General features: G+C 36.8%; 24 protein-coding genes, 3 long non-coding RNA genes and 2 pseudogenes across 61 annotated transcripts; 15 read left to right on the forward strand and 14 right to left on the reverse strand.

Annotated features, from left to right (window-relative positions):
- Positions 1 to 20,695: 20,695 nt before the first annotated feature.
- Positions 20,696 to 22,741, reverse strand: LOC147485152 (peroxidase A2-like). The gene is made up of 4 exons (XM_086570245.1): positions 22,194 to 22,741; positions 21,645 to 21,836; positions 21,403 to 21,568; positions 20,696 to 21,297 (listed from the first exon to the last, which is right to left on the reverse strand). Exons 1-4 carry the CDS (start codon positions 22,398 to 22,400, stop codon positions 20,852 to 20,854), a joined length of 1,011 nt encoding a protein of 336 aa, XP_086426371.1. The 5' UTR covers positions 22,401 to 22,741; the 3' UTR covers positions 20,696 to 20,851.
- Positions 22,742 to 23,719: 978 nt separating this feature from the next.
- Positions 23,720 to 27,623, reverse strand: LOC147485153 (Integrase-type DNA-binding superfamily protein). Of its 3 annotated transcripts, none has more exons than XM_086570244.1 (9): positions 27,296 to 27,623; positions 26,657 to 26,739; positions 26,519 to 26,527; positions 26,313 to 26,401; positions 25,643 to 25,716; positions 25,514 to 25,564; positions 25,251 to 25,327; positions 24,545 to 25,149; positions 23,720 to 23,929 (listed from the first exon to the last, which is right to left on the reverse strand). In XM_086570244.1, exons 1-9 carry the CDS (start codon positions 27,523 to 27,525, stop codon positions 23,873 to 23,875), a joined length of 1,275 nt encoding a protein of 424 aa, XP_086426370.1. In that variant the 5' UTR covers positions 27,526 to 27,623; the 3' UTR covers positions 23,720 to 23,872. The 3 variants fall into 3 exon arrangements, with proteins under 3 accessions (XP_086426370.1, XP_086426368.1, XP_086426367.1); XM_086570242.1 differs by lacking the exon at positions 23,720 to 23,929 and adding an exon at positions 24,035 to 24,242 and having other exon boundaries at positions 24,545 to 25,154; positions 25,256 to 25,327; XM_086570241.1 differs by lacking the exon at positions 23,720 to 23,929 and adding an exon at positions 24,035 to 24,242.
- A 777-nt stretch (positions 27,624 to 28,400) lies between these two features.
- Positions 28,401 to 37,337, forward strand: LOC147485154 (phenylacetaldehyde reductase-like). 3 transcript variants are annotated; one of them, XM_086569854.1, is made up of 7 exons: positions 28,401 to 28,972; positions 33,750 to 33,997; positions 34,634 to 34,803; positions 34,925 to 35,116; positions 36,138 to 36,300; positions 36,685 to 36,877; positions 37,030 to 37,337. In XM_086569854.1, exons 2-7 carry the CDS (start codon positions 33,871 to 33,873, stop codon positions 37,172 to 37,174), a joined length of 990 nt encoding a protein of 329 aa, XP_086425980.1. In that variant the 5' UTR covers positions 28,401 to 28,972; positions 33,750 to 33,870; the 3' UTR covers positions 37,175 to 37,337. The 3 variants fall into 3 exon arrangements, with proteins under 3 accessions (XP_086425980.1, XP_086425978.1, XP_086425979.1); XM_086569852.1 differs by lacking the exon at positions 28,401 to 28,972 and having other exon boundaries at positions 33,747 to 33,997; positions 34,925 to 35,155; XM_086569853.1 differs by lacking the exon at positions 28,401 to 28,972 and having other exon boundaries at positions 33,747 to 33,997.
- Positions 37,338 to 42,735: 5,398 nt separating this feature from the next.
- On the reverse strand, positions 42,736 to 60,754 carry EMB2654 (Tetratricopeptide repeat (TPR)-like superfamily protein). Of its 8 annotated transcripts, XM_086569845.1 has the most exons (13): positions 60,346 to 60,753; positions 60,065 to 60,237; positions 59,658 to 59,763; positions 58,449 to 59,558; positions 58,251 to 58,356; positions 57,949 to 58,153; positions 57,590 to 57,722; positions 56,532 to 56,636; positions 56,161 to 56,281; positions 55,878 to 56,091; positions 55,569 to 55,701; positions 55,324 to 55,463; positions 42,736 to 43,037 (listed from the first exon to the last, which is right to left on the reverse strand). In XM_086569845.1, the coding sequence occupies exons 1-10, from the start codon at positions 60,736 to 60,738 to the stop codon at positions 55,973 to 55,975; spliced, it is 2,571 nt and encodes an 856-aa protein (XP_086425971.1). In that variant the 5' UTR covers positions 60,739 to 60,753; the 3' UTR covers positions 42,736 to 43,037; positions 55,324 to 55,463; positions 55,569 to 55,701; positions 55,878 to 55,972. The 8 variants fall into 8 exon arrangements, with proteins under 8 accessions (XP_086425971.1, XP_086425972.1, XP_086425976.1 ...); XM_086569846.1 differs by lacking the exon at positions 42,736 to 43,037 and having other exon boundaries at positions 55,010 to 55,463; positions 55,569 to 55,680; positions 60,346 to 60,754; XM_086569850.1 differs by lacking the exon at positions 42,736 to 43,037 and having other exon boundaries at positions 55,010 to 55,463; positions 55,569 to 55,680; positions 55,878 to 56,065.
- LOC147485156 (uncharacterized) lies at positions 43,290 to 44,773 on the forward strand. Its single transcript, XR_015200725.1, has 2 exons — positions 43,290 to 43,988; positions 44,091 to 44,773. It is a non-coding gene; the product is annotated as an uncharacterized LOC147485156 (long non-coding RNA).
- On the forward strand, positions 45,436 to 54,586 carry LOC147485157 (phenylacetaldehyde reductase-like). The gene is made up of 6 exons (XM_086569855.1): positions 45,436 to 46,050; positions 46,427 to 46,596; positions 46,718 to 46,909; positions 53,388 to 53,550; positions 53,935 to 54,127; positions 54,281 to 54,586. The coding sequence occupies exons 1-6, from the start codon at positions 45,924 to 45,926 to the stop codon at positions 54,423 to 54,425; spliced, it is 990 nt and encodes a 329-aa protein (XP_086425981.1). The 5' UTR covers positions 45,436 to 45,923; the 3' UTR covers positions 54,426 to 54,586.
- A 780-nt stretch (positions 60,755 to 61,534) lies between the features above and the next one.
- Positions 61,535 to 63,378, reverse strand: LOC147485158 (pectinesterase/pectinesterase inhibitor PPE8B-like). Its single transcript, XM_086572466.1, has 3 exons — positions 63,048 to 63,378; positions 62,437 to 62,934; positions 61,535 to 62,345 (listed from the first exon to the last, which is right to left on the reverse strand). Exons 1-3 carry the CDS (start codon positions 63,244 to 63,246, stop codon positions 61,651 to 61,653), a joined length of 1,392 nt encoding a protein of 463 aa, XP_086428592.1. The 5' UTR covers positions 63,247 to 63,378; the 3' UTR covers positions 61,535 to 61,650.
- A 1,107-nt stretch (positions 63,379 to 64,485) lies between these two features.
- On the reverse strand, positions 64,486 to 66,853 carry LOC147485159 (transcription elongation factor SPT4 homolog 1-like). Of its 2 annotated transcripts, none has more exons than XM_086570162.1 (5): positions 66,720 to 66,853; positions 66,544 to 66,635; positions 66,400 to 66,455; positions 65,711 to 65,772; positions 64,486 to 64,844 (listed from the first exon to the last, which is right to left on the reverse strand). In XM_086570162.1, the coding sequence occupies exons 1-5, from the start codon at positions 66,804 to 66,806 to the stop codon at positions 64,794 to 64,796; spliced, it is 348 nt and encodes a 115-aa protein (XP_086426288.1). In that variant the 5' UTR covers positions 66,807 to 66,853; the 3' UTR covers positions 64,486 to 64,793. The 2 variants fall into 2 exon arrangements, with proteins under 2 accessions (XP_086426288.1, XP_086426287.1); XM_086570161.1 differs by having other exon boundaries at positions 64,486 to 64,872.
- LOC147485160 (uncharacterized) lies at positions 66,846 to 76,584 on the forward strand. 4 transcript variants are annotated; one of them, XM_086570165.1, is made up of 5 exons: positions 67,268 to 72,875; positions 73,116 to 73,185; positions 73,418 to 73,522; positions 73,616 to 73,715; positions 74,840 to 76,584. In XM_086570165.1, the coding sequence occupies exons 1-4, from the start codon at positions 72,853 to 72,855 to the stop codon at positions 73,712 to 73,714; spliced, it is 297 nt and encodes a 98-aa protein (XP_086426291.1). In that variant the 5' UTR covers positions 67,268 to 72,852; the 3' UTR covers position 73,715; positions 74,840 to 76,584. The 4 variants fall into 4 exon arrangements, with proteins under 4 accessions (XP_086426292.1, XP_086426291.1, XP_086426290.1 ...); XM_086570164.1 differs by having other exon boundaries at positions 74,925 to 76,584; XM_086570166.1 differs by lacking the exons at positions 67,268 to 72,875; positions 74,840 to 76,584 and adding an exon at positions 66,846 to 66,982 and having other exon boundaries at positions 73,616 to 74,113.
- Positions 76,585 to 80,840: 4,256 nt separating this feature from the next.
- Positions 80,841 to 82,625, forward strand: LOC147485161 (uncharacterized). The gene has a single exon (XM_086571721.1). The coding sequence runs from the start codon at positions 81,105 to 81,107 to the stop codon at positions 82,518 to 82,520; it is 1,416 nt and encodes a 471-aa protein (XP_086427847.1). The 5' UTR covers positions 80,841 to 81,104; the 3' UTR covers positions 82,521 to 82,625.
- Positions 82,626 to 90,474: 7,849 nt separating this feature from the next.
- LOC147485162 (exostosin family protein) lies at positions 90,475 to 96,785 on the reverse strand. Its single transcript, XM_086572536.1, has 15 exons — positions 96,640 to 96,785; positions 95,100 to 95,589; positions 94,732 to 94,825; positions 94,381 to 94,567; positions 94,032 to 94,290; positions 93,547 to 93,762; positions 93,377 to 93,463; positions 93,150 to 93,284; positions 92,820 to 92,933; positions 92,444 to 92,691; positions 92,238 to 92,318; positions 91,915 to 92,146; positions 91,616 to 91,714; positions 91,325 to 91,510; positions 90,475 to 90,959 (listed from the first exon to the last, which is right to left on the reverse strand). Exons 2-15 carry the CDS (start codon positions 95,424 to 95,426, stop codon positions 90,858 to 90,860), a joined length of 2,367 nt encoding a protein of 788 aa, XP_086428662.1. The 5' UTR covers positions 95,427 to 95,589; positions 96,640 to 96,785; the 3' UTR covers positions 90,475 to 90,857.
- Positions 96,786 to 100,685: 3,900 nt separating this feature from the next.
- Positions 100,686 to 105,159, forward strand: LOC147485163 (polyadenylate-binding protein RBP47B'-like). Of its 11 annotated transcripts, none has more exons than XR_015200925.1 (10): positions 100,897 to 101,145; positions 101,209 to 101,692; positions 102,073 to 102,155; positions 102,234 to 102,364; positions 102,709 to 102,805; positions 103,188 to 103,349; positions 103,918 to 104,018; positions 104,127 to 104,415; positions 104,537 to 104,714; positions 104,794 to 105,159. XR_015200925.1 is itself a non-coding variant. In XM_086570308.1 (9 exons), the coding sequence occupies exons 1-8, from the start codon at positions 100,939 to 100,941 to the stop codon at positions 104,215 to 104,217; spliced, it is 1,356 nt and encodes a 451-aa protein (XP_086426434.1). In that variant the 5' UTR covers positions 100,897 to 100,938; the 3' UTR covers positions 104,218 to 104,230; positions 104,794 to 104,992. The 11 variants fall into 11 exon arrangements, 5 of the variants coding, with proteins under 5 accessions (XP_086426436.1, XP_086426434.1, XP_086426435.1 ...); XR_015200928.1 differs by having other exon boundaries at positions 100,898 to 101,145; positions 102,079 to 102,155; XR_015200923.1 differs by having other exon boundaries at positions 104,127 to 104,714.
- A 1,004-nt stretch (positions 105,160 to 106,163) lies between these two features.
- On the forward strand, positions 106,164 to 109,553 carry LOC147485164 (B3 domain-containing protein At5g42700-like). Of its 4 annotated transcripts, none has more exons than XR_015200929.1 (9): positions 106,247 to 106,412; positions 106,773 to 106,926; positions 107,021 to 107,125; positions 107,212 to 107,240; positions 107,349 to 107,514; positions 107,677 to 107,883; positions 108,276 to 108,358; positions 109,220 to 109,253; positions 109,379 to 109,553. XR_015200929.1 is itself a non-coding variant. In XM_086570313.1 (8 exons), the coding sequence occupies exons 2-7, from the start codon at positions 106,792 to 106,794 to the stop codon at positions 108,312 to 108,314; spliced, it is 681 nt and encodes a 226-aa protein (XP_086426439.1). In that variant the 5' UTR covers positions 106,164 to 106,412; positions 106,773 to 106,791; the 3' UTR covers positions 108,315 to 108,358; positions 109,379 to 109,553. The 4 variants fall into 4 exon arrangements, 2 of the variants coding, with proteins under 2 accessions (XP_086426439.1, XP_086426438.1); XR_015200930.1 differs by having other exon boundaries at positions 106,302 to 106,412; positions 106,779 to 106,926; XM_086570313.1 differs by lacking the exon at positions 109,220 to 109,253 and having other exon boundaries at positions 106,164 to 106,412.
- Positions 109,554 to 110,205: 652 nt separating this feature from the next.
- On the forward strand, positions 110,206 to 111,418 carry LOC147485165 (B3 domain-containing protein At3g19184-like). The gene is made up of 5 exons (XM_086571145.1): positions 110,206 to 110,585; positions 110,669 to 110,773; positions 110,871 to 110,911; positions 111,009 to 111,171; positions 111,323 to 111,418. Exons 1-5 carry the CDS (start codon positions 110,451 to 110,453, stop codon positions 111,416 to 111,418), a joined length of 540 nt encoding a protein of 179 aa, XP_086427271.1. The 5' UTR covers positions 110,206 to 110,450.
- Positions 111,419 to 111,490: 72 nt separating this feature from the next.
- Positions 111,491 to 112,334, forward strand: LOC147485166 (uncharacterized). The gene is made up of 3 exons (XR_015200931.1): positions 111,491 to 111,599; positions 111,962 to 112,036; positions 112,209 to 112,334. It is a non-coding gene; the product is annotated as an uncharacterized LOC147485166 (long non-coding RNA).
- A 2,220-nt stretch (positions 112,335 to 114,554) lies between these two features.
- LPAT2 (lysophosphatidyl acyltransferase 2) lies at positions 114,555 to 118,455 on the forward strand. Its single transcript, XM_086573256.1, has 11 exons — positions 114,555 to 114,817; positions 114,972 to 115,094; positions 115,214 to 115,253; positions 115,387 to 115,460; positions 115,702 to 115,761; positions 116,165 to 116,242; positions 116,376 to 116,534; positions 117,024 to 117,149; positions 117,620 to 117,712; positions 117,869 to 117,955; positions 118,032 to 118,455. The coding sequence occupies exons 1-11, from the start codon at positions 114,737 to 114,739 to the stop codon at positions 118,269 to 118,271; spliced, it is 1,161 nt and encodes a 386-aa protein (XP_086429382.1). The 5' UTR covers positions 114,555 to 114,736; the 3' UTR covers positions 118,272 to 118,455.
- Positions 118,456 to 119,310: 855 nt separating this feature from the next.
- LOC147485168 (tripeptidyl-peptidase 2-like) lies at positions 119,311 to 135,884 on the reverse strand. Its single transcript, XM_086573255.1, is given in 35 exon segments — positions 119,311 to 119,759; positions 119,762 to 119,792; positions 120,033 to 120,242; positions 120,689 to 120,781; positions 121,010 to 121,108; positions 121,288 to 121,383; positions 122,104 to 122,196; positions 123,683 to 123,754; positions 124,632 to 124,751; positions 124,900 to 124,951; positions 125,039 to 125,124; positions 126,032 to 126,104; positions 126,668 to 126,747; positions 127,253 to 127,370; positions 127,510 to 127,610; positions 127,734 to 127,804; positions 127,807 to 127,861; positions 128,312 to 128,482; positions 128,553 to 128,665; positions 129,284 to 129,462; positions 129,581 to 129,735; positions 131,284 to 131,342; positions 132,032 to 132,111; positions 132,209 to 132,330; positions 132,432 to 132,606; positions 132,733 to 132,920; positions 133,006 to 133,089; positions 133,524 to 133,646; positions 133,754 to 133,904; positions 134,091 to 134,233; positions 134,319 to 134,405; positions 135,031 to 135,111; positions 135,196 to 135,305; positions 135,393 to 135,466; positions 135,546 to 135,884. Coding segments are annotated over 35 exon segments (3,909 nt in total). The 5' UTR covers positions 135,785 to 135,884; the 3' UTR covers positions 119,311 to 119,634.
- A 2,008-nt stretch (positions 135,885 to 137,892) lies between these two features.
- Positions 137,893 to 140,010, forward strand: LOC147485169 (serpin-ZX-like). The gene is made up of 3 exons (XM_086573011.1): positions 137,893 to 138,109; positions 138,250 to 138,409; positions 138,892 to 140,010. The coding sequence occupies exons 1-3, from the start codon at positions 138,027 to 138,029 to the stop codon at positions 139,666 to 139,668; spliced, it is 1,020 nt and encodes a 339-aa protein (XP_086429137.1). The 5' UTR covers positions 137,893 to 138,026; the 3' UTR covers positions 139,669 to 140,010.
- A 566-nt stretch (positions 140,011 to 140,576) lies between these two features.
- LOC147485170 (MSF1-like family protein) lies at positions 140,577 to 141,449 on the reverse strand. Its single transcript, XM_086574898.1, has one exon. The coding sequence runs from the start codon at positions 141,324 to 141,326 to the stop codon at positions 140,769 to 140,771; it is 558 nt and encodes a 185-aa protein (XP_086431024.1). The 5' UTR covers positions 141,327 to 141,449; the 3' UTR covers positions 140,577 to 140,768.
- Positions 141,450 to 147,240: 5,791 nt separating this feature from the next.
- Positions 147,241 to 148,878, reverse strand: LOC147485171 (small ribosomal subunit protein mL103 (rPPR7) pseudogene; annotated as a pseudogene). The gene has a single exon (XR_015202453.1). The product of XR_015202453.1 is annotated as a small ribosomal subunit protein mL103 (rPPR7) pseudogene (transcript).
- Positions 148,879 to 166,819: 17,941 nt separating this feature from the next.
- LOC147485172 (small ribosomal subunit protein mL103 (rPPR7) pseudogene) lies at positions 166,820 to 168,522 on the reverse strand (annotated as a pseudogene). The gene has a single exon (XR_015202522.1). The product of XR_015202522.1 is annotated as a small ribosomal subunit protein mL103 (rPPR7) pseudogene (transcript).
- A 15,900-nt stretch (positions 168,523 to 184,422) lies between these two features.
- On the reverse strand, positions 184,423 to 186,134 carry LOC147485173 (small ribosomal subunit protein mL103 (rPPR7)-like). Its single transcript, XM_086573307.1, has one exon. The coding sequence runs from the start codon at positions 186,067 to 186,069 to the stop codon at positions 184,843 to 184,845; it is 1,227 nt and encodes a 408-aa protein (XP_086429433.1). The 5' UTR covers positions 186,070 to 186,134; the 3' UTR covers positions 184,423 to 184,842.
- A 673-nt stretch (positions 186,135 to 186,807) lies between these two features.
- Positions 186,808 to 188,286, forward strand: LOC147485174 (uncharacterized). The gene is made up of 2 exons (XR_015201837.1): positions 186,808 to 187,238; positions 187,423 to 188,286. It is a non-coding gene; the product is annotated as an uncharacterized LOC147485174 (long non-coding RNA).
- LOC147485175 (U-box domain-containing protein 62-like) lies at positions 187,438 to 189,543 on the reverse strand. The gene is made up of 4 exons (XM_086572146.1): positions 189,426 to 189,543; positions 189,092 to 189,341; positions 188,941 to 189,011; positions 187,438 to 187,750 (listed from the first exon to the last, which is right to left on the reverse strand). Coding segments are annotated over exons 1-4 (330 nt in total). The 5' UTR covers positions 189,434 to 189,543; the 3' UTR covers positions 187,438 to 187,749.
- Positions 189,544 to 208,030: 18,487 nt separating this feature from the next.
- Positions 208,031 to 212,364, forward strand: EMB2820 (Cytidine/deoxycytidylate deaminase family protein). 3 transcript variants are annotated; one of them, XM_086570044.1, is made up of 9 exons: positions 208,031 to 208,242; positions 208,336 to 208,387; positions 208,513 to 208,586; positions 208,836 to 208,957; positions 209,820 to 209,902; positions 210,039 to 210,135; positions 210,597 to 211,058; positions 211,139 to 211,251; positions 212,073 to 212,364. In XM_086570044.1, exons 1-9 carry the CDS (start codon positions 208,170 to 208,172, stop codon positions 212,251 to 212,253), a joined length of 1,257 nt encoding a protein of 418 aa, XP_086426170.1. In that variant the 5' UTR covers positions 208,031 to 208,169; the 3' UTR covers positions 212,254 to 212,364. The 3 variants fall into 3 exon arrangements, with proteins under 3 accessions (XP_086426170.1, XP_086426171.1, XP_086426172.1); XM_086570045.1 differs by having other exon boundaries at positions 208,836 to 208,935; positions 209,806 to 209,898; XM_086570046.1 differs by lacking the exon at positions 208,336 to 208,387 and having other exon boundaries at positions 208,161 to 208,242.
- Positions 212,365 to 213,043: 679 nt separating this feature from the next.
- Positions 213,044 to 217,584, forward strand: LOC147485177 (uncharacterized). The gene is made up of 6 exons (XM_086571146.1): positions 213,044 to 213,822; positions 214,980 to 215,293; positions 215,375 to 215,431; positions 215,893 to 216,309; positions 216,579 to 216,642; positions 217,122 to 217,584. The coding sequence occupies exons 1-6, from the start codon at positions 213,437 to 213,439 to the stop codon at positions 217,495 to 217,497; spliced, it is 1,614 nt and encodes a 537-aa protein (XP_086427272.1). The 5' UTR covers positions 213,044 to 213,436; the 3' UTR covers positions 217,498 to 217,584.
- A 2,212-nt stretch (positions 217,585 to 219,796) lies between these two features.
- Positions 219,797 to 223,318, forward strand: LOC147485178 (Leucine-rich repeat receptor-like protein kinase family protein). 2 transcript variants are annotated; one of them, XM_086570042.1, is made up of 2 exons: positions 219,797 to 222,212; positions 222,684 to 223,318. In XM_086570042.1, exons 1-2 carry the CDS (start codon positions 219,920 to 219,922, stop codon positions 222,713 to 222,715), a joined length of 2,325 nt encoding a protein of 774 aa, XP_086426168.1. In that variant the 5' UTR covers positions 219,797 to 219,919; the 3' UTR covers positions 222,716 to 223,318. The 2 variants fall into 2 exon arrangements, with proteins under 2 accessions (XP_086426168.1, XP_086426167.1); XM_086570041.1 differs by having other exon boundaries at positions 222,735 to 223,318.
- A 15,561-nt stretch (positions 223,319 to 238,879) lies between these two features.
- On the reverse strand, positions 238,880 to 242,063 carry LOC147485179 (AP2-like ethylene-responsive transcription factor PLT2). 2 transcript variants are annotated; one of them, XM_086571314.1, is made up of 10 exons: positions 241,974 to 242,063; positions 241,680 to 241,881; positions 241,218 to 241,578; positions 241,023 to 241,105; positions 240,872 to 240,880; positions 240,664 to 240,752; positions 240,471 to 240,544; positions 240,304 to 240,354; positions 239,886 to 239,962; positions 238,880 to 239,775 (listed from the first exon to the last, which is right to left on the reverse strand). In XM_086571314.1, exons 2-10 carry the CDS (start codon positions 241,831 to 241,833, stop codon positions 239,093 to 239,095), a joined length of 1,581 nt encoding a protein of 526 aa, XP_086427440.1. In that variant the 5' UTR covers positions 241,834 to 241,881; positions 241,974 to 242,063; the 3' UTR covers positions 238,880 to 239,092. The 2 variants fall into 2 exon arrangements, with proteins under 2 accessions (XP_086427440.1, XP_086427439.1); XM_086571313.1 differs by having other exon boundaries at positions 241,671 to 241,881.
- Positions 242,064 to 249,482: 7,419 nt separating this feature from the next.
- Positions 249,483 to 256,657, reverse strand: LOC147485180 (uncharacterized). Its single transcript, XM_086569800.1, is given in 12 exon segments — positions 249,483 to 250,312; positions 250,432 to 250,521; positions 250,876 to 250,981; positions 251,252 to 251,442; positions 252,143 to 252,353; positions 252,812 to 252,887; positions 253,116 to 253,195; positions 253,817 to 253,912; positions 254,220 to 254,291; positions 254,446 to 254,643; positions 254,739 to 254,941; positions 255,826 to 256,657. Coding segments are annotated over 12 exon segments (2,580 nt in total). The 5' UTR covers positions 256,358 to 256,657; the 3' UTR covers positions 249,483 to 249,587.
- Between the last annotated feature and the right edge of the window lie 27,754 nt (positions 256,658 to 284,411).

Below are 284,411 nucleotides of genomic sequence, written 5' to 3' on the forward strand. Positions count from 1 at the left end.
TTGAGACACGTGGGCCTGGTTTCTGGGCCCGAGTCGGTGTTAGGCTTGGGTTTCGGACCCAAGTATATAAACACATTGTTCTGGAAAATAGGGTTCAGAGAATAATAAAATAATGAAAATGGAAATGGAGGAGCTTGAAGCTCGTTCTTTGGAGGTGGAGGCCTTGACGAATCGGGCTAGGAGGATTCATCGAGCTGTTAATAAAAGGTGAGTAGCTATTTTGCTATTTCACCGGATTTGTAGTTTACATATATCGGCGTATACTATTTTGGTTTTTATCTTTCATTTCATTATCCCTGTTGTATTAGATTTCGTGCCATTTGTTTTATTAAATTTTGTTAATTTTTGGATTTGTAATTAAACTGTTGCTGTGATACTACGAACTTAAATCGTCGGCATTTCGACAGGCGTTAATGGCGGCGATGGGCTTTGAACTTAAATACTATTGTAGTTGTTGTTTTGAACTGTTGTAGCTCTGTTCATTCACGCCTCAACAGCGCTTAATGGCGTCGAGGAAGCCCAATCTTTGTTTTGAAACCGTACTGTTAATGGCGGCCAGAAATCGCCAGTTTAAATTAAACTTGTTGTTTGGGTTTTGGTTGGAACTTGATTGTTGGTTGTGGATGTTGGAGTTATTGTGAGAAGGTCGTTTGAGGTGGTCGACGCCATCAATGGCGACGCGCCGCAGCGCCCTCCGAATTCGTTTTTTTAAATGTTTTTGATTGTTTTGTTGATTGTTTTGGTATGGTGGGTTGGGAGTTTGATGCTTGGTGGTAGTGGGGATGGTTGGGGCTGTCGAGTGGAGGTGGAAGAGCCATTAATGGCAGCCGAAAATTTTAGATCTAGGTTGAGAAGAGTTTGGATTTACTAACATTGGGGTTTTCGGTTTTTCATTAAAGAGGTGGGGTTTTCATTTGGAGTCAAACCGCTAGGTTGGAATGGGTAGGCGATTAGAATTTGTGGTGGTCGGTTTTGGTGGTGGTGGAGGAGAGAAGTTTGGGGAAGAAGGTGAACTGTTGACCGATTTTGGGCTTGGACCTTAGCTGTTTTGTTGGGCCCAATTTAATTAAGTTTTAGGACCAGTTTAGTGTTAGTTGTGGGCCGAGTTCTATTCCGGATTTGGGCCAAACTAATTAGTTGTTGTGGGCGATTCGGTTTTGATTTTGGGCCTAAACACTAGTTAGTTATTGGGCGGATTAATCTTTTGTTTAGGACCGGTTTCATATTAAGTTTAGTTTGGGCCCGATTTAAGTTAATTTTTGGGACAGTTTTTCTTTGTTTGTTTTGGGCGAACTTCGGTTGTGTTTTGGGCGATTCGATTATAAGTTTTGGGCCCGTTTCTAATATTGCTTGGGGGCGATCCATAGGACTTAAAATAGATCTTTTGGGTCTTTCTATGTTTAGACTTCGGGTTCTAAGGTTTGGGTTTGGCCGGTTAGGTCAAGAACCATTACCTTTAGCCATGAGCCATGCACCTTTGCCCTTAGCCATGAATCATGGCTATGACCCTGAACCTGTCGAACATGGAAACGACAGTTTGACTTTGACCATGACATGTTGACTTTGACCATGCCAGTTTGACTTTGACCATGGCGTGTTGACTTTGTGATTGACCATTGACTTTGACCGTTGACCGTTGGTATGGAATGTTGATTGTTTTCATTTTTCACATATTTGATTATATGGACTAATATAGTAATAAAATATTGTCGAATATTATATAACGTTGTTTGTCATTATCTAATTATGATTTGACGTGAGTAGTGTGTAAAGCATATATATATTGGGCTTTGATTGTGGATTGTAGATCAGTATAATTGTGCTACATTTTATGTTGTAAATTGTATGGACAAACTAAATGTGGAAATCTTTGTGGAAGTCGATATAAATTTAGTTGTCATTATCTAATTAAGATTTGGCGTGAAAGTAGTGTGTAAAGCATATATATGTTGGGATATATATATTAAATGGAATAGTTTTGGAGACATAAATGTATAAACACTCAATTATTATATATGTGAGATGCTACTATGAGGTAGCATAGTATTGGTGAATATTTGCCCACGGGAGTGTGGTGTAGTGCAATAATATATTGGCACGTGAAAGTATGAAAATAGTTATGAGATATATTGAGATATTTCTAAATATTATGGCTTAGTGTAATAAGGTAATTGACCTGCACGTGATATAGTGGATTTATTATGAGTCATTAATGTATGACACTTGAATAAATTACGTAACGAAAATCCTAGAACCTAGCTACCACAACTCATGTGATTGGCCCTTCTGGCGTTTCAGTAAAGCTGAATGGCCCTCCTGGCGTAGCCGAATAGTGGCTTGATTATTCCGTTCGCAAAATAGAACGATGACGCGCGATATTTTATGCCGAATAGTGGCATTACTTACATAATTGCTTCCGTGTGAGGATTTACGGTGTACGGCATCCCATTTCGTGGTGGTTACACCACGGAGTGGTTCATTATGTAAGGGGAGGCATGTGGATGTACATGTTCGGCGTTGGGTAGCGATTGTGGTAGCGGAAACTAGGTAAGACATAGATACGGACGTGATTTTAGGGACACACAAAGAAAGTCTAAACTAATATAATTATGGTAATATGTTGGTAAATAATATATCTCTAGATAGATGATTGTATATGTTTGGTTGGTTAGTAGTTTAGTTATAACCTAAAAGCCTCGTGGAGGAACTAAATGCCTTATTTATGATCGTATAGTTTGTTGTGTGGTTAGTGGGAAGTTAAAAGGCCTCGGTGGAGGAACCTGCCTAGATTATTGCACTTAAGGATGTTGTATTAGTCGTTGAAAGTTAAAAGCCTCGGTGGAGGAACTAACCGCCGTATGGATTATGTATATATTTGTATAAGTAAATGTTGTTTTTAGAGCTACTCACACCAGCATTTTTATAATCTTGACCGATTTGCATGTTTGCTTATCGGGTGTGTTCATTCAATGAACATAGTTGATAAGTTTTGATGAGGTTTAGTGTTGAAGAAGGTTGGTTGCTTTGCTTGTGGTTTTGCGTTAAGCGTTGCATCTCAGGATATGTTTTGTTTTCCATTGAGGTGATATAGAGTTTCAGTCGAAACAAAGTTATTTGTATTTTCATTTGTAAATTTTGTAATGAAGAAGACTTTTGTTTAAGTTAAAATTTTTATTGATTTTAATTATCCTCATATTTAAACTGTTTATGGGTTTTTGGAAGTTGAGAGTGCGTCACACCTCGGAGATCGAAGAGTCGGGAACAAATAATGGTTTTTCCGAATTTTGTCGAAATTCGGGGTGTGACAGATAGTCTAGTCATTTTGATTGTATATATAGAGAGAGCTTCGCTCATTTTGATGTAATGCTTGATGTATTTGAGTAGCAGTAACACTTAAACAGTGGGTGGATGTATATAATGTTGTTTAGAAGGTTGGGTTGTATATATATGGTTGTTGGAAGTTTGTAGTTTAGGATTCCAGGTTATGACAGGTTTTAGGGTTTACGAAGGTCGATTAAACAAAGGAAACTCTGCCGAAATTTCGGTAGAATTGTGAGGGTGTCAGCCTCGAGATTCACTCATCGTCCTTGGGATGTGTGCTGAGGTCTCGGGGCGTGACACCCTTTAAACCGGCCCAAACCAGAAACTGATAGGGTCCGACCCAACTAATTAGTCCCAAGTCAAAAAAAAGTATACCGCGACCTGGAGCACTAGATCGCTCTCACGGTCATCCCCTTCGCAGCAACAGCCGCTAGCTTCCAGCCACCCTCAAAAATCCTTCACACACCACCCACCAATAACTCAGCGAAAATTGTGTGGGTGAAAAACCCCACAACTTTACTTCACCAATCGACCCCAAATTTTCAGTTTTCGCAACCCCTCTCAAATCCCAGATCCGACCGCCATTAATGTTCTTGGAGCTCTCAACCACTCTCAAACTTTCCCCCTACCACCATTCATTCAACCAACAACCCTCAATACAAAAAAAACAGTTCAAACACGAAAAATAAATACAAAAAATGAATCCCTCAATATCACAGTAATGGCAGTAATGGCGTTCTTTACAGGGGAGGAGGTTTGGGGCTCTCGCCTCCCTTTACCACCACCTAATGGTGTTGACAGTACTAACAATCTACTAAGTTTTAAACATTCACAATAAGAATAGTCTTTGAAGAGAAAAATAGCAGAAAAATGAACGATGAACAGAATATGGTTTTGGAAGTACAGTTAACTGTGTCTATATACGGGAAAAATAGAAAAATAAACTACTCACCTCCTGTGTTATCGGTAACAGAAAATATCGAAGAAAATAATGAGAGAACCAATCCCAGCTAGCTCGCGAAATCCGCGTTCTTCTCCGTTTTCGGCTTGTGTGTGTTGTTTGTGGTTTTTCAGAAAAAACTAGTTTCTCCGGAGACACCCTATATTCTCCTTAACTTCCAAATTACTAAATATTCTTATATCCTAACTATGGAAATATTATTTCTATTAAAAGTATTATATATATTATGTTCTTTAGGTTAATATCTTGTTTCCTTTTTATTTAAAGCTTTCCAAAAATTAAAGATAATCTACCCACATTCAAAATTCAAATACTAGTTTCCTATATTAACATTATTCGAAATTATTATATGGTATTCCACATGCTAGTACGTTGACCAGAAAAAATACAGTCAAATACAGAAAATATTAAATATTGTTATGCAAATAATGTAAATATAAAATAGGGGTCTTACACTTTATCTCAAGCTCTTCCATCAATCCCTGTAACCAAATCATCTCTTTACTCATCTCTTTGCTTGCCTGCCACATACCGCTTACGTGGTAGACAAAGTAACAATCTTTCATGAATCGAGAAATCCAACTCACTGCAGTAGCACCTACTATAAAGACATAACTAGTAATGCTTCTTCTGCGATCTACCTCACATGTAAAGTCGGCATCCACATACCCTTGCAAGTTCACAACACCCCTTCCATAACATAGGCATTTATCAGTAGTACCTCTCAGATATCTCAATATCCACTTCACGGCTTCCCAATGTTACTTGCCAAGATTAGACATAAATCGACTGACATCTCCCATTGCTTGGGATATATCCAGACGCGTGCAAACCATGACATACTTAAGACTTCTAATAGCAGAGGCGTATGGTACCTTAGCCATAAAGTTTCTTTCCTCGACAGTCTTAGGAGAGTGTTCCTTGGACAACTTGACGTGGACTGCCAAAGGTGTGCGCACTACCCATGTTGAACCTCTTCAATACCTTCTCAATATACTCAGCCTGAGACAACTCCAGAATATTTTTCTACCTATCTTTTCTGATCTTCATCCCTAGAATCTGTTTCGCTGCACCCAAGTCCTTCATAGAGAACTCACTTGCCAACTTCTCTTTCAATCCCCCAATTTCTAACATATCAGAACTCGCTACTAACATATCAATATATAATAATAGGATGATATAGCTGGAGTCGAATCTCTTGAAGTAGCAACAATGGTCAGCGTTGCACTTATAGTAGCCATTTCCTTGCATGAAGTTATCAAACTTCCTGTACCACTGCCTAGGGGAATGTTTCAAACCATACAAGCTCTTTCTGAGCCTGCATACCATATTCTCTTTACCGCTTCTTGATGAAACCTTCCGGTTCTTTGCATGTAAATTTTCTCAACTAGGTCACCATGGAGGGAAGACGGCGGTTTTAACATCCAACTGCTCAAGATACAAATCTTCCGCTGCAATAATACTCAACACTGACCGAATGGTATTCAGTTTCACCACTAAGGAGAATATCTCTGTGAAGTCAACACCTGCTTTCTGCTGAAAGCCCTTGACTATTAGCCTCGCTTTGTATCTCTTGGAACCATCATGTTTCTCTTTGACTCTAAACACCCATTTGTTCTGTAGAGCTTTCTTGCCCATGGGTAGTTTGGCTAACTCCCAAGTGCCATTAGAGATGAGGGACTTCATCTCATCTTGCATAGCAAGCTCCCACTTGCTTGCATCACTCGCCTCCAATGCTTCATCATAGCATTGAGGCTCACCACCATCAGTAAGCAGCAAGTAATTCACATAAGTGGAGAGTGGATATCTCGTACTTGGTGCATGTGGCCTGAATATCTTCCTTGGGGCACAAGGTGGAGATGGACTCGGTGGTGTAGTATCCTCATTATCATCTGAGTCACTACTACTGTAATCCTCTGACTGTGGGGCTCCCACAATACCACGACTTATATCAAAGTTTTCCAACTCAACATACTCTGTGCCACTCTCTGTAACCGATTTCTTGGTTTGTGCTTCATCTCTGTCCTTGTACATCACCTTCTCATTAAACACAACATTTCTACTATGAATGATTTTCCGATTTTAATCATCCCAAAAGCGATACCCAAAATCATCACCGCCATAGCCGATGAAAGTACACTTTAGTGACTTAGCATCAAACTTGCTTCTAGTTTGGTCACTAATGTGGACATAGGACACACAACTAAACACCTTCAAATGGGAAAGGTTCACGTCCTTTCCGCTCTACACTTCTTCTGGAATCTTAAAATCCAAAGATACTGACGGTCCTCTATTGATCAGGTAAGCTGTTGTGCTAACACTTTCTGTCAAGAACTGCTTAGGCAAGCCTGCTAGTGTACGCATACACCTAGCTCTCTCTATCAATATTCTATTCATCTGCTACATATTCAGTTACCAAAAAAAAAAACAACATATTTCATAAAACGTGCCTGATATAAAAAATAATTGCAATGTTAATGGAGTGGGCCGTTTATTGGAACTTAAAAATGAACCAGACGAATGCATACAGCTCAGAAACTTTCTACACCAGATAAATTTGATTGTAGATCTAATTAAAAAGAACCCAAGTATACGAGGAGCGTGAATCATGTCTCAAATACGGTTGACGGGGGCCAGATAAGAGATTGAGCTCAACTATTACGATAGCGCGATGACATAATGTCATAATGACACAATTATCTCAATATCAATTGCCGACACACATATCACAAACTTCTCTCTTTCCCCCTTTTTATTTTTGACAAGTCAAGTGGCGACTGCCCTATTCCCAGTGATAAAGGCAACTGAAGGCATCTCTTTTTCTTTACAGTTACTTCAACATTTCTGCATCTGCTAATAAATACTGATAATATCTCTTTTGGGACATAAGGTAAGACGGAGAGCTAGTTACCAAAAAAAAAGGTAAGACGGAGAGCCTGATATATTTTGCATAAAAGTCTAACGCTCAATAAATACTGATAATATCTCTTTTGGGGTAGTTGAGAGTTGTTTAGACTTTAGACTTTGTAATATCAAAACCAAGGCCCAAAATATCGATACCAATGAATATATCGGTGTACCCAAAAACCAATATATATCGGATATATCGGATATATCTATTTTTTGGTGGCCAGTCCAAACTATTTAAAATATCAAAAATATCGAAAATATATTGGAAATATCAGATTTATATTAAAAAATAGTCAAAAAGTCAACCGATATATATCGTAAATATCATAAATATCAATTATATCGTCAATATAAAATTTTATATCGAAAATTTCAATATATATCGGGGGAAAAAATTCTATATTCGGTGGATATATGTCGAAAATATCGATATCGGTGTACCAAAATACCGATATATATCGGATATATCGGCGATATTTTGGTCCATGATCAAAATTGTCCAAAAAGTGAGAGTGATAATAAGCTAATTGACGCTTGGTGGATACTGATGATTAAAGGTAAGTCCGGTAAAACACCAAATATCACGGAAATTCTGATCCAATAGTGAGTCAAAACGCTAATCCGCCAACGCTATCGGTATAAGTTTACTTATTCAATAACGTTAATTTTAACTAGATGTCGAGATAGCGTCAAGTCTACATGGCAGTATGAGTGGCAGGTAGAAGAAATCTAAACTACACACCACACTATATGGCGGCTAGATATTTTTTTTCTTTTTTTTAAATTTTTTTTCCTACAATTTTGACAATGGTGGTTGGAGCTAGGGGTGGGCAATGGGCCGGGTTGGGCTAGCCCGGCCCTAAACATTTAAAGCTCTCCGGTTATTCGGCAAAACCCAAAAGTCCCCATCTAAAGCTTATATATATATATATATATATATATATATATATATATATATATATATATATATATATATATATATATATATATATATATATATATATATATATATATTTTACTGCATCAATTTTAAAACCCATTTATATTACAAAAAAAATTCAAAGATTTGCAAACTCAAAGTCCCACCACTTTGAAATTTGAATAACAACCAATCTAAGTAATAATTTCTTGATAAGTCCAACAATTTAAAATGCATATCCACAATCTAATAAACCGAAAGACATGTAGAGACTCATATTTATATTTCAAAATTACGGTTAAAATGCACAAGACATATTTTGGAATGAACTTTCATCGACATAAATCCGTTATTTCTTGTACTCAAATCTCACCAAAATTACATTTAACATTGAAGAACACAAAGACAAATAAGAGTATGGAATGAGTTTTACCGACGTTAACCTATTTTTCATTAGGCTAGTGTCGAGGTGCTCATTATTGTTCTTGGCGACTAGGTTAGGCAGGGGAGTTGTGAGGGTGTGAGTGAGTTGTGAGATATAAACGCAGTTAGGTTTATAAATTTTTATGATATAAGACAAGTTATTAGAAGTACCCATACGGTAAGTGATAAATTACAAAGGACAGTATTATTTTAATTGAAAATATGTAACAAGGAGTTGGATAGTTTTAGTTGTGTATTTTATAGTGAAATTATAACTAGGGCTTGGTTAGGACTTAGTTAGAGTCGGGCTTATGTTTCAGAATCTTAGCCCTGACCCTGCCTTAGAAGACATTAGGGCCGGATCGGCCCTGTCCTAAACTCTGTGAGGGCTTTAGTTGTAAGGGTTTTATAAGGCTTAGGGTCGGGTCGATTAGGACCGGATTAGAGTCGTTAGGGCCAAATTCCCACCCCTAGTTGGAGCGTCGAATTTTTATTTATTCATGTACTAGTGGCTGTGAGAAAAACCATTGCTTTTAGAAAAGCTAACTCGCTAACTCAATATTGCGGATATAGTGAGCGCATAAAATATGCTGCCATAAAGATGATTCTCGGTGAACCACGTGCCCAAATCTAGTAACAGTAATGGCGTAATGGCGGATAACGCAAGTATATTTTAGGTTTCTAACAGATTCTTTTTTCTTAATTGATTACTCCTAAATCGCTAGGGCTACTCTAAAACCACGTCCGGGCTTGTCAATGGCCACTCACCACTCAACAACACATTGAAGTTTCACTTAGTTTGAGTCCAATGGTTGTCAACTCTTTATCTCTATTCCCCAAAAAATCTCTTTTATCCACTTCATATTTAGTGTTACTCCGAGTCCATCTTATCACTGCTCATGTTTTCGTTATTGAAGGTGTTTTCATCGTGGGCGTGGTATTGGCATCCCATTTTATGGGATTGGCACCCTTTGACACAAAGTAGAACAATAATAGTTATTCTTTATATGTTATTTTATACTCCACATGTCCAATAGTTCTATGACATTGGGTTGCCGCGAGATTCTATATCCAACTGCAGGCAGCTGCTGCAAGATCGCACAATCTACGATATCGGGTTGCCGCGAGATCCCATATCCTACATCAAGGAGTTGCCGCAAAGGATTTTTTTGTGTTTTTTGTTTTTTTTTCACTTCAAATTTTGCGTATTGAACACACATGATATATGGATACCTTATTTTCTTATTTAAAACTTCTTTATACACTCCAAGAACAACACCAAAACCATAAAAATAAAAATAAAAAATTTAATCGAGACATAATTTTGCTATCTTGCGGCAAATATTTTCATATACTATAAGAAAAGTTTGTGATCAAATTAATGAAGAAGAGTTTTGATAATTAACACAAACAAAAACTCCATTTTAGTGAACACTAGATTTTGGATCCGGGCATACGCCCGGCTTCTTTCAGTTATTTTACATAATATATAGGATGAATTTTTTTAATCCAATTTCATTTCAAAATTTTGCACTTTGTAGTCTCTAAGCAATCTATTATTTGTATATATACATTGTAGTCTTTAAGAAGTCCCGTATAGTCGGACTCTTTTAGGTATCACAAAAATTGAATTCTTTCCCATAAAAAACAAAGGTGAAGCTATCAAGTCAAGCATATATATGTTTATCAAAAAAAAAAAAAAAAAAAAAAAAAAAAAAAAATTCAAACATATACACGTTCGCCTTTAGTAATGACAATTTTTAAATTGCTTCGTAAAAATTCATAGTAAAACAATCAACAAAGGTACAATCCCCTACATAATTGCTTAAAAAAAACTTTTACATGCCCTCATAGCAAAAGTACCAACGCTCTATAATGTGAAAAACCGTCGTACCATGGACTACATAAAAAAAAAATTCCATAAATTAACCTATAAAATTTAACGCTTAGATGTCCGCGAAATTAGAAAAAGGAATAGGGAATATTTAGGAGAATTAAATCAAGATAATGAGCTAATTGTTGAGTATCTAAGTTTTAACAACTTTGCAACTTTAAAATAGCATAAGTGGTCTTAGTTTTCAAAGTGTTAGTAATTTCATAAGCATTATCTTTGTCCAGGCCAGTATCTTCACCTATATTTGAGTGACTCCCCTATATGCTGCCACACTACATAAGGTTTTTAGTGGATATATTATGTTTATGAATTTGAACAGGACATTGAAAGCCTTGAGCTCTACTTTAGGCATTGATCGAGCTTGGATGTACAATACCTTCAGATTAAGACAATGTTGAGTTAAGTTTTTTCTTGCCCAGTCGTCATCCTCAAACCAAACTCATCCCCTACCCATATCACACTGAATTTCAGAGTGAGTAGTAATTAATTCCTCGGGCCATACACTCACAATCATATTTCTCGCTAATACACATTCTTTTATTCTAACATATTCGTTACCGAGTCTTGAGTGCTTCCTAATATTGCTAGCTACCATTCTCCATGTGTTCCATACTTGGTTATATATTCTCCATTGCAAACTTGTTTCGACTTATTGTGTCTTGTCCAAATCACATACACTGCTAACGTTTCTGCACTTGTTAAGGATTTTCTAACTTCTTCAATAATTATTTACCGCTCAATCATGTAATACATGCAATTGCATGACCAACATAAGTATATTGTATATATGCATTACATATAGGAATTGAACACAAATTGAACGCATATTGTCTAGACTATTTGTACTATCAAACTCAATGGCCCTGCTACACTCACATCAAACTCTATTATCTTGAGAAAAAAGAGAGAAACATATCATGACATAGCAGGATTATAGAGTATAGTTTACTTGCAAGCATTCAAAATAGATGAGAAAGTGACAACATTATGTTTTATATTCAGTTCATGCATTTTGTGGAAAAGTCCCCAGATACACAATCGCTCATGAGATTCTCCTTTAATTTGGTTTCTTCCTTTGAATGATGTGCTTTTTCAGCAGCTAATCAAACAACATCTTAACCATGTCGTCATTATTGTTCTCCTTTCCTTCATTAGCATTTTGGAGAACCATACAAATAGATGAATCATTCCCTAACTCAATCATCACTAAATTAGTTTCAATTTGGTTGTGTTAAGTACTACATGTCAACCTTACAAACTTTAGAATTCGTGGACCAAGTTTTGTTACTCCGTGATGATTCCGATATACAAAACTTCCAATCATTAACTGGATTATAGTTGCAGTTCAACGACATATATACATCAACAATCTCAGTATCAAGTTCCGTAGTTTCTTGACTTCCCAGTTCAATGCTACTTAAAACTTTGAAATTAAGTCATGCTCTATTTCCTCCGGTGAGTATTGAATTATCCTATTTTGAAAATTTTGAGCTTAAAATATTGTAATATTGGCCCTATTTATCATCTGTGCTCCTCAACTTCATAACTTGGTAGTAGTAAATGAGTACAACAAGAAGTCTTGCAAGATCAAGATGTATACTCCAAAACTTGTATCCTTAACTCTCAAAGGTCGTCTATTTAAGGATTGTTCTATAAATAACATGTCCTCTCTAGAATTGTTGCACGCACCTTGGAGTGTGTATGTTGAATTCCCAAAGAAACCACCCTTTTGTGTGGAAAGTGTAAACCACTCCACTCACATGACCGTAAAATATATGTGCCTCTGGGAGTCTAGGCAAGATGCATGGTCTATAAAGTCCCTAAGACCCAATTAATGTGATCTGATGTAATGACAGATAACATCCTTACAGCCATGAGCATCTGAACTCTGAAGGAAGCGCTTTTCAGTTATTGAATCATAAGTAACCTAACACAATCGCCATACAATAGACATTGATTATCGAAAAAAAAATATAAATACGGTTAGACATTGATTTCCAAACAATACAAAAATGCTAATTCGTTGATATTTCACTATTTTTAATCTTGCACATTTCAAAAACTAAAATCTATTTCATGCTTATGTACTCAATAAGTCTCTGCATAAAAAATAAAAATAAAACAATTTGGCAGGAATTGGTATGGACTTAACTTGGTACCCAACTGTATTCTCATCAGTTTCCCACAAATATAAGGAACGCTAGGGTCATTAGTAAGTTGTATGTTATTTGGGAAAAAAATCCTTTGTTTCCTTAAATCCTTTCCTTAATTAGTTAAAACACTTAATAAATTTAATAATGCAGTGCGTTTTTAAATCTGAACTTCTTGTGTAGATCATACCATCGTTTTCTATCAAATTAGACCTTTTTAGTAGGTCGATCTTTTCTTATCAATTCATGGCGAATAGGATTGGTTTGCGACCATACTTGGTAGTTTCCAAATTGGACTTAGAATTACCTATTTTTTAGCAACGTTTTCTATATGGTTGCCAATTAGAATTCTCTTGCCCAAACATGGAAAGTAGAAATACAATCAAACTCTCTAAGGAGGTTCCACGTGGCATGATAAAGAGCATGATAGAAAGCCATATAGGAGAGAGAAAACTATTTTTTAGCAAGTTTTTTTTCTTTGGTAAAATATATAGGAAGTAGAAATACACTCAAACACTCTAAATAGGTTCCACGTGGTATTGTAGGCTATTAGAAAAAAATTATCTCTCATATTAGAGTGCCACCTAGGAGAGAGAAAATCCTCCCTTAGAGGTCTCAATTTCCAATGCAAATCATCATTACACCTAGACCTAGATTGACACGTCTTCTTATGCGTGGTCTTTTCAAGTACGTGATATTTTCACCCACCTTAAAATGAAATGGTTCCTATCCAGTTTAAAAAATGCCCACACCCTCGCATGTGCCATACACATGCCACTGTTCTCTCTCAATAGATCGCTATTTCGGATATAGCGACCTATTGAGATGGGGTTGTGTGAGGGAGTAATATCCACAACCAATGGATACCAGACACGTGTCTAACATATACAGAACCACCAACCGACCTAGTATCCTCGTCCTCAGAGCTCGCTTCATAGTGACTCGAATAAGGCAAGCAACATACTCAACTCGCGCTCAGAGCGACCTTACCACCAACCGATCTAACATTCATCTTGTGAGCTTGCTTCAAAGGGACTCAAGTCGAGTGGGTGGTCTCATCCAGAAGCGACCTCCTCTCGTTCCGCAACAGCTTGTAACGTATGTCTTTATTACCATCATCAAGACCGGAGCTTCGAGCATGCTTCATGATAAATGTCCATAACTCGCCATCAAGGCTGGCGAATGACCTGAAGACCTGGATTTGACCTGATGCGGGAATGCAAGAGGCGTGGGCACCTTGCCTATGTAAAGAGGATGAGGAACTAGGTCTAACCTGATTCAAGTTTGCCCCCAGAGAGAGAACTTGATACGTAGGCAGTTCGTCCATACGAACTCGGTCAAACCCAATCACAAATACCATCTTCCCCCTAACTGCCTACATTTGTAAGGTCAACGAAACATAACCTTTACAATGGTAATGAAAAAAAAAGATAGTAATCAGAAGATGAGCAGGACGATGAGTAGGAAAAGTTATTGTTAATATATAGAAGATGAGCATCACAATTCGATTACTAATAGAATTTGCTCTAATAAGTTAACTATGTGATGCTGAAATGTAATACTTGTCCAAACTCTGGCCAAACTTGTAGTTGACAATTGTGTAGTATAATATAATATTTCCCGAGGGAAAGCTCAATTTTGAAAACACTTGCTCATTGAAGTTTGATGAACATCGTATCCTGTTGAGGACTGTTTTATGTATAATTAAAAGGGGTATGGGAAATCTTCTAATCTTCTCAAAGATGTTTCTGACTCGCATCTTGGTAACATACATGTATTGCTCGTAGTTAAACTCCACAATGACGCATTAACCACCAGTTATCTAGCAAAACTTTCATCCATGAATTGGGTTTTACTATATGATATGATGTTTGGGCTGTTGTACCTTTTAAGGCATGTGAATCGAGCTCGGAACTTGATCGATTGAAAGGTTTCTTTTTCTCTTCTCGTGTCTAGGTAATTAAAGCTTTAGCTATAGCGGCAGAAACCAAGTGAGTTTAGAAGTGGCGATGAATTGGGTTTACTATTGTCTCGTGAAGAGTTTTAGTGGAGAGATGAGTCTATGTGACAATTTTAATTGATCCACGTGGGAGAGCTCTGTTATAAGAAATTGCCACCTAGGATTGATTGTCCACCTCAGCTGTACATAACCTCTTTTTGTTCATCTAATTGCTAACATATCAAGAATCCTTTGCTCCATCCTTGCTTGGGTTTTTTATACCCTCAAATATCATTTTGATAATGTGATCGATGATTCATATATGTCAGCCTAAGTGGAATAATAACATGTTAAACCAAAATTAGTGCAAGTAGTACTTGATATAACGATCAGGGCCGGCTCAAGCCAAGATGTGGCCTTAGGCAAGGCCTTTATTTGCGAGGCATTTATTTCCTAGGGTATCTATAATCACCAAAAAAATTCACAATTTTATTATAAATTAAGAGTCAAAATCTAGTATCAATGAAAATCTAGTAATGGGAATTTCTTTAATTAAGGCAGTTTAATTAAGAGAGAAGAAGAATTGAAAAGGCATAGAATGTGGAGATTCTTTCACTAATGTGGGATTTCCCCCATTTATTTTTATTCTTACAATGAATCAATTTGATTAAATGAGCACACTTCTACAAAAACTGAAATTTCTATGCACTTGTAGCAATTGGATTCATATTAATACTTCGAGATGTCATTTGTGCAGTGGACTATTGGATTGTATACACTCCAAATTAATTCACTCCGGAATTTAGTGTGTGGATAGAAAACTCATTTGTAAACAAATTGACTATCATATCCGTTTTTTGTGTTTTTTTCTTTTTTTCTTTATAAAATTAGGTAATAATAAACAAATATGGGGATAAATTAGAAAATATGAGGCATTCCAAATTTGAGGCCTTAGGCAGCTAGCTGCCTAACTCGCCTAAGGGTTGAGCCGGCACTGCTAACGATCCATTTATACCTTATCATCTTACCTGCTTCCTTTTCATCTTTAATTTTGGAATGTAATGTATTTTATGTAGCTAGAGACGGAACCTGGACAGAGAACACATTAAATTTTTTCACTAATGGACTCCCTATTACATATTGCTCGTGGTAGTGTAGGTATAGACAATTTTTAAATTTTTTCTCTAATTCCCTATTACTGCTTGTGATAGTGTTACTCTCATGAGCTGTTATACAATTACGCGACCTCAGTGATGAGGTTAAACCAAAGCTGAAAGTGTAGCTCAAAATTTACTTTGCAGCCCTTGGTTTAGCTAAGCAAGACATTGAAGGTCTTCATTCCTGGTAGTTAGCCGACTTAGCCCTACGTGTATCCATACTCAAAGCTTGAATCTGCCGACCTTTTCATTCTTGCAGAGAAAACTTTGTCCATTAACCTTGATTAATTGGCCTTATGCGCTCTAGTCGAAGTAGAAAGAGCAGTTACATAGCTAGAACCTTGTGATCAAGGGAGCTGTGATGAATTATTTGGCTTGCAAGTTATCAATAAAAATGGCGGTTGGGGATATAAGAAATTGGAAGTCATATCCGAGGAGCAAAATATTAGTACCATACCAAATGGTAATGTGCCTGACCATATGCAGTTCTGAGTATCTAATGGTTTTGGATATAAACCCCCTGGATGGACTTGTAAGCCAACTGTGATAGACTTTACCAAAAAAAAAAAAAAAAAAAACTAAACAAACACTGATAGTAGTGTGAAGGTGCTTTTGTGCACCGACCCCATTCCTCATGGTCCTTCTCCTAGGTACTGTGATGATGTAAAATTAGTTAGTAAAAATGATGATGATAACTCTTTTGCTGCACCCAATGTAGATTAGCCGTTTAGGTCTTGATTGAGCCTAGGTATCGCGGAGTTCGGGGTAACCTTCCTTCAATGGCAAGAGCATCAATTTAGAACAAAAAGTGAGGATTCCTTATATGTACGAAATTTGTGGTGTAAGTATAAGATCTATCTTTCCTATTTTTTAGGGAATAATTGCCTATTTAAAGAGAATCAACTTTTCTAGACTTGGATTGTTTTATGCAATAATGTGGACTTTTATAAGAGAGTGCCACGTGGCATGGTAGGAAACATTGTAGAAAGTCACCTAAGAGAGAGAAAGGGCTATCTTTTATAATAGAGTGCCACCTAGGAGAGAGAAAAATCTCACCTAGAACTCTTTGCTTTAGTATATAGACTAGAAATGCATTAATAAGGTATTACCAATTGTATCGTAATCAATTTCCATATGATCATCGCTTGCCAAGGTTGTGGCATTTGTGTATACAGTCGAAACCTCTTGTGACCTTTGTGTATTGCAAGAGCCAATATCTGGACGTATAGATGAGAAAAGTAAGAATCCTAAAAGTTTTATTTCATAAATATATTATCATATTTTCAATATTGTACCTGATTGATATTGAGGAAGATTTGCATATTGAGTCTGCTGGAATAATGATTGTGAGATTGGATGTGATGGCTGCACATTGTTATATCCAATTGCTGCACACATAATGATGTAATTAACTTCTCATAAATGTATATAAATATAATATAAATATGAATTTTTTTTACCTGGTGAATGTTGAACATAAGGAAAGTACTGGTATTGTGAATGTGAAATCATAGGTGATGATTGCACGTTCCTATTGTACTGAAAAGATAATGGATACGAAGGAAAGAATCCATGTGCTTGTGCTGTTGAATGTTGAACATAAGGAAAGTATTGGTATTGTGAATGTGAAATCACGGGGGATGATTGCACGTTGCTATTGTACGGAAAAAATAATGGATATGAAGAAAAGTATCCATGTGCTTGTGTTGTTGAGATAAAGATATGTTAGTTCATGTGCTTGTACGTGCTTGTGCTCTTAAGATAAATGAATATGATAAGAATTACCAAATGCTTGACCGGCGGGTGAGTTTTTTCACGGTGTGTTATGCATTCTTCTTCTGTGTGTATGGTTTCCCTTTGCTCTCAACTTAAACATTCTTTCGATGCGTGCTTGTTTTGCCTTCAGTTTTTTGGAGATATCCATTTAGTTCTGCACTGTAAAATAAATTAGTCAATAAAATAAATATATACAAACTAATATGGCATGCTCTCTGCAGGATGGCTGACTCCTCGTGCTACTATGAATGTTATTGTGCTATGAATAATGGAGATTAGCTTATGAAGGCCTCACAATCTAATATATAAGGAATAAGCAACGAAAACTCATCAGATGAAACATTCGAGAGATGGAGGAAGCTTTGTGGATTTGTTATGAATCGTAGTTTAGGTTTTCATCGCCAATCTTTCCAAATGTTATGAAGCTCGGGCTATGTGTGTCAAACCAATCAGGTTGTTACATTTCCTACCTTGTCTCGTTTGTAAAATTTGTGCATGTTGATTTTTTCCTCTCCGAACTTTATCTCTGAAGTTACTTTAATTTTTTTCTTATGACGTGACAATCAAATTTGGATTCTCTAATTGTTTGAACAAAAAATCAATGTGAGTTGGGGTTCAGAATGGAATTTTTATTCAAGTGTAATTGAGGATATAGGTCTATCTATTTATTTCTAGTTCGAGGACTCGTAGTTCTAGGACTATTATTTCCATTAATAAGGGTATGGTAATTGGTCAGACTACAATAAAAACACTTATTAGCTTCCTTGATCTAATCCATGACGTCTATTATACAGGATGGACGTAGAAGAACCGGAAATAAACGGTTAAAGTTCAATAAGATAGAAATGAAATTGACATTAATATTGTTCCATTTTTAATTTTTTCACAGGTAAGTCAGTTCCATTCTTTATTTTCAGGCTCAAAGTAAGAATTGAGATGAAAGAGGAGAAAGAGTAAACCCCCCTTTCAGGGCTTGGTATCAACTATATATGTCGTAAGGTCATCGAGCCTCCACCGACTTCGAAGCCTACCTCAGTGAGGCAGCCTTGAAGGAAGGCTAGAAGAGCCTAAGCATTTCAAAGTGGAATACCCGTTGTGCACTAATGTGACTGTACTAATGTGCAGTCAGTTGGAGCAAGATGTTCGCCTGCATATGTAAAGACCTACATGGGTATTCAGTGGAATATAGGGGGCAATGGATGGTGCCAAGGGAATGATAAGAGAAGCGATTGGAGAGAAGCTTCATGTTTCTTCTTCCTCTCCATCAGGCACAATTATTTATATTGCAAACTTGGGATGTTCAGTAGGACAGAATACATTCCTTGCAATACATACCATAGTAGAAGCCATATAATGCATATTTCAATCGCAAGGCCTTGGCCCTCAAACCCCTGAGTTTCAAGTATTCTTTAGTGATCAAGTCTCAGATGACTTCAACAAACTTTTCACTTCCCTTTCTCCCAAAAGACAATATTTTGCAGCAGCAGTACCCGGTTATTTTTACTCTTGCCTTTTTCCCGAGTCTCTCCATTTTATTTACTGTTCATATTCACTTCAATGGCTCTCGAAAGTACCAAAAGAAATCTAATGAAACAAATCAAGGATGCTATGATTAGTGCTACTGGATTCTTTCAATGTTGAATGTGCCCAATCTAATTGCATATGTTGACACATTGCGAGGTATGGTTTCAGACTAAAGTTTTCTGGACTAAAGTTTTCTTTTGAAGTTGGTGGTAAGGTTTTGTTGGGGATTTTTCTGGTCAGCTTATGTGTGTTTTTTGTTGTTTGGTTTGCTAGTATTGGGATTCGTTATAGGTGGTGTTACAATGTACTACCTTGATGAAGAACAGATTCACATATCAGATAACCTTAACTTCGATTATACCAAGAGTATTATTTCCATCATCATGTCTTGCCCAAGCGTGTCATGTGGCTTGAATTGTAAAGAGAATATTGAACTTGAAAAATATGTAGGATCGCGTGTTATTGCTCCTAATCAGAATTTGAATCTTGCTATTTCGTTGAAGTTGCCAAAGTTAGATTACAATTAGAAACTTGGAGATTCCAAGTATATACATTTGAATCACTTTAAAAAATATTAGATGTTTTTCGTTCTATGTGTAGTGATTTTGTTGTCTGCCTGTAGATCTAAGTTTTATGTGCTTTTCGTGCTTATGCTAGTTTCGTTGTCTTGTTGCATTCCATCATGTTGGGAACAACTTTCCTTGGAAAGACTACAAAGGACCCTTATCAAAACTTTGGTTCTTTGATTCTTAATTGTACACCATGGTTGTTCATTATATATATGTGTCTGACTTAATGACTTATCGACCAATGTTATGTGTATAGGTTAAGGTGAACCTCTTATCGACTGATGGTGAAGTTACTGCCAGTCCAAGCTACCCATGTTGATCTACATGGTGGGTGTTAGCAACTATTTTTATCTATTAAACACGGTGGCATATATTAAACACGGTGGGTGTTCCATTATTTATTTTCAAGTTTAACAAAAGAATTGAGATTAAGGCAAATACTTTCGGGTGGACTCGAAGCTGCGGATAGATCAGCAGATAACTTGGGCAGATGAACAAATTATTGTTAATATATAGAAGATGAGAAGCACAATTCGATTGCTAATAGAATTTGTTATCTATTTGTCGTACGGATTCGATTGCTAATAGAATTTGTTCTAATAATATTTAATAGATTGTGATGTTATCTATCTACAGAGTTTTAGTGGAGAGATGAATCTACGTGGGAGTCTACAGAGTTTTAGTGGAGAGATGAGTCTACGTGGGAGAGCTCTGTTATAAGAAATTCCCACCTAGGATTGTGATTGCCACCTCAGGTGGACTCTGCTTTAATATAGAGAGATGTGATAGTAGACAACCATCTGGCGGCAACTAACGTTTTTTTACGGTGGCTATTAAAAAAAATTTAAAACAAAAAATGACCTACGACAACATCCTTCCGTGAGATATAAGATCTTGCGGCAGGCAACCCGATTTTGTAGATTATGCGATATCGCTGCAACCTCTTGGCGTGAGTGTTTTTTTATGTAATTAATGGAAAGGTGCCAGTACTTTTGAATTGGTCAAGAGGTGTCAATACCGTGCCCCTTCCATCCTGCTCCTTTAAGAAATTCTCCTTCAACCTCGGAGAAGAAGGCCGTAGAAGATGTTTTATCCGAAATTGGGATACAAGCCATCATTTTTGTCTTTTTTACCCATATTTAAAATCGATAGTAGCTATCAAAGTCCTGATATTCATATCATAATCAAAGTTGTGTAGATACAGCCCTGTATTATCTTAACCAGATATATAGATATATTACAACATATGTAAATTTATTCGTGAACCAGCAGTTGATCGTGAACACTTCGATTATTTCTTAGCTGTGTTCAAGAGGAGCTCCATCCAACCCAATTACCAGCTCCATTAACTCGCTTACAGTCCGATCTAATCTCTCCACGGCTTCCCGTCAATGGGCTAATATTGCCCATATTAATCATAGATTGCACAAAGCTTGCAAAAAATCTGCTTTGATGTCTACGGAAGTTATTAACAATGGCCACAGTGGGAGCTCCATTAGTTGAAAACAATTCTTGATCTGATTGAAGTAGGCCTTGCCTCCTGCGGAGGTTGCTGAAGTAGTTATTGTCAAACCTATCCGGCGTGGTAAGGTCCAAATTGGTTACAATGCTTCCATTCCCATTTTGAGGACATATTCGACGAAGAGTTGCTAGGTATGATGAGTTTAATGTTCGGTCTGGGTTTCCTGTTCCACTGAAATTGTACAAGCGATTAATGAATGTAAAACATTGTGCACGTCCAAACGTGTGAGCTCCTGCAAATAACCAAGAGTTGTATTAAGCCTACATTGCCGCCATGTGCTCTAACATGTCAGATTTACCATTCGTGGTTTTTTAAAACGCACTGAAATAATTCTTACCAGACAATGCTACTAAATCTGTGACACTTAGATTAAGAGCTGCGAACTTTGCAGTTATATTGGTTAGCCCTTCAGATGCACTAGGAAGAAACCTACTGGCTCCAGCAAAGTTTGCTGTCCTGCTATCCCTTCTTCCTAGTAATACGTTCCATGAAGGACCTCCTGCCTACAAACATGAATTGGATATGGGTAAAACATAATCATCCAGGGTACTGTGTTCATACATAAAGGCTGAAACATACCAAAGAAACAGAAGCTTCAGCTGCAATTGCAAGAATGTCAGCACAAGATACGACACCACGGCAAGCGTTTTCTGCTGCAGTCTTGATGTTATCAACCACATCGAAACCCCTGACAGAGGCAAGATTGGGACCAGCGTCTTTTTCGGTCCGTATGGTGCTACTGTTGTCTAACAATAGTGATCCATCACAACCCTATGAAACAGATACAGATATTCAATAGTACCTTATAGCATGCGAGTCTGTTTGAATCATTGGAAAAACTAGCCGCTTTCTGAAGTTTTTGATTGCATTGGTACTACATAAAAACTGTTTCATACGAAAAGCAGCTTCTACTATTTTTAACTTTCTTGAGATACAATTAATTAGCACATATTTAAAACTAGTACGTATCAAATGGTAGAATGAGACTAAGGAATAAAGAAGAGTAATATTTTTTTCTCTTTAACAAATTTAGAAGAAATAGTAGATCAAGGAACATGATATATCAGAATCTGCATAGAACTATAGATTGATGAAAAACATAATTTTCATGAAATAAGATGAGCTTACATCAACAAAACAATCATGGAAATGAAGTCGAATAAGGCTTGCACCAATACGAGGATCTGATTGCAGAGCCTGCTGTATAACACCTCTAACAATTCTTGATATATTCGGGCATGAATTAGCATAAAACGTGCTATTCAGTTGAGCATTCGACATCCCAAATAAACTTATAAAGATTACTAGTACAATCAGTAGATTAGAAGACGACATGTTCCTCCTATATTCTTTGTGATTGAACTGTTTATTTAGCCTCTGATCTTGCTATATTTATATAGTGAGAGCGGTAGCTACATACATCTTGCCCGTTAAAAAAATTAATAAAGCCTACTGGTATAAAGCAACATATTCCATAAAAACGTGTCTGAGATTAATAATAATACAACTATATACTGTTAGAATCTGTGTTTCTAGAAGTTCCCCAGGCAAATTTCATGAGAAACCAAGGACTCAAGGTTTTGAGCGGATCATTTTATAATTTCGTAGTGTAGTAACGTAACTGTACGTGTAGGCGTAAAAATACAATTCCAATGTTAATGGAGTGGTTCGTTTTAGAAGAGAATTCTATATTTGTAAGATGTCATCCATATAGAACTTTAAAATAAACTAGACGAATGTAATGCTCAAGAAACTTTCTACACCAGATAAATTTTATTGTAGATTCAATTAAAAAGAGCCCAAGTACGAGGAGCGTGAATCATATCTCAAATAATTTGGTCGACGGGAGTGGGGTAGGTAAGTGATTGAGCTCAATATTTACGACAGCGATGGCATAATGACACTTATCACTTCTAACGCAACAAATGCATCTCTTTTTCTTTACAGGGACTTCATCTGGTAAGATGGAGAGCCTGATATTTGACTACTTAACGCAACAAATGCATCTCTTTTTCTTTACAGGGACTTCTTCAACATTTCTGCATCTGGTAAGATGGGGAGCCTGATATTTTACATAAAAAGTCTAACACCCAAATACTGAAAATCTCTTTTTTGGGGTGGTTGAGAGTTGTTTAAACTTTGTAATATTAAAAATGTTTAAAAAGTTAAAGTGAAAATAAGCTAAGATGCTGATGCTTGAACCAATCAATCCTCTACGTCAAAATGATTCCCTCATCCATGCAATTGTCATGGGTGGTGCTGAAGTACTTTACTAAGCATTCTCAGTCAAAGCACTTTTAGGTTTGTAAGAACACAAATCAGCTGATCCTACAGTATATATACTTGAAAGGAGCACGAATAAATTTCTTCTGATGATATCACCCAAATACTGATAATCTTTTTTTTTGGGGTGGTTGAGAGTTGTTTAGACTTTGTAATATTAAACTGTTTAAGAAGTTAAAGTGATAATAATCTAAGTGAGTGGATGCTGATGCTTGAACCAATCAATCCTCTACGTCAAAATGATGCCCTCATCCATGCAATTGTCATGGGTACAAGTGCTTTAGGTACTTTACTAAGCATTCTCAAGTCAAAGTACTTTTAGATTTGTAAGAACACAAATCAGCTGATCCTACAGTAAATGTACTTAAAAGGAGCACGAATAAATTTCTTCTGATGAAAATCAATCACTAGTTCCAAGACAAACAAACAAATATAATCAGATATATTACATATTACACACTATAATTATTGTAAGAAATGAAAAACACTCGGCAGCTTCAGGATATGAAGAGTTCTATTTCTGATCACCTTTCATCCTGGTGAAAACAAATATATGTAGAACTAGTCTCAGTTTTGGTAACCTGCAACAAAACCTGTTGTTCAGTATTTAACATAGTGCACTTGGTTCTAAGCATAAAGAAGTTCAGGAAGAAGCATTAAGAAAGATAATTATATACGATCAAGCAAATTCAGAATGAATCAGTTATGATGGATTATGGCGTGAATACGGAAGTATTTGATACTCTTCCTTAACAAATGGTTTATAAAATATTTACATCGTTAAGAATTATTTTGAACTTTAGGTATCATTCAGCGGTAGCATTAATGGTGCTAACATGAGTAAGTCTGTACTTTGGTTAGCTGTTCACTGCTGAGGTTCATCCTCTGCCCCCTCTCCCGAAAAAAAGAAAAAAGAAAAATTAATAAATAATAATAGTATTACGAATAATAATAACAACAACAACAACAACAACAACAATAATAGTAAAGGTGAATAATACGAGCATATTTGTTTTCTAACAAAATTATTTTCTTAAATGATTACTCCTAAATCGCTAGGGCTACTCTACCCTTAACCATCCATGTCCAAGCTCAAACCTAAGACCTGTGGGAACACCTCCTGGGTCTTGCCAGTGGGCCACTCACCACTCAACATATTGAAGTTTCACTTAGAACTGCAATAATAAGACACTAACCTCGGCAGGAAGAGAAAGTCCACCTGGTGGCACAGAAACAAGAGATGTCCAAAGTACAGGGTCTGCTATGGGATTCCCTGGAGTGTAGTTCGCGAGGATAGGTGCCGAGAGGAAAGGGGTTAATGGACAGGATGTCCTTTGAAAAGGTAACCAATTCATATTTAGTGCTACTCCAAGTCTCTCACTCCCACCAATAGCATCACCTGATTTTTGGATCGGCTTACAGTAGCCCATCTCATCATTGCTCTTGTTTTCATTATTGAAAGTGTTTTCGTCCTGCTCCTTTAAGACATTCTCCTTCAAACTCTGGTAGGCAGGAGAACGTGACAATATGCTCATGGCAGAAACTGTAGACCCTCCTCCATGGGAAAGACCTAGAGAAGGCATTTTATATGGCTCGGTTGGTAGGAGGCCACGTTCCAATGCTTTGAGCTCACTCCCAATATCTTCTGAACCACTACATTTTGATTCATCAAAGGATTTAGTTAGAGAATCTGATCGACGTGTCTTGTTGGGGCCCCACCACTTGAAGTAACTAGTCAGATCAATTTTCCTCTCAATGCAAAAGCCTCCTGCATATTCACAGTCTGTTGTTGTACCCTCACCTGCACTTGCAAAATCAAGATCATCATGTGCTTATGGGCAAAAAGGTAATTGAACTCTCCAATTGTAAACAAATATAGGGAGTCCTTAGTTGTTGACCTACCATACCGTATGCTACTTAAATAATCCGGCATGCCGATTTGACCAAAAGATGTCTCCCAGCGACTATTTTGAGATGGTCTGGAACAATGTGTAGCATTTATATAACGTCAGAAGAAACTCAATGGGACCTTCTCAGACAATCAGCATAGGCTGGTTTCGCTAAACTCATATCCTCATAAAAGTTTCCGATAAAAATACATGACCAAGTGGGATGTATGTTCTCCTTAGGGACAGCTAAACAGACAAGTTCATAGAAGGCCATACCTAGAAAGTCCACGATACTTGGAGATACCTCTGGAAAATCCACTACTCTTCCTGCATTTGTAACTGTGCATTGTAAGAAACAACAAAAAACCTGATTGAACATAATTAACTGTAGAGAAAATTTTCCACCTTCTCAGAGAAGCAAGATAGTCCTCTCTCGAAATATTCTGCATTTCTTCAAGATCCCTTGAATAATCACTAACCTGCAGTAAAAAGTATTTAGTACTGATGAGTTGGTATGCAGATAGAACATCAGTTACTAAACATGATCCCTAAAGTACACAACTACAAGCAGGAAAACTTTGTTGCTTAGAAAGTTCTCAACTGAAATAAAAAAGAATATGTCTATTAGTTGATCACCATATTTCTGGATTTAAAAGTCTACTTGCTGTGAAAACTTTAGAAATCCTCTCAGAAGCCAATATCAGAGAAACCCAAGTCAAGTGCCATCTGTTTTTCAGTATATACACATTTAAAATTATATACAGTCAATAATTTTTTAGTGACATTTGAAGAGCACATCAGTTACAAAAACAAGAATGCAAAAATCATTTAAACTACAGCCAATATGTTTACAGGTGGATCACCACATTCCAGAACAAAACAATATCCAAGTCTACTTGCTGTCAATACTTGAGAGTTCAAAATATATTTGTTGATCTTATTGGGAAGTCAATATTAGAGAGAACCAAGTTGAGTGTCATCTATCTTTACTATATTGACACCAAGACCATCTATTTCAGTTGTTTTTAAGGCATTCTGTCACTAGTGCTACATAAACTATCTGCTTTCTTCTCACTGGAAAATTAATGAGAGTCCCAGGTCCCCAGTATTTTAGAGCAGCAAGATCGTATGCTCTAGCTGCAGCCTCCTCATCATCATATGCTCCTACAAAATATCACGATCACAGAAAACTGCGATTTAGAAGTAAATTTATTTGACACAAGACTCAAACCAAATATAAAATTGCTCAAATGTCAAAGCTCAAGGGAGTATGGAAAATACCCAAGTACACTGGAGAGAGAGCCCATCACCAACCATTTTCCATGCATGCACGAACAGGAGAATTGCGATTTCAGTATTAGATTCAACTTGAATCCAAGAGACAATGAATGGGTGCGTGTAAACATTAACATACTGTACCTTGTTTTCCTTTCTTATTCTGGTTTTGGTTCCAGGTACTTTTATCCCAAAGGTGAGCTTCATAGCGTCCCGTCCATCTATGCCTAATGTTTCATACAGCAAAAATAGACGGACTTATGACTAGGCATAACAAGACAAGTATGAGCAGTTGGGAATAAGCAAAACTTGTGTAAGGGCAAAAAAAAAAGACAACAAGCCGAAAAAAGGAAACCACAAACAATTTTTCTTTCAAGGTAACTAAAATTCGAAACAAATTCAACGAAAAAAGAAAAACGGAAACCTACAACAAAGTGAGAAAGGATCAGGAATTTGGTCACCTACATATCATCTTAATCGACATTCCAGCCACTCCAGAAACTCGAGTAGAATACTCAAGTAGATTTAGTAATGTATGAAATTAAACATTCATTCAATATCTAGTATCCGATTATGTTCAATAATTTTTTATGCCCCATGCCCCATCACTGAATGAAGTTATTAACACAATACCAAGGTAACATACCAACTACTTACTACTATATACAATGTCATTTCTCATATTCTAAACACACAAATCACAAAATCTACTTCATTAATCTCCAAATCCTAATTCATTCAATAAAGATATGATATTTGTGAATTTTTTGAGAAAGTTGTTACCTAGTAACACCTCTATAAATGGAGCTTCTTTTACCAGCAACACAAGGTGGCATTTTACTGATTCTTTCTTTAGCAGTACACCCTCTTTCCTTTTTAGCTTTCTTTAATCCTCTGTATATCAAAAGATTATGATGATCCATTACATTTTCTGAAGTTTCTCCTCCTCCAGTACTTTCAACTACTGCTATTGCTTCAGCTTTAAGTTTTGGTTCACATGATGATGAAGCCATTAATTTATAAAATCAAAAAAGCCTTGATCTTTTTGAGAAATGAGAGGAAGTAGTGTTTGAGTAGAAAAAAGAGTGTGTGTCTCTGTGAAGTGTTTTTTTAAGTAAAAGAAATAGAGACGTTGGTTTTACTTTAATGGAATTTTCAAACACGATGAGTGTTTAGCTGCTCGTGGGACCAAGATTTGTTATCGTGCTCCTTTTTTGGGTTGTGTGGGCCACGTGTTAAGGGCCAATTCTTATTTTTCCTAGTGTGTACATGGGCCTCCGGCCCGGTCTATGGTCCCAGTAAGGCCCGAAGCAGCAATTGTTGTCTCAAATTTGAGTGTGCACGTATGCGCTAGAGTGAAATGACCACCTCACTGAAAAGTTGTGAAGGGCTTTGAATTAATAAATGTTTTCTTGGTAAACACCTTATTCGATGGTCCAAGTGATAGGCCTGCTACCACGAGAATATTTTATAGGGAATGTGAGTTTGTTTTTTATTTTCAGACTGTTAGATCATACATCCAACGGTCTCGGATAGATCAACGGTCTCGGATCTCGTCTTTATGAGAATATTATCGGGTAGACGAACTCACAAGTGATAATATAGCCGTGGACCTGTGGTTGTGCAAGACATATTTACATTTGCCCGTCCATATATGTACCAAATTATATACATGATTATATGTTACGGAATTTTTGAAGTCTATGAGCGTGGATTGTTTAGGCTTTCATCACCTGGCTCTTTGGTGACGCAAGACGCAACTATTGTTGTCTATCGCATAACCCCTTGAATATTTACTGTAGTGGCCGGCTACATTTTCAATTCATAAGTTGACATGTAATTCACTGCTTTCACTTGGCTTTATTTGAGTTTTTGATGTTTCGTTTTATTTTTCGCTAGAAATTTGGATGTTTCTTTTTGGTTGTTGTGGGAGAAGAAAGAGAAGGCGTGGGTCGCGCCCTTCAGGGCGGGCCGTGCTCAATTGTCTAGAAATTCGTCAAGGCAAGAGTGCGGGTCGCGTCTTGAGCAAGACTATAATCGGTTTTGACAGAAATTTGTCAGATTCGTATGTTTTCTATAAAGAAAAGCCTACAATCTTTTTAAAAACAATAGACACGAATATGCACTACCAAAATCAATCAAACAATATAAAACATTTCTTCTTCCGTGGACCTAAATTGCCACGTTAGTACCGAACCACTATAAATTATTGTATTTTTTCTATTTATTCGGTGTTAAATTCTACATTTGTTCTCAATGGTTAGTACTTGCCTGAGTTTAATGTAGCGTACGTACTTGACTTGTAATCTTGTATGCTGTGTCTGAACATCCCACCACAAATGTTCATGCATTTCCTATCCAATGAGGCAATGACTAGAAGTCGAAAGGATTAGTTCTTGCCTGTGGGTCCTAAGGAGGCGCCTAGTTTACTGGGATTTCATTAAAGTAATGGTGAGACAAGTGTTGGAATCTTCATGTGTATTTCAAATACTTGTGTGTTGTTTAGTCCCACATTGATGAACCACCACTAGCAAGTGAGGTATTTGAGGTGAACCTCTAGCATAAGGGCGTGCCCTTAGGGTACAAAGGCTTTTGTGTTAGGAGGGAGGACTCACCCAAAACCACACACGCTGCTACCACCGCCAAGACCGAAGTCGGTGGTTTTGGGCTTGGGCTTGAAATTTGTTAGACTAGTGGGTAGTGGATCATCAATAGCTTAAACTTTTCTTTTTGAACAAGTTTGTTTGGAGTTCCACTAATAGTTGGATTTGAGAGTTCTACTTTGATTTGGTTTTGTGAAACCGAATTAGAGAGGTGTCCTTCTCCATCTATGATTCGATCATACCTCTATATAAACACTGCTGTGTCTATAGAGGGTATCAATCACAGAGAGAGAGAGAGGACGCAGAGAGATAGAACTTCGTGTCCGCCATCGATAAGGCAGAAGTCGTGCATGCATGCCGCCACTATAGAACCAAATAAGCGAAGTTGTTGAAGTCGTGCTACACCCTTCTCTTCCCTACACGAAACAGATAAGTCTTTATTGCTTCAATCTTCTTCTCTTCTCTTCTTTGTCACCGCAGAGAGAGTTATATTCGTTTCTAGAGGGTAGTCTATTCTAGTGCAAAGTTAGGCGGAATTGTTAACCATTGAAAATCGTGGAGGAAGACGCTTGTTGCCTTTCGCACCATTGGAAGGGGCTTAAATCTTTCTTAAGACTGACTTAATCGCCTTGGTTATTACCGTTATTCGTTCTTGTCTTCTATAAGTTTCTTTTATCTACATACAACAATCTTAAGGAAAGATCAAGATGTCTACACTGTTGTTTGCCGATCAAAGAAACTAATGCGAGTCATGGAAGTAACTTCATCTATGAGAGATGCTTTGACCTCTACTTGAATGCTCGCAATTTACCTAATGTGTCAAAGATTGAATCCTTCAACGGTTCACACTTCAAGAGATGGAGAGAAAGGGTATTCACAGCCCTAGTAACTATGCAAAGTATCTCAATCGATACAAAGACCCATGGAGGGTTCTAATGATTTCGAAAAGAAATCAAGTCGCTTTGGCTCAATGGGAATAAGGTATGTCGCCATGCTATTTTGAGTACCTTGTCCAATGAGATTTTTGATATTTATTGTTCAAATAAGAATGCACATGATATATGGGAGAGTTTGAACAAAAATACATAATAGAGGATCTTTGGTACTTTAAATATGCTATTGGGAATTTTCTAAAGTTCCATATGAGAGAGGATAGAGATGTAACGCCTCAAATCCATGATTTTCATGTTTGATTAATGATTTGAAAACCGAGGGTATTAATTTACCCGAATCCTTTGTTCTTTGGATGTTTGATTGAGAAACTCCCCGAAGTCTTGGAAACACTATAAAAATAGTATGAAGCATAAGCGTAAGCAGTTAGATGACTCTTGAGGATGTGATCATTCACATTCACATAGAGGAAAAAGAACAAGACTTCGGGATGAGGTGTTGTCTAAGGAATTTCATTCTAAAGCCAATATCGTTGAAGGTAATCCCAAATCTAACAAAACCTCTAAGAAGTAGAAGTCCAACAAAAATAAGAATTTCAAGGTCAAAGGTACTTCTTTTAAAGCGAGTGGTAATCGCAATGGAAATTGTTATGTTTGTGGTAAACCCGACATAGGGCGTTTTGCGCGGAACAAGAAAGACACGATGATCCTCCCAATGCTAATCTAGTTGCGGGGAGATGATATTGTTTTCTTTGCCGTGTCACAAGTGTTCATAGCCACCGGGAAGAGGAACCGGGTACTAGATTCGTGCCACCCCACGTCTGTGGTGATGTTGAAGCCTTTGGATCTAGGTCCGTTTGTTGAGGGAAGGGCAAGGTTCTTTTGAAGTTAACTTCAGGGAAAACCCTTTCACTTAGTAATGTTCTTCATGTTCACGAGATTCGCCGAATCGATTTCTGGTTCCGTCCCCGGGAAAAGGAAAAGCGTCAAGGTGACTTTTGAGAGTGACAAGTTTGTTCTGACAAAGAATGAGGGTTTTGTTGGTGATCTTGATGAAGAAATATATATGATGCAGCCTGAGGGTACGGTAGTACCGGGGAATGAGCATAAGGTATGCAAGTTAGTTAAGTCTTTATATGGGTTGAAACAAGCGCCAAAACAATGGCATGAAAAGTTTGACAGTGTCATGATGTCTAATGGATATCACATAAATGATGCTGATAAATTTATTTACTTCAAATCTTTTGATGTGAATTCATATGTGATTATCTGTCTATATGTGGATGACATGTTAATCATGAGTCCTAGCCTTGATGTTGTGAGAAACACCAAGATGTTTTATCCTCCCAATTTGAAATGAAGGATTTGGGAGAAGCCGATGTGATTCTTGGAATCAAAATCATCGTAAAACATGATGGCTATACGCTTTCACAAGAGCATTATGTTGAGAAGTTTTTGAAGAAGTTTAACTTTTATGATAGTAAGCACGGTCGACACCTTTATGAGGCAAATAGTGAACTTCGAAAAATGCTCAACATGGTGTACTTCGATCTAGATATGCCCAAATTATTGGTAGTCTCATGTACTTGATGAATTGCACTAGACGACATTGCTTATGCAGTTAGTTTTTGATACACTCATTGTCCTAGTCGGGAACATTGGATGCGTTAGAGATTAGCCAATTTGAGAGGAACAATGAATTACGCATAAGGTTTAGACAAACTCCACCCGGATGATTGTGATGCAAACCGGATTCGATTCTCATGATATCAAGTCCACTAGTGGTTATATTTTCACCCTAGGTGGAGGTGAAAGACCTTGATAGCTCGTTCAACCATGGAGTCCGAGCTTATTGCTTTAGATAAAGCAAGTCAGAAGGCCGAGTGGCTTAGAAACCTCTTGGCGAGATCTTCCTATTGGTACAAAACCGCCTCCACACTATGCATTCTATGCATTGCGGATCGGGCCGCGAATAGCAAAGGCAAAAGCAAATTGTATAATGGGAAGCGGGCATATTTGCGAGACTGATCTATAAAGCATTTTTTGGAATGCGGAGTTGTGGCTCTAGATTATGTGAGGTCGAGTTAAATTTGGCCGATCCTCCGACAAAGCCACTTAACAGAGACAAGTGGTTGTCGTCGAGGGGGATGGGACTTTTGCCTTAGATAGAGGGCTTATTAATCGACGGCAACCCCACCTATGTGATTGGAGATCCCATGAAGTAGGTTCAAAGGGAAAAACAAGTCACCTAGTCGCCTCGGTATGCTATTGTCTTTATTTGAGACGCCCCACCCTATGACTAGATAGCATTTTTGTATACTTTGTATAACTTGAATAGCAATGAGAACGAGGATGAGTTATTTTACTCTTAATGGAATCCATAGTCCTTATTTTTATGAGATAGTGTATTTTAAGCGCTATGTACACTTGATGGATATCCACGTGAATGTAGAACTGGGTCGGTTCTTATGGGTATTGAGGCAAATACTCAGAGCATTCACTTAACACGTAAGCCTTGCAAGGGCCAAAAATCGCAACAAACCGAGAACGGGCATATAATGAAAAGCAATGTGGGTGCATGTCCTCTATTTTACTACAAGGGAATGTTGGTTCAAAGATTTTTAATCCACCACTTTCAATTATAAGACATGTTACCCTATGATTGGTTCAAGCCCGAAAAGCACCGATTATCTTATGCATTGTTTTTTCGATTTCTCTCGGCATTTCGTTAACCAATTTCTTTTGTAATATCCTATTCCAAAATAGTGGGGGACTATAAGTATTTTGAAATAGTGGGGATTGTTGGAATCTTCATGTGTATTTCAAATACTTGTGTGTTGTTTAGTCCCACATTGATGAACCACCACTAGCAAGTGAGGTATTTGAGGTGAACCTTAGCATAATGGGGGTACAAAGGCTTTTGTGTTAGGAGGGAGGACTCACCCAAAACCACACAGCGCCCCCAACGACGTCGCCGTGGCGTGTCGTCGGGCTTACTAGTGGGTAGTGGATCATCAATAGCTTAAACTTTTCTTTTTGAACAAGTTTCGGTGGAGTTCCACTAATAGTTGGATTCTCATCGACTTGAGAGTTCTACTTTGATTTGGTTTTGTGAAACCCGAATTAGAGAGGTGTCCTTCTCCATCTATGATTCGATCATACCTCTATATAAACACGTGTCTATAGAGGGTATCAATCCGAGAGAGAGAGAGAGAGGACGCAGAGATAGAACTTCGTGTAGTCTTCTTTGCCTCGATATCGAAGTCGGTGCATGCCACTATAGAACCAAATAAAAACGGAAGTTGTTGAAGTCGTCTACACCCTTCTCTTCTTACACCTAAAACGGATAAGTCTTTATTGCTTCAATCTTCTTCTGAACATCCACCACCACAGTTTATATTGTTCATGCCACTATAGAATCCAAATAAAACGAAGTTGTTGAAGTCGGCTACACCCTTCTCTTCCCCTACAATGAAACAGATAAGTCTTTATTGCTTCAATCTTCTTCTTCTTCTTCTTCTTTCCGGCCGTAGAGAGAGTTATATTGTCGCATTCTAGAGGGTAGTCTATTCTAGTGCAAAGGTTAACCATTGAATCCTCGTGAGGAAGACGCCATTTGTTGCCTTTTTTACATTGGAAGGGGCGAAATCTTTCCTTAAGGACAGCCTAATCCGCGCCTTGGTTATTACCTGTTATTCTGTCCTTGTCTTCTATAAGTTTCTTTTATCTACATACAACAATAAGTTCACAAGTCAGACCGAGACAAGAACGATCATTTATATAAAATAAGGAATCAAGAAACAAATATACCTACCATTGAAGAGGCAGATTGAAGAGAGAGAGAGAGATATTGATCGTAGAGATAATGAGTAGTAGTTCAGGAGCAGGGAAGACGGTGTGTGTTACAGGAGCTTCAGGGTACATAGCTTCATGGCTTGTTAAGCTTCTGCTTGAACGTGGTTACACTGTTAAAGCTTCTGTTCGTGACCCAAGTCAGTTCTCTTCTCTTCTCATATTTGTTATGGAGTAGTCCTTAGCTGAATCTGACTAAACACACAATTGCCAGAAGAAGTAGTAGAAAAACATAAGCAATCTCATTTTATTTGTTTATTGGAATCACCCTTCTTCTAGCTTATCTAGTGTGTAAGTATTACAGAGATTCACAAGTTAAAGTAATTTTTGAGTCCACACACCACATAGCAATTAAGCTATGTATAGATGTTATTGATTGGTATTCCAGACCTCTACTGCGGGATGATGAAGGCGGCACTCAAGCACTCAATCCCAGGATTTTAAGAAAACTCTTACCCAGTTATAGACAAATTTAAGATATCAAACATGCCTTTGTGAGTTGTGACCAGTGAATTCTTTGAGTTTTAGCTAATTAGTACTCTATCACCCCTTGGGAAAAAAGCAGGTTAATAGTGAATTATGTTATTTTTCTTGTTGTAAATATTCAAGCGCAACATATAGCAGTCTAATTGCTTTTCATCTGAAAAGAGCAGTAAGATGAGTTCATGTTCTATATTTCAAGATGGTATGACCAATGTCTCGCCAATCAGATGATTACTATGATACCATCTCTTCCAGTTGTTTAACAAAATAGTTAAGTTGATAAAATGTTGCAGATGATCCTAGAAAGACTGAGCACTTACGTCGACTTCCTGGAGCAAACGACAGACTTCATTTGTTCAAAGCAAATTTAGTCGACGAAGGATGTTTTGACTCCATAATTAATGGTTGTGAAGGTGTTTTCCATACAGCCTCACCCTGTTTTTTTGAGGCAGCAGATCCACAGGTTTGGTCTATGTATATCTTATGCTGACATTACCATAAATCTATTGAATTTATCCCCAAGTTCCCCCTGCACAAATTTTTATTCTGATCGTGTGTTAGCTTCGATTGTTTACATTTTTCAGACAGAAATAATTGACCCCGCCGTGAAGGGAACACTCAACGTACTTCGGTCGTGTGAAAAAACGCCTTCTGTGAAAAGGGTGGTTGTGACATCCTCTATGGCTTCAGTTCTACACAACGGAAAACCTCGAACTCCTGAAGTTGTAGTTGACGAGACATGGTTTAGTGATTCAGATTTCTGTAGAGAGTCAAAGGTGCTTCCTATATATTATCTGAGCTTCTTGAAATGTCAAGTACGAAACTCTACTAGTTTTGTCCCTTTTATGATGCTAGTTTGAGCATGTGATATCTTCTTCATCTGTTTGAGGAACTTACAACTTGATTTTCTGTTCAATTGTTTTATACGTTAGAATTTGTCATATGCTTGATCAGGGAGTAGGAAACTGTGCACATTCAGGTCCACAACATTTCAGTAGCATCTGCAGACCCATTGTCACAAAGAACATGTTGGACTTGTTTTCATCTTCAGTGATTACTTCTTTTATTCTATGGCGATAGCGTTTCTCCTGGACTATTTTCCAAAATGGTTAAATTAAAAGTGCTTGTTGTGTCTTACTGAAACTGAACAATTGCGTCATACGAAACGTGTTGTTGCATTGTCTATCTTATTATCTCTATTCACTTTGTAAGAGATAATTTACGTAGCCAACATATTTACATCCAAGTCCACCCTAAACTTTCATTATGAGAGGTGCTTCCTTTGGTTTCCGCCAAGTCAGTTCCTAGAGGTTTCCTGTTAGTTTCATTCACATAACAGGCCACTCCCAAATGGTTCGGACATTTCTATGAAACTTTTGTATACAAAATTTGGACATAAATCAGGGATGGTAACAAGCATGAGAGATTAAACAATGAGGACTGATACACAACGTTAACTCAACAATATTCTGCTTACCGCGCCAATTAATATTGCCAAGAGTTTAGAGCATGTTTGTTTGTGAACTGTAATGTAGTTTTCTGGACAACATTCTTGTCACCATTGACATTCTCCTGTTCTCCATTGTCAAGTAATTGCTCAGACAATGTTTAGAAATTGTTTGTTCTTTAGTCTTTGACTCTTTGCATTCACGCTCAAATGAACCATAGTAAGTTTTGTCGTGGTGCTTCAATTCATGCGTGGTTTTATCTGTGGTCATGTGTTTAGTGCTACTTACTAAAGTACTGGGGGGCATAAATAACATATGATGTCTAATATCTACTATGTTAATCAAGCAGAGTTGGTATGCACTTTCGAAGACTTTAGCTGAAGAGTCTGCTTGGAAATTTGCAAAAGAGCATGGAATTGACTTGGTTACCATACATCCATCAGCCGTGATTGGTCCTCTTTTACAGCCAACGCTTAATTCAAGCACTGAGATCATTCTGAACTTGATAAATGGTATGGTTTTCTTTGTGGTTGTGGACAATCTCTTTATAGTATGTGTTTGGTGATGTGGACTGTGGAGTAGAATACTGACTTGTTCTTTTTTTTTCAATCGTTCATTCATCATGGTTTTAAGGGTCCTACTCTGAAGAATTTTAGACTCGGATAGGAGCACACTGCACATGTTCAGTAGAGTTTCAATCATAATATATGACAATTACTTCTATAACGTGAGCAATTACAAAAGTTTTTAGTAGAACGTTTTGTGCTATGCAACATGATAAGCTTTCTATCACAATTTTGCTCGTGTGTAAAAGGATGACCTGATAAAGTTGCATATTTTGAAGTTATCTATGTTTCTCCTGGGGGTCTAAGGGTGTTAAAGGTTAATCAATGCAGGGATACAGCCAGATATATATAGCAACTTAAGTTTTGGATGGGTTGATGTTAAAGATGTTGCCAATGCACATATTCTTGCATTCGAGGTTCCTTCAGCGCATGGAAGGTATTGCATAGTTGGAAAAGTTGCTCACTGTTCAGAAATTGTGAAGATTTTACGAGAGCTCTACCCTCAGATTCAACATCCTGAGAAGTATGTTTCTACCTCTTGAAGAAAGTGGATTATCATGTCTTAGTAATCTATAATCAGTTAGGTCCATAGGTATCATGTACATCTACATTTTGGGGAAACAGAAACTGATATTGAACCAAATATTTTTGTTTCATGGTTATATTTTTTCACAGGGATGCTGATGACAAGCCTTTTGTTCCAGACTATAATGTCTCGAAAGAGAAGGCAAAGAGCTTGGACACTGACTTCATTCCTTTGGAAGTCAGCCTCAAGGAAACTGTTGAAAGCTTTAAGGAGAAGAAGTTAGTCAGCTTTTGAGTACTCCATATATGTAGGCAGTGCTAGCGCTTATATTAGACGATTTTCAACTTTATATAACCTTTGCTCTTTATACTTTGTATCTGGTACTCGGATATATAGGTTTGAAATGTCATCTTGTGGTTATTTGTTTCTATAATGAAATACATGTTGGCAAGCTCAATGATCTCAACATCGTTCTCTTTGTGAAACCTCTTAGACAGGTCTCTCAGTCGAGCTTTAATTTTGAGATGAGATCAGAACTCAGAAGAGAAATTAGGCAGGAAACAGTTATGTGCCATATAAATAAACGGCATGAGATAAAACCAAAATCAAGGTTTTGGAAAACCTAACCAACAGAACCAAACAAGTCAGAAGGATTGGAATCCAGACTAAAACAAAGAGAGATAACCTTTACAGAGATACAACCCTGTAAAGAGATAAGAGTGATCTAGTAAGGTGAGAGACTGTAAAGGAGAGATTGTAATATTCCTTCCCACTTTATTAAGAACTGGCTCTTGTGGAAGTAGGCATAATTGGCCGAACCACGGTAAATCTTTGTGTTGTGGTTTCCTTTTACTGCTTTACATTATTATCTGTTGTTAATAGTTGTTTAGCGAGTTGGGCATGTTAGTATAGGTTGTAGTTGATATTTAGATTTTGTCCGGAGTTGAATTGTGTTCATACAAGTTATCCGTGTAGTGGGGAACCGATTGGTATTGGTGTAATCCCCAAAAGTGGTATCGAGCCTTGGTTAGAATAGCTTTGGGGTGTTATCCGAATCTTGGTGGGAAAGGTGTTTGACGAAATTCAAGGAGAGAAGATTTGAGGTTAAATAACTTGTAGAGATGGATCATTAAAGTGAACACTCGTATGATGATGAGTCCGAATAGGAAGAACTACACCATCCGGAAAGCCAAGATGGAAGACTTACTTTTGCAAGGACTTGGCACTTCCCATTGAGAATGAGGGAGTAAAACCGTAAAAAGAAATCGATGATGAAATTTGAATGGAAAAAGCTTGGACAGAAAAAGCTATTGGGTACATTCGACAATGGATAGACGACGGTGTCTTTCACCATGTGGCCCTAAGACTACTTGCCTATGGAAGAAACTCGAAGACACTGTATGAGAGGAAGTCGGTGGAAACAAAGTGCTAGTCGTTAAAAGTTTTGCACATTTACCAAGAAGGTTCTTCAATGTCCGAGCATTACGTAATATCATCAATCGATGCATTTGATGAAGATCAATTTGGGAGACGAAGTTGAGGCTTTGTTTCTATTAGGCTCTAACCGAAAGTTGGGAGACATTAGCGAGTTTTCTACATGGAGCGCCCAAGGATGGAATTGTTACCATGGAGATGGCTACCACGTCTTTGTTGAGCGAGGAGACTAGAAGGAGCTGGCAAGAAGCGGCTCTTCTAACTTCGCAGGTCCTTTCCTGAGAAACGGGGGGAGAGGTCGGAAGAGAAAACCATCTCGTTCTAGAGGTGATGACGTATAAATCTAGGGGTGAAGCTAGAACTCCAAAGGCGAGAGGCAATGTTACTATTGTGCCACCAAAGGCCACTTCGGATATGAGTGCGAGAACAACGAAGAGGGATGAGAAGAATAACCGTGTACATGAAGACATGGTGCGAGGAACGAAACACTGTGCAGAGATACTACCGCGACTAGTCGGCGACCTAGTGGGAATTGTGGTCGATTGTGGTGTGTCTTTGCCTTAGTACCTCATGTCGGGATACAGATGGGTGAATGAGGAGCATCCTATCACGCCACATCAAGATGGGGATTCTTTCACTGGTTTTATGGTGAATATGGTGAAAATGGGATGGAAGTAGCGATGGAGTCTCAAGATTATAGGCATTGGAGATGTTCATGTAGAAACCAATGTCGGCTACACCTTGACACTCAAGGATGTAAGACATGTGACGGCTAAGCCTAATTTCGGCCGGAAATTAGATGATGATGGCTTTGTAAACTCGTTTGGTAGCGGGGTATGGAACCGAAAGCAGAGGTTCCATTGTAGCGCCGGAGGAAAGAAAACTTCCTCTCTTTACAAAACACGGGGGCTAGTTTGTGTTGAATGTTTGTGGGCACAAGAGACCGCGGTCACATGGGCATAAAAGGGATGGAAGTTCTTGCTAAGCAAAAGGCCATGCCGGACATTAAAGGTACACATTTAAATACATGTACTCATTGTTTGGTAGGAAAGCAACACGGGGTGTCTTTCCAAAGATTCGATCTCACGAAAAAGGACAACGTCCCGAAGCTAGTGCACCTGAGACTTATGTGGTCCTATGAGAGTGAAGTCCCACCGGGGAACTTCTTGACATTCATTGATGATTCAAGAAAGATATGGGCCTATAGTCTAAAGACCAAGGATGAAGTACTTGGTGTGTTTGAGAGAAATTCCATGACATGGTGGAAAGAGAGCTGGGAAATTGTTGAAGTGTATTCGCTCGGATAATGGGGGTGAGTACATTGGGCCATTTGAAGAGTAAGTCATGGGATTTGTCATGATGAGCGCACCGTTCCCAAGACACCGCAACAGAATGGAATAGCAGAGAGAATGAACCGTACCATTGTAGAGAGGATAAGATGCATGCTATCTCACTCTAAGCTACCTAGAAACTCTTTGGGTAGAAGCAATCGTCTGGCCGTGCATGTGATCAACCCGTCACAAAGAAAGCCTCCGAATAGTGATTATCCGAGGAGAGTATGGTCAGGCAGAGATGTTGATTATGGATACTGGTATTTGGGTGCGGGGCATTTGTGCATATTCAGAAGGATGAGAGATCCAAGCTTGATGACAAAGCCAGCGGTGCATTTTTCCTGGGTTATGGAGATGAAAAGTTTGGTTACAAACTCTATGATCCGATTAACAAGAAGGTAATCCGAAGTCGAGATGTTGTGTTCTTAGAATACCAAACCATAGCAGACTTTGAGGAGGGTGAGAAGCTACTGGGCTTTCACCAATGATCTTGTTGATTCGTGAACCGTAAGTTTTGAAGGCATTTGCAGAGAACCATGAGTTTGAAGCTCATGATGAGAATCCTATTGCTCATTGGGATAGAACCTATTGGTATAGAAGATGCAGATGAGATGCATGAACCACCACCAGAGCAAGCGAAGTGCATCCTCCCGAGGCAACCGCCAGATGGGGCAAGGGAGGTCCGACAGAGAGACTAGCTTCAAGGTATCCACCACATAAGACTATGCTACTATCGGATGGTGGAGAACCTATACTATCAAGAGGCACTTGAAAGATGAACAAAGAAAAGTGGTTGAAGGCCATGAATGACGAGATGGATTCTTTGCATAAGAATCACACTTATGAAGTTAGTTGAGAAACCCAAAGGGAGAAAAAATTCTCAAGAATAAGTGGATATACAAAGTCAAGCATGAGGAGAACAATCCTCACCCAAGGCACAAAGCTCGCCTTGTTGTGAAGGGATTCGGTCAAAGGAAAGGAATTGACTTTGATGAGATTTTCTCTCCTCAGTAGTGAAGATGACTTCTATCCAGGGTGGTATTGGGTATGGCCGCAAATATGAACCTAGAGGTTGAATTTAGATGTTAAGACGCCTTTTCTTCATGGAGACCTTGAAGAAGATGTCTACATGGACCACCCGAGGGTTTGAGGTCAAAGGCAAGGAGCACCTAGTATCAAAGCCGATAAAGAGCTTGTATGGGTGCAAACGGAGACATTGGTACATAAAGTTTGACTCATTTATGGTGAAGCAAGGATACAAGAAGTCCTTAGATCATCATGGCGTTTGTTCGAGAGATTTCCGGATGGAGATTTCATTGTCTATTCTTTGTATGTGGATGATATGTTGATAGTTGGCCCAAACGTCAACAAGATATCCAAGCTGAAGAAAGACTTGAGTAAGTCCTTTTGAGATGAAGGATTTGGGTCAAGCAAAGCAGATACTTGGGATGCGGATCACCGTGACGAAAAGAGTGGAAAGTTGTGGCTTTCTCAAGAAAGCTATATTGAGAAAGGTGTTGAAGAGATTCAACATGGATCAAAGCGAAGCCCGTCGGTTGTCCGCTTGGTAATGTTGCATGACCAAAGAAATGTGTCCAAAGAGTCGGATGGAAAAAGATTCCTTATGCATAGGGCGCTTTGATGTATGCCATGGTGTGTACTAGACCGGATATTGCTTTTCGGCCGTTGGGGTTGTAAGCGATTTGCATCAAATCGGGTAAAAGCATTGGGAAGGTGTTAAGTGGATATTGAGATATCTCAAAGGCACTTCTAAATCATGTTTGTGCTTTGGTGGAAGTAAGCCCTTACTTGAAGGCTACATCGATGCACATGGCGGTGATGTTGACTTCGATGAAGTCCACCTCGGTTATCCGGGTTACTTTTGCGGGGAGCGGTTTCTTGGCAATCTAAGTTGCAAAAGTGTGTTGCCCTCTCCACTTCTGTAGTTTGAGTATATTGCGAGCCACCGAAAGTGTTGCAAAAGTTGCTATGGATGAAGAGGTTCTTCGACGAACTAGGGCTAAAGCGTAAAAGCGGTTTGTAGTTTTATGACGGTCGGCGCCATCCACTTGAGCAAGAATCCGAAGTTTTCATTCTAGATCCAAAGCACATACACGCGCGTTATCATTGGATTAGAGAAGTACTTTCGAAGACAAGCATTTGCGGTATCGAGAAGATCCATACCGACAAGAACGGGTCGGATATGATGACAAAGTCTTACCGAAAAGGTAAGTTTGATGTTTGTTGTGCTATTGCGGGAATGGCGATCCTCCCCGTTGATTTGGCAATTGCATGGAGGTATCCCCTCACCATTTGGGAGAGGGAGATTGTTGGAGTTATCCCCACATGAGGAGAGAAACCGAGCCGAGAGAAACAAGCGAATTCGGCATCGCGATGTGCTCGAGATAGCGCCGACTTCGGCGCCGAGTTCAATAACATAGGGCGACCAGGCTCAAAGTGGTGCCATGTTCACTTCAGTCTTTAGCGACTTCGCCAAGTGATAGTCTATTTTTGGGCTTGCTACGGTATCCCGAATTTGGTTTTGGAGATAAAACCAAAATCAAGGTTTTGGAAAACCTAACCAATGTAACCAAACAAGTCGGAAGGATTGGAATCCGCACTAAAACAAAGAGAGATAACCTTGACCGCATGATCTAGTAAGGTGAGAGACTGTAAAGGAGAGATTGTAATCTTCCTTCCCACTTTATTAAGAACTGGCTCTTGTGGAAGTAGGCATAATTGGCCGAACCACGGTAAATCTTTGTGTTGTGGTTTGCTTTTACTGCTTTACATTATTATCTGTTGTTAATAGTTGTTTAGCGAGTTGGGCATGTTAGTATAGGTTGTAGTTGATATTTAGATTTTGTCCGGAGTTGAATTGTGTTCATACAAGTTATCTGTGTAGTGGGGGAACCGATTGGTATTGGTGTAATTCCCAACACACACAATCGTCCTACTTGACACAGAAGCTCATCCCATTTATCACGATAATATATGTGTCATCCAAGACTGTTTACCAGTTGTTCAATTCATCTCTTTCTAGCAAGCATGTGACAGGGAGGAAATAACGGATGGGCGAAAACATATGAGAATCTTTAAAGTTTAAACTCTAAACAATGTCTGCAAAAGTTAAAAGAAGAAGCAGAAGCCTAGAAACATGTTACATCATTTAAATTGACATTTTGACTTCCTATACACTAATACACCTCGTAAGTCCCTCATGCAAGAAATTAAAAAAAACTCCCTCATGTAAGCAATGTCCTCAATACGAGGAGAAAGGCTCACATGAACAAAGACCATTGCAACTGGTTACATTTTTACAAGCAAAACATATTAAAAAAATATTTCCACTTCCACCAGATAATACCATTGGATGACGATGTCAAGCAAACCTTGCAGCCGCATGAAAGGAGTTTCTTTGAGTTAAATATTGTTGCAAGTGCAGAACAGCAGGTTTCCTTTTGCAAGGACACTACTCAAAGATGAACATCGTTTTGCCCAGTTTGAGTAGTCCAACGATCATTGTTTTCAATCTGTTGACATCAACAAACATAACATGTTTAGAATATGATCTCTGTGAACATGGTTAGGTTGCTGAAATGATTAATTCGAAGTTCTACTAACGATAAGTGACTCACAAGAGTTTCTGAATGATGATGTGGTAACAACAGCCTGACTTCAGACAATAGGTTGCTGAAATGATTAATTGTAAGAACACTACATGTTTCACAGTAGGATCAGCTCTGATTTGTGTTCTTACAAATCTAAAAGTTTGATTGAGATCAGCTAATTTGTGTTCATACACTTAAAGCCAATGGCAATTGCACGGGCGAGGAGACCAGATTGATTGGTTTAAGCATCAGTATCCACCGCGCGTCAATTAGCTTATTATCACTCACTTTTTGAACAGTTTTGATATTACAAAGTCTAACACTCAACAACTCTCAAAGTTGCATGTGCTTGGATCCTATTTATTTAGTTACTCCTATGGCACTTATATTTTGTATTGGGCGGACCCCAAAAAAATATTATTACCTAAAAACTACACTAAGATAACATGTTGCCAACCTGTTTAGCTTTGTATTCCACAAATATTCTTTATAATATGAGATACTAAATTAGTATCCTCACCAAAAATAGCAAAGCTGTTTAAGCATATCTCAAATTGCAAAGCACCAATATCTGCATAATCCAACATTTCCACAAGTAAACGAATGAACTCGTCCTTACCAGTGGACAAATCAGGAACAAAAGAAAACATATTGCACAATATTTCTTTCAATCTTTTCTTCTCCCACTCGCAATAGGACATCAAGTCTGAAATCAGGATCTTATCTAGAGAGGTATATTTTTCTAGATTACATGACATTAGAAAACTTCTGTAAGAAGTAAAAGCACCTCGTAATCTCGTATTAACTCGATAATCTGTTTACTGTCAATTTTAGATGCAAGAGGAATAACATTGGCAGAGCCCTTTCCTCGGATAGTCATGAAAGAAACATACTTGTCAATGTGATGCTTCAACACCTGCGTCTCTGAGCTACTTATCCCACTAAAATTGTTTTCATCTTTTGGAGTACCCAAGCGATCAATCTTATGTGCTTCATAATCTTGTTATTGCACATCCTTTAGCTTTTGAGACATGGAAACCACCAAGATTAGGTTGGGTAAAACTAAACATTGATGCAAGTTTTAAGAGTAACATACACTATCCAATTGGCATTGGTTATGTAATTAGAGATTCTAATGGATGTTTCATTGCAGCAAGAACAAATAGAGGCAGGGGGAGAACAGCAGAAGAGGCAGAATGTAGAGGGGCTCTTAAAGGATTACAATGGTGTTGGAAGTTCAGCTCATCAGTGGAAGTAGAGCTGAATGCGAAAGAAGTCTGCAACTTTTTGCACAATAAACCAACAAGCATTTCCTGGTCCTCAAAGACTATACTTGAGGATGTATTAGAAGAGCTTGTTACTTTTGATAATGTAAATATTAAGTGGATCAATAGATCTGCCAACTGTGTAGCCCATAAGTTAGCATCAGCTGGACATTTTTTACTTCCTAGTTCTGAATGGTTGTCACGGCCACCAAGTTGGTTGATGCACTATCTCAAGGATGATACTCTGTCTGTAACCTCTGAAGTATCAGTTTCTTAAATTTATATATATATATATATATATCTGTTGCTTACCAAAAAAAAAAAAGCAAGTCTCGATACATAAAATAGGATGCGGGGGCCTACTAGATAACCATTATTTGACCAGAATAGAACCAGTTCTTGTATCGTACTTGACCATCAACTTTTAACGGTCAAATCGAGAGAAGTTTGTGGACTTAAAAAAGGGGAGAGAGAAAAGTTTGTGATATGTGTGGAGTAATAATATAAGTACTAAATAAGAAAATGCACTAACAAGTAAGAACGTGGAAAGCCTTTTTTTTGACAAAGTCAAATTGACTTCGGTTGTAACCAACTAACCACCATCCCTTCTATTTTCCCTCCATAACTACCTCTCCAGCAAGTACTTAAGAACCCGTAAGATGATTGTCATTATTGTTACATGAATTTTGAATATAGTTTATTTTGTCATGATTGTCTTTGATGTAATTTTGATAGCCCAGGTCACCACTAGTTTGTGCTGCCCTGTTTGTTGTATTGGTGGCCGGCATGTTGATTCAAGATAAACTTTAATTGGAGAACCAGTGTTACTTTGATCACAAATGCAATTCGGCCAAGAACTCAACTAAGAATATAAATAAAGAGCTAGAAGATAAAAATACTAACTAAAAAAGCCCAACTCATAATTTACAATGGAAAGCAAAGATTCAAGTTTAATAACTCAAAATCTTACAAAATCCAATAACCCAACCCTATCAAATTTCAACAAATATCCAAAAAGTCCAGAATCAGTCACAAATATCAATAAATCATCTTTGGAGCGTGTCTTCTCAATTCAATTTTACAAGATCGGGAAAAATCGGTTATATACGGATGGAGATGGAGGGAAAATAGAAGGGGGCTGATTGCGATTTGGAAAAGCTATTGAGCAAAGAGTCACAATTTGACTTTGTCAAAAAACAGGCTTGCCACGTTATTTGGTAGAATTTGCTGGTGCATGTTCTAGTTCTTGTGTGTGGGTCCTAACTCCTAAGGAGGCGCCTAGTTTACTGGGATTTCAAAGTAATGGTGAGACAAGAACGAATCATTTATATAAAATAAGGAATCAAGAAACAAATACACCTACCATTAAAGAAGAGGCAGATTGAAGAGAGAGAGAGAGAAAATGAGTAGTAGTTCAGGAGCAGGGAAGACGGTGTGTGTTACAGGTGCTTCAGGGTACATAGCTTCATGGCTTGTTAAGCTTCTGCTTGAACGCGGTTACACTGTTAAAGCTTCTGTTCGTGACCCAAGTCAGTTCTCTTCTCTTCTCATATTTGTTTTGGAGTAGTCCTTAGCTGAATCTGACTAAAGAGACAATTGCCAGAAGAAGTAGTAGAAAAACATAAGCAATCTCATTTTATTTGTTTATTTGTTTTAGCTAATTAGTACTCTATCACCCCTTGGGAAAAAAGCAGATTAATAGTGAATTATGTTATTTTTCTTGTTGTAAATATTCAAGTGCAACATATAGCAGTCTAATTGCTTTTTGTCTGAAAAAAGCAGTAAGATGAGTTCATGTTCTATATTTCAAGATGGTATGACCAATGTCTCGCCAATCAGATGATTACTATGATACCATCTCTTCCAGTTGTTTAACAAAATAGTTAAGTTGATAAAATGTTGCAGATGATCCTAGAAAGACTGAGCACTTACGTCGACTTCCTGGAGCAAACGACAGACTTCATTTGTTCAAAGCAAATTTAGCCGACGAAGGATGTTTTGACTCCATAATTAATGGTTGTGAAGGTGTTTTCCATACAGCCTCACCCTGTTTTGTTAAAGCAGCAGATCCACAGGTTTGGTCTATGTATATCTTATGCTGACATTACCATAAATCTATTGAATTTATCCCCAAGTTCCCCCTGCACAAATTTTTATTCTGATCGTGTGTTAGCTTCGATTGTTTACATTTTTCAGACTGAAATAATTGACCCCGCCGTGAAGGGAACACTCAACGTACTTGGGTCGTGTGCAAAAACGCCTTCTGTGAAAAGGGTGGTTGTGACATCCTCTATGGCTTCAGTTCTACACAACGGAAAACCTCGAACTCCTAAAGTTGTAGTTGACGAGACATGGTTTAGTGATTCAGATTTCTGTAGAGAGTCAAAGGTGCTTCTTTTATATTATCTGAGCTTCTTGAAATGACAAGTACGAAACTTTACTAGTTTTGTCCCTTTTATGATGCTAGTTTGAGCATGTGATATCTTCATCATCTGTTTGAGGAACTTACAACTTGATTTTCTGTTCAATTGTTTTATACGTTAGAATTTGTCATATGCTTGATCAGGGAGTAGGAAACTGTGCATATTCAGGTCCACAACATTTCAGTAGCATCTGCAGACCCATTGTCACGAACACATGTTGAACTTGTTTTCATCTTCAGTGATTACTTCTTTTATTCTACGGCGATGGCGTTTCTCCTAGACTATTTTCCAAAATGGTTAAATTAGAAGTGTTTTGTTTCGACCCCCACCTACATGGCAAACGTCTATTGGTAGGAGTCTCCACTTTATTCGTTTAATGGGCCGGGACTAAAGCCCAATTCGCAATATCATGGATTAATGTATATGCCCATTAACTTATGTGTCTAAGGCTGAACCTTAGCCATATGGCTTGCCACGAATGTACGTTGATTTATGTCCAGATTTGTTTCTTATCAAAGAGATAATTATCAGTTGAGATTTATATTCTATCACAATAATTCAAGCTAAAAGAATACTTGAGCTACAAGGATTCTCTACTCTACCTATATAAATACAAAACTATTTTTCATAAAGAACTACGTTCTTGAGACTTGATCCCACTGATAATTTGGGTACGTAGGCAATCACAAGGTACAGTCTCATCATTCCTCCGATCACCATCATTTTTATAATTATTTTTCTACGTTCTTCGTCTTTTCATCAACACTTGGTGTTTTGATCATATTTGGTCGAAACATAATTGGCGCCGTCTGCAGTTCTTATGCAAAACCGACGATCACATTCTACAAAAGTTATGATGAATACTCGACGAGCCTAAGTTCTCGATGCACTTACTGACGATCATTGCGAATGTGCGGTTCCAGGTCAACCTGGCGGTATCGAACTACTCCCTCCTATTCCTTTTCAACATCTGATTGCATACGACCCGGCTATCGTTCCATCGATCATAAAATTATTCAAAGACGGTTATTGCCTCGGCGATTTTTCGTCATCCATTGCGGATAATGTCCATCATATGTCTCGAGGCATTCTTGTATTGAAAATATATTTAACCGCCTTATTTCATAATGTCGGGGACGCCTTAAGTTTATTTCAAAGAAGGAATAGTCGAAGTTTATACTTGTCGAATATCCATCGCTTAAGTTTTTACAACGTCTACGGATCGAGTCGCGAGAATGGAAAAGTTACCTTAAGCGTTTACAACATTGTCTCGACACTCATACAATTAAAAATGACAAACTTTGGTTTCGCTTTAATGATCGATTTTTCTTATTGATGATATTCCTATGTCGAAATCATTACTCGATAAGGAAAACATCGATCTCTAATTGTCATTACCTCCCGGGGGCGATGACTTGAAATATTTATCGGATATATCAGCTAATTGCTAGATTTACACCGATAGTTCGCATAATAAGTCCGCCTCCGGTCTTGTTTGTGTCATCTTGAATTTGAATGAAGACATAATTGAGAGGTCTCTACATTGGGATTTTTGACGTGTCAAATAATATGGCCGAAGTCCGAAACTGTCATTTGTGGTATACACACAACTCTTCAGCTGGTGGCGACTAAGTTACGATTAATTATTCTAAGTTAGTCGTTAGCCAATTTGAATGATAATATGCGGCTTGCAATGATATAATGAACCGTTTATTTAGACTTCGTTCAATGAATTGCATGAAATTTTACATCTATCATTCATATGACAAGATCCGGCGTTATGATGTAAGGCATCGATTCTATCGCGATACTTATTCGTGGAAAATCAAGTCCATCCTTTGTTATGACAACCCTCAGATTAACCACTTATCGTAAGATGATTCCAACGAAGCTTGAGCGATAATGTCTCGGTATCTACCGGCGGCGATCATCATGTACCGATGATGCTCGGAATTTCGATGACTAAAAACTCTATCACAAACATCATAAGTCTCAATCATATCCTTGTTTTTGGGTAAGCGAACAATTTACTAGGCCTCGAAGAAATTCATTCAGGACTATGTGAACACCACTCCCGGGGGCGAAGTCTCACTCATATAGCAATGACCCAATGGTATTGGTGGCCATACATGCCAAAGGATGTTAAGCGTTTGTCCGAGAAGTGTGTGCCTTGTCAAACACATGATATATGATATGGGTCAACTTCCCGCGACGAAGCGTCATCCAATCCATAAACCTTGGTTATTTGCGAAATGGGGCCTTGACATTGTTGATTATTTCCGACAGCCCCTGACAGTGTTCGTTTCTGGCTCGTCGCAACAAATTATTTTACTAAATGAGCGGAAAAAATTAACAAGTTGAACGAAAAACCTAAGTTCTAATGTTATAATTTTGTTTCCATCACAACATTACTATCGCTACGACAAAATCTGACGAAATTACTACGTTTAATTTCGTTAGTCTAAGTTGAACGCTTTTACGCTCGCTTAGTCGTTACTATCGCTATGATGAAATCTGACGAAATTACCATGTTTAATTTCGTCAGTCTAAGTTGAACGCTTTTACGCTCGCTTAGTTGTTACTATCGCTACGATAAAATCTGACGAAATTACCACGTTTAATTTCGTCAGTCTAAGTTAAACGCTTTTACGCTCGCTTAGTCCTTACTATCGCTACGACAAAATCTGACGAAATTACCACGTTTAATTTCGTCAGTCTAAGTTGAACGTTTTTACGCTCACTTAGTCGTTACTATCACTAAAATATGAAAATATGACGAAATTACCATTTTAATTTCAATTTTAAATTACCACGCGTTTAATTTAAGATGAACATTTATTCGCGTTTCGCTTAGTCGTTACTATCACTACGACAAAATCGACGAAATTACCGCGTTTAATTTCGATCGGTCTAAGATGAAACTTATTTATTTGCATTTCGCTTAGTATTACTATTTATTACGACAAAATCTGACGAAATTACCACGTTTAATTTCGTCAGTCTAAGTTGAACGCTTTTACACTCGCTTAGTCTAATTTTGCCGAGTTAAGTTAGCATTGGGGGCGTTTTTCTCTACATGGGGGCATCTCGTTTTATTTCATTTCAACTATATAAATCAACAACATTGTCAGTTTTCCACAGGTATGTTATCTGTCACAACAACAACATTCAATAGCAAACGCATACTTTATTTTTATTTATTTTTCATCAAAAGAAGTTTTAGCTCTATAGTATTACATTCACACAATTACCTAATCAATTGTCTCTGTCAATTATCTTACGGTCGCTCGATTAAATCTTCGTTTTCTTCTTCGAAATCTGCATTCGCTTCGCTTAGCACTTTCGGTTAACTATTTTCCGCATTCATTATTTTTTTCTAAGGCATTGCGCCGCTCTTTCTCAACAAAACTTTTCGTCAACTTCATTATTTTTTCTAAGGCATTGGACCGATATTTCTGAGAGATACTTTTCGTCGATTTTTCTGAGCAAAAATTTTCTCTGACTTCTTTATTTATTCTACGGCATTGCGGCGCGATCACCTTGAGCAAAACCATTCTTCAGCTTCTTTATTTTTTCTAAGACATTGAGATCTTTCCACTCGAAATTTTTCGTCAATATCTTTTGCTCGTAATTCCTCCGTTTCAACCTGCGACAAACATTCAAATCTTTTCGTCAGTTTTTCAGACTTAACCAAAATTTTACGATAAATAATAAAAAAATACTAATATATCTATTTCCGACACCGTTTTGTCATATTCTCCGCACTTTTCTTCGTCTTTTTCGACAGGCCAAATTTAAGTTTTATCGAAACTCAATAATTTAAGCTTAATATCCTAGTCGATCCAATTTGAAGTTGCTCGATCCTGAGCTAGATTATGCCATGGCCTCGTGTATTCGTTATATTTGTCACCTTCTTTCAACCTCACCAAGTCTACGATCGCCAATGCATCTTCTTCTTCTCGATTATATTTCGCCCGTATAGTACGGTAGTTCTACCTGCAAAAAAAGAAAAGAAAAATCGGGTCAGATTGCTCGAAAACCGGGTTCACTGAGTCCACAAGGACGAACCAGGCCAAATCAATGGGACAGGTACGGTGCCCTTCCTTAGAAGGCGTTGCACCGTATCATGTTTGATTAATATTGGTTTGAATTCTAGCGCCTCCATCTTTCACTGTTTCACAACCACAAAGTCGTGGTTTTGCGGATAAAGAGTTTCCTCTTCCAAAAACTTACTGTTCCGATGAGATGACGGTGGAAGAGTAAGCTAGGTCGCTGTTAAGCCCTTCTGCCATAGGAAGTAGGCACCAGTACCAGTTCCGGTAGTGGTTACGGTAAAACAGCTTTTGACAAGATACAAACGACTCCTGGCTTTATTCTTTTTTGTATAAGTTGGCTTAGGGAGGTAAAGAGACACATACCAAACCCATGGCTTATCAGTTTGGCAACATTAGCAAAAGGAGACACAAGGTTAAGGGAAAGGTAAAACACCATAACAACGGTCATAACTCACCCAAAGTTTAATCGGTTTTCTTGGTTTTCGGCAATTGTTTTCCTTCTGTGAGTAATCAGCCTCTGTGGCCACCAATGGTACTTACTCTAACAAGACAATCCCGAGGAGGCGCGGCGGCGAAGGGTTCTTTGTAAAAGATCGATCGCCGTTAAATCTTCTTTTCACCGCTGCCGCAAACTTGAAACCTTCTCAAGACTTCGTCACCCGGACCTTGACCTTTCTTTCTTTGGGTTTCGATCTCAAACGGACAAGCTTCGTTATTTTCTCAGGTCTAGTCTGGTCCACGAGTTATATAGTATTTTGTAGATAAAGTTTTACTGGGTGGGTTCTTATCTCAAACGGTTTCTTATCTTGTTTAGGGTGGCGTACAGTTTTAGTCGCCTCAAGTTTTTACTTTCGACTCCACTTCGTTTTTCATTTCATTTTTTTTTCCTATTTCTTACGAGACTGCCCCTACGTTTGATTTTAACGGTCTAAACCTGGTATCGCTATTCCAGTGGCATGTGTCGTCAAAATCAATTTTCGTATTGTTACCTAATGCGTTCGGTATAGTTTTCAACAATCAATTTCGTTCGAAAAATTTTACTGTGCATTTTTCAACCATTTTTAACTACAATACGTCCCGTATACGTTAGTTTGACATTATTTGGTTTCCGATAATTCACGATATTTTTTTTCGACAGTTAATTTTTCAATTATTTCTTTTCGCACGACACTTCGTTATACATTCCGCTCATTTTTCTTTCTTCTTTGTCATATGAACTTTGTTCCCATGCCAAAGAGGGGACGATGTTTCGACCCCACCTACGTGGCAAACATCTATTGGTAAGAGTCTCACTTTTATTAATCGACCGACAGTGGCTAAAGCCCAATTCGCAATATCATGGATCAATGTACAGGCCCCGGGATACAGGGCCATTAACTCATGTGGCTAAGGACCTTAGCCACATGGCTTGCCACGAATGTACGTTGATTTATATCCAGATCCGTTTCTTATCAAAGAGATAATTATCAGTTGAGATTTATATTCTATCACAATTACTCAAGCTACAAGAATACTTGAGCTACAAAGATTATCTACTCTACCTATATAAATACCAAACTATTTTTCATAAAGAACTACGTTATTGAGACTTGATCCCACTGATAATTTGGGTACGTAGGCAACCACAAGGTACAGTCTCATCATTCCCCCGATCACCATCATTTTTATAATTACTTTTCTACGTTCTTCATATTTTCATTAACACTTTGTGTTTTGATCATATTTGGTCGAAACATGCTTGTTGTGTCTTACTGAAACCGAATGATTGCGTCATACGAAACATGTTGTTGCATTGTCTATCTTATTATCTCTATTCACTTTGTAAGAGATAACTTACGTAGCCAACATATTTACATCCAAGTCCACCCTAAACTTTCATTGTGAGAGGTGCTCCCTTTGGTTTCCGCCAAGTAAATTCCTAGAGGTTTCCTGTTAGTTTCATTCACATAACAGGCCACTCCCAAATGGACATAAATCAGGGATGGTAAAGAGCAAGGACTCAAGCATGAGAGATTAAAGAATGAGCACTGATACACAACGTTAACTCAACGATATTCTGCTTACCGCGCCAATTAATATTGCCAAGAGTTTAGAGCATGTTTGTTTGTGAACGTCGCTGTAATGTAGTTTTCTGGACAACATTCTTGTCACCACTGATATTCTCCTGTTCTCCATTGTCAAGTAATTGCTCAGACAATGGTTTAGAAATTGTTTGTTGTTTAGTCTCTGACTCTTTGCATTCACGCTCAAATGAACCATAGTAAGTTTTGTCGTGGTGCTTCAATTCATGCGTGGTTTTATCTGTGGTCATGTGTTTAGTGTACTAACTAAAGTACTGGGGGCATAAATAACATATGATGTCTAATATCTACTATGTTAATCGAGCAGAATTGGTATGCACTTTCGAAGACTTTAGCTGAAGAGTCTGCTTGGAAATTTGCAACAGAGCATGGAATTGACTTGGTTACCATACATCCATCAGCCGTGATTGGTCCTCTTTTACAGCCAACGCTTAATTCAAGCACTGAGATCATTCTGAACTTGGTAAATGGTATGGTTTTCTTTATGGTTGTGGACAATCTCTTTATAGTATGTGTTTGGTGATGTGGACTGTGGAGTAGAATACTGACTTGTTCTTTTTATTTCAATCGTTCATTCATCATGGTTTTAAGGGTCCTACTCTGAAGAATTTTAGACTCAGATAGGAGCACACTGCACATGTTCAGTAGAGTTTCAATCGTAATATATGACAATTACTTCTATAACATGAGCAATTACAAAACTTTTTAGTAGAACGTTTTGTGCTATGCAACATGATAAGCTTTCTATCACAATTTTGCTCATGCGTAAAAGGATGACCTGATAAAGTTGCATATTTTGAAGTTATCTATGTTTCTCCTGGTGGTCTAAGGGTGTATAAGGTTAATCAATGCAGGGATACAGCCAGATATATATGGCATCTTAAGTTCTGGATGGGTTGATGTTAAAGATGTTGCCAATGCACATATTCTTGCATTCGAGGTTCCTTCAGCGCAAGGAAGGTATTGCATAGTTGGAAAAGTTGCTCACTGTTCAGAAATTGTGAAGATTTTACGAGAGCTCTACCCTCAGATTCAACATCCTGAGAAGTATGTTTCTACCTCTTGAAGAAAGTGGATTATCATGTCTTAGTAATCTATAATCAGTTAGGTCCATAGGTATCATCAGTACATCTACATTTTGGGAAACAGAAACTGATATTGAACCAAATATTTTTGTTTCATGGCTATATTTTTTCACAGGGATGCTGATGACAAGCCTTTTGTTCCAGACTATGATGTCTCGAAAGATAAGGCAAAGAGCTTGGGCACTGACTTCATTCCTTTGGAAGTCAGCCTCAAGGAAACTGTTGAAAGCTTTAAGGAGAAGAAGTTAGTCAGCTTTTGAGTACTCCATATATGTGGCAGTGCTAGCGCTTGATGATATTAGACGATTTTCAACTTTATATAACCTTTGCTCTTTATACTTTGTATCTGGTACTCGGATATATAGGTTTGAAATTTCATCTTGTGGTTATTTGTTTCTATAATGAAGTACATGTTGGCAAACTCAATGATCTTAACATCGTTCTCAACAGTGGAGCTTTAATTTTGAGATGAGATCAGTACTCAGAAGAGAAATTAGGCAGGAAACAGTTATGGGCCACATAAATAAACGGCATGGGCCGAAATACTTGCGATTAGTAGAGATGTGCCGGAGGTATATACACATACATTATGTGTAGCAATTGGGAAATGAAAGATAACGATATCTAGGGAAGATTTGGATGGTAAATGAGGCATGACCGCATGAGGCGCGACCTTGGTCGTTTGCGCCGTACCAATGGATGCACTATATGAATCTGTTTTGGATGCCCATAGTTCACACAATCACACAATTTATCACGATAATATATGTGTCATCCAAGACTGTTTATCAGTTGTTCAATTCATCTCTTTCTAGCAAGTATATGGCAGGGAGGAAATAACGGATGGGCGAAAACAGATGAGAATCTTTAAAGTTCAAACAATGTCTGCAAAAGTTAAAAGAAGCAGAAGCAGAAACCTAGAAGCATGTACACCATTTAAATTGACATTTCGACTTCCTATACACTATACACTTCGTAACTCCCTCATGTAAGACATTAAAAAAAAACTCCCCCATGTAAGCAATGTCCTCAATACGAGGAGAAAGGCTCACATGAACAAAGACCATTGCAACTGGTTACATTTTTACAAGCAAAACATATTTAAAAATATTTCCTCTTCCACCAGATAATACCATTGGATGACGATGTCAAGCAAACCTTCAGCCGCATGAAAGGAGTTTCTTTGAGTTAAATATTGTTGCAAGTGCAGAACAGCAGGTTTCCTTTTGCAAGAACACTACTCAAAGATGACCATCGTTTTGCCCAGTCTGAGTAGTCCAACGATCATTGTTTTCAATCTGTTGACATCAACAAACATAACATGTTTAGAATATGATCTCTGCGAACATGGTTAGATTGCTGAAATGATTAATTCGAAGTTCTACTAACGATAAGTGACTCACAAGAGTTTCTGAATGATGATGTGGTAACAACAGCCTGACTTCAGACAAGACCATTAGTCAGAAGGACGGGGCAGGAAGTAACACTGCGTCGTTTCATCCAAGGATCACATTTCTGCAAAATCCTCTTTTATCACTAAGGAAAACATACGATATCCAGATCAGCTTTGACAAAACAATATAAATCCAAAGATCTCAACTAAATGTTCTAACATTTATGTGATGTAGATTTAAAAATTAGAGAACATTCAGCAATTATAAGCACGAAAGAGAAGTTTCTGCTTTTGAATTTAGAACAGTGATGGTGACAACCTTTCGATTCTGAATTTGTAAAGAACCATTCCCTGAAGCTGAAGATCTTCCATCAAACAGTCACGATTGGAAACGGTGGCCTCACACTGATATTTTCAAACTCTTAGTTCCTCACTCAGCGAGAACTTCGGAAGAGCATCGTGGTGAAGGTGTTGAAATGTGATCACCAACTTTTCTTTTGACGGATTCTGTAAAATGTCCTGAAGCAAATGAGCTATCCTGAACATGATTAATAAGAAGCATGCACCACCATGGAAAAATGCCTATCTTGGAGGTTTCATACCTATTCTTTCATGGATAGAAGCAACAGAAGCTGTGTCACCACATTTCCAAGCAATAGCAGAAATATTTTGATACATTTCGAGTGTAGGTTGGAGTCCTGCTTCTTCCATCCAGTGCAGTACCTGCAGTCAAGTTTCACATATTTTAAAAAACAACAATCGAGGCCTATCATGATGCATTAACCCATTTTTCATCAAAATCTTTGATACCAAGTTGACTCACACTACTCAAAATGAGGCCTTGGGAAAAAGTAGCCCTTACACTGTTAAATTTGTGTAGCCGAGTGTGCCATACATAAAATTTGTCTCTGTAAGTGTTCTATTATGATACTACCACTGCACATTTTAATGTACGGAGGTAAGAAAGAGATACCTCAATGTACTTCCTCCATTTTCTGGCAGCCAAAAGATTCTTCAACAATATTGAGTATGTCCCGAAGTTGATTTCTGCTCTTGATGCTACCATCTTGAAAAACAGCTGCATACACAATAAGGGAAAAAGAAATCAATTATCAGAAGCTGCATGCTATAGTTAACAATCACAATGCGAGGAAGAGAGAAAGAGCAAGCTTCAAGTGAGCAAGAAACCAAAGATATGAATTTGTTTTCATGGTTTATATATACAATATAAACTCACGTGATACATACACATACAATAGAGTATAAATAATCAAGCACACTCTGAGCTGCATCTATCACGTGCTTTTTATCTAACCTTATTGAATCATCTACTCAAAGCAAGACTTTAAATAATTACTTTGGATTGTTTGTAACGTTTATAATAAAACTGGAAAACACCTATCAACACCCACAAATCTCCACCCACCACCCCTCTCTCCTCTAGTTGCACTTCTAAACTTCATTAATATAGCTCTTTTCGAAAAGAAACTATCCAGCACATATACAGAGAAACTAATCGACTTGCGGATGCACTAGCAGCTTCTATCCCATTTGTTAGATACATAGAGATAATTCCTAGTTCCTTTTCAGAGGATACGAAAAAATTTATCTATGAGGATGTAATAGGAAAAAAGTACTTGAGAATGTAACCAAACTTCTATTATTAATGAAAAGGGGTAGAGGACCTCTATAACAACCTCGCTTGCCAATCAAAAAAAGATAGCTCTTTTCTTAAACCCCAAAAAACTCCTCTTGACCCATGTAAAAGCATCACTCATATTTTTTTTTCTTAACCATGTCATAGTCAACATATATTGAATGGGCAATACTAAACAGTAATAAACGGAAGTGTTTGATTACGTTCTTAGAACCATGAATACGAAATCCTATCTATCTAGATAGGGTAGCATCACTAACGGTGTAACTTCATATATCGTCTTGGAATGATAAGCGGAATAGAAGCCTACTTTAGAATGCAAAACACAACCATTTCTATGTTCAAACAACAAGTGTAATGAAATTCAAATATACCTTCATCATCGTCTCTATCTTTCCACTTTTCCCAAGGAAAAGAAGAAGTTGATTAAGAAGTCCAATAGAAACTACTGAGAATGACGGCTCAATCATTTTAATTACATTAATTGTCGTCCTCCAATTTCTCAACCTTCAACAAAATGTAATAGCCATGGTTAAAGAGCTAGAACTAAATTTTCAGACATTCAGAAATACTATTAAAAGATAGAAATGAATGCTAATCAATTCACAACAAACAGAAGATAAACCACACAAGAACTAAGATACAATCTTTTCTTTTTTATTTTTTCTCCTGTAGCTCAATGCTTGTACGCGTCGGCTTTTTCTATTACAAGAAAACATAAAACAAAACTTACATGCTGCAGGCTGAGACGATTTCGAAGAAAGTACCATCATTGAAAGAAATAGCTTTCTCCCTCATGAACTCTGCCAGGAGGAGAACTCTAGTTGGTTGGCCTCCTCCATTTAAAGCTTTCATGAGAGATGAGCATGCAATAGAATCAGGTTGAATGTCATTCATCTCCATATCCTTGAACAACGCATAAGCTTTTTCCCAGCTCCCTATACGTAAATAGGAAGAATGAAAAGAGAACCTCAACTAAGTGGCTGAGCATATTTCAGTTAACCATAACTAATAAGCTCCAAGTACTATATTTACCTGCTGCATCATACGCTTGCATCATGGCAGTGTATGTTATAATATCAGGATAGCAACCATTTGTCTTCATCATAGTGAACAAAGATTCTGCTCCATCGAGCTGACCCTAAAAATTTGATAACTTTCATAAAGATTACAAACACCTTGAAATTCATTGTGTTAGCATCAATACAAGTAAGACGATAAGAGTGCACTTACCACTTTGCTGTAAGCGCAGATCGCTGATGAGTACACCTCCTTAGTTAAGGGAATTTTAAGATCCATCATCTCATCAAAAAACTTAACTGAATCCCCATACTTTGCTATCTTACAAGAACCACTTATAAGCACATTGAAAGTAACAGAATCAGGTCTCAATCCTTTTTCCTTCATAAATCTATACATATTTAAAGCTTTTTCATACTCCCCCAGACTCATGTAGCTTCCAATAGCCGAGTTGCAAGCAATGGTGTTCAATTGGATGCCTCGAGATTCAGCAGCTGAAAGTACAGAATCGATGTTCACCTGTTGACCACAGCGGCTACAGGCAGACAATAGGGTGCATATAGTCACAATGTTAGGCTGGATTCCATCACCTTCCATTTCACGCAACACCCCTACAGCTTCTGCTAATAATCCTTCAGATCCATATGCATCAATCAGAGCATTGTAACTCACTAAATTTGGCTTCCATGAGTTTCTTTTGATCTTGTCAAATATTTCTCTGGCCTTTTCAGGTTGTTGTGATCTACCATAAGCATTAAGCAATGAAGTATATGATACAACATCAGGGCGGATGCCAGTCTTTTTAAGTTCATTAAAAACCGATAAAGCCTCCTTATGCTTTCCAAATGAAGCGTAGGCACCAATAAGTGCATTATACGAAACAATATTAGGTTTTAATCCTTCTGCAAGCATCATGTCAAACACAGCTTTGCAATTTTCAATTTGTCCACTGACAGAATAAGCACGAATAATAGTAGTAAAAGTCACAATATCAGGATTGCTCTCTGCTCTTTTCTCCCTCATTGAGTTGAATATGTCCACAGCTTTCCCATATTCTCCCACCTTTACTAGGCAATATATGACTATGTTAAGGGTGATTGTATCAGGACGGATATTTGTTCCTTTCATCAATTCAAAATAAGACAAAGCTTTTGAATACTGGCCACCAGTTTTGTAAGCAGATAAGACAATGTTATGAGTCACCAAATCAGGCCCAACTCCATTTTCTGTCATTTTCTTGCACACCTTCAAAGCTTCTCTCCAATTCCCACTAGATCCACAAGCATTAATAAGATTGTTGTATGTTACCCGACTTGGAGGAATCTGCATCCACACACACACACACACAAAAAGAAAACATCAGGTGGCTATATTGCAAAAACATTTCCATCAAAACTGAGGACGAAGAATACGAATACACACAGCTGCTCGAAGCATGTCCTCCATAATATTCATTGCCCAGCGCCATTGACCAGCTCGACCATGTACGTTGATAAGAGCATTATAAGTCTCAGCATTCGGTTTGCATCTGCCAGCAAACCAAACAAATTACACAACCAAAGAAGAAAGCTTGTAACCTATAGACCTCATTCAAACTTAAGAAGATATGCATCAACTAAGAATGCTTAAATATTTAGTTCAAACCTATGTCAAGAGAAGACATTATGCATCTCAAGTTCCACTATCGTTAGAAATTTTTTAAGAACGTAAGCTGCAAGTGAACATCTTTCAGATTTAAACTTTATCGTTTCTCGCCAAAAACAGAAATAACCAACTTTAAGTTTAAGATGCAAAAGTCAAGGAAACAAAAATTGTAATAAGAACTATACCTCCACTCTTGCATCTCAAAAAACAGTCCGCGTGCCTGATCAGTTCGGTTGTGTCTGGCATGTAACCTAATCATCATGTTATAGATATCAACTCGAGCACAATAATTCTTTTGATTTTTCATCCAGTTAAAAACTTCAGCACTATGTTCTAGGCTACCGGCATTCGTAATCTCCTACACAAACATCATTAACACTCAACTACCACCTATTTTATAATAATTAAAAATAAATAAATAAATGAAATTGTATAAAACAAAATCAACTATTTTTTAGTTACTGACCCGAATGAGGACTGGGAAATTCTTCCGTGCAAACCGCCCGCCCCAACGATTAAGAACACCTTCAATATCATTCCAGTGTTTAATCTTAAGAATCTTATTAACCACCTCAGAAATAGTCCAATCAACTTGATACTTATCTCCTTCGATACGTAACCGAAAGCGTTTAGGTAAATCATCTTTTCTCAAGCCTTTAATTTGAGTAGTGACATTGTGTTTCCCTTTATCGTAGTCTACAAACCCTGCTTTGTTTTCCTTCCAAACTTCCTCAGTGTTGACCTTTTTCTTACAGAGAATATGGAGGTTTCGAGGAATGGGTTTTTTTGGGTTTTGAGGTGGTGGAATTTGGGTGAAGAAGAAGAAGAAGTGAGTGGAGGAGTTGAGTGGTGTCATCATAGATAATGAGCGGGAACCAACCAGTGACTTCTGTTAACAGAATAACGACCAAAATATCGATAAATATCGCGGCACTAGGAATGTGAAAGATGTCCAAATTATCTGAAATTTTGGTTTTTCATTTGTAAGTGACTCTTAGAATGGTTTTTACTTATTAACTGCAAGCAGTGAGGGCGTGAGCTGAGGTGGAGAAGAGAAAAGGAGAGATGGGTTTATGGCGGGGAGAGTGTGATATCCTACGCGAGGCCCGAGGAGGGGGTATGATGGAAAGGCACCTAGCCCGAGTATGGGTTACGATTATGTCATGGTGTGATCCCACTTCGCTTAAGCAGTTGTCTAAAGATTCCTGGTATGAATAATTGATCCACCAAATCCTAATATCAAGGCCTTTTCCGGATCGTTTGGCTGGTTGGTTAAGAAGGAGGGAGATTGAGGACAAACAGAAACCAAGCAAAATATTTTTTGCCCACTTATCCCCTATCTGCCCAGAACGCTCCGCTCACTTGACTAGTATACTGCATGGCAGTGGGGAGTGAGCGGAGCTGGGGGGAGAGAGAGAGTTGGGTGTAGGAGAAAGGGTATTGGAGGCGAAAAAGAGAAAGGGTATTGGGGCGAAGAAAAAATGAGAGAGAAGTTAAGGACAAACAAACATAAACCAACCAACTTGGTTTTTGTCCGCATACCCTCTTTCTGCCAAGATCGTTCGCTCCGCTCACTCGATTATTTGAATTGGACCTTCACTCGCACAAAGATTGTGCATATACTGGTATCCTTTTTGTTACAGAACATTGTGTAGAATATCTTGTACAAAAGTCTCGTTCGACATATAATTAGAGACTGTAATAGAGAATGGCACATAAGATATGACTGATCACTGATACAATCTGCACATACTCTCACAATTAGTGTAGCTTAATCAATTTCTAAACCAGGTGTGAAGTCTATGCCTGTGGATGGCAGCCAGAGTTTTCCATCTAGCAGTTTAGCCACAGTGAACTGCTTAGCCTGATGTTTGTCCATTACATGGTAACCAGGCCACTTAACCCGGCCACCAAGAATGGCTCCCAGCCCACTATTCATATACTCACCATAATAAAGCTTGTCCAAAGGTGCACTGTCATCCCAACGAATCCAGCCCTCAGGCCTTATAATATCACTCATATAAGACTGCATGAAAACAGTTCTTGCAGTCGGTCGCCAAGGCCGTCCCAAGTAAGTGGATTCTAGGCCACTTGAAATAAGACTTGTATCAGCAGAAATGTTGCAGAATTGGAATGAAAATGCAGCTGTTACATTATCGTTCGAGCACCTATGAGCTGTTATGGTGTTGTATGGTTTAGGATGTCCATTTCTAACAAGAATTGTGCAGTTTTGAAACACAGCGGGGCCTTCTCCAAAAATGAAGTCAGTAGTTCCACTTATTTGACACTCTCGATAAAATTGTCGACCAGTGTGTACATACAATGCGTCTTGATAACTTTTAATTCTACATTTGTAGAAAACAGTGAGGTCTGAATCTGTTCGGACTGCGACTGCTTGGGCCAAGTTTAGCCCTGCTGTGTTCTCTATCGTTAGATTTTGCGCGATGAATCTATCTGCTCCCACAACTGCATGGCAAACAATCGATCATTAGCTTGTTTATGTTTTAGTGAAATTCATATTGGCTATGTATTTTACTTCTAGTAATTTCAAACTTACTTAAGGTAGCACTGTCATATGTCCTCCAACCACCTACAAAATTTCTCCGACCAGAAATGATAGTGTAGTCCATCCCTTCTCCCACCAGCATCAAGTTCCGTTTATTCTTCTTTATTTCCACATTCTCTTTATATAGACCCTTCTTAATATGTATCACATACTGTTGCTTACTCTTATCAGGTGCAGCCAATACAGCAGCCTTGATACTAGTAAAATCCCCTGATCCATCCTTGGCGACCACTACATGAGCTGATATCGGCGTTTTGTGATATCGCTGTTGGAGATAACTAAATTTTGTGTTGTGCCCATTTTCATCATGTACCATTCCAAGGAGATTTGAGACCTGGGTTTTAATTTGTTTGAGATTAATAATGAAGTTATCCTTGACAAGATTTTTGGCACCTTCAAAGCTTTCAATGCAAGTTTCCAGGTCTACATATGCTGCACCTGACCACGCTTTTAGGTCAGCATTTCGATTTCCTGTGCCATAGTACTCACCTGTACATTTCCCATATTTTGCATTAACTAACATGGAGATATTATACCATCAGTAAAACAAACAAAACAAGATTTAATAATAATAATATAAGCAGTAATACTACGAGCATTACCATTTTGGTTCTCTATTACTGACTGTGACTTAGCCAGTGCATCTACTGTATGATCAAGTAATTCAACACAATCTTTCATTTCATTTGCCACACCACTGTCTTTGATTTCACCCGCAAGCGCCAATGCATTTGCATAAGCTATGTTCACATTTTTGGCTGTTGATCTTATCAACAATAAAATTTCTGAATAAGGAATCATTAAGGATTCAGAAACCAAGATTGCTAGAATCAACAAAATGGAAAGAAGATGAAGAGAAGTGAACTAAAAGAAAAACAAGAATGAAACTTAGTGTGCGACTAATCATGGTTTTGGCCGTAAGGTTGACTGTTACCTAAGATTGTAAATTGTTTGATAGAGAGAACAAACAATGTCTTGCATGTATTTATAGAAGCTTGAGTAACGAGGGGAGAAATGTGTTTGTGTGCAAAACCCACATTAAAACTCTTTATTGAAGATTAAAGAGCATTGATGGTCAAGAACTTTGTGTGTAAGCTTGTATAACTTTAAGTCCAGGCTTGAAATAGATGAACTTGCTGTCCTTACTATTTTCAAACTGAACTAGGTAAAATGTCATTCCAAATTCCATATATTCATGTATCATGTATTGGCCTATTGGGTGTGCGTCTTACTGTTTTAAACCAGTTTGAAATCTGCAACACCACATTTTTAAAAGCGCTTGGATACAAGGATATAATTGTGTTCTTAGTTCGTATTCTGTTTTTAGTCGTTCACACTAGTTGATGTCAATTTCTCTACTCACTTTTATTAATATACATAACCTAAGTGCTTCTGTCATTTGATATTTGGAAATCGAGGTTTTGTTGGTGTGTTTCCCTTGGAAGGAGTGTGGGGACTCAACAAAACATATTCACTAAGACGTGTCGAGCTTAAAAACAAAGGCACACACTAATTGTGTTGCAACTTGCAACCACATATTTTGGGGATCTTTGAGTAACTGTCAAGTAATATCGTAGACGCTACTTTTGTTTCAGATTCTCTTAGGCAAATTATTCCCAAAAACGCTCTGAGATCTCTTCCTCAGTTCCTCCCTTTGATATTGCATAAGTACAAGAACAGCTCAGCAACTTGTAAATGTAGTTTCAATTGAAAAACAGGACTTGTTGTAAATGTATGTCCTGACTGAAGATGGGATGGCTTGTCATTTAAATTTAGTGGATACAACTGGAAGTTGCAAGCCTTACTTTTAGCTGGATGGCATCTCCAGTCAATGTAAACATTCTATAAAAGAACGGGAGGCATTGCCTCACCTTCTACATTTACATTTACATTTGTGTCACAACTCACAAGCAACTCACCTTCGAGGTGAAAAGGGTTTTCTTTCTTCTTCTTTTCACATGAACATGGAAATACAGATGAGAGGGACAAAGATATAGGGGTCAAGGTCTCAGAGATTGTTAAAGTTACGACTATTGACGCTACCATCAAATGCACATCATCAATTTAAATGCACAAAAACATAACAGGCAGAAACAACAATGTTTCGGGTTTTTTCAAGAGGTCATCTTATCTTCTCAATTGTGTAGAGAAGTTTGAACTACTTGAGACCTGTTCACAAATAAAAGCTTCAACTAAATCCAAGCCTGCAACAATTTACTAATATAAACACACAATAGCTTCCTAGCTTCAGCGTCATTGCGACTTGAGAGGTCCCTGATCAACTGATTGCTTATCCTAAGTACCTTAATACACCAACTCTATGTAGATAACAAGATCCTCCTGACCAGTCAAACGCGTTTTGGTGGTATGTATGGCACATGATTTTCCGCGCACAGAGTCTGCGAAAAATGCAAATATCAGGCACTTCTGTCAGCAAACAAGAAAAGAAAATGAATAACAGGAGTTAACTTTTCCCCAAATGATATGTGAGCTGATTACGTTTTCAAAAGAGCATCAAGACAAAAGAAAGCCAGAGGAGCTTTTTCAGTATAAAATAGATTGTTTACCAACAATACCACAAGAAGAATCACATTAAAATCCAACCAAATAGCTGACTCTTAATAAGATTTTGTACAGTAGTGTTCTTTTATAAACTTCATTTGTTCTCATGATACGCAAGGACAGTAAGATTCACCCAGAACCAATCAAAAACAGATCTAAGGTGTAACTCTTTTAGGTTGGACAATAAGATTCATCCAGAACCAATCTTTTAGGTTGGTCTTAGTAGCATCAACAGTGCCTCTAAAAAAAAATTGCCTTGAGCAGCTCAGTGTATTACTACAGTGTCAGCACACCAACTTGACACACTTTAAGAAAAAAATTTCCACATTTAAAGATAATTTAATTACAGAGATTGTGTTACAGAAGAGAAGAGCCCTCAATGTGAACAGAGTATCCATCAGACATCCTCAAACCATGACATAAAATCTAAAACCCTCTTTGTGTTACAACAATTAGGCCATCAGGGGAAGAACACAAAATAGAATTCGTAGGAATGAAAAATATAAGGTCTGTGACAGTACCTCTAGAACCCTTCCTCAAACTTAACTCACAAAAAAGAAAAGACAATTCATCATTCTAAAGTTTGCAATATTTCTTTACATATGAATTTTTCGAAGAGGATAAGTCAAAATATGCTGAGCGGCGGAGCATCTAGCAGCAATGCAATACTAAATAGTAAGATAATCAAATTAACACCACTAACCTGATATTCTTCTGGAAGTACCTCCGTCACAGCAAGCGTGTAGCAACCAGGGAGAAATCTACCTGTAAATAGGCCAAGAAGGTACAACAAATCAAGTAAATTTATCAAATTGAATCCATATAAAAAATTTGAAACAAAACTAAATGAGAATCAGGAAAGAGTATCACAGAGAGAAATATAGAAAGCTGTAACAGTTTTCATGCCTTTTTCTTTTCTTTTTTAAGTTATTTTAATGCTCTTGGTTAATTAATTGTTACCTACACCAATATTATTTCAAAGAACAAACAGTTGCATATGAAGTCTTATTCTCAATTCTCTTCCTGGACGTAATAAGCTAACTGTGGGGTGTGTGGGAGTGTACCAAGAACTAGTTAAGCCAATGCTCCACATCAAATTAATGGATCCTACAAAACTACCTTATAACCTAAGATCACAGATAAACTTTCTCATCAAGGTTTACCGTTGTGAGTATCCTGCCTTGTTTCACATCTCAAAACAAGTGTGCTTGTTTTCAAACATATCTAGCACATAGGGGAATAAGTGTAGTCCAGTTATTATCTTCCCATAAACGAAACAAAGGAACACATTGCCAATACTACATCGACTACCACATCAGACACTTGAAATACATATACACATGTTGCCCATTTAATACAAATCACAAAATTACAAGTTGGATTGAGACTCACCAATTCTCAACCACTTAGCTGCCCAGCTTCTAGTAGGATCCATCACAGAAATGATCCTGGAAAGTAAGAACACACAAATATAAACCCTAACTAAAATGCCACAAAATTTCAGAGGCCTAACCAAAAGAAGAAAAACATACACACCCAGTGAAATTGGAGGTGGTACAATCTCCAACAACCTCATGCTCTTTGTCCATGTCAAAAAATGGGCAATTTTCACACCCTGATTCCCTAAACTAATCCACCATTATTAAAAAAAAAAATACAATGTCAGAAAAGTAAACCTTAAACTTGACAAAAAACAAATATGTAAAAGAGACCTGATCATAAGTCTTGACAAGCCTACAACGAAGACAAGCCCTTAGTTCATGACCAAAGCTAGTTGGAATCTGCGCCACGTTACTCATATTTTCTCTCTCCACTCTCCAGAACAACACACAAACAAATATATATATAAAGGGTGTATCTTTCTAAGCCCAAGCCCAAACCCGACTACTTCTTGGAAACTTCTCTGTGTAAAGGGTGTATCTTTTTCATCTTCGTCAATCTAATAACCAAAGGAGTACAAAAAACTACAAATCAGGTACCATTGGCTATAATTTTAGTTTCGTATTGGCTATAAATTTTCTTCTTTTATTTTACAAGTGATTATGGATTATGTTATACTTCTTTTATTTTGAGTCCTTGTTTCCCACCTTCTAGACAATGCTTAATTTGTACTTGTCTGTTGATATTAGTACTCAATATTATCCATTCAGCAGACTATTTTTATGAAGGTGGTGATATGGGTGAACTACCTGTTTCGACCCACATAGGTGGCAAACGTTCATTATTAGGGGTCTCTATTTTATTCGTTTAATCAACAGGACTATTTTATTCGTTTAATCAATAGTCAGACTCATTCAGGCCTTCTTTTATTGCTTGGGGCTGCTTAAACTGTTTTCTCTTAAAAGACTCTTATAGCTCTCTACTCGAAAAGTTGATTGATGCAATGGGCTGTTCATTCTATTCTGTGGTGTAGCAAATAGTAGTTATCTTATTTATGGATATAAGCTTGTTTCTTTGCCTTGCCTGCTAAGAATGAAACCCGTACTATGTTCCATTATGCTGCATTGGATGTCTCATTTCATTGGGTCCATGTTGAGCTGACATACAGTCTGTCATCCTCACTGTTTACATTAGCTTGGATAGTATACCGATTAGTCACGGCCTCTTTATCAATACTGCTTCACCCGGGTTAGGGTCTTTCTTTGCCACAGCCCAGTTACAGCGAATACTTCAATCGAACTCCATCTTATCCTGCAGTTCAAAGAGTTTAACAAGATGCGCTGTTTACGCCTTCCTGATTGATCTGCCTTTCAACAAGACTTCCATCCTCAAGTTGAACTCAAACGTCGCTCCCTAATAAATAGGGTTAGTTCTTTTCACCTAGCTTTATCTTATTTGAAGAAGCATCTGAGCAGCATTAAGAACTGAAAGCGGTAGGTCGAGCCGATGGCCTTTGTTTTCTACTTCAATGCCTCTGTGGTGGATGAGAAGGTAGCCATTGCATGGGTGGCTGATAAAAAAAAGTTTGAAAGGAAGGAAAGTGAACCGGGTTGAGCAGCGTAGTAGCCTTTTTCGTGAGATTGAAAATCAAATAAATATCTTTTTCTTTTTCCAGGGGATCTTGCACATGCTTGCTTTACAACATGAGCTTCTTCTTTCTATAAAAAATTATCAGTCTCGCTTTGAGAATCATTGATAATAATCTATTTTTTTGCTTAAAAGTAGGTCCCTTACCTTTTTTGGGTGGATTAATTCAAATGGTGCAGCAGAGTCGGGAGCAGTAAATTCGTTAAAATAGATATATATGATTGATCTCGATCTGTCGTGAAATAGTTCCTGTTGACCGATGCTTACCCGAGCTCCTTGCTTCTCTTTATCTTGGAAGTGAGGCTGAAGCCGCTTTGGTGCATTGGAAAGCTAGCTTTGTTGAGTCAAAAAGCGGATTTGGATGTGAGACTTGGGACCTTCAAGTGCCCTTCGATCGTAGTTGCGAAGGAGTCGCACATGGAGGAAGATTCCCCACCTATCTATAACTAAACTGGAGACCGGTGCCTATTGGAAACGGGTCTTATGATGTTCACCTCTCCCATGAGGAAGGCAAAGTCCTGAGGAATTAGGTCTCAAAGGGGGAAGGAAGTAGTCATTCCACAGGAAGGAGTCAGTCGAAAGTCAGGGGTCATTTTCAAGCACCGAGTCATTCTAATTGAAAGAGTAACAATTGAAATAGGTTGCAAGAAGGGGTTGTTGGTTGTCTAGGTTGAATGTATCCTGAAAAAACAAACCTATCTTTGACAAAATAACCTCTTTTTGGCATGCACAAGATGAGCTGTTGACGAGGATTGAAACCCTACTGAGCTTCCCTACTTCACTGCCTCTCCCTTTGGTCGAGAAGTAAACTAACCTCACCTGTGTTAGAACTGAGACTGAGCAAATAGATAAAAGAAGCAAGCTACCTGGGCCTATTTGAAAGCTGATTATGAACATTTCTTTGACTGATACCCCGGGAACGAACCTCTTTCAAGTGATCAAAGAAGTCAAGTTGCTTATCATGTTGCCTTCTAGGAGAAAGAGAGTGGTTAGGTGAGGTGCGAGGAACTTGGTTGAAACTTCGCCTGAGCTTACTGCTGGGGGATTTAGGACAACTCGTTTACTGAGACCCAACAACGGTAGCTCGGGACAGTTAAGACAAGAAAGACGGTTGCCTCTCCGAGAAAGGGTCCAGAAGGCCTACGATTGGAAAGCCTTCCCTTCCTTAGAATGCACCGGATTGAGATGAGACTTCGGAGGATGCCCATGGAACTTATAGGATTCTTCTTTCGTGGAGGCGAAGATGCAATCTGAGATGTAAGGTGTGCAACAGCCTGAGCTTCTGAGATAGCGTTCACAGCGGAAATCTCCTCCCCTGGTCTGTTAGCATCATCTTTGCTTAATCAGTCGTCCCATGCGGATTAACACCTAAGAGGACGTTTCTACCCATGCTTGAAAGCCCTTAATCCCTTCCTAGATTCCGTTTCTCCTTCGACTGAGAAAGATTATACCTACGCTTACCTCTCCTTTTGGCTTTGCCTGACCCTACTTCTGCTTCGACCCTTGACTTCCATACTGATTGATTTCCCTAATTCACTTCTGAACTAAACTTGAATAGAACTACTACAAGGACAGCGTTGATGAAAAAACGGAACCTGAGCGAGAGTCTCCGGACTGGGCAGCAGGGACTGGCCCTCGTACACGGGGATGCCATAGTAATATTACTCATTACATTTTCTTATACCCTAAAGAGTGCATTGTGTAATCTACCCTCGACTAAAAGTACAACATAACGCTCTCTCAACTCCCCCCTCAAGCTTCCGCGATAGATATATATCATGCCCAGCTTGGATGCAATGTGGCTCATATGATCTCTCCCAAGAGCTTTAGTAAAGATGTCAGCCAACTGGTCTTCAGACTTCACATATGGAATATAAATTCTATATTTTTCATGGCTATCTTTTTTTCACTAACATATGTCTCTAATAATAAGGTAAGGCGACTTTGTTAAGCTCATGGAAACCCGGATTAGAGGCAATGTGAGTTGCTGCTTGATTATCACAGAACATTCTCATAGGATGCCTCAACTCCAAGCTCACTTAGTAAGGTTTTCAGCCAAATAAGCTCACAAGCAGTGTGAGCCATTGCTCTATACTCTGCTTCTGCACTTTCGACCGTCGCGACAACTGTTTGCTTCTTTACTCTTCCACATCACAAGATTTCCACCTAAAATTAGCAGTATCCAGTCGTAGACCTCCTATCCGTCAGCAAGCCGGCCCAATCCGCATCTTCATAGGCAGAAACAAGAAGATGTCTATTAGAGGCATATCAAATACCTTTGCCAGGAGACGACTTAAGATACCGCAGAATTCTGTGCACAGCTTCAAGATGAGGGATACGTGGAGAGTGCATAAATTGACTAAGGACACCAACCGCATATGCAAGATCTGGTCTGGTGATAGTCAAGTAGATAAGTCTACCCACGAGTCTTCTATACATACCGGGATCCTGTAGGAGCTCTCCCTGATCGGAACAAAGACAATGATTTTGTTCCTTCGGGGTATCAGCAGGCTTTGCTCCCAAAAAACAAGTCTCCTTCAAAAGATCAACAGCATACTAACTCTGGGAAAGATAGATCCCCTTTTGAGTAGGCAACTTCTATTCCTAGGAAGTCAAAAATAGTTCCCAGATCCTTGATCTCAAACGCCTTACTGATCTCGACCACCCTTCCGACAAGCTGAACAATTTGTTATCCGCATTCTGCCTTGTTTTATCAATCTCCGCCCGGCGAGCTACCCCTGCTCTGGGACGCATGTGTATGAAATCAGATAGGTGTTTGTTGCATTGGTCTTCAATTAGTCAATGGCTTAGTTGTTCCGCATATCCCTAGCCTTTGTAGCAGGGGTTGTTGCCGTTGCCCCTGGAACTACATAATGAATTCCATCTGCCTCCTTCTGATCTTCAGATTCTAAGGGTTGTTACCCGGCTGTTCTTCCCGCTGTAGGTCGAGCAACTAAAGTTCCTAGATATGGGTTCTTTCCGGGTAAGCTTGATATCTAGTCAATCATGCGGGAAGCTATTGCACTCACCAACCATATGAGGCGGCCCCATAGCACGAGAAATTCAGCCAATAAGTGAATGACTTTCAGCCCTTCCTTCGCCAGTGAGTGGCTGCTAGATCTGAATCAACTCCATATGGGACTGGATATGCTCCTGTTCCGGCAGATATGTTGGGCGATATAGCGAAAAAAAGGGGAAACTTCGATAAGATACACTGCTACCTGTGCTGGTTCTTCATCTGGATATGATGGATCTACCACCCGGCTTCTATTGCCTCTGCTACTTGAGGGTATGAACCCCCGGATCTAGGCGGGGTGATGGCTTTTGATCTATAGGCTATGGAACTCCCACAGGGACTTTTGGCTTTAGACCTCCCCCAAAAGAGTCTCCTGCACAAGAGATTCTATTAGGTTGACTGGCTACATGATTCTATCTATCAACCAGTCTCACCTCTCAACATCTGAAAGAAATCTTTCTCTTGAGGCACGTAGATCAGGAATTGAATCTCGACTGGGTCCAGTGAAAGTAGAGCCAAAGGTAGCGCGTGATGATGATAAACACAAAGTCAGTCTTTCTCTTCATTCATCTCTTTTCATTCGATCTCAAAGAAGAAAGTGGTTTCTTGTCACCAGCGAGATTGATTCTGAGAAAGAGCCTTTCTAGAAGTGAAGGCGAATTTGACTTCCATTTTATAATAGATTTGAATTAACGTTGTCTTGTCCGAGACCTGAGTTCGATCGGCGAGAGTTGCGTTCAATCATGCGACACTACAGCTATTCCTATGATGAGTCTTAGAAGACCGAAATGCCATTAAATTAAAGTTCCACTGAGCAGCTCGTCCAATTGCTTCCTCCATTCTGCAAGCTCGGATGGTGCCATGCGATAGGGTGCTCTAGCGGGCGGTTTGGCTCCAGGCACCAGCTCGATCTCATGATTGACATCTTGACGTGGCGGCAAAGACTTGGGGAGCTCCTTGGACATAACATCTTGGAACTTCTCAAAAACTTGAAGTATAGACTCCGGGATAGGTCCCTGATCAGCATCATTGGGGCTCTCTCTTAGTGTGGCTACATAGGTGGGCTCGTCTCGTTTCCGTCATCTGCGAATCTATTGGTTTAATCGAAATAAGGAAGGGATTCCGTTAGGATGCGGAGTGGAACCTCTTTGCAGAGCCTTTGAATATTTCGTGATAGCTATCATGGGTTGAATTGTTGAAAAGGGACGGGGCAAGGATATACCCTAAAAAACCCTGACCAATAGACTCTTCTTGTTCTGTGTAGTTGAAGATTTAGTGACTTTGCCAAATGAACCATATCCATACGAAAATGATGATATCAATACCACCCGCTCGCCTCTTGTGATTAGCTCCTCGCGTACGCTCCTGCCATGGAAATGAGTCCTTCGTTAAGCTCTCGTCATTGGTCAGTTCCCCTCACTCAATAAGAGGGATACGAAGAGTGTGTCCTGTGAGGAACACGGTTAGGATTTCTTAAATGTTGTTTCTTCTGGGATGGCTGGCGAGATAGACAACCATGTTCTGATCCATATTATTTGCTCCTGGAGTATTTAGTGATTAATGTTGTTTCTATCTAATGCACGCTGAGTCCCTCCTGATTTGGTACAAGTCTTATTGGTTACAGGCAGAACCCTGCTCCATCCTAAATAAAGGTAATTATGGAGTGTGGTGGCATTTATGTCTAGAGTGTCGATGGAGAGGTACTGGTGGCATTTCAGTGCAAGACTGTTAGACTAAAAACCATCTGTTCTTGTCCCAAGACGGGGAACGAGTTTACAGGCACACTCTTTGTGCATTTGTGTATGAAAGGAAGTCCATTGTATTGGTAGACTGCACCTATTCTAAATATTTCTTGATGCATGTGTTGTCTTGCTTCTCATCTTGTGTTTTAGGTTATCTTGACCAACCTATTTGGTTATATAATTAGTTTTCTCAATAGCAGCTTACAAGAATTAAAAAATTAAGATTGAAGAACAAAAAAGTACCAAACATAAGAAAGAGGTTAAGAGAAATTGAGAAAAGGAAAAAGAAAGAAGCAAAACTGACCGATTCTTATGTTTTGCAGTGATCAAGTTTGTGACTCTGGAAATATGCACCCTCCCCTGACATTGCATAGGCACCCTATGTGCACCGATGTATGTTTGACTCTTTCCTTGTTATTATTTAATTTTATAAACGAAGAATCAATTCTTTGATATACAAAAGCACTGTGAGTTTAGATGTTTCAACCTCATGCTCATTCCTCGAACTACATCCATGTCAATGTCTAGAAAAGGGGAGAAATAACTTTTTTCTATTTTTGCTGGAGAGGGAAAAAAACACTGAAAAATCTTGATCATTTTCTTTCTTTGAATACATCTGCTGCAGATAATTGAACTATTTCAGAAGTGTCACGCAGACCATCCTGTTGGAAAATTCTTTGGTGAGTGTACAGATCTCAAGATAAGGCTTGATCGTTGTTTCCGCGAGGAAGTAAGTTACTCTGAAAAACATGTTTCTTCCAGAGTATTTTCCCCTATGTTGTGTTTTTTTAATCTAACCTTTAGTTTTTCGTGCATTTTGCAGAAAGCGGTAAAGCGTAAGGCAAATTTTGAAGAGAGTAAAAAAATGAAGGAGAAACTACGAGCATACAGGAAAGAAACGACTGAGCAAATAACAGAATAAAGTAAGAACCAAACGATTGAATTTTTTATTTGTGATTCTTTAGATTTGCTTGCAAATCCTTAAGTCACCTCGGGAATAAAGATCTCATAAGGATTAAATGAATGAGAGAGTTATATTCCCAAAATCTGTCTTGAAATTTTGAGAATAATTCTTGAATTGGCCTCCAAGTACACCGATTGCATTTTCTTTTTGGTCATCATTTTCTCCCATAGAATGATAGAAGTTACTCTTTCTTACCTGTTAGGGAGGGGAAGGGAAGTTAGTTTGTAATCTCATCTCTTCAGTTTTTCACCTTTGTAATTCAACAATGAGGGATCTGAACTTAAAATAAAGCATTAGTACGATTTTCTTTTGTATCTATAAAAAGGAAAAGTTTGTTTTTCTTTTGTTTAACGTTCACACCTGTCTTATTTGGCAATTCTGCTATTAAGTAGGAGACACCATTGTGTGCTAGATTGAAGTAAGACATCTAGGTTCGCATTTAACCAAAGAGATCTAAACCTTTGTTGGCTGCTCATTGTTGCCAACTATTTGTGGTTGTATGATTTTGTAGAGTTTAGTGCTTCATTGGATGATGCATATCTATTTGCTTTTAAGAATTTTCAGAGCATTAAGATTAGTTTTATTTCATTATTTTCCTTGTGAAAAAAAAAAAGAAAAGGTGGAAAAAAAAAATTGTAGGTACATGAATTACATGATTAATAAGTTACCTTGTGGCATTTTTCACTGATTAATGGACCAAGTGATATTTGATTGGGCGTTTGCATGCTTGTATAAACCAAGGCCCAAAATATCGATATCGATGAATATATCAGTGTATCCAAAAACCGATATATATCGGATATTTTCTGTTTTTTGGTGACCAGTCCGAACTATTTAAAATAGAAATATATTGGAAATATCGGATTTATATTTAAAAATAGTCAAAAACTCAACCGATATATATATATCGTAAATATCGGATATATCGAATATATTGGCAATATAAAGTTTTATATTGGAAATTCCGATATATATCGGGAAAAAAAGGGTTTTATATTCGGTGGAGACATGGGATATATACGATATTTTGGTCCTTGGTATAAACTACAAGATGTAACTGACAAAATCTAGTAATTGGATCAGAACAATGTCCAGACATGGGCTGTCTGAGCAACCCATGAACAGGTGAGAGCCAATAATGTATTAACCAAATTCCTCTTGCTACAAGGTTGAAGACTGTCGGCAGTTTGTTTTCTAGCTTATCAAAACCACAACCACACAATGACTACCATCACAAGATGATGCTGGCCTCCTCCATAATGTAATAGTGATCTCCAGTCGACTGGTAAGGAATTTGTTCAACAAGGCTCTTGTTCAACACGAGATAATCCATCTTCAACAAACTATTTGTTGACTGATTTTGATAAGTTGGTTTCAGTAATATAAGTAATTTGGTATTACTCCATAGTCCACACACACGCTAATCGACTTCTATAGTCAAGCTTGAAAACAAAAAACAAGTCGGCTAAATTCAAAGGGAAAATTTACTAAAGAATTAAGTGGTGTTCAATTTATTAATCCAAAACCCTTTGACCAGCGAAGTTAAAGGATCGAACTATATCGTGGCTTCGTTTGTTTTCTTCTTAATCATAGTCTCCAAGATGAAAACTCAATTGTCATAAGCTGAACGTACCAACTTGCTATCGGACAACTATTGGACAAAACATTTATATCCTTCTGTCTGAACATTTATGATTTTCATTTTTTTTTAGTTTCTTTTCGGTAATTAATAACCGAAAATCCTCAATTAGCACATGTTGACATGTTAGAAAGTAGAAAGTAGTTATTGATGATGTTCTGCATTGTTCTTTTGCTGGTTATTATGCCCGAACTATAAGTGGGTCAAAATAATTTTTGGTGAGCCCAGAAGCATGTATAGACTATAGAGTGGTATGATATTTGAGTCATGGGTTGTTTTGGGATGCCCTTCCAAGACCCTGTGTTCTATATTCATTTCCTCCAAATGCGAAGGAGCTTCCCCGCAAAATAGCACTTCTTTTTGTGCACTAGAACCTAGAATATTTCACTTTGTACATCTTCTTGCTGGGGGATTCTTAATTCTTTGTTATTTTGAAGCAGCTTATCAGCATTTCTTCCTCTTTAATCACATCTTAGATAAAACATAATGTTCCTTAGTGGTTTAGTTTTTTTGTAGGGTCCATGTGTCTTTAGACCATTTCCAATCCAAACAACAATTTGTTACCTCCACATAAGTATCATAGAGGACTATTTTTCCTCATAGTTACTTTCTTGGTGAGAAACTACTAGAGATTGTCCAATGCAAAAGTGCCTTTAAAAATGAAAAAATATCGAAAAAATATCGAAAAAAACACGCCAGACAAAATGAAAAATCCCGTCCGAAAGACAAAAAAAATGAAAAAAGTCACGGAATGATCCAGAAAAAAAAAAACACGCAAAACATAATAAAATGTTCTATCGAAGATCACAAATCGAAAACTATCTCAGTAGCAAGTGTTACTCTCATTATAACTTAGTGAAAAACTACTTGTATTGTCACCCTTGTATTGGACAATTGTTTTTGGCTCATAAGGGCATTCCCAATGCAAATCACTTTTTTTCTCCTCCACGTAGGACTATTTCCATTCTTTGCTACATTTGTGGTGAAAAACAAGAAAATGTTGCCCAATACAGAAGTGACTTTAAACTTCGGACGGAATGGTTGATTATGTATAAATATAAAAATAAAAATAAAGACCTGGCGGAATGAAACATCCCGTCTGAAAGGGGGGAGGGGAGGAAATCGAAAAAACACGGAAGACATAATGAAACATTCTGTCTGGAAAAAAAAAAAAAAAAAAAAAAAAACACACACACGATACGGAATAAAAAGTTTCGTCCGAAGCTCACAACTCAATGACAATCCCAATAGCAACTGCTACCCTCGTTGTGACTTAATTACAAATCACCATCATTGTCACATTTGCATTAGGCAAGTATTTTCTGGTCCACAAAAATGAAAACTCTTAATTTTCTTTCATAATAACTTGTATGGGTAATTAGAGTAACAAATTGTTATTTCCCCTCAAAATTGTTTGTATTGGGAATGCTATTCCCAGTGAAAATGGAAAGGAAGTGAGGTTCTATCAACTTTTTGAAGTGGGAATCTCCATAAAGTAATGCATGCTCCACATTTATTCCATGTATCAACTTTTGAATCATATTCTAAGATCAGTATGATATATAAAGTACTGCATGAGAATGGAACCAATACCCATATCTAGACATCTAGTGTTGTGAATCTTGTGCTGATGTGATCTATGACTAATTGACCATGAGACTGTTTTGAGCCTTTGAGGTTGGTAGGTCCGTAGGTACAGCAGAACACAATCACACATGAGACATAAAGATCTGGAGAGGGCATAACACCTTTCAATGTGTTTGGACTATTTACTGTTAAAAGGATGAGATTGGGTGTAATTGGGCTTGCACAACCACGTGCTTGTACTGTTTCTGCACCTCTTTTCTTTCTTTCTTTCACATTGAGAAAGACATTAAATTAACAACAAGAAGATGGATGAATATGGGTCATGGAAGTGGGACTTGTCCCTACATTTGTAGGGTACTGCACTACTGTCTACTCGTCTAGTGCGCCTAAATCTGTGCGAGACAGTTCTGAGAAATTTAAGGAACTTATGTGGTTCCAATGTACCTATACCAGAAGCTACTATTGAATAACTTTCTGCGCCATCATTGGCATCAAATTATGATGCGTGCCAAAATTGTGTTAACTTTCTACTTTTACATGTTTTAAACACTTACATGGTTTTAAACAATTGTTTAAAACAATGATGAGGCCTCTAAAACAATATAAAGAATTCTGGATTGGTATTTCAGTCCCTCCATTTGTCAATATTTTCCAAGAATTTGGTTTTTAAGGTACCGAAGTTTCCGGAAATGACATTTTCTGCTAGAGGGTCCATTGTGCGAGTGTCTTCTAGCCTTTTTGGTTGCATGTAAAACTTTACAAGGCTCCTGTCACACTTTTCTTTACGGAGGTAGGTTCAAATAAAAAAGCTCCTCCCTTTATTTAGGGCGGGTATTGATATTTTATAGGATTGGCACTCCTTTGGTAAAAAGATAGAACAATAATGATGATTTCTTATATGTCTTTTTATATCTATATGCCCAATAGTTTTACGGCATTGCGTTGTCACAAGGTTACACATTTTACAGTATTGAGTTGCCGTGAGATTGCACAATCCATGGTATCAGATCGCTGTGAAATCACATATCCCACAGCAGGGAGTTGTTGTAGTTTTTTTTTTTTTTTTTTTTTCAAAGTGAAAATTTTATTGATACTGATAACAAATTTTACAAATAATTAGGACAAGCGTGCAACAAGCTGCGCTGCAAATCCTTTCTGAATAGCAAATCATATCCTTCTAAAAACACACTCATAAACAAACTCATTAGAACCAGCTATCATAACGTTACTGTCCATAACTTTCTGAAGTCTATTGAGAAGCTCAACAGACTATTGTTCCAAGAAACCGAAAGTGTCGAAACTAAACGGAATGAAACAATGTTGGTTAGCCCTGCAAGCTTCCTCATGTTTCTCCATCTTTCCTGTCGCTACTCTCTTAGCTGTTTCTCCCACCTCAAAGTCACCATTCCCCAACCCTACCAACGGAGAGACTCCAGTTACATCAACACATGTATGTTTTCCCTCAGACCAACTGTAAATCAAGACATCTGCAGGCCGAAGTGTCGATCTGCCATCATTCGAATCAGTGAGAAAGTTAACGGGAGTTTCTTTCTTCACTTGTACTTCAGCCCTCCAAAATGCATCACACAAAATGTCTCTAATATGATCATGTCAGTATTTAAAATCCGAAAAATGTCTACAATGTGCTACATGGTCCCTATAAGCATCTAATATACTCTTTTTGCATACAAAGCAAAGACCACCATCGGAGTACAAAGAAATCATAAGACGGTATCGGAGAATGGCACGATACTCCACCTGTGACATACGTTGTCCAAGTCCCTCCATCAGAATAGCAAGTAGAAAATCTTTTGCATGTTCCGACTACAAACATCCCATGACTGCTTTCTGACGAGCAGATAACTCAAACTCCTTCTCAAGACTAACATCAATTTTACAGTAGAAAGCTTTCGCCAAAACTTTTTGTGGTTTTGAGGGGACAGTAGCATTCACAGTTAGAGAATCAAGGTCAAAATCGGGAAGACATAGACGCAATGCACTGGTAGCATTATCAAGGATCCCACCCATAGGCACTGAACCACAACTCCTAAGAATGTGGTTCTGAAGTCTGAAAACGGGAGGCCACAAAAGCAAAAGCAGAGACATCAAATGCACAATAGATACCTAACCCGCCAAGGCGTAATAGAAGCGTCACTAAACGCCACTGCAAATCCCCGAAGCTAGGACCATCAAAAACTATAATACCCTGCAGAACCATGCGAAGGTGCTGATCAAAAGTCTTAGCTGCATCCTTAAAAAAATGATGGTGGACAAGTACGAATCGCAAAGACCAACTTGGAGAGCCCAACACAAACTCATAAGAGTGCTAACTCACACTGTGGATCCTCCAATACAGCTAAACGGTTCATCGAAGTCATAACTTTTTCAACACGCTTGCAAGCAAGCCTCTCGAGGTAAAAGTTTTGTATAAATGTATCGCCGTGTTATTAAGTATTTTGATTTAAGTTATTTTCTTTCTAAGAGGTGGAATAGAATAACCCGGTTAAAACATAATGATCATAAGTCTGTAATGCATTGTATGCCCCATAATAGGTCCTATTCTTCTACCCTTTCCGGGGAGTCGATGACTATTCATAGATATTACCTTGACACCAAAGAAGAGTTCGACCCAATGCTTTATTTCTGTCCTAGTTGATCCTAATTCGACATTAAAAGTATATTGATTGTTCCCCAATAACCGAATACTTTTGTCTGTAAATACTGCATATTTGATTCCAACCATAAATCCATTTTCTTCCTTATGAGTTCTAATATCGATAAAAATTATATTTCTTACTGTTTATATGTTATGGTATGAATATACCATACCAATTTGTTATGTATTACCATAAAAATGAGGGGTGTAGAATAAAGGGGTGCCAATCCCATTAGTTGGGGTGTCAATACCGCCGCCCTTTATTTATTATATGCACACTTACATTGTACGGGGAAATATATTATTTTTTTTTTTGTTGCTAAATGGTAATTGTACGTATTAAGCAAAAATGAAAAAAAAATGTTATAATTACAGATTTACAAGCAATGAGAGCTATTACGTTAGAAAAAACCAGTATAAGCGGATTGGAAATTCAAATTTACCGAGTTCTTGAACTTTTTGAGGCATTTTGTTGTGTGACCTATCATCTAATTATGGGTGCAAATGGATAGTTTTGGATTCAGATATGTCTGTATCCGAATTCGAATTCGAAAATTTATACCGATATCCGAATTCGACGGATATTAAAAAAATTATTCGAATCCGATTTCGGATATTGAATAATATCAATAATATCCGATCCGAAAATTAAAATTTTATTTGCTTTGAATAATTCATTTTACCACTATAAGAACTAGTTTAAATATATATAATTGTCATTTATTATTATTATTTTGTTATTATAGTTTTATATTATTAGTTTATAATTTTATATAATACTTTATACAATAAAAAACAAATTAATTAATTATATATAATAACTATTAATTTTTTTAAATCAGATCAGATATTATCAGATGCGAATATGACAGTATCGGGATCCGTATCCGAAACCAGTTCGAATATAAAAAAATTATTCGAATTCAAAATTTTCAGATAACATCCGATTTTTTAAATACAAATTCAAATTGGATTTGAATATTTAGATATCCACTTTCACCCTTTTATCCAATACCCCTACCCATCTAAGTGGAGATTAAATAGGGGTGATGAGCCTACTAATCATTGTGCTAAATAGTCATCCATAATTAACAAATCAATAGTAATTTCAAGGAGAATATCTAGGATTAGTTATGCCACACATTGGTTAATATCATCTCAACCACTCAACACTTGCCACGTTCGTAAGAAATCACTACTTTGAATAATAAAAAAAAGTCCACTTCATTCCTTCCACCCATATCCACACTCTCACCTTCTCACCAGTTTATTCACGCACTCATAAACACAAAACACACATTCACGCGCTTTCCTCATTTACTCCTTTCCATTACTTCAATGTTACCTTCGATCTCATTAAAATTGCTAGGCTGTTAAAGCTCATCTTCTTCTTCGCCATCTTAAAAGCAACAAACCAATAAAGAGAAAGAAAGCTAGAGAGTGAGCAAGAGTGAGAGAAAAGAGAGATGGGATACTCAACCAAGACCAAGAACAACAATGAAGGATGGGGGCTGGGTTTGTTCTTAGTGTTCTTTCCTAATGATGGTGATGAGAGTAGCAAGTATCTTGATAAGAAGAAAATGCTATCTTCATCTACTTCCTTTCCTTCATTCAAATCCACAAGCTCAACGCCAACCAACTTCAATGATCAGCTCTTCACCAAAGCTCAATCAACCATCTCAATTTGTGCTCTTTTAGTTTTCATTACACTACTTCTTTTCACACTATCAAATTTTGATCATCCTATTTCTTCTAATCCAACTAGAATTGTTGTTCCTAGAAGATGGTTATCTGAGAGTCGTTTTAATAAGTATGTAAGCAAGAACAAAAGTTGTTCATCCTCTCATGCGTTACAAGGTATGGGTACCTTGTATCGCAGAGGTACTCGGGCAATGAGCGACTTAGTTGTCGCTCATTTAACCGAGGATTTGAAAGAAGAAGATTTTCTCGTATTTTTACGAACGCTTCATTTGTCCGGAATTACTTCTAGAGCTGATGTTGTTGTAATCTTCTCTTCTTCACACATATCCAGTTTTTCTTCCTTAATTCATCAAGAAAATGAGTCATTCTTCAAACTCGTTCAGAACTCGACACAAGTGACCAAGTTCGATTTGACTCAGTTCACCAAAGGAAGGCCACAAGGAGGAGAGCCTTTATGGGGAAAGAAGATTCATACTAATTATAGCAATGCAGGGGGGGGTGTTCCGAAGACTGAGTTAAACTCACTGAGTTATGGATCGGTAGTGGGTTTCGAGGTATCGGAACTTGATCCTGAAGAGTCATTTTCTGGGTTCTTGGATCATGTTCCGATACGGCTCAGGAGATGGGCTTGTTATTCAATGCTACTTGGTCGAGTCCGAAGAAATTTCAAGCACATTATGTTGGTTGATGCTAAGGAAATCATTTTACTTGGCGACGCCCTGGCCCGAGTCAGGAATCGAGGAGCTGAATCGGTCATTTTATGGAAGAGCTCAGAGAAAATTCGGTCACACGATAAAAAGGATTCAAAATTGGTGAATGCCAATGTGATTACGGGTGGAATGCGAGGCGTAAGATTGTTATCAAATGCGATGTTGAATGAGATGGTGAGAGCAGCAATGCAACGGAAAAATAAGAATGCAATTTCGGACGCGGTGATATTGAGTCAACTCGTTAACAATGAGTCATTGTTGAAGAGCTTGAGTATAATTACAAGCACTGAGTCACCGATTCCGAGTGCCAACTCACTAGTGAGTATGAACGCACTACCTTCTTCTATACTAATGGTATATCGTGAGAATAATAGGAATATAGATGTTAATTATATTCTACATAGAGAAATATGCTCATTTCTATTGGATTCATTTGTTTATAAAGATTGTTATAAGAGAAGTACAGTTTAAGTTTCAGTTTAGTACGTTAGTGTTTACATCACTACATTTTTTTTTCTTTCTCTAAATTTTGAAATATTGTATATTGTTCATGTTTTGGAATAGTATTTTTGTCTATATTGAGAGTTTGAGACTAATCATTGATGATTGAAATTGAAATCGGAATACATTCTTCTTTGTTGTTACCTATTGTCCTTTTTAATTGGTATAATGTAAAAAAAATTCCTTCGGAATAGAACAAACGTTGACTGTGGCAGAATTGGAGGGAGTAACACATGCAATCTCTCCATTTCCTCAATTTTATTTTATTTATAATAATAGTCCGGCTACACAGTAACCGGTTACTGGGATCATATCCCAGCAACCATTACAAGTTGCCTTTGAATTGTCTCGGTTATAGATCTCGGCACACACACGGATCTCGGATCTAAATCAATGGTGACTTGTAACGGTGGTTAGGATTTGATCCCAGTAACGGGTTACTAAAAAGTCGAATCCTTATAATAATAAGTTGATAACATACAAATGTATGTTTTTTTCGATAATAACATGCAATCGTATTTTCGATGATGAATCTCTTGAGAAAAGAGTCTTGATATCATAGATATGGTGAATTCGTGGTATGGCTCAAAATTTTATTTGTCATGGTTAGTATACCCAGAATAATTCCTCTAAGTACATTTCGGACTCCCATATAGATTTTTCTCAAGCTTTAAAGAATGTCAAAATCAGTTTATAAGCATCTTTTCCGCGATGCTTGAATGTTAAAAATTGTTGTTTTATTCTGCAAAGGTGTTTGTCCATACCATCAAGTAGCATGCTTTGGTTAATTTTATTCTTAAAGTAGAGGCTTCCATAGGAAATACAGGGCGAAAAGTTGATAGTTTGAAAAGTATGATTAAGGTAATGCAGTTCTTCGTTGATGTTGCAAAGTATATAATATAGATCACAGTTTCATTCCTCTTCCTTAAACTAGAAATATACTATATACTTGATTCAATATTTAAAATTTTCTCGCATGTGGAAAATTTTGCTTCTTTTTTAACTTTGTGGAAGAATGTCAATAAAGTCGGTGGACAGCGCAGCCAGCGAATGAGGAAGAAAGCATACATCTGTGGTGTAAAACCCCATATTCGGGCTTTGAGTGAGTTGGACTTAACATGACCCCTAAACCATGGATCAAAAACAAAAGGGGGGGGGAGATCCCTTTCTCTACTAAAATCTGGGGGTTTGTTGAGGAGGTGATATGGAAGTTATCATAGTACAAAATATCAGGATATGGGTATTTATCGATACTCAATTTCTGGATATGTATCGTGGATATATTCCTCTCTTTGGGGATAGTTGACATTGTTTCACATGAAAATATCGTGGATACATCTAAAATATCGACAAATATCGTAGATATTATAGATATTTATTGATATATCATGATACATTATTTATATTTATTTAAAATATAATGGTAAATATTAAATAAAATTGTTATATCACAAAATATCGTTAAATATTCCAAATGCAAAATATCCCCAAATATCACAAATATTGAATAGTCTGATTTATATCTCATTTAACATATCATTGATATTTATATATCTTTTTCTGAAATCTGAATAGATATCCCCAAATATCGCGATATATCGGGATATTTTGTACTTGGAAGTTATTTCAATTTGGGGGTTTGTTGAGGGGGAGGGGGTGATATGGAAGCTATTTCAATTAGTTTTTTTTTGTGGTATTGGAGTCTCTTTCACCCTCTTCTCTACGTAATTGAAATTTAAAAATAGAAAGATAAGGTTTGCTAGAAAAGGCCAAAAAAAATGTTGAAAATACAGAAGAGATTTTATCGAATTTTATTAAAAAATTTATATATTTTAGGTATATTATTGTTTGAGATTTAGAGTGTTACAGATTGATATCAAAGCATTAGACTATCTTAGACTCAGGAGAGTCTAAATAATTTTTGGAATGAGAAATGAATTAGTTGTGGGGTATGGCTTAGAAGTATAGTATGTTACTTTTATATGATTCTATTGTTTGGTTTTGATATTGTTGTCGAGTTTTAGGGAATGTATAGTGATTGTGATTGACTCCTTGTGGAGAGAAATTGTGATTGTGATGACTCTTTTGGAGCGTATGTTGACTCATTTGGAGCGAACGTATGTTGTTGCAGTATTTTTGTAGTTTTTAAATCGCCTTAAAGATATTGGTAGTGGTCTCGGTACATTATGTGCATGAACGGACTTTATGTTGTTGGGTTACTGTTACGGTAAAATATGTCTAATTTAGAGGTTCATTGACTTTGCAAGATGTGTTTACATCTAAGGGTGTATGATGACTCTTAAGAATGATTCACTTACTTTAAAATGGGCATTGGCCTAAGCTAGCGATGCTTGAGACTTGTATTGGTAGTGTTTGAATTCTCATATATCTTTTTATTTTGGGGTTAGTTAGACTTACCTCTCATACTTATTTTCAAAAATATTAGTGATTCAAGATCCAACGGCTATGAGATGATTTTTTTTTTTTTTCCAGATGAAGAATCATAATCTTTAGATCTTATAAATTGGGAGTATCACTAATATTTTTGAAAATAGGAGATAACACTAATTGCAACTAGTAATGGAGGATAAGTCTAACTAACCTTTTATTTTGATACTCTGTTAAGTGTTGGTATCACAATAGGTGTATAATATGGTATACATCCTAAGTTTTAGTTGGATGTATTTAAGAATAGTGTGTTATGTGAGATAATATACTATGAGTTTTGTCGTGTCTATACCAATTGTGGGAGTGACTTTTGGGGTGGTCATGGTACAAATTTGTATATGGAAGGACTACTATTTTGTTGTGTGTGTTTTACTCTTTGGAGCGTGTTGGTTTCTTTATAGTGTACAATGACTCTTAAAAGCGACTTGGTGAATCTTCGTAGCGTGTTGACTTTGATGAAGTGTATAATGACTCTTTATGAGCGACTTATTGACTCTTTGGAGGGAGATAATTTTCTTCTATATGGTTATCGACTTAATCAAGTGATGCTTGGATTATATGATTGGTGTCAAAATTTCATTTAAGGCTTGTCGGATGAGTTAATCTAGTTATCCTTAGGCACTTGACATTAAGTATTAGTGAATACTTATTATAAATCGATTGAATTTCAAAGTGGGAAGAATAATTTTGTGGACATATAACTATTTGTTGTCCATAAGACCTCGTGTTGATTGGTAGAGAGGCTGCCCAAAAAACTATTTACCTGGCCCACAAAATGTTTGGACCAATGAGAAGCTGTTGTTTGTGGACAAGTCTGTCCACAAATTCGCTCTCAATGTAAAACTCCACTTTTTGGGCCTCGAGTGAGTTGGGCTTAACATAACCCATTTAAGAAAGAGAAAAGTAGGGTTTGCTACATAAGGCTAAAAAAATGTTGAAAATACAAAGGAGATTTTGCCAAATTTTATTAGAAAAGTCATGTATTTTAGGTATGTCATTGTTTGAGATTTAGGGTGTTACAGGTGGATTGGATGTTTACGCACTCAATTTGCTAAGAAAAGGTAACCCAAAAATTAAGGGTTTTTTAGACATTAGTCTTACTATTACTATAATAATTAAACTTTGGTCTAGAAATGCTGAAATATTAGTTTTTTGTCATACTTCTGCTACTTGACCTGACTGTGATCATGTTACTTGCTCTTTTAAAATGGCCAAAATGCACCTCAGCATGCGTCACACGCACTTACAAGTAAAACTAAACTCAAATATCTAATTTAGAGTTAGGGCTGTCAATGGACCGGACTAGGCCCGAATCCCAATTGGATCTGAACGGATAGTAGTATAGGGACTTAGACTTAAAATTAGGCCCGGTAGCCTTAATGGGCCAGTTCTAAACATACCTATGTTCGGTCCGTTTGTAGTCCAGCCTGACATTTTGATACTTGTAGTTGTGTTTTTTATTTGTTCTTAAGATTGATCAATATTAGTTTAAGTTTAACACAGTTAGAACAAAAAGAATTTTTGGCCTGTTGGATAAGGTGGTGGTTGCCAAAGATAAGACCTTAAGGTTCAATTCCCATGACCAAAAAAGAAATTTTGAGAAATCAATCACTATATTTCAGACTTGGCCAACCTGATCAGTCTTGAGTTCGATAGGACTTAGGCTGGGCCGGGCTTAACTTGAACTTAACAAAATTGTAATCGGACCAGACATGGACATACGAATTCGGCCCATTGACAACTATACTTATTAAAGACCATACCCTAAACAATGACATTATTACCTGGGTCAAATTCTAACTTATCTTTAAGAGTGAGAAAAGACGATGGGTGTATTTAGGTGAATTTTGCTTTTCATAAGAAGTGGGTTCTGCTCTTCATAAGATTATGTGTTATAGTGGATCTATGTGATTTTTGGGCTAGAAAACTAAAATCATTATTTATTACATGGACGGATGGACCAACATAAGGAGCATAATTTTAAACTAATTTCAAGGTGGGGGGTGGACTGCATAGGACAACTTTCTGCTCAAACAAAAAATGAGGAGAGTTTAGTCAAAATGGGTTATAACAGAAAAATTATTAATCCTGTTTGGTTTTAGTCACAAGGAAAAAGTGGATGGGTGTAAGAGCATCATCAACGCATTGTTATAATGTGTTTCCAATGTGACAGTTGACAATTTATTTAGCTAATTAATTTCATCACCAACTTGATGCCATATTTGTTAAATCGTCGTTTTGATTTTAAGAATTGTAAAACCGGAGTCAAATTGGTGAAGAATATAGAAATGGTGTGCACGGGACAACTTAATGGAAAATAAAAAGAGTGGGACGGGACTACATTTTAGCCGTCCGGCATTTTTTTTTTTTTTTTTAATAAAAAATAAAACTTTTCAATTTTGTATGTGTTAAAAGATGTTGGACGGGATAAGTTTAGCCGTCCAAAAATTTTTCAATTTTTTAATGAAAAAAAATTAAATTTGACAAATTAAAATGGGCTATACTATTTTTTGGGATCGAGTTTAAGATAAACATATTAGTATTCTAAAACAACTATTCCCGGCTATCGAAATAAACCCCAAATTTGTCAAAAATGCGTTGGTACTTGACACGTTTAAAATAAAAATTTTTTTTGATCTCAAAAATTTACCGCTGAAAAAGCTAGACGTGTCACTATTTGAAAATTTTTTTTTTTAACAACGCGTTGATGATGCTCTAACTACTCTAGAATCTAGATGCATTCAGTGGTGTAAACAAGCATCTCATTATGCATTCAGTGGGAGTGCATATATAGTTTTGCATATTATATCTATTGTAGATGTGTAGAGGACTTAAATAAGCATACTATAGCTTTTTGACTCCTCATGAATCATGGATTATATTTTGATTGCTCATTTAAAGTGAGTTTAAGTAATAGAGCAAAGCTGGTTGAGAAGACTTGTGCAAAAAAAGATAAGTGGTACAAGTCAATGTTGAATGTCAGATTAATATGGATATTTATGTAGTAAATTTCTATCAGGAATTTCCTCCTTTTTCCGCGAGACTTTTGGTTTGTCTATGGAGTAACAGAAGATACACATTGTCTAAATTCTAAACCATCGTCCTCTCTCATTCTAAAAAAATTGTAAAAAAAATTACATGTGCTATACATATGCTATGAAATTTACATGTGCTAAATGTATATATCATTTGTAAAAAAATTGACGGACTATACATGTGCTATGAAATTTACATTGGTATCCTCTAAGGATGATTATTTAGCTAACCTCAATTTAATCAGTTTAGTGTGAGCTAGTAATAGCGGTTAATTGACAAAAGTGAACGAGAGACTTAGGAGTGTGAAAGGAAAGCGTGGAGTCTAAGAAAGAAGAGAAAGTACACGAAGAGAATGTGATGCAAGTCATGCAACTAATAATAAGCTAGGGAGTTGCGACCACAATTCACTACCCCCATGTGCTATCCATGCCTTTCTACCTTTAGGCTTGACCCTGCAAAGGCTACTCTGTTGAAATGCCCAATATGGCATACAGCCTGACCCTGCTTACTTCTAGGTATTGAAAGTGTTTAAAAATCGTTTTGTATTAAAGAACCACAAGTTTCTTGGATGACTAAAACATTTTATTGATGTTTTCATGTTTGAAAATCTCGATCACTAATTGTATCGTTCAACTAGGCCGGATCTCAAAAACATTGGGTCTGTGTAGGATTATTACTCTTTGATCTTGTAGTTTCGAAATAGAATCTAAATCCTAAAGTATGTCTCGATACTCAAAAGACTCATTGTGTATATGGTGCCCAACCGAAACGATTCGGTGTATATGGTTCATACCTCAACATAAATTATATGAATAACTGTTGTTCATATGAACAATCATTGTTCATATCTATTTAGGGTATAAATCAAACAATGTTCATACCTCAACATAATATATGATTAATAAGAATATATATTAATTGAAGTATAGACAATCATTGTTTATACCTATTTGTGTTGTTCATACCTCAACAATCATAATTATTGTTCATACTTCAACATGAGTTATAAATAATCATTGTTCATATCTCAACATAATGTATGATCAATAAGAACACCTATTGGAATATAAACAATCACTGTTCATATATTAATATATTGTATGAGGTACGTTCACCTATTTGGGTATGAACAATCATTGTTCATACATTAACATAAGATATTAATACATATTGTTCATAGCAAAACGACAAAAAATATAAAATTGAATAATATTTATTTCAAATCTGGACTATTTGTCTTTACAGGTTTTTTTCACCTAAAAATTGTTCTTAAAAGTGATTAAAAAAACCCTTAGCTCTAAGAGTGATTTTCACTAAAAAAAAATGGGTCTTGAGACCAATTTCTTGTTTACTCAATATCTAGCAATTCGTTCTTTGTACAATAAAATGAAGTTTCTAAATAACGTAAGGAAGATTCTAAGACTTGTGTCGACGAGGACTCATAGTCCTTCCTAACTTGGGAAGGAAGGAAGTTCGTATTAAGACAGTTTCTCTTTTTCCATACCTTTCGTAGTGGCGGCAAGAAGTCCAAACTATCTTGGAGCCCAAGCCACACAACTCTTTTAAATACTAAGTTAAACAAAGCCTAATAGTTCATCATAACCAGACATCAGTTCAAATACCACAAACTATCAGCTCAATGACTAGAATTCTCTGCCACTTCTTCCCAACCGACGTACTTCCACCACCTCAATCTCCTTCAAAGAAGAAAGTTCCTCACCACCACCAACAGCAGCCGTCAAAGTTGCGCAACCGAAAGAAATGAAGGCATGTAGATTGGTAATGGATGGTAATAATTCCAGAAAGTGGGATGTTAATAGTTCAAGAAAGTGGCATGGGCATGATGGTGGGGAACCACAAGTTATGTTAAAGAAGTTGTTTCCCTAGGAGTGTCAATGCATTATCCAATATTTTTGTGGAATTCAAACCTACGCCGCCCTGGTTGTAAATTGCATTAACATGGATATCAACTATTTTCACTATTGTATTTTTCTTAATATGATTTTCTTTTTTAACTTCTAGTACTAGGCATTAATAAATTAGATTGGATTGTGGTCCTATGGTCTTCATTAAACTTTGTGTTTAACTCTTCCCTTCCTCTCTTCTTCTTGTGGTGGGTTTGGTACATTCGTTTTTTCAATTTGGCTTTCTATTCAACCTATGCCATTTTCCAAGTTCCAACCTATACATGTCGTGTTCGACCAATGGAACCACAGCTATTGTTCAAACAAACACAAACATATATACATAATTAAAGGTTTTGTTTGTTATTTTATACTCACGACAGATGCCAAGATATATAAGACATCAGAAACAGGTTGCGAACTGTAGACATCTTTCTCTAAAAAAAATGCTTAAAAGAACTCAATACCTTCAATTTACACGAGGGATGTCTGTTACTAGAAGGGACAACGCACTCTAGTTTGTGATGAACCAAAAAAGCGCAAAAAAGAAAAGCAAATTGAATCGCTGAAGCACTTGACAGAATCAATATGCAAATACACATTCCAAATAAATTTTACCATACAAAACAATTGAACTAATGTTTTGTTTTCCGCTTATACTGAGAACTATACTGAGAAGGGAAAAACTCTTTAGGCTCTTTGGCCTTCTTCCTTCGCTTACTGAGTAAAACAATTGCTAAATTTTGATATACATTGAGGGGTAAATGATGTGAGAATAACATTCTTGCTATAAGTAAGAGCAGGGAATGAGAATTGTACCAAATGGGATATGCTCTGTCGCAAGTATGAAGTTCTGGAATCAACCTCAGTTTCTGAGGGCAAAAGAATCACTCTATACGAAAAATGAGCTTGTGTGTCTTTAGCTGGTGCTTCGGATGCATTCCTTTGCTAACCCAAAGTCCTTCGGTATATGATCAAGTTTTTGTCTCCAGGGTTCATTGTGTAATTTGTAGTGCAGTACCTTGTTACACCAAAACATAGTTCAGCTGATGTATGCTTTGGCTAGTTATATGCAAATTGCACTGTACTTATATACAAGCCCATGCCATATCTAAAGGCACTATGTAGATGATAATTCAGCTGAATTTTAACACTAAAGTAAAGCAGTATGTGAACCACCACATTCGTCTGTTATACCAAATTGGAAGCAAAATAACATAATTAAGTGTAATTTTTGAGATATAGTCAGGGTGGTTTAGTCATCAACCAGTGGTTTATGTGACGCTAAAATTCAGTGATTTCAGCCTACTCGTATATATATCATAATTAACCTCCCAAGGGGAAGATGGATAATAATCTAACACTTACTGAATGTACAAATGGTACCTGTATGAAAGTGGAGAAAACGTCATCTTCACTTAATCTTAAAAACTCTATTGCCCAATCAGCCACGTGACCATAGACACTTCTCTGCCTCTCAGCCTCCAACAAAACAGAATCACGATATAAGAATCTTTGCCAGATCCTCTGTACATTTGCCAACATGAACTCTATTTCAGTCTCATTAAAACCCTGCAAAAGAAGAAGAGTGAAAGGAATATATTTTAGTTGATAACTTAATAAGTCATAACTTGCTCCTTTTGAACCACATTAGAACCTATAGAAAGAAACAAATACCCGAAGAATCTTTGTTAAGTTTGAAATCTCATCTTCACGAATTCGGACGGCAAAGCTTTCATAGTTCAGCATATTTTCATACGGTAAGAATATCCCATCCTGAGGAAAGGTGCAGAATTAAAACAAAATAACAAATTTACAACTTGCAAGTATGAAAAGGTGGTCTGCATGCATAGAGGGAGATTTAAATGAGAGGTTCTCTGATGAACTGCAGACCTTCCATCCTAATTTCAGGCTTATAATCTACTTCTATAACCTCTTTCCAAATCCTGGTTAAAGCTAGTGATTGGACTTAATACCTGAATGACCACAGGAATGCATCCATGTAAGACACTATCTTCTATGCGACCACTCCAACCATCTCCAGGTAATACACCACAGAAAACAGAGGTGGCAAGATCTTCATAATAATTATTGGAACGCAGTGGAGTCACAATCACATCTTCAGTATGCTGTTTCCCAAGTTTCCCTTCCTTGTCAGGGCTTGATCCAAATTCTTCTGCCAGTTTCTGTCTGATTCCCATGCTATAACTGCATAATCAAAACAATGCCAACACATTGGTGTCAAAATGGGACGAAAGAAATACCCAAACATTTAAAAAATGTACTTCAGTTTACATACGTAGCTTCAGGCCTTCCATTTTCATAAGCTGGGCCTAAATTTCCGTTGAAGTAGAAAAGTTTCTTACGCTCCTTATGAGGCCTGCATACAGACAACGTCCAATAAATTCTATCCTATTAACATGCCAAAGTTGAAAGCTGTCGTCCTAAACCAGTGAAGTTCCAGGGAGATTTAAACACTGGGATAATAGTTCAATGAAAGAGTACCTGGACCACAGTTTCAATCTCAAGGAACCTGGGTCCGGGACCTTCCATGCAGGAAGTACAAGATCCTTCTCAGGATCGAAGCATGGATGGTTGCCTCTTCTAGTAGATGGAATGTCATCCCAGTTGTCAGCCCAATACGCTGTTGTTGAGTGATTATGCTTTGAGTTTGTGTTCCCCCAGTGAACTAACATCATGCTGTTCCAAATCTCCTTGGGAGCATAGCAAGCACCTTCATCCCATGAAAAAAACTGCCTTCAGATATAGAAACACCACCATTAGTATATACAGTCATTAATATTGCACATTATTTTCATCAATCAAATACTCATCACTCCTCACATTTGCAAAATATAAGCCTCCTATATTTAAATATTACCCAAATGTGGTCTCTCCCTGATGAGCGGTTCCAGTAGTGATACTGCTCAGTGATGTGGTCATATGCCTTCTTATAGTATTCCAGAGTAAGGGAACTCCTCAAGCCCAAGTGGTTCTGAGGACAAACAATACTATCAGATAAAAATACTTCAGATGTCAGAACCATCACATCTTATAAAGTTTTAACGACATCAAGACATATGCCATAATAAGAGCAGTAATATAGACTTTATAGTTTTATAGTAAAAAACTACAATTGAAGAGAGTAATAGTCCACGACTCTGTTGGCATGGTACATCAGCTCCAACCAATAACCAACTACAGAAATTACCTTCATACTTATATGCGGCGCATCATCTGCCCGAGTTATAATGCATGCATCAAGAACTGGGACAAAAAAATAGTCTGCTTCTTCACCATTTAAAGTTCGAAATGGACTAGCCAAGATGCTTTCATAGAGTGCCATCTGCGGAAAAAGAATAACACAAACAGTAAAAAGTTAAGTCAACTTTAACATTATTCTGCCTGGTATCAGTATGAGATGAAATTAAGTTACACCTGTGAACCATACAACTGATCTGTCCACAATGTTGCATTCTGTTCAATATATATTCTGTTTACACATTCAAACCTGAAATGCCGTCCCTACAACACCCAATACAGTATTAAATTACGGAAGATGAAGAACTCCTGCTGAGAAAATATAATGGTTAAGTGATCATGCTGACCTCAAGGAGGTGACTGTTGAACTCTGGGGGTAAATCGTAGACATATATAAGGGGTCTTTTCTTTTCAATCACCGTATCAATGTTAACATGATCTGCAGTTAAATGTGCATTATCAGGAACATGAATTGTGGCTGGTCTCAGCCATTGGGGCCACTCCTGTACAGATGATGAAGCAGATGGAATACTGCAATCTGTTCCATACCAGTCACTGTGACACTGAAACAGCATCCTGGACGTGGTTAGACAAGAAATTCCATAAAGAGAATGGTTGAAAGATCATTAGTAAATGTGTCGCATAAAAATTAGTAAAAAGTGTGACAGACAAATTACGAATAACGAAGTTCATTTTTTGCTATGAGTAAGCCTCTATAGCAGACTACAGTAAACATGATCCTTTGGATCAATTTTTCTTCATTCACCTCTGTTTGTAGAGGAAGTGATTATCCATTCCTAGATGTACAAAGAAGGAAGTTCCTAACATTTACCTGACAAAATCCACCTCGACAGTATCCATGGCCAGAGCACTGGTTTATACAGCTGCACAGCACAGGCACCTCACAGAACCGCCCAACGTGACAATCATACTTGCAATCACATTCCTCTTTAAATTTCACCTTGGATGCATATGCTTCTAATGGATCCACATTACACCAGCCAGGTCTGCTAGTATTTGTTGTGAAAATATTGTCCAGGTCTGCTTTTGCCCAATCGGTCAACTTTGGACCACCGTTCTCTGAAGGTAAGCTGAAACAGATTATTACACCTCTGATCAATTTCACAGAGGATATCATTATTCACCACAAGATATTATCTGGAGACTTCAGGAGTCCTTACTTGATCTGAAACCCACAGGCCTCAGCTACTGGACGATTTGGGTACTTTGTTCCTTGTCCACAGAAACACATAGCCCTTGTTGTATCACAATAAGCAGGGCAGATTGAGACAATCCATGGCCCATAAGGTTGCTCTGGTGATCCTGGTAAATTGCACTCCAACTGCAACCTCTCAGAACATCCTTCCCCTATAAAGTAGCAGACCTTATATAAGATCCCAGTAAATGGATAACCAAAGAAACTCAATACATCAAAACCATTTAAATTTTTTTTTTAAAAAAAAAATGATCACAAGTATTATCATGCAATCAAAAATTAATAGAAAAAATGAACGTAAGGAGGAGATATAGACCTGAAAATCCGTGAAAACACCTGCATAGTCCCACTTCCCGGTTGCAAACACCTTGGCCGCTGCAATTACTCTTGCATGTCTTTCCACCTATTCTCTGTAGACAGAACCAGTGGGTGTAAGTAAGAGATAAGGTCGAAGCGATTAATCCTATCCACAACTCTACAATCAGTGCAAATGCTCAAATTTCCACAAGTAGGAAAAAACATGAAAATGAAGTAATGTTGCTCAGATCTCCTACTATCTCTCATTGATGAGATCAACATATAAACTGCAAGCCTTTTTATCCAAGCTTGAAAGTTCAATTCTCAAAAAATCATTGTAATAAACAAATAAAATACAAACACTACACTATTTTCACGTCTCCGTACCTCAACAATATTGACTGTCCTATTTGTTGAATCACAGCCGGAAAGCCACCGTCCAATTTCTGCCTTCCATGGTGCACCATGGTAAACCACAGCATTATGTGAATCAGCAGGAAATTTATGATCTAGGTTGGTAGGTGGACCAACTTCTCCACTCAACCCATTGTTTGGAAAAGAAGAATTCTGAATTTGGCGGGAACTTAAGTTACTGAAAGATGATGGCACCAAAGGAAACAAAAACAGATGCACAGTTGACACTAACGTAACTAAGGAAGCAATGGCTGCTATCAAAGACCATGAGCATTTCCAAGTTTGAACAGTGGACATCATCTTAACACTAATATCCTGAGGAACCAAACTCTACCAGGTCAAAGGATTATCATGAAACAGTCTTTTGCTGGTTCCTGTTTCACCATTATTATAAGAGCTTTAACTCCATATACATATAGCTCTCCACAGATACCTGATCACTCGCTGCACAGAATCCTCCTTACTGAAATTAAGAGCAAACAATTCAAATATAGTTAGGCAAAATGGAATCATATTTTTTTTTTCGGCAAAGGTAAATTGTACAAAAACAGACAAATTTGACATTTAATCATTTTCTTATTAATCAGTTAAAGATTGATGGCACATATTATCCATATTCAATGAATAGTTCATCTAGAGTAATATTACTTGGACAGACTTATTTATCATACCAATATATGACAAATTCTCAAAAATACATAGGCATTACTAACAACTGTCCAGTCAGATCCAGTTAAATGCTGTTGGTGTCCTATTATCCCTCTAGAATAGGGCTGGAAATGGAACGGGTTCAGGTCGGATTTTCACTCAAAACTCTTTACCATATTTGGATCCATCTAGATTCGGGTTGAATTTCGGATATCCATATCCATTAAAAAACACCGAAAAATACACTATTTTAATGATTTTCATATATAAATTAATTTTTAGGCATCACAATATAAATCTTGTTAAAATGATTCGGATTTTCGGATATTCGGGTCGGATTCTAGTCACAAACATAGATACCATATCCCTTAAAATGGATTCAGATATGGTCGGATTCGGGTTACATCCCGTACCATTTCCAGCCCTACTCTAGAACACATTACTAGCATATAATTGTTGAACCTTGTTATAATACAGGATCTAAAGTCCCTTTCGATCATGGGCTATGTGTCACTTGCAATGGGAATACACTAGTTCAAAAACTTATATGCTTTCGACAAGGCATGTAAAAGAAGTGATCAAACAACATAATCCAACACTTTAAACATATAAGTATCAGTCAAATTTATTACAACAAAACTTCCCTATGACTTTTTATCCAAATCCCATTACAAAGTATGCATTTTTAGAAATCTAAGAGTGTGTATCACTCAAAATATACGAAAAAGATAGGTTCTTTGCCCAGTGTAGAACATAACAATTACAGAAACCCAATCCATAAGCAATGCAAACAAGTTTAAAAAAATGTCAATCTGAGTAATAAGTCAACCACGTAACGAAAGGAAATAATGTTGAGTAAACTAACCTGGCTACACAGTTATTGGATCTGTTATTCAAAACATGAACGTTGACATGATATTTAAGAGCAGGCCAAAATGTTAACAGTGAGAGAGAGAGAGAGAGAGGAGGAGGAGGAGACTTAAAAGCCGCCAAAGGTTTCGCTCGCTGTTTGAGTTTGAAAGAAGAAGACCAACGCATTTATTCCAAAGTGTGAGAACAAAGTTGGTGCTGATGATGATGAGCTAATCACAACAAAAAGTTGTTAATAATAATCACCACTTGTGGGTCTTAAGATGGTGACATGTGTGGGCCCATGTTCCAAGCATGTAATTATTATTATTAATCAAAGGTACACTTGAGAACGTGGTTATCTTTAGAAGTTTAAAAGTCTCTTTAATTTGTCTAGTTTTCTGAGATCCGTAACTTAAAAAATATTATCATCATGTGTTAATTAAAGAGGAAAATATGCTAATCATGTGCACTTCTATGAGTGTGACAAAATATGTATTTGGTGGATGATATTCTTTATACAATATTAGGGTATGCCCGTGGTTACGTCCCGCGAGACCTCGATATGTCTGTGGTGTTATTCCGACAATTTGTTGTGCCAGCAAAGCCAGCTATGCCTTCGGCGCAAGGCTAGCCCAATTATCCATTATCCATAAACCCAACAATATCAATTGGGAGCAGCCAATTGTGCAATATCATGTCAAATTTGGAGGCCCAATAGTTTATGGGCTAGCTAATAGTTTATAAGTCTAGTCGCAATTGTTCATTTTTGACTGATTTTTTGATAAATCTCATGGTATTGATTACACTTAACAAAATTTCACAAACTCTCCAAACACTTAGATATGTCAAGTTATATTTTGGTGAGAATGATTATCTACTATTGGATAGAGTTTTTTGGGCCCCACACTTCTTTATTTTGTTAGATACTTGATAGAGTTTTTTGGGCCCCACACTTCTCTATTTTGTTAGATAGATCCACGTGATTATATTTGTTTTTTTTTTTCTATTCACTTTTTTGTAGTAGGGCCAACAAAAAACAAACAGTAAAAAAACAGACAAAATTCATAATTTAGATACAGAACTAAACAAACAATTTTGTCCTAGAAAACAAATAAAAAAAAAAAAAAAAATAAAAAAAAATTTGACCGGCTTAAATGGCTTAAATGGCTATATGGGACACGTGTCCATAAAACAGCAGTTGGCATATCAGAGTTACAACTTAAACAGCTGACTCACCCGAGGCCATTTATAAGTAATAGAAATTAGTATATTGCTATGCAGTGGGGCGTGGAAAAGGGAGAGGGAGAGATTGAGAGCCTGAGAAGGCGTAGTGGAGAGGGAGAGGGAAGAAGAAAAGAGATGAGGAAAGAAGACATACATAAACCAACCAAATCAAGGACGGATGCAGATTCAACAATAGAGGGCTAATAGCACTAATCGTTACTACTATTTTTTTTTTTGTGAACAGTTACCACTATATTTATGATTTTTTAGCAAAGTCAGGGGTCTACAGCCCGGGTCAGCCAACTCATAAATTCGCCTTACCAAATGACCTTTTATCTATATACCGCTGTGCCCAAAACGTTCGTCCGCTGACTTGATTATCACGTTGTTTTAAAACATTGTTGACCACTCTGCTTAACAACTTGATCTGGGAACTTTCTACTACGATATTGCCACTTCTATATAATATTTTCTCTTTGAGTAGCCTCTATCCTGGCAGGAGTCATGGGACGTGTATGAAACGGAAAAAAAGATACATATATAATAGTAAAAATCAACGGATAACAGGCTGTGAAGAACAAGTCTCGAAGTCTTGACTATAATTCACTGAGAATTAGTGTCAAATTTTCATGTAATTTTTTGTTAGAACTATTTTTGCATGCATTTCTTTTTTTCAATCGATTGATTGACGTACTAGTTCAAGTTGAATTGGTGCATGAAGCCAAGAAGTGTCCTATACCTTTTTGTCCCCGTAAAAGCAATGGGTGATAATTCAAATTCCTGTTATTGTCTGGACTCTGGAGCGTTGAGTACTTAAGTCTTTGCCGCATTGATCATTGATGGTTTTGGGCCTTTGTCGTGGCGTGAAAATTTTATATAACTAAAAATTAGTTTCTAAGTTCCATTATGTTATCCAATTTGTCGAGTGTTGGGCACGGGCGTGTTCAAACTTTAGTCTATTATGGTTTAAAATTCAGCGAGTGACTCTATAGTAAAGTTTGGGAGAAAAATTCTAAACGACACATTTTTTTTAATCACTCGTAAAAACTGGGTAGATGAAAGGTCAAGTATACTCTTGATACGAAATTAAAAATGGTTTGGATAAATGAAATGTGAAGTATATCCCTTGTACAAAATAATAAACGGCATGGTCCAACCGAAACGATCCGGGTGTATATAATATGAATAATGATTGTTCATACCCATTTGTTTATTATCTATTTAGGGTATGGACAATCATATAATTGTTCATACATTAACATTAACATTAACATAAACCATAAACACTAATTGTTAATTGTTTGTATCTATTTGGGGTATGAACGAACAATCAATGTTCACACCTCAACATAATGTATTATCAGTAATAATACACATATTGGAGTATGAACAATCACTGTTTATGATCAATGTTTATGATCAATGTTCATACCTCAACATAATGTATGATTAATAAGAATACTATTGGAATATAAATTGGAAAAAATAGCCAAAGTGGATAACGTACTTATTAAATTCGTCAATTCAAGTAATATGTTAACTTGCCGTTCAAATAAACCGTTATCTAATATAAACAAATTCCCTAATTCAAAAGGTTTTTTTTTTCCCAAAATGAAAAATGCTGGACACATATACATATTCAGGGCATCTCATATGGAAAAACCATTTTTCTTGTCAACATTTACCTAGATTGACATTTTTCTCGTTTTGGAAAAAACTTTTGAATTAAGGAATTTGTTTATATTAGATAACGACTGATTTGAATGGCAAGTTGACAAATTACTTAGATTGACGAATTTAATAAGTACGTTACCCAAATTGACAAGAAAAAAAGTATATTACCCAAATTAAATTATTCGGAAAAATACGTTATCCACTTTGACTATTTATTATATTGGAGTATGAGCAATCATTGTCCATACATCAACATGAGCTATGAACACTCATTGTTTATATCTATTTGGGGTATTGTTCATACCTCAACATAATGTATAATCAGTAATAACATTTATTGGAGTATGAGCAATGATTGTTTATACCTTAACATGAGCTATGAATAATCAATGTTCATATATCAATATATTGTATGAGGGTATGTTCACCTATTTCGGCATGTATCAGCATAAGATATGAACACTCATTATTCATAGCAAAATGACATAAATAGTAAAATCGGAAATATTTATTTTCAAATCCGGGTCATTTGTTTTTAAGGGTTATTTCCACTCGAAAATTGGGTTTCCGAGTTATTTTAACAAAAAAAAATTGTCCTTAAGAGTAATTAAAAAAAATCTTAGTTTTGAAAGTGATTTTCACTCGAAAATGAGCCTTGGGACCAATTTCTTATTTAAAATTTTTCTAGAACTTCCAAATATAACACGAAAGTGAAAACAAGAAAGAACCATCTACACAAAATAATAAAGACGACCTCATTGATGGAATAATAGGTTGTCCGTTTTATTGGTATTTTCTTATGAACATATCAGAGAACAACATAACTTGAAGAACATAAAACAACACTTATTTGTGTGCACCATATTCAAAACTTAAATTTTGTTAAACTCTAATTTAGTTTGTTTAAAAAAGTGACAGCTTCTCCAGCAATAATATAAGCTTTGTAGCTTCATCTTCGATGCAAAACTAGAAGCCCGAGAAACATCATTCATCCTCTTCTATGACAGACTTCATAAAAATTAGTTAAATCTATTTGCACAAAATAAAGATAAACTCAAGTGATAAAGATATCATTAGTGGAATAATACATTATTTTGTTGGTGTTTTCCTAATGAAAAGATTGTAGAACATCATAAGTTCTTAAATGGAAAACAACAACTTGTACCAATCACATGAGCTAGAAAATTAAACTCTCAGGTTGGTATATATACACACACTAACACACCAAGTGTGTTTGGTATCAGTCTAAGTGGTAGATGGAAAAGAATAAGCCAAAAGATATCCACAACTAATGGAGTGTAATATGCCGACATATATCGAGTATATGCCAAGATTTCATAGTAAAATATCGAAATTATGAACTACCAAAAACCCACCCAAGTGAAGCAAAAAGCAGGACTGAGAAATTTTTGCAATGGATTCACAGCAGCAGCAGCAATGGACAATGAGTGGAGGAGGAGCACAACAAGCAGCAACATGGTCAGTACCACCAACAAGTAATTACAATCATCATAACTACCAACCAACTACTCTTGAAGAAATAAGAACTCTTTGGATTGGTGATCTTCAATACTGGGTCGAAGAAAATTACCTCAATACTTGCTTTGCTCACACTGGAGAGGTAAAAAAACAGTTCTTTTATTTCATCTTTTTGGGTTTGAATTAATATTTAGTATGTTGGTAGGTGATGTCAATAAAAATCATACGTAACAAGATTACGCAACAGCCTGAGGGTTATGGTTTTGTGGAATTTGCTTCTCATGGGGCAGCGGAACGGGTTTTGCAAACATATAATGGTACACTAATGCCTGGGACTGACCAACCATTTAGATTGAATTGGGCGTCTTTTGGGATTGGAGAAAGACGTCCTGATGCGGGACCTGAGCATTCTATTTTTGTTGGGGATTTAGCACCGGACGTTACGGATTATTTATTGCAAGAGACTTTTCGAGCTCAGTATCCGTCTGTTAGAGGTGCTAAGGTGGTGACTGATCCTAATACGGGTCGTTCTAAGGGTTATGGATTTGTTAAATTTGCTGATGAAATGGAAAGGAACCGGGCTATGAGTGAAATGAATGGGGTGTATTGCTCAAGCAGGCCAATGCGTATAAGTGCTGCTACTCCAAAGAAGGCTACTGGTTTCCAGCAACCTTATACTGCACCCAAAGGTAATAATCCTTTTCCTAAGAAAGAAACGATACTACTGCTATATTGTATATTAAAATTTTCCATTTTGTATGCAATTTTGTCACTAGCTTTTTAATTGTAGCTATAACCTTTTAACACATCTGGAATTGCCGAATTGGTGTTTATGTTGTATTGAACGTTAAGAGTTATTGGTGCTAAGTTCTGCTTGAAAATGGTCCTACATAGTTTGCAGATATGCATAGTACTCAACTGTCCACTGTACCGATAAAAAAAAAAGATAAGCATTGTGCACAGCTGTCCATTGCACAGTTTGTTCCTCAGAGATTGTTAGTGGATGGTTTATGGTTGTGGACAGACTTACAAGTAAAATTTCTTCTCTAATTTCTCAATTTGTTTGTAGCAGCAGTATATCCAACACCTGCTTTCGGCACTGCGGCAGTGCAGCCATTTCCAGCTGTAGACAATGATATTACCAACACAACAGTAAGTCAAGGTAAATATATTCTGAATGAATTTCATTCCCATCTTTAAAAGTTACTGATTGTCTTATTTCTACTGCAGATATTCGTTGGTGGTCTGGACCCTAATGTCACAGAGGAGGAACTGAGGCAAATATTTGCGCAGTTTGGTGATCTTGTCTATGCAAAAACAATACCGGGTAAAGGATGCGGCTTTGTACAGTTTGGAACTAGGTATATTTGAATCCCCCTTTTCATTGTATTACCCGGTTTTGTTTTGCTTTAATTTATGTTTTCTTATATTTGTTGATTGATTAATTTATGTATTACCCTGTTTTGCTTCGTTTTAGACTTTAGCTATTTTCTATTGCTTGCTTGTGACTTCCAAATTCTAAACATTAGAAGCATGCTACTTTTAGCACATTATTCTTTTCTTTATGCTATTAGCAATTTAAGGATATAATGTTGTATTTCTGCATTGGTGATCAGTCAGGATGGTCGTTTACATTCATTGATATTCAATTTCTTTTATCTATTTGTCAGTATTTAAGGTTTTAAATCTATGTTTTTCTGTCTAGGCAATCTGCGGAAGCATCAATACAGAGATTGAATGGAACTATGATTGGCCAGCAAACCGTACGCCTTTCATGGGGTAGAAGTATGACAGCTAAACAGGTAAATCCATGATATATGCTTGCTATTGAATAGGAAGGGCCTTGAATTAGATTTCTATTTGTGTGCATATATGGTGTGAGGATGTCTATAACATTTTATTCTTAGAAACCAATGAATTTTGTTTACTGTAATTATTTCCCTACTTATGAACATTTTGAGGAGGTTGAGGATTTGAACAATTTATTTCCTAACGGGTTTCAAAGCAACAAGTGTTGATGTTTCATGGTCACATTCCTCACATATTAATCATGACTGGAACACAATTGCCCCGCCTTCCTTCAAAGTTCTTTTCTTGATTTTTAACTTGCCAAATACTGTTCTAAAATGTTGGAGTTCCATTTTTACATGGCCATTGATCGATGTTTTACTGTCCAAATTACAGGATCAGCCTGGCGCCTGGGCTCAGCCAGCAGATCCCAATCAGTGGAGTGGTGCTTATTATGGTTATGGGCAAGGCTATGATGCATATGGTTATGGGGCTGCTCCAGACCCTTCTTTATATTCATACGGTGCATACGCGGGATATGGGCAGTATCCTCAACAGGCAAGATATTTCAAACACTTAATTTGTCAAATAAACCTTATGTTTAACTCTTCTTTCGAGAATTTTTTGGCATGTGTTTGATTGGCCTAAAAATTTGATTATTAGTGTTAGTTATTATTTATAGGTTTATGAAACACTTGAGAATTGGTGTGCGTCTATGTATTATGGACACTCCATATTTTAAAAATAATCCATGTCGGATACGTATCCACGTATTTGTGTCAAACATGACACACACGTATTGTATGTGATATACCTAATTTTTGGTACTTTGCCATATCGGACACTTTGTATCAGTGTCGGATGGGGTATGCAGTGTCAATGTAAATTAGGTGTGCGATACTAGATTCAAACAAAGGAGGACTAAATGATGGAAGAAATTATCTATTGATACTTGGACTCTATATATTATTTTTTGCATCTGTACATTTTAATTTTCTTTAAGATGAGCCCTGTTTCATCCTTTTAAATTTTAAATTATGCAAATCATGAAGGTATAATAAGCATGAATATAATTCCATTGGTAACCAAACTGTTCTCAAGACATTTTCTGCTTCTTGCTTTTCAGGTGGAAGGCATGCAAGAAATGGTAGCTATGGCAGGTGTTGTCCCGTCGGTGGAGCAGAAAGAAGAACTATATGATCCGTTGGCTACACCTGATGTTGACAAGTCAGTTTTCCCTTTTGTCAGCTTTCATAACTTTATTCAATCAGGTCTATTATTTACTTCATGGTTTGTGTCTAAATTTATACTCATTGTTAACTCCTTATATGCCAGGTTAAATTCTGCATATTTAGCCGTCCATGGAAGTGCTATGGTGGGGCGACCTTTGTGGTTGAAAACTTCAGCACTCTATCAACAAGCTTAGCCTACTGATTCTGGTGGTTTTTCTTATTGGCGTGTTTGCTGGGAAATCTTGATCTGGTTTCTCTATTATTGAGAACTTCTTATTTTGATGGGATAAACACTGCTTTATTACTTGGCTGTCTATGGAAATGCCATGGTGGGGCAACCTTTATTATAGAAAACACTCTCACTGTCTCACAACAACCTTAACCCATGTGCAGTTTGTATTCTGGTTAAATCCTTCTGGTGGTTTTTCTTATTTCGAAGGCAACTTTGGTGTCTTTACAAGGAAATCCTGATCTGGTTTGTCTCATATTATTGTGAACTTCTAATTTTGATAGGTCAAAATGCTGCTTACTCTGGGGTCCTTGGAAGTGCAATGGTGGGGCAACCATTATAGTTGAAAACCTTGACACCCTCATGACGAGCCTAGCTGCGTGCAGCTTGTACTTGGTGGGGGCGAACTTTGTGGTTGAAAACTTCAGCTACTCTATCAACAAGCTTAGCCTACTGATTCTGGTGGTTTTTCTTATTGGCGTGTTTGCTAGGAAATCTTTATCTGGTTTCTCTATTAATTGAGAACTTCTTATTTTGATAGGATAAATGCTGCTTTATTACTTGGCTGTCCATGGAAATGCCATGGTGGGGCAACCTGTATTATAGAAAACACTCTCACTGTCTAACAACAACGTTAACCTGTGTGAAGTTTGTATTTTGGTTAGATCCTTCGGTGGTCTTTCTTATTTTGAAGGCAAAATTGGTGGGTTTACAAGGTATATTGAGCAGTCATTTGAGGAGCTTGATGTTTCTTAGTTGTGCCGTACCACTAATTTTCAGGCTAAGAAAGTTTTCATGTATACTATGTCCGTCTGCTTTCTTTATAGGATTGTGTTTCCCTTTACCTGAACTTCTGCGAGTAAGATGAATATACATCTTTATGGAGTTCAAATATACATCTTGGATGGAGCTTTATGTTTCTTATAATTTGAGTAAATGGTGTTAGTTTAACTTGCAAAATTCAGGTATACAATATTGCAGAACAAGAGGCTTACCTATATCCTTCTTATTTGGTAACCAACTTGGGGGACAATTGATGTACTGTTAGTAATTGTGTTTATGGTTGCTAAATTTTCTTGTTGAGGGTATGAACTTAACAAAGCAAAGATGGTGGCCAGAGAAAGTCTACAGCAGAACGATTTGGTCATTTTTCACTCCACCATTTGTACCTTCAGTCGATTGAGATTATAAACGCAGTTCCTATTCTAATCCACCAAAATAGTTAAGAAAATAGGGCTATTGTTTGGAAACTTGAAGAAGATTGTTGTTCTACACTCTACAGTCTACTGGATGCCTGAGTTTGAAATGATTCAGAAATCATAATGTTTCTGTATATCCACCGAATTGCCCCTTTATATATGGCTATGATATCTTATTAGTGATGGATTTTCCATAAAAACTAAATGGAATGGAATTGTCACCTCCATAAAAACTAACGCACCATAGGTTCATGGTTCTTTTTAAATGATTACTCCAATACATGAATGTCTGTTTTGCACACATCACAAAACGAATTGATTCACTTTCTTATATTATTAACTGTGGCTACAACCAGAATGGCTTAGTACCAAATTTTGATCATGGCATTCAAGTATTCGACATTCCCCTAGATGCCTAAATTGCCCAAGTAATTTAACCATTCTTCCACATTAGTAAAATTAATAAATGGAAAAATCAACCAAAAAAAATAAGAGTTCGGTTCCTCTATAACCGGGTACAGAGATGAATATCTGTAACCATATTATTGAACCGTTACATCTGTGCCGAGATACACAACACACAGATGTCGAGGTCTGTATTTTGAGGCAAATGTGTGTATTTCGAGACGATCCAACGGTGCAATAACACGGGTTACAGAGATTCATCTCTTTTACAAAACTAAAAAATGAAAAAGAATAAAAAAAATATCCCAAAAATTGGACTCCCGAGTCCCGAGAGTCTAATTTTGAATTCAATTTTATACTATTAATATGGCGCTTACCATTGGTCATTCTACATAACACACAACGGTCATATTCTCCAATAAACTCAAGGGTTTAAGGGTTTTACCTCATTTTTCCATTTCTCCACACCCAAACTCTTCTTTCATCTTCTCTTTCACACAAAACCAACTCCCACCTCCACTTTCAACACTCCATCTATCTCACTCAACCGTCACTGGTAAGTTCTTTCTTCTTCAAGGGTTTATAGAGGGTTTAAGGATTTCACCTCATTTTCCACTGCTGGTTAATGGGTGCCTTGGTGTACGTGTTTTGGGTAGATATAATAGTAGTTTTTGAGGTCATAGATAGAACACAAACAAGGGTCATACTTCATTTCCTCAGACATGATGATCATTCATGCGATGTGTTGTATCCCTCACACTAAGCTTTGCTTTAGAATCAATACATCTGACTATCACCAATATAAGTGTCACTGGTCTTGTATTTTATTTGATTTTTATTATTGGATATGGACATAGTTTCCACTTTTTCGATGCTTGGGGTTGATTTGTTTAACATTTTGATGAATCTGCTAAAGCTTTAGATAATTGAAGAAAATGGTGAAAGCTAAGACAACAACCTATGAAGAAGTACGCAAGCAAAGAATGGAGGAAAATAAGAAAATAATGGAGCAATACAATCTCACCAAGCTGGCTCAAGATGTTCGGAATGTGTCCATGAAACCCTCCCCTGTAGTAACTCTGTCTCCTACTTCTTCATTTTAATACTATCCCATCTCTTGAATCTTCTAAAACTGTGAATGTTTTTGCCATGTTTGAATAACAGATGAAAAGGGCAAAACCCCGCTCTTCTATTACAGAAATGATAGTTATGGAAGCAAGACGATCGTCACGTATTGCTAGCCTTCCAGCTCCAGTATACAAAGACACGGTATGTCATTGTGTCTTATTTGCACTTTTACTCATTTTGTGACCAAATTACATTTTGGAGTTCACTTATTCCCATGTTCTTTTCAGGGAGTTGGTATCTTGGAAAGACGCAAAAGGTTTGTGATTATACATGTATAGAGATATTGGTTTTACTGTAGATTGAAACATAATGACAAAAATTGTAACCTGATTGGTTTATCCTTTGATGTGATATTATATGTTAGGTACAATGTGCCAAAAAGGGATTTATCAGGCAGAGTGTATGCTTCACCAGAAGCTAGAATGGATGCAATAGAAAGAGCAGAAGAGTTGGAGTCGAAACTTGAAAATGGTTTTCCCACTTTGGTTAAACCAATGCTCCCATCGCATGTGAGCGGAGGATTCTGGCTGGTAAGATCAACTTTTTTTCTGGTTCCTGAAGTTGTCTGATAGTAGGATAGTTAGATATCTGTTGTGCTTGTGATTGCATCCACTGTGTATGATTTATCTCTTGTTTGATTTGAATACCAGAAACAGGTGTTTCTAAATTCTAAATATAAGTCCTGCTGACAGGGCCTTCCTAAGCAATTCTGTGTGGACCATCTGTCAACACGCGATGACGTTATTACTTTAGTTGATGATAATGGAGAAGAGTATGACACTGTGTACCTTGCTCGAAAGACTGGTTTAAGTGGTGGATGGAAAGGGTTTTCAGTTGCACATGATCTAGTAGATGGAGATGCCTTAGTCTTTGAAGTAGTCAAGCCCACAGAGTTCAAGGTAGTAGCTTTCAGTTTGAAACTTCTTTTGATGCTTTCATTCTTGTTGCTTTTTGTCTGTATAAGTGTATAAATGTATGAAGCTTGGGGGATATAATAAATGAATTGTAATTTCTGATATAAAAGTTTGGTGTAAAGGACTCTTGTGATGAATTTTGTCACATATTGTAGGATATGCAAAGAATAAGCCTAAAGACTTAGGATGCTGTTTGTTTCTTGCTGTACTTAACTCTTTATTTCGATGAGACCCAAAGCTCCACAGTCGTATTGAGCTCTGTTATGAATAGATGGATGCATCACAAATTCACAACACAATAAAACTTTTCTGAAACCATTAGTACTTTAGTTGTCATGGTGTTCTAAGTAGATTGAATTCTACTCTTTCCAATGTAGGTTCACATAATAAGAAGTCAATACTTAACTGAAGCATAAGGAGGTGCTCATCTGTTGGTGCAATTTGAAATTCATTAATGGAGGTAATCTGCTTGTTCTCATCTAGCATATTGTTCATATCTACAAGTCTCTTCCTGCCTGGAAATCTTCAAAATTTGTTTTCATCACTAATATTTAGCAAACATGCGATGCATTATCTATCCAACAAAACCTCTAATAACTACTATTTTCTCTAGTCCCCACTATTTTCTTTATATGTAAGTGGACTTTATTTTTCTGTGACTGGAGCTGGTTCGGGGACTAGAAGCCATGTCCTAATTGGAACATGAAGTGTACAAAGGTTGTCGTGGAACATTAAAGAAACATAACGTTTGGAGAGGGCACTCCCTCCTTATTCCACGATTTGATTCAAAGGCTATAAAATATAGATGGATATGTAAACTACTCCTGTCTTGTCAAGTTTCACTCCTAGTGGTTAGTGTCCACTTTTCTTGAGAATCCAATAGCTTTGGTCTCAGCCAACCGACGAACTTATACTACAATACTGTGGAAACTATGATTTACCCCTAACGGTAGTCACCGGTGGTAGTGGAAAGTGCTGTTCTTGGTCAAGAATCCAAATATTTATCTTCAGGGAGCATAATCTGTTCAAGTTGATTGAGCAGACTATGACCTTACATTATTATTTAACAGAGTACAACAAATCCTTGAGAAAATGGTAACGCCTTTCAACTTTTTATGATTATCCAGAAAGCACTAATTGTGCTCCATTGATTACCTTGAAATGATATCCAAGGTCTAAACAGTTCCAAGCCAGTTTCAAGAGACTTGCATTTGTAAGTAGACGATCTAGAAACGAAGGTCAATATAATGTATAAAAGTATTTCATTCTGAACTTTATTCCCCTGTTGTACTGTAAGACTGACTCTTTCCTGCCTTGTAAGGTGGTACTGACGCAGAGACCCTTCTCTTTTGTAGGTGAGGTTTATAATACTCTATTCCTGTGCAGTTTCTAGTTTGGTTAAATCCTTTTGGTGGTCTTTCTCATCTCCAAGGGATCTTATTTTGAGGAGCTTGATTGCTCACAGTTAATTTTTTGGCAGGAACTTGAGAAATACATATGATATGAGGCTATGAAGGTCTCCATTCTTCAGAGGATTGAGCTTCCATCCACCTCAGTTTTTGTGAGGAATATGTATTATTTTGGACTTTGGAGGATGATCTTAATATCTAGTGGTTTATTTCAACTATTCATCTATTGAAATAGTGTTCACTAAAGTGGTAGAATTTCATATACTCATCAGATACAATAATAACAGTAATAATAATAATAATTATAATTAGCAAGGGAGATGCCCAATCCACACCATTGATAATGCACATCTCTGAGTGCACCTCAATTGATGATCACTGCATGCACTCTACGGATTTCCATTTTCTTTTCCGAAAATTACTACCATACAATTACACAAATGTTCTAAAACACCTAAAAAAAAAGGTCCAATACATGTGACTAAAATGCAACAAATACTTTGTACTATAGTTCTAGAAATAATTATGCTAAAATACTTCCACTTTGTCTTCTAATCAATTAATTAATATATAAAAGAAAAATGCTAACAAAAAAATAATCATTTGGAGACCACAGTTTCCAAAACATTGGACTGTCCAACTTTTGTGGAGTATTTACTGTATAGTATTGTACACAGTACATTTGAATTCAAATCTCTATTAATATGGCGCAAAAAACCATTGGTCACTATACAAAAACCCACCCCATTACTCAACGGTCAAATCAACTCAAAGGTTTTACTTCCCTTCTCCACAAAACAAGTCTTCATCTTCTCTTCTTCACAGAAAACAAAACTCAATCTTTTTCTCCAACACTCACTCACTCACTCACTCAACCATCACTGGTAAGTTTCTTTTACCCTCTCATTTTCACTACTACTTCAAGGGTTTTATAAGGGTTTAAGGCTTTTTGTTACTTTCAATCTTCTTTCTTGTTTGTTAAGTCTTTCCATTTTATGCATATCCACATTTTTTGTTCAAAAGTTACTTTCATTTTTGTTCTATGGACTAATTACTCTGGATGAGTTGTTAGGACTTGAATCAGTGTCTATAGGGTCTAAAATTTCTGTTACATGGTGTTGATTTGAGGAGGTTTTGAAGAAAATGGTGAAGGCTCAGATGACAACCTATGAAGAAGTTCGTAAACAAAGAATAGAGGAAAATAAGAAAAGAATGGAGGAATTCAACATCACTAAGCTTGCTCTGGATGTTCGAAAAGAGTCGATGAGGCCCTCCCCGGTAAACCCTGTCTCTAGCTTTTCCCCTTTAGCATTACCACATCTCTGTGTTTAATCTATTAATGTTTATGTCATTTGGCCTAGATGAAGCGGGTGAAGCCTCGTTCTTGTCTCAAGGAACTAGTCGTTATGGAAGCAAGAAGATCATCGCGCATTGCTAGTCTGCCAGCTCCAGTTTACAAGGATATGGTGGGTAATTGTGTCTTAGTTATATGCTACTTATTTTATTTTATTTGCTCACACTGCGTTTCAAATTTCAGTTAACTCCCTTTGTTATGCTTTTCAGGATCCCATTGGTGTCATCGAAAGGCCTAGAGCGGCTAGAAGGTTTGTGAGTACACATTTACAGGAACATTTTCTTGTATATGGTTATAAACATAATAATTGATGTAATGTGACTGGGTGATGACATCTTATATGTTAGGCATTTCAATAAGCAAAGAAGAGATTTGTCAAATAGAGTGTATGCCTCACATGAAGCCAGGCATGACACAACAGATAGAGCAGAGGAATTGGAGTCGATACTTGAAAATCCCTGTTTCGTTAAACCAATGACCCAGTCTCATGTGACTGGAGGATTCTGGCTGGTAAGCCTAATATCTTTTATATCAGAAGTTGTGACTGTAGAGATTTATTTTGCTTAGCCTTCTAAGCCATTCTTTCAAGTGTCGATATACCGTAGCTATCATTTGATTCAAATACAAAAACAAGTGTTTTATTTGACTGGTTATGTTACAGGGCCTTCCTAAGGGCTTTTGCGCAAAGAACCTGCCAAGACGTGATGACACGATTACTTTGGTTGATGAAGAGGGAGTGGAATATCCCCCACGGTAAACCACACCTTTACAACCTATTTGCTGACAGGAATGGTTTAAGGGTGGTGGATGGACTTTGGTTGATGAAGAGGGAATTTACCTAGCTGACAGGAATGGTTTAAGTGCATGATCTAGTTGCGCATGATCTAGTTGACGGGGATGCGTTAGTTTTTGAGTTAATTAAGCCAAGAGAGCTCAAGGTAGTACCTTCAGTTTCAGTTTCTACAGTACTTGTCAAACTTCTTATACACTTATTTGCTTCCATTTTGTCGGCGTGAATCTATAAAAATATGGAAGTGCATAGTATATATTATTGTAGTCCTCTATTCAAGTTTTATTTCAAAAGACTTTGCTAGGTAGTCATAGAGTTTTAGGGTATTTGAAGATACTTGATGTTAGTTATAAGTATAATTTGCCTTTTTCCTTTAATTATGTAGCTTTAAGTTTTTAAGAGTTCAATCTGACATTCATGAGTATCCTATGCTTGAAGGTCATGATGTTAGTCATAATCAATCTAGTCACTCTATTCTAAGTTACATGATTTCCACTCTCTCAATTGCAGGTTCACATAGTTAAGGTCAGTGGAGATTGAAGCATTTGGAGGGTGCTCATCTATTAATTCGTTAGTGTGTTGTAGGTTAGTTGCTTGTCCATAACTAGCATACTTTTTGAAGTTTTGGTTCCATGGATTTGATTTCATGTACTTAACGAATGCTTGTTGAAGTTGTTTTGCTCACTATGTTTGTCAACTTTGAGCCAATTGCATAATTTGGTACATACTGACTCCTTTCATCCATTCCCTGTTGTAGGTGAAACATAGTTTGCATCTGGTCTTTCTGCAGAACAAGAGTACAGTCTACAGCAGCAAATAATATAGATGAGGTGTTAATGTTAGTCTAGTTATTCATGTCTGCGTTGTTTTTTATTGGTTATTGCTGCTCGCCTGCTCCTATATGTTTAGTCTACATTTTGCACTTCTGTGTAAAGGAAATGACCTTAATACAATTGACAGTGGCTATTCTCTAGAATTTTGCTCTTTCATTCTTGTGGTGGATTGGATTGATAAACTATCCTAATACGTGGTGAGGAACTTAACTTTGTGTATATTCAAATAGAAATGGTTACTTAATGTGTGGGTTTGATGTATCATTAACACGTTGAAAGGTTTAATGGATCAGTTGATGTTTCTGTTCCGTGTCTGCCTCTCTTTGCCTACACAAATTTAGAATACATTTTATCTTGTTAGACGTTTCAGGCTTTCAGCCCTCAACATGTAAGAAAACGTGAAAATATCAGTCCTAACTTCGACATGAAATTGTTTTTGGGGAAGCCGACGTATTTGTTTGTCTGGTACGGTATGGATGTAGTTATCCAATGTAATTGAGATCCATAACATAGAAAGCGACTACAATTAGTGTGGCTATAAACTTGATTGCGTGCTCAAAGTAGATTGCTTTATGGATGTTCTACAATTAGTGTGGGTGCTAATAACTGACATGAATTTTTAATCAAACAGTTCAAGATTATGACGAATTTGTCCGAATTAGGCTTGTTTGTTCATTTTATTTTTTTTTTTGCTAAAGATAACATTTTATTAACTTAATAGCTTGTCACTCTCTCAGTACATATGACTTTCAAGTCATAAGATAGATTATTTAAGGTGGTTTCATCCACCAAGAAAAGAAGTGAGCTGATCAAGTAGTTAGGGCGATGTGTTTGTGGTTTTACAATCCATTGCTGGTTGTTAGCTTGATAGAGTTGATGGGAAGCATAATTTGCAAAGCCATCCGCTACAAAATCCGCTTCTCTGTAGTTCCATTGCAATTTGTACTCTCCAATCTGAACCACTAAAAACTCTATATCCCAAACAATTGTGGCCAATGGAAGTTGGGATCTTGATCACATTCATCTGATGTTAGAAGATGGTGGAAGTAAATAGAATCTGTCTCCACAATAACCTTGGACATACCCGGTACTGATACTGGTTGGCATGCATAGAATTCAGCACACAGAAAGGCTGTTGTGTGGTGTAGTGGTTGAACTAAACCAAGCATAAATCTTCCAATCTCAACACATCCAGCCCCAATAGGGCCTGGGCTACCAATCGCTTGCTTGTTCATGATTGGTATTGTTGTTTAATCATAAATAATGTCTGTGCTACTACTCCCCCAACCATCTTGTTGGCCAAATCTTTGACTACTATAAGATTGGTAAGAAGTGTTGAAAGGAAAATTATCAAGTGTTTGAAAAACCGGTTCGTAGTGATTATAAATCTCTAAATATGTGTTCAATCTTTGATTAATGAAGGGATCCCATAATGAATACACAAATTTCTCTTTTAAACAATTTTTTTTTCTGCATCGATCGAATGTCCTAGTGGATTGATGATCCTACATTGTTCTAGACATCTAGTTTAATATAGATCGACAATAACTATAGCTGACAAAGTTGTCAATAAAGTAGATCATCTTCACTCCCAATATACAAAATAATGTTCACAGATCTTGATTTCAGTACACATAATAATGTTTGTTTCAACCTCCCATGGCCATAGATACTAAATGCTCCCCTTATCATTTTGTTTGTTTCAGCCTGGGCTACCACGAGAATAGATGAGGGTTCCGTGATCCAACGGTCTGAAAATCAAAAACAAAAAAGTTGGACCATCCAATGGTCTTGGATCTCGTCCCTATGAGAATATCCTCGGGTAAATGAACTCGTTTTTTATTATAACTAGCAAACAGCACGTGAGCAAAAAACATTTAGAATAAGTAGAGCTCACAGTTGGAGAGAGAAAAAAACACAGTTTATTTTTTTTTTATTTTTTTAATTATTTTATTTTAGTGGAGTCCATAGAAAAGATAAAAAAACCCAAAAATAACAAAAAAAAAATAATAATGTGTGGACACTATTATGTTTGGCCCACCGTTTTTATCTTTAAGACTTAAATATTCAAATATTTACCATTATGCTATCAATTTTGGTTTTTTTAAGTCTTTGAAAATTAGATAATTATCATTTTGCCCTTATGACGGATACAAATGTGACACTAAAACACTATTCTTCCTACTCCATATTTTTCTAATATAGTAAGATTTATTCCACGTGTCATAATTTGATACGGTTTAAAAATATATTATTTTCCAGCTAGGATTGGGAGTTTGTAGATTTGATGACTGGACAAATATAGAAAGCGGCCTTAAAAGCAGAGACAGACTTATTTTTGCCAACTATCAACAAACAAAAACAGGAAGCATCGATTCAATAACCTCATTAATTCATAAATTTTTTTTAGGCCATGCCTCGTTTTCATTTTTAAGAAAAAAAAAAGTTACTCATGGCGATCGCAGCTGCAGCAGTGGTTCTTCCATTAGGTCTTCTATTCCTTCTCTCTGGCCTAATTGTCAATCTTCTTCAGGTAAAACTCATTCTTCTTCTTCTTCAGCTACTTTTTTCCCACTTTCTGACGTTAAATTTGAGTGGTTTTGTTGAATTTTGTAATAAAGATCATTAATTGAAACTTGGGCCATGTTTATAATGTTGGAATTATGCTAATTTGTTTGTTTTGTTAGGCAATTTGTTTTGTATTTATTCGACCGGTGTCGAAAAGTAGTTATAGGAAGATTAATAGAAAAGTGGCTGAATTGCTTTGGTTGGAACTTGTTTGGCTTATTGATTGGTGGGCTCATGTTAAGGTGAATTTTTTTTTTTTTTCTTGTATTTTGTTGATTTTAGTTGTTGGAATTAAGAGGTAGAAATGATTTATCAGTAGCTGGAAAATCATTTGGATCATTTATGAATCATTTGGATGCAGGTCCAAGTATACATGGATCCTGAAGAGTTTAAGTTAATGGGTAAGCCAGGATACTGTCTTAGTTTAATAGAAGTGTTGTTTACATATAGTTTTTCTAGCATGCATCAACTAATGTATATTTGTGAGAGATTCTGATAAGAAGTAATGTGTGTGAGTAATGGTAAATTTTGCAGGTAAGGAGCATGCCCTGCTCATTTGCAATCACAAAAGCGACATTGATTGGCTTGTTGGATGGGTTTTAGCTCAGGTGAATAACTTTTACTTCTTAGATAAGTCACATAGGATGTACGATATATCACATAAATAAAATAAATGCATTACACATGTATGTATCTGCATCTGTAAGCACACAATAGGGATAACAGTCTGATATCAGAATTGAGAATTTGATTTCATGCACGCCTTGCATTCCATCTCTTCTGGAACCAATTCTTTAATATTTTCCTATAATAGAGGAAATAATTAGTAATCCTATCTACTTTTGACAGCGTTCAGGCTGCCTTGGCAGTGCATTAGCTGTGATGAAGAAACAATTAAAGTTCCTTCCGGTGAGTTTCATTTATTTTATGAGTGTTATACAGAGCCTTAGATTAGATATTTTTTTTGTTTGGTGATTAAAATTACAAAGGATATTACTATTAGTTTGAAGAAACATGGTACTTTTTTGTAAGATTTCATTACTTCCTTCAGTTCCTTGTATGGATACCCATCATGGCCAACTAAAGTGTGCCCTGGTCTTTGGCCATGACAACCATCAAGCCTTATGCGAGTATGATAAAACATCCATGTTATCCCAGTATCCATTTTCCTCCCCCTCTCCCTTTGAAGTCCGTTTGAAAATTTCAGCTGGGTATGCTTGCCTGTGCTTTCAACCTTAATATTCTTTCGGGTGTAGTTGGAGTCTGAGTAGTCTTTGATTTTGAACATACAAGTTGTGGTTGATCCATGCAGGTCATTGGTTGGTCAATGTGGTTTTCGGAATACGTCTTTCTTGAAAGAAACTGGGCCAAAGATGAAAATACCTTGAAGGTAGGTTAACATGTAATTACAGTGTTCAGAACATAAAATACAACTGGTTGAGATTATAATAACATGTAATTATATAGGTCAATATATGCACACTGGGTTCTCATTGAAGATCCACTTAAATTGTCTACTGCAGAATGGACTTCAGCGTCTAAAAGATTTCCCCCGTCCCTTTTGGTTGGCCCTTTTTGTGGAGGGAACTCGATTCACAGAGGCCAAGCTTTTGGCAGCCCAAGAATATGCAGCTTCAACAGGGTTGCCTGTGCCTAGAAATGTCTTGATTCCTCGTACGAAGGTTTTGTTCTTCTTGCATCTTTGGCTAGTAAAGAAATAGGAGATGAGTTCTTGATTTTTTCTCGTTAGTTATCCCTTCTGTTTCTGCTAAGAAAGAACAAATAATCTTGTCTATTTGTATTAATGTATCTTAACATTATACTTGTGTGTTGTGACTAGCTACTTTTGTTTATCATAATTCAAGAAGGTTTGATGATTTTAAAAATAAGCTTTTGATAAACTAAGATGGGAAGGTGGACCATAGGCCTGTTTCATGCATTACTTTTGCCCTATTTGCTAATTCTCCTTGATGAGCAGTATAGTCGTTTTCCAATATTGATTTGGGGTACGGAACACCACTCAACTTTAGGAGGGGCTTAGTCCTCGATAATAGGGCAAACAACTCTTATAGATAAATTCTGGAAGAGTTTTTGAATGTATGTAAATTTTTTTTACTTTTTAAATTATGGTACTTGTTCTATGACACATTTTTGTTTCGTTTTATTTTTAGGGTTTTGTTTCAGCTGTAAGCAATATGCGCTCTTTTGTTCCGGCTATATATGATGTAACTGTATCTATTCCCAGAAATCAGCCTTCACCTACAATGCTGAGAATATTGAAAGGGCAGCCGTCCGTGGTAAGCTAGTAAAGTCTGAAAGAATATTTAGCAATTGGATGGTTTCTAAAATTCTATCACGTTGTTTAATTTTGGTTAGGTGCATTCTGTAATAACCTGTTGTCAAGTTACTTACGGTTTGTGTGGATTCAGACATATAGCCACAACCCCATTGATCCGTTGGTAATGGTTGACTATCAACAAGTTGGTCATGGGATCAAGTCGTGGTGACCAAAAAAAACAACCAAGAAAAAGAAACAAAAAAATGTACTTAATAATCTAATTGATCATTAACACCCTCATCTGGCATAACAACTATTTAATTAGTCAGATTTCTGCCGTGTTTACTGTGGAGAAGAGAGAACAAGGAAGACTAATGCTGGTCTTAAAATTGTCTATGATATATGAATTTTCTCTGGTGGTTTTATTTTGTTGAGAACTTTTGAACCAATTATTTCATTGCACCTGCTAAAAGTTGTTTCTTCCCTCAGGTTCATGTGCATATCAAGCGACGTTTGATGAAGGAATTGCCTGAGACTGATGATGGCGTTGCACAATGGTGTAAGGATGTATTCGTGGCTAAGGCATGTATTAGTATCATATTTCTTTTTTTTTTTCAAACGGAAAGGAACAAACTACTTATTAATAATTATCTATCAATTACAAGTGTGGTGAAAGCAGTTTTTTTACTTCTCTTTAGGTTGAATTCATTTGCTTTGTGATTTCCTTTTTTCTGTTAGGATGCTTTGTTGGACAAACATTTGGTGGAGGACACATTTGGCGACCAAGATTTTCAAGACATCGGTCGACCTAAAAAGTCTTTACTGGTAGATAACTTGCAAACTCCAGTTTTTTGGTCATCTAAGATGTGCAAATACTCAATGTCTTCTTTTCTGGAGACAGGTTGTTGTATGTTGGTCATGCCTGCTTGTTATGGGTCTTTTAAAGTTAGTTCAATGGTCGTCTCTCTTTTCCTCGTGGAAAGGAATCGCATTCACAGCAGCTGCCTTGGGAATTGTAACAAAAATTATGAATTTACTTTTAAAGTCCTCTCAGGCAGAACGTTCAACCCCTGCCAAAGTAGCTCCTGCAAAGCCCAAAAATGGAGTGCCATCAGAGACGAGCCAAGAAAAGGAGCATTAGGTAATACCCAGTCAGAAATTCGGCCCGTTGGGCTTGCAGCCATTGCATTTGTAGACCCTTCTGTGATTGCAAATGGTATACGAGGCAAATACTTGTTGCATATGTGCCCTTCTGGTTCTTACATACTGTTGTCTCTGTGTCTTTTGTAACAGAACAGAAATTGAATGCATCTAAATTTCTTGAATCTTGTTCAGTTTAAATATGCTATACGAATGGCCTTCACTACTTTTAGTAATAGCTATATGAAGGCGTATTTGAATTTGCATTTGTGCCCGTCCGTACCATTCTTGCAGACCGTGTTGTTTGTAAAAGCAAACACAGCATCAAAATTCCTGAAATCTTGTTCAGCTAGAGTTTATTACAGTAGCAGAGACGCAGAGTAGTGTATAAAGAAGGGTACCCTATAAAGAATGACATTCACCTATACCGCTTCATGGTACTCCCCAAAGTGTATCACCATGGCCCAACGGTGCAATCTGAATTGTTACTGACAAACGAGTTGTCTTCTAATCTTGTTCAACTCGGCTTAGTAACAGTATCATCACTTTAAATCAGGTCCTGTTGGATATTTTGCATTATACATTCATACTTCACCGCGCATCACCTTCTCTTTCATTTTCAATGTGCACCACTAATTTTTGCATTGAAATGCACCACAATTTTGTTTATTGAATCTCAGCACAATTACGTTATTCGTTTGGCAGTTTCCTAGATCTGACTTCGGAGGTGGCCGTCATTTTAACATTTATGCACTCAGTGCAGTGACTGCAGTCTCATGGCAAAATGGTCCAAGAGAATACTATCACTTACATGCGTAGACCATAGTGCATGCATTATGAATTTTTTTCTAGATAGACGACCGTCACCTTATAACAATTGGTGCTCAGAACAATCCTATAAAGGCTATAAGCAAAATGTGCAAGTGAAAAACTTTGTTTTATGAAACTTTAATGAATGATGAATGTAAGTAAAGGCATGCACCGTTTTGGGCAGGATGCCAAAATGTCAATCAGAGTAGAACAGTGGAACACAATTGAAGTGGATGAATTCTAATGATGTTTACTTAGAAAAAAATCGAAGCCTTTATGATTGTAACGCTAAACTTTTTGCAATGTTCTAAGGAATTGAAGCGGCCAACTGAATCAGAAAAAGTTGACCAAAAATAAATCCAGATTACACGCTTTCAACATTTCTTGCGGACTGAACCATGTTTTGTATGTCGCACTCTTGGGGATCAACTCTAAACTGAAAACTAATAATCAGAAGATGGTAATGAGGGAGCCTTCGTTGATTTACCATAAAATGTCATAAAGTGGTGTTTCACCATCAAATGTTGCAGTTGATACTTATTTCGAATAAGCACTCAAAACAATGGCAAGCCTGGAGGGAAGCGTACTTGCATCCACCGCTGCTCATAAGATACCAGATGGCTCCATCCAATCTCATCTATCAAAGAAAGTTTTAGATCATAAAGCTTTTTCTTAGGGGCTCTCCGTCATCCTGGATCATGTCAATCAGTACCTGTTCCAATAAATAATATTAAATAACAAATTAGTTTGATAAAAGTTGTTCTCTCCCTGCTCTTCATCTTGTCACAAATGGAAACCCAACAATGAAAAAATGGGTACTGAATGGCCATTAGAAAATGCAAAAACGGAAAACAGAAATTGGATTCTCCATTATGCTGGTTTGCATTTGGAAAAGACTTCTTGTATAATAGAACTCCCCAAGTCATAATCTGGCATTGATTATGAAAGTTACCTTCAAGGCTGTTCCAAGCCTTCCACGCCGTCTTTCACGCACCACTAAGAGCATGCTATACTTGGATGACTTCATATCCACCCATCTCTCCAGCTCTTTGTAATTCTCCTCAAACAAATCTGGACGATTGCAGGATTTTGGTCCAGATTCACCGTCCTTGCTTGAATCATCTACTGCTGCAATTGCATCTTCAATTGGCGTCTTCTCACCCTGAAAAATATAGAAACTTAACCACTGAAAATGCCCTTTCTCAAACACCACAACATGACAAAGGACTTCCCCAGAGCAAGGAAAAACAACATAAAAAAATCATCGGGTTTTTTTAGACATTCTATTGTTCAAGGAGGAAATAGTAAAACCAAAGCTTGAATTAAGGTCCATAATTTTGTTATATTTTAGTCTTATCTGGGACCTCTAATTATCATTCTCTACCTAATACCTAGAAAAGGCTATGCAGTGGGAAACTCTACACCGAAGCTATAATGCACAACAACAAATGCCGCAAAATTTCAAAATAGGTAAAATAGATAATAATAAACCTAAAAATTAAGACTACAATACCAGGCAACTTTGCCGCAAACTGGTCTTGAGAAGAATTAAGTGAAAAATCATACAACAATCACAATAATAATAAAAGTAGAGAAAGTCATTCCCACCTTAGTAGAGTCGATCTCCACAAGTGCTAGTCCTTTTTTGTATAGTGAATCTGTATACTGTTCACGTGTTGCCTCCATCTTCTTCCTAGTTTTCTACATAATGAAGGCAATAGTACATATGAATGGCATTGCTCTAGGAAATATAAACACTCCATTCACACACACAAGAACGAATTAATAATAATACAAAGAAAATGAAATAATAGCTACATATGCTTGTCATGCTTGTTACCAAATACAGGCGATGACCCTTTCAGCAACAGACATAGAAGTCAAAGGTTCTTTAGAAAATTAAAGGTAATTCGTCAACTGAACACATACCTCTGCTTCTTCATCTTCAGGATCAACTCTCACTGAAAAATATTTTGCCAACGCATCTTTGTCAATACTATTAACTACCTCATTTGCCGCATCAATAACCTGCAATTAAAACTCATATGAAAAGGAACATACATATAAGTATAGCTTAATAAAGAAAATCGGAACTGGATAAGAAATTATAAGACCAACGGCGAGTTAAAAAAAGACAACTTATTTGACTTCATCTACACTTGGAGCGAAGCATTTCCAAAGAACTTTTAATGTTGAGTGGAAATTACCTCTTTGTTATAGTGAATCTTGTCTTCATCACCAGTTCGAGAAACCAAGGACTCCAATATTTTAGCCAGCAATGGTGAGTGATCTGGGTATTCAGACTGCAAAAGGAAGTCATAATCAGTATGACAATGGCGTAATACTTGGGTACTCGGAATGCAAAAGAAACCAAAGAAATTCTCTTTGACGGTGATGGTAATAAGGTATTATGATAAAAGTTCTAGCCCAAAGGAGCAAAAATGTCCTGATGATCAATAAACCAGAGAGATTTTGATCTGGGAACATCCCTGATTACAAATCAAACCTTCAAAGCTCCATATATGAGAATAACAGTTTTAAGTTTTCACCAAGTTAGAGTGACTTGTGGAGGTTTAAATTGTATCCTTTAGAAAGCAGGCAATTATATTCCGCCTCAAAAATATCATTGCCTTATGTTGCAGAATGCATCATAATAACCACTAAGGGCAATATTAGGCTGTCAATGAAACCAGATTTGTATCCAGTGGTACACATTAAGGGAGTGCTTGAACACTTAGTGGAATTTGCAAATATAGTAATACACTCCTCCCACAACCCACTTCCCCTAAATAAAAAATAGAAAATTCTCCCACAACAATGGAACATGTGCACAGACAGAAAGATCTGGAGTACAAAAGTTCATGCACTTCTGCCATCAGAAACCTCAGAATCCAAATTAACAGAAAGCCAGAAACTATTGCAAATATATTTAGGAACTTCCCCATAGGTGAAAGAGTAGGTTTTTCTATATTAATCGATACTCATTGTATTTCCAATGATATTGAATGAAGAAGAATATTTACCTTGAGAGAAGCACACAACTCTTTCCATTCGGAGCGTTCTTCTTCAGTGCCTTGTTTCAGGCTTCCCAAAAACTTGATCTTTGTGTCACGAACCTGATTGACAGTAGATAATAGCATGGGCTTCCCATTAAAAAAAAAAAAATGAGAACTTTAACACGTAATGATCACGATTCAGATATCAAAAAGGAAATAAAATATCTCAAATCTGATTTGAGAAGTAATAAGGCATTAATTTGCCATACAAGATGACAAGAACTGAAACCCTTATTGTTTCGCAATCACTATTCGTACATCCTCTAGGAGCTTAAGATGTGCCACAAGATCAAAAAGATTTATTCAAAACAAAGGAAATTCTTTAAATGCAAATCTTTAATAAAGTTGTAACAGTTTTTATAGAACTTAAGTTTTAATGAGTGGCTTCCATGTTACTACAAATCATAACTGTGTTTGTAGCTAACTTACCATTTCAGAGGTGTTGGCCAAAGGAAGATCCACTCAGACAGTAACGATAATGTTATAAGCATAGTATAAAATATCGGGATATATGTATTTATCGATACTCAATTTCTTGATATGTATCATGGATATATCTCCTCCTTTGGGGATATTTTAATTTGTTTTATATGCAAATATCGTGGATATATCCAAAATATCGACAAATATCGTAGATATTTCTTGATATATCATGATATGATATGTTATTTATATTTATTTGAAATATAATGGTAAATATTAAATAAAATTGTTATCAAAACAAAATATTGCCAAATATCTCTAAATATCGTAAATATCATCGAAATATTGCCGATATTTGTAGTCTTATATATCTCTAAACATATCGCAATATTTATGTATCCCTTGCTGAAATTTCGACAGATATCACGAAATATCGCAATATTTTGTACTATGGTTATAAGTATGAATGTATTTTGGCAACACCAGTGTCAGTTTTAAACAGGCTTCCACAACACACTAGTTTTAAACGCTCATGCAGCCATTACACTAATTCAAGAGTCTACACCCTAGTGTTGCACCCCATGTTTTGTTAAGTGGTGGCAATGTTGGTAATATCATGTAGTAATGCCTGAATTCTAAACATTTTCATTTAGGGAGTGAGAACTAAGAACAAAAACATGCTAAAGCAATATATCCCGTGAGCATCCAAACTAAATTGCATACATATGCTTTCTACAATGTTTTGGTAGCAAAGACATTAAGATCATAAAAACTACTTTCTGCACATAAACTACTTGTAATCAAACTAATTTTCTGTGTGCTGACTTGACTATCACCACAGGATATATGAGTGAGATAGCTAAGACATTAGTGAATCTTTACTCAAATGACCCCACACTGAAAACCAGTCAGCTCAAGCTTTACGATTCTGGAGATGGTCTTTCCAAGAAAGAGTAGATTTCTCTAACCATAATGTGATGTCATATGCAATAAGATAGAAACAGCATGCACAAACAATGTGATCAGAAGTAGTGGACTGATACTCTTGTGAATTTCGCACGTGATCAATGAAAATTGTGTATAGCAAAACATGCACTTCTGTATATTGTTAAAATTTGAATACCTCTTCTCCCAAACGCTCACACACACTCTTGCTGCATGTAGAAGAAGAATTTTTTTCCTTGTCTTCATCAACCTAAAAAGAAAAACTCAAAAGGAATTAGAAATTAGAAAGGAAAAAAGAAAATGAAGAAGGCATGTAATTGGTGATGTTTCAAAGAAAGACAATAACGCCAGTGATTCCTTTAGAATTTTATAAGAACGTAAATTGTGATAGAAAAAGAGATGATGGATTTTGGTCAATCAATGAACATCAAAATGATGCCCAAAACAATGTGAGGTTTGGAAATGTGAGGTTTGGAAATTAGTTTCCTTTAATTCTCAACGATGGGGGAGCACTGGAAATCCTTGACATTATCCCTTTTATCATCCAAATTTGCAGTTAAGGATTTCAAAGGTTAGATATAAACTGACAATCCTATTTCTTCATAAAGAAGACTTTAGGATTAATTTTTCAATTGACACAGAATTCATTGTCTGATGGACATAAAGGTGAAATATTACAGATTCCACGGACATGTAATGTACGGAGATGAATCCATAGATGCAATGCTCAAGGAAAATGAAGAAAACAAGTTGGATGCAGAGGTTGAGAATTTGGTGGCTTAAATATCCTTGGTAAATTTAGATGAATTTCAGACAGTCTTAATGTATGTTAATGAATTTATAGACACTAATAACTATTTGTGCTTGTTTACAGAGAAAAATTGTTTGCACGTATAATTCCGAAACCATTCTAATGTTACTCTTCAAACTTTAGGTTTTAATGGTCCATGGTTTCTTTCCTTGGAAAATTGTCTATCTCCAAATGGAGCCTGAGGGCCTCTCTGATTTTACTTTTTAATTTATTTTCTTCTTTTTGGTCCGTTAAGTTCACTGAGAATTCAGGGTACGATGACATCTACCAAAATGCTTAATGGAGGCATATAAAGAATAGGCAGAAATATTACAACCTTAGTTGGTGGCACCAGATAAGATACAGTGTTCTTTACTGGGTTTTCCTCCTTTTTAACACCATATGATAGTTTTCCGTAAGAAATTTCTCCGAGCAACACAGATCCTGCTGGACAATTCTGCAAAAAACATTGAATATAGCGTGTCCGACCCACCAAGCGAAACCAAAGGGGCGGTTGGAAAGGTTGATTAGAAGGATTGTTATATATCTGAACGTGCTTGTTATAATTCCTAGTACAATATAGGTTATTATATATAAAGATATACCTTTGGAAGCTTGTCCTTGGTTGGTGGGGCCACATAGAATGCTTCCAAAGCTCTAGAAAAAAAATGTATAGTGTGAGGGCATGCAGAATTTGTCATCAGGAGATAATTAAGACCAAAGTAGTAAGGTAATTAAACCTACCCAGGAATCAAGTCTGATGATTTAAAGGTACCATTTCCCATCACTGGTCCATCTGGTTGAGAGAAAAAGCTCAGACGGATAAAGTCCTACATTCATTATAGCAACTGGAAGTTAAGTATAAGACTTAAATACCAACTAAAATACAACAGATGCATCATTTCTAACAATAGTCTCCTTGCGGTTAGATATACATGAATATACATCATGTGCAGTAGCACTTCACTGAACAATTACATTAAAGTGGAAATTTCTGTTGTTGAATTAGGAATCTTTTACTCACAGTCTAGATCATAATTTAGGGAATACATATGAAATTGATGAAAACACAGGATGCTCGTTCTAACTGACTTTCTTTCTAAATGGATGACATTAGAAATGGTTTAATAACAATATGCCTATTCTATATAGGCCCCGAAATGCAATTTGACTAATAGACTAATACAACCTTTGATGAAAAGGTTATCCTTTAGAGAACCTATAAAGGTATCCCGTGCCATAGATCCTCAGAAACTCTTCATCATTGCCATTTCAGGAAGCTAGTTCAAGGATTGTTTAAAGCCGTCTCTCAAGTTAATATGTTGAATGTTGACACGTGACAGGATTCCACATAATGTCCATTTTTTCTATAAACATTTTCTTTTTCATCTCAGAATTCCTAATAAGTAACTGTGGCAAATGTAGTGTCTGATGTAGTGGGACATCTACCTCGAAACTCAAAATGAGATATATTTGTTTCTTCCACCATAAATGACAAATAAGCCACAGTTCTTCTGGACACATTAACTTGGTCTTCTAAGAAACTTAATTAAATACAGGCATACAGCTGCACAAGCTTTATAAATGGTGAATCAAGATGACTAACACTGTGCAGCTAAGACATCTTGCAGACTAGCACACAGTGATTAAATACAACAGATGAAGGTATTCTGTGTAAAGATGTATAGGTTGCTCAGAGACAACAAGTTAAATTCATGAGAGAACAGAATACTCTACCTTTTCCTCCAAGTTTCTTTCAATGAACACGACCAACTGTTTCATCTTCTCCAAGTATTGCACATTATCATGCCTATAACACAGTAAACATAATTTTTAAAATTAACAAAATTAAATTGCCACAAATAAGTTTACACTTGATTACATGTTTTTTTCTCTTTTTGATTAATAAAAATCAATATTAATACTATCATATCTTGTTATGCACATGATTACATGTTCACAGACAGAAAAGTCAAACCTGGTATTCTCTGTTGTAGCAGTTCCTTAAATTTAAATTGGAAATTGAAAGCAATTCAAACAAAACCATATTTTAGGAGACAGATTTAATGTTCAGTCTTGATAATAGATGGTTTCCTTGTTATCACTTGTCACTTCCAATCAGACTGGAAGCACAGAGACTAGTTTAATACTGTATCAAACTGCAAATCTACAAAAATTAGCAAAATATCAGAGTTCACAAAACAACAGATGCTGATGAACTTATTGAAAAATTGCAGTATCTAGTGATGGAAAACATGACTTGCACTCGCATTTTGACAACACAAACATACTCACCCAACGGACAAGATCAGAAATACATGTATACAGAGTCAAGCACAGAATGATTGTACTTCTTTGCTAATTAAGGCATACCGTAGATACAGTTGTAAGTTGTATTCACCCTTGGGAAGCTTTGCTGCATTTGGATAGGCATCCCCCATGGCATGTACACGCTGTATTTGAAATTGAGGACAGAATCAGATTTGCAATGACAAGTGGATAAACTCCATCAGTCATTCAAGACTATGAGAGTTCTATATAGTTGTATAATTACAGTAGGGGTTTGTATCTTTCATATGGAATTATTTCAAAAAACAACTCACTACATGCAAATATATATTAACAAACCAAATCAGATATTGGTATTCCATTCATTGATATTAATCATGTGGCTGCGTAACAAGGGGACACTATGCTCAAGGCCAAAACAAAAGCTCCCACTACGGAGTGCTTTTGGAGCACACATATTGCTGAAAGTAACTCACCAACGTTTATTTTCAAATTAAATTTGGGTAAAAAGTAAAGAAAATAAGATGTATGGATCAAACTGAGAGTAGCATTTGCATTGTATTTGCAGTTGCGATATAGTCAGACATATATGAGAAGTTTGAGTTATTGAATTCATGCATACTTTGAATATCCCTCAAGACAAACTAGAATACAGTACTCATCACGTACCTTATTTGAATCAGTTATCATATAAAACTGGGACTCAAATTTTGTGTCGTATATGCGATTGTTCAATAATGGGAAACGAGGCTTTATTTTAGCTCCATCTTCCAATTTGAACTTGTAACTGCAGGTAACCAATAATAGAAGTACATTATGATATGGCTAATGGGCAATAAACTGATGGATGAAATCAAATATGAATCACTGATCAGGAATGAAATGGAAGATAAATCAAACACATGTATCACAATGTAGGAACCCACGTTAATGTTAGAGCTAGAATTTGTTTTCCAGAGGGTAATTTGTCACGATCTGCTGGAAGAGCGCTTAGTTTACTCTCAATAGGCAGATATGGAACCCTTACCTGCAAAGCAAAGAAGCCAGAGGTGGCAAAAGTAAACAACAAATGATCCCTATCAATTGGATCGAATAAACCTGATGTGAGTGCAAGACCAGAGACATCTGTTGCTATGAAGACCAAATATACCTTGTTAAGAGTAGCAGAAGGAACAAGTTTTTCAGATGATAATAGAGCTTTAGCTTCAATCCTCACAGGGCGTCACTTCCATCAAGCACTACTGTTTCTTTATTGATGTTTATCCCATGAAAAACAATCTAAGAATGTCATACAAAAACCAAAATTACAGCTGCCCAGGACAAATCTTTTATATCTCTCGTATTAAGGAATTCCAAATGTCCTTGTTCTTTCAATCTAAGATCTCCAATGAAAGTTAATTAAGGAATATTAATGCCATACACGATCAATTGTACACTACAAGACAAGTTTCAACAATAATGTTATCCAAAAGAGGGTTAAACGCTCGCAAAGCATACCAAACAACATTAAATTTTAGGTCAAACAACAACCATCTGATTCAATTCCATAAAAATAACCTAAAAGGTAGATTGTATAACCACTAGCACATATACTTTGTACTTTCCAAGGATAATTAGAGGCAACAGAAGCAGATAAAAGTTTCCTACTGCAAGAATAAAATGATAAACCGTTTCAATGATTAACCTAAAAAGAAGGAAAATGAGAGAGAACCCACAGCAAACAAATACCTGAAAATCCACATTAGTTGTTTCACGGCTACCTATACCACTTGACCAAAACTGAGCTAAAGCCAATTCGATTGTACGACCACCTTCAACTGGGAAAGCAAAGCTGCTAGCTGAAGGAGATGAGAATGTTACAACACTCTCCCACTTAATAGGCCTCTTCAAAGGACAAATCTGGAAGGCAATCATGTTAAGGAACCTCCAAATATGAAAAAAAAAACTATGATTTGAGGGCATTCTGTACCTGAACAGTGTCTACAAAGAATCTTCTAGCAGTATCAAACCCTGATGTCCGCATGGTTGCCTCAACCCAATTAGCACCAAGCGGCACCTGAACAAATCTCCTTTCAATGTGACCTGGTCCAAAATTACAATCAATAAATTCTATATAGAAAAGGAAACCTCAAAATGTCTTTAGGAAGAAAATTATTTTACTTCTTGCGTGTATAAATCAGTTGCATCATAATCAATTTACAACAAATACAAAACCTTGGAGCTTGAGTCTTCTACAAAGTGGGTTCCCAGCCACCCAATCAAATAAATTACTATCCTACCATAATTGTGAAAATAGCTTTGAGATGTGGGCATTTAATAAATATAGAGGTTGGAGAAGGTACTTTTCTTAGGTCAAACTGCCCATTTAAGAGCAAATTATATTTACTTCCAACCAATTATCTTCCACTCTCCACTACAACTCAAATCTATACTTACCATGCTGAGATCTTGCACGGAAAAGGAAAGTGATGAGTAATATTATTGGTTTTCATGATAATAAAGTTCTCAACATTGTAGAGGTAATATGGAAGTTCTATTGTTACAGCCAACACCATTCACTTTTAAACTACTACACCAACAAACAGAAGAACAACATCTAAATTAGACAAGAATCATGCACTAGTAATTCTCTTACCAAAGAGTACATGGGGGCCTAACTAGAATATTTGACAGGAATGGCACTGAGATTCTGAGAATCACCTGGTAAAAATGACATCCCTGAAAATGTAATTAGAGGAGAGCAGTCCTTCAAAAGTATAGGTTTTGTTATGGTAATTGGCACTCTAAAAAGTGGGCCACGCCATGGTGCCCTGCAATCTATTCCATAGACTTCATAGTAATGCAGACCATCACTAAGACTGGTCGGATCCACAATGATGCTGCAACAGAAAGAAACAAAATTAAGAATCAGCTGAAAATGAACAACATTACGTTTATGCTTGAATATACAGATTACAGACTAGTTGGGATCAAAGAAATTCAAAGTTGTGAACTAACTTGAAAGTACGTCCATTATGTGTGAGAAGCAAAAAATCAGGAGCCCTAACAACAGCATTTTCAGTGCAATGTAACTGTATGCATTCCTCAAAGGGAACTAGTTGTTCCATATTGTTTGCATCGTCATGGAATTTCGGTTCAACTTGCACAGTCCACTGCCAAGAGGGAACAGTTAGCTTCTCAAGAGAATCAAGAAAGGGATCATTAACATCCAATGTAGAGATGATAATTGCTAAAGAAAAATATGTTAAGAATGCCAGAACAGTATCTCCAACTTTTTACAAAGTTATGCAAGAGTACCAGGTTAACAATTGCGAGCAAAGTCCATCATCATTCATTCTTCAACAGAGAGAACAAAAGGACAGTATCTGCTTACAAATGGCAGACAATACAATATCCATGAAAATTACATAACTGTATGTGAGATTGTATGTGCTGGCTCGGGCGTGTGCATGAGTGTTCGTATGTATTTGTTTTACTAACATAAAAAAACAAAATATTTCAATTGCATTAAAAAATGACATCCTTTGATAGTTTTATGTAGAAATTGGATTTTAAATTTGTAGTCAACATTTGTTGCTTCATGGGCTGTTGGAAACAATTATGGACTAATCTCTAGGCATAACATTGACCTCTTTGGGATAGGTGCCACTCAGTAATATTCCTAAGGTATATTCAAGCATAAACATAATGTTGGGATTAAACTACTGGTCACACATTAAGACACGCCTCCTAAACATACCCTTGAGGTATCACATATGGTATAAACATCATGCACTTTACACTTTACAGTTGTTGTGTATATTTGTCAAATGGCACAGATTTCTCTCCTTAATCATCCCTTAATCGCAATGTCACCATCTTCAATCCTCAGAACGGTGCTTATACACATGATATATTTGGGAATTTCAAAAGGACATTTACAAATGCATCAATATTAATGCTTACCACATAAATATTGCAAGTATTTCATGATCTTCGCTCATGTCCATTTGGTCATGTAAATTTTACAAAAAACGGACTTTCTATAATCTATATTCAAAATCCCATGACTTCCACCCCAAAAATCGGATTAGGATAAGATTGGTACTTTGTAAGGATACATCTAAAAAAATTGAAAATCTTAATATCAAGTTCTTCGGTAAGAGAAAAATTCCAATAAATTTTTATACCACCTTCAGAAAAATAAATAAATAAATAAAATCACGAGGATATTCTCGTTAGAATACTGGGTGTTTATTTTATTTATCACATTAGATATCATCCTGATAGATGATTATTAGCCATGAAACTTTTGTGAAGGTCTATCAAAGAGATGGCCCCTGAGTCCATGTCATTATCAATTAAGGAACACATTCAGCCTACTATGCACATGTGGCAATATTGCCGCTCAAATCTTCAAATGGACCAAAATTCATAGCGATCCGAAAGTTGAATTGCTCCTAATTAATATCACATATCATGAATTTCATCATAATGTTAAAAAAAGAAAATCAACAAAAGGAGAAATCAAATTCTACCTGATCTAAGAAGTCAGTTTACCTAGGTTGTTTGTTCTTAAACATTGGGGCATCCAACTTAAAACCAATTGGTGATAAGTGGAGAAGCCCAGGAACATTTATACTATACTGCAAGGCTTCACACATCCCATGTGGGACTACATTTGTGAAAATAAATTAATACTGAGGGACTGTGTAACCAACCTCAGTTGTTTGGTGGCAAGCGCAATGATCCCTCAGATAGATGCCTCGTGATGTAGGATCTGCAATAAATAAGGCATGATTCTCATGAACTGACAATCTCAACTTACAGAAAATAAAACAGTATCACGAAACACACAGCAACAGTTCAAAACAGGAAAGATACTAAGGAGCCTTATTCATGTCTTGAAGACGAGAATAGACATTTTAACTTGAGGATCAGTTGTTTGACATTTTCAAGAAGCCTTTGGCTCGTGGTTCTTTCTTAGTTGTGTTCCAAGCTGGGCAGATGTGATTTGTATGCTCCAGCTTAAGGGAGATTGTGGTAGGAGCTTTGGCATTTTTCTCTGTGATTACGTGTAATGGCATTGGTATAACTAGTGGCACAATAACTTTACATGGGTAAGTGGAATAGTAATGTGGGTGGAAAAAATTAATAAAACAGAAGAACGAGAGCACAAATTAAAAGGGGCCTGTTATTTGAACAAAAATCTCTAGACCTTTAGTGAGGGTTTGACTGTCCCTAGGAAGCTTACTAAAACAATTAATGTTGTTATATTGAAAGGCCTGCTAGCGTTGATTGATTGAACACTAGAGATAAACAAAAAGCATCTTCATCCTAGTAAGACTACCAGAAATATGGGCTACTAATCAACAAATAAATTGTATGTTTTCATATTAAAGGTGGGAGCTTCTAATAGCAGAAATTATAGAGCTAGATGCCATAAAAAGCAAAAAAAAACCAACTTACTAGCTTTGCCAACTTGATTAATTGTTATTTTGTACCAAACACATGGCGAATTTCTACACTGCTGAATATACTCGTACGCCCTGCCATACAATCATTGTAGCTAGTCATTAATCAATTAAGGACTCAATTTGCATGAAGGACCAAATACACATACATATAAGATAAAAGAAAATTTACTTGTCAACTTGCATAAGCCCATGTCCAGTTGATAATTTATCTTCTGGAAGAGCACCTATTGGAACTGTTGTATTTTCAAGAGCCGTTCTAACATTGTATGGACTCACAGGTATACCTTCAGCCTGCATAGAAATAAGGCATTTGCTAGAAGTCTCATCCATCTACACAGGCTGACAGGCAAGCATATAAAAACATAAGGAAACATAGAGTGTTTCATGAGAACCTTCATTGCGCTAATCAACAAAGCAACGCCTCCACAAGCAGATGGAGATGACATTGAAGTTCCATTCATAAGCATACGCCGCTGAAGAGTCCATGTAGGTACAGGAGCAACCGCTCCACCAGGAGCACTGATAGAAACGCCAAGATCCCCATCAGCTGTTGGACCTCTACTAGACCTGTATCCAGTATTTCAAGTAAATGCCTAAACAAAAACCCCAAATAAGCCAAGAATGGTTTTCTCCAGTCCACACAAATCAATTCTTACACAAAAAGTCCATGAATTCATAAATAAAAAGATGTACCAAGTGTATTCCAATCCTTCCGAAGGAGGTTCAACAATACAATGAGCTCCAGCAGCCATGGCAGGAGAGACATATGCACCAATCCCTACTATGCTTGATGTAGTCCCACCAGGTGCACCAACAGTGGTCAAGGCTGGCCCGCTATTTCCAGCACTACTGATAAATATCACTCGGTATTTGTCAACCACCTAATTAATATCACCAATGGTATCACTGAGATAGCTATCCCAAAAATAATTTTTTAAAAGTCAAGAAACAGGACTAAACTATTACTTCGTTCACGAGGTCGACAAATCGACCATAATCTGGTAGCATTGCAGGCTCTCCATAGCTCATGTTTATGAGATCACACTTGTGCTGCAGAGAAGATATAATGGACATTGTTCAGATGTAATAATGAGGAAAAAATCTTTAGTAAGAACTGATTCTTTCCTATTGACTTATTCCATTTCATGCCCGTGGAAAACATTCTCTGAGCTCATTATAGAGCACAAAGGCTTTGAAACATATCAAGAATCATGTAAGGACTGAGAACTTTGAGAGGAAAAGACTAATTTAGAAACAACAACCAAAAAAAAAACACTCCAGCATGGAAAACAAGTTACAGTGCTTGGACCCAGTGCATTACCATAAGAAAGGATTTTATCTCGGTTTAAGGGCAAGATGATATTTTAAAAGAAATACCAGGAAACATAGATGTGGATAAAATATATTAATGAAGATATGGTTCAAAAACAGGAATAACTCCTTAAAATTTAGAACATAGATTATTAGATGACCAGAAGATCTACCTCCACTACAGCGATCAATGCTCTAGTTAAACCAGTTCCAGTTTCCATTGAACCTAAGCGTGAATCTCCAATTTTACAAGATATAACCTGTGCTCCTGGTGCGATTCCATTTAGCAAGGGTTCCTTTCGTACAACAGAAAACAAAAACAAAAACAAACAACAAAAATGATGAGGCAACCATATGGGCAGCAAAGGAAATAGCTTTTGGTCAAAACGATACTCTCCCATACCTTTGGATGGAAAGCAGTAGCGATACCAGCAACATGAGTGCCATGAGGGGAGGAATCTGTTACAATGCTTAAAATGTTTCCCTTGTCAAATACGTTTGTGACAAAGGAGCAAGCATCTAATTTGCTAAATATTCCATATTTCCGTTCAATCCTGCATGATTATAGGAACCAAGTAAGCATAAAATCAAACTTATCCCTTACTTTCTTTATAAGAAGTTTACTATCAGACATTCACACTCAATTAAGGGAATATACACTATTAATTAACATACAAAATAATGCTTTCCTTGACCTACGTGCATCTCTTTAAAAATAACATAATACTTATCATTCAGACCTATAGTTGGTTAGCGGAATGAAGTCAGCCAGTTTCCCACACTCAGAGTCATCCTCAAGGCTCTGTGTGTCAAGAGCAACCCTCCACACATCACCATCGTTCCATACGACAGCATCTATAACAGGTCCTCTATCATCGTAATTCTGAAACATTGAAACAAGTTCATTACCTCAAAACCACCAGAAATTCAAGGCCAATTTGAAGAAAGATTAAGCTTAACCCACTTACATCAGCTTGCTTTCGAAGATAATCAACCCTGCTTTGAAGGTCTGCACGGATCCCTTTCAAACTGATATCCTCCACTTTTTTATGTTTCTGAACAGGCAAGTTTCAAATCAGAATTGATCCCATTGAAAATAAATAGTTACCTAAGAATTGAGATACTTTTTAAGTTTTAAACTTTTAAGAAGTGGCAACACTTGCAAATACATATACATACATATTCGCCTATAAATATACTTCTGTCAGAATAAACATAATGTTAATGAAGCCAAAGGATAGACTTGTTCTTAATAACCATCTCCATCTGACGACCATCTCCATCTTTTTGTAGTGTATCATTTGTCACATAATACCTATAACTATTAACATAGATATCCTTCTTCACTTTTTCCCTCACAAAATTGCATCTAAACTAGAAGCAGTTGCCACCTTTCTGAAACTCTACTTCTCCAGTGTGTTTCTCCATATGATGTGCCTAGGCTATCTTTTCTATCTAGACAAACCTCGGCATCAATTGTCAACTCTTCATTGCCATTGTATATGACAGTACACGTTCTCAGAGAATTTCTGCTTCTAACCTATATGATTTTTCTAATAACAATGAAAGTGGAGAAACATCTTTTGTAGGAAGTACCAAGTCAGATCTAATCATGAGATTGAAAACGAAAATGAAACATACGTACAACAAAGACAACTAAAACCAGTTAATGCTAATAACCTGGTCAAATTGATCAAGATTCTTTACAGCCTCTGCAATTGCTTCCTGGTTTTTCTCCTCCCACTTTTTCTTCCTTTCTTTCTGTTCACATACCATGATTAGTCATAATTGAGAACTAATACATAGAGTAGACAAAAATCCAATGACAATGACGCATAATCCTACCTTTAAACGGGAAGTCAAACTGCTTGTGAAAAGCTCATAGACCAATTTACATCCTACATGCCACTCCCCAGTAGGATTCGTCCATGCAGGATTCACAACCAGTGATATTCCTACATGACATAAAGACCTCGACATAAAACTACGATCTAACATTCAACTAATTAACAAACACATTATGCTTACACAGTTACACTAACCTGAAGCTCCAGTAATACAACTATTTGCATCAGCCTTAACAACTTTCGAAGTATCAATATCACCACTCCCTGTACTGAAATTCAACAACACTATTTATTTATTAATATTAAAACAAAATAACATAATTAAAAAAAAAAAAAATGTATGTATACCAATCGAGAACGTCTAGAATTTTGGGTTTCCCATCTGACGTGAGTTTTAAACCATCTGCAGCTGGATCAACACCAGAATCGAAAACAGCGATGATGACACCACGACCATCGAATTGAGGATTTGATTCGATGAACCGATCAGCAGCAATTTCTTTCTTAGGCATTAGTGAAGCTAGAAAAGTAGACTCGTTTAGTTTAAATGAAGTGAGTGAAGCAGTTTTATTATTATCTTCAGGCATTGCCTTTAAACTCTTACTTCTCTTCTTCTACTTCTACTAACGTTGTTGTTGTTCAACTTTTTGGAGAAGTGTGAGAAAAGAGGCGGAGGAAATAATGAAGTTATTCTATCCAAATAAACCGCCATTTTATAAGGTGTTTTTTGTTGTTTTTTTAAGGTTGTGTACTTGTGTAGGACACTTGTAACGATATTAGAGGTCAGAATTATCTCCACGTTATTATATTAAAGTGCGAGTCTATTAGACAGTGGGCAATTGGGTATTGTGATGATGCACATAATATGAGATATGCAAGTAGGTCATGGAAACTATTTGATATTTGAATGTTGATTGATTATGGACGTTAACATTATAATCTGTCAAAACTGTAATGTAGTATGTATTTGTCATGTTTTAGGCTAATCAAAACATCAAATATCACGAAAATTATGATCTAATGTTGCTTCAAAACGCTAACCCGCTAACGCTATCGGTATAAGTTTATCTATCTATAACACCAGTTTTAACGAGATAGGGTCAAGTCTACTAGTACGCTAGTAGAAGAAATCTAGTAGCCTGTGGTAGAAATTTTATTTTTTTTAAACTACACTTTGACAATAGTGGCGGCTATAGTAAAAAAACAAAATCTATGCTCTAAGGTGCTGGAGGTTGTAAGAAAAACCATTGGTTGTGGAAATGCTAACCTGCTAACTGTATATATTATGCTGTTTTGGTTTGGTGGCGATGACCATTGGACTTAGCCTTACAATCAAAATCACTGATGTGACTGTGTATGTAATCAATTTTCAACTAACAATCACACACAGCCCACGGGCCTGGAGCCCAAATCATAAATGTTATTGTAGAGTTGGAAATTGAGCGGGTTTGGGTCGGATTTTTATTAAAAACTTTTTACTATATTTGGATCCATCCGGATTCGGGTCGGATTTCGGATATCCATATCCATTAAAAAAACACAAAAAAACACATTATTTTAATCATTTTTATATATAAATGTAATATATAAATTAATCAAGTGAGCAGAGTGAACATTCTGGGCCGACAAGGGGTGTGTGGCCCAAAAAATATTTTGGTTGGTTTATGTCTGTCCTTATTCTCGAGCAATTTCTCCTTCCCTCTCCCTCATTCCTTATCAACCAAACCTAACTCTCTCTCTCCCACCACAAACCCATCTCTCATTCTCTTCTCCACCTCCGCTCACGCCCCCACTACTTGCAATTATCTAGTTTTTAGGCATCAAAATATAAATTTTGTTAAAATAATTTGAGTTTTGGATATTCGGGTTGGATTGTAGTCACAAACTAGGGGTGATAGTTTGGCCCTCAACCCGCCCCGCCCCGCCTTCAAAATTGCATGTTCAAGCCCTCAAAAGTTGGCCCTCACAAAATTTGAGGGGCGGGTCAGCCCGACCCTCATGCTTGTAAAGGGTGGGCTAGGGTCTAGGTTTTGAAGCATGAGCCCGGCCCTCATTAAGCCCTCACTTGGGCCTCATACGTTTTATTGTTATTTTATATTATATTTATGTATTATATTTTAATTATCTAAGTTGTATAAAAAAAAATCACTAAATTAGTTTTTAATAGTAGATAAATTAGAATACAACATAATATATGCATTTTTTGTAATTGATTTAATTATATGTATATAAGTCATACATAAAAGCAAATCCAACCTAACAAGTAACAACATAGTTAAGTATGAAAAATATAAATGTTTTAAGAATATCATATCTTCCACCATCTTTATCTATTATTTTTATTTTTTTTCTAAAGGCATAACAATTAGTTTTATATACTTAGTTAAAATTGATATACATAATCAAAGTATGATAAAAAATAAATAAATAATCACAAAAAAATAAAAAAATTAGTCGAGTATAATTAGATCGGGATCCGACTTTCATTTGGCCCTAAAAAATGAGGGTCAAGGAGCGGGTTAAGGGCTTGAGTTTTCATGCTTAACCATACTCGACCCGTCCCTCAATACAAAATAGGAGCGGACTGACCCGGCCCTCAATCACGAGGGCTTTTATGGTTTGAGGGGCGGGCTACCCGGCCCGGCCTTTTATCACCCCTATCACGAACATATAAACCATATCCGTTAAAATGGATTCGGATTCGGGTCGCATTTCCAGCCCTAATTGGAAACATCGATCATTCTTCCTGCTACCTCCTCCTTTCCATTTTCAATAATAGTTTCTCACTTGTCTTCTCCACTACACAAGACAAAGACGCTTTCATATGTCATGGGCACGCGACAGCTTTTACGGTCCGCAAATGTTGCCTCACGTGCTCTTCTTCAGCACTCCATTGCACCCATCATCGAACCGTAAGTCATTCATGTACTAATTTTGCACTAGACATTCTACTGTTATGCAACTAGATATTAGTGGCCACTGTGTTTGTTTACATTTTATGTTTATATTCTAAATTTTCACACTCAATAAAACCAAATTTGTGTTATTGTAGGCAAACTTTGGTTAGTGGTATTTGCGCGAAAAGCGGAGCCAATGTGCAGTCAAGAAGAGGTATAAGGAGTGCTAACGTGATGTATCTTAAAGACCTTGCACTAGGCGAAGCTAAAAACAAGAACTTCGTTTTCTCACCCATGTTCGTTCAACTACTACCTGTGAGTTTCACTCTTTTTGACAAGTTTTTACGCCGTTAAATAATTGTGTGTTTGTCCGGGTATTCATAATTTAGGATGTGTTTGATTGCATTGCACAAGGGAATCCAATGCTTGCTCTACCTAGGATTAGTTTGCCCATGGTGAAGACTGAAGAGTATGTCTACTATTTGACTAAACGTCATCATTTTTATAGCAGTTTTTGCGTTTGGGGTCTTTGTGAGTCTGTGCTATTGCCTTAATAATGGCCTCGATACATACATTTGGTAAATGTTTCAGTGTGCTTGCACAGGGAGTTATTATATATACAAACCTGAGGTTTCGTCAGAAGGCCCCAGGCTTTCAGTAGCTAGAATCAAGAGGATATAATCGAAAATCAATAGTTAACATATGTCTTTTGCAATTCCTTCATTGTTTCTTTATATTTTTTTCACTTTTGTTTACAGCTGTATATTTCAGTAACATATTTTATGGTTATAATGAAGGCAACAGGGGAAGATCATGATGGGTTCATCAGCAAATGGATTCAAAAGGTTATGAATGCACTAATGCCATCGAAGGGATATCTGATTTGGCAGATGGCCCAGTTCAATGAACACTGGAGTGGACCGAATGTGAAAATGGATATCAAGGACTGGCAATTCTATCTCCTTGAAGGAGACTCAGTTGAAGTTCCCTATGTGACTAGCACCACAGCACAACTCATCAATACTTTCGAAGATTTGAAAGTGCTAAGGATTCCTTTTTGCATTAAATCCTTATCTATGTACATTCTTCTTCCCAACAACGGAGACAAGCTCTGGTCTCTTATTGAGAGGGTGGATTCTGATCCATGGTTCTTGAAAAGATGTCTTTGTCCAAATACAGATGCAGTTAGTATGGGGAAGGTCATGGTACCAAAATTCAAGATCGGATATGCGTTGGCATCTCCTATGATTCTTCGTGGCGTAAAATTAAAACCGCGCTCTACTCTATTAACAGATTGGAATGCGTTCTATGACGAACTATATATTAAGGGAGCTAATGAGGTTAAAGCTCCTGATGCTACTGCTACAGCTGTGGAATCCACATCTGTGCCTGAGCCGCATGTGGATGAGGTCGATTTTGTGGTAGATCATCCCTTTATGTTCATGATTAGGCACGAGAAAAGTGGGAAGGTAGTGGCTGTGGGACATGTCCTAAATCCTTTAGAGAAACAAAAGGCACTCCCAGGGATACCAGATGAATCGGACCAGACTGGTGTCTCCATAAGCTTTGTCTAACCTTGGATATGATGCAAGCAGTGTGGCAGTATGCGCTTGACATTCCCCTTTCATATGCATGTATGCCTGCAAATGACATCTAGCTCGCCTCCATTTGTCGCACTTGATCTTGAGGTGCAAGTAGTACTCAATCATCCTGAATTGATGGGTGTTAAATAAAAATCCCAGTTTTGCTGGTTCTACTGACCAGTGGTTTTGAATGACGAAATGATTCATGTTTGTTTATCTGCCATTTGTTTTTATTAACTTAGATTCCTGACTTTGTATGGAACTCGTTTGTGTTCCATTTTTGCACATTGACAAAATTCTGAACTTAAATTAGTGAAATGTCGTAGTTCTTGATTTGCTAAGGTGGGTGTATGCCCTCCCCATTACACCTGTAGACGTCTTGTTTTCACTTCTAGCTCGGACTGCATTTGAAAGAGCAGTGGTTTTGAATGACCTGAATGATTCATGTTTGTTTACCTACCATTTGTTTTCTGTTTTCCATTTTTGCACATTAAGACAAAATTCTGAACTTTTGAACTAGTGAAATGTAGTAGTTCTTGATTTGCTAACTTGGTGTATGCAGTTATGCACTCCGCACTACACCTACAAGTGACATCTCGTTTTCACTTCTACCTCGGAGCAACCTCCATCCCACAATTTGAGAAGTCTACGTCTACAGAGCAAAGATAGTGCGAATAATCGAGTATATAACTGGTCTTGCCTTGCAGAATTTTTCTAACAGTTCTCAAGGTGGATCTCAACTCCCTAAGAACAAAAGTTTGCCTGCTGAAAATCAAGTGGGTATGAGAAAGAAAAGGAATACCACAGTGCATAGGAACTACATACAATACAGTGCATAGCTTATGAAGTTCATAAGCTACAGAGAACAAGAATAACGACTATAAAATGAAGTAAACTCATAAACAAACTACTGTTTTCTTAAGCCATTCATGTCGTTATACACTCTTATACTAAGAAATAACAAATACAGTAAAAAAAAAAAAAAAAAAAAAAAAAACAAGATGGCTTAATTCAAGTCAAATCTACAATTAACAAACCATGGAATTACACCTTATTACAACAAAACTCATAATAAACCCAAATTCCCAAAATTAAATAGAAATCCCACTATGTTCAGATTCAAGATACTTACAAATCCTCTCCATAACCTCCCTCCCCTTAACACTATTCTGTAAAAATCTATCAGCACATTTCTGTTCCACCTTCTCAGCCATCGATGCCAAAGCAGTAAACGGCTTAATCTTAATACTAGTCTCTTGTTTACAAACCGTCCATGATTCCGGATTTTCAGGATGTGGGTCATACCAACTTTTTTCTTCCACCTCAATATATTTTCTCAAACTAACATTTCTTGTAATCAGCTGCATTGACTTTGATCTCGCGTCCACGACCGTAGATTCGACGCAATGGCAAATGTTTTGACCAATTATCTTGCGTATAAACCATGGGCCGGGTGCGTTTACGGTTATGGCACGGGTTGTGTAGAGTTTACCGGCTTGGGTGTCGAGATTTCGGTTTAAGGTGTCGACGGATAAGATGTGGGATAAAGTGGGTTTGGTTTCTTGGTCTGTGAATTTGCGCCATGAGGCGGAGGTTACTATTTCCCATGGGTGTTTGTAGATGTGTTCTTGTGCATATGCTTTCACCATTTTTCTGTAATTAAATTATGTGTCTTGTTTTTTGGGGTTGGGGCTGGGCTGTGGGGGAGACGAGAGAGAGAATGTGTGGTGTGTCCTCCACTCCTTATATTGGCGTGTGGCGGAGAAGTAAAAGAGGGGAGGGTTTGAGTTTGCATTTTTGCAACATGAGTCATGGGTCGGGTCTTAGACTGGGTTTGGTTTTAAATGTATCCACCCACCCCACTTTGGTTTTTCTCCCATGTAAATAAGGGCATTCCTAATACAGGTGGATATAGTGGGAATGTGACTTTATTCGTCTCCATGTAGGCACTTAATTATTCCCTTTCATTTCACCAAAACGGTGAAAAACAAGGTAAAGTTGTGCAATGCAAAGATGAAAAAAAAAATCTCGGACGGGATGTTAGATTTCGTCTGGAGGTTTTTTATCGAGACGGAATGTAACATCTCGTCCGCTATTTTGTTTGAAGTTGAAAAAAATCGAAAAAAACGTGAGACGGTCTGAAAAAAAAAATCGAAAAAAACACAAGAGACGAAATCCAACATCCCGTCCGAAGTTAACAAGTCAGTAACTATCTCGGTGGAAGGTTTCACCTTGATTTCAACTGGAGAAAATAATCACCAGTTTTTCACCTCTGTATTGTACACCATTTTTTCAACAAAACTGGTGATTATAGTCACAAACCCCCCTTATCCACCCACCTGCATTGCAAATGCTCTTATGGTTCAAAACTTTTGCCCAATGCAAATGTGAATATCAATGTGACTATTTTCCTAAGTCAAAACGAGAGTGAAGCCTTCAACCAAGATAGTGGCTGAGTTGTGAACTTCGGACGGGATGTTGGGTTCCGTCTCGTGTATTTTTTTTAAAAAAAAATTGATTTTTTTTTCGGAAGGGATGTTACATTCCGTCTCGCATGTTTTCGACTTTTTTTTTAAAACTTCAGACGGGATGTTTTATTCCGTCTGGCGCGTTTTTTCGATTTTTACATTCAGACAGAATCTAGCATCTCGTCTGAGATTATTTTTCACCTTTGCATTAGGTAGCCTCACTTTGCTTTTCACCAAAACGGTGAAAAAGGGAGGAAATACTGCCTACGTGAAGGTGAATAATAGTGGCTCGCATTGGGAATGCTCTATGGGTAGAATTTGAGCCAAGCGGCTCGGGCTCATCTCGTTTAAGCTCGGCTCGAGCTAGTTCAATCAGTTAAATGAGCCAAGCTTGAGCCTATATAATAGCTCGTGTAACAAACGAGCTTGATGAAGCTCAGTTTGATAAGCTCAAATAGCAACTTCATAGTGTAAAATAAGAGTCACTCTTACATGTAGATGCTACCTCTTTAGCTCATTGCTAAGACTGTTGTTGCTCCGTCATCTATAACCCAAGTGGCAGATTACAGAGGCGAAGAACTGGATTCGATTATTTTACTTGATTGTCTATGAATCTCAGTGTCGATACCCATAACTCCTCGTGAAGGATTATAAGGTCAACTGTTAATTATAGATTCATTAACATAATGTGAGAATGGTTGCCAAATAGTTTTACATTTTGAGTAAAAAAAATACAGTTCCTTGCAACAAAAAATACTCAAAAAGATGAAATATACGAGAATGAAAGTTGTCTTTTTAAAAGGAAGAGAATTATATTCCGATTCCGTTTTGTAAGCTTTTATTTCCATATCCTTTTATTAATTCATACTCAATGAAGAATTATTTTGTAAGCACTATAAGAAATTTCTTTTGTAAGCTTCTTCCAATTCCAATAAGACTTAAGAGGATTATTCTTTTGTAAGCACATAAGACTTATCCACAGAAGAATGAAATAAGACTCAATAATGTCATTATTCTTCTGATCTATCTTATGTAAATATGATTTGACAACTTTTCATTTCGACTAATTATGTTGCAGGATTTCACCATGAAATAAAAGACAATTGCTACTGTAACAGGTGAGCTCACTTTGATTTATAATATTTATTGCTCATGGTTGTAAAACATTGTTGCTATTGGCTGCTACCTTATATTTTTCTTCTTAAAACTTGACATTATTCATATCGGCTTTGAATGCCACAAACTGTTGAGACATATATTGTGAATTCTTAAGCTTTCTGTTATAATAGAAGGATCCCTTTGACTGTGAAAATCCTATGCTATAGAGTAAAACTTGAGAAATTATACGAGCTTTTCATAAACTTTTGTAGTTTATATTTGGCATAAATTTTTCAAGGAACGATTTAGACTATGTACTGATTGTTGAATAGATGTTATACTCATTCAAATGTGCTAAACTTATTACATGCAAGTAATCGTTTTGATAATGTCTATCTTTATGTCGTTGGTGTACCTATTTACTCCATCATGTCACACAATGTATTATCTGCCATAGTTAGGATTAGCTCTTATCATATCTATTGCTACTTAAATTGTTCATCTTTGTTGTCATGGGTATTGCTTGGGGTGTTTGGTTATGTGTAATCCTTTTTAAATAAATGAATGAAAGGATTCCCATGGCTGAGTAATTAATTGTTTGACATTAATAATTCCTTGGTTGTTGGGATATCCATCTCTTAAGGTTGGCTTTATAAGTTATATATTTTCCCCTACCATCGGTAAAATGGAGGTCAAAGCTGATAGAGATAAATATTCACCATATGCGGATATGCTTGCTGCACATATATTTATTAATATCGTTATTTCCTTGCAATTTTGAAGGTCCTTTTGAAATGAACATCTTCATTTTTTCAGAACAAATATTAAAGGTGTGATAGGTCATGTAGAGTTAACTCATCCATTATATGGACAAAAAAGGCAACCTTCTAGATTATACTTATGCTGATACTTACAGTTTGTTATGTTTTGTACATTTTATTTATATGTTGCTGAATTATGTAAGCGTGCATCCATTGCTTCTAACTGTATCAGTAAAGGAGCAAAAAAGACGAGCAATTGCAGGGACGACAAGAAAAACACACTATTCTTTATCTAATTCATTGAAGCATTATGTGAGGTATGTTATCTTTTTTTTTTAGTTCTCCACATTATATAAGATTAGTAGGAGCTTGTTCATGATCTATGTTAAAAAGCCACATTGTGATCAATCGTCTCCAAGAAGCCTGCAATCTGTTTTTAATTTAATCTGTAATATGTTGGCTACAATTATTTTGTTTGCATAACCGATGTTGTTTAACCAATTGCTATTAGTTATGTATGTACACTAGATTTGGCTGATTTGCTTACAGGTTCACTTGCAAATACATATATGTTAAGAGGCGTATATTTCCCCTTTGGTTACGCAATGGTCGTCTAGCAATACGTGTGGATAATCTGACAATATGTTATGAACATATTCCATGGTTTTCTTCATGATTTGGAATGTGGCTAGGACCGAACTCATCTATGCATCTACCTCCTAAAAGCGGCCCAACTCGATGAAATCCTTAAAAATATTTGGAGGAGATAACTAAATTAATTCTCATATTTCTTAGGGAAAAAATAATGCTAGCAACTCGAAACGTGAATATCCAGTGCGGATTAAAGTGCATGACGACACATTATAGGTCATTTTCATTGAGCATTCACTTTTTGTTTATGGTGGTGATACCCGTGTATATTTTTTTCGGTGTTTCAAGTGAATATAGTCTTGAAAAGTGGACATGTTTGAGAAATGAAAGAAAACGTAATTAGGAAAAAGTACTTGATCAGATTGGGGCTATCCTTAGACTAGCAGGAGGAAGAACTGTCAAAGATTCAATCTGATATTTGTAAAGATATATAATTAGTAGATGTTACACAACAACAAACTTTGCCCATGGTCACTACTACTGTTTTTTATATGAAAATTGGCATAGTAGACGATACAGGCATGCTTAAGTCCCAAGCTGAAAATCGTGATAATCATGATTTAAAGGTGAGCTTCTTCAGTACTTCAATCTGTATGACAAAAATTTATGAAACTATTTCATACCAGTTTGTTCTGAATTCAATCGTGGATGGGAACTTAAATTGTATTCTCATGTTGGATTTGATTACAAGGAAATTTTGTACCCTGTTGTGAATGAAGGTATACATTCGGATATATATTGATTCACATACTTTTTAATACACTATATTTGTCATCGTTTGTTTGTTTGTTTATATATATACATACACACACACACACATATATCTATATCTTAATATTAAAGTTCATTTGGTATTTTGAGAGCTCTATTAAAATTCCATAATGGAATTAAAAGGGAATTTATCTTTTATTTGAAAAGGAATTTTTGTATTTGAAAAGACATAAATCCTTTTTTAAAAGAGAATTTCTAATTAAAGCGGGAATCATTCTCCTATTAAAATGGGAATTCCTTCCTATTGAAAAATGAAAATCTAACATATCTAATTAAAATGAGAATTCATTCTCCTAAAAACAAAATGTTTTAAAAGGTAGAAGGAATTAGGATAAAAAAAAAAAACTTTAGGAAAAACCTGGTTTTAAAACTTAATTAAACAATGCCTTTATAAAATTAAAAAGCGGGTAACAACAACTAAAGTCAAGTCCCAATAAATGTAAAAAATCTAAATATGTCTTAAGTTTGTATGGAAACTTATTTATAAATATATATTATTATTAATTATTATTTTTTTTTTTTTTTTTTTTTAACAAATAAATCATGTACTTGAACAGTTCATTCCTTGGAATATTACAAAGTGAAAATATAAGGAAGTAGAAATCATTAGTATTTAATATTAAGAAAAGATTTAATTTGTGAACTAATAAAGATTTGACTACTGCATAGGTTGAAACAACAAATTTGCAAATAATTGTGGGATGTTCACGGGGTCAAATATTTTTCTTTGCGTGTATATGCTTTAAAGTATTCATAGTCTAGGTGTTCAAAGTTCTTTCAATTATTAAATCCGAAACAAAATAAGGGCATTACAACATTTTATTATTAAAGATCAAAAGCATCATAGATAATAAAGAAAAACAATGTAACTATTTCATGTAATAATTTAAGTTAATGAAAAATATTTGAGTTATTAAAAAACAACTAGAAAATCTTATTGGTTATGACTATTTGATTTTTCTTTCTCATATTCAATACAAGTTATTCCTATGGACAAGAAAATAACAATCAATTCCAAAAACAACAAGTGACACTTACAAGAACTATTAATGGACACCATGATGGATTAATTGTGGGTTCAAAGATCTCATTGGACTTCTTAAACAAGTTTAACAACTAGAAAATATATTGGCTTGTATTCAAAAAGTATTTCCATCTATTTCAATATAATTATTGATGATGATGTTTATAGATATTTGTGATTTCTCACTACAGTTTTTGAAACTTTTTTTAGTGAGCTAATGGACACCAAACTTCAATTGTTGTTTTTATGAAACAAAACTTTTTACACAATAAATTAGTGTAACATGACCATTAATTTAATGTGATTTACAAAATACAATTCATATTGGTTCATTACATTTTGTGACAATCACTAATTTTGAAATTTTAAAAACACATAAAAATCAATGGATGTGAAAAATCATGCAAAAAATAAACATCTACTTGTTCACATTTATTTAAAACAATGTCAAGAAATTTATTACAATAATGATTAAAAAGAATAAAAATCACACGGTCATGCATATTTTAACATTTATAAGTTCAACCTAAAAAAAAATCATGATTAGCCTTTTGATACTAAAAAAAAATTTTATGGACAAATTTATGCTTAAGTTGTACTTATCTGTAGCTTGATTTTCAAACAATTTTGTTTTAAAAATAAAATTGTTATGTTATCCAATTAGCTGTGTTTTCCTTAGTTTCAAGAAAACTACTCTTCATCACTAAATAGTTATTATTTTTTAACGCCCATTTTTCCCGAGTTGTCTACTTCTCAAATTTCCCATGTGTACTTTTAAGTCACACCATCATGAATCAATGAGGTCTTTTTATGAAATCCGTACCGAAAGGCTCGGGCATTAACTAGTAAAAGTTACATAAAAAGTGATAATTGAACGATGAACCTACCCTTCAAAAACAATAAAATGAGGTACACAGAATGTGATGAATGATGATCAACCTCCAACCCACTAGCAAACACAAAAAACATCTTCTTTTCCATCTTCATCTTGTAGCCTCTTATGAACCGATGGCGATGTCAAACATTCAGCCAACAAAGAGCATGTCAGAATATCAGATGCCTTCCCTCATGATTTCAATGGATGTATATCCAAGTCCATCCAAATCAAAGCATCAAGTCCCATACCGCATACAGGACATATATGACCCCCAACTCTTCAATTAAGGAGCAGCAGCAACAGCAGAAGGCTTCTCTTGTGCTGAAGATTCTTCATCCATATTCAAACCAAGTTCCACCTCAAGTTTCTTCCAAGCATTCAAAAAATTATTCGGAAATTTCTTCTTCACAGTTCTCATAAATTCCCTAGCTTCCTTCCTTTTCTTATCCTTCACCAACCCTTCAACTAAAACCCTTATTGTCCCAAAAGCTGGAATCTTATTCTTGTTCACACTCTTCTTAAAAATTTTATAAGCCTCCTCAAACTCCCCATTCTTGCATAGGCAATCTATATGCAACCTATATGTTGCAGCATTAGGAGAACACCCAAGATCTCTATAAACCTTCTTAGCCTCATCCACCATACCATTCTTACAATAACAAGTAAAAAGATAGTTATAACTAATGATATTCGGTTTCAACCCCGCATTACTCATTTCATCTATTATTCCCAAAACACCTTCAGGTTTCCCTCCATGGGCATTCATTATTCGCACATTATAAGCACAAACATCAGGCAAACACCCCTTTTCAATCATATCTTTCCATAGCTTCTCAGCTTCCTCAATCTTATCATTCTTATACAAAGAATCTAATATCGTAGTATAAGCAACAGCAGTAATCTCAATACCCTTGGCATCCATTTTCTTCATAACACTAAAAGCCGATTCAGGCAAACTCAATTCACAATACGCCTTAATCAAAATACCGTACGATATCTTATCAGGAACAATACCATACTTTTCAGACATATCACTAAACAATTTAGGTACCTCATCAAATTTTCTTGAAAAATTATAAGCAACTAACAAAGCATTAAATGAAATAGACGATCTAGGCGTACCGAGTTCTTCCATCTCACCATAAAGTTTCAATGCACTTTCACACATACCAACAATGCCATAAGACCGAATCAATGTAGAGAAATAATTCTCTTGTTTGATCTTTGGGTCATTTTTATGGGAGTTAATTAAAGTTTGTATGTCTTCGAAACGCTTAGATTTTGCGAGACGCTTAATGGTTAAGTCTTGGGTGTAACGTGAAGCTAATGGGGATGTGTAATTTTTGTTATTGGAAACAGTTTTGTAGATTTCTAAAGCTTTGTCTGGATCGTGCTCGGCACGAAGTTTTGATTTTACTGATGAGAGGGATAAGGGGTTCGTTGGGTGACTTGTTGTTGAGAAGAGACGGATGTGACGGAATGAGGAACGGAGGGAGGCCATTTTTTTGTTATGGAGTTCGGGAGAAATGAATGAGTGTTGTTGAGTGAGGTTTTATTAGGGTTTTGGTGATTTGAGAATATTTTAGATTACCGGGTCTTGAGTCTTGACTCTCAAATGTCATGACTCTTGACCCGTGTGGGATTGAGCCTTGAAGCCTTGAGTAAGGAAGAATTTGCGAATTTGGTCATTGGGTCTTTTCAATGGGTTAAGCTTTTCGGGAGGTAGGCGAAGTAATTTTAGAATAGTCCACGACTCCAATACTAGATTTACTGCTATGTAGTGGGTGTAAGCGTAGCGGAGGTGGAGAAGAGAGAAGACTGAGACAGAGGGAGAAGAGAAGAGGCTGGGTATGGTGAAGAAGTAGAGAAAGGATGAGGGAGGAGGTATACAGACAAACAGAAATGAAGTGAATATTAGCGAGGCTTTTGGAGACAAACCTCAAGAGTTCAAAGTGAGATGAGGTGAGCGAGAGGAGGGGTACAGACAGACACCAACGAAGTGGATTTTAGAGAGACTTTTAAAGCCGACCTCAAGAGTTCACTACGCTCACGGATTATTCTTATGTAGTTTTGTGACTTATAGAGTTACTAGTCATGCAGCCCGACCAGCTATTTCAAAACCTATATTATGTGTGGCTTGTTAATTTTCCGAGTTTTTATTTTGGTTAATGTGCTTAATGCATAAGTCCAAACTAGTTTTCGAACCTGTCCTACAAACATTTGTTGTTATATTAAATTACTAGGTATTACCCATGCCTTCGGCACGAATGGCTATGAAATTTCTTGATTTGCATTGATGTCATAAAAAGTAGAATAGAAGCTAAATTTCTTTTCAAGTTAATTTGCTCTTCATGGGCATTGAAAAGAAAGTAGGTATTGTAACTATTTATTACATTAATTAAATTGCAGCATAATAAGGTACTTAATCTCCCATCCCGGACCATATTCAACAAAATGTTTAACAAACATAACAAATACATTGTCTCTTTATAAAAGCTAGAACATAGTCACTGATAAGATTGCATGTCTAGTTAGATAATCAACAACTTTGTTTTCCTACACTATGTATAGATCATTTCTAGTCTTCCAAATCAAGAATGAGTTCAGTTGTCATGGAAGAGCTCCAAAATCATTTATGATCTCAACAGCTCATTAAACCGGTCACAACTCTAATGTAATCTTCTTTATCTCAATACATGTAACTTGATATGACCCCAATTTTACAACTTGTAGCTTTTACAAGAAACCAAACTTCTTTATACGGCTTTAAAAACTTCTTAACTTCACCTAATGTCTGATCATCCCTCCATAACCACATGAATTATCTGCATCACACCAAAATGTTATATCGGCAAGGATATCCGAAAATTTTAAATCAAAACTCACCCTCATATGAAATTCATTACAATCATCAACAAATGTTAATTTTTTGAAAAAGCAATAAGACCAAATTGCATCGGTGAAAATCAAATTGGATCAAAATTAATTGTTACCTGACATACAATATTGAAAATGGAAAAATTGAACATGTAGTACAAAGTTATTTCCTATACCATTTAAAATTTTAAACTTTAACACCTATGTTACTGAAACTATGAAGCAAAAAGGACTTGTTCATCGGAAGAAAGAACATGTTCATTAAAAGGATGCCCGCATCCCACTCACTCCAATCCACATATGGATCATTCCCGACCTCATACTAACCAAAGACAACACTCGCCTAAGTCTCCATTAAAGCCCTTTGTTCAGGGTCACCAAACTTATTAGAAATGGAATGCCGAAAGGTACGCAGGAACCAATGGCTCTAAATCTGGTTCCTTGAAAAATACAAATTTGCTATTTGGTTCATTAATAAAAGGATTAGAATAAGTTGAAAGGAACAAAATAAAGAGGGTGTGTGGGAGGTGATTAAGGGAAGGGAACGTGGTGTTTTTTTATATTTATTTTCATGGGCTATAGAGAGAGGTGAGATGATATATGATTTAAGTAAAATATATGAGAGGTGATGAAGGGAACAACATACATGATCAAGTAAAATATATGACAGTAAAAGACGAAATCATCAAGAAGCTACCTTGATCATCTATGGTGGTCCTGGTCCACATTTCACACCAATCTAATAAGAATACGTAAATCTAACATTTGGCTTGTAGATTGACAGCTTAGATAGCTAATTACAGTTGGATTTTACACTTTACATACTATAACTCCAAATCAAACTTAATACATCATGTGAGCAATGAATCCTATGTGAAGTTTCTCTTTGATACACCATGCTACCTTATGCAAACAAAGTAACTAACAACATAGTCAATTTTTTTTTCCATTTTTAATTGTTTTTTTTTTGTTCTTTTAATTTCATTAATCAATGATTGCAATATCAAATTCCATACAAAACTAAGAAGTAGACCTAGATTTTCATGGTACTCGATCTAGACAGTTAGTATAACTTGCAATAAGAACCTGTAGAGAAAAAGGGATGTTTTTTTTTTTCTATTTCACGTTCAGAGCGCACCTACGCCCAAGAGCCTGGAGTCAAGAGCGCCACCTGCGCTTAGAGAGAGGGCACCTGCCCCCAAGAGCCTGGAGACAAGAGCGCCACCTGCGCTCAGAGAGAGCGCACCTGCGCCCAAGACTGTTTTTCATGGGCCTCGCTACAGTAACTGTGAAATTTGTTTTTTGGTATAAAAACAAAATCAAGGTTTTGGAAAACCTAACTTTTTCCAAAACCAAAAAAGAGAGAGATTACAAGAGAGCAATTCTTTGTGAGTTGAGTGTTCATTCTTTGTGAGTGAATTGAGAGACTTGTAATTTGTTACTCCGGACATCTAGTAAAGCTTGGAACTCGCAGTGTGGACGTAAACAAATTGCCGGACCACGATATATCTCGTCTTGTGGTTTGTTTTTCTTTTATATTAATTGTTTTACTTTATATGCTTGTTATTTGATATTGAGAAGTGTTGGGAGATTGCTTAGAGGGTGTTGAAGTCTTGTCTATTGAGAAGGATTGATCCTTGTGTTGGATTGATCCGTTTGTTGTGGGTAACGTTGTTTCCGCAATTTTTTATTCACAACAATTGGTATCAGAGCGCAGGTTTACGACCTAGGATTTTGAGTTTAGTGCTCGAAATTTGTATAGACAAGGTGTTCGATTAAATTCCGAGGTGAAACTGTTTTTTTTTGGGTTATTGTGTGTAACTTGAAAGATGGCTCCCAAGATGTCAAACGCAAGGTTTGAAGTAGAAAAGTTTAATGGGAAGAATAACTTTGGGATTTGGCAAGTCCAAGTAAAGGACATCCTCATCCAACAAGGTTTGCACAAGGCTTTAAAGGGGATTAAATCTAAGGCGGCAAGTATGAGTAATGATGATTGGGAAGAGTTCGATCTTCAGGCTTGTTCATCAATCCGGTTATGTCTTGCAAATGAGGTCATGTATAGTGTGATGGGAGAAAATACCGCTGCCGGTATTTGGCTCAAACTAGAGTCTATGCATATGACCAAGAGCATGATAAACAAGATGTACCTTAAGAAGCGTCTTTATCGGTACATGATGGTTGATGGTTCAACGATGCAAGAGCACGTTAGTGAGTTCCGTCGACGTCTAGCGGATTATTTGAATGTTGGTATGAAGATGGATGATGAGGATCAAGCGGCATGTTTAATATTCTCCTTGCCAGAAAGCTATGAGCATCTAATGACTACATTTATGAACAGAGAAGACGTCGATCTTGATGAAGTTCAGAGTGTACTTCTTTCTTATGAGTTGATGAAGAAGACACGTGTAGAGAATAACATTGATGCAGGTCAGGGGCTAGTGGCAAGAGGAAGGTCGTATGAAAAGGCTTCTACAAGCAATGAGAAGTCTAGGTCCAAGTCAAAGAAGCCTTTAACACATGTGAAGTGCTACAATTGCGATGAAAGGGGACATTACGGAAGTAATTGTCCTCACCCGAAGAAAGAGAACAAGAGAGATGGTAAGAAGAAAGGTAAGGCAAAAATTGAGGCAAGTTATGCTTCAGGCTCTAAAGGGGACGAGTTGAGTCTCTCTGTGTCCACACAAGACTATATGGCCGAAAGGTGGATTCTTGATTCCGGATGTTCCTACCATATGTGCACGAATAGAAAGTGGTTTACTTCTTATGAGAGCATTAATGGTGGTTCCGTTTTGATGGGTAATGACATTGCTTGTAAGACGGTAGGAATTGGAACTATACGGGTTAAGATGCATGATGGTATAGTGAGAACTTTAACTGATGTGAGGCATGTCCCTGAGCTAAAGAAAAACCTTATTTCTCTTGGTACCTTGGATTCCAAAGGCCACAAGTTTGTGGGCGAAGGTGGAGTCCTAAAGATTGTCAGTGACTCTTTAACAGTTATGAAGGGTCAAAGACACGGAACCTTATATACTTTGATGGGTAGTACAGTGATAGGCGATGTAGCAGTGGGTGCATGTCACAGCCCGATTTTCTAAACAATTAAAATAAATGAATATTTGAAATATAAATATCTCAAACATCACTATGTTCAATTGTCTAAAAACCCAGACTATGACGGGGTGGATACAACACATGTCAAAACCTAAAACCCACATCATAAAGAATCTTAACAACAAAAATCATCTCCAAAATTCTCTTTATTACTTTATAAAAAGTCTATCTTCCGTCCCAATAAAACATCAAACCACTCTAAGAATAACAGGTCTTCAACATCGTATTTTCATGTCATATGAAAAGAAAACTACGTTATTACATACTTTCAAAAGAAAAAAGGACCTAAAAAGAAAACTAACGGACCGCTCGGGCAAGAATCCTAAATCAAACGCCGGCGGTTCTATCTGCGCTTCCACCTATGTTCCCAAGAACACACCCACGTTGCCAAAACAAAGCAAACATGGGTCAGCAAAATGGAATTTGCTGGTATGAGTAGACTAACCACATAAAACCATTATCATACTTTAATTATTCAAACAATCACTTTATATTATCCCATAACTTAATCATTCATAGCTTGGAAGACAGGTAGTTCCGTCATTTTAACCGGCATAATTTCTTCCCAAGCAAGACTTCCATTATATTAACTCATTCAAATAACTCGTTTTAATATCTAAATCATTTAATTAAAACTTACCGATATCCACTGCTATATAAGGGTAGGACCGCGTCCCTGCACAAAATGTTATTAAGTCCTACCCTCCTGCAAAAGAAAGTTAGAACTTCTATATAACATATGTAGATATTATATTAGATATTCAAAAGAAAACCCAAACATTCACATAATCAAATTAATACCACTAACCCGCAAGGCGAATACCTTAGTTCCTCTCTAAGCTAGGGCAGTCCAAACAATCTGGTCATTCATGGCACATTCAATAAATGCCCACCTAACATATGACATCAACAGTCATAAAACTCAATTCCAAAACTTTAGGCGTGGAGAGTTCTAAAAGGTTGCGCTAAATTGTTTACACATTATTGAACTTTATTGTATATATCATTTCAGAGAACGAATGAGTATCTTGATAAATGTATTTTTGGTTTACGCGTTATTCATTTCATGAATGTCTAAGTGTCATAACGTTGCATATCATAAAATACTGCAAAATCACCGAGTAGTTAATACATGTACACATGTATATATAGAAAGGTCTTAGCCTAAAGCCAAGCATGCTAATAGTCCTAGACCTATCCTAATAGACAGAATCATAATCCGAGTTAAAAGGTCAAATTGGGTCAACTGGTCAAAGTCAACCCTGGTCAACAATCAACTATGGTCAAAGTCAACACATCATTGTCAAAGTTAACACGTCATTGTCAAAGTCAAACTGTCGTTTTCATGTTCAACAGGTTCAGGGTCATAGCCGTGGTTCATGGCTAAGGTAAATGTGCATGGCTCATGGGCTCATGACTAAAGTAATGATTCGGACCCAACTGGCCAAGCCCAAACCTCAGAGCCCGAAAGTCTAAACATTGAAAGACCCAAAAAAGATCTATTTTAAGTCCTATGGACTGGCCCCAAGCAATATTAGAAACTGGCCCAAAAACTTCAGACTGAACTGGCCCAAAACACAACTGAGTTCGGCCCGAAAACAAATGGGAGAAGGCCCAAACAAAACAAACTAAAATTGGGCCCAAAACAAAACAAAAATAGAAATGGCCCAACATAACTAATGTGGTCCGGCCCCTAACAACTTAACTAAAATCCGGCCCAAACTAAATTAGATTTTGGCCCACACAAAACCAAAAGGTTTAGGCCCAAAGCCCAACCGAGATTTACTGTTCATCTTCTCCAACCTTCTTCCTCCACCACCAGCCACCAAAAATCGGCCACCACTCCTCACTTCATCAAACCGATTTTACTCCTTATCAAAAACCAAACACTTTTAATAAAAACAAAAACCCCCAAATCATTCAATCCCTATCTCCTTCAAAACTAGATCTAAAACTTTTACTGCCGCCATTAATGGCTTTCGCCACCTTTCAACAGCCCCCATCCACATTCCAACATTCACACATACATCAACAACCCACCAAATCAAACAAAAACCGTTCAAACCATTTTAAAAACGCATAAAAGCCCAAGTCCCAAGATCACAAGAATGGCGAACGCCATTAACGCTCCCTCCGAGCTTCATCGCCCGACATCACGACTACACAACCCAATATACCACAACACTTCAACCATAGGAGTTTACAAACCAAAACAAAGAGTTAAATTATACAAAACGATTTCTGTGGGCTGACGCCATTGACGTCTGTCGAGATTCAACAGTTTACGCAATTTTAACAAAGTTTCGACAGTTTAATTACAAATCCGAAATTCAACAAATTTTAATAATACAAATGGCACGAAGTCCAATACAACAGGATAATGAGCAGTATCAATAGGCCGAAACCTTAGTCGGTATACCCCGATACACGGAAAACCGTAAATTCGGTAAAATAGCAAAAATAGCTACTCACCTTTAGCGCGCTCCGACTATCAGCCAGCTACCAGGAAAAATCTTCCTTTTCTGTTATCAGTAAAACTTCTCCCTTTTCTGTAAAACTCTCGCGGTGTTTTTGACCAACCCTATTCTCATTTTTCGCTCATTTCAAAACAAAACCCCCAAAATAGGGAAGAAAGTTTATCCCATAAACCCACGTCTCCTATTTTCACTAACACTTATCCTATTTTATTTTATCTATTATCTATTATTATTATCTTTATTATTATTATTATTAGGAAAATAAAAGAATTAAAACACGGGGTGTTATAGTGCATGTAGTGATGATTTTGAATGCACTAAGATGTGGCATATGCGACTAGGGTATATGAGTGAAAAGGGTTTGTCTGAGTTGCAAAGGTTCCGAAAGTTCTTGAAAGAAGCCAAGTATGGGTTTCGCGGAGCATTACGCCTATGGGAGCGGTGTAGAGTCAAGTTCAAGTCAAGCAAGCACCGACCACAGGCATCCTTGACTATGTGCATACGGATATTGGGGACCCTCTAGAGTGGCTTCAAAAGGAGGTAACCGCTATTATGTCTCATTCATTGATGATCATACCCCACTATGTGTGGGTGTATATGATGAAAACGAAAGATGAAGTGTTTGAGACATTTAAGAAGCGGAAGAAGCGGGGGTTGAAATCGCGATAGATAGGAAGGTAAAGACATGTTATATACTTATATATGGTCCGACAATGGTACAAAATATACCTATGGGCCCTTCCAAGAGTTTTGTCTTTAACATAGAATTGCCGAACAACCGGACCGGTCGTAAAGGGGCACGCCAGAATGGAATGGGAGAGGATGAATAGAACCTTGCTTGAAAGAGCGAGATGTTTGTTGTCTAATGCCGCCTAGGCAAAGAGTATTGGGGCGAATCACGGTGTCCATGGCGTGTTACCTGTATAATAGGTCACCAGTCCCAGCTATAGATTGCAAGACACCTTATGAGGTGTGGTCAGGTAACCCAGCTGATTATAGTATTTTGCGAGTGTTTGGATCGACTGCTTACTACCATGTGAAGGATAGCAAGCTAGATCCTAGAGCTAAGAAAGTCATATTCTTAGGCTTCGCAAATGGGGTAAAGGGATACAGATTGTGGTGTCTAGAAGACCACAAGTTCCTGGTCAGCAGAGATGTTAAGTTTGATGAGACTTCCGTGTTATCTTTCAGTAAGCCGGAAAGAGCTGGGCAGAATGGTGAGTCTATAGAAGTTCAAGCCACTGAGCTTGAGTTGTATGATGCAGCAGATGACTGGTTGGTTCATGATGAGGTACCAAATCATGGAACCACACAGCAACAGGAAGAAGAGCAAGAGCATCCGCAACTTGTATTGGCTGACCCTAGGCCAAAGAGACAAGTTAAAGAAGTGCACAAGTATGGGCACGAGAAGCCGGTGAAACACTATGGTCAGGTGGATTTAGTGGCATATGCACTGAATATCGAAGATGATGAGCCAGATAGTTTCAAGGAAGCTATTAGAGATGCTCATTACAGAGATTGGTTGGTTGCTATGCAACAAGAGATGGAGTCTCTTGATAAAAATCACACATGGGACCTAGTTTTATTGCCAAAGGGCAAAAGGACTATCGGCAGTAAATGGGTGTTCAGAAAGAAAGAGTTCCTTCCTGAGTCCGACAGTACTAGGTACAAGGTAAGAGTAGTAGCAAAGGGTTTCTCACAGAAGGAAGGAGTCGACTACAATGAGGTATTTTCCCCGGTGGTCAAACATACTTCCATTCGTGTGTTATTGAGTTTAGTTGCTCACTTCGACTTGGAGTTAGAGCAACTTGATGTGAAAACTGCTTTCTTGCATGGGGACCTGGAGGAAGAGATCTATATGAGACAACCTGAAGGTTTTGTTGTTGCTGAGAAAAAAGATCATGTATGCAAATTGAATCGGTCACTGTATGGGTTAAAGCAATCGCCCATGCAATGGTACAAACGCTTTGACACATTCATGATGCAACATGAGTACACCCGAAGTAAGTATGACTACTGTGTCTACTTTAGAAGGCTTCGTGGTAATGACTTCATCTATCTCCCCGCTTTATGTGGATGACATGCTTATTGCTTCCAAAAGCATGGTGGAGATAGACAAGTTGAAATCTCAACTTAGCTCTGAGTTTGAGATGAAAGACTTAGGTGGAGCCAAGAAGATACTGGGCATGGAGATTGACAGAGATAGGAAGAAGCGACGGATAGTTGTATCTCAGAAGAAATACCTTAAGAAAGTAATTTCACGATTTGGTATGGAGAATGCAAAGTCGGTTTCTACACCTTTAGCTGGGCATTTTAGGTTTTCAGCTAAGTTCTCTCCTAGTTCGGTGGAGGAACAAAAGCATATGGCTAATGTTCCTTATGCAAGTGTCATGGGTAGTTTGATGTATGCTATGGTGTGCATTACCACCCGGACATTTCCACAGTGATTAGTGTTGTTATAAGTAGGTATATGGCAAATCCTGGGAAGCAGCATTGGGAGGCAGTGAAATGGGGGTATAACACTAAAGTACTTGAAGGGTACCTTGGATGTGGGATTAGCTTATGGTGGAGGCACTTGTTATGTCAGTGGGTTTGTGGATTCTGATTATGTAAAGTCCTGAATTATTATTAAGGGTATTTTTGTAAATTTCATATTAAATCTAGGGTCGTTTATGTAAATTGGCCGTCGGGTTTATACTTCAAACATACGTAACTTAAGGAAACTTAACTCCGACTCCTAAGCCCCGTTAGATAAGCAAATCTTATACGAAAATTTGACAAAAAATGTCGGTTAGCGGTTTTTAGCGTTCAAGCCGCACGAAGTTAACGTTCTTACACGCATGAGTGGGTTATTGTTATAGCCTGCGGTGAGATAGAATATAGAAGATTAAATTTAGCGGGATGGGCCGAAAAATAATTACGACGCGACGTCAAATGAGTTAGTGGTTAGGAGTATTAGGACTTTAAGCTTAATTGGAATATATTGGGCTTGGGCCTAAATATATCAGCCCAAATAGAACGAAATCGCGAAACAGAAAAAAACGCACCAAACAAAAAACCAAATCGCACCAATTTCTTTTCTTCTTCCCCAATTTCCCAATCTCTTAAACCCTTGGAGAGAGAAACTCAAATTCTCCCAAATTCGGTGATTAAAACCTCAATTCCTCACACCCAAACCTTGTTAACACTGAACGCGAGAGAGTGGGGATCCAAATTTCGGAAATCGGCGTCAGATCGAGGTAAAAGGTGAGTTTAATTTCTTCCTAAATAGATATTTAAACTAAATTTCGATGGATTAGGGGTGTATGGATGGAATTAATTGAATGGGGGTGTTTGTAATGTCGACAGTAGCTGTTGGTGGAGATAGAGTGGAGCGATTTTGGTGGAAGAGAAAGCTAGGAGCGATTTTGTTGTTGACTTGGTAAGAATTTTGGTTATTCACTCCAATTTCGAGCAATTCATGTCGGTTTATAACTGTTTGAGATTTGATTGAGTAATGAGTGAGGGATAAGGAACACCCCTGATATTATTGTTAGATTTAATATGAATCGAAGGGCGTGGGATTGGTTGTAGTTGAAATTTGGACTTGGAATTGGGATGCGATAGGATTGGCGTCGATATGAGAGCCTGCCATGGCCCGAAATAGCCGTAGAGACCGTCAGAGTAACAGTGCCAGAAATGGCCTGTAGCTCTGTTAACGGTAGTTAGATGAAAATTTATCCGAAACCAAATTCTTAATATCGAGATTTCTTCTTGGCTTACACTAGTTAAGAATTCCTCGTTGTTCGATCAATTCTAACAACCGACGTATATGTATATGCTGTTATAGGAGTGAATTCGAGTGGATTCGGTTAAGCGAGCTTGATTCGGTTAAGTGGGCTTGAGGAGAACGGAGCTTGCTAAGGTAGGAACCTACATACCAATATATAGCATGCTTATTTCCATGCATGATTTGAATTGTTTAAATTGGGAATAGATAGTTGCGTATCAACCATGCATGTATATATGATATTCATGTTTTACACTGTATTTCCTCGCGATAAACTATATATATAGATAGCTTTCGTGTGAAATGAGTTTTGTAAAATCGGGGTAGCGGGGATTTGTTTTCTTTGTTAAAAGAGTAAAACTGGTTTTGGGAAGGGTTCACGTCTCTTGTCTCAGTAAGGAGACAGAGAGATGGATTTTGTATGCGGGTAAGGATTACCCGGGTGTTTGTAACTAGGTGGGAGGTTCTGGATTGTTCCCGGGATGGTTGTTGTTATTTACGATGATTCGCCGTTTGGGAATCATCGGTTGTTATTTACTATGACTGGCCCGTTTGGGAGTCATATGTTATTTTTACTCGATTATGGGAAATTCAGGAACTCACACCTACAGAATCAACAGTTTTAAAAGAAAAACTAAATATGTAAGTAGAGTATTTGAAAACAATCGGTAATACGAGTATATATATATATATAGATATTACTATGCTTATCACGAGGGGATTTAGAAAAGGAATTGTGAATTCCTATAAAGAAGGAACTGTTGTCGCAATTTCGGAGACGGCAGTTCGCTCTAGGATTCCAACTGTGGTGTACACCTTTCGAGGTGGTGGTGTAACGCCCCAAAATCTTAAATAAATATTACGAGGCGTTAAAAGACCACATTCAATATACTAATTTAAAATCAACGATAAACCATCATATATTTTTTTCTACAAAAAAATCCCGCAGAGTTTTCCTCAGTATTTTCAACATTTCATATACCTAAAACCCTGTCATAACCTGAAAATCAAATAAAACACTTCCATATATCATATTAAAACCTCAACCGTAAACCCAACTACTAAAGGTATTGATTCGTGGCAACCGCTACTTAACCATCTCGACAAATGCCGTTAAATCAAGTAGTGCTGCAAATACCAAACCAATCTCATACCCCGGATCGGTCTTTCACATATATGCACAACCCTCCATGACATCATATATAAATTAAAGTCATGCAAAACAAGCTGCAATAATTTATGTACAACGAAAAGGAATCAATATAATATACAGAAATAGGAAGCCACTACTTGTAACAAATATTAAGGTCACTTAACAACCCGTATGATTCCAAGACGCTCCTTTTAAGGTTTCGCCTTTATTCTTTAGTATGTATTCAGCTTATAGATCTCGATATGGAGGGACCTGTTCGTCCCTGTCCGTTTACACTCCGACGATCAACATTAGATACGAAGTCAATATATAATAATCAACTTGAAAAGAAATTGAATACAAAAGACAAGGTTGACACGTACCTTTAGCTGCTTACAAAAACTTACCGTTTGCTTATTAAATCATCGTTAGTGCATCGATTTAACATAAACCCAAGAAAAGCATTAGCCTTCAAGATAAATTAATCTTTTTATGCATAACACGTACACTTATATACTTTTCATATCCAAACTAAATAACGGTAAAAGAATATAAAAACATCCGGTTCTTCAAAGGGGTAGGGGTTTTCCTATGGAAGCGGCTGAGCCGGGTGGCTGCCTACGTACCCGCTTAGGGATCAAGCCAATCGTAGTTCTCCACTATATTGAGATGTAAAGATCTATAGGAATGGATTAAGTCATTCTGATAAGGAAAGCGACATGGGTTCTCTACCCTTTGTTCTATTCATACTTCTCTGCTGACAACAATCCACGATTCTACCGTAACCAAAACACAAATTGAAACCGCTATAACTATCTACGGTTTCTGCGTCATAACATAAAATGAATCTGCCAATAACGTTTTCTTATAAAAACGTTACAATAGTACCGAACAACCGGGTTTAATGCTAACTCAGAATCAACACAGCACGTTATACGTTGTTAATATAAAATTAATTAACACTATCATAACAACCCACTGTACATAATGAAAACATTTAATCAATATAATTGTACATAACTAATTAATTGTATATAAATAAATCGCATTAAATCAAGAATAAAAACTGTAATTAAAGGTATACATGCAATTTAATGTATACAATATACAATATTAAAGTTTACTTACCTGACACCTTTTAAACCACCAAAGATTCAGGAAGAACTTCCCATGTTCAGCTAGCTTCCTAGATACCATATTTGTTGTATTTAAATGACCCAAGACTTTAATTTTTTTCTCCGTTCATTAACTGCTTTGGCAGCCCATGGAAATTGATCGGCAATAGCTTTGAAGTGGCTTCTTGATCTTGGTTTTATCAGTATCGACAAGCTCGACTCGATCAAATTTCCTTGGGTGTGAACTCCTTTGAACGCATCCTTTCTTCCATATCATATAACTCAATTTCTTCATTAACCCACGGCAAGGTGGAGAGGTCCTTTCACATCAAGAGAAAAGTCATGTTTTCTAGTCTCATTTTTCTTTCTTTTTCTGAACGTCCTTTCTCTCCTGATTTGGCGTGGGTTCGTCCCTTCTCCAAGCTATCTTCTCCCCACTCTTAAAACATAGCTCCGTCCACCTCTTTCCTTCCTCCCCCCAACAAGCTTTTCATTATCAGATTTCAAAGATTCTATCACATCGTCAACCAACTCAGACCACAAAACCCCCGACTCCCATATCATCCCTCAAGTCTTCAAACTCTCTCCCCTTTCTCTCTCCTGCCGACCTCCTTTTCCAAGTGTCCAAGCCCAAAACCAAATACAAAAGAAAAAAGCCCAAAAGACAAAAGCAAGCCCAATAAAATAAAACGGCCCAACATAATAACAAGCCCAGAAAACCAAAACAATAGACAAGACCCAAAACAATATAGCAAGCCTGAAATTAATAATGGGCCCAATACATTTGAATAGGCCCACTAACGTAACAGGCGGTACATATATCATCCAAATAGTAATATAGCCTAAAGTATTTGTGTAACTAACCAAATAAATTAAACAAGTAAATATTAATAATCATACCATATAAATTAACTGCCATGGCGATATTACCGAAATGTCCTTGAGAAAGTTCCGTATTATTACAGGTGGGCCACCTTTAAAGGGATGCATCACTGGATGTAGTCCGGGAATTCCTTTTCTACTTTTCTAGATAACCATGTTTTGTACGTGGTCATTTGTATGGTGATTAGCTTGTGTGGGGTTACATGCTACCTCGATGAGGTTTAGGCCGAGGGAGTGAGAGTTTAGTCCACTCACGGATGTGTGATCTGGGGATCCGCGATCGTCGAGCGGGTTGACCACCGTAAGTTAGGTTAGGTGACACAGGTATGGGGGTTGTGGTCACAGGGCCCACCTGAGCCCTAAAAGCTTTGGGGATTTTGTGTATACGAACACAACAACGGCATTTCAGCACCCTGCCGGTAAAATCAGGAAAACAATGGTGCTAGGTCATTTTGATGTAATAATCGTATTTGGCAACAGTTCTCCTTGTTTTGTAGATATTGTCATATCCCTGTAGTATTTAAAGTTAAGAGTAGTATATATGGTTGTTGGATATATATATGGTTGGAAGAATGAATTATAAGATGTTCAGGGGTTATGACAGGTTTTAGGGTTTACGAATGTCGATTAAACAAAGGAAACTCTGCCGAAATTTCAGTAGAATCGGGATAGCGACCGCCTCGAGATTCATTCCACGTCCTCGGGATGTGTGTTAGGCCTCGGGGCGTGACAGATTATGCAGGTGATCTAGATAGACGACGATCGACTACTGGTTATGTGTTTATGATGCATGGTGCACCGGTTAGTTGGAGGTCTATGCTACTGCTATTGCTTGCTCTATCTACTACCGGAGGCGAGTATATGGCGATATGGAGCAAAGTGAAAGAGGCACTATGGCTTCGAGGTCTTCTAGATGATATGGGTATTGAGTAGAACAGTGTTGCTTTGTATTGTGATAGTCAGAGTGTTATTCATTTGGCGAAGAACCAAGTTCATCATGCTCGGACCAAGCATATTGATGTCCGTTATCACTTTATACGGGATGTCGTTGAGGATGGTGATGTAGCACTTGAGAAAGTGGACACCCATGACAATCCTGCTGATATGCTGACGAAAGTTGTCACCGGAGTTAAGTTCCAACACTGTTTAGACTTGCTCCAAATCCTACATGTTTGAAAGAGCCATGTGTGGGCATAGCCCTTCGGGGTAGTTGATTGCGAGTCTTCCTTGCTGGATGTGTTCCTACTGGATGTGTTCTTGCTGGATGTGTTCGGCTTGGTTTTATGTGTTAAAACCTCACCGAGGTGGAGAATGTAGAGAAAAAATGATGTTTTTTTTTTCTATTTCACGTTCAGAGCGCACCTGTGCCTCAAAGCGAGCGCACCTGCGCCCAAGAGCCTGGAGTCAAGAGCGCCACCTGCGCTTAGAGAGAGCGCACCTGCGCCCAAGAGCCTTGAGACAAGAGCCACTTCGCCTCAGAAAGCGCACTGCGACCCAAAAGATTTTTTCGTGGGCCTCGCTTACAAGAATCAGCGAAATTTGTTTTTTGGTATAAAAACAAAATCAAGGTTTTGGAAAACATAACTTTTTCCAAAACAAAAAAAGAAAGAGATTACAAGAGAGCAATTCTTTGTGAGTTGAGTGTTCATTCTTTGTGAGTGAATTGAGAGACTTGTAATCTGTTACTCCGGACATCTAGTAAAGCTTGGAACTCGCAGTGTGGACGTAGGCAAATTGCCGAACCACGCTCGTTTTGTGGTTTGTTCTTCTTTTACATTAATTGTTTTACTTTATATGCTTGTTATTTGATATTGAGAAGTGTTGGGAGATTGCTTGGAGGGTGTTGAAGTCTTGTCTATTGAGATGATCGATCCTTGTGTTGGATTGATCCGTTTGTTGTGGGTAACGTTGTTTCCGCAGTTTTTTATTCACAACATAACCAATGACAAACAAAAAGAAAAGATGAGTAATTGCAAATATATTTCTCATACAAAACAATTTCATCACAATAAGCACACCAGAATGCAACGGTTGATTGGGAACAAAAAAATCCAACACTTAAAAGAGAATAAAAAATTGCAAATGCTCCCCTAGTTTCTTATGTTGGCCCCTCTCCATACATTATTTGAACTGTTAAGTAGAAAGTGTCAAAGTTAAGTCAACCACCACATACTATTTGAACTGTTAAGTAGAAAGTGTCAAAGTTAACTCAACCAATTTCTTTTTGCTAAAGATACGACATATACATCAAGGAAGAAACAAACCAGCACCAATAACAACTTGAACTGACCTTATATGGTATCGAGCTACTTCACTTCATGGACTATTGCTTTGGTACCCATTCCCTTCAACCTTCACTAACTTCCCACACAGGTGGTAATTGTCCTCGAAGCTTACAATGCTATCACCTTTCAAAACGCACACAACATAAAGGCTTAGAATTAATACATGGTTTACGGCATACTTGAGAAAGAGAGGACACAATCAATGTCAGTCCAACTAAAATTAAATGGACGTTTCCTTTGTTGGCTGAGAAAGGAGGAAAATTACATAATCTAATCTAAGAAAGCAATCTAAATTTGGGTGTAAAAAATGCATAATGTTTGTGCAAGAAGACATAAAGTTTGTTTCAAAAGTGAGGTACCCTTAGAAATCTGGCGCCTAGTAGTTTATATTTCTAAAATGGCTGTTTCAAACATGTACTAATTCAAATGCAATTCAAACGCCTAAACATAAAAGAGAATACTAAGACAGAGATTAAAAAGGTAGAAGGAATTAGGATCACAAAAAAAAAGAAAACTTCTAGTAAGTGACCATGCCTTCCGGCACAATTTCAATGCCTTTCTAAATGCGCCAATACTTACCTACACTCTTTTTCACAATAAATGTAAACCGGAAAAGAGAATATGTCTTAAGTTTGTAGGAAACTTATTCCAAAAATATATTTATTGTTAAGTAAACAAAAAAATCAAATTGATATAACAAATATATCATGAACAAACATTTAGTTCAACAAACAAACAAATCTTTTAGTGCAACTAATGAATTTAATTTACCAATGATTAAATCCGAACCTAATAAAGATTCACTATGTCCTTAAGACAGATTTTTCACCTTACTGTGCTTGAAGGTTGATGGGAAACTGTCTCCCAAGATATAACATATTTCCTTCTATAGAAAGCTAGTATTTTTTTTTTTTTTTTTTTGCTAAGTAAGTTAAAAATTCTATTAAAGAAAAGGATTATACAAGTACATTAACAGGACATCACTCCCCCTAATCTACTTGGTTCAAGCAAATCGCGTAAAGGTTTGATAAAGCTAGTACTTCAATTCTATAGAATCAGCAAACACAATATAATATTTGACTAAGAACAGGGGGAGAAGAGAAATATCAGAACTCGGTATGATCTAGTGTGTCTTTCTCTCCAAATTCATCAACTATTTATAGATGAGTGATGCATCTTCGAAACAACAAAATGACTATTGGAAAAAAGTAAGCAACTCTTTGAAAAATCACATGTTTCAAAAAGACACACCATTTCGGCATAAAACACTGTTTTCGAACTAGTGCCTATTTCGAAATGTTACATATTTTCGGCATGATGTACTGTTTCGAACCAGTGCACATTTCAAAAAATCGCACATTTTCGGCATAATGCACTGTTTCCAAACTAGTTTTTATCACTTTACGTACTGTTTCAAAAAAAACCCATTTCATCTAAAGTGGGGTAATTTGAGAGACAAATTACTCATTCATATCTCAATGTATTTGTGCAAAGCAAATCAATTTTTCTAACACATATTGATGGTACCATTGATTGTAATCATAGTGTGTACACCACACCTTACAATACTTGTTATGTAGTGTTTAATTATGATTTTAATGAATTGTAATCACACGGTTATATTTTGTTTATATTTAACTTTGCATGTTATTTTCGTCTCTAGTCATCATTTTATATCAAATTTATGCTCACTTATCTGTAGCTTGTTTTCAAATTTAAAGTCTAAACAAAACCAAGCTACTCGACTCCCATACGAGCTAGACTCGAGCACCCTAAACCTCAGCTCGAACTCGCTCATAGGAGATGCCAATGGATTGGGATCATGTGGGCCACAGCCCAAGATGTATAAAAAAGAGGATGCCGGTGCTTCAATAGTCCAAAGTCCAAATTACAAAGTGCCGATATTTCACCGATATTGGTAGATTATCGAAATTCTTACATGACTGGGTAAATTTCTTCCACAAACTCAAAACGTTAAAAATAGACGACCACAATGCAGAATAACAAGTGGGAAATCATTCACAACCCCGAAAATCCGCCAACCCACTAGCAAACACAAAAAACATCTTCTTTTCCATCTTCATCTTGTAGCCTCTTATGAACCGATGGCGATGTCAAACATTCAGCCAACAAAGAGCATGTCAGAATATCAGATGCCTTCCCTCATGATTTCAATGGATGTATATCCAAGTCCATCCAAATCAAAGCATCAAGTCCCATACCGCATACAGGACATATATGACCCCCAACTCTTCAATTAAGGAGCAGCAGCAACAGCAGAAGGCTTCTCTTGTGCTGAAGATTCTTCATCCATATTCAAACCAAGTTCCACCTCAAGTTTCTTCCAAGCATTCAAAAAATTATTCGGAAATTTCTTCTTCACAATTCTCATAAATTCCCTAGCTTCCTTCCCTTTCTTATCCTTCACCAACCCTTCAACTAAAACCCTTATTGTCCCAAAAGCTGGAATCTTATCCTTGTTCACACTCTTCTTAAAAATTTTATACGCCTCCTCAAACTCCCCATTCTTGCATAGGCAATCTATATGCAACCTATATGTTGCAGCATTAGGAGAACACCCAAGATCTCTATAAACCTTCTTAGCCTCATCCACCATACCATTCTTACAATAACAAGTAAAAAGATAGTTATAACTAATGATATTCGGTTTCAACCCCGCATTACTCATTTCATCTATTATTCCCAAAACACCTTCAGGTTTCCCTCGATGGGCATTCATTATTCGCACATTATAAGCACAAACATCAGGCAAACACCCCTTTTCAATCATATCTTTCCATAGCTTCTCAGCTTCCTCAATCTTATCATTCTTATACAAAGAATCTAATATCGTAGTATAAGCAATAGCAGTAATCTCAATACCCTTGGCATCCATTTTCTTCATAACACTAAAAGCCGATTCAGGCAAACTCAATTCACAATACGCCTTAATCAAAATCGCGTAAGATATCTTATCAGGAACAATACCATACTTTTCAGACATATCACTAAACAATTTAGGTACCTCATCAAATTTTCTTGAAAAATTATAAGCAACTAACAAAGCATTAAATGAAATAGACGATCTAGGCGTACCGAGTTCTTCCATTTCACCATAAAGTTTCAATGCACTTTCACACATACCAACAATACCATAAGACCGAATCAATGTAGAGAAATAATTCTCTTGTTTGATCTTTGGGTCATTTTTATGGGAGTTAATTAAAGTTTGTATGTCTTCGAAACGCTTAGATTTTGCGAGACGCTTAATGGTTAAGTCTTGGGTGTAACGTGAAGCTAATGGGGATGTGTAATTTTTGTTATTGGAAACAGTTTTGTAGATTTCTAAAGCTTTGTCTGGATCGTGCTCGGCACGAAGTTTTGATTTTACTGATGAGAGGGATAAGGGGTTCGTTGGGTGACTTGTTGTTGAGAAGAGACGGATGTGACGGAATGAGGTACGGAGGGAGGCCATTTTTTGTTCTGGAGTTGGGGAGAAATGAAGGGAGTGTTGTTGAGTGAGGTTTTATTAGGGTTTTGGTGATTTGAGAATATTTTAGATTACCGGGTCTTGAGTCTTGACTCTCAAATGTCATGACTCTTGACCTTGAAGCCTTGAGTAAGGAAGAATTTGCAAATTTGGTCATTGGGTCTTTTCAATGGGTTAAGCTTTTCGGGAGGTAGCCGAAGTAATTTTAGAATAGTCCACGACTCCAATACTAGATTTACTGCTATGTAGTGGGTGTGAGCGTAGCGGAGGTGGAGAAGAGAGAAGACTGAGACAGAGGGAGAAGAGAAGAGGCTGGGTATGGTGAAGAAGTAGAGAAAGGATGAGGGGGGAGGTATACAGACAAACAGAAATGAAGTGAATATTAGCGAGGCTTTTGGAGACAAACCTCAAGAGTTCGAAATGAGATGAGGTGAGCGAGAGAAGAGGGGGTACGCATGACACCAACGAAGTGGATTTTAGAGAGACTTTTAAAGCCGACCTCAAGAGTTCACTACGCTCACGGATTATTCTTATGTAGTTTTGTGACTTATAGAGTTACTAGTCATGCAGCCCGACCAGCTATTTCAAAACCTATATTATGTGTGGCTTGTTAATTTTCCGAGTTTTTATTTTGGTTAATGTGCTTAATGCATAAGTCCAAACTAGTTTTCGAACCTGTCCTACAAACATTTGTCGTTATATTAAATTACTAGGTATTACCCATGCCTTCGGCACGAATGGCTATGAAATTTCTTGATTTGCATTGATGTCATAAAAAGTAGAATAGAAGCTAAATTTCTTTTCAAGTTAATTTGCTCTTCATGGGCATTGAAAAGAAAGTAGGTATTAAAACATAACTATTTATTACATTAATTAAATTGCAGCATAATAAGGTACTTAATCTCCTATCCCGGACCATATTCAACAAAATGTTTAACAAACATAACAAATACATTGTCTCTTTATAAAAGCTAGAACATAGTCACTGATAAGATTGCATGTCTAGTTAGATAATCAACAACTTTGTTTTCCTACACTATGTATAGATCATTTCTAGTCTTCCAAATCAGTAATGAGTTCCAACAGTGTCATGGAAGAGCTCCAAAATCATTTATGATCTCAACAGCTCATAAAACCGGTCACAACTCTAATGTAATATTCTTTATCTCAATACATGTAACTTGATATGACCCCAATTTTACAACTTGTAGCTTTTACAAGAAACCAAACTTCTTTATACGGCTTTAAAAACTTCTTAACTTCACCTAATGTCTGATCATCCCTCCATAACCACATGAATTATCTGCATCACACCAAAATGTTATATCGGCAAGGATATCCGAAAATTTTAAATCAAAACTCACCCTCATATGAAATTCATTACAATCGTCAACAAATGTTAATTTTTTGAAAAAGCAATAAAACCAAATTGCATCGGTGAAAATCAAATTGGATCAAAATTAATTGTTACCTGACATACAATATTGAAAATGGAAAAATTGAACATGTAGTACAAAGTTATTTCCTATACCATTTAAAATTTTAAACTTTAACACCTATGTTACTGAAACTATGAAGCAAAAAGGACTTGTTCATCGGAAGAAAGAACGTGTTCATTAAAAGGATGCCCCAAGATCCCACTCCTCCAATCCACATATGGATCATTCCCGACCTCATACTAACCAAAGACAACACTCGCCTAAGTCTCCATTAAAGCCCTTTGTTCAGGGTCACCAAACTTATTAGAAATGGAATGTCGAAAGGTACGCAGGAACCAATGGCTCTAAATCTGGTTCCTTGAAAAATACAAATTTGCTATTTGGTTCATTAATAAAAGGATTAGAATAAGTTGAAAGGAACAAAATAAAGAGGGTGTGTGGGAGGTGATTAAGGGAAGGGAACATGGTGTTTTTTTATATTTATTTTCATGGGCTATAGAGAGAGGTGAGATGATATATGATTTAAGTAAAATATATGAGAGGTGATGAAGGGAACCAACATACATGATGAATTAAAATATATGACAGTAAAAGACGAAATCATCAAGAAGCTACCTTGATCATCTATGGTGGTCCTGGTCCACATTTCACACCAATCTAATAAGAATAAGTAAATCTAACCTCTGTCTTGTAGATTGACAGCTTAGATAACTAATTACAGTTGGATTTTACACTTTACATACTATAACTCCAAATCAAACTTAATACATCATGTGAGCAATGAATCCTATGTGAAGTTTCTCTTTGATACACCATGCTACCTTATGCAAACAAAGTAACTAACAACATAGTCAATTTTTTTTTCCATTTTTAATTGTTTTTTTTTGTTCTTTTAATTTCATTAATCAATGATTGCAATATCAAATTCCATACAAAACTAAGAAGTAGACCTAGATTTTCATGGTACTTGATCTAGACAGTTAGTATAACTTGCAATAAGAACCTGTAGAGAAAAAGGAATGCTTTTTTTCTATTTCATGTTCAGAGCGCACCTACGCCCAAGAGCCTGGAGTCAAGAGTGCCACCTGGGCTTAGAGAGAGCGCACCTGCGCCCAAGAGCCTGGAGACAAGAGCGCCACCTGCGCTCAGAGAGAGCGCACCTGCGCCCAAGACTGTTTTTCATGGGCCTCGCTACAGTAACTGCGAAATTTGTTTTTTGGTATAAAAACAAAATCAAGGTTTTGGAAAACCTAACTTTTTCCAAAACCAAAAAAGAGAGAGATTACAAGAGAGCAATTCTTTGTGAGTTGAGTGTTCATTCTTTGTGAGTGAATTGAGAGACTTGTAATCTGTTACTCCGGACACCTAGTAAAGCTTGGAACTCGCAGTGTGGACGTAAGCAAATTGCCGAACCACGATATATCTCGTCTTGTGGTTTGTTTTTCTTTTATATTAATTGTTTTATTTTATATGCTTGTTATTTGATATTGAGAAGTGTTGGGAGATTGCTTAGAGGGTGTTGAAGTCTTGTCTATTGAGAAGGATTGATCCTTGTGTTGGATTGATCCGTTTGTTGTGGGTAACGTTGTTTTCGCAATTTTTATTCACAACAATTGGTATCGAGCTTGAGTTTACGACCTAGGATTTTTTGAGTTTAGTGCTTTCGAAATTTGTATAGACAAGGCGTTCGATTAAATTCCGAGGTGAAACTGTTTTTTTTTGGGTTATTGTGTGTAACTTGAAAGATGGCTCCCAAGATGTTAAACGCAAGGTTTGAAGTAGAAAAGTTTAATGGGAAGAATAACTTTGGGATTTGGCAAGTCCAAGTAAAAGGACATCCTCATCCAACAAGGTTTGCACAAGGCTTTTAAAGGGATTAAATCTAAGGCGCGGCAAGTATGAGTAATGATGATTGGGAAGAGTTCGATCTTCAGGCTTGTTCATCAATCCGGTTATGTCTTGCAAATGAGGTCATGTATAGTGTGATGGGAGAAAATATCGCTGCCGGTATTTGGCTCAAACTAGAGTCTATGCATATGACCAAGAGCATGACGAACGAGATGTACCTTAAGAAGCGTCTTTATCGGTACATGATGGTTGATGGTTCAACGATGCAAGAGCACGTTAGTGAGTTCCGTCGACGTCTAGCGGATTATTTGAATGTTGGTATGAAGATGGATGATGAGGATCAAGCGGCATGTTTAATATTCTCCTTGCCAGAAAGCTATGAGCATCTAATGACTACATTTATGAACAGAGAAGACGTCGATCTTGACGAAGTTCAGAGTGTACTTCTTTCTTATGAGTTGATGAAGAAGACACGTGTAGAGAATAACATTGATGCAGGTCAGGGGCTAGTGGCAAGAGGAAGGTCGTATGAAAAGGCTTCTACAAGCAATGAGAAGTCTAGGTCCAAGTCAAAGAAGCCTTTAACACATGTGAAGTGCTACAATTGTGAGGAAAGGGGACATTACGCAAGTAATTGTCCTCACCCGAAGAAAGAGAGATGGTAAGAAGAAAGGTAAGGCAAAAATTGAGGCAAGTTATGCTTCAGGCTCTGAAGGGGACGAGTTGAGTCTCTGTGTGTCCACACAAGACTATATGGCCGAAAGGTGGATTCTTGATTCCGGATGTTCCTACCATATGTGCCCGAATAGAAAGTGGTTTACTTCTTATGAGAGCATTAATGGTGGTTCCGTTTTGATGGGTAATGACATTGCTTGTAAGACGGTAGGAATTGGAACTATACGGGTTAAGATGCATGATGGTATAGTGAGAACTTTAACTGATGTGAGGCATGTCCCTGAGCTAAAGAAAAACCTTATTTCTCTTGGTACCTTGGATTCCAAAGGCCACAAGTTTGTGGGCGAAGGTGGAGTCCTAAAGATTGTCAGTGGCTCTTTAACAGTTATGAAGGGTCAAAGACACGGAACCTTATATACTTTGATGGGTAGTACAGTGATAGGCGATGTAGCAGTGGGTGCATGTCACAGCCCGATTTTCTAAACAATTAAAATAAATGAATATTTGAAATATAGATATCTCAAACATCACTATGTTCAATTGTCTAAAAACTCAGGCTATGACGGGGTGGATACAACACATGTCAAAACCTAAAACCCACATCATAAAGAATCTTAACAACAAAAATCATCTCCAAAATTCTCTTTATTACTTTATAAAAAGTCTATCTTCCGTCCCAATAAAACATCAAACCACCCTAAGAATAACAGGTCTTCAACATCGTATTTTCATGTCATATAAAAAGAAAACTACGTTATTACATACTTTCAAATGTTATATGAAAAGAAAACTACGTTATTACATACTTTCAAAAGATCAGACCTAAAAGAAAACTAACGGACTGCTCCAGGCAAGAATCCCAAATCAAACGCCGCGGTCCTACTGCCTTCCACCTATGTTCCCAAGAACACACCCACGTTGCCAAAACAAAGCAAACATGGGTTGACAAAATGGAATTTCTTTGGTATGAGTAGACTAACCACATAAAACCATTATCATACTTTTAATTATTCAAACAATCACTTTATATTATCCCATAACTTAATCATTCACAGCTTGGAAGACAGGTAGTTCCGTCATTTTAACCGCATAATTTCTTTCAAGCAAGACTTCCATTATATTAACTCATTCAAATAACTCGTTTTAATATCTAAATCATTTAATTAAAACTTACCGATATCCACTGCTATATAAGGGTAGGACCGCGTCCCTGCACAAAATGTTATTAAGTCATACCCTCCTGCAAAAGAAAGTTAGAACTTCTATATAACATATGTAGATATTATATTAGGTATTCAAAAGAAAACCCAAACACTCACATAATCAAATTAATACCACTAACCCGCAAGGCGAATACCTTAGTTCCTCTCTAGGGCAGTCCAAACAATCTGGTCATTCATGGCACATTCAATAAATGCCCACCTAACATATGACATCAACAGTCATAAAACTCAATTCCAAAACTTTAGGCGTGGAGAGTTCTAAAAGGTTGCGGTAAATTGTTTACACATTATTGAACTTTATTGTATATATCATTTCAGAGAACGAATGAGTACCTTGATAAATGTATTTTTGGTTTACGCGTTATTCATTTCATGGATGTCTAAGTGTCATAACGTTGCATATCATAAAATACTACAAAATCACCGAGTAGTTAATACACGTACACATGTATATATAGAAAGGTCTTAGCCTAAAGCCAAGCATGCTAATAGCCCTAGACCTATCCTAATAGACCGAATCATAATCCGAGTTAAAAGGTCAAATTGGGTCAACTTGTCAAAGTCAACCCTGGTCAACAATCAACTCTGGTCAAAGTCAACACATCATTATCAAAGTCAACACGTCATTGTCAAAGTCAAACTGTCGTTTTCATGTTCAACAGGTTCAGGGTCATAGCCGTGGTTCATAGCTAAGGTAAATGTGCATGGCTCATGGGCTCATGACTAAAGTAATGATTCGGACCCAACTGGCCAAGCCCAAACCTCAGAACCCGAAAGTCTAAACATTGAAAGACCCAAAAAAGATCTATTTTAAGTCCTATGGACTAGCCCCAAGCAATATTAGAAACTGGCCCAAAAACTTCAGACTGAACTGGCCCAAAACACAACTGAGTTCGGCCCGAAAACAAATGGGAGAAGGCCCAAACAAAACAAACTAAAATCGGGCCCAAAACAAAACAAAAATAGAAATGGCCCAACATAACTAATGTGGTCCGACCCCTAACAACTTAACAAAAATCCTGCCCAAACTAAATTAGATTTTGGCCCACACAAAACCAAAAGGTTTAGGCCCAAAGCCCAACCGAGATTTACTGTTCATCTTCTCCAACCTTCTTCCTCCACCACCAGCCACCAAAAATTGGCCACCACTCCTCACTTCATCAAACCGATTTTACTCCTTATCAAAAACCAAACACTTTTAATAAAAACAAAAACCCCCAAATCATTCAATCCCTATCTCCTTCAAAACTAGATCTAAAACTTTTACTGCCGCCATTAATGACTTTCGCCACCTTTCAACAGCCCCCATCCACATTCCAACATTCACACATACATCAACAACCCACCAAATCAAACAAAAACCGTTCAAACCATTTTAAAAACGCATAAAAGCCCAAGTCCCAGTATCACAGTAATGGCAGTAACGCCATTAACGCCTCCCTCCGAGCTTCACTGCCCCGACATCACGCACTACACAACCCAATATACCACAACACTTCAACCATAGGAGTTTACAAACCAAAACAAAGAGTTAAATTATACAAAACGATTTCTGTGGGCTGACGCCATTGACGTCTGTCGAGATTCAACAGATTTACATTTAATTTTAACAAAGTTTTGGCGGTTTAATTACAAATCCGAAATTCAACAAATTTTAATAATACAAATGGCACGAAGTCCAATACAATAGGATAATGAGCAGTATCAATAGGCCGAAACCTTAGTCGGTATACCCCGATACACGGAAAACCATAAATTCGATAAAATAGCAAAAAAATAGCTACTCACCTTTAGCCGAGCTATCGACTATCGGCCCTACCGGGAAAAATCTTCCTTTTCATTTGTCAAGTAAAACTTCTCCCTTTTTCGTAAAACTCTCGCGGTGTTTTTGACCAACCATATTACGTTTTTTACGTTGCATTTCAAAACAAAACCCCCAAAATAGGGAAGAAGGTTTATCCCATAAACCCACGTCTCCTATTTTCACTAACACTTATCCTATTTTATTTTATCTATTATCTATTATTATTATTAGGAAAATAAAAGAATTAAAACACGGGGTGTTATAGTGCATGTAGTGATGATTTTGAATGCACTAAGATGTGGCATATGCGACTAGGGTATATGAGTGAAAAGGGTTTGTCTGAGTTGTGCAAGCGAGGGTTCTTGAAAGACTTGAAGAAGCCAAGTATGGGTTTCTGTGAGCATTGCGTCTATGGGAAGCAGTGTAGAGTCAAGTTCAAGTCAAGCAAGCACACGACCACAGGCATCCTTGACTATGTGCATACGGATGTTTGGGGACCCTCTAGAGTGGCTTCAAAAGGAGGTAACCGCTATTATGTCTCATTCATTGATGATCATACCCACTATGTGTGGGTGTATATGATGAAAACGAAAGATGAAGTGTTTGAGACATTTAAGAAGTTTGGAAGGCATTTGGTTGAGAATCGTTATATAGATAGGAAATTTTAAAGTAAAAACATATAGCGAATTTTAAAGAAATATACAATGGTTTAAAACAAAATATACCTATGGGCCCTTCCAAGAGTTTTGAATGCTAAACATAGAATTGCCAAACACATGTGTGTGGGGATAGTCAGATGGGCACATTTCAGCCAGAATGGAATGGCGAGAGGATGAATAGAACCGACAATGGTACAAAATATGAAAGAGCGAGATGTTTGTTGTCTAATGCGGTCCTAGACAAAGAAGTATTGGGCGATGATGTTTGTTGTCTAATGTCCATCCATGTCGTGTTACCGTGATAATAGGTCACCGCCCAAATTTATAGATTGCAAGACACCTTATGAGGTGTGGTCAGTAAACCAGTGATTATAGTATTTTGCGAGTGTTTGGATCGACTGCTTACTACCATGTGAGGGAGAGCAAGCTAGATCCTAGAGCTAAGAAAGCCATATTCTTAGGCTTCGCAAATGGGGTAAAGGGATACAGATTGTGGTGTCTAGAAGACCACAAGTTCCTGGTCAGCAGAGATGTTACGTTTGATGAGACTTCCGTGTTATCTTTCAGTAAGCCGGAAAGAGCTGGGCAGAATGGTGAGTCTATAGAAGTTCAAGCCACTGAGCTTGAGTTGTCTGATGCAGCAGATGACTGGTTGGTTCATGATGAGGTACCAAATCATGGAACCACACAGCAACAGGAAGAAGAGCAAGAGCATCCGCAACTTGTATTGGCTGACCCTAAGCCAAAGAGACAAGTTAAAGAAGTGCACAAGTATGGGCACGAGAACCCGGTGAAACACTATGGTCAGGTGGATTTAGTGGCATATGCACTGAATATCGAAGATGATGAGCCAGATAGTTTCAAGGAAGCTGTTAGAGATGCTCATTACAGAGATTGGTTAGTTGCTATGCAACAAGAGATGGAGTCTCTTGATAAAAATCACACATGGGACCTAGTTTTATTGCCAAAGGGCAAAAGGACTATCGGCAGTAAATGGGTGTTCAGAAAGAAAGAGGTCCTTCCTAAGTCCGACAGTACTGGGTACAAGGTAAGAGTAGTAGCAAAGGGTTTCTCACAGAAGGAAGGAGTCGACTACAATGAGGTATTTTTCCCGGTAATCAAACATACTTCCATTCGTGTGTTATTGAGTTTAGTTGCTCACTTCGACTTGGAGTTAGAGCAACTTGATGTGAAAACTGCTTTCTTGCATGGGGACCTGGAGGAAGAGATCTATATGAGACAACCTGAAGGGTTTGTTGTTGCTGAGAAAGAAGATCATGTATGCAAATTGAATCGGTCACTGTATGGGTTAAAGCCGCCCATGCAATGGTACAAGCGCTTTGACACATTTATGATGCAACATGAGTACACTCGAAGTAAGTATGACTGCTGTGTCTACTTTAGAAGGCTTCGTGCTAATGACTTCATTTATCTCCTGCTTTATGTGGATGACATGCTTATTGCTTCCAAAAGCATGGTGGAGATAGACAAGTTGAAATCTCAACTTAGCTCTGAGTTTGAGATGAAAGACTTAGGTGGAGCCAAGAAGATATTGGGCATGGAGATTGACAGAGATAGGAAGAAGCGACGGATAGTTGTATCTCAGAAGAAATACCTTCAGAAAGTAATTTCATGATTTGGTATGGAGAATGCAAAGTCGGTTTCTACACCTTTAGCTGGGCATTTTAGGCTTTCAGCTAAGTTCTCTCCTAGTTCGGTGGAGGAACAAAAACATATGGCTAATGTTCCTTATGCAAGTGTTATGGGTAGTTTGATGTATGTTATGGTATACACATGAGACATTTTCAGGCTGATTAGTGTTATAAGCAGGTATATGGCAAATCCTGGGAAGCAGCATTGGGAGGCAGTGAAATGGGTATAGTACTAAGGTACTTGAAGGGTACCTTGGATGTGGGATTAGCTTATGGTGGAGGCACTTGTTATGTCAGTGGGTTTGTGGATTCTGATTATGTAAAGTCCTGAATTATTATTAAGGGTATTTTTGTAAATTTCATATTAAATCTAGGGTCGTTTATGTAAATTGGTCGTCGGGTTTATACTTCAAACGTACATAACTTAAGGAAACTTAACTCCGACTCCTAAGCCCCGTTAGATAAGCAAATCTTATACGAAAATTTGACCAAAAATGTCGGTTAGCGGTTTTCGCGTTCGGCCGAACGAAGTTAACAGCTTACACGCATGAGTGGGTTATTGTTATAGCCTGCGGTGAGATAGAATATAGAAGATTAAATTTAGCGGGATGGGCCGAAAAATAATTACGACGCGACGTCAAATGAGTTAGTGGTTAGGAGTATTAGGACTTTAAGCTTAATTGGAATATATTGGGCTTGGGCCTAAATATATCGGCCCAAATAGAACGAAATCGCGAAACAGAAAAAAACGCACCAAACAAAAAACCAAATCGCACCAATTTCTTTTCTTCTTCACCAATTTCCCAATCTCTTAAACCCTAGGAGAGAGAAACTCAAATTCTCCCAAATTCGGTGATTAAAACCTCAATTCCTCACACCCAAACCTTGTCAACACTGAACGCGAGAGTGGGGATTCGAAATTTCTGGAAATCGCGTCGTATCGAGGTAAAAGGTGAGTTTAATTTCTTCCTAAATAGATATTTAAACTAAATTTCGATGGATTAGGGGTGTATAGATGGAATTAATTGAATGGGGGTGTTTGTAATGTCGACAGTAGCTGTTGGTGGAGATAGAGTGGAGCGATTTTGGTGGAGGAGAAAGCTAGGAGCGATTTTGTTGTTGACTTGGTAAGAATTTTGGTTATTCACTCCAATTTCGAGCAATTCATGTCAGTTTATAACTGTTTAAGATTTGATTGAGTAATGAGTGAGGGATAAGGAACACCCCCGATATTATTGTTAGATTTAATATGAATCAAAGGGCGTGAGATTGGTTGTAGTTGAAATTTGGACTTGGAATTGGGATGCGATAGGATTCAAGGTCGATATGAGGGGCCGCCATGGCCCGAAATAGTAGAGAGACCGCAGAGAATAGCGATGCGAGAAATGGCATGTAGCTCTGTTAACGGTAGTTAGATGAAAATTTATCCGAAACCAAATTCTTAACGTCGAGATTTCTTCTCGGCTTACACTAGTTAAGAATTCCTCGTTGTTCGATCAATTCTAACAACCGACGTATATGTATATGCTGTTATAGGAGTGAATTCGAGTTGATTCGGTTAAGCGAGCTTGATTCGGTTAAGTGGGATTGAGGAGAACGGAACTTGCTAAGGTAGGAACCTACATACCAATATATAGCATGCTTATTTCCATGCATGATTTGAATTGTTTAAATTGGGAATAGATAGTTGCGTATCAACCATGCATGTATATATGATATTCATGTTTTGCACTGTATTTCCTCGCGATAAACTATATATATATATATAGCTTTCGTGTGAAATGGGTTTTGTAAAATCGGGGTAGCGGGGATTTGTTTTCTTTGTTAAAAGAGTAAAACTGGTTTTGGGAAGGGTTCGCATCTCTTGTCTCGCAGGAGGAGAGAGAGATGGATTTTGTACGCGGGTAAGGATTACCCGGTGTTTGTAACTAGGTGGGAGGTTCCGATTGTTCGGGATGGTTGTTGTTATTTTATGATGATTCGCCGTTTGGGAATCATCGGTTGTTATTTACTATGACCGCCCGTTTGGGAGTCATAGGTTATTTTTACTCGATTATGGGAATCCGTGAACTCACACCTACGTAATCAACAGATTTTAAAAGAAAAACTAAATATGTAACTAGAGTATTTGAAAACAATCGGTAATACGAGTATATATATATATTACTATGCTTATCACGAGGGGATTTAGAAAATGAATTGTGAATTCCTATAAATAAGGAACTGTTGTCGCAATTTCGAGAGGCAGAGTCATTTCTAGATTCCAACCGTGGTGTACACCTTTCGAGGTGGTGGGCCACCTTTAAAGGGATGCATCACTGGATGTAGTCCAGGAATTCCTTTTCTACTTTTCTAGATAACCATATTTATACGTGTCACGCTGTATGGTGATTAGCTTGTGTGGAGTTACATGCTATCTCGATGAGGTTTAGACGAGGAGTGAGAGTTTAGTCCACTCACGGATGTGTCGATCCGAAATCAATCTGCGGTGTCGTCGAACGGTTGACCACCGTAAGTTAGGTGACAGCCCGTATGGGGGTCGTGGTCACAGGGCCCACCTGAGCCCTAAAAGCTTTGGGGATTTTGTGTGTACGAACACAACAACGGCATTTCAACTCCCTGCCATTAAAATCAGGAAAACAACGGTGCATGGTTCACACCGGAAAATCTTGAACCGAGATTGCCCGGTCGGGCCCGGTCGTACCGCACCCTCACCATTCTAATAGGATACAACGGCCACAATAGTTGTATGATGATTGTGAAAAACTATATTTTGTATATCAATGAAGCATGTCGAGATGATTTCTGCTAGTTAGTGATGTATATATATAGTCACGATATTTGAATACTTTTATGGAAACCCTGCATGTTTTAAATGTTTTCTATAAGTAACTATTTATTGGCTATGTGCGTTTCTACTGGGCATAGTTGTTTGCTCATCCTACTTAACATTTCAGACGAGCCAGTTGCGGAGGAGGTTTTCCTTAACCCTAGTGATGACGGTTATGGTGATTTGGGAGGATTTCCTTATGCTTGACGAGGATAGAGTCAAGTTCATACTTTTGGTTGTATAGAGAGAGACTAGTTTCTTTTGTTGTATATATAGAGAGCTAGGTCATTTTGATGTAATAATCGTATTTGGCAACAGTTCTCCTTGTTTTGTAGATGTTGTCATATCCCTGTAGTATTTAAAGTTAAGAGTAGTATATATGGTTGTTGGATATATATATGGTTGGAAGAATGAATTATGAGATGTTCATGGGTTATGACAGGTTTTAGGGTTTACGAATGTCGATTAAACAAAGGAAACTCTGCCGAAATTTCAGTAGAATCGGGATAGCGACCGCCTCGAGATTCATTCCACGCCCCTGGGATGTGTGTTGTTGGGCCTCGCGGATGACATTATGCGCAGTGATCTAGATAGACGACGATCGACTACCGGTTATGTGTTTATGATGCATGGTGCACCGGTTAGTTGGAGGTCTATGCTACAGCTCTGATTGCTCTATCTACTACCGGAGGCAGAGTATATGGCAAATGGCGCAGAGGATGAAAAGAGGCATTATGGCTTCGAGGTCTTCTAGATGATATGGGTATCGAGCGTAAGTGTTGTTGCTTTGTATTGTGATAGTCGAGTGTTATTCATTTGGCGAAGAACCAAGTTCATCATGCTCGGACCAAGCATATTGATGTCCGTTATCACTTTATACGGGATGTCGTTGAGGATGGTGATGTTGCACTTAAGAAAGTGGACACCCATGACAATCCTGCTGATATGCTGACGAAAGTTGTCACCGGTGTTAAGTTCCAACACTGTTTAGACTTGCTCCAAATCCTACATGTTTGAAAGAGCCCTCGTAGGGCATAGCCGCCGGGGTAGTTGACGCAGTCTTCCCTTGCCGGATGTGTTCCTACTGGATGTGTTCTTGCTGGATGTGTTCGGCTTGGTTTTATGTGTTAAAACCTCACCGAGGTGGAGAATGTAGAGAAAAAATGATGTTTTTTTTTTTCTATTTCACGCTTTCGAGTGCACTGCGCTTCGTGAGCGAAGCGCACACTGCGCCCCAAGAGCCTGAGTCAAGAGCGCCACCGGCGCTTATAGAGAGCGACTCGCGCAAAGAGCCTTGAGACAAGAGCCACCGCGCCAAGACTGTTTTTTCGTGGGTTTTTCGTGGGCCTCGCAAGAATCGAAAAATTTGTTTTTGGTATAAAAACAAAATCAAGGTTTTGGAAAACCTAACTTTTTCCAAAACCAAAAAAAGAGAGATTACAAAGAGAGCAATTCTTTTGTGAGTTGAGTGTTCATTCTTTGTGAGTGAATTGAGAGACTTGTAATCTGTTACTCGGACATCTAGTAAAGCTTGGAACTCGCGAAGTGGACGTAGGCAAATTGTCGAACCACGATATATCTCGCCTTGTGGTTTGTTCTTCTTTTACATTAATTGTTTTACTTTATATGCTTGTTATTTGATATTGAGAAGTGTTGGGAGATTGCTTGGAGGGTGTTGAAGTCTTGTCTATTGAGAATGATCGATCCTTGTGTTGGATTGATCCGTTTGTTGTGGGTAACATTGTTTCCGCAGTTTTTTATTCACAACATAACCAATGACAAACAAAAAGAAAAGATGAGTAATTGCAAATATATTTCTCCTACAAAACAATTTCATCACAATAAGCACACCAGAATGCAACGGTTGATTGGGAACAAAAAAATTCAACACTTAAAAGAGAATAAAAAATTGCAAATGCTCCCCTAGTTTCTTTATGTTGGCCCCTCTCCATACATTATTTGAACTGTTAAGTAGAAAGTGTCAAAGTTAAGTCAACCACCACATACTATTTGAACTGTTAAGTAGAAACTGTCAAAGTTAACTCAACCAATTTCTTTTTGCTAAAGATACGATATATACATCAGGAAAGAAACAAACCAGCACCAATAACAACTTGAACTGAACTTATATGGTATCGAGCTACTTCACTTCATGGACTATTGCTTTGGTACCCATTCCCTTCAACCTTCACTAACTTCCCACACAGGTGGTAATTGTCCTCGAAGCTTACAATGCTATCACCTTTCAAAACGCACACAACAGAAAAGCTTAGAATTAATACATGGTTTACCGCATACTTAAGAAAGAGAGGACACAATCAATGTCAGTCCAACTAAAATTAAATGGACGTTTCCTTTGTTGGCTGAGAAAGGAGGAAAATTACATAATCTAATCTAAGAAAGCAATCTAAATTTGGGTGTAAAAAATGCATGATGTTTGTGCAAGAAGACATAAAGTTTGTTTCAAAAGTGAGGTACCCTGTAGAAATCTGGCGCCTAGTAGTTTATAGTTCTAAAATGGCTGTTTCAAACATGTACTAATTCAAATGCAATTCAAACGCCTAAACATAAAAGAGAATACTAAGACAAAGAGATTAAAAAGGTAGAAGGAATTAGGATCACAAAAAAAGAAAACTTCTAGTAAGTGACCATGCCTTCCGGCACAATTTCAATGCCTTTCTAAATGCGCCAATACTTACCTACACTCTTTTTCACAATAAATGTAAACCGGAAAAGAGAATATGTCTTAAGTTTGTAGGAAACTTATTCCAAAAATATATTTATTGTTAAGTAAACAAAAAAATCAAATTGATATAACAAATATATCATGAACAAACATTTAATTCAACAAACAAACAAATCTTTTAGTGCAACTAATGAATTTAATTTACCAATGATTAAATCCGAGGCTAATAAAGATTCACTATGTCCTTAAGACAGATTTTTCACCTCACTGTGCTTGAAGGTTGATGGGAAACTGTCTCCCAAGATAGAACATATTTCCTTCTATAGAAAGCTAGTACTTCAATTCTATAGAATCAGCAAACACAACATAGTATTTGACTAAGAACAGGGGGAGAAGAGAAATATTATAACTCGGTATGATCTAGTGTGTCTTTCTCTCCAAATTCATCAACTATTTATAGATGAGTGATGCATCTTCGAAACAACACAATGACTCTTGGAAAAAAGTAAACAACTCTTTGAAAAATCACATGTTTCGAAAAGACACACCATTTCGGCATAAAACACTGTTTTCAAACTAGTGCTTATTTCAAAATGTTACATATTTTCGGCATGATATACTGTTTCGAACCAGTGCACATTTCGAAAGGTCGCACATTTTCGGCATAATATACTGTTTCCAAACTAGTTTTTATCACTTCACGTACTCTTTCAAAAGAAACCCATTTCATCTCAAGTGGGGTAATTTGGGAGACAAATTACTCATTCATATCTCAATGTATTTGTGCAAAGCAAATCAATTTTTCTAACACATATTGATGGTACGATTGATTGTAATCATAGTGTGTACACCACACCTTACAATACTTGTTATGTAGTGTTTAATTATGATTTTAATGAATTGTAATCACACGGTTATATTTTGTTTATATTTAACTTCGCATGTTATTTTCGTCTCTAGTCATCATTTTATATCAAATTTATGCTCACTTATCTGTAGCTTGTTTTCAAATTTAAAGTCTAAACAAAACCAAGCTACTCGACTCCCATACGAGCTAGACTCGAGCACCCTAAACCTCAGCTCGAACTCGCTCATAGGAGATGCCAATGGATTGGGATCATGTGGGCCACAGCCCAAGATGTATAAAAAAGAGGATGCCGGTGCTTCAATAGTCCAAAGTCCAAAGTCCAAATTACAAAGTGCCGATATTTCACCGATATTGGCAGATTATCGAAATTCTTACATGACTGGGTAAATTTCTTCCACAAACTCAAAACGTTAAAAATAGACGACCACAATGCAGAATAACAAGTGGGAAATCATTCACAACCCCGAAAATCCGCCAACCCACTAGCAAACACAAAAAACATCTTCTTTTCCATCTTCATCTTGTAGCCTCTTATGAACCGATGGCGATGTCAAACATTCAGCCAACAAAGAGCATGTCAGAATATCAGATGCCTTCCCTCATGATTTCAATGGATGTATATCCAAGTCCATCCAAATCAAAGCATCAAGTCCCATACCGCATACAGGACATATATGACCCCCAACTCTTCAATTAAGGAGCAGCAGCAACAGCAGAAGGCTTCTCTTGTGCTGAAGATTCTTCATCCATATTCAAACCAAGTTCCACCTCAAGTTTCTTCCAAGCATTCAAAAAATTATTCGGAAATTTCTTCTTCACAGTTCTGATAAATTCCCTAGCTTCCTTCCTTTTCTTATCCTTCACCAACCCTTCAACTAAAACCCTTATTGTCCCAAAAGCTGGAATCTTATCCTTGTTCACACTCTTCTTAAAAATTTTATACGCCTCCTCAAACTCCCCATTCTTGCATAGGCAATCTATATGCAACCTATATGTTGCAGCATTAGGAGAACACCCATTCTCTACAAGATCTCTATAAACCTTCTTAGCCTCATCCACCATACCATTCTTACAATAACAAGTAAAAAGATAGTTATAACTAATGATATTCGGTTTCAACCCCGCATTACTCATTTCATCTATTATTCCCAAAACACCTTCAGGTTTCCCTCGATGGGCATTCATTATTCGCACATTATAAGCACAAACATCAGGCAAACACCCCTTTTCAATCATATCTTTCCATAGCTTCTCAGCTTCCTCAATCTTATCATTCTTATACAAAGAATCTAATATCGTAGTATAAGCAATAGCAGTAATCTCAATACCCTTGGCATCCATTTTCTTCATAACACTAAAAGCCGATTCAGGCAAACTCAATTCACAATACGCCTTAATCAAAATACCGTACGATATCTTATCAGGAACAATACCATACTTTTCAGACATATCACTAAACAATTTAGGTACCTCATCAAATTTTCTTGAAAAATTATAAGCAACTAACAAAGCATTAAATGAAATAGACGATCTAGGCGTACCGAGTTCTTCCATTTCACCATAAAGTTTCAATGCACTTTCACACATACCAGCAATACCATAAGACCGAATCAATGTAGAGAAAAAATTCTCTTGTTTGATCTTTGGGTCATTTTTATGGGAGTTAATTAAGGTTTGTATGTCTTCAAAACGCTTAGATTTTGCGAGACGCTTAATGGTTAAGTCTTGGGTGTAACGTGAAGCTAATGGGGATGTGTAATTTTTGTTATTGGAAACAGTTTTGTAGATTTCTAAAGCTTTGTCTGGATCGTGCTCGGCACGAAGTTTTGATTTTACTGATGAGAGGGATAAGGGGTTCGTTGGGTGACTTGTTGTTGAGAAGAGACGGATGTGACGGAATGAGGAACGGAGGGAGGCCATTTTTTTGTTATGGAGTTCGGGAGAAATGAAGGGAGTGTTGCTGAGTCAGGTTTTATTAGGGTTTTGGAGAACTCAGAGATTTGACTCTTGACTTTTGAGTCTCGACCAAAAAATTGGTCATCATGCTCAGTGTTCACAAGTCGTAACTACTCATATTTTACATAAATTAGCCATTTGGCCCGGCCTATGGCCGGACTTGCTACATAGATAGCTAATGACTCAAAAGTCTAAAGTCCACTTAAATAAATAAATAAATAATATATATATATATATATATATATATATATATATATATATATATATATATATATTGACACTAATGATTCATTGCATACTTTGTTTTGAAGAGTTTATGTTTTTATATTTTTTTAAGAGATTGCAAGCTCTCAAACCATGATATAGTACGTGTAATGCATACATTATTTTACGGCTGATGCATCAACAGTAGCGAAAAGAGAAATCGATGTCAATTTCAAATCTAGATAAATATCATGATATAGGTGACAATGAATGTTTGTTTGTACACTATATTGCACCATTTGCAATATTAAAGTATTGAGACAAATAATAGTTATCACAACAAAAATATAATTTCTTTAGATTTCCAAGTCAATCAGATCATTCAGGTTACCTGCTTTGGAGATTGACATTTGCTTCATCAATTCCTTGTACTTAGGACTACTTCATGAAACTGTTATACATGATAGCTGAATTCTATAGTCTTTCGAAGTAGATACAACTTTAAGAGCTTGTCTTTGAGGCAGTTATTTTCGAGACCGGGTTGTGCTAAGATAAGTCACATTTGCACCACACAAATATTTGCCATCTGAATATAATTGTAGTTGTGATATTATTCTCTAGTCACTTGGAAGGGTATGTTGTTATGAATACCGTCTCATTTATCTATAGTGTATATGTTGTAATTTGCATTTGACGGACCTTACTACCCATTTTTCATATAAGTTAGTTATGTTGATATTTATGGTTTCATCTGTCGTTCTTCATCCTTATGCACATAATTTTCATTCTTGCAGTCAAATAAGAGGGCACGTTGAACAGATGGGTTTGCGTATTACTTCATGTGGAGATGAAATTGTTCAATTCTGAAGATGCCTTACTGCTTCCTTTTTCCTCAATGCAGCTTCTAAACAGCCAGATGGTTCTTACAGGTCTGAACTTCACATGACCTTATGTAATTTGACAACTGAGTAATATTAACCAACACCTGTGACTTATGATTTATCCCATATATATGTTGCTTGTTACTTGATGAAGCGAAATGCTTCTCTGAGCTCTTTGTACGCGCTCTTATTAATTATTTCTAATATGTCAACCTCATATTTGCTGTGCCAGGGTATGTGCTGGTGGTCAGATAGTGCGGATTCATCCTTCTTCGGTGTTATTCCGGACAAAGGCAGAATGCATAATATTCAATGAACTAGTTCGAACAAATGATGATTACATCCGCAACATAACAATAATAGATCAATTGTGGTTACCCGAGTTGGCACCTCAATACTATGCTCCACAGAATTAAGATATATGGTATAGTGGAACAGGTAAGAAGCAGCCCTTGATAGAGCAACATGGTTTCTTGCATATTTTCTTTCATCATGCTGTAGATTCCCATAGTATAGTGTCTATTTAGACTGCCTGCGGCTAAAGTGCACGGTCACACATTCTGACAAAGAAAATAATCATTAGAGAAAAAAAAATGGAAAGAAATAAGAAGAGACAGAACTTTGACTACCTAAAGCTATCTGCTAAAAAAAATGTGATGGTATGAGTTATAAATTCTTGGCTTATGTAGTAAACATGGTTATTTGATCTGACAAACATTTCAGGATCGTTGATGGCTAAGATTGCTTATTTTGTTCAGACTTGCACTTCTTCAATATAGTAAATATATTTCATCGGTTTCATGTGCAGCTTTCATTGTCGCATATGGCAGAAACTCAATTTGGCGCTATCACTAAATTCTTTGGCATGCTATTCAATTCCCTGAATCCAAGGTTTAATGGCAAGTACTTAGATCATAATGCTAATTCGGACACTCATAAACAAAACAATGACCATATATCACTAATCAAAATTCAAGTCGTCATACCAACCCACCAATGCTGGCCTAAAAAAGTAACAACAATTCATGACATCCACTAAATCAAACAATATAACACATAGAAGCACACAGTAAAGAATAATAACAAAAATATAAAACTTTCCGAATTATAAAGAAAGTCGGAATCCTCGAGGGAAAGTACTCTTTTTCTCTCGAGCCTCTGCAAGAGCAGGTGCAAAAGGGTACAATTCGCTTTTACAATATAGGTGTGGTAAATGCACATAAATTGAAATAACGATTAACTCTTTGGATGGGAAACCGATGAGATAGGAGAATGGAGGGCGTCTATACTTGAGCACGAAATCATTTTTTTATATGAATGAAGGAATGGCATTCTTGAATGCGTTTCTGCGCCTTTTTGAGATAGGAATGAAACTATGCACCTGATGCGTGGAGTTGTCTTTCCGTGTATTTCCCAAACCGAACTAAAGCTAACTCATTTGAAACTAAGGCTTACTTGGGTTTGTTGTTGCCAATCTGCCCAAATGTTAAACCAACGATGGTAGCTATAGGAGTCTTGTGATTGAATATTGTTATGTATACAAGTGATGCTAAACTTTCTGCTCTAAGAGATTTATAACGTGAGGGAAAGTACCCGAAAAAGGTGAGTAGGTGACGGCAAGTAACATCCTGATAATTGCCTCCATTACTTTCACACAGAGATATGGGTGATTAAGAATTTGTGAGTGCACAGTTGCACACAAATATAAGCCCGTAGAAATTAAAACACATGTAAGCAAAAAATAACTAACCATCCATTCAAACAATGTGTTGTTACAACAACTTCCCGTCCCACAAAGCGTAGAGGTGTCCTCTTGTTTCCCTGCTTCCAATTCTTTCGGTTACTCTGGTCAACTTTTATAAGACAAAGCAAGCATACATACTTAAATCTGAACAACATACCTTGATAACTACTCTGTCAGTAACTGCAAAAGGAAACTGAACACCTTTACCATTTTGAGGCTCAACCCTTGACTCGGCATACATGTCCCTAGTTTCACCCTTGAAATCTCTGTTATCTACTTTGGGATCGATAAACTGGATGCATGGGTGACCTCCTATCGACATCATGGGATTCAGTTCTAGGCACTTTGGCTGACCTCCCATCTTGCCCTGATTCAAATGGCAATTGATGGTATTCGTTCGAAGCCAACTGTTTCAATTTTCCAGAATGATTATTACTATGAGACAGGTTCGCATTTTCAATCACATGTTTTGAAGCCGAAGAATGACTTACCTCTTCATGCAGTCTCTTTGGAGTGCTACTTATTATGTTCCAGGCTTCCGATTCACTCACTTCCTATCAAAACTTGTCGTCTTTCACAAATAAAAAACATTCGCTTTGAGTACAACCTGAAAACAGCAATAATGCTTTTCAATCAGTTTAGTGTATAAATAAAATTAGCGAAGATAAAATTAAACAATATATTTCAAAACCCGGTGATCCGGTGAAAATAAGATGGAAAGTGAAAATGAAATAAGGATAGAAGACCGATTACGCAAAAGATCAATTTGTAAACAAAAACAGAAAAAAACACCTTCCACTCACATCATAAAAATTATTGAAAAACCATTCCAAAGATTTGACCCGTCCCGGGTTTACACTACATCATCGTGTACCACGACCCGAACTTTTTATGTTTCTATAATGATTTAGAGTATCGATTGTTGGTTATTAGGTAGTTTCATAAAACAAAAGCTACCATTAACCTATTTTATAATTGAGAATTTTACCAAACACGCCGAGGAGGTGTTTCTAGCAATGGAGGCTTGCTAGAAAGGCGCCCGAAAAGGGGAGTGTGAACCTTATGTGCCGAGCTCCCATGCTCTGGAACCTGAGAATAAAGGGAAACCTCAAGAGCAGCAATTTCTCTCATTTCATCTTCAAGTTTCTTGATTCGATTCCATCTCTTCAAAATTTAGGCTCGCTCTTCATCCAAACCATTCTCCTCAACATCAACTCTTTCATCCTCACTTCCAACGCTTTGAGAACTATTTGGGCCCTCATCCATGAGATCTATGTCCTTTACCTGTTCGTTCATGAGCACATGAAACTCGTCATTTACATCTATGCTTCGAACAAATAGATGAAGAGACTTCTCTTCACTCCCTTCGAATGATTATGATAATGGTTTTGGATGGACTTACTTTCGATAAGAGGAATTTTTAGCTGTTCCTTTAGCAAGCTCGCCATTGACTTTTGCAGATTTTTTTGGAGTACTATGTGACGCCTTAATTTGTTTCTTATCTGTTGAGAATAAGAGAGAGATTATCATGAATAATATGTTTACCCATCCTTCCTCTTGCCTTCACAATTCGTGTAAGATTGCTTGAAGATTCACGTTAAGCCTTTGATTTGAAACACGGTACTAAAATGAAAAAGAAGGAGATAAGATTTAAGAACGGCTTAAGAATGGAGATAAAATTTAAGAATTGAGATAAGATTTAAGAAAGGTTCTTATCTACTTATCTATGGGCTACGAACAATTGAAATCGCAAAAAAAGGGCGTAAATATGGGCGTAGAATTCATTTTTTTAGGTAAAATCTGATGTGTCAATCCCAGAGAAAAAAGAGGGGCTGACGTGGGTCACTGGGAGCATTCTCAACTACTCAGTATTAATGGTCTTTGATTTGATAAAATTTGTGATAGTTTTTATGATCAAGGACCAAAATATCACCGATATATCTCAATTTTTGAGATATCCGATATGAATATATTGCGATATATAAAATGGATTATGAATATATTTACACATTTAGTATCTAATATATATAAGATTTTTTGATATATATATTGACCACTCTATACAATATAGATCATTGATTTTGACCAATTTTGACTGATTTTTATTAATATATCAACAATATTTTTGATATGATTGATGATATTTCCAATACATTTTGATATATCAACATATAAAATAAAATTTTAACCGGTCAACAAAAAAATATATATATCCACCAAATATATTGGTTTTTTGGTTCTAATATATCGCCCAACATTGAAATATTTGGTCTTGGTTAGAGGTGTAGTACGTGGCGGGGCGGGTCAATTGTGGGTCAAATAATAATAGGTTGGGGCGGGGCGGGTCTAGGGGATACAAATCCAGTGGTCACCAACGGGGTGGGGCGGGTTGAAGTGTCATGTCTTAGTACTATCACCCGACTGTTGTTTCAGCTTTCTTACAAGGGTTTTTGGGTGGTCATCCGGTCGAAGTGGAAATTATCATTTTAACCCAATTTCACCCAGAAAAACACTTTCTAATTCTGCAAGTAATATATTTCCAATTCACAACATAAACAAAAAAATATATAATCAATCAATTAAAAAAAAAAAAAAACTTGAACTGAAACCCAAAACCATATCTGTAAATTTGAAACTTTTTTCTCGTGATTTATCATTTGTAAATTGATTATTTTCCATAACATGATAAAATGAAATGGGAGCGAGGATCTATGGTACAAAACAATAAAATATAAATTAAAATAATTCGAAATTAATACAAAGATGAATGATTAATTTCTCCAAAATTTGAAAGTTGAATTTAAACTTTTGATATTTGTCCAATGTTCAAACTTGAATATTTGAAATTGATGTTAAACTCATAAGTCTGTGTTCATATCCCAATGTTCAAACTTGAATATTTGAAATTGATGTTGAACTCATAAGTTTGTGCTCATATCTCCCAAATTCCTACAAAAGTTAAAAGAAAAAATAAACAAAATACAAAAATATTAGAGTTGGAGTCTTGAAATTATGTGAGTCAACGGCTTTTGACACGGTGCGGGTCGGGCGGCTTGACGGATCGGGTTTGAGCATAGAACCTACACCCATAGCCCGACCACGTAAAAACGGTGGCGAAATGGGGCGGGTTTCTTTTCGGGTCGGTGCGGGTTTGGGTGGCGGGTGAAGACCGGATACCCTACCGGATGATGGGTCAATGGTTTTTTTTTACACTGTTATGAACTTATGATAGTTGTTATATATAGGGTGTTTGGACTTTGGAGTGTAATAACTCATCACAAGTTCACAACATATTAATTGTAATCATAGTGTTTAATTACGATTTGAATGAATTGTAATCACACTGTTATATTTTGTTTAGATTTAACTTTAGCATGTTATTTTCGTCTCTAGTCATCATTTTATATCAAATTTATGCTCACTTATTTGTAGCTTGTTTTCAAATTTCAAGTCTAAACAAAACAAGTCATATTGAGTCCTTAGATATACTAGCAAGATGCACGTGCTATGCACGGGATGTTAAACAAAACTTGCCGAAAAGTGTAAATATAATTTAGGTGAGCACTCTTTTTATTATGATATATCTAATATAAGACAGAAAGGAGGAGAGTATTTAATTTGATATAAAATCACAAAACATTTGTACCAATGAAGAACTCGTCATCGAAAGGGGAAGAACTTGCCACAACGGATAGTGAATTAGTGACAGTGACAATATCAGGAATCTTGTCGGGAATTGGAGATAAGGAATTGAAAATAGGGATTGGGGTTTGCAGGAGGGAAGGGAAGAGAATAAGGAAGAGAAGAAAATCACAAAATCTGATTTGCGAGATGGTGAGAGTGAAACAAATTGAGGGAGGGAAAGGAAGATGAAGGGAAAAAAAAGAAAACAGACAATGAGACGACACCAAACATGACAATGTTGTTGTTCATCCCTAGCTCAAGGACACTCGTTTGAATGAAAATCCTAATTACAAATAAGCTCCCTGAATGAAGTGATGCAACCGATGATGACCATTTCAATCCATGAAAAGAAGTTGGAGAAGTACCATAATTATGAGCAATAAAATACCTCATCATAGGCAGGTTTACTATTTTCGGGCTACACCGCAATGGTTGTATGGTGTTAAAACATTGAAGCGACTTTTTTCCAAAACTTGGTCTCAAACCCCCAAAGTTTTATAAGTTTCTATTTCTTGATTAATAAGCATACAACACATTGAAGTTCGCTTAGATCGAGAGTAATCACATTACATTTTCATATTACATCATCCGTTATATAGCTAGGAAAAAAGGCAGCAACTGCAATGTAATCGCATACCTAAACCAAAAGTTCTTTGCCGATAAAGTCATTACGGTGTACACAAATGGCGAGCCTTTGTATCGGTGCTTCATGACCTTGAGCATCTTCAACCTGAAAGCAAAGGAATGGAAGCTCACCGTCAAGTGTGCTCAAGCTTAAATACAAAATAAACCAAATGCATAAAACCAATCTTGTTATGCGATGAAAGTTCAAATTGAATGCTATTGTCCTAAAATTCCCTCTACACCTCTTATGTTCATAATTCACAAAGTCTAAGATCTAGCATGATGTTCTCTAAACCCCCTTAATTTAATAATTTTACTGCAGAGGAGAGACTCACTATCATCTACCCCCCCCCTTCCCTCCCCGGAGGTTTCCATTTTGTAGATAAATATTTAATAATCATCCCATGCGTCGTCAAGTCGGAAAGTGCTGAAATCAATGATAGCATATCATGTGGTTTACCATGATATTATAAATCTGGATACATAAAACATCTAAGCATTCTGAACTTGACGAATCCATAACCATGAGTTAACGGGGAATAGCATGCTCTAGTACTTAGTAAAACGGTAGTCCAAACTTCAAACATCAACGATTAAGAAGCATACTTACCATGCATACAATTTTGAAATTGTTGACATTGAACCAGTTGTGGTGGCTTCAATCCGTAGAGGACCATCTTGACAAAAGAAACAATTGCATTTCTTTCAAACAACGTCAAAATCCATCCTGCAGAAAGCAAGTTTAATAACAGACTACCAGAAAAGGTCTATAAAAGTAGTTTCTCGGTATGTTAATACTTAATAAGCACGCTAGGTCTCTGATTCGGCATTAGGCCACTTCAAAGATTACTTGCATGAAAATGCATTAAACTTCAAAAAGGTAAAAGAATAACATTGTTATAAAGAGAAAATTCATATTTTTCACCTCGATTGAATTGATCGAATGGCTGGAATTTGTTGCAATGAACAACTATTAGTTTCCTTGCAATAACAGACAACAAAGTTTTCATCAATTATTTGAGCTCTAGAATCAAATTGGTAGTGTAAGAGATAAATGAGAAGAGCTGACAATGAAGAAAGGTCTAATCAGAATAAAGTTACTAATCATTATTTACCTTAGATACAATGGGGATAAAAGAATACTTATGATCTTAGATATGTTTCTCTTGTTGTGATAGTGTTTACTTGATAAATCTCATAACTGTAATTACTTGATTTAACAGACCTTAGTGAAAAATTGTTTCCAACACAGCTTCTAAATGGGCCTCCAGGCCAATTTAACCATCCTGGATATATGTCTTTATTTCTATAGATATTTATAAAGGACCTTAAGCCCAAAGTGTAATTGAAACTTTGCACATGACTTCACTTTTTGATTTTTTGGTCTTGTTTCACATGTTATAAAGGAGCAGTCATCTTCTCCATTGGAACACCCATCGATATAGAGTTTTAACTCCTCCTTATTAGCTTATTGCCCTCCAAAACGTTGACGTGGCCCTAGGTTTTAAAGGCATGCATTGGTGATGCCCTAACATGTTCGATATAATCCTTCATTAATTATAATTGGAAATTCAGTAGTGTATACTAAATACAGCCTAGTTTCTTGATTATGGTTAGTAGTTAGTAATAAAGATGTAACCAGAATAATGTTAAGTTGTAGACAACTAATCCCGGATGGATGCATAATCTCGATCAAAACAAAAAAGCTTAGGATGCTTGGGCATCCTAATTTTTTCTCGCTATTGCCCCGGGTTGTGTCCATGACGTTTGTCACCATCGTCCCAGCGGCCTTCCTCCATTTGTGCAAGAGGGCCCACTACTTTTGGAACATGATTTGTATTTTTGTAGCTGGGGATGTTAATGGATCGGTTTGGGTAGAATTCTGAAAAGTCCGAATCGAACCGATAAAAAAAAAATTGGAAACCCGAAACCAAACTCAACCGAACCGATAATATTATATTTCATTGAAATCGAACCAAACAGATAAGATATATTGCAAACTGAAACCGAATCGACCCGAACCGAAAACTATAAGAATTAATTAAATCTTAAATTAAATTGATTAATTTCAGCCACACCAATTTGATGTCATCTTATCGGTTTGATGGAGGACGGATCCAAAACCAAATCAATATTTTTATCGGTTCGGTTCGGTAGAAGGCAAACCAAATTACCAAAACCCAAACTATTTTTTATCGGTAGAAGGCAAACCAAATTACCAAAACCCAAACTATTTTTATCGGTTTACCCCGGATCAGTTATCGGGTTATCGAAACCATTGACCCCCGATATTTGTAGCTACCTAATAAGGGACTAATAGCATTTCGATGCGTCCACACACAAATCAGTCCCACTCTGTCCGTTCCATACTTATATATTTGTTTCTTCCACCTTGGATATTCATATCGACCTATTATCGCCTCCCATGATTAACCACATGCGGGAACCGGCACATGCGAACTTCGTACTATGGGGACGAAGTTAACACATATAAAATATAAATACAATGATCAATGCAAAATGGCTCGATCCATCATATGTTCCTAATTAAGCTATCTCTACCCTTGTTTTTAGCGTGACCGTGCACCGCTTGATGAAATGTGGATGGAAATGGGATAAGTGGCGATCCCAACATGAATCTTCGATTCATTGACTTCCACCTTGAAATTCCTTTATTTTCGTATTTCGAATATGAGTCCGTTATAAGGTAAACTCATTCGATAAAGTACTCCTAATGGTTCACATCATAATAATGGTGCACCTTGCAGTTCAAAACATACAAATAACAGCTATTACGGGAACCTAATTGTTCTTGTTTTTCAATCCTCCTCCCTTATCGTTCTCCATCACATATGAGGAAGCACACATTTTGTATTTCCTTCGCTGTTCTTCACATACAAACGCACATATTTTGTATTTCTTTTATTGTCTTCAGTTCAAGGACTTTGTACCTAACTTAATCTAGTGCATTGCCGACGTTCTTCGCCCGATTGAGTGCATGAAGACCGATTGGCAATATTTCAATAGATGTGTTCACCACGATGGGTGACACAAACGCGACTCACTTGGCAAAGATATATTGTTCATCGGGACTTGCATTCACAACAATGAGAATCTAAGCGGTGTAACAAATTTTATGAAGTTAAACTTTTCGTCCCACTATTTGTCTCTGCACCGTTCAGTAATGTTGACAAGACAACTCACAGATCTGAACCAATGCAAATATCAATAAAACTGAATTGTACATCTTGAGGCTGATTTCTGTTACATTAGTATCCATGACTCCATGCACCAATGCACGGACACAACAACATACATACACGTTCATGTCCTATTTAAACTTCGAGCTTGAAAAGCCAAGGTGGCTGCCGCAAGCCTTCCCCTATCAAATCTTTGCAGACCGCATCGCTGTGTTGTTTGTTCGTTCAACTGTATTGATCTCTCGTGATCATCGATCGATTGCGAGAGATCGATCCAACTCCCTTCTTTCATAATTGTTTGGTTTAGAGCAGCCTGATTCTGGACTCGAATGTGCTTTGCAGTTTTTTGAATTCTTCTTATTAGTGCCAAATCCAATGCTCAATGTCAGCTCCACCTCACAACAATTCATAAAAAACATTTTTATGCTTCTCGCATGGACCACATATTTATCCAACATCAGAGAGGTGTAGAATGTCAAATTTAACTTATATATATCTTTGGTTTCCAAATGTAGTTCAGATGTTGCAATATTTATTGTAATCGGAGTTCCATATAAATGCTTATATCTGACTATTACCAGTTTAAAACTCTGTCACACAATTGTGTATGACAACAACACTATAAGAAACCGAATAAACGAAACCAAAAGACAGAGAGTCTACTACGGACTCCAAGTTGATAGGCCATGATACAAATCCAGCTCTTTCTTTTAACCAAATACCAAACGCGGCCTTATTTTGCTTCCATCAAATTTAAGCAGATACCTCATCAAGGTTATCGACACATAATGGAAAATTTTCTGGTACCAACTTAAAATAAGACATTCAAATAACTTCATAGGGCACGGAAGGCTAGAACTAAGATGCGAGATATAGTTCACGGGCACATTGTAAAAGAAAGAGACTTACGGAGGGGGCTACAAACGCCTAGAAGTGCGAGGGCTCTCAGCATATTGAGTAAATAAATGATGGGCCTATTATGCATTAAGGCAGAATTTTCGTGAAGATGACTTCCACACCAAAAAATTTTAACGTGGTCAAAAGACGGGTTGCAGAAATTTTGAAGTGGTGGTCTTGTGGGCAGTTCCTATTGTCACATCTTTTAATCAAATTAGACTTTAGACATATTCAAATAAAATGATTTAATGCGAGGATGATCTCTACGGATGCGAAGATCATTTTCAAATAATCACACCTAAAAACATTGTACGGACATAACAATGTGCTACTTCGTGCAAGCAGATAGGGAAATTTTCCAACGGGATGCTCCATATCAACATTGAATCCCCTAACCGACGCCTCGACTAATTTACAGATTGACCATAAAGTTAAATCTCTAAAATTTTCAAGTATAAGATATGATCACTATATAGCATAAATATCACGAGAATAACTTAGATGCGACTTACACGGTCAATGGTTCTTTGATCCGGTGCATCGGACCCGGTGCGGCAGCCAGCTCAAGATATCAAACCTGCAGAGTATCATCCTCACCCACAATAGAAGCAGAGCTTTCACCAATATCGTACATAGAAAAGACATTAAAAAGCTTGACTTATCTCTCCAGCCTCAAACAGGTGGGATAAGGACTTAAGGCCTTTGACGGAAAAACTTTGGTACACCCCCTCTAAGTCCTTCTTCTGATGTTCTTCTCAGGTTCTTAACCTTCCTAATCCAGTAACTTTACTGTTTTCATATTCGCTTCGTACCTTTCTTTGGAGAAACCATGTAGACACCAGCAGTGCGATGGAATTTCCTGTGCTTCCAGTTGAAGTTCTGTTGCACAACTGGAATTTTCAAAGAACATTACATCCTTTAGAATAGAAAATCGCAATGAGAAGATAATTTAATCTCTCTTCAAATACCAGCAGTGCGATCAAATCTTTAGGTAAAAGCGAGAAAAAAAGGAGGTTAAGAAACAAAAGGCCTACTGAATTGTCTTGGTGAAGGCTTGGTTGAAGGCTTGGTTGAGACGTCATCCCATTTGCTTGTAGTGACAGATAACATAGTAGACTTTCTGACACTACCGTGTTTTCTGACACAGTAGGCTTGGTTGAGGCTACGGTTACACGATCCAGGCTAGGGGAGAAATACAACTAAACAAGATCTTGCTAATTCGGGCAATCATAGGACCAAGGCAACGGACCGCAAGAATAAAGGATAGTGGCGGGGATAAGTAAAACATTTCTAATATAATCATTCGGCGGAGTCCGATTCCAACCTTGAATGTGTGTTGAAACTAAAAGATGATTATGGAACTGGGAAGTTTGGCTCAGAACGCTAGTTAAGTGTTTAGTAGTTCTTTCTTATGAATCAAATGTTTGCCTCATATATCTCAGGAGCGGACCAGCAAAGATTGCTCTTGCTTTCCTATCCTGGAGTGACCCCGGATAATATCATTTGTTCATACACGTAGGAACACGGTTATCAAGCACATTATCAAATTCTTGTTAAGATAAAACTTAAAAGATTAATCTAGATGAAGAAATGCTAAAACTTAGTAAAAGCCATTTAGAATGAGGCCTGAACCGAATACGGAGATTAAAGTACAAGTTACCCGGGCAATCCTCCATATCAAAATCTGAGGGTAAGAGGCACATAGCTCACAGATCAATTATAGTCATGCTAAAATAATAACTATTTTTTATCATTTGTTTCCATGATGTCATCTAAGAAGCATACCAATTTCTAAACTAACACCTTCTTACTATTCACTTAGTTAGTATAGGACTCATGGGGAGTCTTGGGATCACAAGAGGTGGAGAGGCCCTCCATAAAGTGCATGAGCATAAAAATTGTCCTCATGTGGCAAGGAATATCCATGTGGAGCAAAGTGGCAATTGCTCAAACAAAATCCTTTGAGTTACACGAAAAGAGTCCTCCAAAGCTACGGGTGGGAAAACATCCGAACTAATGTAGTAACATCGGACATCCGAACAACTGAACAACTGAACTCTTTCTAATTCAAATTTGAGAACCGGCACCGGTTGATACGGTTCTAACAGGACATTCCGACATGTTCCCCACACTAAAGGCTGCACCTACTCATTGATGGACTTAGAAGGTATACTTCTAATCGATTACACATTCAGAGCCCCTTACCCGTTTTTATAGTGGGCAAGTCAAACCCCTAAGAACATGACTAAACAACTAATAGTACCGCCACCTTCCACTGATTTACACGCTTAATGTGTGTTACTATGTGTGTGTGCTTAATGTAAAGAACATAATAACCACAATAAAATAAATTTCCCCTCACCTTCAATCCATCGAGCTAGTAACTCCACTATTGGTCAATAAATTCTAGTTGACTATAAATTCCAATCGAAAGTATGTAACTCCACTATTCTAGGCTTCTAGGGTGAATTGTTTTTGCTGTTATATTCAATAAATTGCTCTCGGGATAAAGTGTCTTTGACAGTTTGACCAAGTAAAAATTGTTGTTGTCGTGATTAGGTCAATAAAATGGGAACAAAAATAGTGAGAAACAAACAACAACTCGAGTTGTTGACACCAAAAATTCCACATAAATAACTAAGTTCGACGGCCGTGAAAAGTGCTAATTGATCACCAAACCAAACTCTAATAGGCTCATTAAATAAAAGTTGTGTGGTCTATGGATCTAGCTTTTACCGTCAAATAATTGATGATTAAAACAGATTCCACCAATTAAAAGATTCCCAATGCAAATGAATAAGAATCACTCACCAGAATATGCATATCCCTTCAATGTGTAGGGCATTTGTGTCGTTGCTGAATTAATCGGTAAGATCTCTTCGTGACATGGTGTTGTGATTACTGAATTTATGTTGATTAAGTTGATAATGTATTTCGGCTTGTACCACCAAGTCTGCATTGGTCGATTCAAGACTTGTTGATCTACTATAATAGGAATCAGGATTGAATATGGTACCTTTACTGGAAGGGAGTGTGTTCCATATCCTACTAAAAAAAAGTGTATGTACGCGTCTTCTTTGTCAGTAAAAGTACCCATTATATTAGCTCTTACCTTCAGAGTTTGCAAGCTCAGGGTCGACATGGGAAGGGAGTACGCGATTATCCTTGAAGTGATAGTAATTTTGTGATTCCTCTGTAGTAACTATGATTCTTGTCAACCATTTAACCATTCTCCCACCAATAAATCCAGGAATTATCATCCTTACTGGAAAACCATGATCTGGTTGTAAAAGCTCACCATTCTGCATATAAGCTAATATAATATCTCTTGATGAATCCATTGCAACTTCCTTCTTCACGCTTGTACCATATTTCGATCCACCCCCGCCGGGTAGATCTTCAGCACCTTCAAAGCACACATTAAATGCGCCTAATATCACCGCGCTTATAATAAGCCAGACTCTTAGCAGCTCTCCATTCCGCAGTCCCATTCCATCTACAAAACAAAGACAAACCCAAATAAAAAACACATAAACCACAATGAAACAATCCAAAAATCCAAAAATCATCCAAACTAATACTAACAATGATTATTCTCGCAAACCAAAATCACAGGCAAATGATTTAGTGTTTGGAAACAAAAAGGCCTACTGAATTGTCTTGACCGTAGGCTTTTGATGGGCTCCTTCCTCGGCGACCACGCTAGAAACCACCACCATAATAATTGAAATTGGAAGTTGAAAGAACTGGAATTTGAAATTGGAAGTTGAAAGAACTGAAGTCCTTGAGCAAGGTGCGGGAAAAGCACTACTTCTATCAAGCTCGGTCAGTTCTCGAATAATGGTAGGACTAAGAATGGTCTTTGGTTTCAATTCTACATGGTAGCTCGATAATCATAGTTTTCTCAAGTTCAACCCCAAATTTACTCAATGGAGGTCCACGAGCCTACTTGTTAAGAAGATAATCATAATAATTAAAAGAATCCTCCTTTGATCCTTTCTCTATTTCTCTAATCTCTTCCAAGCATATATAGATGGTCATCTAACCAAGATCTTGGAAAGAGTTCATGAAGAAAGGAGGGAAGTTGAAAGAACTTCGATATTAATGGGAAGTTAAGTGGGTATTAATGGTATTTAAGTGGGTATGAATGAGAAGGCAACACCGCGCATATGTCAATATAGGTGGATTTGGGTTTTGCCCTGAATTGACATAAAAACTCCTTTGTCGTGGTGTTGTAATTGAAGGGTATAAATAGAAATAAAATATTAAATGACGAAATAGTCCTTTTTAAAGACATTGAATAATATTTTTTTGTATTTAATCAGGGGTATTAGGTGATAGAAAAAAGGCTGGTCTAATTTAAAAGGCCAGGTTAATTATGGTGTATTTTACTAATAGAGATATTATAACTATACCCTCTTGGCTATATTTTTCAAGGTTTTACAGAGTCTCCAACTTTTTCTAAACTCTAATACTAATTACGGAAAAAAAAATCCAAATCTTTAGATATATATTATAGTTATACCCTCACCAATCTATTTTTTGGAGCACTCTAGAGACTCCAATTTTTTCTAAACTCTATTACTAATTATAAAAAAAAAGTATGATATAAATAAATAAACAATCTCATCTAGAGTTTCACAGAATGTCTAACTTTTTCTAAAACATATAGCTAATTACGGAAAAAACAAAAACTAAATTGCAAAAAATAATATTTTCAACCAAAAACAATTTTCCTAAAATTCTTACACTACAAAGAATAGTTTCCACACTAATCTCAGACGAAATTTAACATAACAAAGTTTCTTTATAGAAAATGATAATGAAACAATGAAAGAACAAAGGAAAAAATGAATTGAGTTGCTTGAACATTTACTTTATGCATTTGTTAACCACACATGTAACTGGAAAAAAAGGGGGAAAAAAAATAATCATAAAATAAGTAATAGTGTACACCAAAAACAAATAAAATTGTATTGTATGCAATATATATATGGGCATAACAAATAAAGTTGAATCAATTTGAGGTGTAAAATTTAGTCATAGTTAAGGATTTCAAAATCACATGCCACAATAATTATGATATATTCTAATTAAATTTATGAATTTTATAATTTCCAATTTTAGCAGAATAACGAGATTCAGTTAAAACAGACGTTGGCTTAAATAAATGATATAACTATTGATTTAGTTAAAATAGACGTTGGGCTTAAATAAATTATATACCAAACCAAACCAAAACAAATTACATGTGGAAAATTAAATTATATAAAAAATAATATCACAAAATATATAATAGCAATTGAAAAAAAAAAAAAAAAACCCCCAATAATAACAAATATTTTCAAATATATATAAGACTGCATGAAACTAACGTCAAATAACAATTACCGATAAACAGAAAACTAGATGCAAATGCATTGAACTAAACTCAAATAATATTTAACAGGAAATCGGGAATTGGATGCACATGCAAACATTAAATTAATAAACTAATCTTAAAAATTAATTAATGGACAATCAGAATATTGATACAACTGCATTAAACTAACCTCAAAAAATAATTAACGGAAAATCAAAACTTGGATGCAAATACATCAAACTAACACCAACAAATAATTGTCAGGAAATCGAAAACTGGATGCAAATGCATTGAAGTAACCCTCATAGATTAAATTACCGGAAAATCGGAAATTGGATGCAACTGTATTGAACTAACCTAAAAAAAATAACTAAATTGCAAAAAATAATATTTTCAACCAAAAACGATTTTCCTAAAACCCTTACGACACAAAGAATAGTTTCCACACTAATCTCAGGTGAAGTTTAACATAACAAAGTTTCTTTCTAGAAAATGATAATGAAACTACGAAATAACAAATGAAAAAAATGAATTGAGTTGCTTGAACATTTACTTTATGCATTTGTTAACCACACATGTGACTGGAAAAAAAGAAAAAAAGAAAAAAATTAATCATAAAATAAGTAATAGTGTACACCAAAAACAAATAAAATTGTATTGTATGCACTATATATATGGGTCTAACAAATAAAGTTGAATCAATTTGAGGTGTAAAATTTAGTCATAGTTAAGGATTTCAGAAACCACAGACCACAATAATTACGACATATTCTAATTAAATTTATGAATTTTATAATTTTCAATTTTAGCCGAATAACGAGATTTAGTTAAAACGGACGTTGACTTAAATAATTTATATAACTATTGATTTAGTTAAAGTAGACGTTGGGCTTAAATAAATTATATACCAAACCAAACCAAAACAAATTACATATGGAAAATTAAATTATACAGAAAATAACATCACAAAATATATAATAGCAACTGGAAAAAAAAACCCCCCAATAATAACAAATATTTTCAAATAAATATAATACTGCATGAAACTAACGTCAAAGAACAATTAATGAGAAACAGAAAACTAGATGCAAATACATCGAACTAACCTCAAATAATATTTAACGGGAAATCGAAAATTGGATGCACATGCAAGCATTAAACTAATCTTAAAAATTAATTAATGAACAATTAGAATATTGATACAACTGCATTAAACTAACCTCAAAGAATAAATATCGGGAAATCAAAACTTGAATGCACATACATCAAACTAACACCAACAAATAATTATCGGGAAATCGGGAACTGGATGCAAATGCATTGAACTAACCCTCAGAGATTAAATTACGGGGAAATCAGAAACTGGATGCAACTGTATTGAGCTAACCTAAAAAAAATAACTATAAATTGGAAACAGGATGCAAATACGTGAAACTAATCTTTACAAATAATTAACGGAAAATCGGAAATTGGATGCAACTACACTAAACTAATTTCAAAAGATAAATTTGATGCAAATGCATTGAACTAACCTCAAGAAATAATTAACGGAAAATCAGAAATTGGATGCAAATTCATTGAACTAACCTCAAACAATAATTAATGGAAAATCAGAAACTAGATGCAAATACAACCTCATTGAATAATAAACGAGAAATCAGAAACTGGCCGGATGCAAATGTATTAAACTAATCTAAAAAAATGATTAACGGAAAATCGGAAACTAGATGCAAATGCATTTAATTGAGCTCGAAGAATAATTAGCAATAAATTGGAAATTGGATGCAAATGCATTAAATTACAACAAATAATAATTAACAAGAAATCGAAAACTGGATGCAACAGCATTGAACTAACCTCAAAAAATAAATAATAGAAAATCAGAAATTGGATGCAAATGCATTGAACTAACCTCAAAATATAGTTGTGCTATATGTTGTGGGAATGTCTCGATAAGTATAGTTGTGTTACACCTTGCTATTCAAGTAGCTTCAATATGAACTTTATCTTATTAGACAATTTCATAAAACTTCAATCAAACTTCTATTATTAAACAACAAATTAAGTTGAAGGGTTTTATCAATGGCGAGTTATTTTTTTTTTAATAGAGAGTACGTGAGGTTTTCATATTATAAGAAATTTAGATGAGTGAGCAATATAATATCTGTATATAATAGTTATGCATATATAGTTGAATATATTTTTTAGAATAATTAATATGACAGAACCCGTTCGTAGATAATCTTTGAAGATCCCACATAGTGAGTCAAGTATATAATTTAAAGAATAATTAACGGAAAATCGGAAACTGGATAATGTTTGATGTTCCAATATAGTAAATCAAGCATAATTTATTTTTATGTCATGTTTGCAAGGACACTACATATGGATAAGTAGAAAGTTGGTATTACACACCACATTGGATAATTAAAAGGAAATCGAAAACTGGATTCAAATACATTGAACTGAGCTCAAAGAGTAATTAACGGGAAATTAAAAACTTTATGCAAATGCAATAAACTAAACTAAAAAAGTAATTAATTAGAAATCGGAAACTGGATGCAACTGTATTAAACTAACGTCAGAGAATAACTAATGGGAAATTAGAAATTGGATGCAAATACTTGAAAAATATTTAACAGTAAATCGGAAACGGTATGCAAAAATGCATCAAACAAATCTCAAATAATAATTAACGATGAATCATAAACTGGATGTAAATGCATTGAACTAACCTCAAAATATAATTAACAGGAAATCAAAAACCAAATGCAACTGCATTGAACTAACCTAATAGAATAATTGACGGGAAATCAGAAACTAAATGCAAATACATTAAAATAACCTCAAAGAATAGTTAACGGGAAATCATAAATTGGATGAAATTGCATCGAACTAATTAAAATCTCAAAACATAAATAATCATAAATCATAAACTAGATGCAGATGTATTGAATTAACCTTAAAGAGTTATAAATGAAAAAACGAAAGTTATATGAAAATATAATGAACTAATCTAAAGACTAATTAACGAATATAGAAACATAAAAAAATGGATGCAAATGAACTGAACTAACCTCAATGAATAATTAACATGAAATCATAAATTTGATGCAACTGCATTGAACAAACCTCAAAAAATAATTAACGGGAAATCGAAAACTTGCTGCAAATGCATTAAACTAACCTCGAAAAATAATTAATGAAAAATCAGAAATTATATGCAACTGCATTGAACTAACCTCAAATAATAATTAACGGAAAATAGAAAACTGGATGTAACTGCATTAAACTAAAATCATATATTAACTAACAGGCCGGGAAATCAGAAATTGGATGCAATATCCTTAATGAATATTTAACGGAAAATCAGAAACTGAATGCAAATGCATTAAAATAACCTTATAGAATATTTAACTAGAAATCGAAAACCGGATGTAACTACATCGAACTACCCTCAAAGCATAAATAACCGGAAATTGATTGGGAACTAGATGTGAACTAACTTCGAAAAGTAATTAACGGAAATCGAAACCTGGATCTGAGATGTATTAAACTAACCTCAAAGAGTAATTAACGGAAAATTAGAACCTTAATGCAAATGCAATTAACTAATCTCAAAGAGTCATTAACGAAACATTGAAAACTAGATGGAACTGCACTGAATTAATTTTAATGAATAACTAACGGAAAATCGTAAACTTGGTGCAACTGCACTAAACTAACCTCAAACAATAGTTAACGGGAAATCAAAAACTTGATACAACTACATTGAATTAACATCAAAGAATAATTAATGAAAAATCGGAAACTAGATCCAACTACATACATTGAACTAGCCTAAAAAAATAATTAACGTAAAATTAGAAACTTGATGCAAATGCATTGAACTAACCTCGAAATATAGTTGTATTATATATAGGGAGAATATAATATCTCGACAAGTATAGTTTTGCATTTTAAGTAGTACTTATTATAATTATTTTATTATGATTGAGAATGTCTTGCTATTTGCTATTTAAGTAGCTTCAATATCATCTTCGCCACATTGAGCATTCTCACAAAATTTCAATCAAACTTCTATTATTAAACATAACAACCAAAATAAATCGATGGGTTTTACCAAGATTTGGTGCTTTCGTTTGATAAAGAGTGGTGCAAAAAATTTAAACAAGTGATTAATATAATTTTCATATCTCATAGCTATGAATAGTTGCTAATATTTTTTAGAATAATTTAATATAACGACACCCGTTCGTAGGACGGGTTTGAAAGCTAGTTTGAACTTATAGTCCAACACAAACCAAATCCAGACTCACTAAGCTAATTGACTCCCATATAGTTCCCGCCTCGAGACAAAGCCACACAAGCAAGCGCTTTGGCCCCCATTATTTTGGCAAAGTAAGGGATTACCAGTCCACCACTAAAGTCTACTGAAACAATTTAACACACTTTACAATATACACTTAGGGCCATCTCCAATGGGGGTTGTAAACCGTATAAAGTGAAAATTTTACACCCCAAATGTCAAAAAACTATTTTCAATAGAGGTGTTATACCGTAGGTAATAGAGTATTAGTTGATAGATAGGGTGAGGAATTTCCCTTATCGCTATCAGCTAATAAAAATCCCGAGCGACACTCGAACAGACGTCTGAGTAAAAACAAATTCGGACGTCACTTGGAGTGTCGTCCCTATCTATTTCTAAAGTCACAATTTAAAATTTTTTAACTCGGATGTCACTTCAAGTGACGTCTGAGTTTAAAATTGAACTTTTTTACACTTTTCCATGGAGAACAATAGAGAGTAGATATTTATGGACTCTACAATAATTTACAATTGGAATAGTAAAATCCTAATGGCACCTAGGTGGCGCCTATGTGGAGGTGTAATTTTACACTCCCATTGGAGATGCCCTTACGAATAAGAACAATATAATTACAGGCTTAATTGAAACTTATATATGGCTAATGAAATTATTAAATCCACTTGCTATTTTACAGATTGCGAAGTCAAAATATGCATAAAATCTTATTTGTTACATAAAACAAAAAGGAATTCAACTAAAAAGAGGAGCAAACAAATAATAATGTGAGGCAAAAAAATGCATTGATTTTTGTTTTTGACATGTGAATAGACACATATGGCCACATTTTAAGAGTTGGTTTCAGGCCACCAAAAACTCAGGCCGGCGCTGCTCCCATGCGAGCTAGACTCGAGCACCCTAAAGCTCAGCTCGAACTCGCTCATAGTAAGAATTGGGTCATGGAGAATTAGAGATGCCAATGGATTGGGCTTCTGTGGGCTACAGCCCAGATGTATAAAAAAGAGGATGCTGGTGCTTCAATAGTCCAAAGTCCAAATTACAAAGTGCCGATATTTCACCGATATTGGTAGATTATCGAAATTCTTACATGACTGGGTAAATTTCTTCCACAAACTCAAAACGTTAAAAATAGACGACCACAATGCAGAATAACAAGTGGGAAATCATTCACATCCCCGAAAATCCGCCAATTTCGATCACGGAACCACCTTGCGGTAACAATACTACATACTCCTTTTTAAGTGTTTGATGATATGTCTGATAGAATTGCATTACAAATTAATAAATGATTAAATGTTGAACTACAGTGAATGTCTTTGCTGCAATCATAGAGCCAAAATGTGCTAGTACTCTTATAAGGTTGTTACTTCATTTTTTTTTTTTTTTTTTTTTGACTAGTTTTTATGAATGAAGTCTCTACTGTCTTTGTATGAATGAGTTTGAGTTTTTTTTTTTTTTTTTTTTTTTTTTTTTTGGTGGCACAGACTGTTAAATCAAATAGCCCCTCTAAAAAATCTTTTCCATGTTAAGCGGGCGAGGAAGACTTGTGTTGATGGAGGTAATGACTATTTGTTTCTTTGACTTATCTTGTTATTATATGTTAATGATTATAGTTGTAAGTTTATGAAATGATTATATAACTGCATTATGATGGCATCAGTAACTCTTTGAACGAACACAAAGTTAACCTTCATATATTATATGTATGTACATGAATGGGTTATACATTGATGCCTCAATTTTTTTTTTGTTACTCTGATCAACTCCAAATATGTGACAGATTGTTTTTCCTTATATTGATTTACAGGAAAAGTCCAGTTATCGATGATATTATGTGTTGCTCGAGAAGATGTGCAACAGTTGGAGAGCATACCAAGTGATATACTTGAGCTTGTAAATGCTTACCAGTTGAGTCCTTTCACTGCAAAAGTGGGTCATTCATTTGCTTGATCTCTGTTAACAAGATGCATATATTCGTAGTTTTAGATCCTCTAGAAGTTCTAACATCTGTAGAGAAAATGAGAAGACGTATCTTAGTTTATTAGGTCTTTCCTAGATATAGTAGGTAAGAATTAAAAAGTTGTTGCATTTATCATTTTTCTGGCTTCAACTTTCAAATTTGCTGGCCTGGTAGTCTGGGTCTTTAGGTTTCTAACGAGTGTACACATTAATCTCTTCTGTTTAATAGGGTAGTATCCCCTTATCAAGATCCAATCATAGTGCAACACTGCAACTCTTCCGCTCTTCCGGAGGTTATGGTCAATAATCAATATAGAGTAGTAGAACACCTTAACGCTCCTTCACCCCCTTGTGTAGAAGGAAATAATGATTCAATTAACAGCTTAACAGCTGTAACACAACACAGTTAACTTTATTCAAAGGCTTGAATGATGCAGATGATTGCTGTATACGGAAGTAATGGCAAATATTTATGCTCATTCTTTTTTTCTTTGGGTTCCTTTCTAATTTTACTTTATTATGAAAATGTATCTATCATGTTTTTGTTTTTCCTGGAATCATTTCAAATTAGGGTTTTCTCGAATCTGATATTCTGATTCTCGTGTCATGTTGAATGACACTGTTAGATTAGAAACCATAAAATGTTAATAAAGTGTGTATTGAAATGAATATGCTGTAAGGAACAGAGATTAAAATTGGTTAGATGAGAAGGCAATCATTATTTTGAAAGTGATAAAATGCAATAACTGTTATGCTTTTGTTTACAACAGACCAATCTTTACTCATTTTTTAAAGGTGCTGTTTATTTATCTGCATAGTTCAACACTTCTAGGTTCCAAAGTATGTCGCTTCATCAAAAGAAGAGTGGAAGGAACAGTGCAAGCTTTGGCCAACGTCATACCATCCACCCTGTTAGTAAGTTTTGACTGTGTAGAAAAATTTGGGACTCTTTTCTTTTCTATGTCTGCCTTTACTTGTAGAATAATATGATATTGACCTGTTTAGTTTTCTGACTTTTTTTTCTTCTTATTTTGTTAAATAACTCCTACAGCAACATTGAAGGTATCACTGGATTTTCTGAAGAAGACTCTCAATCCATATTTAATTATATGAAGCTGGCCCTTGAATTAACAAAAGCTACGTCTCAGGTAATAGCAATGTTTTCTTTGTTGATTTGGAGAACATATTTATGAGATTTGATCCTGCTTGGTGATAATCCACATACCTTTAGTGTTTGTTCCTGTATAGCCTTAAAATATCGGGTTTCTTCAATTTTATATTGTGGGCAATGACCAATTCAAAATAGAAAAGAGTGTGGGAGAGGTATTGGATATAACATCATGTGTAAAGAAAATAATTATAACCTAAGAGAACTCTCTGGCTTGTGAATCCTCTATTTAGTTCCTCTAATAAGCAGTGTCTAGAATCAGATTTTCCAGATATAGTTAACACATGCATTTCTGTCTTTAGTTTATGTGGATTTGCAAAGACAATGCAATAGAGGTAGTAAATGGCATCTTATTAACCAAAATATCTTCAGATCCCTTTGTACTGTGATTACAAATCAGTGTTCTTTTGTCACGATTTGATGATATGCTCTACCTTGCAGGTAACTAATGCTGCAGTAATAGTGGATCCTTCAGTTAGGAAAATAATCTCTAGTGGATCTGATCAAACACATTCTTGGCTTGGTCCAACAAATAATACCAGCTTGGAGACACGTTACACCAAACAGCTAGAAATCATCACATCCTCTCAGTGTGATGCAAATGGTGCAGCAATCATCGACCCTTTGCTATCAAATAGTGCATGTGATGGACGTAAACATTTATATACAGGTGTTTCTTGTCTTTATCCTTGGAAATGGACTGAGCAACCATTGGACAATGGAAATGCTTGTTTCTTTCATCCGTTAAGACATGCAGCTTTTGTTGCTATTGAAAATGCTGCTGCCAGAGATAAGCACCTATACCCTGGGTTGGGGCATTTCCAAGACCACAGTTTTGAAGTAGATCATCTATCTTCTTCCATGAGTTTGCCTGCAAAAAAGCAGAAGATAGACCTTGCCAAAGTGAGTTTTTCTGTGGTCAAAGCTTTTTTGTTTCGGGTAGGTGTTACAAGTGTCATTGGTTTGCTTACTATGATTTGCAGGATGAGGATGGCTTGGTTCTGAAATCTTGCTCGGATGGATCTCATTGTGAAACAGAGAGGCTCTATTTATGCACCGGTTGTGATATCTTCCTTGTTTGGGAGCCATGTACAATGTAAACTCCTATACTCCATCTCTCTCTAAAACACTGAGCTCATTTTGTAATGATGACGTTTATACCATAAATGGAAAACCAAATGTCAGTGACTTGACTTTAATGTGCATGTTGTCACGTGTTCCCCTAATTGCTAGTATCTCCTCTATTAACTGTTTGATCTGTATGTTTATTTTCCCTTCCTGAAAGTGCCTTCATTTTGGTCAAAGAAAGTGCCTTCAGTTAGGTACTTAGGTGTCAAGTTTGATACTTCGGTTACAAAACTTAAACTTCTTTGATATATAATATTTTGTTCCTATCCCTGTAAAAATTATCGTCATCACTGAAAATGTTATATGCACAATTGTTTCATATATTTTATCCTACCAATTACCTTGTGTATCTATCTTTTTATAACACAGCTAAAAGTAAAATAGTAACACTGCGAGCTCCAGGTGAGCTAAAGCAAAAGGAGAAAGTATTAGACTAAGCTTGAGGCCACAAAGAAGAGCGCCTGAAGTAGTAAAGAGGCAATTAACCTTATTGTCTGGCGTCTTGCTGTCTCAGGAGATCAGAATGTGTCAAATACTGAAATCTGTATTAATGTTCCAGCATGAATAACAATCTGACTAGCATGTGTGCACATGTTGAGTGCAATGGTATAGGGCACTTCATACTCCCTCCCATCCACTTTTCTCAATCTGTAGCTCTGCAGGAAGCCAAGTCTAAAACTGCCTCATTTACTAACTTTTTGCAGTAAAACATTCTTGCGTTATGTAATGATTCTCAATTGTTTTACTTTAATGAACTTATAGTAACCAGATGTTCTTGTTCTTGTGAAGGTGTGCGATGGCACTTGTTCATCAAAGGATTCGGCGTGTATTCTATGCCTTTCCTAATCCCAATTTTGGTGCATTAGGCAGCGTCCAGAGACTGCAAGGCGAGAAAAGCATGAATCACCATTATGCTGTCTTCAGGGTTTTGTTACCTGAAGAAGTACTTGATGATGTGCCTCTGAAATAGTACACCTTCTCTGTTAAGGGTTCATCTTGTAACCTTGTTGATCCTAAATTCTATTATTGCTTTTCAATTTTTAACTGCAAAATATGCAACAATATTCTGCGTTCTGGAGTCTTCCCTGTGCATTATTGAAAGTAAGCTGTTATATGTTCTTTGATGAGTTGATCCGCTTCCCATCCAAGCTAAAGAAGGAACATATAAGACATATAGTAAGTACACAAATATGCCGAACACGAACTTATGATTGAAAATTGGCCAACCCACCATTTTTTCTGCATGGGCGGCCACCAAAACAAATAGCACCAAGCCACCAACAGCGCCGCACCCATCTATAAATAATCAATTTTCTTTTCTATATATATTAAATAAATGAAATGTCTCAAAAGCTTTGGCGGACCCACCTCTCAACTAAGGGTGTAATTTGATCCAAGTGTTGGGAGCTCGGCTTGGGCTTGGCTCGTTTAAGCTTGGCTTGAGCTCGCTCATTTATTATATGACCGAGCTCGAGTTCAAATTAAAACTAGTGTAACAAATGAGTTTGATGAAGCTCGGCTCGTTTAGTTCAAATAGCATATTTATAGTAAAATGACCGAGCGGCTCGGACTCGGTTTGGGCTTGGCTCATTTAATCTCGGCTTGAGCTCACTCGTTTAACTATATAAGCCGAGCTCGAGCTCGAGCTCAATTTAAAGTTTGTGTAATTAGGCTCGGCTTGTTTAGCTCGAATTCCACCCTTGGCCCTCAACTTAATTTTTTGGGTTGAGCCTAGACAGACCTCCACGAGTGTGTCTACAGTCTACACCAGATGATGTGGCTCGACTAGTTGACCACCAGAAACCAAAAGAAAAACTTGTTTTTCAAAAAAAAACTGCTCCATTCCATTCAAGGTTTGGTTTCCTGCAAAATCTCCCAGCTGTCTCCTCATTATTATTGTCCACACCCAAAAAAAAAAAAAAAAAAAAAAAATTACTCGCTTCGTTTCACTCAAATTAGACTTCCCCTCGTTTCTTCAAAATTAGTTTTTATTCTAATTTCTAGGGTTTAGGGTTTAAGAAGAAACCCCAAATTTCAATCTTACAAATTACTCCAAAAGAACCTATTTTGTCAATACCCAATCACTTCTCTACACTGGAATTTCAGTCCCATTGATTAGAATGATGTAAAGGAGTGGTGGTAACAAAAAAAAAATGACACCAGCTCAAGTTACAATGGAAACAGTAGTTGAAGAGACTGGGACGAAAGGGTTGGAAACAGTTAAAGAGGATATGAGTTTAAGGTGTGTGAGTAATTGTGAAGATACTGCATTTGATTTGGAAATGTTATCAGACCCAAAAGTTATTGAACTTGGGGTTGTTGGAAATAGTGATGATGTGGATATAGAGGGTTGTTGTGGGGATGTGAGAATGGGTGAGAATGGTGATGATGATATGGATGCGACCGAGTGTTCTAGTTCGTTTGGGAATTCGTTTTCGGGGAATGAAGATGGTTTGGGGATGAGTGATTATGATGAGATTGATTCGTTATATGGAGAGGCTAGTCTTTTTGATGGTTTCGATAGGATGTTTCGGACGGGGTAAGTTTTTTCTTTTTGTTTATGCACATTATATGCTTAAAGAATAATGACTTGTGTACAATAGCGTAGACGCACAACTTGTAGAATTATCAGGAGGTCTCCACCATGTATGTAGAACATTAAATACAGAAATTTATTATGTTAGATAAATTGAAGTCCAAGTACTAGAAAGAGGTTCTAAACCTTGTGTCCTTTTCAATTGACAATACTACAGACTTAGCGCTACATCATTGTTCCTAAACGCGGGATGACATTAGATGAATCCTATTGGAATCATTTTCTGCTTAAATGGGATAATATGCATGAGAATTGAGGAGCTTGCAAATAAGTCTTACCTTCATTCCACTGTAGGTTAATAACTATGTGTTTTTTCTATTGCAAGTAAAGCCTATTTGCAGCCTACATTTGTGTGACCTTTCATCCCACTTTAGACAAACTTTGAGATCCACCTCATAGCATCTCAGAAGCTTTGGGAAATACTCCTTTTTTTTAACCTAAATAAGGCCAATTGGTTAGAGGAGGGCATTGTTTAAGTGGTCCTAGGGGCTTTGTGCAACAAACGGATCCAAATGGTATCGACCACAAGTAAATGGATTTGCAAAACATAATTCTCAATGTAAAGAAATGATTATGCAATTTGGAACTTAATATTCCAAAATTTTCATTATAAAGACTTTGTACTTGATAGTGTTTATTCTTTTGTAACTTTAATGAATTATGTAACACTTATTATTTAGTGCTTGCTATGGAAGTTAGAGGTGGGATGCCAAATGATGACTGGGCATTAGGGGTGCTAAAGTGCCAAACAAAGTTCAGATTTCTTTGTTACCATGGAGATGGCTATTTACCCCCACTCTCTTGATTCTGGTGTAAATGAAACTAAACTTACCATTTAGGAAAAAGAAAAAGTAAAGTAGATCTTATTTTGTTCACCACAGCAGAAACAGAATAAATGTACACGCTCTAGGATGAACTGATAAAATAAAATTTAAGTGAAAAATTTATGACATTTGTGTGACAACTCTGGGTGTCTACTCCCCTCGCCCTCTTCTTTCTTTTCTTAAAACACTGACGGACTGATTCAACATTTGCTTCTGGTTGGAAGGGTTACCATCATGTCGTCTAGCTGTGTATTTATGACTCTCTTCATGTTGCAGGAAGAAGAAGGTGACCACTCAATGGAGGAGATACATAAGCCCTTTGACATGGAGGGCTAAATGGATGGAACTGAGAATTAAGGAAATGAAGTCTCAGTTATCCAAATATGACAGAGAACTTGCATCATATAACCAAAGAGAGCTGCAGTTTGATGTAGGACAATGCACATCTGAAGATGTCAGTGTGAAATCATTGCCCTTTTCTGGACAGAGTCACAAAAAAGAGGTCATGAAGAGGAAGAAAAGAAAGAGAATTGAAGATGTGGCTGATGTAGCATCATACATGTCACATCATAACCTGTTTTCTTATTACGGTATAAACTCTTTGCAGTAATACTTTTGTTTTATCGCGCATGAAGCATAGTCATAATACTTTATTTTGCGGAATTTCACAGAAAATAAAAAGTCTGATGCAGATGGCGCTTCAATCGATGTTGAAGCAGCTGTTCAAGGTAAGAATTAATTTTTAGTCTCGTTTTGGGTTGTCATAAATAAGTAAATAGAGAGAGTATGATGGATGCTTATGAGGGAATAAACATGTTATGTATTGAGAAGACTGTTGTTAACTCACATATAGTCTCTACAAATTTAACATGCAAGTACATTAGGTCACCGGTCACATTATTTTGTTTTGAACTAGATAGTATGTTCTTAGATGTATGAGAATCATTGTACTTTTTATTTTCTGGAAGAAGCATTTACTTGACTGTATAATTTTTAAACACGGCTAATTAGGACCAAAATCACTTCATTCACATAAGCAAACTGTAGTAGGATCTTGTTGGTAGTTCCAGTCTGCCACTTTGAAAATCCTCTACGTACTTATATATTGGTGTAATTTTCTGTAAGTTGGTGTATATGATTGTTGTGGATTGCCTACCTGATGCTCTCTTATTATTTATATTTGTGGCAGTGATTTCAGCAGATGTTAACACCAAAGACGAATTTGATATTAATTATGCATGTCCATCACTTGAGTTTAGAGATGAGAATTCCTTAGAGCATGTTCTTTGGAAGATTGAAAAAGTGCAGTTACGAGTGCAGAAATTAAAGACTCAAACTGATAGTCTGCTTACAGTGCATGCTGCAAAGTTCTCTTCCATGGAAAGTTTGAGCCAGCTTGCACAGAGTGACCTTCCAAGCAGCTCTCCTAGAAGTCCTGCTTTATCCTCTGGTAATGCAGAGAAATTGGCCATTCGTGGATTATGTACTCCCCCCCGACATATAGCGGACTATGATATTGGCGATCTTGTCTTGCCTGGGAGTGCAGTTTCAAGTAATGGGGAAGTAACTCCTCATCCAGATTTAATTGAGAGCTCTTTATCGTCCAGTATCTGCAGAAGCTCCTCTTGATCCGAGTCATATTGGAGGCTCTAGTGAAAATGTAAGCCATTTATTTTTCGTGGATTATAATTATCGTCTTTTAATTTGTAGGACCCATACCGAGCAAAAAGAATAAACAATTGTTGGACCCGCTGCTTCTTATTTAATCTACTTTAAGACTTGAATCTGAGATAATGCACACCTCACAAGTCACAAGTCACAGCATAACCTGCAGGCTACAGTTTGTCCATTATCATCTCATGTGTTGTAAATCAGCTGCTGATGCTTTTGTTATGGGTACGAGTGTCCCACACCGGTATGGAGATTCGGACACAGCATGGTATTAAAAAACAGATTCGTGGACACGGCTGATATTAATTTGATTTATTTATTTTTTATTAAAAAAACTACTCGACGAGAAGTTTATAGCAAAAACAAGTAAAACTTTGTAGTTACAGGATTTCAATTCTATTATTTTATGTCTCTTGTGGTCATATCTTATTTAAAGTACATTTTCCTCCACCCCTTCATCTAGAGGTGTCACGGGACACAGCACAAAATATGAAGTGCCCGTGGCAACAGAGCATCTTTCATTCTTTGTTGAAAGAATCCATTTTGTGCTAGTTATACTGCACTTGTGTAGTCTGAAAGTTGTGAGATAATAGTTACGTGTTACTTGTGAGGCTTATGAGCTAAACATAATTTAAAAAACATCTCATAATTTGGTAAAGTTTTTAGCAGTGTATCTTAAGCAATTAAAAATTGCAATGCGTACTTGAAAAGTTAAAATGTGCTGTTGTGATATAACATATTTACCAGTCTTTTCTTGGTTGGTGAATTTTTGGAAAACATTTTGACAATGCCTCACATGCGACTATTTTCTGTTGTGCAGATTGTGAATCAAACTCTGTTACACAGTCAGGAAGTATATCAAGAGTTTGAAAAGGTTTGTGGCCTTTCTATAGTAAATCCTCAGGAAACGCTGAAAGAAGAGAATGTGGTCGAAGTTCCCTCTACTGTCCTGGCCTGCAAACCCGAATCAAGTCAGGAAGCAAACACGACTCATGAACTCTCCATTCAGAAGTCTTGTTTGGCCTCTGATATTTATGGTCCTACCAAGAGAAAGCGAGGAGAGCGTAAAGCTGGTTCAGGTAATTGGAACGCTGATGTAAGTGTTACACAGAGCCTCAGCTAAACCAGGCGTCTGATATAATTGTATTTGCCATGTTTTCTACAGGCAAAAGCCGATTTTTGCCTGAATGAAACAATGAAGCTGTCTACATGGCAGAGGAAAGTTATTTTGGGGATAGTTAAATCTCCTTGTAAATCTCTCAATCGTTGGGAAACCAAAGTGGCTTCCAGAAGAATGAAAAAATGGAAGTTGGTAAACCGACCATGCAAACATTATTTTGGCAACTGCCAAGTTTAAGCTTGTGGTAAAAAAATAGTGATGAATTGTTTGAAATTGTTCTTTGTCAAATATTGTTAATATGAAATTATTCAAATTAGTATTTTGATGCTGACTGAGACAACTGATAAATTAGAGTTTTAATCAAAGTCAACTCACAAGTCAGGTCCTAAGGTAGTCGGGTGTGGCTATGGGCTCACGGAGTCACGGCGGACCTGAAATTTCAACAAGGACCCGGATACATCTTTTGATTCTTTTCCCAACAGTCTTACTGGATTCTGATGAAATGTCCCATTGAAAATTTTGGTCGAAATATTGGTAATACTTATATATGGGCAGTCAAGATTTAAATTTTTAACGAATAGATGGAAGTTGATTTAAGACGACATAGAAAATATGAAAAAGAAGTTTCTGATTGATTTAGTTATTGGAAGATAAGAATATAAGAAGAATGTGGTGTTCCGCTTTCTTATTTTCTTCGAATGTGGTTGAAATGCTGAATATACTATAAAAACATGTCATCCATCAATCTTCAAAATATCAACCAAAATGTTTTATTCTCTTGTAAATCTGTTGGTAGAAATTTCCTCCCCTTTCTTTTTTTCATTGGCAATTATTTTTTGGGTTAACTAGTATTACCCCCACTAGATGAGCCTATTAGATTTCCCCCCATTAGATAGAAAATTAGGGTTTTCCCCGGTCAATGACTTGGTTTGACCGTTAACTTTTAAGTCAAATAATTGAAAATTATACAAATGGCCTCATTGTTTTCAAAAAGAAAATATTCAATTTTAATTAGGTGGGAACATTTGTGTAATTTTAAATTATTTGACTTAAAATTAACGGTCAAATCAAATTGAACGTGTATTTAGGGGGGAGACTCTAATTTCCCATGGCTAATCTAGTGGGTGTAACTCTAGTTCACCCTTTTTTTTTTAAAAAAAAAACAGAATAACTTAGATATAGGAGGGGTGGCATTGGCATAGGATATATAATTAACACGAAAAAGAAAGGGCCATTTGATATTGAACATGGCAAACAAAATTACCAAAACATGGTCCTACCCATTGGAATCAAGTGCAGGGAGTGGGGTGGAACTTTAAAGAGTGTGCATCATTGTGGATTTTGATTCTTCATTGTAATAAGTAAATTTTCATAATACCACCAAATCACTAACCAACCACCGTGTCCTTCTCGTGTAGTATTGCTTTCCTGCTTGGTCACAAGTGTAACAAAGCCAAATAGTATTCCCTTAAGTTAAGTACTACCACTTGGGAATTGTACTCCAAAGAAGGGAGCAATACAGAAATCACAAACGTCAATGCCTGTTTAACTTGGTTGGGGTGCATGCTCTTATGGATGAACTGCGTGGCCATTAACTTTTTCTTTATGATCTCTACACCAGCAACAGCAAATGACCAAAACGATTGACCTGAATGGGCAATGGGCAATGAGTCTGCTCTGCGTCCCAAGGGCCGAGACAACACCCGTGTATCTAGTATCTACACAGATTATCTCGTTTTTGTTTTGTTTTCCACATTTCCTTTTGTCCTTTTGGTAGAAACTCTCTGAACCATAGAAAGATGCTTACACTACATGAAAACACTCAACAGCAATGGACCTTGGATACTAGTTAGTTACATGATTCTGACTTGCAAATCTTATTTAAGCCAGATCAGTGTACCTTGACAGGAATTGGGTTGACCATTTAATGGTGTCACACTGTACATGTCCTTGCATTGTCGATTATAAATTTATGATACAAATATACAATGTTGAACGGAGGCCTGACATACAATATTATAAATTTTAAAGTTTAAAACTCTAACAAATACGGAAAATTATGACAGAACTACAGCATGATATGTTAATTGACTTGATTGTTATTGTTGGATTCTCCATAGAGTACTCATACAATCACACTTCGAATTCATAGTTTCATACTACTATACTAGTAATTTGAATGTATAATAATCTGTCATTGGTAAAATTAAACAATTTTAAACACTAATCATAATTCATCATATATTATGATGAAAGCAGTAACCAGCTTGAGTGAATGTATAAGTTGTTGTTTACTCTTTGAGTGAGTGTTGACTTTAAGAAAAGTTCTTCACTCCCACAGTCACACTCCAAGTCTCCAACTATACAAACAGAAATTGATGACACTAATTCTTCATTTCTCATTCATTCAAGTCTCAAAGTCTCAATGGCTACTACCTTCAAAGCTTTAATCTATCTTTCACTCTTCTACTCAGTTTTCATTCTCAGAACAACAAATGCATTACAAGAAACAGATATACTTATCACCTTCAAAACTTCCATTGAAGACCCATTGAACTCACTTTCCACTTGGTCTAAGAACTCAAACACTCATATCTGTAACTGGACTGGTGTCACTTGTTCTTCTTCCACTACATTTTCTCATTCAGTCATTTCTCTTAATCTTCAAGGCCTTAATCTTTCTGGTGAAATATCTCCTTCACTGTGTCAACTTTCTAGTCTTTCTCATCTTAACCTTGCTGACAATCTCTTTAACCAACCTATTCCACTTCACCTTTCACAATGCAATGGGTTGGAAACTTTGAATTTAAGTTACAATCTCATTTGGGGTACTATACCTGATCAAATATCACTTTTCAGTTCATTGAAAGTGCTTGATATGAGTTGGAATCATATTGAGGGGGTGATACCAAATAACCTTGGATTTCTTCAAAGCCTTCAAGTTTTGAACTTGGGAAACAACTTGTTTTCAGGTAAAGTTCCTTCATCTATTTTTGGGAATTTAAGTAAACTTGTTGTTCTTGATTTATCACAAAATCCATTTCTTATGAGTGAAATACCTGAAGAAATTGGAAAGCTTCAGAAACTTGAGCAACTTTTGTTACAAAGGTCTAATTTTCATGGATATGTTCCTGAATCATTTGTGGGGTTACAAGGTTTAAAGGTTTTAGATCTTTCTCAAAACAATTTAACTGGTGAGATTCCTTTGAAACTTGGATTGAGTCTTGAGAATGTAGTATCATTTGATGTTTCACAGAACAGGATTTCTGGTGCATTTCCTATTGGTATTTGCACTAGTAGAAGCCTTATCAACCTCAATTTCCATACAAATTTTTTCGATGGTTCCATACCTGATACATTTGATCCATGCTTAAGTCTTGAGAGATTTCAAGTACAGAACAATGGGTTCTCTGGAGATTTCCCAAATGGAGTATGGTCATTACCTAAACTTAAGCTTATTAGAGCTGAAAATAATATGTTCATTGGAGAAATTCCAGATTCTATATTCAAGGCTGTACAGTTGGAGCAAGTTCAGATAGATAACAACAGCTTTACGGGTAAAGTTCCCAATGGTCTTGGTTTGCTTAAAAGTTTGTATAGATTCTCTGCATCTCTTAATGGTCTTTATGGTGATATTCCAAAGAACTTTTGTGATTCTCCCATAATGAGTATTTTTAGTCTTTCAAACAACTTGCTCTCTGGTACTATTCCAGAGTTTGAGAAATGTAGAAAACTAGTGTCATTGTCATTAGCAAATAACAGTCTCAATGGAGTTATACCGGCTTCTCTTGCTGAATTACCAGTCCTTACCTATCTAGATCTTTCTAATAATAACCTCACTGGCTCAATCCCTCAAGAGCTACAAAACTTGAAACTTGCACTTTTCAATGTGTCTTTCAACCGATTATCAGGTAAAGTTCCATTGGCTTTGATTTCTGGCCTTCCAGCTTCATTCATGGAAGGAAACCAAGATCTTTGTGGTCCAGGATTGCCCCATTCATGTGCCGATGAAAGGTCACATCCAGCTTCCATTCACCTGAACAAGTTAATCTTCACATTGATAGTGGTAGCGTTTGCTGCTGGAATCGTGCTTGTTGCCGTTGGATTTTTCATAATGCACAGATCTTCATCATATTTGAAACGAAACTTTAGTTCGGGTGACTGGAATATGATGCTTTTTTATCCACTACGAATCACCGTTCAGGAGTTATTGATGGGAATGAATGAGAAAAGCGCCGTAAGTGATCATGAAGGGACATTTGGAAGAGTTCATGTGATGAAGTTGCCGAGTGGTGAATTTTTTGCCGTAAAGAAGATAATGAACAGTGGTTTCTTGTCCTCGAAATGCTTGAGAGCAGAGATCAAGACACTGGCAAAAATTAGGCATAGAAACCTTACTAAGCTTCTTGGATTTTGTTACTCAGATGATTCCATCATTCTGATTTATGAATTTGTACATAGTGGGTCTCTAAAAGATAGCATTTGCAATTTAGAGTGGCGTGTTAGGTTGCGAATAGCTCTTGGTGCTGCTCAAGGTCTGGCTTACCTTCACAAGGACAATGTTCCGCGCTTACTTCACGGAAATTTTAAATCAAGCAACATACTTCTTGATATGGATTGTGAACCAAAGCTAACTGAATTTTCACTTTATCGGATTATTGGTGAGAAGGCCTATCAGTCGTCGATAGCTTCAGAGTCCTGTTATCACATTGCACCAGGTATTTATGTATTCTTCAGCACTAGTTATTCCTTAATGATCTCAGTTTTCTGTTCCTCAGTCTGTAGTATTGTTTTCTTGTAATATCAATGTACACAAGCTTTATTAGTTCATATGTTTCTAAAGGCTGCACTTTATTGGCTCCTCTGAAAGCATAAGGTATTTTTTTTTCCTGTATAGGTAATTTCCTATACCACACATCTCCCATCTAAATTTACTAAATTGAAGGGTATACAGAATTGCAGAATGCATTCCTATAAGTAAGACCACCTTAATGTTACACAGAGAATTAGATCATACTTTAAACTGTCTAACTAAATTCACACATGGATGCACATATCATACAGAAAAAATGCTGTAAGAGTTGGCTAGTATTCCTTTCACATTAGAAAATACAGTTGTTTACAAATGCTTTACCTTTCAACTGAGATGCCATAGACGTAACTTCTTTATACATGTTTGACATGTACAGATGTATTAGTTTCAATAATGCAAGCACCTTAAGAGCTTAATTGTGATGCAGAACATGCATACAGTAAGAAGGCTACTGAGAAAATGGATGTGTACAGCTTTGGTGTTGTGCTATTAGAGCTAGTAACTGGCAAGCATGCAGAACAGGAAGAATCAGGAGACTCCATCGATGTTGTGAGGTGGGTTAGAAGAAAAATCAACACAAAAAATGGAGCAATTCAAGTACTTGATCCCAAGATTTCTGATTCATCCAAGCAAGAAATGTTGGCTGCTCTAGAAATAGCTCTTAGTTGCACTTCTATTATGCCAGAGAAACGGCCAATGATGTTGGAGGTCGTCAGATCAATTCAATATATCCACTCTAGGAATCACATCACAGGTGTATTTTCCAGTGAAGGAGAATTTTCCTCCTCTCACGTGCATTCAGTTACAAACACAGCTTAAGGAAGTTCATCCTTTACTGCACTATTTAAAAAAAAAAAAATCCCAATCTCAGGATTCTCAGCTGAAGTTCATATGGTTATTGCCCATTGTAATTTCTGTGTTTTCACTACTTTCTCCTGGCTTTGATATATTACTAATACACCACAAACAGTGTATCAGTCTTGTGTGAAATTTAAAAGTTGTTTGTTCTCATTTTTCAGTAATGCTTTTCAATGCACTTAGCTAAGGGCCTCCTTGATAACATTATTTTCCTGCTGGCAAATGTTACTTTCCCACTTAAAAGGGTATTTGCTGCTGCTTGGTAGCAATTTAGGACTTGGCAAAGTTTTTAGACATTTGCCAGATTTTCCCTCACGTGCATTATTTTCCTCCTTCAAACGGAAAAAACTTATCGACCTTCCCTTGGATAAATTTTCCAGAGAAAATGTCCCATTTCCCAAATTTGATATTTGGCACTAGTATTTGCCTGGCAAATGAAGTTTTTTTACCAAGCATGCCCTAAGGGGAAGCTAAAACTATTGATCAGTCACTTTTTCAGTTTGTCTAGTATATATATGATCTCATACTATGTACGAAGCACAAATAGGACATGACACGGGTACTTGCCATCTCCAACACGACAGGTCACTTTGTTTGAAGAAATAAGGGAAGAAGAACATGAGTTCTGTATGACCTGAAAAACAAGCATGCATCCGGAATGAGGGAGCAACAGTTTTGAAACGTAGGCAATAAGACTTCCTAAGAGACCAGCACGCCTTTAAAAAGCCAAGCCATCTACAAAGAAATACAATCCCCCTTCCTTTCCTTTTCCCTAGCTCAACCAAAATTTTACATCCAAAGAAAAATGGCTGCAGCAGTGAAGGGGCGCGCATGCCCAACTATCATGCTTTATTTGCTGCCTATGCTGTTGATAGCATGCACCATAACCAGTGTTAAGAGCCAAGGAGAACTTCCATGTTGGACCCAGTGCAGCATGAAGGTGTTCATGGGCATAGTAAGGTGCGGGACGCAAGGAAACGAGGCATTACAATGTTTCGTTCAAAACAACGCAGATGGTATGGAGTGTATCTTTCAATGCCTACCACCAGGGGCATTTCCTCCCAAAACCCGAAAAGTATTGAATAATGGGAATTAGAGCTCCCCTCAGATACATAGATCAATTACATCATCCTATTACCTTGTTGTGATGCATAATAATAGTGTAATTGTTGAACGCGATACTTCATATATATCCAAGCACTTGATTATTATAAGATAAATTCTGATATTTTATTAAGAAATCTAAGCATATGTGCGTTTGTTTAACTGTGTCAACGAATGTACTCAGGCAAAGAAGCTTCTAAAAGAAAACGACGAACCAAATCCATTGCCAACAAATCATGCTTCAAATTACAATCAATGGAAACTACAATCATTTGATAAAAACATAGTTGGTTCATTGGTTGCTTATTTTGTCATCTACATAATAATACGTTTCCCATTAATATGCCCATAAATAGTTACAGTCACAAGGCTCACGTTGAAGATCGTCGCAAATGGGAACATTTGGAAGCCTTGTCTCTAAGATTTCTTCTAACCTTTTCTTCAGCGAATCATCTTCCAAATTTATATAAAAACACTTTTGAAGATCAGGAATAGCGTTTTCTAAGAGGGCGAGACGACGTAATTGAGGCATGGTTTTCGCTTCTTGGTTGGTCATCACTTGGTTGCAATCAAGGATTTTTTACGTGGGAATGATGTAATGACTGAGTTAGTTGATTTCTGGACGTAAAATGACTACTTTTAGTGTGTATTGTGCAGGTGTATTTCATTTAAATCTTTGTTTTGTAGTTATATAGTGTAATTTGTTGGTGTCTCGGTGATGCTGTAATATGTTAATATGTTGGTAACTATGTAAAACTAAATTTTCATAGATTGTCTATCAGCGGGTTTGTTTAATCTCAGATTTCTACAGTGTAAACATACATTTTCACTTGTTAAATTATTATGAAAATATAAATTTGCATAGTTTGACTTACTCTATTTCAGTATTTTCATAGTTAATTAATTATTATGTATAGATAAATTTTCAGAAATTAACTTAGTTTACAGACTTTGTTCTCAAATATGGGGTAATCCCAATCTTGACAAGTCTGAGTTTTGCAATAAATAATAAGTTGGGGATTTATTGGGGGTTACATTTTGGGATGGGGAGCTTTAATTAATTGCTAGTGACTCATAGTAAAATAATGGCATAGTAATAACTAACAAGAATGGGAGCTTTCAAGTTAATTTATAGATATATATGAGCGTAACTAAGTTGTCCTGCAACCTGGAGTTACCTGATACATTTGACCCATGCTCAAGTCTTGAGAGATTTCAAATACAGAACAATGGGTTCTCTGGAGATTTCCCAAATGGAGTATGGTCATTACCTAAACTTAAGCTTATTAGAGCTGAAAACAATATGTTCATTGGAGAAATTCCAGATTCTATATTCAAGGCTGTACAGTTGGAGCAAGTTCAGATAGATAACAACAGCTTTACGGGTAAAGTTTCTAATAGCATCTTTAGGTGATTTCAATCTAGCATCAAACACCAAATTCTCAAACCTAGCATCAATAATTTGGTGTTTTTTCAACTTCAGGAGAACTACATGTTGATGAAAACACCAAAAAAACACCAAACCAAACACCAAATCGACCAATATTTGGTTCCAGGTTTGGTACTGTATCAAATCACTCATGCGGTTTTGCCAAAACCGCGCGGTTTTTCCAACACTGCGTGGGCTTGGGCTGCTAAATGGGTTTCTATAGCGCGGTTTTGGCAAAACTGTGTGAGCTTGGACTTCAATGGGCGCAGTTTTGCCAAAACCGCGTGCGTTTTTTCTGAAAATTAGAACTGTGGTGCATAGAACTTGAAAAATTATGAGTTGTGCATAGAAGTTAAGAAATTAACAATTGTGCAATTGAAGAAATTAAGAATTGTAATTCAAAATCGAAAAAATCAAATAAATTAAAAACCTATGATTATGATTATGTAGTCCAAAATCTATGATTATGATATTATCATATAATATCTAAAATAATCCAAAACCTATCATATTACATCAAATTTATTTAGCTATCTTCTTATGCTCCTTACCACTCGATCTCTCTCCTCTCTCTATTTGGACGTTAAAGTCGCTCCTCTAAGTTCCTAATCGAAACCGATGATCTTCTCTGCCTCAGATGCGAGGTTAACTACTTGACTGAAGTTCCTCATATCCCCGATGTTCTCAAGCGTATACACTTGCTGCGATATCCTCATACGCTTTTCGAAGTCTCGTCATACGACTGGGATTGTTGATATGTCCGAGAATATGCCTCCTCTCTTTCTTGGCTATAATGATATAGGCGATCCTCATCCCATCAAACATAAGAACACGGTTCTCATATCTTTTCCGAACCTCACCAAAATCAAAGAAAATACGATGTGAGTACATATTATATATATAATGAAGAAGATAAATAAAACAATTAAACTCACCATGGTATAATCGATCAATATCGGCTCTAACTTTCGAGAAACGAGCATGAGGCACCTCGGGAATGGAAATATAAGTAGGCTCCTCATCAGTCCACACACGGCAAACATCCGAGGATTCCGCGCAACCACGGAGTCGGCCGATATGCATGCGGGAGGTTGTGGGTTGTACAGGTCATGGGCGGATGAGGAATACGTAGTTCACGTCTCATCCTTTCCAGGCCCACAAACTCGAAGTTGCTAGCCCGACTAACAAGAGGCAACAACGGACCCATAGAGACACGGTTCCACCATCTACAATACTGATCATCAGTCTGCTCAACAACAAAAGAAGACGCATCTGGCCAAGGACCACCACTGGCATGAACTTCATGAACTTGAATTCTACCCCACGACTTTGCATCACTAACATCTGGCATGGGAGAACATGGAACTCCATAACGTCCAGTCATCTGCCTCCAACATCCGGCCGCCATTGCAAAGCTTAAATCCGCGTCACGCGGCAAAAACAACTCTGTGACGTGACAACACACAAGCATGCTATACAACTGGATCGTCAAAGGCAGTAGACAAATGCCAAGGTCTCCACTCAATAGATGACAATGATCTAATATCAATCTGAGCACGAGCCATACAGATATTATTCATAATCTGCCCTCTGTTACGAGTCAAGTGAGGCCCTGACCAACTTGCAAATCTAGGGCGAGTATCAACAATCATGTCTATGTTAGGACAAAGACATCGAAAGTACTCATTGATAAGAGCCCAAAACTGTAGTTTAACCCCTTAATAATCATACTTTTAGACCAATTATGTGAATAATAAGTAAAAGTTAATATCGATTCGTGTTTTATGCATTTCGGGCTTCAAAGTCCATTATGTGCGAGAAATGTGCCACTTTAGCGAGATAAAGGGAGCAATGGTTGGTTCTAAGGAGTTACGTGATTAAAGGCCAAGATTCAAGAAGACAAAGCCTTTCTAAAGCCGGTCCAAATTTGAAAAGTCAAAGTCAACGCGGGCGTAAACATCACACAAAGTCGTGAGAACTTAGAAGACCATATCTTTGGACTCAGACCTCAGAATTGGGCCTACCTTATGTCAAAACGACCGTCTCGGAAAGAGCTTTCTAATGGTCTAAGCCTTGACCCAATCAGAGGAGCAAAAGTGGACGAAACATCTGTCGAAGCCAACTGCAGCTGAAGAGCCCATTTTGGACTAAAGAAATTGGGTTTTAGGCTAGAGAAACATGGCTCCAAGCCCATGCACGATTTTTGGATCTGAAAGTATAAAAACAAAAGTTTAGCTTTTTGTTAATGGTAGATAGTTAGACCTAGATTAGAATTAGATTAGTTAGCCTCCATTAATGAGTTTTAGAACTTAGTTTTAGAATTTCGTTTCTTGTTTTAGATTAATTTCTTGAATCATTGAATATCATTCATTAGATAAATAAAATAGTTATTATTCTTGTCATTTCGATTTTTGTTATTTCAATCTATTAGATCTAGTTTTAATTATTATTTGGTTACCATTTCTTAGTTGTTAATTAGATTTTAATTATTGTTTAATTTAGATTAGTAAATTTGAATCTTGATATTATGTTTAGTTTAGATTCATATAGAAATGATTGGAATGATTCTCGGCTAAACCTCCATTAGGGGGTTGAGAAGCCTTGATGAAAGCTTGATTCGATTATCGTAGAGTAAATTCGTAATTTCTATTCCACTCTAGAAACGATTAATTCGCCATGAGAATGGGTTTAATCGTTCACATGTTAGTTATGAATTGGTAGAAATGTCATGTGTAATTAGGGATTAGGAAGAACCAATTGTTCTGGCGAAAGCGATTCAATTCGGATTATGACGATTCGTCGTTAGTGAGTTAAGTTGAGTTAAGGTGGAATCAATCCCCCCTAATTCCTTATTATAGAATCAACGTAATATTTCCGTAGTTGAATCAATTATAGTTTGTATCTTGTGGGTAGTTGCATCGTAGTATAATTCCCCCTCATAAAACTCTCATTAGACTCAATACCGATTAGTTAACTATGAAATCATATCATGCTAGAGAACTAGGAGTGGAACGAACTTCCTACTCCACTATATCTGTTAAATAGAAAGAGAGTAGAAACTTTGATAGCTTCCCGTAAAATTAGTTTAGTTTACTTACGTTTTGAGTTCATCGTTCATTTCGTAGGTAAACCATTATTTTTATGTTTATCACTCATAAAACCAAATCTCTAAAAGTCCCGTGAATCCTGCAATCTGAGGACTTCTACTTTCGAAAGTCTGTGAAGCTTTATCTAACGCCGATATCAATGCGGCATATACTGAGCTACCCAGGTCATAATCTCTCATAGTATGCAAATCAGATGCATAAGCATAATATCCCAGTCGTACCGTAGAATGACCATTGGAAAACAAAACATGCCCAATAAAAAAACATCAAAAAAGCCCCAACATACTGATCAACACCTTCACTACCCGGTAGAACAGTCAAAGCTAACTCCGCTCATGTATCAGGATGTAAGAGGGGTTCCATATATGCAATCTTAATATGAGATAACTTAATCCCAGAAGAATCATAAGCATCCGCACCCAAACGAGGAAAACTCATAAACATATTATCCATATTCTCATAATTTGTATGAAAATGTATTGGTTGGATTATATCGATACTCAACCAGAAATCATAGTGAAGTCTAGTGGTGTGAACCTTAACTCCGCACAAGGAAAATGAAATGTATGAGTTCTACTCCACCATCTTTCTACTAAAGCTATGACCACTGCCCAATCAGCCTTCTCATAATCCATATTAATCAAAATACCCAAAGGTGTATACAAAATACTATCTCTAATATGTACAAACTCATCCAAACTCCTAATAACTTTCCACCACTTTCTAACACCAAGTAAAGTCGATCTAACTCGGTAGTCAACAACATGTTGATATTATAAAAAAAAATTAATGCGTATAAGAAAAATAATTAATTGGTCCAACTCAACTAATTAATATTTAAAATATTTAATCAAAACTAATTAATTACGAGTATTAGCCATCGCGACTTTCGACCGTGTTTTGTTTCACGTGTAGAAGACACAACTTCCATATCAAGTGCTTCTCCAGGTGCAAATTGCCAATCAAAGTCGTTCATCTGATACTCCAGTACATAGAGATGTCTATCAGCCGGCGCGATATTTCCGAGTTCTTCTTCCCCAATCGTCTTCCCCCAATCAGTATTCTATTTCCTCGGTTCTTCTTCTCCTCATCGCCAATGTCGCCTGCGGTAATCGCCAATTATCACCGTCGAAAGGTTCAAAAGGATCCATATCAAATTTTAAGAGTTTAGGTAGGTTTTTTTTTAAAAAAAAAAATTAAAGAGAGAGTTTTATAATTGTGAGAAGAGGTGAAAGTGACTGAACCACGAGGCTTTGGAGCTGTTTATATATAAGTAGCACGCGGTGTTTTGAACACCGCGCAGTTTTGCCAAAACCGCGTGGACTTGGGCCTGTCAGTTAGGCTTTAATGGCGCAATTTTGGCAAAACCACATGGGCTATATAACGCGGTTTTTGCCTGCTTGGTGTTTTTTTGGTTTGGTGTTTGGTTTGGTTAAAAATTTTGGTGTTTTTTTGGTTGCTCTGCTAAAGATGTTTTAATGGTCTTTATTTGCTTAAAAGTTTGTATAGATTCTCTGCTTTACGATGCACTTACCTTAGGGACCAAACACAACTCTTGTTCTTTGGGAGGTGAACATTCATGCAATTCTTAGTATGATGTTTAACTTGAAACCGGCCAACACTTGTACTTCAACAGTTCTGAACTTCAAAGATATGTCAGTAATAATATAAACCTTGAATCAAATGTTTACATTTCAACTTTATTTTTAATGTTACAATTACGTAATGAATAACATGTATAACTCTAAATTGAGTTGGAATACAAAGAAATGCATTACATGTATTTCTATGGAGCAACTTGTTTGTTACAAACTGTGCAGAAACACCCACTATTGCCGGAACTTTTGGCTCCAACTAAATTCATTTTGAAATAGGCTTTGCAGAATTCATAACACAATTTAGAGGTGCTATTTGGAATGTGGTAACCATAGATAGTAAGTATGCAATCTATAGCGTCTCCAGAAATAGTACCTACATACATAACAAAGAGATAAGAGGATTGCTACCGTCCTATCTCTTTAAAGGGGTTGTACCATCCTAACCCGCATATAAACAAAAACTTTCAACTTCATCTAGCAGGTAGCAATGTTTTTAAAGAATTAGAAACAAGTAAATCTTCTATATACCTCACTTCTTGCTCGGCACAGTAGCAAAATGTCAGACTAAAAAAAACGAAGTTACATAGGCACCCTACCATGAAATACCATCATACACGAACAAGTTCATCTCATATTTTCATTACCAAATAAAAAGATTGGTTGAACTAAACTGAATTGTCATCAATTACTGGGTTAACATTCTCGAGGAAATAGTATTTGGGTGTCACTGGCTGAATCACCCAAGTAAATTTTTTTTCCATTAACCCCATTTTCAAGTTGACCATTCTATCATCCACTAAAAGGGAAACGTCTGAATTCCATGAATAAAACCAATTAAACAACCAGATTGAAACGATTCAACTAAAAATACTCAAAATTTTGTGAACAATTGATTACAACACATGTAAAATATGAAAATTAAGATTCCAACAATGAGCCGGCGGGTGGTTTCAACGTTGATGCTATTGACTCGCCACCTCAGTGTAGTTCTTTTATTGTTTTTGGAATGGTTAAGACGTAGCATGTTCAAAAGGTGAACAAATCATTTCTTTATGCGGGTTAGGCCTCCTATAACAAATCAAAATAAAAAAAAAAATAAAAATTTTAGATTTTTTTGTGTAATGCTCACCAATAGTGAAGAGGAGGACAATAACGAACCCTGCAGAGAAAAAATATGGAGACATATTCATAAATTGTGTGCAAAACTCACATATATATATATATACCAAATCGCTCACATGAAAATTGCAAATCATATATCGCGCTAAGTGTTTATTGTGTGAAAATGGGTTGTCACGTAACTAACCCCAAACAGCCACGTAACTAACCCTCTAGTTGGTTTTGTTTTAAGAAACTCTTTAGGCTGTTTCTGATAAAACGGCAGCTTATTTGAATGTGTTTGATCTTTTTGCTAATAGAGAGGAGCTAGATTCAATTTTAGATTACTGTAGTCAGATACTTTAAATTAAGTGCTTTTTCTCCTGCCTATAAGATGTTATTGAACTTCAAAAGGATCCAACTATGGCGAGTTTGAGCACTTTGTCCATCATGTGTAATGAATTGACTGAGTTGAAGAACCTTGTGAAGGAAACTGATTATTATTTCTCTTTTCATTCTTAGGAAACTGATTATTATTGTCTTGGATGAGGGCCCAAATAGTTGGAAGTGACAATGAAACAGTTGATGTCGAGGGTAATGATTTGGATGAAGACCAGAACCACAAGATTGAAGTGATAGAATCGAGAATTAAGAAACTTGAAGCTGAGCTGAGAGAAATTGCTGCTCTTGAGGTTTCACTTTATTATGTGGTACCTGAGGATGGGAGCTCTGGAAATAAGGTTCACACCCATGCTCGGCGTCTTTCTTGACTTTATTTTCATGTATGCAAGCATTGGACTCACGACAAGCGAACCTCCATTGCTAGAAACACCGCCTCGGGGCTAGTGCTGGTAGCGAAGTCCTGTGGAGACAATGTTCCAAGGTATAAAAACAGATACTATTTTATCAAACTTGAGCATATTGGAATGCTATCATAGTTTCTGTAGGCTGATAATTTTCTCTTGTTTTTGTTAGGTTGACATTCTGATTGTCAAACACTGTTGTACTTAGAGAGATTCTTTCTGAAGCCTTTGGTAGTTCGCTTCACTCAAGTGTGACTACAACAACTGACCTCCCGAATGTGGGAGCAGCAGTTCAGAGACGTAAACAATAACACTTGTTAAGAGATTAGCTTAGCCATTAAAATGCCAACTGATCTAGAAGCAATGCAACATGCAAGCCCCTACCCTCAATTTCAAAGCTCAACCAAAACTGTTCTCGGAAGCTATATGGCTTCAGCAATATAGGGGCGCGCACACCCAACTGCCATGCATGCTTTTGCTTCCTGTGCTGTTGCTAGCATGCACCATAACCTGGTGTTAAGAGCCAAGGTGAAATTCCATGTTGGAGCCAGTGTAGCATGAAGGTGTTTATGTGCATACTGCATAATGGGGTACGCCTGAACGGAGCAGAGACATTGTATTGTTGTGCTCAATCCAATGCCTACACCAGGGACATTTCCTTCCAATACCCGAAACTGCATAAAGGAAACTAGAGCCTCTCTAAGAAACAAAGATCAATTCATCATCCTATTGCCCTGTTTAGATGCATGATATTGGAACTGTAAAACCTGTTGCTTCATTATGTATATCGAAGCACCTGATATTTATAAGATTCCTCTGTTATAAAACTGTGATGTAGTCTTGTGTGTGTTTTATTGTGTCATAGGAGAATGTCGTTAGACAACCAAGACCTGCTATGATGCGAAACAAACAACTCAGTACATTTCCATCACGTAGAAAGTCAAAGTTTCTAACACTTCTTAGATAATTATGCTAGATTTTAATGGACATATAACTCATTCTTTCAGAAGAAACAGGGTTATTCTGAGTGCATATCCGAACTGTACAACAAGAACTCAATCAAACTGTACAGAATTCTATGCTTGTACAACAACTCAACCAAACTGTCCAGTACACATACATAAATTTGTCCGTCGGATGTTTTAGGATATTTGGGAAAGCATTAGTTCATCAAAGGGACGATTGCGAGGAGATTTAGATAAAGTATTTACATATCACCAAAATTATAACTAGTACCCCCATTGGAAATTAGGGTCTCCTCTCCCTAAACACATTATCAACTTGATTTGACTGTTAACTTTTATGTCAAATAATTGAAAATGAAACAACTGCCCCCACCTATGAAAAATTGAAAATTTTTCTTTTGAGTTAACGAACATTAAACCCCTCCAGCTAGATGGGTAATTAGGGTCTCCCTCCTAAACACACAATCAACTTGGATTGACCGTTAACTTTCAAGTCAAGCAATTGAAAATGATACAACTACCCTCATTGTTTTCAAAACGAAAATATTCAATTTTACTTAGATGGGGGCAATTGTGTCATTTTCAGTTATTTGACCTAAAAGTTAATAGTCAAACCAAATTGATCGTGTGTTTGGAGGGGGGTCCTAATTAGGTCATCTAGTGGGGGTAATATTAGTTAATCCTTTTTTTTTTTTGAAAATAATGAGGGCAATTGTGTCATTTTCAGTTGGTTGACTTGAAAGATAACGGTCAATCCAAATTGACCATGTGTTTAGGGGAGACCCTAATTTCCCATCTAGAGAGGGAAAGAAGGTAGTATTAGTTAACCAAATTAGTTTTTAGACTATTGTAGACACAGTGCATATGCAGATATCCAATGGACCGAACTACTACACTTGCTTGTTTGTGAGCATCAATCTCTTAAACAATGCCTTGAATTGGTTTCTAACAATGTTCTAGGAGCATAATATCCTATGTTTCCCCACACAAAATAAAAACAAACAAATAACAAAACCTATATGAAATTGCAAAATACTGGAAACAGATCTAGACATGGAATGGAATGCCCAATTTGATGAATTTTCATAAGCTGCTAGAACAAAAGCCTTTTCCATTATTTATCCAAAATGCAGTACTCCAACTTATTAAGATTCAAAAAATGATCTGTATTTTGAACTCGATCTAATATACAAAAGTAAAACACAGGCTGAAAAAATAAAAATTATGACAGTTAGTTCTAACGAGTTTGTTGTTAGGAGGATAAGATTTATTATCCTACAGAAAAGACTTGCGGCGGGCAGCGGCAACTTATTGCACGCTTGTCCTAATTATTTGTAAAACTCTTATCAATAAAATTTTCACTTGCTTTGTTTTTTGCCAACATACCATGCTGCAATCTAAAATCATTGGAAACTACAATCACTGCCATTCACTTTTGTAGAATTATTTGCTTTTGCATCTATTTTTGCTATTAATAATTTAATACTATATCCCTTTATCAAAATACAAACCACAGCTACAGGGATCAAGAACGTCGTCACCAATGGGATCATTTGGCAACCTTGTCTCTACGATTCTTTCAAACATTTTCTTCAGCAAATCCTCTTCCAACTTGACATTAGCACACTTCCGAAGATATATTCAATGTCGGGACATCCATCAAGAATAGATTGCAATCCGTAATCCGTTATTGCGTTTTCTAAGAGAATGAGACTACACAATTGAGGCATGTTTTTAGCAACGGCTGATGCCACATCATTACCATCATCCCTTGATTTGTGTTTTGATGTCAAATACTTCAACTTGGGGCAAGGCGTACGTGGCCTAGTTCTTCGATTGCCTGTATTGTTCTAGGTCCAATAACGCAACGCAATTCAAGCGCTCTTCAAGTGAAGGAATTTTCCTGGCAACTTGATTACACACATCATCATGGGAACTTATTCGAAGAGATTTCAACGTCTCCGTTTGATCCACAACATAATATTATTGTAAAACCTCAATGTCAAAACTATGTCCCATAGAAAACTCCATACAACTTCTATCCACGGCTACTTTCAGTATTGCATACATATCATAATGTCCAATTGATTTTGTATGGTCTTCCAATGGCCATGGAATATGTATAAAACGAAAGAGATGAAGCTCGTTCTTTGTAGAGTTTACACCACGATGAACAAACCCTTTGAATAATGTAGAGAATATCAATCGTATTAAGTTTCAAAAACATTAAAATCATAATAATACATTCAGGTAAATCTAGCCAGTTCGTGGTTTCAGATTCTTCATTCATTGTTGAAGACAGAGAAAACAACTTTTTAGGGCCCCAATGTAATTAATATCTAACAAGTATGCAAACCATTTTTTTTACCTTAAAGTCTTAAAACCCGTCCATATCGATATATCGATAGTTAGAATGAGTTTTTTAGATTCTAATTGTAATTATATAGTGGAGGCTCATTTATTTTTTTAAAATAGTTAATAAAAGAGAACTTGTTCTAATTTTAGTAAGGAAATTGGAGATAATTATATAATTTAAGCGACATTAGGGAGACTCTTCTAAATTATTAATAGGGGGGGCTGGGGAGCTTGTTCTAATTTTTGTGAGGGAAGTGTTTCTAAATTGAGCAAATACGGAGATTACAAATTACCTACTCCACAGCGGAGATTAGTACGAGTTTATAGGGGTTTACCGACCACTAGTGTCTTTTATATATACTATGTATAACACACTATGGTACAACTTTACTTGTATTTGGTTGTTTAGTGAACTAATGAGATGATAAATAAATGAAGTGATAAAATGGTTACTAGCTTCCGGAGAACCACAATCTAACACCAAAGTGCTTAATAATTCTTCTCTCCTTTTCTCATTCATTTAAATGTACTTAAATAGACCAAGTACACTTAGTGCCGCTAAAATAGGTACCACACCTACAATCCCTACATCCATATCCCTAAAGAATAGGAGAACACCAACAACTCTAATCCTAACTACCATTTACCCATTCAACTTATTATCAACTAAGTAACAATTATTCAAATGACAATCTATTGATACCCATGCTCCTGATCCGGCCTACAGTACATGTTATGCAAATGCATGTAACATTCCTTCCCCCTTGAGAAGGCCCTTGTCCTCAAGGGCCGATTGGAACCCAATTACTGCCTTCATCAACCATGCGAACATCCCCATCGATTTCCTCCATAGAGGGTGTATCACAAACAATTGTTTGCAGCAATGTCCCAGCTTGAATTTTTTTCATCACAGTTGAAGCAAAGTCCCTTACTCTTTCGCGCACTCCTGCAATTCTACCATGGTGAGTTGCTTTATTTGAAGAGTTGGTGGGGTTATCACAGATTTTGCAGGGTCATTCTTGATGTGAGATTGGTCTCGTGCTTCATATAAACGAGCGAGTCCAATTGCAAAAAATAAGCTTTGGGGTTTGTTAGCTTGCACATTAGTGTGAATTGTATTGCACAACCCACTGATGAAACAACCAACCTGTTGTGCTTGTGGAAGATGCCCATCTTTGGCTAATAGCTTCTCAAAGCTTGCTTGGTATTCTTGCACTGTCCCATTTGTTGAAACTTGGTAAGCTCTCCAAAAAAGTTGAGAAATAGATTAGGACCGTATTGACTATGAAGTCTTTCCTTGAAGTCATCCCAAGAGACAAACACCATTTATTGTTTCAGCAATTGCTACCACAATTGTGCATCCCTTTCAAGATGGAAAGAGGTCAATGAAACACGATCATTCATTGGTATTTCATGGAGGTCGAAGAATTGTTCCGCCCTGCATAAAAAACTCGTAGGATCTTCTTCACCGCCAAAATGTGGAAAATTAATCTTCACTGTTTCGGCACCATTGAGCAAGTAGGATTATGAGCACCGTTGGCACGGTTACGTCCTCCATTAGTACGCCTAGTGTTTCCAAAGTTTTCAGCAGCTTCATAAACAGGATGACTAGCTAGCAAATCCACACGTGCATCTGAGTCGACCAAACATCTCAGTAAGCTGGTTCAAGATCTCCTTTTGCCCAGAAGCAAGTGTCTTCATGGTTATCTCCAGATAACCCTTTGTTCCATTCCTAGCTCTGATACCACTTTGGTACAACCTTACTTGTACTTGGTTGTTTACTTCTACCTATAGTGAACTAATGGAATAATAAATAAATGAAGTGATAAAATGGTTACTTCCAGAGAACCACAATCTAACGCTAAGGTGCTTAGTAATTCTTCTCTCTTTTTCTCATTCATTCAAATGTACTTAAATAGACCAAGTACACTTAGTGTCATTAAAATAGGTACCACAACCATAGTACAACATATTAGGATATGTCAAAATATCGATTTCTGATTTATAGATATGTATCGTGGATATATCCTTCTCTTTGGGGATATTTGACATTGTTTCATATGTAAATATCGTAGATATATTCAAAATATCGACAAATATCTTAGATATTTTTTGATATATCATGATATATAATTTATATTTATTTGAAATATAATGATAGATATTAAATAAAATTATTATATACACAAAATATCGCCAAATATCACAATATATCCTAAAATATTAATAATATTGTAAATATCATTGAAATATCATCGATATTTGCAGTTATATATATCTCTAAACATATCGCAATATTTATATATATCTTTTACTGACATCTCGATATTTATCGCGATATTTTGTACCATGACCACAACTACAACTACAGCTACTTGACCCCTATGTCCATATCCCTACAGAATAGGAGAACACCAACAACTCTAATCCTAACTACCATTTACCAATTCAACTTATTATTAACTAAGTAACAATTATTCAAATGACAATCTACTAAGACCATGCTCCCAGGGCCGGCCCTAAATTTCCAAAGGCCCAATGCAAAGTGGGCTTTTTGTTTACTTTTTCTCCCGGGGCCTATTTGTTTACTTTTTTCTGGACTATTGTTTGGGTTTTAATATCATAGTGGGCTTCGTATAGCTTAATGGAGCCTTTAGTTTCGGTTTAATTTGGGGGCCTATGCAAATGCTTAGACAGCATAGGCCCAGGGCCGGCCCTGCATGCTCCTGATCCTACTGTACTTGCTATGCACATGCATGTAACACACTATTTTCGTTTCTTGTGGAAAATTTCAATTTCCCCAAGAAAATGGTATTTCCGCTTTTTTTTATTTCGTTAAATTTGGCAGACCAAAAAAAACTGTCCATGATATGATAGAATGCCTGAAATGCTAGAAAACTCGTGAAAGGGCCTAGTTCTTTAGTTTTTCAATGTCCATGTGTTCTAGGATGAATATTACCGCAATTTGAGAATTCCGACTCATACCTCCAAGGCTCCAAGTCTCCGACACATAACTTAGACTTATCAGCGACAGGAGATTAAGTTCTTTTTATCATGATTTAATTTATTTCCTGAATACTTTCTATTGAAACAGAACTAAAATTAATAGCTATCACTACAATTATAATATGTAATGTATCACATATTCAACAATCAGATAGTATAACACTAAACAATAGATACCTGTAGGCTGTAATATGCTCTTTTTAAAGTACATGTAATAAATCCCAATTTCGGCATACTCAACTAGCAAAATTTTCTGATCTCAAATCGTCTCATCCGTGATAAACTAATTAGTGTAGAAAAATTCTCTGACCTTGTGTACCACATGAGCAGTATCAAGGTAAGATTACATATATAAAGCCACATACTATCTTAGGACTCTGGAGTTTTACCACCATCATGTCTGAGAAGCAAATACAAAAATCCCAAGAATTGAAAACCAAAGCCAATATGCTCAAAACAGCTCTAACTATCATTACCCCACATAGGATAGACACCAGGATGTGCTCCATGAACTGAATCTACTGACCAACCACCATAAGAGACGGAAGAAGTGTCGTAGTTGGCGATACTGACACTGTCGTCACCTATGCCAGTGCTGGTTGATGAGTTGGCTGCCATAACAATGCCATTACTTCCCATAATAGAAGAGTTCATGTTGCTCATATAACCATGAAGAATAGGAGCAGTGTGATTATGAAGGTAGTCGCGGTGATACTGGGAATGTTCTTGATTGGGCTGGAACAAAGGCATTGCAGCTTGTTGGTGCAACTGAGTGTTGATAGGAATGAAAGTTGGATGTGAACTTGGGGTTTGGGTGTAATAATGATTTGAGTGGTTTTGTAGGCTTAGAAGGGGTAGAGCTTGAGGTTGCTCTATTTCACGAGCTATTGAAGGGTAACCCTGAAAACTACTAGAACTACTACCTTCATAAAAAGAAGTAGCAGAAAGTGCTTGCAATTCTTCTCTTTTTCTAGCTAGTTCTATTGCTTGTGACTCCTTAAAGCGCTTTGAATTTCCGAAGGGAAGATCGCTTTCAAGAATGCTTTTAACATTGTATCGGTTCATGTCGAAGTTGGTTACCGCACTCAAGCCTCTGAACTTTATAGCCGCAACATCATATGCCTCAGCAGCTTCCTCTTCAGTACCTGCATTCAGTTAAATAATTGTGTAGCGTAAGCTATGGAACTCACTCACTAAGTCACTAGTATGAAAGTAATTAAACCTTCTAATTCATTCATGAGCTTGAAGGACTTACTGAAAGTTCCCAAGTACAGGTCTTTGTTTCCAGAAACCCTTCCAATTCTCGCTTGCCATCTTCCATGCTGATGGTGCCTGTTCAAATTAAAGCAAGCAGGTTTAAAATTTGAAAAACTTGACTCTGAAAGCTTACCAAGTATATGTGCGCGATCATATGAACCATAATTCATATTGACATTATTAATTACTAATTGGTTATAAACACTAAGTGATAGCTACACGAAGAGATGTTGATCTGTTGTTATAGTCCCCACCCAAGAATTTATTGACACTACTCACCAATTTCTTTTACACCCTTTCTTTTACAAGTTTAAGAACGACCGTTCAAAGTTTAAGAACGACGTTCAAAGTTCTCTAGCATAGTGTGTTAGATAGCTACACGAAGAAATATTGATCTGTTGTTATAGTTTTCATACCTCGTTACACCGCGATACATTGATGCCCCCCTTGAAAATCCACTGCTCCTTCTAAGAATTGCAAGAAAGAGAATAAGCAAAGAAGTCAAGTACATGAAATAACAAATGAATATGATAGGGGTCCAACAAAAATGGGCAGTTAATATAAATGGATATAAGGACTTCACCTTCTCAGAGAAGCAATAAACTCTTGCCTTGTCATATGCTTCATCTCCTCAATTTCTCTTTCGTAATTGTTCAGCTGCAACCACACATGCATGGAAATCACAATCCTCAGTCAGAGGGGCACTAGAAGAACACTTAGCAACTAATCAACTACAACACCGAACAGTATTGTAGTACTTCTAAAGAAAAACATACAGGGAAATTCGTTGTGGTGGAGGTTCCCCAGTACTTAAGTGCAGCCAAATCATATGCCCTTGCTGCCTTCTCTTCTTTGTCATACCCGCCTAGACAAATTATCATACAATCATTATAGTTATATATAGTTATATAAGACTCACTACAAAGCAGAAGAAGAAGGATCGATATGCAGGAAAGTAGTAGCTAGGTAATTATTGTAACTTACCCAAATAGACTGCAACCAACAATAAGGGACGTTTAATTAAGCAACCGTCAAGGATGCATACATTAACAGCACAAAACAGTTAGTAAGACAACAAATAAAAGTATATTTGAATGCCTTAATACACAATGTTAGCTAGCTCAGAACGATATACCTTGTCGCCCTTTCCTTGATTGTCCTTCCCTTCTGCTAGTATTATCCCACAGATGAGCTTCATATCTTCCAGTCCACCTATGCCTACATTTACAATATAACGAACTAGAACACTTGGTTTTCTACATACACACACATAATATAAAAGAAAATAATCTAAGTGCCTAATGAAGGAGATCGAAAGATTATAACCTACTTAGTTACACCACGGTATATCGAAGTTCTTTGGCCAAATGTGTCAAGGGTCCTTCTTGGTGCCAAGACAATCGCATTATTCTCACTAGCAGTAGTACTGTTCTCAGCATTCAAACTGTTATTATCATTTCCCATGGTAAGTGCCAAAGACTGTGAATTTTCGATGGTTTCTTGGGCAGCAGTGGTGCCAACAATGGAGATCTCTACAGCACCAAGAGTACTGCAGTTTGACAAGTACTGATACTCAGATTGGGTTGGTTGCATCTGCTGATTAAATGATGTGTTCAGGGAGTTTCCAACACCAAGAAAATCTTCTGCTTTAAGTACTTCCTCGTCGCCACGGGAGTTGTTTGTAATCCACTCTAACAGTAGCATATAATCATAAGTCCATATATATATAACTAGTATAACTGTAATTTGAAAGACTCAAAGTGGTAAGGAAGAATGAATGTACCATACACACCTTGCTGAGCTAAACATGGTGCCATTGGCTCATTAAACAACCCAAGAGCGAAATGATGAGAATCACTAGGCGATTCATCAAGGTTTGTAGGCAAAGAAGAGTGAGAAGGGGAGAGAGGGAAAGATAGCCAGTTGTTGAAGTTCATAGAACCCATAGTATTATTTCCAAACCTAAGTAGAGGTACTCATGAGAACTCGATCTCCTGTTAAAATAACATAAGAAGTGTGAGATACATGCACCAGCTGAAAATGAAGCTTAAGCAACAACTGACTTCAGTGTAGAGGAGATTATTACCAAAGATATCTTGGTTTCTATTACAGCCTTCTCTAGCTCTAACCCTTTTCACAACTAGTTCGTTTCTATACTCTTATGAGAGAGAGAAAGAGCGTGCTGTGTGTGCGTGTGTGCACCAGATGTCCTTGCTATTTTATTGACCACAGAGGCCGGTTATTATTTCATTAAACAAAGTATAATAAATTCCTGTAGAAAAATGTTAGTGACACAAAGTGAAAAGTGACAAAGCAACACAAGCTCGAATGTTTATGTATACGTGATCTTAAGATGGTCAGGGTGCAGTAATCAAAACACACCATCTTGTTTTCCTTGAGGCGGTATGAAAACAAGGTGGGTACAAATGCAAATAAAAGCTTAGCTGCGCTGCACATTGCACAACTGACATATATATATGGTGATCGGTAATGCAAATAAAGTCTGCTAATTTTTCAATTTTTTTTTCCAATGTTGGTGTTCACCGCCATTTGAGTAGTCCAAAACAATAACAATAAGAAGATTTTTAAATTTGTTTTTTTTGCTTAAAGAGTAATTGTATTGAAAGCAAAAGTGAAAGAATGTTAGAAAAAAAAAACTGTATAAATTGAACCAATTGAAGATATTTTGTAATTTATTAATTCTTCATAATACTTGATTATTGACGGGTTTACATAAGCAATATATGTGATTAGATATTTGGAATTGGGAAATTAGTTCAAACTTCAAACATCTAGCTCATTAGACACACAAGTTTCTAATTACGTTTTACAAGTAATATATAAACAGCCTTCATAAAGTTTAAAATTAAGATGTTTTTAGAAAGAGAAAAATATAAATATAAATAGGGGATCGGAGGGGACAAAACTGAAAAGGACAAAATTCCGAAATAACCAACCAAAAATCCCATTCTCATTTTAAAAACACTCTCAAAGACAATAGTTGACTTTTGTCCGAAAAAAGACAATAGTATAGTATCTTACAAGTGTCGGTCAAGATACCACTTTGGTATCTTGCGGTGCGTTGCATATCAAACATCCAAGAAAAAGGTATGCACAAGTGTCATTTGCATACCACCTATTGGTATGTGAAGTATGCACAAACGTCTACGTATACCAAACAAGAAAGGTAAAATTGGAAAGAGTAAAAAAAAAAAAAAAAAAATCAAGTATGTCCTTATTAATAATTAAAACGTGAAATCTGATTTTTCTAGTAGTTATAAGCCAAAAAATATCCTTATCAATGGTTTCAAAACCTAACTGTCTTAGACTATGATTAAAATTGAAAAGTAGCCCTTTTATTACATAAATGTGGCGACTCTTTTTGCTACTTTTAGTTTTGATACTCCGTAAGCTACAAACCGAAATTTTCGCCAACTATATGAGCTTACCACCAAATTAATAGCCTATGCCCAAAAATCTCCAAATAACACAAAAAATTTGTGAAAATTTAGAAAATCCAATTTTTTTAAAAAATTGTCATCTAGTCTTCTTTTATACTGCCCAAAAGAGGATGATAGTATGTAGATGATCTTCGAGCAGCAGCATGAACTGAGAAGAGGAAAATATTAATCCATTCTCCATCAGCACCACACCCCAAATTCCCAAATTAGTTTAGTGGAAATATCTCTCTTTCTTGGTCACTGCAATAAATGACTCCTCATGACCCAACATTCTCAATAACCATCACAAACAAAAAAAAAACCTCTTATGGCTAAAAGGTGACTCACCTTTCTCCTCTCCTTATTTAACTTGTACATGTCTGAGAGGAGTGCACGTGCACAGTGCACTACACCATTTGTTTACTGAAAATAATTTTATATTAGCTTCAAAGTATGACTACTACCAGCAAGCTTCTTAAAGATGGAAGTGCACTGCTTATTAAAAAAATATGTGGAAGCATATAGTATGTAGGTAAAGCTTTAACATAGTTCATTCCTGCAAAGAAGGCAATAAGGTGGTAGATTACTAGATTACCTCTCAAAGCTAAGGTGGATTGTATTAATAATATACGTTGGAGATCTCCTTAACTCCTTGCTATTTTCCCGAAAAAAAAAATGAAAGTATACTCACATAACACTTGTAAACGCATAAATAGAGCACAAATAGATCATATACACATCTTCATTTCAAAAGTGTGCATGTCATGTAAAGTACGTCTAGTTCATAGTGTATTGAGATTTGTTTTGTATTTTTTTGGCGAAAAAACATATATATATATATACAATGTCAAATTAATTAAAGACCAATTATATATAGAGCGTTAATTTTACCCTTTTATTTTTTAGTTTTAATTATCTGTGAAGTATGATAAAATCCTTTAATGTGATACTAATTCACATGGCAGACATGGTGATGGGGCACGAGCTAGGTACGGACATGAAATTCTTCAAGGGGAATGGGGACCTTTGATATGGGAAACATATATTAAATCCAGAAATTAAGCAGTAGAGACAAATTGTATTATTTTGAGTTAAAATGCACTACAAAGTATACCACCGTCTAATTAAATAATACAAATGGATTCGAAACGAATTTAAAACTCATTAACAAGCTTTGTTAGCTTCCCAAGTTAGAAGACATTGACCAGTTAATTGGAATCCGCACTCAGTCAAAGTTTTTCTAGGGCTAAAAACACCAATTTACATCCTGACTTAGATATTTTCATTCAAACCGCATAAAAGGCTCTAAGATAGTAAGATGTTCCTTATGACCTTCATAAACAAATCAGTGTAATTAAAGACCAAGTGATCATATATCTAAGTTGAGACATCTAAAATTTTGAGCTCTGATATTTAGAACTTTTGAGTCGCGACATCTTGAAAATATATAAAATAACCATGTAAAAATTTTGATCCAAGAAATACTATGTTTGTGTAGCTTGACCTTAGCTAGAGTCTAGTGAGTGTCAGAAGATATATTAGAAGCATTTTGCCAAATCAAGGAAGAAAGTTAATACGTCAGGGAGAGACATAATTCAAATAACAAATAGATCATCCACTGATATCATCACCTAATAAAGAACAGCCCAAAAATCATGTGTTAATTAATAAGTAAATTAGTACTATAATTATCAAGCTATAAAGTATAATTAAACAACGCTTGCGATGATAAGTTAACTTGGTTTTTTTTGGCCAGTTTTCTAGTTTTACTCTCCTAGAACTCTTAGGCCAATTAGCTTTACCCTCCTCTCCTAGTTCTTTCATCTGAAGGTTTATCCCCCAAGATCACACCACATCTAAGTCAACTGTTATCTTTTTGGTCAATGTATATAAAAAGACTTTATTGTCTTTTGTCATTTTAATAGTTTTCTAGTTTTACCTCCCTCCCCGAACTCAGGCCAATTAGTTTTATTCCCCCAATTATTTCATTTAGAGGTTTATCCCCCATAATTTAGACCAATTAGCTTTACCCCATAGTTCTTTCATTTAGAGGTTTACCTCCTTCCCCCCCAAGACCACAACACATCCAAGTCAATTGAGTTTAACCGTAATGTTTTTGGTCAAGACAAATGAAAAGACTCTAATGCCTTTTTCTAGGTATAATTATATAAATACCATGTGATTTTGGCAAATGCAAAATTGGAATTCAAATCATCTATGACACATGTCATAATCTTGTGAACTCTATTTGACAGTCATACACCACTCTAAGGGTGTGGATGTTATTTGATAAGGATTGGTATATAACAAAATATATAAAATATATAATTTATTTATTTATTTATTTATTGTATAAAATATTATATAAAATCATAAACTAATAATATAAAATTGTAATAACAAAATAATAATAATAAATGATAAATATATATATATTTATACTAGTTTTTACAGTGGTAAAATGAATTATTCAAAGCAAATAAAATTTTAATTAATTTTAATTTTCGGATTGGATATTATCCGATATCCGATTCGGATATCCGAAATCGGATTTGGATAATTTTTTAAATATTCGTCGGATTCGGATACGAGTTCGGATATTGGTATAAATTTTCGGATTCGGATTCGGATACAGCCATATCCGATCCGAACCTATCCGTTTGCACCCCTAGATGGTAGTGATGGTGTATAGCTGTCGGATATAGTTCACAAGATCGTGACATGTGTCCTATATGATTTGAATTCTAATTTTGTATTTGCCAAAGTCACAGGGTATTTATGTAATTATACCTAGAAAAGGGCATTAGAGTCTTTTCATTTGTCTTGACTAAAAACATTACGGTCAAACTCAGTTGACTTGGATGTGTTGTGGTCTTGAGGGGGGGAAGGTAAACCTCTAAATGAAAGAACTAGGGGAGTAAATCTAATTGGCCTAAGTTCTAGGAGGATAAACCTCTAGACGAAAGAATTGGGAGGATAAAACTAATTGGCCTAAGTTCTGGGGGTAAAGCTAGAAAACTATTAAAAGGGCAAAGGGCAATGAAGTCTTTTTATATGTATTGACCAAAAAGATAACAGTTGACTTGGATGTGGTGTGATCTTGGGAGGGGGGTAAACCTCTACATGAAAGAACTGGGGGTAAAGCTAATTGGCCTAAGTTCTGGGAGAGATAAAACTAGAAAACTGTTTTTTGGTTGGAAAAGTTAACTTGTTACAACTATAATAAATTTATAGAGTCCAACACCACTCTATCTATATAGTTTCATACTACTTTCACCGTGATAGTATGGAGACGTATGTGGAAAGGGTTAAAATCAAATTTGTCACAATGTAATTCATAAATTAATCATATGTTGTAGCAATTTCCAATTCAGAATGCTTTAGGATAAAAGCCAGAGTTAAACAATTTAACCTTCTCCTGTTATTATGTAGCTAGATGCAATACATATTAAAATATGTTAGTATTAAAATACGTTATATTCTAATACTGACATATTCATTCTAATACTGCCATGCTACATCCTTTACTCAGAGTGAGTTCAATCTGAATAAGTCTCAGTTTGTGATCAAACAAAATCATGAAATTATTAAAATCAAAACTTTTGTATAGTGATGTCTTGCATGGGATTAATAACAAGATTTAGAATCTTCATTTTTTCCCCCTTTTTTATCTCTTTGGGTTGAATGGAAACTCAATTTACTCATGGCTTTCATTAACATTTTAACTATACCTTGCCCTGATTTAATCTAGAAATCAAATACGTATTTTCAATTCAGTAATATAACATAATTACTAGTATTAAACTATTAATAAAAGAAAATTGAAAGGTAAAAAATCTACTTGGGAGAACTGAACTACAGAAGTAAAGAATAAAAGAAGTACAGTAGCTGTTACTAGAAAAGAGAGAGAGACTGTGTGAAGTTGACTGATGTGTACCTCAGTTTGGAGACAAGACCCACGTCTCTTGCTATCTCTCTCTTCCTTTTCAACTCACAAGCTTCCAAAAACTATCAACCCTGCAACAAAAAACACCATATATGAATCCATACAAAACAAACAGTCTAAACAAAGATTAAACAAGTCAAAAAAAGAGGTGATAAAGAACGAGAGAAAAGGAAATAAGATGGTACCAAATTCTCTGCTTCTACTGCCAAAAGTGCAAAAATCCATTCTTGTGTCTTTAAGAGTTTAGACTTTAGAGTGTTCAAATGAAGGATAGCTAGAGGACAGAGAAAGAGAGATTAAAGTAATTAATGCAAGAGGCTTTAATTAAGTTAATTTACCAACTAATTATGAAAATTGAACACATTGGTCCCTTCTTAAATGCATGAGCATGCCGGTTGGTTTTACATGGCAGGCTAGGTTCTCCGCATATATATATGACTTTCTTTTCCAGGTTTCATTGGGATTGTAGGTATCAGGCATGGATGTTAGCATGTGTTCATCACCAAGTGATCAAACTACATTTTTTTCTTCTTCTTGTTATAGTTTTTTTAAAGCCAAAGAACAACATCTCAATGGGAAAAAGATTACTCAAGATTAAGTTCTTTTCATTAATTGCTTCAAAATTGAAACAGTTTTGTGAACAAAAGTTTATACCATATTTATATGCCAAAATGCTAATTATTGAGAGTGTTAATAACTAAAGGGAAGGGTTCTAGGCACATATTATAAAAACACGTAAAATGGTATGATTTAGGATTATGGACAGGGTATTTCAGTGTGTTGAACAACAAAGTTAAGGAACCAGATTTTATGATCTCATTTAAACGTTTTTCAGTCTTGTATAAATGCTTAAAGAAGTATATGTGCATTCCAGAGCAAAGCGCAATTTGCATTTCGCATGCAAATGCAAGAGTGAAGTTTACACAGACCCAGGCCGTTTTTAACTAAAATCTCACACCTTGGGTTGAAATTCAAACTGAAACTTACACAGCAACACCTTCTCAGGGACTCAGGGCCATTCTAATCCAAATTTTCAGTTGGAATTCTAGAGTAATAATCAGTTAGGGTACGTTTGGAACTGTGAAAATTCTCACCTTACCTATATTTGATGGGAATTCTAATTCTAGTGCATGTTTGGATGCTTATAACTGCCAAGACTCGGAATTAGGGTGCCTTTGGAAACAAGAAATGGAATTATATGAGAAATAGAATTCTATGAGAATTGAAGTGCTAAGGGTTGAAGTATGAAAAACGAGTTGTTTGGTGTCCCATAAATTTAAGGAGAACACGTCATCAAATGACATAGGTGATAACACTTTGTTTATCTACATTACTTATTAACCACCATAACAACATGAGAATTCCCAATTGACATTTTAGGCTAGAATCAAATTCAATTCCCATCAAATATAGTTACGGTTCCCAAACGTACCCTTAATCACTATGAATAATATTTCAAAGCAACAGGAAATTATGTCCCCTAACACAACGCAGCAGCAGAAGTGCGCAGTTTACGTAATCATCAGAAACCCACATTTTGTATTTCAATCGGATATTCTGATTGCATGTACATAGTCTTTTTTTTTTCCTCTTAGTGGTGTCGATCAAAAGTTGGATTGTTGTGAGAAGGTCCGTATTGTAGTTTCAAATTCAATTTTAGGCTTTTAGCTCTCGGAATGTAAGTTATTTCACTGTATTTTTCAAGCATATTTAATTAGTCACCTTGCCGATAGATGAAATGTCAGTTATTTCAATTGAATGAGTCACTAAACAATTCTTCCTTTAAAAGAGGAGTTGGGTTTTTAAGGTACCACTAAAGAAGAGGCTGGTTATACATTTGAGAATTGCTAGCGTCCTGCCCCTCTAAAGGGGTAAGACACGTTTATTGTTTTATACATTAACCATGAAAAATTTGACAGCATTGAGTCATTGGGCACAGTTTAGTAATGCTCGAGGGAGTCACGTTGGGCCCCTTGTAGTCAAAGAGATAAAATGGCCCATTATTTCTTGCATTCGTTCCATCCAATTATGAGTTTGGATGGACTGTAGACTATATAGAGACTGCTGCATAACATCTGTAATGTGGAAAATGGACAGTACAAGGATGCTTGAACCATGACGAAGGTAATACCGTAACTACAGAAGCCTTTATGTCTGAATCATATATGAGAAGCTAGTTTTGCTTGGTTCTAAACCCTGTACAAAAAAAGGAGAGCAACTAGGTTTATTAATTCAATACATTGTGGTAAACCCTGTACAAGAAAAGGAGAGAGCAACTAGGTTTATTAATTCAATACATTGCTTCCATTAGGTTTCAGGCTCCCCTGCTGAAGTACACAGTATATGATTCATCTCTCATGCTTAGCAATGGCATCAACAAGAACTTCCTCTTTGCTCCATTTGCGACAAAACTGATAGGATGGTATTCACTAAGCCCTTTGCTCAACTTAAAGCTAGTTGCCTGGGGAAATGCAGCATCCTTCAACCCTGACTGACAGCTCAGCTTGATTTTTGTACCAGCTTTGTAGTTCACTCCAGTATACAGGAAGCAACCCTTCTGGCTCACTGACTCCAAAGACACAGTACCCTTCCCATCCAATCCCTTAACCACTCTGAACATTGAAGAACCTTCCGTATCTCCAACAGCAAGGGTTTGATTCTTTCCCTGCTGCACCACCAGCAACCCAGGAAGGTCGAATGGCTCCATCATCACTGTTTTCCCAATAAAACTGTTTTCAGAGGAGTTTAAATTTTCAGACACGAATCGGAAGGTGGCCTGAAGAGCAGCATCTGTGCCGGATTCCGGCATCTTCTCCATTGTGATTGTATTGTTAGAATTCATCAAGACGAAGGTCTCATTGCTAGATTGTTGTTGAAGGGAGATCAACTGGGAATTATAAGAGGGTGGAATTGCAGTTATCCAATCTAACTGAGAAGTATTTGTCCCAGTTTTGAGATCCCAATCACCACTGCTAAGTCCAGCAAGAAGGTAGGGACCATAAAGGATTGCCTGAATGGAAGCGGATTCAGGTCGGTCATCTACAATTGCAATGAAGAAGACTGTCAGAGCTCGAGAAGAAATATCCTAACATTTATATGCTGGCTTGGTACATATTATACTGTTCTAATCATAAGCAAATCATCATTGAATGCATTACCTGATATGGCTTCAGTCCTTAGGCTTATTGGGAATTCTAGGCTCAATTTATCACTGGAACTCCATTTTCTACTTACTGACAGGAAATTACCTGTTCGCAAGAGCATAAAAAATTTAAGATCTTTTTCTGCTTAACTAAGAAGAAATAGCTACGACACAAACATGGTATCCAAGCATTGTTAGCTAATACATATAATATAGGTCATTTTCGCATGAAATTTGACTGTGGACTCTTGTAAAATATATCAAATTTAGAAATGAGATTTGTGGTTCGGTTTAGATCAGACCGCTCATAGGGATAGAAGAGTCGAGATGAGATTGTGTTTGTTCTCCATGATGGTACAGGAGATTATTACAGAAAAATGTTCTCTCATCTCCATATGATCCTCTTCATTATCATATCACAATCAACGTCAAGATAAGAAAACAAGTAGCAAGCTCACACCTTGAGTTGGTAGAGACAAAATTAAGGCCATTTAAAATGCATTTGCACCACTTGAGTCTGTCCAAGATGGTATCCGCACATTCAGAGTGGATGAATTGCCTGTCCCCTGTATGGAATATAACCAAGCATCATAACCAATCTACAAAGACCTATTAATACCGAAATAAACAGGATGACTCATAAATCCACCACAGGTTAGGGGGTGGTGAAGAATAAATAAAAATACACACAAACAATTATCAGAATAATCTGTTCCTTGGTGGTGACACACAGACCACAATAATAGTATGTCTGGATTTCCCAAATAACAGAGCAAGAGCAAGCTGAAAGCCACTTTAGACTCATATAAGCTCGGATAGATGCAGCAATAACTTACCTCTTTTGTAGAGAAACTCAATGTGACTGTAAGAGCATGATCCCATGACGCAACAGTTTCCACCGTTTGATTTACCAATATGCCTCCAGATTTCCAGTCAAGCGTACTTGATATGAACTGTATGACGTAAAGTTGATTCCCCTCACCTTCAAAGTATATAGAATCTCCCAACTTTGAGAACGATTCAATTCCTAGAGAAGTGAGATAAATGGGTAAATTATCATATAGGTACACTGAAATGACCTAATGACGCCTCATAAACTAACCTAGTCATCATGGGGATAGAGGTATCAAAATCTCAATAGGATTAAGAGTTCTATTTTATAAGCACATGTACATAATGGAATAATAATCTGCAGCACACACTCAAAACTTCCTATAATCCAGTAAAGAGAATCCACTCTTTTCAGACCTGTAAAGAACCCCTACCCATTCCTTCCACCATTATTAGGTTAGGCTATGCATCAAATTATGTTAAGTATAACAGCAAAAATATAGACTGCGAGAGTTGCACCTAATTATAGACTACGCACTAATTGTTTGATAAAACTAAAGAAGTTATATATGATGCTATCTATAGTCAAGTTCGTGTTGCCAAGTGGGCTCTTTGAGTGTATGAGAGGCAAGTTGTGGTTGTAAACTTGTAATCATGTATCCTCATGTTAAAGAAACTTCACTGTGGTTTTCTTCCTCTGGTCTTGAATGCTTTATCTGTAAAACAATATTAGTTGGTCACGAGAATATATAACACGTCATTTTTTTACCTCATTATTATTATTTATTCTGGTGAGTAGATTTGTATCTGTTACAATTCTTGTAGCATTGTTCCAGTTATTTGATCCACACATCCTTTTCAGTCCGTAATTTTAAAATAGAGGCTTCGACACAAACCTGTCCCATAACAACACCAAAAAGAATCAAACTTTGTTCCCCATTTATGGAAGCTTCTAGACTTGGCAACTCCGCGACCCAGCGGAAGCATGTAGATCATCAAGCCAGGTTCCCTTCCTCTCTGAATACCTAGCACACCATTAATTAGGGTCCGCTCATAATAATCTGCATATGCCATTTCTTTGGACCATCTGAATAAGTGGCGCGAAACCTGGAGAAGTATATATACTTTAGATGAGATGGTATGAAAATAATTTTATGAAAAAAATAAAAAAAAACAGTCCTCTGCCTATTAAAATATGAACCTTCCAAAGTCGATCAGAATTCAAGACCAATAACTGAAACAACAGAGTTTATATATATGCTCAGGCTTTCTGACAAAAAACAGCAATTTAGTTCACATTGCGTATCTCCTAGAACAAAAACTTATATTTGTGACACACCATGTTGATGTGTTAACAACACATTTCCACAATTTTTCTAATCATTCGAAAAATTACTCTCTTTCCACATGAACTTAACTACTTATTTTTTATCTTTTCTTCTTTTTCGGGAAGAATGACGTACAAACCAAGGACATGTAAAACCCATGACATTATTTTACCTCTTTAAAAGAAAAGATAACACATAATATGCAGTGAACGATGTTAGGATATCAAATGAGCAAACCTTCAACATGTTGTAAGTAGTGCAGGACTCTTCATTTTCTGTTTCTAGAGTGGTTGCTAACCGTTTTGGGTCAGACCTGCAGATAATTTGCGGGCAAGACGATGAATAAACAACAAACGCTAATGGACTTTATGGAAAATTATTTATCAATAACGATATAAAACAAACAGCTCAAAGGTGCAGCATACAAAGCTTTTATTCATACTCCAACAAGCCCCACTTAGCTAATACAGATGTTGGAAACTACTTACTAATCTAACTGAAAAAATATTAGTTGACCAGATGAGCTATCTAGACACAATACCATGATTCATTCACTGATGTTCCTCCTGTCGCATAGCTGTGAGAAGAATTGACAACATCCATAAAGTATGTTCCTATTGCCTGCCAAAGACAAAAGTTATATTAAGCTTTGTGAAAATGATGCTTTCTAGTTCAATCCCCATGTAGCATGAACTACTTTAGTGTCTACTCCAATAACGAGGAGAAGATGTTTATCTTATTTATCCCGAGAAGAATCTTATGCAAGACATACAATTACAAGCGTTCACAGATTACTACAAGTTACAAGCCCTGAAAAGTTGGTGGATATATCCTTTTGACTATTCCTTACCCTTCTCTTAAATTCAATAAATATGGTAATCATTTAGAGGGATAATGAGCTAGCTACAGAGAGAAAGCAAATTTAAACAAAAAAGTCAAATGCTAATGGTTGTAGAATATGTGTATCCATATACAATACTACTTATCAACACTCGAGCAAGGGGTTTAAACACCATTTGATCTACATAGATTTTTTATTCCAGTTAATCCAAGTTATAAACTGTAAAGCACATGCAGGTCCACTGCCATATACAAAAAACCATAAAGTAGAAGAAATAACTTTCTGCTTGAGAAAAAAAAATTTGAAAACGGGGAAAGAGGAAGAGTAAAAATAATGGAAGTACATACAGAACATCTTAACATGAAAAATTTACTTTACATGTTCTTGTGAAGTCCAATTACCTTATAAAGGGGATCGCCCGTAACTTCATATCGCATCTGAGATCCAATAACAATTGGAATATGTGTATTTGCGTGAAAACCAGAAAGACTATCGGCCTGAGATCAACAAAGAGAAACTTTGGAATGTAACATTCAAGAATCAAAATCATTATCAACAAATGTATGGATTTTTAATCTGGGTTAGATGCAAGAAAATAGAGCAAACTTAATCGAAAATTTAGAGATGCTCAATGATAAATTGAAATTGATGGATCATTAAACATGAACACCTTGGGAGATATGGAAGAGGCTCTATTTTTTCCTTCAAAGGATTATAAAAGGATAAATGACAACAGAAAATATGAACATTACTGTTAAATAATGATCCAGTGCTTCTCACGGTTTCATATACCAGAGCAATTACCTGTAGAGCAAGCATACCAAGAAAGCACGGCTTGTCAAACAGGTGCGCCAGAACTAAATGCTTCTGATCTCCCTGCATATATATTAAAAAACAATGACGTCAAATTTGAAATGCAAGACCAAATGTTGGCAAATAAGCTAAAAAAAATTAATTCTATCAATATAGCCCAGTAAATTGATAGCAACATAAAGATCAGTATGTAGATCATGGTATATAAGAGATTTACCGTAATACTGTACAACCTATAAAGGACATCATTCATGCCACCAGTTTCTTCATTGAGTGACTTCCAGTGCTGCTCAATAGAGTATTTTGATATAACATTCTGTACACGGTTGCCGAAGTAGTCAGCCATCCAGACCACCATTTTTAAAGCTTGGGAGTTACCAGCAAATAGATACTGATCCACAAGGCCTGCCATGATCTGTCAAGGTACACCAGGCTAAGGCTTTTGAGGTAGAAGTACGAAACAAATGACAATGAAAATACACAATACAACACATGGAGTAATGTTTCTACCTTGTGAATGGTGTAGTATGGTGCCCATACAGGTCGGATAGCTTCAAAACGGTCAAAGAACTCACTCGGGAAAGCAGATAAGTAACCACTGCCTATTTTTTTCTGACACTCATCGAGTGCAGATATCAGCGCGTTCATCTTCGCTTGGAGAGTACCATTGTGAGTACTGGCCCACATTAGAGCAGTTGCACTCAAATAATGCCCTACAAAATATCAAAGATAGTTACCACATATAATGTGCATAAAAACTACAAAATCCTGGAAACACAGGAAAAAAACAATACCTGAAATATGTGCTTTAAGGTTACAAATCTATTCAGTTGAAAAGAAATACAAAGTGATGAATTTATGACTAGTTACAGCTTCAAATCATGGACAACAATCTGACTAAAGGACTAACTAATTAATCAGGGAAAGTAACAAAAAAAATCCAGTTGATGCAACAAGAATCTGTCTATAACTTCCCGGTCCCCTGTTTCGGTTAGGAATGCCTGGAAGTAAACAGAAATATTGATAGAACAGGTGATGCATGGCTAATGAAGATCAAAGTTGGTCGTCTCAAAACACACTGGAGGTTCAACTCAAAGTGAAATTTAAGTCATCATCAAAATTAAAGATGATTAGTGGCTATAAGTGGATTGTTAATTGAAGACATGGGCCTACAAGATTTTAGTTAAGCATATGAAACAAGTTTTTGCTGATAACAAAACATCACCTGCTGAGTGAACTTTAACTTGGCAAGCTTTCTTCTGTCCAGTTCTTATGCAATCCTAACAATAAATACTTCTATCATACAATAGAAATAACATATCCCAACTTCCCAAACTGACAAAAGCACATGGAGGAAACAGGGGACTCCAAATCCAATCACATAACAATGAAAAATATTAACAGTAATAATAATCGATATCAATATTATTGCGATTATATTTGTACAATGTTAATTACTATCAGTGATATTATTCTTATCTCAATAATACAGTACCTACTTCAAAAAAGAAAAATTCAGTGCTCAACAATCAAAATCAACAAAAGAACATAAACCATAAAAAAAAAAAAAAAGACAATATATAAACATAAAACTCACCAACAAAATGACCGCGAAGCTCGCCAGTCGGCTCTTCCCAACCACCATAAGCCTGACCAAGCGTCTTCAACCCTGCATTTTTCCTAAAACTCCAAACCAAATTATCGACATCCAATAAAAGTAAATACTCCAAATTAGTCTGCTGCCCAATCCCATACATTGAATTAGGATCCAGTCTAACATCATGTAACGAAACTTCATTAAGAAAATTCCCTGTAAAATTTTCATTCCCAGTATTACCATTACTATACTTAATTAACTTATATAATTTATTCCAATCAAACTCTTCCTCTTTTTTTAATATTCTCCTAGGAAATAAATCCGCCCACGCCTCTTCATCCGTATGTGTTAAATGTGGGTAATACGAAAACATTTCTTCTCTCCATGAATCATTTTTCGATGCCAACAATTCGGAACGGAATGTTTTTGAAGATAACACAGTTGGTATGTTAGTGCATTCTTTCCCAAGTGCATGTAAATAAAATCCATTAAGGAATAGAGAAATAAGCGTCAAGTATATGAAACTACTCATTTTTTTTTATCGAAAATGAAAATGAATGAAGAAGAACAGAAGAATATATAAATGGATAGGTGTATTTATAGAGAAAGAATCTTCCAAGAGTATCTCGTGAAAGGTAAGACAAGATAAAAGTTAATATATCTGTTTTTAAGATTAGAGTGAAAGACAGATTAGATGTCGTTATCCATTTTTTTTTATTTTTTTTTTTGGTTTGCGAAGATAGTGGAGAAGTAAGATAAAATGAGGATGAGGAAGTTTTCTTAAGGGATAGAGAAAAGGGTGGAGTGTAAACTGAAGACATGGTTATAAAACAAACTCTGAGTTGATAAAGTGTTGAAAGAGATGGAGAAGTAGTTGAAGTCCTTTGAACTGTTTGAAGACAGGGAATCACTTCTGTTATTCTCTTACGTCACATTTTTTTTTTCTGTTACACGTGTCAATTATGTCTCCTGTGAAGTGAAGGCAGAGTTTGCTCACTTTTTACTCAAGGGCCAAAATGGCAAAATGATCACTAATTTAGAATTGTTTTGGGAATGAATAATGTACTGTAGATTGGAATCTGGGTTTTGGCAGGAGATTCTCTTTTGATGCAGAAAGTTTAAAAGAAACCGTCTTCCTTTTTTGTTTCTTCTGGGGATGCAGTGAAAGTTACTTAATTTTGTTCACATTTATTATATGTACACAAAGTTCAATAGGTTGATCTTTGTAAAAGATTTTATTCTCCAACCACGAGTCACCGATAGTTCTTTGTTCATTTCTACATTATGGACTAGTGCTACTAAATATAATCAGCTAAGAGCATCTCTTACAGAGCAACCAAAAAAACACCAAACCAAACCAAACACCAAACCAAAAAAATACCAACTATTTTTAGAGCATATTTAGCAGAGCAACCAAAAAAATACTAAAATTTTGAACAAAAAAAACACCAAACAAAAAAAACACCAAACAACTACGCGGGTTTGCCAAAACCGCGCCATATAGGCCACGCGGTTTTGCCAAAACCGTGCGGTTTTCTAGAAACCGCGTGCTATAACCATTTAACTCTCGGTTTTGCGATGTTCTTTTCATTTTTCATGTTCCCTCTCATCTAAATTCATCTCCTTGAGCAAAAAAAAAAAAAAACACTACCAAAACTCTTGAAGATTTTTTCAATGGATCATTCATCTTCTTCTGATTCTTCATCGAGCTCGAGCTCTTCAAATGATAACACTGCAGTTAAAACTCGCAAATTAGTGGCTATTGCTCTACTTTTAGTTCGACATCGTATGAGTTTATTGCGTCAGCAAGAAGCGGAGTCTTCTTATAGACCACATGGTGGTTTGAAGAAAGGAAGAAAATATAAGCCTCGTCAGTACGAGGCAACACTGGCTCGTGTAAATGCTAACTACTTCGGCGCAAATCCTATATTTCGTGACCACGACTTTCGACGCCGATTTCGTATGGGTCAGTCATTATTTACTCGTATTTTCAATCATCTTAATCATAATGTACCATATTTTCAACAAAAAGTTAATTGTGCGGGTAAGTTTGGGATTAACCCAAAAATAAAAGTAATTGCTGCTATACAAATGCTTGCTTATGGGACTGCCACTGATCTAGTAGATGATATTTTACATGTTGCTGAGCCAACTGTTCATGAATGCATGCGCTATTTCTGTGATGAAATTATTAGAATTTTTGGAGGTGAATACTTGCGCAAACCAAATGCTGCAGATATTCAACGTTTGCTTAAAGAGTCCGAGGAACGCGGATGGCCTGGAATGCTAGGAAGCATTGATTGCATGCACTGGCAATGGAAGAATTGCCCATCCGCGTGGCAAGGGTCTCACACTGGCCATAAGTATAAACCAACAGTGATTTTGGAGGCAGTTGCCGATCGTGACGCATGGATTTGGCATGTTTTTTTTGGAATGACGGGTTTTTACAATGATCTTAATGTGCTTGACCGCTCACCAATATTTGATGATATAGTCAATGATGAAGCTATTCCTTGTAAAGCTCGTGAATGACCATCATTATGATATGGGCTATTACTTGGCTGACGGTATTTATCCTAATTATGCCACCTTGATTCAAACGATTGCTAAACCGACTATTGCACAAGACAAACATTTTGCAAAGAAGCAAGAAGTTGCTAGAAAAGACATAGAGCGGGCGTTTGGTATATTTCAGTCGCGTTGGGCTATTTTAGCGAATCCGTGCAGATTATGGTATTTGGAGAACATGACTACTGTTATGAGGGCTTGCATTATTTTACACAATATGATTGTGGAAGATGAACGCGAAACGGATATCCCGCAGTATATTCCTGATTTGGAAATACCAAGTAGAGAAGGTGCTCCTGAAGATGAACGCCACTTTGTTCTATCTCGTTGGGCATCTAGCGTCGAGAGGGTTCGTTCAAAAGTTGTTCATGATAGATTGAAGAATGACTTGGTCGAGCATTTGTGGAGTAGGCGTTAATGGACTTGATTTCTATTTTTATTTGCAATTCATTTAGACTTTGTGTTTATTTATCGTTTCAATTTCTATGTATTTGTGTTCCAAGTTTATTTCTATGTATTTGTGGTTTTATGAAAGGATTCTCAGATATGAGAATTTTGAAAATACAATTTTTTTTTAGAATGATAAAAAGTATCAACTTTAAATTAAAAGAAAATATTCAATTAAAGTACATTCTAATTAAAATTAAAATACAAACTTAAATTAAAGTACGTCATTAATTAAAAGACATAAATTAAAAGACAAATTAAAATACTCAAATTAAAAAACATACAAACTCAAATTAAAAGACATATAAACTCAAATTTAGACTATGCACTACTTTGACTACTACCAATGATATTGCCAAGTCGATTCTTCATTTTTTGTAAAATTTTTGCCCTTTTGAATTGCCAAATTTCGCGCTCGTCTTCGGGTAATCCTTCTAATTTCATTCATAATATTTTCGCATTATTTTCATCTTCTCGAACTCAGAGCGCATCTTTCTTCAATTGAAGTTTTTCTTTTTGGATTTGAAGCTTTCCAATCCATCGAACTTTTCTTCAATTGAAGTTTTTCGAATTCCATCTCATCTTTCTTCAACTGTCTTTGAGCTTCCAATTCATAGCCTTCTTTGGTGGTTTTAAAAAGTTCCATCAGAAAATTATCAAGTTTCTTAGCAGATTCCTCCACTTTAGAATCACCTTCTTCTTTCTCTTTTTGCATTCTTTTTTTGTCTTCTTTCTTTCCAAGAGGTCTATCCTCAAGCCCATGAACTTGGTGTGGATCATAATCCATTGATTGAGTTGTCGCAGTTGATATTGGAATTGATGAACCTCCTTCCCCACTGTTTGACTTCGACTTTTTGGTGGGATGCAAATCATTTTTCAACTGTAGCCTCTTCCATTTGGGTGAGTCTTTCACTATATTATAGCATTGCATCCACTTCCAAACAGGGCTGGCTCTGAGTTCCTTGGGGCCCAAGGCGAGCACAAAATATAGGGCCTATTCAATTACAAAACCTTTAATTTGGTTTTCGGTGTAAACTTGTAATATTATCAAAAGTGAAGCGCCTTTGGATGGGTTGGAACTTTGCATTTTTTCATTCCAACGTGATGCATTCCTCTTCATTTTTAAGAATTGAATGAGTGATGATTTAGTTTTTGGGCTTGGACCATGTAGATCGTTGGGCTTATAATCTAATACATGAATAGATGATTCAATTATTGGGCTTGGACCATGAAAGTATTGGCTTGGGTTGGCTGGGAGGTATGTAACATACAAGTGTTTATTGTTTACCTAGGGGCCTTTTTTCTTGACCTAACTGTGGGGGCCCTAGGCGGCTGCCTAGATGGCCTTGCCCCAGAGCCGGCCCTGCTTCCAAACCCCATTATGCATCGCATATGCACTTATTGCTTCATCAACCTACCAATTAAGCAAAAATTAAATTAGAATTGAAAAATATATTTGTTAATCAAAATAACAAATAAAAAGTAAATACTTACCATCATATTGTTATTATAGCCACTTGGAGGAGATGCTTGAATTTTAGAAAGAATAGTATGAAACTTGTTGATATTAGCTTGAATAATAGACCAACGGTGTTTCATACCCGTCAAGTTGCGTTCGGTCATTCTTCCTAAATTTGCATGAAATGCATTTAGAATTCTAGCAATCTAGCCCAAAAATTGTTCGACTTTTGCTCATTTCCTACCACACCATCTTGACTAACTTGTAGCCAACTATTGGTGAGAGCAATATCTTCTTCTTGTATCCATGAAGCCCCTCTTGATTTTGATTTTGGTTTTGGTTCTTGACTCATTGTTGTTTTAATAAGAATAGAGAGTAAAGAGTAGATAATAAAGAGTAGAGAGTAGAGAAAAGAAGTGAGTGTAAAAATATGGGGTGAGTGTTTCAATTTATAGGGTTAGAAAGATATAGCCGTTTTTTGCCCGTTGTTGTAATTGAGAGCACGCGGTTTTAGGAAAACCGTGCGGTTTTGGCAAAACCGCGGCATAGAAGCCCACTTAGCAGCCCAAGCCCACGCGGTTTTCCCAAAACCGCGTAAGTGATTTGATACAGCACTAAACCTGGAACCAAATATTGGTCAATTTGGTGTTTGGTTTGGTGTTTTTTTGGTGTTTTCATCAACATGTAGCTCTCCTGAAGTTGAAAAAACACCAAATTCTTAAGAGTTTGGTGTTTGATGCTAGGTTGATATCACTGCTAAAGATGCTCTTAAGAGTTAACATCACATTTTTGACATCAAATGACGCGGTTTTGGATAAATCGCGCGGCGGTTTTAGCAAAATCGCATGATTAAAGCCCACAATCTAGCCCAAGCCCACGCGGTGTTGGCAAAACCGCGCGGTTTCGCATGAGTGATTTGATACAACACCAAAGCTAGAACTAAATATTGGCCGATTTGGTGTTTGGTTTGGTGTTTTTTTAGTGTTTTCATCAACATGTGACTCTCCTGAAGTTGAAAAAACACCAAATTATTAGAAATTTAGTGTTTGATATTAGGTTGGTATCACTCCTAAAAATACTCTAAGAATATCTGATAAATAAGGACTAAATTTTCAGAAAATGTTACCACTGCATCCAAACTCAGCTCATTGACGACTTTGCTCATGATGTTTATGATTGAAGCGAACTGGCTCGAGTACGTAGTGCAAATTTGAACCTCAATATTTTCATTGTGATCCAATTAATTTAGTTTGCATTGCATCCAACTATTCACAATGAATACAGTTATGGCATGAACTTATAAACGGATATTTCATCAACATCCAAACGACATTTTTGAATCGGAATTAGAGACATTTGTTATGACTTGAGAGTTTTCTGGCAAGGTTGGAGTATGTTTACAGGGTATTTGTTATGAGTTATTGCCAATGACTAGGCTTGGCATTAGTGCATGTGTGTCATTTAGAGGGTGCAATCGTGTATGAAATGTGTAAAATTTAATAGCCGTGTATGAATTATTATGATGTATGATGTATCTGAGACTCCGAGTAAGTGGCATTTTCTTCTGGAGATAGGATGATATAATTATAGCAAAGTTGCCTAAAAACACTGATTTCTTGAAAGAATCAGCAACAAAAGGCCATAATCGTATCACCCTTAGATTTTCTTTTTCTTTTTTTTCGGGTAAAGATCGACCTTAGTTTAGTTTTACTACAAAACTAATGACCTTCCCCAACGGTCTACAACAGTCGGGAAAGAGAATACCCAATGGCCTAAATCAGTAGGAGAGCCGTCGGAAAATGGCCAGTCGGGTTAACTACCCACTGTTTTTGACCGTCGGAAGAGGCCGTTGGCTAAAATATTCTACCCCGACGGACATGTGACGGAACCGTTGGAATGTACCTATTGTCTTGGGCCATCGGCAAAAATTCAACTGCTCTTAATCGTCATAAAGTTACCTATGCCGACAGACCACATGGCAATTGGTCTATAACTGTCGGAAAGTTAATTTTTTTTAAAAAAAAATATTTATTTTTCCTCGACTCACATCAAAATAAAAATCCTGTACAACATAACAAAAACTCTTTAACCCTCAAAATTGCATTGTGAGCACCTTAACTAGATAAACATGTAGAAATGAATCAAGAAGATAAAGCTTACAAATTCATTTAGTACACCATTGAAATGGGTAAAAACGAGGAGCAAAATTGTTTTAAAGCTTACAAAGACTAACACCATATTTTGTCTACTAAGCCTTTCACTACATAAGCACAACCAATCCCCACTATTGTTCTTACTCTTGTTGAAGCGCCAGGAGTAGTTTAAGATGAAGTTGCTGATTTCAGGTATGCAATGAGATCGGTATGCACGTTCATGAGCCTTCTTAAGTCCATGAAAAACCATATTTGTTCTAGGAATGTACTACAAAGCAGAAGAGATATAAATCTTTGTCAAGAAGAGATATTTGTATGAGATCCAAATATCATATTATGTTCAAGCAAAGACAATTTAATATTTCAAAGCTTTGAGTTTAATTGTTTATACAAATGATAAAATGTATACAACTACACACCTTCTTTGGGTTGAGCAGACATTCATGCAAGGTTGGGTCTCTCCATTTTACAGCCATGTTTTTGTTTGCAGCCCTAGGAAATCAGACTAGTATATGTGTACCAACAAGTATCTAAAATTCCAAGGAAACTGCTAACATACGGTAGTTAGCCAAGTCTTGAATTAAAGATGCAGAAGAAACTAAAGAATGGGTAGGTTCAAAATCGTCTTTCATAAATTCCACAATACTAAACCTTTCTTGTTATTTTAATCTATCTAAACCAACAAACACAATGGTGTTTCTGAATGCTAAGACTGCTGCCATTGAGGGTACTTCAAGCCAAATTTTGTCCCAGCTTTGAGCAAAGGCAATCTCCCCTAGTAACCTAAACATCCCACTTACTAAATGACACAAATCAATGCTTGCAATTGTCTGACAAGCATAGATACCCTGTTATTCCTTCTAGGCAACACGACTCGATCACATAGAAAAGCAGTACCTTGGAATCTATTGTGGTCTGTGGTCAACTAAGATACAACTAAAAAAAGCAATACATTGTCAATGCAACGAGTGGGAAGAAACATAACATCACCTAGTTTATGATTGTTCTATGGCTCAGAAGTTCTGGGGTATTGCCACTATGATTAGCATCATTCACACCATCTCCTACAACTTCTTCACTACCTATTTCACATTCATGTTCTATAAAACCAGAAAACATAAGCAGAGTAAGCAAAAACCAAATAAATAATTAATAATTTAAAATCTCATGAACTAACAGAGACAAGTACACTGTCCTTTTCCCTCCTCCTTTATCCGGGCTTGGGACCGGCAATACAAACTTGACAATAGTTTGCAATGGCGGAGTTAAAATAGGGGGTTAGTAAAATATAGCTTATAACACAATTATAATAATGCAACGTCCATTAAAAACATTATAATACATAAAACACCAAAAGTTCATGGTTTACATATTTTACTTACTACTTTGGACTACAAAATCCAACCAAAGACTAGTGCATAGACTTATGCAATATGAACTTTAATGTGAACACATTCTTACTTACACAAAATATCAAAAACCTATTTATTTGGATGGGAATCCAAATGTGTCAGAACGTCACCAATATATTAGAGCATCAACAGTTCTTTGGGCCAAATAACACTTCCTTGAGCAATCTCGCCAAGCTTTGATTTCCACGCATCATGAGAAAGCGGAAGTGCAGCAGTTCCGTCATAAATAACATTGACATAAACCTAAAAGTCCCCCTTCTCTAATCTCCTGTCACTAAACTCAATAGTCGGATCAACATCTTGCACAATACCCCTAACCACAACTCGAAGTGGCCAACCACCACACAAGTCACATTCTTTACCAATGAATTCATTCACAATCTGAAATTAAAAAGAGTTGTCAATCTTTGCAACATCAAAGTGGTGATCATACCATTTAGCGTATAACTTAGATATTTATCGGTGTAGAGGGGGTATAACGTGCATGACTAGAACATGACAATGAAACATCAGGCATAGAGGTTCGTCCTTGGCTCATAAAGGCTTTCAAAACAGTTGTGTTCTCTAGAATTGAAGCCTGAAGCACATCTACCTTTTTCTCAAGACTTGTATTTTTCTCCATCAAAGCAATATTTTGCTGCATCACAGGTTTTATCTTCCTTACCGTTGTTTTGCACACCCCTTCCCCCAGGCCTCGAAAACGACCTCTACTATCTGGCCCAAGAAACTACAATAAATATAATGGATAAAAGTCTTAGTAGCTGCAACATATAGTGAGTATATCATCCACTGATGTCTCTAGTGACTCCAGGTGCAAAGTAGTATAATTATCAAGTTTTTCCAATTAATATGACATAGTCAAATATATAGGCCACGTTATATTTTTAAAATTCTAACAAGAGTACATAAGATATGATGAGAAATTTCCAGCATACTAACCACCAATTCTGGGTCTTGTGGTTCCATGCTCTTCCTTTTCTGGATAAACTTGTATGACTTCACCCTTCCAATTGATGATTCAGGGACGCCTTTTGCCATAGCCATCTTCTCTCGAGCAACAGCTACAAATTTCTTCCTAGACATGAAGATTTTTTTGATTCTTACGATTGGCTGAGTTCCTTAGATTAGAAGCCTGTGACATCCACACTTTGAGGTATAAAGATCGGATTCTCTACTCCGTTCGGTGTAGACTCAAGTCCTCACTCACGTGTTTTCGTGCGTTTAGGTCGAGTAGGAATTCGAACCAACCTAAAGTCTAGGACAGCTTACAACCTTATTATGCTCTTTAAGAAACTAGTGAGTAAGTTTTATTGTGGATTTGCTAGCTAAAGTTGCTGTGTTTTAAATCAACTTCGGATACTAAAAATGCTAAACATGTAGAAAAACGGAAAAACTAAGGTTTTTAACTTGAAATTTAAAGAGTAAGAAAGAGTACGTAGATGATCATGATTTTCATGCAAGGACTCGTTATACTCCTTAAAATTCAGATTACTACCATCTCTAAGCCGTTTTGGGTTCATTATCAAACCTGAGACGGATAAAACATCAATTCCTAGTGAGATGAACTCATCTCTAAGTCCATTTCCCTAGCATAAGGATTTGAACTGGGATTTCATCTCTGAAGTCCCATCTCAACTCCTGGACTCATATAACATATTCCTGTCAACTATGAAAATAAGAAGTTAAAGAAGACCCGTGCGCGCGGCTAGCCCAGGCATAAAAAGGGAGGCGCACGCGAGTCCTTCTTAATTTCTAGACCTCAAGTTTGGCCGAACACTACTATTTTGGGGTAGTGTGCTCTATGTGTCCTTAAGTCTAGGCAGTAAATCCTAGTTCTAAGACATATACGAATCCTCACATTAGCATCATTAACCCTCCACCTTGGAGGGTTTTAGCTCATGATCCTTTGATTGTTTGAAAGCTAATACATGTTATATAAGCTAATAAGGGAAAGGAAGAAGAAAAGCAAAACTAAACACTGATTTACCTAAAGAAAATGATGAAGTTTATTCAAAAACTAAAAGTGTTCCCCATTAACACTATTACAAGTTTTTTTTCATAAAACAAAAACTAACTAAACAAGACAAGGAATGGAAAGTAAAGCCAAAAGAGAAGTAAATGCTCTCAAAACAACCCCAATACATAAAAGAGCTTTCTCTCTTCTCCCACGTGAAACACAAAAACACATTTATTTCTATCTTATCCACAAAACCAAAGCAAAGTGACACCTTGCTTGGTTTATACTATTAGGACCTAATCTTATTTAACTTCATTAATTACATGCAAGGTGTCCACTTTGCTCTAATTATTTGCTCCTTGTGTCTTGTCTTGCATGATGACTTATCAAATCTTGTGGGCCCGTATAGTGGGTTCACGTGTTGTGTTTAGTGGCGGCCCGGTCTTTTGGCATTTTTACAACTTTCTGCCTATGCATAGAGTTCGTTGCACTGATCGTTTGAGCAGCCCACTTGTCGCATTCGGAGTCCTGGTTCAAGAGATATGTACTTCGGAAGTTTGATGCTTCTGTACACGTAATCCCGTTTCTGTCTTGATTATGTATTGTTTGAGTATTTGGGCTTTAGTTTGAATTTATTGGGATTCACATGGGCTTAATCGGCAAGCTTATATATACTCCATATTCCGTGCTTAAATGCTGGCTTTATCATTATTTTTACGTTGGTTGCTCCATCCTGCAAAAGCACGAAAATACGATTATTTTATGATTATTAAGTACAAAATTAACCGAAATGTTACGTCTCTATGGGGTTTTATAATACAGTTTTGGGTGCTTATCAGCCTGCATGACTTAGAAAGTTAGTAGAGGTGAACTCTATATATCAAAATAAATAAATATAATTGCCATAAGTTAACAAAGAAAATAACTCGATCTTGAACTTTTCTGAATTGCAATTATCCACAAATCATCACCAATCTTGCAAAGGAATTCCATCTTGGGGATTTTCCTTCACAATGGGAAGCTGATGTTTTACGTACTTGTTATACAATTCATGTTTGTACTCCTTCCACACAATCCTGAATTTGTTTCGTGTCCAGTCTATGTCAATCGAACTCAAGTGCTTAAACACAAACATTTTCCCTAAAGCCTCAACAACCTTGGCTACGATGCATTTGTCATTTTTGTCCAGATGAACTTCTTTCCAATTCTCAAAGCAAATTGGAATGTCACGACGAGCAATGTGACCCAATTGGTTATGAAGAAATTAACATCTTTTTTGGTCTTACTTGGTTGACCCAAACTGTTAAACGTAAGGACTTTCTTTTGATAATCATCGGGAATTCCTTTCGAGATACCAATTGAAGGGCCTCTTGTCTCCATAGACCGAGTGGATGGACCAGAAACGTGGGTGTCATCTGCATATATACATTATCATAAGAAGAACTACGAGGAAAAAAAAAAGTAAAAGTTGTGCTCTTACCCATGTCCTCATCAAGGTCGTTGCTTAGTGAATGTGAGTGGCTATGTGTTAGATGATCCTCCATGGTCCATAGAGCTTTACAAACTGTGGGAGAAGATGAAAGCGCGGGCGCGCTAATGTTGCTCATGATGAAGGCGTGGGTGCGCCCTAGTCGATTGTGACAGAGGTTTGATAGATTCGTGGGTTTTCTATAAAGGAAAGTCTCTATTCTTTTTAGAAACTATACAGACGAGTGTGCACTCATGTTATGCATATATTAATCCCTGTAACACAACCTTCATTCAATCAAGCAATAAACACCTCTCTTCTACCGTGGACGTAGGCTACCACATTGGCACTGAACCACTATAAATCTTGTGTTGTGTCTCTTTGATTGGTTATTTAATTTTATATGGTATCAGAGCGGAACACTTAATCTCTTCTCTAAATCAACCTAAATAAACACAAAACATTATATCAGATCCAAAACCAAACCTAAAGTCGCTTTGTAATAAAGAAAACCGATTCTAATCGGTTGGAAGTCATCGCCATCAATTCTTTGAATTGAACAAACTATATACCTTGGTCTAGGGCTGTTTCGATATCGCTAGGTGGCAAGAGGAAATTAGGGTTCATTAATGGTGCAAAGGTGTATCCTGCCATTGATGATGTCGAATATGAGAATTGGGTTTGCAATGATCAGCTTGTTCGATCTTGGTTACTCAATTCTATGGAGTCAACTATTGCTATAATTTTTACTTTCTCTGATTGTGCAAAGGAGATGTGGAATTCAATTGAAGATTTATATGGAAACCAGAACAATTCTGCCCGTGTTTTTGAACTTCAACTCGCAATCGGTGCTTTGCAACAAGGTGAGAAGACTTTTACAGAACACCTTGGGAATTTGAAGAAATTGTGGAATGAGTTAAACATATATCGTCCACACACCACATATGCTAAGACTCTTTTGAAACGGGTAGAAGAGGATAAAATCTTCACAGTATTTCGTAGTCTTAAACCAGAATATGAAAATCTGGAAAGCAATATTCTAATTGAAAACACTCTTCCATCACTTGTTACTGTTTATGCAACTATTCAGAGAGAGGAAACAAGGAAGAAAACCATGAACTCCGAGGTGAAGTCTTCAATCTCTGAATCTACTGTATTACTTGCAGAAAATAATTTTTGAAAGAAGTCATAGGGATTAGAAAAAGGTAAGGGAAAAAGGGAACCGTCTCACTGTGATCATTGTGGAAAAAACTGACACACCAAGGACCGTTGTTGGGAATTACATCCACATCTTAAAAAGCAACTGTCCAAGAAAGATCATGCCGCAGTAGCCGAGACATCAATGTCCAACTCAGATATTAGTCATCAGTTGAGTCAAATCCTCCAACAACTCACTAAGTCCATGTCATCTAGCAAAGGTCAGTATGTCTCAACTCATGTGTCAGGTAATTACATGCCTATTTTACTATGCCAGAAAATAGTAACTCATGTATAATTGATTCGGGGGTAACTGATCATATGGCTAATTGCCCTGCCTCTGTTCATAATTTTGTGTCCAAAACCGAAAAACATAATATTTCCATAGCCAATGACTCCACCGTTCCAATTTTAGGTAGTGGTTAAGTGGATTTTTTTAATCGTTGTTCTTTCCTTCCTTGTCCAACTTTTATTTGTTGGCAAACTTACAAATTCTTTAAATTGTGATGTCATTTTTTCTCCTAACTCTGCCATCTTTTAGGATCGAAAGTCGAAGAGGACGATTGGTGAAGGAATTTATTCCAATGGGCTCTATTTGTTGAAGTTGCATAAGAAGGCGTGTCAAGCTAGTGGTTTACTTGAGAGTCGCATTTTACATAAAAGACTTGGGCATCCATCTAGTCATGTCTTGTCAAATTTGTTTCCTCATGTTTCTATAAACTCTGATGATGTTTGTCAATTTTCTAAACAAACTCGTTTACCTTTTCCAAAGTTGCATACTATGTCTAATAATTTGTTTGAGTTAATCCACTCTGATTTATGGGGACCTGCTCCCGTTAATTCTTATGATGGCTATAAGTATTTTGTGTTGTTTATTGATGATAAATCTCATGCTACATGATTATATTTGTTGAAATTGAAGACTGAGGTTGTGAATGTTTTCAAAGATTTTCATAATATGGTTACTAATCAATTTGGTGGAAAAATCAAGACGTTTAGATCTGACAATGGCACTTAGTTTTGCAAATGTTTGTTACCTGAGTACCTTCGTAGCCAGGGGATAATTCATCAAACTAGCTGTGTTGGCACACCTCAGTAGAATGACGTGGCTGAAAGAAAAAACAGACACCTTTTGGAGACCACTTGTGCTCTTATGTTGGGCATGAATGTTCCTAAGCAATACTGGTCTCATGGCATCTTAACTGCTGCTTATTTGATTAATCATCTTCCCAATCGGGTTCTTGGTTTTAAATCCCCATTGGAAGTGCTCAAATCTAGGCCACTGGATCTCTCTCATCTGCGAGTGTTTGGGCGTGTTTGTTATGTGCATCAGCAAGCTATTCATCGAGATAAATTCGATACTTGGGCTACTCGATGTATTTTTGTTGGTTATTCTACCACACAGAAAGGCTACATATGTTACAATCCGGTGACAAGAAAACTGGTTGTCTTTCATGATGTACGCTTTGTGGAATTTGAAGCTTTCTTTCAAGATTCAGCTGTGCCTAGGAATTGGTCTCAGGGGGAGTGTTTGGCAGATTTGGCACCTCTCATAGCAGTTATGGCATATTTGGCACCTTTTCCAGCAGTTGGTGAAGGTATGGTTCCTGTCCCAGTGGTCGTTGAAGGTATAGTTTTGACCGCAGAAGTTATTGAACCCATTGAAGTTATGGGTTCTATTGAAGAAAAAGCTGTGCGCTTTTAGTAAAATTTGAAAGCAACTAAAGGGGGTAGCTCTAGCTCCCACAACTTTCCATGAATCGAGGCGCTGGCGCCACGAATGAGCTAACAGAAGAGCGGGCACGCTCTAGTGCTCCTCCAGTTTCTCGACAATCTGAACGAGAGAGACAACCTCCAGTAACTCTCAAGAATTACTATAAATCTGATAGAGAACGCATCCTCCAAGAAAACTGCTTCGGGAATTTTTATTCATTGCATGATGTTTCCTATCCTCTACAGGAGTATATAACGTATGCCAACATCATTTCATCTCATCATGCTTTCTTGAGTACAGTCGATGATGTGCAAGAACCCAAGAACTTTAGAGAAGCTAACTCTCGTCCAGTATGGAGAAAGGCGATGCAAGAAGAACTTCGTGCTCTAGACGAGAATAAAACTTTGGATATTGTTATGCTATTGTATGGAAAGAAAACAGCTGATTGTCGTTGGGTGTTCAGAAACAAGTTCAACAGTGATTGTTCTTTAGAGAGGTCTAAAGCTCGACTCGTTGCAAGGGGATTCACCCAAACATATGGTCAGGACTATAAGGAGACTTTTGCACCAGTTGCAAAGATGAACACGTTTAGAATTCTTGTATCTCTAGCTGTAAATCAAGACTGGAAATCATTTCAGATGAATATTAAAAATGCATTCTTACACGGCGATCTTAAAGAAGAAGTGTATATGAGCATCCCACCTGGACATCCGAAGGAGACTAAGGTTGGATTAGTATGCAAGTTAAAAAATGCTATCTATGGACTTAAATAATCTCCACGCGGCGTGGTATGCCAAACTCATTCTCGATTTCTAGCTATGACCGGGTCTTAAGTGGAGTGATGCTGCTCCTTCCTTATTTGTTAAGTCTAGCAGGTTAGGCTTGGTTGTTGTTCTTATTTATGTTGATGACATAGTTATCATAGGTAATGACCATATTGAAATATCTAAGCTCAAGGATTTACTGCACAAAAAATTTGCCATCAAGGATCTGGGTATTATGAAGTACTTTCTTGGGATTGAAATTGCTTATTAAAAAAGAGGCATATTTCTTAATCAAAGAAAGTATGTGTTGGATCTTTTGAGTGAAGCAGGAAAGCTGGGGGTAAAACCATCTGATTCCCTAATTGATAGTAGAGCCAAGTTGGACAACACTGGAGATCTTCTTACTGACATTGGTCAGTATCAACGATTAGTTGGTAAACTAATATATTTAACTATTACCCGACTAGATATTTCTTTAGCAGTAAGGTTGGTTAGTCGTTTTATGCATGCTCCAAGGACTCCACATATGAATGCAATTTCTAGAATACTGCAGTATCTGAAAGGGTAGCCAGGAAGATGTATTTGGATGCAGAAAAATGGGCATACATCTATTATTGCTTATACAGATGCTGATTGGGCAGGATGTCCAGTTGATCGGCAGTCTACTTATGGTTATTGTACCTTTGTGGGAGGTAATTTGGTCACTTGGAAGAGCAAGAAACAGAATGTAGTGGTTCGTTCTAGTCTTTGAAAAGTCGAAAGGGCTATGGCTTCCACCACCAGTGAAATCATATGGCTTCGCGCTCTTATGAAGGATTTGTGTTTTGGTTTGCATCTGCCAACTACACTTATTTACTGTGATAATCAAGCTGCTATGCACATTGCTGCAAATCTGGTATTTCATGAGAGAACTAAACATATTGAAGTTGACTGTCATTTTGTGCGTAAAAAAGTGCAGTCTAACATTGCCACTACCTCCTTTGTTCGAAGTGACCAACAGCTTGCAGACATTTTTACCAAGGGACTTCCAACTTCCAAGTTCCATGATATACTCTCCAAGTTGGGCTCGTTGGATATCTTCGCACCAACTTGAGGGGGAGTGTGGGAGAAGATGAAGGCGTGGGCGAGCTAATGTTGCTCATGATGAAGGCGCGGGCGCGCCTTAGTCAATTGTGACAGAGGTTCGATAGATTTGTGGGTTTTCTATAAAGGAAAGTCTCTATTCTTTTTAGAAACTATACAGATGAGTGTGCACTCATGTTGTGCATATATTAATCCATGTAACACAACCCTAATTCAATCAAGCAATAAACACCTCTCTTCTCCCGTGGACGTAGGCTGCCGCATTGGCACCGAACCACTATAAATCTTGTGTTGTGTGTCTTTGATTGGTTGTTTAATTCTACACAAACCAACAAAATCAGTAAGAGGAAAGTATCGCAAAACCTTTGCAGGCACCCTGCTGGTCCGCATCCTCAATTGCTCAATGGTTGCAGTTTTGTATCTAGAAACTCCACATGTAGGATAAGAAACCTCAAATTCATTATCTCCCCTATTATAGATGTTATTAGAGTGTACCAGGGCAATAGTGTCTTTACACATTTCTGTTTTAATATAAATAATATATGAGAGCCCGGCTACAAGGCTAAGCCGTCACTCTCTCTCTTTCTCTCATTAGTTTCTCTTCTCTTTTCCTCCCTCTCTCTCTCTCTCTCTCTCTCTCTCTCTCTGTTTTTATATCATTGGTAATCGGAGACAAGTTATTATCCTCATTCGTTCTTTTTTTTCTTCTTCACTTCAAGTGGTTTTGGTGGTTTTAAAGTAGTTGCCTTTTTGGTTAGGGTTTAGGCAAACCTAGTTTTCTTTTGTGTTTGTTCTGTTGGTGGTGTGTGCTTAAACCCCTTAATGGTTTAAAGAGTTGCACGCTAGGGTTTGCGTAGTTTGTGTATGATCGGTGTGGATATCTTGTCATAAGGAGTTGTTCTTTGAAGAAAAGTTTTAAATTTACGGTGGTGTTTTGGTGTGGTCTATTCGACTCCTTACCTTCATCAAAGGTCGTGTGTTTGAAGAATCTACATCGATCTCAAGCGGAGTTATTGTTCAGTCTCTTGATTTTCTGGTTCTCCTAGCTTCTTGTGTGTTACTTTGAAAAACCTGATGAACAATAGTTCTTGATCCTGTTGATAACTAGTTCGTGGCAAGAGCTATCAGCTCCTGGTTTGTGCAATACCTTATATTTTTTTGAGACGTGTTTTTTACTTGCATGAAGTTTTTTTGTTAGGACTGTGGTGAACCATGGCAAACGTTTCTGATCCTAAACTTACCTCTAGTAATGCTACGAAAGATCATGTGTACTACATCAATGACGACCTCGGTAAGCCTATTACAAATATCCGTTTGCATGGGACAATTATCTATCATGGAGTTATGTTGCTGAACATTTTATTCGTGCAAAGAAAAAGTCTAAGATTCTTACTGATGATCCTCCTGATTCTACTGATCCCACTTACGAAGATTGGATGGCTTCTAATTCTATGGTCTTGACTTGGCTATGGAATAGTATGGAACCTGTTTCGACCCACATACGTGGCAAACGTCCATTAGTAGGGGTCTCCATTTTATTCATTTAATCGACAGGGCTAAAGCCCAATTTGCAATACCATGGATCAATGTACATGCCCATTAACTCATGTGTCTAAGGCTGAACCTTAGCCACATGGCTTGCCACTAATGTACATTGATTTATGTCCAGATTCATTTATTATCAAAGAGATAATTATCGGTTGAGGTTATATTCTATCCACGATTACTTTCAAGATCACGAGAATACTTGAGCTACAAGGACTCTCTACTCTACCTATATAAATACAAAATTGTTTTTCATAAGGAACTACGTTGAAACTTGATCCCTAGAGAATAGATCTTGGGGTGCGTAGGGCAGCCATTATTTGGTTCAGTTTCATCTCCCCAACATCAAATTCCTCTGTTTCTTAGTGCGTTCTTTACCATTGCTCTCGTTGTGTTGAAGCGGTTTTGCTTAGAAACATAATTGGGCGCCCGTCTATGGGGAATTTAGAATTCATTATCCGTGAAACAATCAAGATGGTAAGCACAAGAAGCGACTAAATAGTCGACATATTCCTTACGCTAATAATACTCGCAACCACCGAAATTCAAATCGGCCAATGTAAGAACCGTTGAACAATCAAGTTGATCCTAGTAGTAGGATCAAGTCGCAACATCAATCAGAAGCGAAACCGCCGCCATAAAAGGCGATACAACCATGGCACCAACCCTAACGATCTTGCAACAAGAAAATCGACAAGTCGGTAATCCTCCATGCGGTCGCCATCTATCCATGTAATCGATCCTTGGTTGACATGGATATGGGCGTGGACATTACTCTCACACCAACTAACGGAAAAGGTGATAGTAACAGCCCAATTCACCCCTAATACGGTTGGCGTGAGTTATTTAACGAGTCAAAAATTTAAATAGGAACTTGAGAAGGAAGCTGGCAAAGAGGCAAAGGCCGGTGGACGATGCTGCAAATTCAACAACATCAAGGCAACCACGAAGGGACGCAGGCCATTCCAGTGTATGGGACTGTCTTGAAGATCCACTTCATCGTCCTCAACAACGTGTTATTTCTCAAACACAATCAACCAGTGCACACTCTAAGAGTAATGACCCTATTACTCGTACTTATGGGGAGAATCGGATTGCCAGGGATAATTACTACCCTAGACATGTCCGATCTCAAATGGAAGATTTACCTCTGAGAAGCAATTTCGGGAAAGACCGCCATCCGAGATATGTCCGACATGGTTGGGAAGGCGGGCATCGAACAAAAGCAACAAAACATGGAGAAGTGGTATAATTATACCGACCACCCGGCCAAGGGTGACTACAAACCTAAACGACAGTACGGTTCTGAGGGATAAACAAAGACAATCACCCGGTCGGTCGATCGTCGTCGCGTCGCCAAAGATCTCTAACTTCAATAAGAGATAATGGAAGGTATCCTTCTCCATATAGGCACGACGGGGCGTCGGTTGTTCAAGCCAATACTTTAACTCTAACGAGAATAATAGTTGAAAGAGTTTATTGCAAAAGAACTTAACTATAGAGAGGGTAAGAATGAAAAACTTCGATCCCAATGATGGCGTACTTGATAAGTTTTCGCCGACATTAAAGAAGCTTTACCACCATCCGACTTCAAACAACCCGATTTTGAACTTTTATGATGAGTCGGAAGGATCCCCGACTTCAAACAACCCGATTTTGAACTTTATGATGAGTCGGAAGGAGATCCCGGCTTGCATGTTCTATCGTTCAAAAATAAGTTGGTGTTATGGGGTGGAGATGATCCGCTCATATGTAAGCTCTTTCCATCAACTCTAAAGGGAGAAGCATTATTTGGTTTAATGAGTTGCCTTCAAGATCAATTCACCAATTCAATGAACTAGAAAATCAGGTTTGTTAATTGTTTCGTTTTACAATTGCAAGGCGCCAAAGGATGTCGACTCGCCGAACATCAAGCAACAACGTGACGAAAAGTTACGTACTTTTTGTTACTAGGTTGGGAAGGCGCGAAGACCGCCACCGCCGCTACAATAAACGGCAATACAAATGCCAAAAGAAAGTCCACGAAGAAAGTATAAGGAAAACCTTAATCCCAATTTGGACCGACGGCGGGAAGGCCGATATTGCGATTTGCGAGAAAATCGCCATCCTAGACAAAGTCCGACCAGACGAGGGAAAAAGCGTCCGCGGAAGAAAGTATAAGGAAAACCTTCATCCTAGACTGGACCGACGATAGGAAGGCCGACCTCGTAGATTTGAGAAAAACTGCCATCCCAGATAGGTCCGAGCCAGGCGGGGATGGAAGGTGTCCTGAATAACTAGATGGAAGACCACAATCCCGGAGAAACTACCGACCTAGATAGACTGGTTACACGCAGTTAAAGAAAAGACAATCTCGGTCGGACGAGGCGTGTGTACCACCTAAAATCTCTAACTCTTGTAAGAGATAATGGCGGTGTCATTTTCCACATAGAAGCTCGATCGGGCGCCTGCATGCGTTTAAATCTTACGGATAAAATGGATTTCACCCCACTTAGCACGAAGTCCCTTTGATGTAACTTCCCACTCATCATAAAGTTCATCTGAACCTTAACGAAGCTTGTCCGATTCATCCGTATCTGTTGCCACGAATTTCCGAACTGGTGAACGCCACTTCGGGCTTCCAACGCCTATCTTTCATGGATGCTTCTTCAGGGTACTACCAGATATCTTTGAATGTGGATGACCAAGAGTTCACCACCTTCATCACTGACCAAGGCATTTTTTGCTACACTATTATGCCTTTTGGTCTGAAAAATGCCGGTGCAACCTACCAAAAGCTTGTCAATACAATTTTTTCCGATCTGTTGGAAAAAATAATGGAGGCTTATATCGATGACATAGTCGTTAAATCGAAGCATACTGGTGATCATCTTTTCGATCTTCAACTTGTTTTTGGTAGGCTTAACAAGTATAATATGAGACTCAATCCCGCCAAATGTTCTTTTGGCCTCTCTTCTAGAAAATTTCTAGGATACCTCATGACTCGTAGAGGTATTGAGGCTAATCGATCGATCTGTATTTGTTATTGATATGCCATCACCAAAAAATAAGAAGGAAATTCAACGACTTACTAGTTGGCTTGCCGCTTTTCATAGATTTATTTCTAAATATTCCGATCGTTGTCATCCCTTCTTCCAGACTTTAAAGGGGGCATCAACTTGGAATGTTGATTGTGAGATGGCATTGCAACAAATGGAGAAATACTTGGAAGAATCTATGGAAGACATTCTGCCGCCAATAACTGGGGGTGACGAAAACCAACATGAAAACGTAATTCCTAATCCCATTGACCTATGGATTGTTTACTTTCGGATAAAGCCCCATAGTAAACTGGTCCGAATTGGATGCATTTTTTGTTAAACCCAGTGGAGAAAAGATTGGGAAATAAATGCGACGGAAGCTTCACCGCTTCAAATAACGAAGCCAAGTATGAGGCGCCATGCCTTGCCTTGAGAACAACTTTTGACATGGTAGCGAAAGCTCGGTTATACACGGATTCTCGCCTTGTTGCCAATCGGTTTGGTGGGTCTTTTGAAGCAAAGAAATGAGCGTATGACGGCTTATCTTAGTTTGATACATAGTCTTGCTCGACAATTTGATAGCATCTCTATCACTCAAAGACCCCGAAATGACTTACGTCATGCAGATTCATTGGCTTATCTCTCCGCCGCCGTTAAAAGCGAAGGGTTAAGACACATCACTTTTGCAGTCATCTTTTCGTCAGTCTAAGTTTGAACGTTTTTACGCTCGCTTAGTTCGTTATTCTCATTACAAAAAAATCTGATGAAGTTACCACATTTAGCTTCGTCAGTCTAAGTTTGAACGCTTTGTACGCTCGCTTAGTTCATTACTATCATTACGAAAAAATCTGACGAAGTTACCACATTTAACTTTGTCAGTCTAAGTTTGAATGTTTTTTACGCTCGCTTAGTCATTACTATTGCTACGACAAAATCTGACGAAGTTACTACGTTTAACTTCGTCAGTCTAAGTTTGAACGCTTTTACGCTCGCTTAGTTCGTTACTATCACTATGACAATATCCGACTAAGTCACCGCGTTTTTTTTTTTGCCAGCTGAAGTTTGAATGTTTTTTCACTCGCTTAGTCTAATTTTGCTGAGTTAAGTTAGCATTGAGGGCGTTTTTCTCTACATGGGGGCGTCTTGTTCTATTTCATTTCAACTACATAAATCAACAACATTGTCAGTTTTTCGCAAGTATGTTATCTGTCACAACAACAATATTCAATAGCAAATCCATACTTTATTGTTATTTTTCATCAAAAGAAGTTTTAGCTCTATGGTATTACATTCATACAATTACCTAATCAATTGTCTCTGTCAATTGTCTTACGGTCGTTCGATTAAATCTTCATTTTCTTCTTCGAAATCTACATTAAGCTGGCTTAGCTTTCGATTAACTATTTTCCGCAGTCATTATTTTTTCTAAGGCATTGTGCCGATCTTTCTCTGAAAAAAAATTTCGAGCGAAATTTTTTCGGTCGTCGTGATTTTTTTCTAAGGCATTGTCGATCTTTCTACTTAAAAATTTTCCGGCGAAAATTTTTCGTTAAGCGTCATTATTTTTCTAAGGCATTGTGATGATCTTTTTCTGAAAAATTTTCCGGCGAAAATTTTAAATATCGTCGTGATTTTTCTAAGGCATTGTGCGATCTTTTCTGAAAAATTTTCCGGCGAAAATTTTTCGTTAAGCGTCATTATTTTTTTCTAAGGCATTAAGCCCGAACTTTCGGCCGAAACTTTCCGAGGCTCATTACAGCGTCGTTTCTCCGTCGGCGGCAAAAATTGCATTACGTTAACTTTTCTGGCGAGCGCTTTATTGCTTTTATTCTTTATTATTATTTTTTTCACGGCATTGTGACCTTTCCGTTCGAAACTTTTTGTCAATATCTTTTGCTTTCGTAATTTCGGCGTTTCAAATACATAAAATACAAATCTTTTTCGTTAGTCTTTCGGACTTAACCAAAAATGTGAAGCTAACTGGAAAAACAATATTGACATACTTGTTATATGCTATCTAATATTCTCTAGAATAGAAATCCGCCCTCTTCATCCGTATGTGTTAAATGTGGGTAATACGAAAACATTTCTTCTCTCCATGAATCATTTTTCGATGCCAACAATTCGGAACGGAATGTTTTTGAAGATAACACAGTTGGTATGTTAGTGCATTCTTTCGCAAGTGCATGTAAATAAAATCCATTAAGGAATAGAGAAATAAGCGTGAAGTATATGAAACTATTCATTTTTTTTTATAGAATGAATGAAAATGAATGAAGAAGAACAGAAGAATATATAAATGGATAGGTGTATTTATAGAGAAAGAATCTTCCAAGAGTATCTCGTGAAAGGTAAGACAAGATAAAAGTTAATATATCTGTTTTTAAGATTAGAGTGAAAGACAGATTAGATGTCGTTATCCATTTTTTATTTTTTTTTTGGTCTGCGAAGATAGTGGAGAAGTAAGATAAATGAGGATGAGGAAGTTTTCTTAAGGGATAGAGAAAAGGGTGGAGTGTAAACTGAAGACATGGTTATAAAACAAACACTGAGTTGATAAGTGTTGAAAGAGATGGAGAAGTAGTTGAAATCCTTTGAACTGTTTGAAGACAGGGAATCACTTCTGTTATTCTCTTACATCACATTTTTTTTTCTGTTACACGTGTCAATTATGTCTCCTGTGAAGTGAAGGCAGAGTTTGCTCACTTTTTACTCAAGGGCCAAAATGGCAAAATGATCACTAATTTAGAATTGTTTTGGGAATGAATAATGTACTGTAGATTGGAATCTGGGTTTTGGCAGGAGATTCTCTTTTGATGCAGAAAGTTTAAAAGAAACCGTCTTCCTTTTTTGTTTCTTCTGGGGATGCAGTGAAAGTTACTTAATTTTGTTCACATTTATTATATGTACACAAAGTTCAATAGGTTGATCTTTGTAAAAGATTTTATTCTCCAACCACGAGTCACCGATAGTTCTTTGTTCATTTCTACATTATGGACTAGTGCTACTAAATACTAATTAGCTATGAGCATCTCTTACAGAGCAACCAAAAAAACACCAAACCAAATCAAATACCAACCATTTTTAGAGCATATTTAGCAGAGCAACCAAAAAAATACTAAAATTTTGAACAAAAAAAACACCAAACAACTACTCGGGTTTGCCAAAACCGCTCCATAGAAGCCCATCTTACAAGTCTAAGCCCACGCGGTTTTGCCAAAACCGCTGTTTTCTAAAACCGTAGCGGTTTTAAAACAGCGTGCTATAACCATTTAACTCTCGGTTTTCGCGATGTTCTTTTCATTTTCATGTTCCCTCTCATCTAAATTCATCTCCTTGAGCAAAAAACACTACCAAAACTCTTGAAGATTTTTTCAATGGATCATTCATCTTCTTTCTCGATTCTTCATCGAGCTCGAGCTCTTCAAATGATAACACCTGCAGCTTAAAACTTCATGAAATTAGTGGCTATTGCTCTACTTTTAGTTCGACATCGTATGAAGTTTATCACGTCAACAAGAAGCGAGTCTTCTTATAGACCACATGGTGGTTTGAAGAAAGGAAGAAAATATAAGCTTCACAAGATTTAGGCAACACTTTCGTGTAAATGCTAACTACTCGCCCGCAAGAAATCCTATATTTTCGTGACCCGACTTTTCGGCCGATTTCAGTATGGGTTTGATCATTATTTTCGTATTTTCAATCATCTTAATCATAATGTACCATATTTTCAACAAAAAGTTAATTCAGGCGGGTAAGTTTGGGATTAACCCAAAATAAAAGTAATTGCCGCTATACAAATGCTTGCTTATGGGACTGCTTAACGATCTAGTAGATGATATTTTACATGTTGCCGAGCCAACTGATTTCATGAATCATCTTTTATTTCGTGATGAAATTATTATAATTTTGGAGGTGAATACTTGCATGCAAACCAAATCTTTGCAGATATTCAACGTTTGCTTAAAGAGTCCGAGGAACGCGGATGGCCCACGGAATGCTAGGAAGCATTGATTGCATGCAGCAATGGAAGAATTGCCCATCCGCGTGGCAAGGGTCTCACACCGCCATAAGCATAAACCAACAATGATTTTGGAGGCCACGATCGCGGACGCATGTATTTGGCATGTTTTTTTTGGAATGACGGGTTTTTACAATGATCTTAATGTGCTTGACCGCTCACCAATATTTGATGATATAGTCAATGATGAAGCTATTCCCTATTACTTGGCTGACGGTATTTATCCTAATTATGCCACCTTGATTCAAACGATTGCTAAACCGACTATTACACAAGACAAACATTTTGCAAAGAAGCAAGAAGCTGCTAGAAAAGACATAGAGCGGGCGTTTGGTATATTTCAGTCGTTGGGCTATTTTAGCTTAATCCGTCGTAAGGTTATGGTATTTGGAGAACATGACTATCTTTTGTTATGAGGGCTTGCATTATTTTACACAATATGATTGTGGAAGATGAACGCGAAACGGATATCCCGCAGTATATTCCTGATTTGGAAATACCAAGTAGAGAAGGTGCTCCTGAAGATGAACGTCACTTTGTTCTATCTCATTGGGCATCTAGCGTCGAGAGGGTTCGTTCAAAAGTTGTTCATGATAGATTGAAGAATGACTTGGTCGAGCATTTGTGGAGTAGGCGTGGGCGGACTTGATTTCTATTTTTATTTGCACTTCATTTAGACTTTGTGTTTATTTATCGTTTCAATTTCTATGTATTTGTGTTCCAAGTTTATTTCTATGTATTTGTGGTTTTATGAAAGGATTTCAGATATGAGAATTTTGAAAATACAATTTTTTAGAATGATAAAAGTATCAACTTTAAATTAAAAGAAAATATTCAATTAAAGTACATTCTAATTAAAATTAAAATACAAACTTAAATTAAAGTACGTCATTAATTAAAAGACATAAATTAAAAGACAAATTAAAATACTCAAATTAAAAACATACAAACTCAAATTAAAAAGACATATAAACTCAAATTTAGACTATGCACTACTTTGACTACTACCAATGATATTGCCAAGTCGATTCTTCATTTTTGTAAAATTTTTGCCCTTTGAATTGCCAAATTTTATTTCGTCTTGGTAATCCTTCTAATTTCATTCATAATATTTTCGTGATTATTTTCATCTTCTCGAACTCGGGCATCTTTCTTCAATTGAAGTTTTTTCTTTTGGATTTGAAGCTTCCAATCCATCGAACTTTTATTCAATTGAAGTTTTTCAATTCCATCTCATCTTTCTTCAACCTGTCTTTGAGCTTCCAATTCATAGCCTTCTTTGGTGGTTTTAAAAAGTTCCATCGTAAAATCATCAAGTTTCTTAAGCGGATTCCTCCACTTTAGAATCACCTTCTTCTTTCTCTTTTGCATTCTTTTTTGTCTTCTTTCTTTCCAAGAGGTCTATCCTCAAGCCCATGAACTTGGTGTGGATCATAATCCATTGATTGAGTTGTCGCATGATTGATATTGGAATTGATGAACCTCCTTCCCCTTCGTTTGTTTGACCGACTTTTTGGTGGGATGCAAATCATTTTTCAACTGTAGCCTCTTCCATTTGGGTGAGTCTTTCACCATATTATAGCATTGCATCCACTTCCAAACCCCATTATGCATCGCATATGCACTTATTGCTTCCTCAACCTACCAATTAAGCAAAAACTAAATTAGAATTGAAAAATATATTTGTTAATCAAAATAACAAATAAAAAGTAAATACTTACCATCATATTGTCATTATAGCCACTTGGAGGAGATGCTTGAATTTTAGAAAGAATAGCATGAAACTTGTTGATATTAGCTTGAATAATAGACCAACGGTGTTTCATACCCGTCAAGTTGCGTTCGGTCATTCTTCCTAAATTTGCATGAAATGCATTTAGAATTCTAGCAATCTAGCCCAAAAATCGTTCGACTTTTGCTCATTTCCTACTATACCATCTTGACTAACTTGTAGCCAACTATTGGTGAGAGCAATATTTTCTTCTTGTATCCATGAAGCCCCTCTTGATTTTGATTTTGGTTATTGACTCATTGTTGTTTTAAGAATAGAGAGTAAAGAGTAGATAATAAATAGTAGAGAGTAGAGAAAAGAAGTGAGTGTAAAAATATGGGGTGAGTGTTTCAATTTATAGGGTTAGAAAGATATAGCCGTTTTTTGCCCGTTGTTGTAATTGAGAGCACGCGGTTTTAGGAAAACCGCGGGCGGTTTTGGCAAAAACCGCCATAGAAGCCCATTTAGCATTAAGCCCCACGCGGTTTTCCCAAAAACCGTAAGTGATTTGATCTGATTACTAAACCTGGAACCAAATATTGGTCGATTTGGTGTTTGGTTTGGTGTTTTTTTGGTGTTTTCATCAACATGTAGCTCTCCTGAAGTTGAAAAAACACCAAATTCTTAAGAGTTTGGTGTTTGATGCTAGGTTGATATCACTGCTAAAGATGCTCTTAAGAGTTAACATCACATTTTTGACATCAAATAACGCGGTTTTGGATAAATCGCGCGGCGGTTTTAGCAAAATCGCATGATTAAAGCCCACAATCTAGCCCAAGCCCACGCGGTGTTGGCAAAATCGCGCGGTTTCGCATGAGTGATTTGATACAACACCAAAGCTAGAACTAAATATTGGCCGATTTGGTGTTTGGTTTGGTGTTTTTTTAGTGTTTTCATCAACATGTGACTCTCCTGAAGTTGAAAAAACACCAAATTGTTAGAAATTTAGTGTTTGATATTAGGTTGGTATCACTCCTAAAAATACTCTAAGAATATCTGATAAATAAGGACTAAATTTTCAGAAAATGTTACCACTGCATCCAAACTCAGCTCATTGACGACTTTGCTCATGATGTTTATGATTGAAGCGAACTGGCTCGAGTACGTAGTGCAAATTTGAACCTCAATATTTTCATTGTGATCCAATTAATTTAGTTTGCATTGCATCCAACTATTCACAATGAATACAGTTATGGCATGAACTTATAAACGGATATTTCATCAACATCCAAACGACATTTTTGAATCGGAATTAGAGACATTTGTTATGACTTGAGAGTTTTCTGGCAAGGTTGGAGTATGTTTACAGGGTATTTGTTATGAGTTATTGCCAATGACTAGGCTTGGCATTAGTGCATGTGTGTCATTTAGAGGGTGCAATCGTGTATGAAATGTGTAAAATTTAATAGCCGTGTATGAATTATTATGATGTATGATGTATCTGAGACTCCGAGTAAGTGGCATTTTCTTCTGGAGATAGGATGATATAATTATAGCAAAGTTGCCTAAAAACACTGATTTCTTGAAAGAATCAGCAACAAAAGGCCATAATCGTATCACCCTTAGATTTTATTTTTCTTTTTTTTCGGGTAAAGATCGACCTTAGTTTAGTTTTACTACAATACTAATGACCTTCCCCAACGGTCTACAACAGTCGGGAAAGAGAATACCCAACGGCCTAAATCAGTAGGAGAGCCGTCGGAAAATGGCCAGTCGGGTTAACTACCCACTGTTTTTGACCGTCGGAAGAGGCCGTCGGCTAAAATATTCTACCCCGACGGACGTGTGACGGAACCGTTGGAATGTACCTATTGTCTTGGGCCATCGGCAAAAATTCAACTGCTCTTAACCGTCATAAAGTTACCTATGCCGACAGACCACATGGCAATTGGTCTATAACTGTCGGAAAGTTAATTTTTTTAAAAAAAAAAGTATTTATTTTTCCTCGACTCACATCAAAATAAAAATCCTGTACAACATAACAAAAACTCTTTAACCCTCAAAATT

This window comes from Coptis chinensis, chromosome 7 (assembly GCF_015680905.1).
Source record: "Coptis chinensis isolate HL-2020 chromosome 7, ASM1568090v1, whole genome shotgun sequence".
Lineage (NCBI taxonomy): Eukaryota > Viridiplantae > Streptophyta > Magnoliopsida > Ranunculales > Ranunculaceae > Coptis > Coptis chinensis.

What these genes read in the sequence shown, in the direction of transcription:
- LOC147485179 (XM_086571313.1), bottom strand. Translation starts at nt 241,833, where the DNA reads ATGGGTTCTATGAACTTCAACAACTGGCTATCTTTCCCTCTCTCCCCT. An exon ending in TTTATTGCTTCTCTGAGAAG is followed by an intron (nt 240,355 to 240,470) that starts GTGAAGTCCTTA and finishes TGCAATTCTTAG; the next exon opens with AAGGAGCAGTGGATTTTCAA. An exon ending in ATGTATCGCGGTGTAACGAG is followed by an intron (nt 239,963 to 240,303) that starts GTATGAAAACTA and finishes TAATTTGAACAG; the next exon opens with GCACCATCAGCATGGAAGAT.
- LOC147485159 (XM_086570161.1), bottom strand. Translation starts at nt 66,806, where the DNA reads ATGAGTAACGTGGCGCAGATTCCAACTAGCTTTGGTCATGAACTAAGG. An exon ending in ACCACCTCCAATTTCACTGG is followed by an intron (nt 66,456 to 66,543) that starts GTGTGTATGTTT and finishes CTTACTTTCCAG; the next exon opens with GATCATTTCTGTGATGGATC. An exon ending in AGCTAAGTGGTTGAGAATTG is followed by an intron (nt 65,773 to 66,399) that starts GTGAGTCTCAAT and finishes GCCTATTTACAG; the next exon opens with GTAGATTTCTCCCTGGTTGC.
- LOC147485163 (XM_086570307.1), top strand. Translation starts at nt 100,939, where the DNA reads ATGGATTCACAGCAGCAGCAGCAATGGACAATGAGTGGAGGAGGAGCA. An exon ending in GAAGTATGACAGCTAAACAG is followed by an intron (nt 102,806 to 103,187) that starts GTAAATCCATGA and finishes TCCAAATTACAG; the next exon opens with GATCAGCCTGGCGCCTGGGC. An exon ending in ATGGGCAGTATCCTCAACAG is followed by an intron (nt 103,350 to 103,917) that starts GCAAGATATTTC and finishes CTTGCTTTTCAG; the next exon opens with GTGGAAGGCATGCAAGAAAT.
- LOC147485162 (XM_086572536.1), bottom strand. Translation starts at nt 95,426, where the DNA reads ATGATGTCCACTGTTCAAACTTGGAAATGCTCATGGTCTTTGATAGCA. An exon ending in AATGGAAGGCCTGAAGCTAC is followed by an intron (nt 92,147 to 92,237) that starts GTATGTAAACTG and finishes TTGATTATGCAG; the next exon opens with TTATAGCATGGGAATCAGAC. An exon ending in TTTTCTCCACTTTCATACAG is followed by an intron (nt 90,960 to 91,324) that starts GTACCATTTGTA and finishes TGGTGTAACAAG; the next exon opens with GTACTGCACTACAAATTACA.
- LOC147485177 (XM_086571146.1), top strand. Translation starts at nt 213,437, where the DNA reads ATGACACCAGCTCAAGTTACAATGGAAACAGTAGTTGAAGAGACTGGG. An exon ending in TAACCTGTTTTCTTATTACG is followed by an intron (nt 215,294 to 215,374) that starts GTATAAACTCTT and finishes GGAATTTCACAG; the next exon opens with AAAATAAAAAGTCTGATGCA. An exon ending in TGTTGAAGCAGCTGTTCAAG is followed by an intron (nt 215,432 to 215,892) that starts GTAAGAATTAAT and finishes TATTTGTGGCAG; the next exon opens with TGATTTCAGCAGATGTTAAC.
- LOC147485161 (XM_086571721.1), top strand. Translation starts at nt 81,105, where the DNA reads ATGGGATACTCAACCAAGACCAAGAACAACAATGAAGGATGGGGGCTG.
- LOC147485160 (XM_086570165.1), top strand. Translation starts at nt 72,853, where the DNA reads ATGAAAGGAAGTCCATTGTATTG. An exon ending in GGCACCCTATGTGCACCGAT is followed by an intron (nt 73,186 to 73,417) that starts GTATGTTTGACT and finishes CATCTGCTGCAG; the next exon opens with ATAATTGAACTATTTCAGAA. An exon ending in ATCGTTGTTTCCGCGAGGAA is followed by an intron (nt 73,523 to 73,615) that starts GTAAGTTACTCT and finishes TGCATTTTGCAG; the next exon opens with AAAGCGGTAAAGCGTAAGGC.
- LOC147485158 (XM_086572466.1), bottom strand. Translation starts at nt 63,246, where the DNA reads ATGATTCCTTATTCAGAAATTTTATTGTTGATAAGATCAACAGCCAAA. An exon ending in AGTAATAGAGAACCAAAATG is followed by an intron (nt 62,935 to 63,047) that starts GTAATGCTCGTA and finishes GGAAATGTACAG; the next exon opens with GTGAGTACTATGGCACAGGA. An exon ending in ATATGACAGTGCTACCTTAA is followed by an intron (nt 62,346 to 62,436) that starts GTAAGTTTGAAA and finishes TTTGCCATGCAG; the next exon opens with TTGTGGGAGCAGATAGATTC.
- LOC147485165 (XM_086571145.1), top strand. Translation starts at nt 110,451, where the DNA reads ATGGTGAAGGCTCAGATGACAACCTATGAAGAAGTTCGTAAACAAAGA. An exon ending in AGTCGATGAGGCCCTCCCCG is followed by an intron (nt 110,586 to 110,668) that starts GTAAACCCTGTC and finishes CATTTGGCCTAG; the next exon opens with ATGAAGCGGGTGAAGCCTCG. An exon ending in AGGCCTAGAGCGGCTAGAAG is followed by an intron (nt 110,912 to 111,008) that starts GTTTGTGAGTAC and finishes CTTATATGTTAG; the next exon opens with GCATTTCAATAAGCAAAGAA.
- LOC147485173 (XM_086573307.1), bottom strand. Translation starts at nt 186,069, where the DNA reads ATGGCCTCCCTCCGTTCCTCATTCCGTCACATCCGTCTCTTCTCAACA.
- LOC147485154 (XM_086569852.1), top strand. Translation starts at nt 33,871, where the DNA reads ATGAGTAGTAGTTCAGGAGCAGGGAAGACGGTGTGTGTTACAGGAGCT. An exon ending in AGCTTCTGTTCGTGACCCAA is followed by an intron (nt 33,998 to 34,633) that starts GTCAGTTCTCTT and finishes AAAATGTTGCAG; the next exon opens with ATGATCCTAGAAAGACTGAG. An exon ending in CAGATTCAACATCCTGAGAA is followed by an intron (nt 36,878 to 37,029) that starts GTATGTTTCTAC and finishes ATTTTTTCACAG; the next exon opens with GGATGCTGATGACAAGCCTT.
- LOC147485169 (XM_086573011.1), top strand. Translation starts at nt 138,027, where the DNA reads ATGGGCACGCGACAGCTTTTACGGTCCGCAAATGTTGCCTCACGTGCT. An exon ending in ATTGCACCCATCATCGAACC is followed by an intron (nt 138,110 to 138,249) that starts GTAAGTCATTCA and finishes GTGTTATTGTAG; the next exon opens with GCAAACTTTGGTTAGTGGTA. An exon ending in TGTTCGTTCAACTACTACCT is followed by an intron (nt 138,410 to 138,891) that starts GTGAGTTTCACT and finishes GTTATAATGAAG; the next exon opens with GCAACAGGGGAAGATCATGA.
- LPAT2 (XM_086573256.1), top strand. Translation starts at nt 114,737, where the DNA reads ATGGCGATCGCAGCTGCAGCAGTGGTTCTTCCATTAGGTCTTCTATTC. An exon ending in ATTGGTGGGCTCATGTTAAG is followed by an intron (nt 115,095 to 115,213) that starts GTGAATTTTTTT and finishes ATTTGGATGCAG; the next exon opens with GTCCAAGTATACATGGATCC. An exon ending in TGAAAGGGCAGCCGTCCGTG is followed by an intron (nt 117,150 to 117,619) that starts GTAAGCTAGTAA and finishes TTCTTCCCTCAG; the next exon opens with GTTCATGTGCATATCAAGCG.
- EMB2654 (XM_086569845.1), bottom strand. Translation starts at nt 60,738, where the DNA reads ATGATGACACCACTCAACTCCTCCACTCACTTCTTCTTCTTCTTCACC. An exon ending in ATCGTCTCAGCCTGCAGCAT is followed by an intron (nt 57,723 to 57,948) that starts GTAAGTTTTGTT and finishes ATTTTGTTGAAG; the next exon opens with GTTGAGAAATTGGAGGACGA. An exon ending in TTCTATCCATGAAAGAATAG is followed by an intron (nt 56,092 to 56,160) that starts GTATGAAACCTC and finishes TGTTCAGGATAG; the next exon opens with CTCATTTGCTTCAGGACATT.
- LOC147485157 (XM_086569855.1), top strand. Translation starts at nt 45,924, where the DNA reads ATGAGTAGTAGTTCAGGAGCAGGGAAGACGGTGTGTGTTACAGGTGCT. An exon ending in TTAAAGCAGCAGATCCACAG is followed by an intron (nt 46,597 to 46,717) that starts GTTTGGTCTATG and finishes TACATTTTTCAG; the next exon opens with ACTGAAATAATTGACCCCGC. An exon ending in CAGATTCAACATCCTGAGAA is followed by an intron (nt 54,128 to 54,280) that starts GTATGTTTCTAC and finishes ATTTTTTCACAG; the next exon opens with GGATGCTGATGACAAGCCTT.
- LOC147485164 (XM_086570313.1), top strand. Translation starts at nt 106,792, where the DNA reads ATGGTGAAAGCTAAGACAACAACCTATGAAGAAGTACGCAAGCAAAGA. An exon ending in CTCCAGTATACAAAGACACG is followed by an intron (nt 107,126 to 107,211) that starts GTATGTCATTGT and finishes TGTTCTTTTCAG; the next exon opens with GGAGTTGGTATCTTGGAAAG. An exon ending in ATCTTGGAAAGACGCAAAAG is followed by an intron (nt 107,241 to 107,348) that starts GTTTGTGATTAT and finishes ATTATATGTTAG; the next exon opens with GTACAATGTGCCAAAAAGGG.
- LOC147485178 (XM_086570041.1), top strand. Translation starts at nt 219,920, where the DNA reads ATGGCTACTACCTTCAAAGCTTTAATCTATCTTTCACTCTTCTACTCA. An exon ending in CTGTTATCACATTGCACCAG is followed by an intron (nt 222,213 to 222,734) that starts GTATTTATGTAT and finishes ATTGTGATGCAG; the next exon opens with AACATGCATACAGTAAGAAG.
- LOC147485153 (XM_086570242.1), bottom strand. Translation starts at nt 27,525, where the DNA reads ATGGCTTCATCATCATGTGAACCAAAACTTAAAGCTGAAGCAATAGCA. An exon ending in AAGTATCGTGGACTTTCTAG is followed by an intron (nt 25,328 to 25,513) that starts GTATGGCCTTCT and finishes ACATTGTTCCAG; the next exon opens with ACCATCTCAAAATAGTCGCT. An exon ending in GACTTTCTCTTCCTGCCGAG is followed by an intron (nt 24,243 to 24,544) that starts GTTAGTGTCTTA and finishes TTTTTTCGGGAG; the next exon opens with AGGGGGCAGAGGATGAACCT.
- LOC147485175 (XM_086572146.1), bottom strand. An exon ending in CTGACAGAGTAGTTATCAAG is followed by an intron (nt 189,012 to 189,091) that starts GTATGTTGTTCA and finishes AATTGGAAGCAG; the next exon opens with GGAAACAAGAGGACACCTCT.
- LOC147485152 (XM_086570245.1), bottom strand. Translation starts at nt 22,400, where the DNA reads ATGTCGTCTTCTAATCTACTGATTGTACTAGTAATCTTTATAAGTTTA. An exon ending in CTGAAGCTTCTGTTTCTTTG is followed by an intron (nt 21,569 to 21,644) that starts GTATGTTTCAGC and finishes TCATGTTTGTAG; the next exon opens with GCAGGAGGTCCTTCATGGAA. An exon ending in AGATTTAGTAGCATTGTCTG is followed by an intron (nt 21,298 to 21,402) that starts GTAAGAATTATT and finishes GGTTATTTGCAG; the next exon opens with GAGCTCACACGTTTGGACGT.
- EMB2820 (XM_086570044.1), top strand. Translation starts at nt 208,170, where the DNA reads ATGCAGAATAACAAGTGGGAAATCATTCACATCCCCGAAAATCCGCCA. An exon ending in GATCACGGAACCACCTTGCG is followed by an intron (nt 208,243 to 208,335) that starts GTAACAATACTA and finishes GTTGAACTACAG; the next exon opens with TGAATGTCTTTGCTGCAATC. An exon ending in GTTTGGGAGCCATGTACAAT is followed by an intron (nt 211,252 to 212,072) that starts GTAAACTCCTAT and finishes GTTCTTGTGAAG; the next exon opens with GTGTGCGATGGCACTTGTTC.
- LOC147485170 (XM_086574898.1), bottom strand. Translation starts at nt 141,326, where the DNA reads ATGGTGAAAGCATATGCACAAGAACACATCTACAAACACCCATGGGAA.